This window comes from Struthio camelus, chromosome 3, assembly GCF_040807025.1.
Source record: "Struthio camelus isolate bStrCam1 chromosome 3, bStrCam1.hap1, whole genome shotgun sequence".
In the NCBI taxonomy this organism is placed as follows: Eukaryota; Metazoa; Chordata; class Aves; order Struthioniformes; family Struthionidae; genus Struthio; species Struthio camelus.
This window is the reverse complement of record NC_090944.1, coordinates 83,643,383-83,931,740: the sequence shown is the minus strand read 5'-3', so window position 1 is coordinate 83,931,740 and position 288,358 is coordinate 83,643,383. Positions and strand designations below refer to the sequence as shown.

General features: G+C 39.1%; 2 protein-coding genes across 10 annotated transcripts; one reads left to right on the top strand and one right to left on the bottom strand.

Annotated features, from left to right (window-relative positions):
• Window positions 1-14,000: 14,000 nt before the first annotated feature.
• SHPRH (SNF2 histone linker PHD RING helicase) lies at window positions 14,001-71,703 on the bottom strand. Of its 3 annotated transcripts, XM_068938814.1 has the most exons (31): window positions 71,569-71,703; window positions 70,904-71,111; window positions 68,994-69,662; window positions 68,427-68,556; window positions 63,292-63,510; window positions 62,875-62,953; window positions 61,933-62,083; window positions 59,927-60,032; window positions 59,092-59,348; window positions 57,983-58,675; window positions 54,451-54,702; window positions 53,603-53,681; window positions 52,789-52,952; window positions 52,444-52,700; window positions 49,549-49,670; window positions 46,515-46,603; window positions 44,685-44,777; window positions 41,988-42,095; window positions 40,900-41,042; window positions 38,217-38,390; window positions 37,826-37,888; window positions 36,643-36,868; window positions 34,140-34,283; window positions 33,089-33,190; window positions 32,578-32,649; window positions 30,551-30,739; window positions 24,417-24,509; window positions 23,796-23,882; window positions 23,136-23,314; window positions 16,068-16,148; window positions 14,001-14,802 (listed from the first exon to the last, which is right to left on the bottom strand). In XM_068938814.1, exons 3-31 carry the CDS (start codon window positions 69,630-69,632, stop codon window positions 14,706-14,708), a joined length of 5,088 nt encoding a protein of 1,695 aa, XP_068794915.1. In that variant the 5' UTR covers window positions 69,633-69,662; window positions 70,904-71,111; window positions 71,569-71,703; the 3' UTR covers window positions 14,001-14,705. The 3 variants fall into 3 exon arrangements, with proteins under 3 accessions (XP_068794915.1, XP_068794916.1, XP_068794917.1); XM_068938815.1 differs by lacking the exons at window positions 14,001-14,802; window positions 16,068-16,148; window positions 23,136-23,314; window positions 23,796-23,882; window positions 24,417-24,509 and adding an exon at window positions 27,368-27,537; XM_068938816.1 differs by lacking the exons at window positions 14,001-14,802; window positions 16,068-16,148; window positions 23,136-23,314; ... (1 more) ...; window positions 24,417-24,509; window positions 30,551-30,739 and adding an exon at window positions 31,420-31,604.
• Window positions 71,704-90,511: 18,808 nt separating this feature from the next.
• GRM1 (glutamate metabotropic receptor 1) lies at window positions 90,512-288,006 on the top strand. 7 transcript variants are annotated; one of them, XM_068938812.1, is made up of 10 exons: window positions 90,513-90,979; window positions 92,376-93,273; window positions 131,986-132,235; window positions 220,514-220,749; window positions 242,893-243,139; window positions 249,106-249,274; window positions 250,745-250,871; window positions 256,807-257,737; window positions 274,289-274,373; window positions 284,993-285,082. In XM_068938812.1, exons 2-9 carry the CDS (start codon window positions 92,511-92,513, stop codon window positions 274,347-274,349), a joined length of 2,784 nt encoding a protein of 927 aa, XP_068794913.1. In that variant the 5' UTR covers window positions 90,513-90,979; window positions 92,376-92,510; the 3' UTR covers window positions 274,350-274,373; window positions 284,993-285,082. The 7 variants fall into 7 exon arrangements, with proteins under 7 accessions (XP_068794911.1, XP_068794913.1, XP_068794912.1 ...); XM_068938811.1 differs by having other exon boundaries at window positions 284,958-285,040; XM_068938813.1 differs by lacking the exon at window positions 284,993-285,082 and adding an exon at window positions 275,409-284,950.
• Window positions 288,007-288,358: the final 352 nt, after the last annotated feature.

Here is a 288,358-nt window from a genome sequence, read left to right as displayed (position 1 = left end):
CTACAGCCCAGCTTTCAGCAGAAGGTGGGACCAGCTGGTGTCCAAGGTCCCTCCCAACCCAGCTGCTCTGGGACTCTCTGGCTTTGTGATCACTTGGAGGAACGTAGGAGCTGCAGAAAACTTGAAACAACACGTTGCAGTGGAGGAAGTAATAGAACCTGCTACAGCACAGGAGTGGATGCAGAAGGCTAAGCACAAATCCTTAAGGAGCCAGGCTCTGTTACTTCTCAAACTGGAGCAGCTTAAGATAAGAAAACGAGCTTTCATTAAAGTAACTTCAAACTAACAGTTGATTCCAGAGATGTTCAAACCCACAGTGCATAAGACATTGAAACAAAAGTGCCCAAGACCTTTTTGGTAAAAAGTGTTTGAAGTCTAAAACTCAGAAAGTCTCAAATGTCCCTTTTTTTCCTATATAAAACAAAGAATGCCCTGGAAAGTGGCATTTGGGAAAGTGTTTCTCTCCTCTTTTCCCCAGCATGCACATTTGTTTATCCTAATTCTTTCATATTTAGCAGTTCCCTAACTCCAAGATCCCTGGAAAAAATACGCCAGAAAAACAGCAATTATTGCCTCACACCTTATCATGTCAGGGTGGTTAATGATCACGGAAATAATGAACCAACCCAGCTCCTTTCCCACTGATAATAAGAGAGATACAATAAACCATTTATATATTACAGCAAACAATTTCCAACATTAACAGTTACTTTATTTTAAGCACAGGCCAATGTTTAAGTTGTGAAATAGATTGCAAGCTTGAAAAATCTTTCTTTGAAAACTATATAACCGAAGCAACATTGAGGGCCTGAAGTTTACTTTTTGCTTATGCAAGCTGCCCGCAGCCAAGTTCCTTAACCAGTAACATCACATTAAATAATAGTAGTGCAAACCTCTCCAATCTGAATTCTTTCTCAAGAAGCTTAGCAGTCTGAATGAAGAGTGAGCAAGGAACCAGGCCTATCCTGTACCCCAGTATTAGTAATACCACAGGTTCCTTTCTTTCAGCTTATCGAGGGGCCTCACAACTACAGCAGAGCATCTGTTAAATGTAATCCAGTGTTTCTTTTCAGTTTCATTAGTGCTGCTAAACATAGATTCGGGGAACTGGAATTTGGCTTATAGAGATTCAAAATGTTTACGCCTTTTGTGCAAGAGCTACCATCACCTATTCTCTTGTATCTATGCATAATACAGGGACACGGTGTCCCCAGAACTGAAACAGGAATGAAAACAAAAATCCTTTGACTTCCTAGCTAGGATGCAGGACATTTCTGTTCAGATCTTAGCAAATGGTGCAAGGAACAAATCCTAATGTGGCAGGGAAATCCACAGACAGTTTTTCAGGTTCTTCAGCATAGTGGCATTCTTTGTGTTGAAGCCGATGTGTGGTAGCTTAAACATCCATTTTTCAGTGCCGAGTCTGTGCATAGATACATGCACAGATACCAAGAGACTTTAAAAGTCCATAAGCATGGCTTTGGATGTGACGGAAAAAGTGAAATGTTTACTGCAGACTCTGATATTGATGAGACGGTCTTATCCCCTTAATATGAGGCACTAATTTTGATGAACTGCACATTAAGGCGGCTGGAACCAGAAGGCTCTGGAGGAGTCTACTCGGACAGCAAATGACTTTTTGGCACTGCTCCTCCTGAGTGTGCAAAGGCCTTGAAATACCCTCTTCCATTCACAGTTCACCCTGTTTTACAGGTGAACCAGCAGAAAGGCAGCTCACAGTCCAGAACTGGAAGGCCTGATCTGAAAGTGGTCTCCTGAAGCACAACAGCAATGATACAGACTTTTCTGTAGGAGACTGGAGCACCCTCCTTCGGTTTGCAATGTGGGAAGAGCAGCCCCTAACCTGAAGAATGATCTGATAAAGAAAGGTCCTACTGTGCCTTTCCCCAACATTACTGCACAAAGCAAGCCTCTAGGAAGAGTAACAAGGAAATGCTAGGTATTGCATCAGTAATAGATAGATGATAGTCAGCTTCACGGTATTGTTATGGCAAATCCAGTTGATTACATGGAAGAAATGATCTCCAACCAATGATTTCCACAGGAGATTTCTACTTGACTGTGACTAATCTGCCACAGCTCAGTTCTAGATCAAACAACATAATGCCAGTATATGGCATTAGCAAGAATTAGCAGCTTCCCCCCTCTGGTAAATGAGGGACAGAGTTTCAGCAAAAGCTCTTAGACTCAAGGCTGCTGCTAACAACCCAAGAAGGCAATCATGTCAGACAGAATATTAATTGTACTGGGCAAGGTGAGGAAAACCTCGTGTTTTGTATACGACCTTTGGAATTGTTAATAGAAGCTCTGTTATTTTGAAAAATGAAGGGAAGATTATTTCTTGTGCTTGCAGGGTTTGCATAGGGAGAGTCCTAGTTCTCTGTTTACAGCTGATTCATCAGCTTAGCAGCAGCTTGACCAATCCACGTAAGCTGCAGCCAGCTAATTCCACCTCAGCAACAACAGCTCCTTCTTCCTGCCAGCTAACCTCTGGCACAGATTGCTACAAACACTTTTGCCACATTGCAGACAGTAAGTGCCTCCCAGTTTATGAGCAAGTTCTTACTGTAACTGAAGCAGCTCATCAAGGCTTTTATGTGCTAATTGTCTTCCAAAATGTTACAGTGGTTACTTGTTTTAAACTTACATTCTGGAATGGATCATTAGCAGGAAGTGAAAAACAAGTGAAATCTGCTTTGAATGGATATTGAATGCTTTGCTGCTTTGCATGGTGTTTAGGAAGGAGGTCTGACTGTGAACATAATGATCTGAACATAAATGCAACAATACAGAGATATAAAAGACAGCTCTCCCTTTCTAAAAATTCGTCATCTTCAGTTTCCATTTTCATAGTACCTCTCTCAGCGTTCACTTGGAAGAGAGGCCAAGGGTTTAATTATCAAATCATGCATGCCTGGGCTCAGAGTAGACTGAAGCTGGAATTCTCAAAGGATGGGAGACAGTCGCTCTGCTCCCATTTCACTGACACTTAGGGAATTAGTGCAATTAGCAAATGCCAGACAGAGGAGATTCTCTAGCTGACATTTTTATACAAGAATCAAGGGAAGCTAATTTTCTCTCTCCAAACATAGGTTTTCCTGCAGAACAGAATACTGGGAGCAAATGCTGCCCTAGAGTTCTTGAATATTTTTACTGGAAGAAACCCTATGCTCCTGTGAAATAGTTAGCGAGGACCTGATTCTTCTCTTATTTCTGTGAACATTTTAGTGTTGACAGCAACATCCCAATGTTTTGCTGCACCAAATCCAGATGTCCTAACTCATACAAAACTTTATGAAGTCAACAGGAATTCTTCTGTGGATAAGGCAAGCTGCAGCTTGCTGGAGATGGATGAAACCGGACCCAAAGCTTATTCTTAGTTACACTGGCCATAGAAAAACTCTGTAAAACTCCAGATTCACAGTGGACTGACTGACAGCAAGGTCTTGAAACATACCCAAAGGCACCACCTTCTTTAAACACCTCATTGGAAATGACCAACTGCATATGCTAACTTTCGACCTTTCCCTCAAGCTGTCACTTCTTCTTTAGCTTTTATCTCCAGTGGATCAGGAATCCATGTTTTCCCATTCCCTTCCCCATAGGAACATCTAACAACTTCTGTTTTGTTAATACACTGTCTTCCTTATTCAGGATACCATGGATACCTAAGCAAAGGGAAACTAGATGTAACCTAATTTCACTTTGTTGGTGTTGGGAGTAAAAAGTTATCCCTCAGAAGTGTTACCTGTGCACTCCCACTCCTCTCATTGCTGTTTTATTCCATGTGCTCCTGTTCTCCTCCCTGAATAAGGATTACAGCTCCCTGTCATCACCAGCCTGCACCCATGTTCCCTCAAGCCAGGATCTCCTTATGCTGAGACCTTGGGATCTGGTCAGCACAAAAAATAATTCCTGAAAGAGTAGCCAGGAGGGCCTCACTGCCCATATGCTTTCTCATCTTTCAGTCCCGCTTCTTACCGGTAACACATCCCCATCTACTTGAAGTCTGTCCAGCAAGTCTCCTAAAACCAGTGGGAGCCTGTGACTCCTACACAGCAAAACTTGAATGTGAAATGCTTGATGTTTTCAGGGTGATTCCATTGAAATCCGAATGTCTATTTCTCCTTACACAAATTATGTTAATTAATACAGAATTGAAAATTAAAAGGGACTCTCTGACATGGGGGGAAGAAATTAATAAAAAAAAAAAAAAAAGCTCTTTTCCTAAGCGCAAGACCATTATAAGAGACTGCCATCATAAGACGTTTTGTTTAAAGTCTGTACGTGACTCTCGCCACCTACGTTTCTTTTGGTTCAAGGGTACCCCATTGCAAACTTTCTATGAGATCATCTTTTAAGAACTAGAACTGATGAAGCCTTGATGCCTTCCTCTAAGGTAATCCTGTTATCTGTTTATTCCAAAGTACAAGATATCTGTAAAAACCTTAATCAATTAATGCGGTATTTCTGATTGTTGTACTATCTATTGATGCAAAAGCTTCATCTCCTGCCTGTTTTCATCATAAGCATTTCAGGGTATCCAGTCACAAAATGCTCTGGTCTGTTAACAGATGTATTTTTTCCAAAGCCACACTACCTTTCAGATTGTTGCTTGAATTAGTGTCTCTTGAGGAAGATTCACTGGTTCCTAAGCTCAGGAAGGCTATAGCTATTGAAAGCTGTAAGCCAAGGTGTAGGGAACATGGACGACAATCTTGTTCTGCCTGCATGAAGCACTCAGTAACAGGAAGTGCTGCAAGAAACAACTGAGCAAGTAATGAGCGCCTTTGTGGAGTTTCATCAATAAACAATTCACATCATAGCAGCAGGAACAGGATCCTGTTGTTGTGTGCCAGCAGGCACAGCGTGCAACAGCTTGTGCTGAATGGTGGCAGTACTTACTGTGCCACCTGCTTTGCGCGACAGACTTCCTAACACAAACGTGTCAGCTCTAGCTCCCCGCAAGCAGAGGTGGACAAGTGCGACCAAGCAGACAGGATGCAGGAAGCGAGTGATCTAGGCTCCTCTTGGCCAGTGACTGACTTTTGGCAAGTCCCTCCACCGTCTTCGTGTCCTTTGCAGCTTGCGTGCGATTTAGTTGCAAGTTCTCTCTTACTGTGTAACTGGCCCACATATCATTTAATTCAACAGAAAATATATCATTTTGGATTTGGACTTTGTATTATATCCCAAGCACCTGAACAGTGTCCAGAAATATAAGGCACCCTGCTGGGGCCCTTGAGTGCTGGCTTAATACTAATACTTAAAATACCTATTTTTAACATATTTTCTCATGCTTTGTCTTTCAAAAGGTTTGCTTTTTGAAACATATTAACTATTAAGCATAACTAATTGAACAATTTCTTTATTTTTTATTCATTTTTTAAAAATGAATAAAAGGTAAAAGAAGGTATTACTAATATGTGAATTGTGGTACGACAGTGGGCCAAAGAGCATTCCTAATTACACTATTGTCTTAACATCATTCTTTGTATGTTGGAATTGGTTAGGACTGATTTACAGTTCTAAGAAGGAAAATATAATTGATCCAACAAATGACTTTTTCAAGAAGATCTCAAAGGCCCAGTCTTTTTGGAGGCTGGAGGCTACAGTGAAGAATTATTACAGACTATTATGGATAAGTGGTAGGTACTTCCAGAAGAAGGCAGTGTGGGAGCTGGATTTAACCAACCAAAAGAATAGTTATAGAAACCTAGGCCTCTACACATAATTATAATTGTAGTTTTGAATAACAGTAATTTACACATGCAAAGCATTCCTATTCATTGAAACTACTTATCAGACAATTCAGTAACATGCTAAAGAAAGTGACTCACAGCACAGTTAAGGACTGGCTCTCAGAACAGGTACCAGCTATTTTCCCAAAAAAAAGGAAGAGAGAAAGAAAAGATTATTTACTGAATATCGCAAAAATCACTATTACCTCAGTAGCAGAGTAATACAAGACAAAAATTTGTGTTCACAAAGGCACAAAATAGTTGCAAATCTTAAGAGATAGCGTAATGTAATTCTAAAAGCAAAGTGTGAATGCAAGATAAAAGCTATTGACAGGACCATTAAGTTATTTGGAGACCAATGGAAAATTAAGTAGTACATTTATCCATCACCAGTAATTTTCAAATAAAAATTTTGGTTTGCTACTTTCTAGATACATAATTTCACTGAAGTTGCATGGTCTGTATGATGCAAGGGAACAGATCAGGTAACCACAGTAATCTTTCTTTCTGTGTAAGCAATGAATTTCAGTTTTGGAACATGATTGAAAAATGCTGTTTTCTCTCCCATAAGTTACTTTCTAAAAGCCATTAACTTGTCACTGCATAAGCTGATTAGTTTCATTATTCTATTAACAGAGCAAGGCAATTATTCTGTTTCCACACTGAAATCTATCATTAAATTATATTATGAGGCATCCAAAAAATTGTAAATAGCTGACAAAGTAAGTATTTTGTAATATCTATTTATATAGAAGAAAACATTTCCTATCAAAACAGTGGATGATTTATTAACTTTATAGTAATTTGGTAACTAATATTTAAAACATAAACAAAAAATTCCAACATTTAAAACCCATTTAAACAAAAAAAATTAAAATATAATTCAAAGATCCGCCTCAGGATTAATTTGCAAATCAGTTTCAAGTGTAACATTACTATGGTAACCAATCAATAACATGAATAAATGAGGAATTGAGACAGCTGACATTAAGACAACTGACCATTGCGTTTTAAAATTTGTATCTATTTAGATTTAAAACATTACAAAGGCTTTTTTTTGGCAGGAGTAAAAAGTTATTTTCCGTTCAGCAGACAGTGAAAGGATTCCTCAAGATTTTAAATTCAGGGTCATGGTTTTGAGTTTTAAAATCTCTCCACAGAAACAAATGCCTCCGCGAAAAAAGACCTAATGGTGTCCTGTGCCCAACAATAGGATTCTTAAAGTGCATATAGGCAGTGGAGACCAAGATTACTCACAAAACCTTTTCTAAAAATTTTAGAATCGATTCCCCAAGGACAGGACCCACCTCTTTCCATAAACACACTCACACATTTTTCTCTTGTATAATAGCAGCAACATAGCACGTTCTTTATTAGGCAGGAGTAGAACCTCCTTCACTTCATTCATTTTGTGCATTTCTTTGGTGCTTTATGTCTTTCCATTCTATTTTTGGGCTTTTGAGAAGAACTGTAAATGATTAAAAGGCACCTACCTACCTTTGTTAGGAATGAGTAACACCAAAGAGATGAAAGTAATATATGGTCTCCAGTGAAAGCAGACCTTTGGAATAGCAGCACTTTGCTGCTGAAGGAAATGTACGTTAAACGTTGTAGAAGCTTTACAGAAAATCTATGCTTACAAGATGCCTGATGATTAAAGCATATAGAACAGAAAAGATTTCCCAGAAATACATATGGCATGACCCTCTTCTGATGTAACAGGCTCAAACCTTTGACAAGGGTTATCTGCACTCTGTTCCTCTGCATAACAGGACTGTGCTAACACAGATGTTTGTTAGGTGCAGAACTTCCCCTGAGAGTGGCAATCATAAGCTTCACTGCCTTGTCCCATCAGAGATACTTGTGCATTTACAGTGAAGAGTGATTTCCTTTCCCTTTTAAAGCAACATAATATATAATATTAATATTTATAAATATATATAATAAGCAATATAGTAAGACCTTTTCCTTATTAAGCAGTATTTGTCAGTTTGTTTCAGGGGCCTATTAAAGCTACACTACAGGAGTTGCAACTGTTATCCTTCACAAATCTGCAGTATATATTCAGCTAAGGAGTCCTATGACAAATTATCTTAGGTGCACATTAAAGCATGTACATTAATGCATGTATCACGGGGGCAAAATTGCTCAATTTTCCTCTGTCCACAGCTACAGCAAAGCCCTGCATATTCAAATCCTGTGATTTTAATAAGAAAGCAACTATACTCCTAAAACATGAACATAAAAAAATGTACCACTGTATCTGGGTGAACATTAAGATCCAACAAACGAGCTGCACTTACAATCTTTTATCCTTTGTTTATTCAATGCTCATATCAATGACTCATTTCTCCCATAGGAAATTCTGCAGCAGGACACTCAGGGGAAGGTTATTGCCAACTATTCTCCATTATTTCCCTCTGCCCCCCATCAAGTGTAGGCTTCAGCCCCACAGCAGAAGATGCAACAGCATCAGATGTGAATGGACCACCAGTACTCGGAGATATCCCTCCACCTCTTTTCTGACCAGCCAGTGAAGTGCTCTGGGCTTTCTGCCTCCGTGAGAGGAGCTGTACTGACAGAATGTCTTTTCATCAGACCTATTTTCAAGACCTAACAGTGCTGCAGTATTTAGTACAGTATTGTCATTTTCCAAGTCATATGTTGCTTCACTAAGACTTTCTAAAAGACTAGAGAAGAGACAACACCTTTCCTTGCTGCTCATCCATTTCTTTGTGTGGACCAGACAAACAGCATGCTCTCTACACTGTTTCAAGGATAGTGCTACGAATGTGACACACATCCAAGAGAATACTAGTATAGTACGGAATATCTCATGTTATATTTTGATATATTTGCAATGATTTCTTTTATGTGGGACAGCAGCAAGGAGAAGCTGTTACCTTTCCTCCTGCACTTCTTTGGTTTACTCTCCTGTAAGTGGATCGAACCTGGAATAGCAATCAGTTTCTTCTATGCTGCATACATGCTTTATAATAAAGTGTGCACCGATTTAAGTGGGAGAAGGAAGAATTAAATCACTATCCTATTTCTAGACAAAAATCCCTTTTTGAACAGGAATTGGTCTCTGTGTTAACGAAAAGGAGATGAGAAACTTCCTGTAACCAAGATTTCTCTTTCACAGTACCTGGGTTGCCAAAGGGACAATGAAAGAGGCATTCCCAGAACTATGGCTCTACAGTCCAATGTAGTAATTTCACTAATGTTTGGAAATTATGAAGAAAAATCTCCCCCTAGAGATGTAAACAGACTTGCACATTGCCTAGATAAACGACAGTTGGTTGACATAAGGTAGGTGCTCATCAATTTAGTCAAATACACCCTCACCGTTTGTACTACTGTTGCTTCAAATCCTACAGTACAGAGTATGATGTAAATCAATTGTGTGCATGTGGGGAAGAGGGAAATGAAAATTCTCACAGAGAACGAGCAAGAAATGTGTCCAGTACAACAGCTTTGTCTGTCTTTTTTTTTTTTTTTAATATAAATTGCATTCCCTGTCTTATTGACTTATCAAAAAATTGACTTTCCGATGTAGGGTCTTATATGTGCATATGAAGCACCTAGTGAAGTGGTGGCAATGTGTCAACGTACAGTTTTAACAGTAATCATATGGTTGCCCAAGACCACATGCCAAACCTATATTATGCTCTGTTACTGCAGAACAAGCCATTAAAGATGAAACGGATAGCGGTGTTGAAGGAAGAGAGCGGTGCTCTCTTACGCTCCGAGTGACAGTACAAAACTCCACGAGGACTAACAAGAAAAGCAGTTTAGCTTTTCTTCCTTAACCTAGTGATGTAGCCAAGGGAAAGCCTAGATTCACCAACAAAAGTTGTTTGACAACTGACAGTGACCTGTTAGCACAAAAAGGGGAAAATTCACAGTGACAAGAGCATGAATTCTGCTAACTCACTAGGCCCTTAACAGGGGCCTACGAGGAAAAGCTATCTAAGCCAGCCTACGTTAAAAACTTACATTTCAAGCAGTCAAACCTTAGACTTGATGCAATCTGGGAAGGCAATTTCCACCTGATGTGAAGGTTTCTATCTAAACGAGGCATTAGGTTATTTCATGGAAACAATAACATCTGTTCCTAAACTCATAAAACTTGGTGGTTATCCATTGGAACAAATGGGGCTAGACACTACTCATGTGAAATCTCTAACTACTACACAAAACAAAAGACACTTGGAATCTAAGACGTGGAAGGCTGACATCCTGTATATAAATGGACATGGAGTCAGAAGTTTACAAAAATCTCACACTGCCAATTTTCTAGGCAGAATTATTCTAGTATTTAGAAACCCTGTTTCATTAAGAAGACTTAATTCCTTAACTACATTTGAAAGTTACAAGTTCAACCGTCCTCTTTACAGTGTAATATGCAGAACAACTACTTGGCACTTGAATTTAATATTGCAAAGACTTAACAGTTACCTATTCTTTCCTCTTCTCTAAAGAGGAGCAAGAAAGGACACCGGATGTAAGAGAACTTCTACTAGTGGTTCATGTATATTTTATGAATCCCAAAGCTATATACTTTGCAACTAAAAAATGGGGGGGGGGGGTAAAAGAGAGGGAGAGACTTAAACAGGAAAAAATTTCTTGGATCTCCTTTTTTTTCCCCAGCATGAAATTCCTTTAATTTACATTTATAGTACACAATCTTGTGGAGCCGTTACTATTCTCAGACAACCAAAAAAGGAAGAAAAAGACAGGCACAGTGGCTTTGCAACTAGCCTTTCAGTCTATAGAAAGTTCATCACACAGAGTTCAAGCATTAAGCGTTTTGATTAAGCTCCAGAAACAGGTTCCATTCATAGCTGGAATAAGTCAGATTTTTCTTTAGAAACTCATCCAATTCCATACCTTAGGGGAGCAATACATTTCAAGGTTAATTTTTCTTATATTGGTCAATGCAAGTGTGGTCAATACAGATTTTCCTCTCTGATTTAACTGAATCATTTGCTACCTAAATGAATAATCCTCAGGCTCCTGGAAAGTGTAAGGACTGCAGGAAGGCATGGAAAGAGGAAACCATATATTCTGCATTGTTCATGTCAGAAAAGACAGTGCTGGAGAGCTGGCAGCCAGTCCTCTAATCCAGAACCCACTCATCCAGAATTTTACCGTTATAGCCAGAAGCAACTTTACATTCTTCCTTCTGTAAGCTCCCACTCACATTTCTGTTGAAGTGCAGCTACTTTTAGAGTAGAGGGCACTCTGCTGGCAGACAGCTGGAACACGTCTACAGATACTGGCAAAAAAAGTAGTCCTGGCAGACCCATCTAACAAAAATAAATAAAATCAGCTCTTATGTCCATTCTATCATTGTCTTCACCACATAAACAGTTACTCCTAGGATGAGAGGAATCCTCACAGAGAAAAGATAACTTTAATAGATATGAGAACCCCGAGGTAAATATTCTTTTGTAGCATTCGACTTGTGGGAAAACTTGTGCGACAACTATAGAGTCCATGGACTTCCATTAATATGCTAACACGTTACTAACAGGTTAAGATGACAACCTTTTCCTTGCATAGGCCGATTTAAAAAGCAAAGAGGACCTTAAATCACAAACGCATCTTAAAAGATCCAGAGTAAAATTCACGGAGGTCAATTCAATATCCTGATGGAACGCACTGCTGAGTTTCCAGCATGACCCGATGATGACAGCTGCGATGTCAGCTCTGTCAGTCTGTTTTACAAGACTCAACCTATATACACTGGGAGAAAGATTCTGTCCTGAAATCCTCACAACCTACAAAGGGGAAATTATTATTGTTGTTTCATAGATATGAAAGTGAAAGAAATGAAAGGTTAGTATTGGCTTCTCTTAAAAATCTAACAGTCGGATCCCCATTTTTAAAGGGACTGACTTCATTGATTAAACAATACTATCAACTCCGATCATGTTTACATGTTCTAACAGGAAAGCACTTGAGAATCTGGTAGATTAATGTGTGTATACACACACAATTATATATAAACACTGCAGTCAGTGCTTGCAGATTTGTCTTGTGTGGAAAATGCCATTTCTAGGATCACAACACTTGATTATTCTCTGACAAAAACTATTAAAATATAACAAAGCTCGCTCTTAGCTAAGATACTTTTTTTCCATTGAGTGTTCCGATAGAGAACAAAGTCATAGCAGCACTGAGAAAACAGGCTTACTGTCTTACTCGTAAGCTACTTTAAAATAGCTGAAAAAATCTTTGTCAGAGAAACTAAATGTTGCAAAGAATGCCCAAAATGCATAAATTATAGGGTTTTTTTTAAAGTAATTATTCTTTAAATGTAGTTTATGTACTTTGCATGTGAAATCTAAAGGATCTATTTTACTACTGACATAGGCTATACACTGCAATGGGTTGAGCTTCCAATTTCAAGTAGTACTTTAACACAACTTGTGAACATATTTCAATGTTTCTGTATCAGTCAAAACTAATTCCAGAGCTCTGGGTCCTGGTCCTACAGTAAAAACCAACCAACCAAAACACACCACCCAGGACTAAAGTCTTGAGCACCCCTTGATGAGAAGTCATGCTTTTGGTTGAGAATCCTAAAGCTGCGTTTTTGTACATATACAATGAAACCTCCATATTTATATAAACAAGCCAAAAACTTGCAGATCTTGGGAAACCTCCCATAGCAGATACTTTTCAGTTTGCTTCTCTGTCTTTACATTCACTGACAACTATTATTCCCATATCCAATTATTTAAAGTGGGAGCTATGAATGGAAACACTACTTGCTTCCAAAACTTTTTCAGCACAGATATACAATTTCTCATAATTAACAGCAGATCCTTGTTCAGTCACACTACATAGAAAAATATTAAAATTCTCTGCTGATGACAAAAAATTTGGAATGTTGCTGCCCTCAAAGTTCCTGGAGTGTCTGTACAGCACAATCTCCAGTATCACTATAGAATAACTTAGGCTAGAAGTGGAAGTCATCTCGTCCAACAAACTGCTCAATAGCAGGGCCAAATTCAAAGCTAGATCAGGTAGTTCCAACTGAGTTCCAAACACATTCAAGGAGGAAGATTCACAGTCTCTCTGTGCAAACTGATCCCTCTCGTTGTGAAAAAAGAATTTCTATCTACTCAGAATTTCTCTTATTGCAAACCATAATCTGTAAAAACAATAAGTTATCTCCAAAGTAAAATTTATAAATAAAATTAACACATGTGACAAGGACAGGAAATAAAGATGTATTTCTACAAATTTACTCAAATAGTCTTTAAGACTATTTGAGTCTTTAGAACAAAGTATCTAACTGGTCCAGAAGGCTAAAATAATATAAATGCCAGACGGACTTTACTTTTTGATACATTATTCATGTAAACTATAATCACATTTATCATCGCAGCAGAAGAAAAACATCTGCCATGCAGTTAGGCTTAATACAAACAGCTGTATGATACAACTCAAACGTAGCATGCTTGAAAACAGAAAGCAAGCTCAAGAACTATAATGGTAAGTCTATAGAGCAGGCTTGCAAAGAGTAAAAATTCTAATACTATGAGATTTCTTAAAGGGTCCATTTTAATTAATCTCCATTCCAAGTAAGATTTCTAAACTATAAGAAAAAGCATTCTCCGCTGAAACAGTGAATGCTGTAATTTAAGGGAAGTGATGTATTGCTTATGTATACCTTTGCCCAGTCTCTAAACACAAAATTGTGTTTAATCTCAATTAAGTAACTGAGCTTGCTTCCATAATACCATCAGAAATGACAGTAAGCAAAGTTTCATCCATTACCTATGCCAAAAGACTTAAAACTAATCTTTCTTATCTTCAGCAGTCAAAAAGTTAGCCTAAGTTTATTTTCTAGACACTCTCTCTACAATCAGTAGATAGAGATGAGGCAAAGTGATGTATCTCAGGTACGTAAGGATGGAAAATTTCACAAAGGCTTCATCTCTCTCCAGTAATCATCTAACTTATATTACGTACCTACTATTCAGACTGCCTAATTTAATCTAATTTGAATATTTAGATTGCTGTATTTTGGGGGGGTGGGGTGGGGAAGCAGACAAAAAAAACAGGGTGAGAAAATATATACAAACACCAAATAATTATAAAGTGATCAGTAGCCTAACCAATACTTAGAAAAAAAAATCCAAAACAAACATTCCTCCTCACCGCCCCCATCCCCAACAAAGCACTAATTTAGTTATGGCTTCAAGAATAACTGAAAACATGTACAGTAAGTTCAAGTGTTTAACTGTGATTTCAAGACCAATACACATACAAAAAGCATAATTTAATTTATCATCATTTTGCAGTAAGTGAACAATAACAATGACATCTGTGTTACATAAGTCTTTACGAATAGCTAAACATCTAATACAAATATCCAAATGATTATTAAAGATTAATTATTTAAAGCATTACCAATAAGATGCTCAGTAATTCAGCATTCTAGGCTAACAACCCTAGAAACTCTTTCTAGAAGAATATTAATTTACAATTGTTCTTTCTGAATAATGCTCTGTACAGTAAAAAAACCTAGACTTGTGTTTTGCTTCCCTTTCCCACCCCACCACCCACATAGTTTGCCCTCAGACTGAACTACTAGCCAGTCAAACTTGAGGGTAAAAATCCCACTGACTTAAAGGATCCAATACCTCAGCTTCAGAGTCCAGCTCAAATGCTCTTTGGGAATAAAATCCATTTTTTTGTATAATGTGCAAAGTGCAAGTTTTCTCCAGTGCTATTAGAAATGTGCGCGGCTAAGAATTTCACCACAGAATAAAATGATAGCAAATAAAAGACTTTCCAATTTCTAACAGTTCTAATAAGGACAGACATTAGATAATGTTTACAGGAACAACAGATGAAATGGATTAAATATAGGTGCATATTAGGTCAGGTATTCTCTGATTCCACTAGGTCAAACCAATGTTTTTACTCAAGTTCTTCAGTTTCCTCCGTAAAAAGGTCAGCCAAATCTGCCACCGTCAGAACTGAGGCTTCTGACTGTTTCATGGAAGAGCTTGTGTGGCTAGGGGAAAAAATTGAACGCAATCATCAGTGAAAGAATCAGCTTAAGCAACATGCTGTATGCACTAAAGACAGACTACATAGTATCAAATAATTGCTCAGCTATAAAGCTCAGCAGAAAAATACACTTTCCACTAGGCAAAGCACAAACCCTGATTAGGTAGGTCTCTTGCACAGTCTGAGTAAGACGCAAAGTTCATCTACTTCCCCTTGTCCACACCAGATACTTCAGAGGCAGCAGAACATTGGACAGCTTTGTCCTCTAACCTTTAAGGGGCCGGCTTAGGATTTGGATATTAAGGATTAGGTTTGATATTGCTTTCAAGAGATTAAGCCTCATTAGATCGCTCAGCTACTGCATCATTTAACTGAATTTTACATGCAAAAGTACTGCTGCTTTACAGATGTGGAAACGTACAAGACCAGTCTTTCCAAGCTAAAGCTGAAATATTTTGTAATTACAGTCATTCAAAGATATACAAGTAAATGCTTTAGTCTAATTATTAACAGACAAAAAACTGTGAGAAAATAACTCATTTTCCTTAACTAATGCCTCTTCCTAGACTTGTGTAGATACAATGTAGTTTGAGGAACAGCACCCTTAGACTTTCTGTGCAAAGAACGTAAATACCACTTTTGTTCCAGTCCCAGTCTTTTTATTGCTTATAGTTTTTGGAAAGGATAGACACAATGAAAACTGCTCTGTTTCCACACACCAGACTGACTTACAAGCTGGCAGCTGGACAACCTCTGTACTGACTGCAAAAACAACCAGTGTGACAAAGCAGTTATAGTCCATGTTTGTAGATTTTAAAAACAATGAAAGAAAGAATAAAGTCCTATAGCAGAGCTTACAACCCTTGCTCTCCAGTGGCAAGCTTAGTATTGCTACATGAATTTCAATGCTTTTATACTAATAGAAATGGGTAAACTGAAAGGTTTAATCAGGCCCACATTTATGCCTCTAAAACATAATTTAGTGACTATTTGGGCTTTTCTGAAATAAAATATACACAATATAAACACAATATGTTCCCCTGAAAATTATAATACTTAAGTTTCAACATACTGGACACAGACTAAATGATCCATTTTTCAAGTCCTAAAGCTTTCGTTTCAGTCAAAATAATTTGAAGTATAGCAAAAATTCATATTTAAGATACTTGTATTTAAGATACTTGTACTTAATCATAAAAAAGTACAGCTGAAGCCCACCTTTTCATTTTCACTGCAATACTAATGTTTTAAAAAAAATTCAACACATACCTTCTGTCTACAGTTTTCAGCATAGTCTGCATTCTCTCTTCTATTGTTGCCTTTATTAGGAACCTATGAACAATGGTAGACCTGAACATGTTTAAAAAAAGGAAAGAAAACCGAAAGTGAGCAGAATGAATGTTGTCACTGTCAAAAGTCCAAGACTGAATTTTTTGTCTTGTACTAAATATTTTCAGATTGCTGAAAAACACAGAATCACAGAATGGTTGAGGTTGGAAGCAACCTTTAAAGATCATCTAGTCCAACCCCCTTGGCTCAAGCAGGGTCACCTAGAGCACATTACCCAGGATTGTGTCCAGATAGCTGTTGAACATCTCCAGGGCAGGAGACTCCACAACCTCTCTGGGCAACCTGTGCCAGTGCTCTGTCACCACCACACTGAAGACATTTTTCCTTATGTTCAGACAGAGCTGCCCGTGTTTCAGTTTGTGCCCGTTGCCTCTCGTCCTGTTACTGGGCACCACAGAGAAGAGTCTGGTCCCATCCTCTTGACACCCTCCCTTCAGATACTTGTACACATTGATCAGATCCCCCCTGAGCCTTCTCTTCTCCAGGCTAAACAGGTCCAGCTCTCACAACCTTTTCTCACAGCAGATGCTCCAGTCCCTTCATCTTAGTTGCCCTTTGCTGGACTCGCTCCAGGAACTCCACGTCTCTTTCACACTGGGGAGCCCAGAACTGGACACAGTACTCCCAGGTGAGGCCTCCCCAGGGCTGAGGAGAGGGGCAGGATCACCTCCCTCCACCTGCTGGCAACACTCTGCCTAATGCACCTCAGGATACCATTGGCCTTCATGGCCACTAGGGCACACTGCTGGCTCATGCTTAACTTGTTGTCCACCAGCACTCCCAGGTCCTTCTCTGCAGAGCTGCTTTCCAGCAGGTCAGCCCCCAGCCTGTCCTGGGGCATGGGGTTATTCCTCCCCAGATGCAGCACCCTGTACCCTGTACTTGCCTTTGTTCAACTTCAGGAGGTTCCTCTCTGTCCAACTCTCCAGCCTGTCCAAGTCCCTCTGAATGGCAGCCCAGCCTTCTGGTGTGTCAGCCACTCCTCCCAGCTTTGTATCATCAGTAAACTTGCTGAGGGTGCACTCTGTCCCTTCCTCCAGGTCATCGATGAATACGTTGAACAAGACCGGACCCGGGACTGACCCCTGGGGGACACCGCTAGCTACAGGCCTCCAACTAGACTCTGCGCCACTGACCACAACCCTCTGAACTCGGCCATCCAGCCAGTTCTCAAGCCACCTCACTGCCCACTCATCCAGCCCACACTTCCTGAGCTTGCCTATGACGATGTGAGGGGAGACAGTGTCAAAAGCCTTGCAGAAGGCCAGGGAGACAACATCCACTGCTCTGCCCTCCTCTACCCAGCCAGTTGTCCCATCATAGAAGGCTATCAGGTTGGTCAAGCATGATTTCCCTGTGGTGAATCCATGCTGACTACTCCTGATCACCTTCTGGTCCTCTGTATGCTTAGAGATGGCCTCCAGGATGAGCTGCTCCACCACCCTTCCAGGGATGGAGGTGAGGCTAACTGGCCTATAGTTTCCTGGCTCCTCCTTCTTACCCTTTTTGAAGACTGAGGTGACATTTGTTTTCTTCCAGTCCTCAGGCACCTCTCCTGATTGCCATGACCTCTCAAAGATGATCGAGAGTGGCCTAGCAATAACATCCGCCAGCTCCCTCAGCACTCGTGAGTGCGTTCCATCAGGGCCCGTGGACTTGTGGGTGTCAAGTTTGCCTAAGTGATCTCTACCCCGATCCTCCTTGACCAAGGGAGTCTTCCTTTCTGCAGATTTTCTCCCTGGCCTGGGAATCCTGAGGGCTGGCCTTAGCAGTAAAGACTGAAGTAAAGGCAGCATTCACTATCTCTGCTGTCTCCATGTCCTCTGTTGCCAGGGACCGTACCCCATTCAGGAGCGGGCCCTTCCTTTTGCTATTGAAATATTTGAAGAAGCCCTTCTTGTGGTCCTTGACATCCCTTGCCAGATTTAATTCCAAATGGGCCTTGGCATTTCTTGTCACATCCCTGCATACTCTGACAATGTCCCTATATTTGTCCCGAGTGGCCTGTCCCTGCTTCCACCTCCTGTACACGTCCTGCTTATGTTTGACTTCTGCCAGGAGTTCCCTGTTCATCCATGCAGGTCTCCTGCTCCCTTTGTTCGACTTCTTGCTCACAGGGATGCACTGTTCTTGAGCCTGGTGGAAGTGATCCTTGAATATTAACCAGCTCCCTTGGACCCCTCTTCCTTCTAGGGCCCGATCCCGTGGAATTCTTCCAGGAAGGTCCTTGAAGACGCCAAAGTTAGCTCTCCTGAAGTCCAGGCTTGTGACCCTACTTATTGCCCTGCTTCCTCCTCGCAGGATGCTGAACTCCACCATCTCGTGGTCATTGCAGACAAGGCTACCCTAAACCTCCACAACTCCAATCAGTCCTTCATTTTTTGTTAGTACAAGGACTAGCAGCACACCTCTCCTCGTTAACTCCTTCATCACCTGTGTCAGGAAGTTATCATCAGTGCTTTCCAGGAACCTCCTGGATTGCTTGTGCCTTGCTATGTTGCTCCTTCAGCAGATGTCAGTGTGGTTTAAGTCCCCCATGAGAACTAGGGCCTGTGATCATGAAGCTACTTCCAGCTGTCTGTAGAAGGCCTCATCGACTTCCTCTTCCTGATCAGGTAGCCTGTAGCAAACACCCACATCAGTGTCACCCATGTTAGTCTACCCTTTAATTCTTACCCAGAAGCTCCTGACCTACTCAAATCCACCCCTAGGCAGAGCTCCATACATTCCATATATATATTCTCACATAAAGGGCAACTCCACCACCTCACCTTCCTGGCCTATCTTTCCTAAAAAACACGTAGCCATTCAAGATAACATTCCAGTCATGTGAGTTATCCCACCAAGTCTCTGTAATCGCAGTGAGATCATAGCCCTGCGACTGTGCACACATCTCTAACTCTTCCTGTTTATTCCCCATGCTGCGTGCACTGGTGCACAGGCACTTCAGAGAGGTATTGGAGCATGCCAGTTTCCCAGGAGGGGTGCAAGAGGATACCCCATAGTCATGTCCTGTAGGCACTTCCTTGGCTGCATGCCCTTGCTGGAGGTATCCCCACCTGAGCCCCGTTTTGCTGTCTGGGTGGTCTCTATGACTCTCCCCTTTCCCCATCTCCCCCATCTTTCCTAGTTTAAAGCCCTCCTTGTCAACAGGCTGGCCAGTCTGGTAAAAGACACATGTGCCCCTTTTAGTGAGGTGGATCCCATCTCTCCCAGTCATTGCTGGTCTTCAAACAGGGTTTTGGCTTCTGTGACCATGGGACCCTGTTGCCAACGCCAGTGGTACAGCCAGTTGTTTACTTGGAAAATCCATCTACTCTTCCTCCCATCCTTCCCCTAAACTGGCAGGATCGAGAAGAAAATGACCCGGGCCCCCAGACCCTCGATCACCATCTCCAGAGCTCTGAAATCCCATTTGATAGTTTCCAAGTTGCCCTTCGTATCATTGGTGCCCACATGGAAGAGCAGCAGGGCGTAACAGTCAGATGTGTGGATAAGCCTCAGCAGTCTTTCCACGACATCTGAGATTCGAGCCCCCGGCAGGCAACAAACCTCTCTAGACAAGTGGTCAGGTCGGCAGATGGGTGCTTCTGTCCCCTGCAGCAGGGAGCCACCCACAAAAATCACTCGCCGCTTCTTCCGGGTGATCCTGTGAGGCACAGGGTCTGTCAGCTCAGTTGCTTCACTTGAAGCCATGCCCAGCTCCTCCTCAGCTTGGAAGGCACTAAACCTGTTCTTCAACTGCAAGTCTTCAGGAAGAGCAAGAGTCTTTCTCCTCATACGAGAAGTAATCAGCTTCCAGCCTTCATCTTCTACAGACTTAGGACTTACTGATTCACATGGCACAGAGGGCACCTGCATCTCCACTGCAGAGGGGGGTTGAAACTCCTGAAGCTGTAGGATCTCTGAAAATATCCTTTTTATCTCTTGCTCATCTTCACAGATGCTACACAGCCTGCTTACTTCCTCCTGTAACTCTTTGCCCTGGCAACACAACTCAACAGCAGCACATCTTCTGCAGAAAAGATAACTGACATCCTCAGCTTCACAGAGAGGCCCCAGGCACTCCCTGCAATCTGAGGCCTGCAGAGCTACATCCACTGTCAGAAGGTCTGTCTAGGTGGAAGCGTCTAACACAGCTGATGCAGCGAGTCCAAAAGCTACCACGGAATGTGCTCTGCAGAGCGTCAAAACCATATCTGAGGAAGCATACACCACGAAGACTGGAGAGGAAGGGGCCTTCTCGCGCCCTTGTCCTTGCCTAGCTCTCCTTTCCTCAAAGCAGCAAGCTTCTAGTTCCTCAGTTCTCAGTTCCTCAGACCCTCTAGTTCCTCAGAGGGTCCACAGAAAGCCCCCACAACTTCCAACAAGGTTCTCAGAAGTTCTAAGCAGATCCCAGACACTGCTGCACAAGCTGCTGTATCTGCTTGCTTCCTCTGCTAACTGTACTCTGGGAGCTGCGCTCTACGCCTGGCTCTTACATAGGCCTCTGCCTAGCACTCATGAATTTTAAGAGACAAATCTTACAAAGTGATTAGCAACTTCCAGGGTGTTCAGTATGTCCCAGAGCACACAGTTCTACTTTGCTGTATCACATGCTAAAAGAATATAAGCCATATTAAGCAAAATCCTGAAGCAGAGGCTGAGCAAAGTTTGCTTTCTGTGTCCTTACTATAAACAAACAGTCCTCAAGCTCCCAGCAGGTGGATTACAGTAACAACTTCAGTCCATTGGTTGTACATAATGTTTTATACTGCATTATCAGCAGCTGATCCAAGAGATGGCGCTCAGCATAATGGATAACAGAAGCTCATTCCCAGAGTTTTAATAATACTGTCCTTAAAGATGGCAAAATGGTATAAAAATTTTAAGTCAGTTTTTTTTTTTTTTTAAATAAAAACATGAAAAATCTGCTTGCAAAATAAAGATTAAAAAAGAAAGCTAGAGTGAAAAAATAAAATGTTAGACATAAGAGAGTGAAACAGAAAAGAGTCAGTTCCAAGGATAAGAGTGGAAGAATCATTCAGGGCTTCCCCATATACACATTTTTTCGAGTTATAAACCTTGAAGAATGTGAATGTCTTTCAAATCCTGAATTGAAATTTTGTAGGTAACAGCAGTAACATTACCCAGTGGAACTCTGAGGGAATATGTGACCCATGGGCAAAGGTCTACACAAAGGAAGAGAACTAATTTAGAAGAACAACTGGACAGGTAATATTCACAACAGTGAAACTAAGCAGAATTTTCCCTTATGCTCACTTTCAAATAAACAAGGTTTTCTATAGCCTTATTTTTAAATTATAACACATGTTCCTGCTGGTTTTATTGCAGGGTGTTATTCTTTTGCCTAACCTTTAGAGCCAACATCATGTGAAATTACAATGCAAGCTGTTGCAAACAGGCTTTCCTATGCTCTCACAGTTGATTCAAAATCTTTACCAACACACCCAAACATCCACCTGTTCAAAAACATTCTTTCACATACAGGCTCCTTCATGCCTGCTCCCTTTACCTTCATTCCCAAAACACCAAATCCCTTATTATTACTCCAGAATAGTATTATCACAGAATTGATTCTAGCTATGTTTCTACTTTGGATACAGGGATTTATTACTATTATTTTTCAAGTGACATGAAAACTAAAGAGAAGCATTTACATAAAATCCATTGAGGATAAACTTCCTAAAACCTTTTTTAAGTGGTGAGTACTGCCCATGGGAAATCTAAAAACATTGAAATGAATAAAAGATATGCAAGTTCATTAGTCTCTTCAGAAAGATTTAGATGACATGAGGAAGAATTATGATTTGAAAATTAACCAGCTTAAAAGAGTATGTGCTATAACTGGTCCAGAGCACTCCTGTTAAGACTGGAAATAACTGCATATTTTTTTTAAATGTTTCTCTAGACAACTTCATGTCAAACAACCATGCAAAAAGGAAGAACTAAATTCATACATACATATATATATAAAAATTACATACAGCTTTTTTTTTTTTTTTTTTAAATAGTCAGAGCTTTTCCTCTAGTCATAAAAAATGCAGGACAATACTCTTATAAAATGCAGTGAAACATAAGAACAGCCAAACTGAGTTAGACCAAAGGTCCATCTAAGAGTAGTAGCCTGTCTTCAACAGCAGCCAAAAGCTTAGAGGCAGCGTAGAGACATTTCCCCCTAGCGCTCTTCGAACCCTTTGCAGCTCAGGGAACCAGATGCAGCTTCCATGCAGTTATGGATTTCTCTTCTGAATTTGTTCAGTCTCCCTTAACTAAGGAAACCGTGGCAGGACCCTATTCCAAGACAGCGATTACAGCAGTCTTTTAAATGGTAAGACATGTACATTTAAAACTCAAAGCAAAGGAAAAGCCAGAATGTTGGTCTCAGATATCCTGGTGAATGCTGCATTTTAAAATCACGTTAAACAATTCTCACCATAACTACTATTTTTAACAGAAAACGCTAATGCAGCTCCTAATCTGGAGCCAAGAATGACCAGCCAGAATGACCCTCTCAGTGAAACTGGAAAGGGTAGTGTCTGAACTCAGCTGCACATGAGATAAACGCTGAGTTGCTCCTGTCAAAACTAAGACATTTCAGGATATGTTTACAAGCAGAATTTTGAAGTGAAAAACTAAGGCATCAGTGGCACACACAAAATAGGGCAGCAGCTGAACCATATTTTTCAGGATTTGGGACTCAAGAGCCTACATTCTTCCTAAATTCTACTTTTAGTTCCCAAATCATACAACAGAGCTTCCCGAAGTACACACTAAGGTATCCTTTCAGCAAAATTTTTTTTATAATGCTTTTAACTTTCTGTTCCTCATGTGATTATCTTTAAAAATAGTATTCCTATGAATACCCTCACCTCAAAAATTGAGAAGTTCAGTGAACGAGATTGATGATTTATTCAGATTTTCAGATAACTATGCAGTTCTATTCTGGAGCATATTTGAACAACTTAAAGCTGTTTTAACTCTTACTTTGTTTGGCCAATACGATGTACTCTGCCAATAGCCTGAAGTTCATGTGCAGGATTCAAAATCGGTTCCACAAGCAGAACATGAGTCGCTTCGATTATGTTTAATCCATTGGAACCAGTGTGAAGAGGCAGCAGCAAAATATTGATCTTGGGATCATATTTAAAAGCAGAGAGATTTTCCTAAAAGGCAAACATCACAATAGCATGACAAAAGTTCCTGAATAAAGGGTGCAGTGGACGTCTCTATATTTTAAAGAAATTAACCAACCAGCAGTTTGCAGCACCAGACGGACAGTCCTGCAGTCTGACTGAGACAAGACCAGCCATCACTAAACAGACACTGGACACACGTCAGTAAGGCAAGGATTTTTTTTTTTTTTTAAAACATTTGTCAGCATGTCTCATCCTTACCATCCATGCTAACATTTCTTTCTCAAAACTGAATGCACTGTTTATCTCCAGAGGTTTTTTAATAGTGGCTTTATGTGATTAAGATTTTTTAGAATTAATGAGCTTAGAGATCAAAGACTATGCCAAACAAATTTGCTGCTCTTTCAGGTTCTGAAATGAAGTAATAAAGTTAAAGGATGAAAAGGATGAATTACATTAACTGTAACTTTCCCCACTGAAAGTAGTTTGAAGAAAAATATCCTTTATGTACCTGAAATTTACTAATTCCATTGATCTGAGAAAAAACCATGTTGTTGTCATACAAAGCTTTTGAAATTATGTCCAACACATCTTGCCACTGTAAAACAAACATAGTAAAACTCTATTATAAACAGCAATGACTAAAAAAAAGAATAAATATCTCAAAGAAAGTAGATTAAAAAGGTCTTCTATAATACTAGCACTTAAAGCTTTTAAAAATATATATAAAAAATTGTGTTCCAGGTATGTTACCTTTAACAAATCTAAAGAAGAAACGTGATTAAAAAGATTAGCTTGAATAAAAAAATTGGTAGTAACCACAAAAAAGTTTTATAATGTATCCAAAACTGCTGGACATCAAATTTAAAAATGTCTAGAACTTCTAATGCCCATATATAAACGTGTTTGTCCTTTAAAGAAACAAGCTTTTCCATCTCTTAATTTCAATTATTGATCATGTCCCAATTACACGAGTTGCCCAATGAATTCTCAAAACAATCAAGTGGCTGTACAGAGCTACTCAACATTTTGGTAGCTAAGCTGAATTTCTGAAAATATTATGACAGTCTTAAACTCACAGAACACCAAAAAAAAAAAAAAAAAAGATTAGACAGAAAATGGCAGTTAATACCGTTGAGAAAACTAAGGATTTAGCCCCAGGATCTTTAAATTGAATTCTCTTCAGTGTTCGGACCACAGCTTCCACTTTGGTGGAGTGGCTTCCCTTCGAAAAGTAAGAGATCATCATCAGTACAGTAGGTTATTATACAACAACCCCTTTCAAATTCACTTCTAATTATAAAGCATTATATTAGGACTTTTACATATCTCATACATCTTAAAAAGAGGTCAGCAAATACATTACATAAATTGGCATGCTTCTTAAAAGAGAAGACAAAACTATACTTAGAGATTTGAAGAATTTTACCCTGTTTAGACGGCAGCTTCCCAAGTAGAGACTAGAAACAAATTTAATTACTGGCAGACTGAAGAAAGGATGGCTTGAGTAGCACTGAACTGCTTTTATAACTCCCCGATAATGCACTGCTACAGGATCTGTGATGTATTACAATGCGCACAGCACATGGAAGAATGAAGTGCCACACATATACACCTGTCTGATTCTGAAAGGGGCAATCTGGATACCAGAAGCAATGCAGTTGCACCAGACATGGCAGGTAGGCCTGCAGAGGTTTAAACTGCTCAGCTACACAATTTTTAAATCATCTTCCAAATGCTTACTTAACTTTCCCTCCCTTCACACCTCTTGAAAGTAGATAATGAAAAAATGTACATGAAACCTTTTTCTGTTGCTTTTGTTTTCCCATTTTGGCAACACTATACTTATGCTCAATACTATCAAGTTACTAATTATCTTAAAAATGATTAGATATTGCAAATATAATTAATTTAATCATTGCAGGACTATGTGCTGTACTGAAAACACGTCTGCATATTCTGTCCATCTTCCACTCGTCTGAAAATATTTCATTGAAATGATTAATGAATTCTCTCACATACAGAAATTCCAATATACCCAAGAGAAAAGATACAATACTACAGTCTACTACTTGTTCACTTTGATTTCTGTACTCCTCCCTTAATTCAGGGAGGGGATTCTGAGAAACAGTTCTTTAGTATCTGCATCTAATCCCTTCAGTGTGTACTTTGTGTTACAATAATTTTACCTAATGTATTTTTTTTTTGAGAAGCCGTTATGTAATTGCTTACTTGCTCTTACATGTCTAATAATTTCATGGTGCAGTACTTTCAGCTGGGCAAGTATTGTTTTATTTCTGTCTGCACCTGTCCTCTGAATGTTAAATTAACTATGTTGGCTTGCTACGACGACAGATCAAATTTACTGAAGTTATGCTGCTTGCAGAATTGGTAGGGAAGGACAACACCAGTCTAAGCACAAGTTGGGAACCAAGGTTGGGCAGCTCAGTTATTAATGTTATGCAGCTGAATGGATGCTCCACAGATCCGTGTCAGAGACCTTCTGTAGCCTGTTTTATCAAAGGCTGCAATAAGTAGTACCATTTTTTCCCCTAGGATCTTCTACAGTGATTGTAACTGTGTCACAGACATAGAAGTAAAACAGCTTTTTCATGACATCTCTGTTGCACGTGGTAGACATTAACACTCCGTTTCCAAAAGTCAGAGAGGCTATTACAAGTGCTTAAGTCAGTAGGTATTATGATCTGCAAGGATGGATGACATCTGCAATTTTACAGCAGCCGCCTGACAAACAAAACCATCTTTAGTTAGGAGATCTGACACTAATTTTCAGCTTTTCCTATGCATTTCTGGGTCAACTTTCAAGGTGATTTATGTGTTTTTCTGATACCACTCATCTTGGAATCAAACATGACAATTCCAGCTCATCTACTCTGACTAGCTTTTCCTTGGAAACATTTCACAAAAGGAAGAAAAGAAATGGAAAGGGATAGGGCAATCCCTCTTCTCCAGGTAAGATTTTTTTTAAAGTACGATCATAAAAAATTTTTTTGCTAAATTCTCCTTGTCATCTGTCCAACAGAAGCGATAACTGCCCAGATCATTCGTGAGCTGTGTTCATATAAAACCTCTTACACAACTATACAGTCCAAATTAACTTACTGAATAGTGTCATGTATACTGTAGCCATTTATTTAAATAAATGGGTAAGTTAACAATTTATCCCTACTGTACAGTATTTATGCAAATTAGGTACAATCCAAGCTACTCCGCACCATTTTACTTTGCAGAAATCACTTACATAGAGCCTTTTAGCATTTGCAAAGCAGCAGCTTTACAAACAAGTTTCACATGCAGTATCAAACCTATTGAGAAATGGAAAAATAAACTGACCAAATTTAATCCTTTTAGTGAGAAAACTGCTTACTCAAAGCAAATCCATAAATTCAAGATGAAGTTTGTTAATTCCACTGTAAGTTCAAGCTATGTACATTTCTAACCTGAGTAACCTTAAGACTTTTCTGCTTTAAGCATCAATAATCTTTCTTCCTGCTTATGTTTGTTAATACTACTTGTCTCAGCACCCAAAACTGGAGTCCACCTCTAGACAGTTTGGAATTAATTCCCAGGTGTAATCCCCTATATGACTAAAGTCTTATACACTCTTCACCAGCAGGGTATGGCCTACATTTTAACTGGCCATTATTTAAAAGCGTGTAAATTACCTTTCTAAGATCTTACTACTGAGGTATTTTGGCTGAGGATTTAAAAGGAAGAAAAAGGAAAAAAAAAAAAGAAAAAAGAAAAAAAAAGTCAGATTTTGCTGTCGGTTTTTGTTTCCTTCAGTTCTTTGGTTCTTTTTTTCCCCTGCTATAAGAAACAGTAACTCTAGCCACTGTTGTTGATCTTGCCATCCTTCAGACTTCTTATGAGTGCGGTGCTACAAATGTGTTTTTGTACAAGATCAGCCAGATGAACTATGGTAGAGAAAAAACACTACAATAATCAAAGCGGTTACAGTCCTTTTGCTTTATTCTGTCATCAACAGAACTAAATGGACAGAGTTGTGCTTATTCCTGTTTTAAACAGTGCAACAGAGAAAACATAAATCTCTATCCTTTCACTTACATTACATTAGACATATTTTATTAGACTCGTCTCTCAACGAGCACTTTACCAAAGCTTTGGTTCACAGCTCACAAAAACACTTCCACGTTTCTTCTCCATGTTTACAGAGAGTTGAAATTCATAGAGGTACCCTCGCTACTACGCGTCCTTGGTTCTCAATCTGTCTTTAAAAAACATTGCCTTGCTTAGTACCCGTACATCTTGATTTTGTCCTTTTGTTGAATATCCAGACTAGTATTTATAAACAGATTAACGAGTTCAGATTAATTATGCACACATTAGAATCAGAACTATCTAACAAACAATTTCTTTCTCCGATGACAGGCTAGCAATAGCCATTGTAATACTAACCAGATACCGGAACCTTTTACAGAAGCAACGCATACAGGGATGTCATTAATCTCTCTCCTAGTATAAAATGCTCCCTTTTACAGTAGTCCTTTTGCATCCAACTGAAGCATAAACTTAGCACGGACAGTGCTGGTACGGTAAAGAGCAAGAGGTATTCAACACAACAGGAAATGAAAAAAATCCCCACACTTGGGACAGAAAAAGACCAGCGGGACTGAGAAACACACAGCTTTCCATACACAGACTGCAAGACATTGAGGCTAATCTCAGTATTCTCCAGCAACTATAACACAGTTGATTAACTTTTGTTAACAGCCGTCCTTAAAGGAACGAGGCGAATGATTTCATTTGTAACAACGCTACTTGTTCTGATAGTACATAAATTACAACTACAATATAAAGTGGATGAGGATGGACGCGACTCAAGATGACATGCAAATTCAAATGGCACTCATGTTTCTGCTTAACTAGAAGTTAACAACTTGACGCAGAAATCCAAGGAAACACTACAGCCCTTTATGCAGAACAGTAGATGACAAGGTCCTTCTGTGTTTAAAATTTATGAAACAGTTGAACTTTTTTCTTTGTTGGAAATAACATCTCCTCTAAATCCTACATAAATGATCTGTTAAAAACTCCTGTAAAGTGAGGTCCTATTAACTAGCACTTCAAAAATACAGCCTATTTACTCCCCCTTGTGCCAAATGCTGTCAACTACTTTGAGTCTAATAATTTGATTTACAATGCATCTACACATAAATAGAATTGTAGTCATTGTCCAGGGAGGCTGATATAACTAGTGTGAACGTGGCAAAATGGACTCCAGTAAAGGCTAGCAACCCTAGCATGCCAGTAAGGGCCAAGGAGTCTTGCAGATTCCACTGAAGTCTTTGTCAGCCTATTTCATTACTACTTTTTAACTATACCAGCCAGATTAAAACTACCATGAATATGTCTAGCTGTACCATAATCATATTCTTATTTACTTTAAGATAGCAGGATCCCCTTAATCAGAATATTATCAACATGAGTCTCCACCTTTGCACTTCAGATTACAATCCTCATCTTTTTCCTCCACAACTACTGTGACCACAAGTTACAAATGAAGTTTTCCCCATGGACTCGAGAATTTTAAGGTCACTTTTCTAGTTAGGGGAAACTCAGGCTGCAGTATTTTGCTCAGAGTGACTTTATCTGGATGGCTATTTCAATGAGACTTGTAGATAATTATCTTTGAAACTCAAAATCTCCATCAAGCTATTTGACAATAACCAGTGGTTTCTGAAGTTAAGAAAGAACAGTCTAAGGCAACACAATGAAAAAGCATTATCTCCTTAGAAGCCAGACTAAAAAGAATAAGCAAAGTCACAGAGGAAAATACTAGGGAAAGCAGCTCACAGTCTTTAATACAGCTGTACAATGTCAAGGGAAAGCGTTACGAAAAATTCCCCAGAGAGAAAACTGTTTAACATGGAAAGCCATGCTTTACCCAGCAATCACCTTTTCAGTAGGTATATGGTATCCTGTCAGCGGGGCTTCAAAGATCAACAAGTTTAAAATAGAGATATGCAAGGAGCACTAATAGGTTTTCCAAAAATTTCCTTTTGATTTTTCAAGGGAAAAACAAACAAAAAACTCCCAGAGAGAACAGGGTCCAGAACACTCAGCTAGAACGTGGAAAAGAAAAAAAGGCTTACACTCTGAAGCTGGATCAAAAGGATGAGAGATGAGCTCGAAGTAAGTGGCCTCACAACGATGTTACTGGTTATTCGTGAAGGTGAGGGGGAGGGAAATGTCTCCCGCAACCTCATACCTGTGGAGAAACCTTTCTCCACAGAACATATTCATGGTCAAGAGGTTCCAATGAAAAGCCTTGTTTTTGGCAAATAAAATATTATAAGACAAACAATTTTCTATTCTCTCTACTGTGATTTATTACTGAATAAATTTCCTGTCAAGTTACTGAAATGATATGCCCCTTAAAATCTGAAGTCAAACCACAATCTTATTAGTAAGTTAGAGAAAGTATAGTTATAGTCTCCCTTGAGCTTTTTAATATTCATTCTCCACTATTAATAAAGTAATGTTTTTTTCTAATTATAATTTGTATGAGAGGCACTATTTCATAGATTTGCAAACTGCAAAACTACCCTACCTCTCAGGTGCGCGGAAAGCTAGAGAAGCATTTATTTTGAATCTAAGTTTAAAATTGTAATTTAAGTTATGCGGTTGAAATGAAGATTTATCAATTTAAAATATTTATGTTATACTAACATCAGCAGTTTTCTCAGACTATACTCATTTTAGCAAAGGTAATAAAACTAGACCTCCAAAAAAAAACCTCACCTCTGCATTCCTACCAAAACAAAAACAAATAAAAAAACCCCCAGACCACACCCAATCACTAACATACAAACAAGCACACACATAATCTACTCTCACTAAGTGTCATACGCTATGAAGACCTAACTAAAGCTCAGTGAAAGCTCTCTCCCCTATGCCCCTCCACCAAAAAAGGAAAAAAAAAAAAAAAGACAAGCAGTGTTTAACAAATACGTAATTTCATAACTCATCTTCCAGGTCTTTCTTCACATACCTTTAAAGAATAAGTATATATAAAAAATATATTTAAAAGGGCCTACATATATCATATCTAAGAACGTGAAAGAACTGTACCTGTTGTTTTCTTCTCCCTTGTAAGAAAAGAATCTACTTACATACCCATATGGTGGATTTGTCTGCCTAAATGCAGTATGCAGCAAAATACAACTGTGTTAAATATATACTGCTGAAGTTTGGGCCACAAGACCTAGGTAACCAGCTTACCTTTACAGGAATATCATCCTCCTGATTTGCAGTTTCTGCAGTAAAGACATAGGATATTTCTTTATGAGACGTCGTCTGCCTGCAAATGGCGCATTTAATTGAGCTCCGACGAGTGCCAACACTGTACTGTTCTATGATGATAGCTATACACTCATTACAGAAACAATGTCCACATGTCAGCACTGCCCACTATGCAAGGAATTAAGAAGAAAAAAATCCAGTATCACTTTCGCATAAAGACAAAAGAAAAACAGTGTACTTACACAGCATTAAATTACATTTTCATAGAAACATTACTCTGTTTCACTCAACTCAGATTAAAGTGAAGAACTTTAGAACTATTTTCACCACAACAGCTGTTAAGAAGCATGGATTTCAAAGTTTAATGGGTCAGAGGGATTAATGACTCATAAAAGTTCTCTGCATTTATTATTCATTTTTTGCAGTTTTGCAAACTTCAAGTTTGCAATTTTAAACTTGAAGTAAGATATTACAGTATTTCATTTATATATGAACACAAATTCTTAATGCATAGGTTAAATACATAGAGCTAGGATCTGCAACATATTTTTAAACAAAATTATATAAATATTTATACTGAACATCTGTAAAACTCTATACATTCAGACTAGCTCAATCTTTATAGAACATTCCTGAAAGAAAATGCCTTAATTTTTGTGGATTAAGTCCTATGCAACATGTTTGAATTTAAGAAGAAATATAATTTTGTACAGAGAATCTTTTTTTTTTTTTTTTTTTAATCACAGAACACAAGCAGGTACAAAACCTGTGCTGCAGGAGCTGTCCCTCCTTTGAAGTCCTAGAATGCCACATGTCAGCTGTGATCTTTCTTAATAGAGAAGTAATTTGTAAAGCATGTTCTTGCAACTAGAAATGGTCTCTATCCTGTGCTACTCTGCTATTACGGACCACTCTAAGATGCAGGGGAGAGACGGGGAACCACCACTGTTTTCATAGGTCCAGGTAACAGAGGGAATTAATTGATGAACAAAGTGAACAAAGATCTTTCAGGCTTTGTAAGGTTCTTCCAATCCTGCAAAAACATGATAAAACTTCTTTGCAACAGGATGACAACTACCGTCTCAAGTGGCGGTCTCAGCCAAAGTTAAAAAATAAAAATAAAGTTAATTTTCCTTTTAGGGAGCATCTCCACCTCAGAGATGAAACATAATGGTACAGGGCAAGTAACCGCTCTGTAAAATCTGTATCTTCCTTGTTACAAGAGCGTAGTTGAGATTTTAGAAATGTAGCAGGAAACCAGTTCATGCGTACACGTGCCTGGAGTGATAGCTGAAGTGAACATATCTTAAAATAGCTAAAAAAAGAACCAGTTTGACTGCACAGGAGTCCTTTCATGTTTTTTACCTAACAAACAATGAAGTATTATCTACATTACTCTGTAAGCTTTAAGATATATATCAGGCTCAGACTAGCAGTTTTGATTAGAATTCAACTTGAACTTCAATATCTGCAGTTCAGAGTATGAGCAGTGGAAGAAGGAATCCAAACTATCAGTCTTTATTCTATTGATATTTTACTAATATTCATTTCTTTAAAGCTTATAACCTTAGAAGAAAAAAAAAATCCACAAACAATAGGAGCAGTTACAGTAAAACACATGGTATATTACAGAAGCAAATCTATTTCTTTATTCTTTTAGCATATAAATACAAAGAAAAAAAAGAGAGCAGTATTTATTCCATTCCTCTTTTTGACAAAAGTACGAAAGCAAAACTACAGACTTGTTATAAAGCAATCAGCAACGCACACATTTTTGGAACATTTCTGTCAAAACACTCGAGCACAAATGTTAACAGCTAATGGAACTGGAGGGGCTTGTAACTGAGCAAGATATTATCTCGGGGAGAGGACGGTACCTTATAGAAACAGGCTTACTTTCCTTGTTTTAATATAATATTCAGTTAAATTCAGGTCTTAAACTTGGCATGATTCAGATCGTGGTAAAGACTTTATAAAAAGTGAAAATTGTTGACTAAACATCTTACCTGTTTTCCCAGTTGACGTGCACAGATTGGGCATGGTTCTGGATTAACCCCCCCCGTAGTTTTATCCTGAGACTATAAAGCAGAAAAAAATCTTGTTTTGTTTCAATAAATATATATTTTTACATTTATTTAACCTATAAACCTACTTGCATTTGTTTGAGAAGTTCTTTGTATAAATATATACAGGCCTGTCATTTTACAAGGCATCGACCGAATGTAGACCAGTCACTTTTAATGAAGATTTTAACTAAAACTACATTTTGTTGAAAACTACTGCATAGTTTTACATTTGTTTAAATTAACAAGTGGACAAAACATATAACGCCATAACATTATGACTACGCTGAATATACGCTGAATATACGCTGAATTTCAACACACAGTGGATCTTTATAGAAAAATTTTTCTTGAAAATATGCATTCTGAATGAAAATATTAGCAGTTTTCTTCTGCTAGCTAAGTATACTGCACCATTTTAGTTTAACAACGATCAAGGAACAATAAACCTCACCTTCTCCAAATTAGTGAGATACAGAAGTTGTCCTAATTTCTTCTGAAGCTGTGATTTGGCAACTGCCTTGTCATTCAGAAGTTTCACTCGATTTTGTTCCACCTATCAAAACAGCACTAAATGAATGTACACAAAACAAGATTCCAACAACTATACGTAAGAAAACTAATTACTTCCCTTACATTTTCTAGAAGTCTTAATTTTTCATTTAACCTATGCAAAGACTGTAGAAACATCAAGCCGACTCCCTTTCAGATTAATTGCAGTTGACAGTGGTGTACTTATTAATACTACAGGAAAGGCAAACATCATAGTGATGAAGGCCAAAGGACGGGGGTTTCTTATATGTTTGAGAATTCATAAACAAATTTTAGTCTTTGTTAAACTTTTGTTTAAGCAAAGCCTGTAGCTTGTATTGCTACTTCCTAGAGAAAAGAAGCATTTTGATCTAACATACAATCTCATAGAAAAAAGAAAAGAAAGCCTTTGTTTCTGTTGAAAACTTTTTTCTATTGCTGCAACAAAAAAAAAAAAAAAGAAGTTAAATCAACTCAGCATTTTCTCTAGGTTCATGAACAGAAAACGTCTCTAAGGCTGCTCAGGAATTCCAAAATGCTGAAAAATACTTTGCCTTTTTAGTTTTCACTGCTGTTTAGATCCTTGTAGGAAGAAGAAAAACAAGTGAGAAGTCAGATCAATTTCATTCTCCACCAGTTTGGGAAATTAAAGAACAGTCATAGACAGGGGTCTCGGAGCCACCTGTCTACTGCTGAAAGAAGAGCAGCCTTTTGGAAACATGCCACTCTCACAGTAAGAAGGCTAACAGACTACGTCAAGATAATAGCTTCAAACTCCAAAAGGCTCAGACACTAGAAGTAGACAAGAACTCTTTCATCACCTAGACTTTCAGAAAATGAAACAAAGACATATTATAGACATTGTATATAAACAGATATAGGTATGTATTTTACTTTTGTAAGAAGTAGGGTCTAAAACAAGCTGCTTTATTCTTTCATAAAAAAACACGCCTCTTTCTCGCCAAGTATTCTACCTCATGTGGTTCTATAATGTGCAGAACTGGTGGATTTGGTTTTGGCTCATCAGGATGACGCACTCTCAGCCGTTCTGTAGCCATTGCTAGTTCATCAATAGCAGACACATGATCCCTCAGTACCATCCAATATTCATGAAGCAACTAAAAGAAAGGCCCAAACTAATTAGTAGCAGAACTCTTGAGCTGAGTTACCTTTATATGCCTCCACCATATGAAGTATACTGTGAAAAATCTTTTTGGAGTAAGGGACAGTATTTCTTCACAGTAATTCTGCAATAACAATAAATTATGAAGGAAAACTAAATCAGTGTAAGTATAATGTTGCCTGCTCTCTTTTCCAGTATCTCTTTATGAACAAATATAAATAGCTGTTTCTCTCTCATTTTTTCTACAGCTATTACAATAACACAATTGAAAGTTCAGAAATTGAAATGCCATGCAAGACTAAGCGAATGCTGAATAAAATAAGGGACAACGATTACACAATTTCTGAACCGCTAACTAGTATTGTAGTAAAGCTGCTTCTTAAAGATGAAGTATTGGTTCACTTGTTTCTTTAAAAATATTTTTTTCAGACATTAACAATTCTTTGAGTGTTCTTGATGATGAAGGAACAGATAAGACAAGAATGACACCCAATTCAATTCTCCCAAGTAAAAGTAATTACTGACATAAAAGAAATGGCTCAAACTGGAAGTATGCTACACACACAAATCAACAGATGCTGGTATTATTTTAAAACTAACTGATAATACTATACAGTACTTCTTCCCAGGGAAGCTCTCTATAATTAAAGTATTGCATCCAAAAATCTTCACTGATCTTATTGAAATCTGAGTGGCATAGATAATTGAATCAGTATTTCCAAGTCAGGACAGATGGAATCATAAATATATTCATTCTCAGGAGCATATTAGTCCTACCTTCTAGTTCCCAAAGTAAAAGAATACGAAGAGAATACTTGTTCCCTAACTGCAGCAGAAAAATCCCCACCACACAGCAAAGCCTCAGTAACCAGCTACCTTATGTCAATTTTTTTTTTTTTTTTTTTTTAAACATGAACTGCAGCAAGCCCAGGACATAAAATATTGAAGCATGAGAACAGCAAGGGTCAGCATTTTCCAATCAGCATTTCAGTACAATAATCACATAACTTGACTATCTGAGAACAGCACAAATTTGTTAGGTATTTATAATTTTAACTGACAGATAATATAATTAATAACATATGTATGTTATATAATATAATGTCAGTATACTATATATATATATACACACACTGTTATACATATATAATAATATATAATAAATATACTAACAGATACCTAAATGCTAAAATGTCAATTTCTTTAAATAGGTTTTTACACTGTGTCACACTGTAACCTAGTTCGTTTTTTTTTTTTTTTTTTAAGGCAGCTGCAGATTAAGTTTCACCTCTAAGCAGCCCCCCCACCCCATCCCAATCTGAAGGAGGCAGGAGATCAGTAACCAAGTTTGCTGAAAAACAAAGACAGATGGAGTTCGGTTAGTTTATCTATCTTAGATTAGGTGAATTACACTCTAGAATATCTTTTCTTCTTCCTTGGACTAGGACTTAATGCCAAAAGCTTTGTTCCTAGATGGCAAAGTAGCTCTGCTTTTTCAAAAACTCCTATGAAAAAGCCAGTTAAAGTGACAAGTCTCTAGAACCATGAAACAGAAGGCTTGGGAGAAAGGCCACGGGGAAAAAAAAAGCCTTGCAAGGAGCAGGAGTTTGATGTCAGACCACAGAAAATGAGTGTACAAAAAAACTGCAGAGGAGATAATCCTGACACTAGTGTAGCAAGAGTAATATACTGATGCTGAAATTTATGTAAATCAAAAAGGAGAAGTACTCAAGATAAAACATTTCTGATTACATCTAATCTATAAAACAGGATGAGATCCTGGTGTGCCTCAGCTTCTCTCCCTTCTCCACCACTGTTATTCACTGCAAGGAAACCCACACATGCAAGAATACGTAAGTGAAGCCTGGTATACTCCTCTTATATTTCCAGGTCAGAGGAAACTAACGATTTCATATTACGTTGCGTAGCACACATGCTGCAACTTACACCAAGCAAACAAGGCCCAGAAAAAGTGTGATGCTGAAAAAGATCTGTACCTAGCACAAGACAGAAGGTAAACAGAATTAAAGAATTAGCATTGGATTTGTTGATTCCTGCCACATCCTGATATAACTGAACAGGAAGACAAATCTAATTATTTCAGTACGCTGTCCTAATGGATTACATTATAGTACTTACTAATTCGCTTAGTAGCCAGTACAGCTCTTTTAGTAATTGTTAAATCATATGTGAACTATTTTTAATTAAATTGTGTAAAAAGAACTGTGAAAAAGCTTTGCATAGCTAAACCCTAATTTCAGATAACAACTTAGATTTGTTCATATGCAGCTTAAATTTGTTCACATTACATAAAATGCACCACACATGTTTTTTCACAGTCTCATTTGCTGTACCTTATATTCCTTTTTCCATGCTTCAAAGAGTTCCAGAAACATGCTGCCTTCTTCAGTTAGCTTAACATCCATTCGGTGAGCTTTGGCAAAGGAGAGAAGAGCTTTCAAGGCACGTTCTGTTTCACTGGTTGCCCACAGTCCTCGACTTGTGGTGGGCAAACGGTCATCAACAAGCCCTTCTTCATCTTCTATCATTTCTTCAAATATAGCCATTTGGCCTTTAACACTTAAAAATAAACCCAATGTAATATGATCACTGATTTTGTACTTTCACATCCATTTCTACATATTCATCATACATTTCAGCCTTCTAACACTTGATTAAAGAAAAAAGGAAACTAAACAAAGACATACCATACATACAGCTGTTTTATTACCTGATATCCTGAAACTTGCTTAGAATACAGTGAACTTGCTACCAGTAATGAAATCCCTGTACAGGCCATTTTGTCAGCTCAAAGTCATCAATAACTTCTGCAAAGACTTATGCATCTTAATTATTTTTTCGGTAGTTATCAAGGATTCTGGAACTGCCACATACATTAAAAACACTTTGCAATTCTGACTTCTTAAATCAACATGAGAGTTGCAGTCAAATCCTGATGCAAAGTCTACTGCTGTGTATTAGACCATTTAAGATGACTACAGCTTCTCACTTCTCTTCTCGACAAACAATGCCAATTCAAACATTTTAGATCATCTCTGAAATCTCCTCTCTCACTGTGGCTTTGGTCAAACTATGTTACTTAATTTATGAACTATACAGAACATTAAAATCAATGAATGGGAATGGTATTATACCATTTGTAATATGACTAAACAAACACTTGCACATATAGTAACGTGTTCAGCTATGATGTTTGTATTTATAGATGCACTTTCTGAACACTTCAACACCTCACTTCAAATGTACTGTCAAGTTACAGCAGCTGGTGAGAAAGTGACATGTATTTGTCCATTGTACACAACTTTTTTTTAAAAGTGAAATTTACGTGGAAAAATAAACCTGACTAATAAAACTGCTATCAAGTCCATAAGCAACAAGTTAGTCTTAAATGCCATAATTAGATTGTTCTATAATTTGTCTTAAAGTGATTTCAGACAACTTAAAGTAGAAAATATAAAGCAATAACTTTCACTTTTATTTTTGCAGTATGAGAATTTTATAAAACCATGAACTTACGTGTGAGAAAAGAGCTTTGACTCATATTCTGTGAACAGCTCATCAGCCTTACAAAAGACACAGCTGGAATACAGAAGATTGAAAACAGAACCAATCGGAATTGGACCAGAAAGCAAAGTAATTCTGATAATGCCCTATTCCAACAAATATAAAAACACACAAAGTCCTTAAAAAAATTAAGTTTTATATGTACACTGGATACAACTGACTGCAAAAGATTTTACATTTATAAAAACAACATAAGGTAACGTGTCTTACGAATGCATTTACAATGGCTGTGTACATATAAATCCTTACTATAGGTTAAATATATCATTCTCCTCTTTCTTAACTTATTTCAAATGAGGGAAAATACATCTTATGAAATATATTTCATATTTTCTAGACATACTTGTTAAGTGGAAGCCTAACAGGTCGCAAGTGGCAGATAGTAGCAGCCTCAATAACTTGCTTAGAGGGAGGGCCTTCTAAATTTTTCACTGCTTCTCTTACAATCTTTTGGAACTTCTTCACTTCGTCCAGTTGGGTTGTGAGCAGGTACTGAAGGCCTCTGCAGTCACGGAATCTGATTTAAAGAGGGAAGTAACAGCACACTGAGTCACCAAGTCAAAAACGCAAGAGAAGAAAAACAGCTTTATATGTCATATAAATACATACAGGTTGCCCAGAGAAGTTGTGGAGTCTCCTTTGCTGGAGATACTCAAAACCCGCCTGGATGTGATCCTGGGAAATACGTTCTAGAGGACCCTGCTTGAGTGGGGGCATTGGACTAGATGATCTCCAGAGGTCCCTTCCAACCGCAACCATTTTCTGTCGTTCTATATTGCCCTCTAGTTCATACCTTACAAATGCTTAGTAGCAAGTGCAACGCTAACTATCAGAAATCATTCCTATACACCCACTGAGATGATGCCTGCTACTTATACAATAGGAAGACTCTTTCTAAGACTGGAGAGGTGCAACTGTCAGTAAACAACCTGCAACATTCTGGGCCACAATACAAATCTACAAAAAGTCGATAATTACACACACTTAGTCTTATTTGCATCTGTCGGCCAGCAAACAGACTTTCAAAGCGCCTGTGCAATTCACAGCAGACAAATGCAGCCATTGCAAAAAAGTTATTGCATTTCGCACCTTAACTTTCAAAGTCAAAATTATTAAATGAACATGAAAATGAACTATTTTCCTAAAACCCAACCATCTTTCTTGATTAGACCTGGAAAAATGAATACCAGTTAAGTGCTTCTCATACTGTATTTTTCCTGTGGACAGAGGTCTCTTGCTGAAAGCAAGATGTCATCTTTACAAAGTCTTATACAAGACAACAGTACTACTTGATAGTACCACTGTCTTGCAAAACATTGTCATGTATATGAACGTAAGACTCCGTAAAGATAAGACTCCGTAAAGATAACATCTTGAACCACGCTTTCAGCAAGTTTGCCTAACATGGTAGTCTGAAAATACATGAATTACAGTTAAAAGTCTGTTGTTAATACAATCAGTTGTCAAACGCTCCATATTTATGAAAAACTCCCAATTATATCTTGATTAACCGTCTCCAGTACTCAACCATAAATTAACACTTGCTCTTTCCACCACTGACTGGTAACACATCACAAGAGCTAAAAGCCATTTTTTAGTATTTTTTCATTACACATGCTCAACTAAATTAAAGAAGTAACTATTATTTTATAAAAAAAAACAGTTGAGTCACAGATGAAACAGCCCGTCCGAAGTTATACAACCTATCAGTAGCAGAAAAAAGGCTCTTCCTAAATAGCCAACTTCAAGTGAGAAAACATCAACTTTGTTCCAGTACAAAAGGGCAAGCATATAGACACACAGGCATTTGAGAGGAGATTGCACACCCAAACAATCTTTTCCTCAATTTTATTTAGAGCAGAGGCAAAAAAGAGAAGTCGTCACTCTCAAATGGCACTTCACAATTTCAACAGAATTAAGTACATAAAACATCTGGTTAAGCCTAATGGGAAGGGGGGGAGGACTTAACACCTTTGGGGATCATGGTAACAGAGTAAACATATGGGAGAATATATCTTTATGTATTTGTGTATTTCTGTATACACACACACACACACACGTGCACACCCTCTCCCTATAATATGTATCCAATCAAAATAAAGGCAAGAGATAATGGACACAAGATGCAATACAGGATATACTGATTAGACAAAAGGAAAAGTTCTTTCACCAAGTGAGTGGGTCAAGTACTGGAAGAGATTGCCCACAGAGCCTATGACATCTCCCTCCTTGGAGATATTCCAAACTCGATAGGACATTACATGATTCTGTAACTGCATACAATAAACAGGAACTGTTCAAGGAAGATTTCAGGCATTAATATTACTAACTTCTTGATGTGATGCTATCTGTTTATATGATGATATCTGAAATCCCATTCGGAAGAAATGCATTAAGGGGTAACCATTAAGATCATTTGCTTGCATACACATATAAATCTGTAAAGCATTGCTTTGTAAATTAAGGGCATCATATCTATTTAACCCATAGGCTTGTTAATAGTGAAGTGTGGAAAACTGAAGTACTTGGGTAATACCAGATAGCTGCAGTTTCAATAGAATTTGGTAGTACTGTCCTCTTTAACATGAAACCAAAACAGAATTCTTTGATCAGAAAAACAGTGATGCTATTTTATGCTGTTATCTAAGGATTTTCTAATATAGCCTGGCCATTTCCCATTTACGTAAGTCAGTTTATTTTAGAGGTTACTCAATTTTAATGCAATAAGCTTTCAATCATTTTTGCTCAGCAGTTGAACAAGTGCAGAAAATTATAAGACCATCGTAGATAATACAAAGGAGAGCATCTTAAAGAATTCTTGCCTAGGAGAAAATTGAAATTCTCCCACTTTTGAGGTTTTCTATTTAGTTATCCCTTTTTTGTAGTGTTTTTGAAACTAAATTGCAGCCCAGATGTTCTGAAGCAGAAGTGCCTGCCATTTAATTGCAACTGTTAGCAAAGACTGATTGAAAGGCTCGAGCAGACTTAACAGTACTCATTACTCTATTTTGCAGGTACTGTCTTACTTGTCTGCCATGGAGAGTTTATTAGTTTGCTGTTTGTAGTTGCTGGTTATCTCATTTTGCACACGCTGAACAAGCTCCTCATCGATGGCGTATTGTATTGCTGTCTGGATGACATCCAACCACCAAGGAGAACCAGAATGTATCTGCATGCAGAAGAGCAGATTTATTCATGAACATTCAACAAATAACCAATTTACTCATTGTAGCAGAGGCTTATGCTCCTCTCTAGGCCTCAAACACAGAATAGTAAATTCCATGGGAAGTTACCAGGACATAAAAGTATGCTTATAAAGTACTTCTTTTCCTGCTTAAGTGAATACACGATTAAGAAGTGTACCGCATTCCAAACTACTTCCACACTTTTAAATCGCTTCAGTGGAGTTAGATTCATGTAGGCTGTCTACCCAAAAAAGCCACAGAGAGAGATATTGTAATCTACAAGTCTTGTGTTTCTCTCTTAATAAAAAAAAGAAAAAACCAAAACAAACAAAAAATCACAACACTTTAAAGAATAACACTAAGAGAAGGTGAAGGCAGATGAAAAAGACATTATTTTCTCATGTGTTTTAATCCAAATAGCATTTCATCTCATGTCTTCATCAATTCATTAATACTTTGCACCCTCCCATTAAACCTGAATTGTCACAAAGACTAAACGTAGTTAAGCGTTAAGCACAATGACTAAACGCATATTAAACAAACAAACAGAAACACAGTTCCTCTGGAAGTAGCTGAAATCCCATCTGATATACAACAGAAATATTTCAAGGCCAAAGCCTGTAACTTCTAGAACTACACTGTATGTGAAAAATAGTTAATATAAAACTAAATAGCGTGCTAAACTGTACTGGAATCATCTCACCACAACTGTGTATTTTTCTTCTTAGTCATCTGTTCATCACGTACTGTGAGCTCCTTTAAGTAGGGAGCACAGAATACGTTTTGGACTCTGTGCGTGCACTGCCCAACTCCTATTCCAACTGGGGCTTCAAGAAATTGTTAGAGATAAATACGTGGAGTTCTGGATGAACAGATGGAAGGGGGGAAAAATTCAAAATTCACAAATTAAATACATACGAGAGACTTGCCTTTCTCTGGAGCTCTCGAATTGTCTGGAGAACTGGCTGTAAGGCCTGATGGGCTTCTGCAACTTCTGCATTGGATTTACTCATATAATGCTGTCGAAGTTGTTCTGCCTGCATGAAAATGGCGATATAAGTCTTGCACAACTCATTTACATTCATAATGTATAATCAAATACGTAAAAATTCCCCAGCTACCATACTGTTTTAGAACAGCTACCTAAAGTGCATAATCTACTCACCTTCATTTACGAGCAAAATTTAGCATTATTGTTTTCCTCCAGAATCTGTTATTTATTAGTAAGCCTATAAACCACTTGTGAAGACTGAAACTATTACAAAGGTGTTGACTATATAACTTTGCTTTTTGACAAGTCCAAATAACACACAAGGAACACAACACATTAAAAGAACTCAGATTTAACTCATAGTCTTTCTTCACCGTATTTTAAAAAATACATTGTGTTGAACTTACACAATAAAAACATCCTAGAACAATCTGAAAACAGCACAATTTAACTTTACCTATATACAGTACTTATCGATACACTAACAAGGAAGGTTTAAATATAAAGTCCGTTATTTTTAGGTGTGGATATATTTCAATAAAAATTACCTCTGACAGTGAAAATCCCTTGAGGCATGTGATTCTGTAAAAAATTTACAGTTTGTTTGGTATTTAAAAATACTTAATTTTTTTTGTTTGCTTGCCACTATCAAAATAATTCTATTATTGTTATGGATGAAGCTTAGCTACTGAAACCAGAGAGGAGACTCACATATTTGGATGAGCTGATTGTGACAGATGGCTATGGAAAGCAATCTCTATTTTGTTTACAAATGAAAAGCAAAGTTTCCAGTCCTCCTCCTCACAAAGCCAAGGAAAAGATGATGTAAACAAATTGCTACGACTATAGGACATAAAAAAAAAAAAAGGGCAGTGTTTCTATAAAGGTTTGTAGAAACATATTTAAATATTTAACTCTACCTCTCCAAGGGGCATACATTAGTCACTTGAAATGGTCAAACATCATGTTACCACTCTTTCCCTAAATACTCGAGATATTCCTGTGCTCAGAGATGTGATCACAGGGAAAAGAAAGTGGTTGAACAGGTAGTAAATTAGTTTGGTAACCTGCTCCTGATACAACATTAAGGTCAGCTTTACTTGCTAACATTTTATCATTTTGAACTGGGTTTGAAATAGCTGTCCTTCACACATGCAAATGACATTTCTGGGACCTATCTGTGAACATTTGACTATAGAAACTAGTTCAAGGAGAAGTTTCTACTACTTATTATGGTATTCTTTTGAGACAAATATAAAAGGAAGGGGAATATGGGCCCAAAATGGCCTAAAGTCTTGTCTAGGTGGGGAAACGAGTGTGCAGTAAGCTAGGATGCAAGCTTAAAATAATAGCTAGTTTATATGAAATTCCTCTGTCACACCTTATCATACAAGCGAAGGCAAGGCATGCACTAGGAGATTCAACATTTCAAGTTAGGAGACGGCAGCTAATGCGGCTATAATTTGCATACGACTAGTATAGCACATAAGCAATTTATAAGCGGAAGGACCACCGATCATCATCTTGGTGGCAAAAGCTTCAGGAAATAAAAACTGCCATATTTTTTCAGGTTTTACTTGTTTCCATTCTGTACACAAAGAAAATCCCAAATGAAAACCCTAAAACAAGTGCTTCACATTTTTTCCATTGCTGGGTTGGCGAAATCCCCCCCCACCCCGCTATCAACTTCAGCTCTTTGTTTCTAGTCATAAATTGCTTTTAGAACACATTTCAGAAAAATAAAAAAGGAAATGCTGTCTATACACAGAACTTGCATAAAAATGTTAAAATACCACAAAACATCCAAATAATAAGACAGAAACTGATCACCACCACACAACTGGAGAGGTGGAAGAACTGGGGAAAAGAACGCTTAGAGGGCACAGAATAGTAACCTTCCAACAGCTAAGAGGAGGTTGTGAGAAGATGGAGCCAGGCACTTTATCGAAGTGTGTGGCAAGAGAATAAGTAAAAATGGTTATAAACGGAAATGGGAGGCTCCCATACGGAAATTTTTCTTTCATTGTAAGGCAATTAACTATTGGAACAGGTTGCCCAGATAGGCTGTGAAACCTCTGTACTAGCAGATCTCAAAGGCCCAACTGGATAAAGGTCAGAGCTACTTGGTCAGAAATCAGTGTTGACCCTGCTTTGAGTAGGAAGTTGGACTAGAGACCTCCCAAGGTGTCCTTTCCTGCCTTAATGTCTCCACAATAACAATGTTCTTTTGCAAATACAGTCCGTATGTCTACCACAAGTAACCAGTAGGGAACAAGGATTCCAGCTATCTCACCAGAGAGATTTCGTTGTTAAGGATATAGTTAAACAGGCTGGTTTAGCCAGTTAACGTATAGTGACTTGCTTATCTGGCCCAAGATGGCTAAACTTTCTAGACAGGTAGGCAGTCCAAGAATGAATGGGGAAGATGCAGTTGTTAAAGGACACGCGAGTATGAGTAATACAGGGACAGCCTGGACAGACCCCACTGACAAGATTCAGGCCATGAAGAAAACTGAAAACTGGACCTTCAAGTTGAAGGTTACTTATCGTTATTTCCTTGTTTAGACAAAATAATGAGGAATAAAAACAAGTTTTTCTTCAAAATATATTTCTACAAAAAATGAACAATATTTACCTCTTCTGCAAGTTGGCCATCACGTAAAGTGGGTGGAATTCCTGGGTGCTTTGCCAGCAACAGTTCCATCAAATTGTGTGTAGAATGAAGTCTCTAAACATACACAGTCATCAATAATCATGAAAAAATATTTCATTATTTGTAACAGGAAAAGACTAATCACCAATGAAATCCTATAGCAAGAAATTAACATTAATTTAAAGTAAGATTTAACTTTTCTCTCTTAATTTGAAAGCATCTTATAAAGTAAGTGTTGTTTTCCTCATTTTACTGAGGTGGGAAATAAAACAGACTAAAAAGATCATCTTCAGGATCTTACAGCAAATCCGCAGGAAAGTCTGATATCACGTCTTCCGATTCTGTTCTGTACTCACACTCCTAGTCTAAACTGCCCTTGGCTATTACAGGAAACAAGTTATTTACCTTAAAGCATATTGTTTTGTAATGGCTTTCACAATGTAACATAGAAATAAGTCACTTAGACCATCTAAAGCAAAATAAAGTATAAGGAAAAAAAAAACAACAGCTCCCAAAGCTCCAAACATTTTCATATTTTTCACTTTTCTGAAACAAAAGATGACCAAATAAAACATGACCTTTTTGCTTATTTTAGGGAGAATAAATCTGATCATTATTTATGCATATATAGGCTCATCATATATATATCTCAAACTAGACCCCTAACATTATGCTGCCTGTGTATCCCACCAACTCATATCGGACACCTCCACCACCTTGATCTAGTGTCATTCTTGCCTCCCTAATTCAGCTTTGCCTTGCTACTGTCTCATCCCTTGAACAGCATTAGCCAGTGCTGGTTTGCCATTTTCTAAAACAACCAGCTCTACACAACCAGGAAGTACTCAAAAGAAGTTGCGTTTTATCACACAACAGCAACATACATTTTCAGAAAAAAATATTGCTTTATATTCAATTCAGTATAATGGCTTCCTTAACATTTTCATTATATTGATGAAAGTGGCTTAACAAGTTTATGCTGACACAGCTATGCTGAGTGGAAAACGTCTCTGGAACTCACAAAGGAAAAGGACTTTGATCAAAGAAACATCATGGTGGCATCAGATGACCACATGGAAGATACTTAAAGAATAATTTACTCCACTTAGTGAACCAAATAAAGAAAAACAACAGGCAACTGCTCAGTTATTTATCTGCCACTAATATACCTAAAATATTTTGTTATGCTGAAAAAGCAATTTTCATCAATTTAGTATTGATATTTCTTGAAGAAATACCAAGATGCTCCTTATAGAACTGGCTATTTCTTATTCATCTTATTTTTCATAAAGCATTCAAAATATAATCTTTTTTTTCCTGAAGAGAGACAAGTACACTTCAATTCTTTTTCATGTTTTGATGAGCTTTCAGGAATATCTTCTGCAGTGCAAAAATTTTTAATTCTTCAACATGATGTGTTTATTTCATTCTTTATGCCATTCCAGTATCCTGTATTTGCACTTGTCGATAACATAGTGCTATTAATGTGAGCATTCATAGTCATAGACAAAAGTCTAGGGATACAGCTTGTTAAGTTTTATTACAGAACAGCAGGTGGAGATCATACGCTGCTTCTGAGGTATCATTAAGAATGACAGGTAAAAGCTTTTAGGAAAAAGAGTGGCTTTTATAAAGCCAAAAACGTGAAGGTCACTGGACAGATTTTTATTTAAAAACTTTGATTATGGCAGCAGGCTAAAAAAAAAGTCACGTGGCACACTGCTAAGGGGAGGAAAACAAAACTGACCTGATAAATTAAATCTATAGCATTCTAATTCTTAATTATGTCTTTATATTTGAATGTTCACTCACTTGTAATGAATCTGTTTTGAGCTTTTCTTTGTGTTCTTCTGAAGAACGCAACACTTCTCTGTACAGCTCTGCAGCCGATGCATATTCTCCTAAATAAAATAAATAAATAAAATTTTAAAAAGGGCACACACATGCACATGGTGTTGGTCTTTAAATATCTGAACAGCCAGGACTTACCATCGTTTGCAACGTACTAAAATGTTTTTGGAAGGGCTGTTCTATATCTGCTTATCTTCATACAAGTCTTCCCCATTCATTCTTTCCCCTCCTCCCCCTCGCCCACCAAAACCGTTAAAAGACAAAGCACTACATTTTACAAAAACTAAACCATCTTCCAAGTTAACTATATTTTGTCACAGCAAGATCTGCCGACTTCCTTGATCTCAAAATATGTATTCACACTTGTATAAATCCAAAACAGTCAAATGCGGCATTAAAACATCATCTACAGCTCATTGCAGCGATGCATTACTAGTTTTGCACTGCACATATCTTATTTGCTCTTACAGAGCACTAACCACAAAAACCAATGAAGACTTGTCATACCTGAAATAAGCAGAAATAATTAACTACATGCAGGGAGCAAATCTACTGAAGGTGCCAATATCACAATCACTTTCACAAAACAGATTATATAAATCGTAATTTAAGAAGAAATGCAAAATTGAAGTTGTATATACAAAAGCAATAAAAAAAGTATATTACCTTTTCAGAACTAACAGAAATTTATGTTTTAAGCCATTAATAGTCTTGGGAGAATCTTAACATAAGGGGAGGGGAAGTATAGGGACAAGAAATGCGTAAAGACAGATATCACTGTAAAACCAAAACAAAAATCCCACCTCCCACCACCTTTCTAGGTATCTGGAAGTATAACAATCCTATTTCAACAAGATTTATTGGTTCTCATATTGAAGCAAAGTTACTAGCTTTAATGGTGTAGTCCTGTAACACAGCATTGCCACTGTTAGTAACAGGCGATAAGGTTTGCACTTAATTTACAAAGCCTCAGGACTGAGGGCTGTCATGTCTGCTTTGCCCAAACTTTTCTTGATCTGCCTGCAGGGTGTTTTTTTCCCTTCTCCTCTTTTCCCCCTTTTTTTTTTTTTTTTTTTAGTAATTTCTCTAATTGACCAGCTGTCTATGGCTAATCTATTTTACTTTTGTTTATCTTTATGTGGTACAATTATAGTTTTACATAAATAGCAGCAACAAGTAGTTATTATATGTAAAATGAGATATTTATGACTAATAAAATGATGCAGCGTAGTAAAACACAGGCCTAGTACAATAGCAGAGGCCTCGAGAAACAGAGACATGGGATGCAGTATAAAGAAGTACAGGCATGGCGTGATAAGAGATGGGACACAGGCTTGGCACTGAAGACCCCACAGCTACAAATAACTCACCATTATCAGGTAAAGAAATACAAACCTAGAGCTGGACAAAATTGTGTTTAGGAGTAACAGAGAACAAAGAAATAATATCTAATATATGTAAAAGGCACCACACCCTGTAGAGTAAATTTTAATGTAACATGGAACTGCAAACCAGTGAGGACAAATGTGTAAAATCATGTTAGCAAACATGTAAAAATGACTCCAAGTGGATCCTTGAGCGAGGAAGAAGAAATCATCAACATAAACATCATTCTCCTCCTGGCAAAGAACTCCAGATATTGACAACTCACTGTAACAACCCCCCTCCACTAGAAACCACCAAACTTAGGACCCAGAAGAGCAGTGAAAGGCTGAGCATAACACCAGGAAAAGGCATAGAAACTAAAAGTGTGACTATAAAAACGTTAACTACGTTATTATTCTTTTTCTTCCCCCTGTAATTGGATCTGGACTAGTAATTATTAGACTATCAAGATTTCAGTTATACTAACAAATTCTCGGCCTTACTTATGCTTAAGGCGTGCTTCCCTCCTTGCCCATAAACAAGATCTTGAATGTAACAAACTGGTAGAGAACGTGGGCAGCTCTTCTGTGAACCTTACAGCATTTTAGAGGACAACCTTCATGGCAAGTTGGGGCAGTTCTTTTGCATGCAGCCTACAGATAAGTCACAGAAGACCAGGAACGCAGTGAATGCGAGTTCCTTTGGTCCTGGTAAGCATTTCATCTAAAGTACAACTGATTAGTTGGCAACCTAGGCAGAGCTTTTTAGACTAGTTAAAAATCTGAAAAGTGAAGAAAAAGCTTTGAGCTGTGTGAACCAGAGGTGCAGAGCTCTCTGCCTCTGCCCTGGAGGAGAGGCAGTTCAAATCAGGAAAGGGGGAGAAATCCCTGCCAGATTTGGCTCTGTATTTACAGAAGGGTGTGTATATATTTATAGAAGAAGTATTTATATTTACTGCCTTTTACTAAGGCAAGTAACTAAGGCAGTTTGTTTGTGAAAGCCTTACTTGAAAGAAGAGAACATATAAACAGGGAAATTTCAAGCAGCTTGTCAACTTGAAAAGACACTTCACTTGCCAAGACGACTTTTCTTTCACATTTGCAATTAGGCCATCCAAATATAGTACTTCGTTTGGCAGGACATTTAAGATTAATATAATTATTTTGATTTCTGGTTCAAAGGTTTTTTTTTCCTCCAATTCAAACCAAACACATGTTGACACACTTGGATAGCAAGGAGTACTAATTTAACTGCTAGGCAAAAGCACAACCCTCCTAAGGCAGCCAACAAACAGACTAGTCAGCATGGCAGCTTGCACGGCAAGGGGTACAAAGGAAACCCAGAAAACAGGACTGATTCAACACAAGCACTTTAAGTAGAATTACAAAAGCAGCATTTATTTTATCCTCTCAGTACACAGGAAGACTGGAAATACTTTTAGACATCTCAAAGGTGCAAACAGCCTTATCTCGTCTTTTCTCCCTCACTCAGGAAGGAGAAAGACCCTCTCTAGTTTCCCAGGATTTCATTACGGGTTTTTCCTTGAATGCAAAAGGCTCACTGCTTTTATGTGCTGTCATTTAAGCCTACCAGAAGGAGTGAAGAATATGCTATAGCAGTCCAGTCTTACCTTTAATGATGTGGATACCCGCTAAGCCATTAAGAGCACACACCAGCTGTCGATGAGCTTCCTCACACTCTGTTCGACATTTCTTCTGCAATGAAGTTAGCAGCTCCTCCATGGTCATGGTACTGAAATATAGATCAAATGACTAAAACTTGAAATAAAAAGATAACACTACAGAAGTTAAACTATCATACTGTGCAGTATGAAAGATTATGTTACACACATCCAATATACTGCGCAAATGTTTATTAGACATTTTTTAAAAACAACCTAGGTCTGTTAGCTTCTGTTCCACGTAGAGCTCTGCCCTACCTAACCTGAAAGAGTACTTCAAGAGGTTGAAATTACCGAAAAATAAGGACAAAAAAAGGAACAAGAAAAAAATTAAAGTTAAGAAAAATAACTCTTCACAGTGCAAAATACTTTGCTCCTTTTATTACAGTGAGAGACAGGAAACAACCAAAAATAGACCTCATATTGCTAGAAGCTGTTCAAATGAAAACAGCTAGAGAGCCTACATTACTTCCCCTTTCAAGCTAAACACGCGAAACTGATGAGATATAGAAGTAAAGAGAAACATTTGGAAAATGACAGCAGTGAAGATTACCAAGAATCCCTTTAAGTTACTGCTTTTCTACATTTTTATTATTTATAATTCTAAGAGGAATTTAGTTAGGAGAGAATCAGCTAAACAGAAAAATAAAGGAAAGGGAGAGATAAGAGATAGAAGCAGGAACAGAGATGAGAAGGGAAGAAAGAAAGAAGCAGGAAGAACAGCTTGCAGAAAGGCCAAGGGACACAGAAGCAAAGGCAGAAGGAAGACTGATGCAAAGAGACAGGAAAGTAAACTGCAACGTCAGTCTGCAAAATCTGACCTGAGGCTGCTTCTATGACCCATTGCTGCTTTGAGACCAGAGACTACCCCTTCCCTGGAAACTCTGCTTCTCAGCTTCACTCACCTTCCGGAGAAGTATTTACTATGTGGTGTTTACTCTGAAAGAGTGACATCACCCCCCAAGCAGAGTATCCCTGTCTAGGCCTTTATTTTCCCCTCCTCATAACATCATCTATTTACAAAAAACTGTTTCTTGAGTTTAACTACAACGTTTTACTAGAGCAGGCTTTATATTTATAGCATCACTATTTCTGACCAGTGAAATTCTGCAGATGCACAAACATCACTTGCTGTCCATACTTCAATATTTCTACCCATTGCTGTTTACCTTTCATTTTCAAAACCATCAGCAGTTTTGAGGAAAAGTCTATGCATATCCTTTTACTTTTATAAACTACAAAATTTGATTTACTTGTAATCCAAGACTAGCAATTAAGTCAAAAAAGTTTTTGACTCAGTTTAACAAGAGAAACCTAGAAAACACCCTTTTGAGGGCTGTCTTTTTGCCAAGTAGATGTTCTCACTTACTTCTTTCACTAAACAGGCAGGAAAAAGGCCATCTAGCATAGAATATGCTCCAAGGTCAGCTTTCCTGTTTCAGTCCAATTTCTCTTATTCATCAGCGTTCCTGGTGCTGAATTTCTTGATTATTCTCATGCACATAATCACAGCCAGGAGCCAAAACTTCTGCCTATTCTGGGAATGTCCGTTGCTGCAGTCAGGCTTGGTTCACGAGAAGGATATATAAATAGTGCTTGGAAACAGCTTTTCCTTGCATATACGTTTTTAAGAAAGATTTAATTTTTATTGCTGGTTTTTTTTCTTTTCTTTTTTTAACCACAGTTACTATGCTGTTGTCACCCTGCCAGCATTCCACTGAAAGCAATGCAGTACTAAGACATCCCCAGCATACTCAGCTCAGTTTGCACGTTTCACTTGTACTCTGCGAGATCACTCTGCTGCAAATAGTAATGTTGTGTGGGCGTGTGTGAATATTGATTTTTTTCCCCATGTTTCAGTCCTTGCTTCCACACTAGTGGAAGATCTTCTGCCTGTTCGGCAGAAAATGCTACAGCATGCTGCCTACTACTAGTCCCTGCTGAAGTAGCTGCAAATTTGGTTACAGCTACTTAGGCACGCTGAAGGTGTCCTATATGAGAAAGGAGGAGTAGGACACAAAACTTTATAAAAGGATAGAAAAAAAACAGGATAGAACAGGTGATCAACAGCAGGAAACAATAGAACAACAATTGTAGTAAGTATTAAAGTTAAGCTTTTCCCTGCCTGTAACTTAAAAAAGGAAACAATACAAGCAGTGCTCTGAGAGTCTGGAATGGCAACATCTTGTTCTTTTACAATCTGAACTCTAATTGACTGAAAAAGTAGCAGCCAGGTTTTGCAGAGATGCAGAGATGCAACATGCTCTTGGTCTAACAAAGGTGGAGACTAAACTGGTATTTGTTGCGCATCTGTGGAAAGGGTGATCTTGGAAGCATGCAAAAAATGCATTTTAACAGCTCTCACATTTGGATCGACATTTAAAAATTCTGTAACCTCACATTAAAACATTTTCTTGGAATTAAAGACTTATTCTGTTATGTTTACCCTTTGTTCATTGTTCTCATTTTTTATGGTACGTTTTTTAAGATTTGAAGAAAATTAGTTTACTTAAAACTGAAAAAAAAAAATCTCTTTTGCTTCATACTATAAAGCTAACCTGCAACACCTTAGCATCCATCAGCACAATGAGGTTAAAATGTAACTGCACAAAAAAACTGCCTCTCAGTGCTATTTTCTCTAACACAGGAATTGTACTAACCACCATACTGCATAGCATTCAAATTCTGATATTACATAGCTTAGTGTGGCACGGTTGCACATGTTTTACTAAACAAGCGTGAAAGTAGGCTTACTTAAAAACTGTATAAGATCTTGCATCATTAGCAATAACTGGAGTTTTGCTTTGGATAAAGCAAACGATTTAGGAAATGATAGAAATTCACCTTTTCTGTAATGGCAAGAACTCTCCCCGAACAGCTTGTGGATGGCAGCAGGCCTGCCTCAGCCGCAGCAAAGGGTACAGAATAGAAGTCACAGTCCTTCTATCTAGGCTACTGAGCTTAAGACTCCAATCTGAAATCTTCCTCAGTTTTGCTAGGGCATCCTGGCAGCACACCTCATGCTGGCGATGATAGAAGTGTCTCTCCACAGGAGAGAAGTGAAGCCAGTGTACATTTTCTGTCTGGGGGGGGATCTGAATCTGTAATTAAGAAAGAAAATAAGTAATTTGCAAATACCACTATTGATAAATGTTATTTAGAAACTTTAAAAATAAAAAACTCATTTACTTGGTCAATCACATCCTTCTTTGCTGATCTCCACATTATCTTGGCAATTAGACTGTAGAGAGGCCGAGGATTTTTCCTACAGTAAGGGCGATATAAAAGTTGGTCCCACCAATGTTTGACCCAGTAAGGATCAACTCCAAGAAAAAGGACTAGGCCATACAGATCTGCCAAGAAAAGAATGTATTTTAATAAAATACTGTTTGTGTTTTAGTATTTCAGAACATGCCTCCAAAAATAACTTTCACAGAACGGTTATCAGGCATAAAGCAGCTACTATTTAGCCATTATTTTTTCCACTTGTTTTCCAGTCATTCCCTCACGGAAAACGCTGACTGGAGGTAGGGGAGTGGGGTTGGGAGAGGTTATCTCCTTTAGTTAGGCACTGATTTTTCACATAACTTGTAGAAATATGATTGTTCTTGAGACTTTTTTTTAAAAACAATTTGAGTTTAGATGAACTGACCAATGAATTCTAAACCTAACTGGAACAAGGGTGTGAGGTAAAAATTACATACGGTTAGCCTGGCATGCCAGGTTTTTGTAAAACGGTATTGCTCAGTATCATTGCTTTGCAGCCTGCTGTGCACCAACTGTCTATTGCCCACCATCCTAAAAGTGGCTGCAATTCAGAAGCGTTTCACTTCCCTATTAAGGCAGGAGAAATTAACAAAAATCACAAGACCAACTGAATGCAGTCCACAGTATTTTAACAAAGCCATAACCTAAGTTAGCAGACGTTTTAACTGCTTCAAATCACTGTCTAGTTGTCAGCACCAAGGAAAACTCATAGATGCCACTTCTACACAAAGCTCACCTTCTAATCCTCGCTGCACAGGAGTACCACTGACACACCAGCGATTGACTCCACTTAAACGGAGCGCCATTTCAGCAGCCTAGCAAAAGAAAATAGAACCAATGGTAGGAGAGAGAAAACAGTGGAACGAAGTCTAAAAATATGATCATTTTTAAAAAGTCTAATATCGTTCCAGTAAAAAAAACCTAACAATATGTGTATAAAGTTATTGAGCTTTCTTAAAAGCAGTCGAAAGCTGCTAAAAACCATATCCACCTTCAAATAGATCTGCAAAAAAGTGTTTACAAAAGGCAAATAGTTAGCAAAAGAAAACGTTAAAAGAAAAAAAAAAACCCACACAACCATTATATAAGTAACTTTTTTGACTTCCTGTTTTGGGCAAAAAGACTGGACAACCACTAATTAAAATAATCTCTCTCTGCAGACTGCTGACTTCGAGCTTCCAGAGACACTGCTATTTTAGCTTCTAGACCCAAAGGACATACGTATGCCTCCGAACCATGTCACTGAACAGGCTAATGTCTTGTTTGAAACTATCAGCACCACATACAACACGATGACCTAGTTCCTTGAACTGTCAGTATACATTATGTTAAGTATTTTTTGAGTTGGATATACTTCAGCCTGCCAACATTCCAACAGCAGAAACATTTACTATTAAATATCTCCAAGGGTAAATAAACTATTAGTCACTTCTAAACAACAAGCTACAAGGACAAATCGCCTGAGTACACTCAATATTAAGGGGGGGAGTGGAAGAAGTCAGCTGCTCTATCTTTTTTATTATTTACAATAAGCTTGTCAAAATCTTTTCAAGCTAAATAAATGCATGACTGGGAACAGCATACCTTTGCAGTAGTGCATTCAACCATCTGTGCTTCATCAAGGCAGATCCTCCACCACTCCACTGCTACTAAGGGGCTTGGGATGGCCATGTATCGTTTCTGATTCCTGAAACGGCGCCCATCTTCACTGTTACTGTGGGGTATGTCTACATAGTTCAGTTCAGTGCGGAGGACATCATATGTGGTGATGACTACCTCCTGCTCGGCCAACATGTGTGGCTGCAGAAAGCCATGCTTCTTCACCCCTTGATATACCTACATAGATTTATACCCAATAACGCAACAGCAAAGAACGAATGTAAGAAACACTAATACGATTTGCAAAAATTTCAAGACAGCTCAATACGGCACGTGCTTTCAAAAGCGCTCCTAATACAATATGAAAGCATTCATAAAACCTGTATTTATACAGTAATATAGTGGGAAATCCAAATAAGTAATGCAGTTAATAAATGCAATAGATATTGATGTAAAATTCATATATGTATTTATTTAAACCTACACAAAATGTCCAATACTGATTTTTTTCCCTCCTCTGAAAAGAGGACTTCAGTATTTGCTACAACAGCTATTGGCTACAGTAGGTGTATGCAAGATTAAGTATCACGTAAAGTTGTAAGGAGCAACATTATGGCAGTCAGTGTTACATGTCCTTCACTCTCTTTTATTGCACGTGTTACCTTCCTTTTTTGACTCCTAAGAATTTCATTAAAAATTAGGCAAGGACAGGAGTATGTAGCAAAATATTTAACAACTAAAACATTAATCAGATTATCATTTTTATCCGCAGCCTCATCAGAAGCGATCCACGTACACCAACGGAAAACATACACCTTTCATAATATATATTGCAATATATCTGATATTTATTGCAATATCAGTTCTCATCTACCTCCTCATTTTAAGCCTAATGGAAACATACAGCGATTTATTATTAAAAAATTTACAAGGTAAGCTAAACATTTTACTGCATTTCCTCACGTTCGCATTCGGTACCTAAATAAAATAGAGTAAACATAACTTATGAGTTTCAAGTAAAACTCGTTAAAAGTTCAAACAACATGTGATGCAGGCACAATTTAACCAATAAAATACGTTGAAAAGGGAGCATGTTGCCACCTCTAGGGTTTTTTGTTACTCAGAGCAATTGCTACCAGAGTGATATACCAACTGTATCTTTTTTCTCTTCTTATACAAACTTATCTTCCTTGCCTCTAGAATTTACCTCTGGAACCAGCTTCAAAGTTACAGGCATCCTATTGCTTACTCCAAAAATTTTATCACTGGCTACTTCTTAGCATTCATCTAGATCGGTATATTAATACTAATATTAAAATGGGTAAGATTTGTTTCTTAACAGATTGAGATATTCATGTATCTGTGCAAAGAAATCCATATTCCAGTCTCATCTTCAAATATCTGGTATCTTTTTTCTATTCCTCTCTGACTCTGTGATTTTCTAGTCTATTACACGAACACTCTAGATTTTTGTAGATAAGAACAGACCATCTTGGTTGCAAACACTTGTTTTTATCATTTAAGAAAAATCACACCATCTTACTTCTGAATCACTCAAAGCGTCACAAACTTTCGTGTTCTCTTAAGTTAAGCAAAACATAGTCTAAAATATCTGAATTATGGTGACTAGAATTGATTGATTCTTCCCTCCCGCCCCGCCCCACCCTTTACCCCTTCATCAATATAATTTTGCTGTTAGCTTCACTGTTACCGGTACCTTTTCTCCACTAATCTCCTTGTTCTACATTTCTGACTACAGCAATATAATGCTTTTGTCAACTGAAAGAAACATTTACAGAAAATTCCTGTTCAGCCCTAGAATGTGTGACAATAGAGCACACACAACCAGATTAATGCACAAGAGCTGGGAGGGCAGAGAGAGAGGGAAAGTATGCTCACTGAAGCAACTGAAAAAAGAGCTGTCAAAGTCTAATGATCTCTTTCAAGCATTTGTGAACAGATTTTCTGGAGCTTTATAACTTGGCCAAGTTTTGGTGGTTATCACAGCAGCACGAAAAGACAACCTGCTACAAAGCAAGCCCTACTGATAAATTTTAATTCCTTGTTCTAAAACACAAAAGCATTAGAATTTCTCATGCGTTATAAGCAGTTGAAAATAAAAAAAGACGCTCCCATGCAAAACCTGTTAACGTGGGAAACTGATTCTCTGAAACGTCTGAACTATTTTCATTTCAACTTTACAGAAAAGAGAATTTTCATTTGAAACAGCATTGAAAGACAGTCTGGGTGGCTTACAGTTGGCAGTTAAAAGAAAATGAAAACCGTGTCTTAGACTGGAAAGCGTCACACAACCTAACGTACTGACATCAGTATTTAAGCTATTTTACTGTTATCATGTAAATGTATTTCTGACAATTTTCACCAAAGCTGGTATAAAACTTGAATGAGGTCCTACGAAAACAAGTTTCCGTAGTTTTACGAAAAAGTGCAAGTTTTACTCGTTTCTTAGGTGTTCCACTGAAGCTAGTGAGATTACTAACACAAATGCCTAACTGAGAGCCTGGGATTCATTTACACATTGTACTTCCACGCAAGATAGCAGAAGGTACCAGATATAGCCCTGGATGCAAAGATTCCCCTCTTTGTCCACGTACTACTACTACCCGCTTCTGCTATTTTACTCAAAACATATACAACCTACACTTTAAGAATCTCAGAGCACTTTACTATTACTAAGATTCTTCCTTAACAAAACTAAAAGGGACAAGACTTGAGTACATTATTAATAAAAGACAATGGCTACCCTTGATTACTTTGGGGATATTAGAATTTTGAAGTATTTACTGTATTTATAATTAAGTTTAATTTAGTGACAAAGTGTTCAGAATCAAGGACGAGGACAATACGAGGTCTCCGGATAAGCAACATCCTGTTGCTTATCATACATAAATATGGCTGACGTTACAGAGACAACGTTCAAGTTTTCATGGTGTTATTTTAAGTCAACAGCAAGGCCTAAGACTTCTTTTGTAAAACCTGAGAACAAGAAATTCAGAAGTACATTCTTAATCTACTTAAACATTTATTTTATCTAGAAAGAAATGAAAAGCAATTGTGAGAGAGCTGCACAAACACAAACGAGCAGAGAGACTTGATGCCGCTGAAGTATCTACAGTTAGGCTTTTCTAAGCTTCTCGATAATCTTTTGGAGGAAAGACGCACAGCTTTACCTCTCAGAAATCATGCTTTGCTGCTACTGCTCCAAATATGTTCCCATTTGATAAAGATATCTAGTCCCCTGTATTGTCTCTTGATAAGCCCATAAAAGCCCATAAAACAAAACAAAACCCCCACGAAGAATTAAACCCAGATAGTCTTTCTAGGAAACAAACACACGGCTCCAAAGCATAGGTGCTGGTCTACTAGTCAGAAATGTGGAATTCTGCAACAGTGGACAAAAAAGCCTCAGAACTTTATGTGATACAGAAACAGTCGGATAGGAAGTTCTGAACCTTAACAGAATAATTAAGTAGAATATGAAGCAATATAATCATACCAGAACTCGAAGAGAAGATGATCTCACATGCCTGTTGATCTCATCTACCCACTGATGACAAATAGAACTTGGAGAAATTATCAGAGTTGCTCCTGTAGAAACGGGTTTCATTGCCACAAGGCAATGGGGACAGTAAAATGGCTTGACCTTCAAATTTTCCTCTTTGTAGTTTACACATTCGGCATGCTGCCATAAATAACACTTCAAGCATTGCACACGGGCTTTATAGTCAACCAATCCAAGCTCACCACAGATGCATTCAAAACGATATTCAGAGGTGTTAAATGGAAATACAGAACTGGTATGTTGTACGCTACTGCCAGGATGTTCCTGGGAATTTGAGGACTGGTCCTTTTCGGCGTCCTGTTGGACAGCAGCCGTACTTTTGGAAATATCAAAATCTGGATGACAGCTAGTATCACTGGAAACAAGGAGGCTACCATGCAAATCAGGAGACTTTGTGCCCACAGCTTCTTGCTGAACACTCTTCTCTTTCACAAACTTTTCGTGACCCGCTTCTGATTTCCTGCTACTTTTGCTAGTTGTACAATAATCATGTTCTTCTGTGGTGATATCCACCTGTAAAGGGGTCTTAAGGACATTTTCAGAAGCAGCACCACTCTTTCTTGATTCTTTGGTTTGAGTTTTAGCATCAGTCAAGTACTTCTGAATCCTTCCTGAAGTCTTTGCTACCTACAAAACAAATTTAACCATGATAGTCAGACTTTTCCCCTCATCTTTTTTGGAAAAAAAGTATAAGCACCTCAAGACATAGATATTAACATTTTATACAACTTTTGGTTCAGCAATTTAGTTAATATTTACTAGTGTTTAAAAGATGACTTCACTGTAAGCTCAGAACATCTGCCAGCCCCTGCAGCAGTATTTTAAAAGATTTATGATAGACACAGTTAAAGTTTTAGCCCCATATTTGACCTACTTTAGTCACCTTTTTCTTTGTGAATTTTAAAGTAAACGGTGAAGTTTTGTTTGCTGTAAGCCAGTATCACTAAACCAGCATGCACAGACAACACAGCTGGCAGTAGCAGGCAATTGGCTGCATTGGCTTTTGCGATGTACTTACAATTAGCTATTGAAGCAAATTTTACCTGATCTTTGGCTCTTTCTCGCCTCTTCTGTTCCTTGTAATTCTTCCCCAGCTTGAAAGAGCCAGCCAGACCATGGCCTTTGACTTGTTCTACTACTTGTTCTGCAATTAGTTTTTCCAGAGTTCTTTTGAGAAGCCGTCTATTTCTCTGTACGTCATACCTATATATAGCGCTGATATACTTAAATATCGCAATAATAGACGCTCCTTTCTTCACATTCATTTCCTTCACAGCTGCTAATATCATCACTCGTAAGCCTATACGTAGAACAACATCAACAAGATTCACAGCTCAGATCTAATTAAAGTTACTTCGTAGAAAGCATATTAAAGGATCTCTAAACACAAGAGCTGCCTGTCTTCGTCAAAAAAACTGCAAAAAAATACAGTTAGCAGTTTTGACAATACTTTACTTCAGCTAGTCCTACAAATCACTACAATATGAACTTCATTGAACTATGTTTCGATGAAGAGTAACAACAGAAATAAGTTGCTCTTAATTCTCCTGCTGAACTTTACACAAACACAATATATTTCAGCTTGACAAAATCTCTCTTACGATTACTTTCAATTGCAGAGATCGCTGTAGCGCGAGTACTGGGTTGGTGACTTTACTTTTAAGATTGATCATCTATTCCCAGCATGAGGTCCTACACTCTTGCACTTATCTCTGATGCATGACCATCATGGTGGTCAGCAAAAGAATCACTCCATTCTGTGGAAGTGAGGCACAGCCTCAAACTCAGTCGGTGGTCAATACAAGCCTTAGATAAGTACGGTTTGTTGGATCTCTGCAGAAAGCAAAATATATTTTAAAAGTCTCCAAAAATACTTACTGGGATACTGTATTTTTTCCTTCAATTTAAGCTCCAATTTCTTAGTTTTTTTCTTTTTATTTCCTTCTAAAGGCTGAGGTGGAACAAAGAAGTTCACAAGTTTACCCTAGTGCAGATGACATTAAATAGTGTTAGAAGTTCACATCTCTTCACTGTAATTCTGAAGTTCTTTATTAATCTTTTCACATTTGAAAATAAGCATGAACTGCTACAGAAGCGTGCACTCTTATTAGGCATTGATCTCATTAATTATTTAAAAAAAAAAAAAAAACAGCACTCTACATTCTCTAAAAGCCAGTTACCCATTAACTGACTTAACTGAGCTTTGTAGGATATGTTACCGAGATATCATTCTGTACCCAAAAGAATGAGCTATCTATACAGTTCAGTTTCTTGACCAGCGGTGTTAAGCACGCCATTTTGACAACAGAAAGGGAAGAACAGCCTGACAGCCTGCTTGGGTCTTCCACTACTTCAGAATTCAGCTACAGAAATCCATAGTTTTAAGTGATGAAGGTTACTGTTGGGCGGTGGGGGGCACTAGAAAGACAACAAGAGGTAAACAACATATGTTGAAAAGCTCCAATGAGTTGTATAATAAACAAGTTTTTCTTTTTAAGGGACTTCCCAAAAAACATTTACTCTCTTATTAGTATTTCAGAAGCAGTGACCTAATTTAGAGAGATGTATGCTTAAGACCCTGGATATAAAATTAAAAAATCCAAGAGCTGAAATAAATCACCCAGTGCCAATATTTCTATCATTAACTGCTTTATAGAAGTATTTACTGACACGTCACTCTGCCTTATTCAACTGGTTGACTGGCAAATGTCTTAAATAGTAACCCTGCACTGAAATTACAGACAACGTCTGAACCCTACATGAGTTGAAATACCTGAAGTAACTATGATAACACAGGTCTTACGCAAGTCAAGAGTCACCCAGAAAGTCTGATTTGGAATAAATCACTCTTTTTTCAGCACATAGTACAAATACAAGGTATTTATATTTGAAGATGAAGAACACACATGAAAAGCGGCCTTCTGGATCAGTAGAATGGTGCCCTTCAATCACAAGCAATGTCATATTGTCCTGGTCATAAACATACTAAAATATTAGCTGTCTGTCCCACCTACTCCTGCCATGAAACAGTTTCATAAGTCCAAATGTCCAAAAGATGTGGAACTCTTGGTTCCTAGTTTCTGTTGTCAGTTAACATCCAGATGCTTTAGTGCTAACGCTCCCGTTTTGTTTACATGCTGATCGCACTCCTCAGTGTTGACCCACTGAGGCATTTAAGAATCTTATTCTCTTTGAGAATTGGGTCTTTTTAGCTGATAAAATTATGAGCAAATAGGGTATCGTTATGAACAGATGTACAATTGAACAGACTGCCAAGAATTCAAAAGAGTGGATCCCATAAAAGTTATGAGAATCTAGTTAAAGGTAGAGAGATTCCCTCACTCTAAAGAAATCACAGTATTTTAGTCTTAGCGAAACGTGAATGCGCTGAGTTTTCATAGGATGCGTGAGGAGGAAAGCGAAGAGAGCAGGATGGAAAACTGTTGTTAGATACATGCTAAATGAGCTGATAAACAAACCCATTTATTACATGAAATAAATGGTGAGTAGCCACTCTATTCAGAGTAATCTTTCCTATTTTAGTATAGAAGGTTTTTCTAATGGATGTTGGATACTCCCCAATAACATGAGGTGAAGGGGGAGAACAATTTCCAAGACAATAGACTAAATCATAATTTATACAAACTTGGTGTGTGTAAACTACCAACAGCCCATTGTCCTACTGAGCCTACTGAGTGTAGCTGCCTCCCAGCCCCATACATCAGGGGTAAACAATAGTTGCTACTCATGCATATCATTCCACTATTTATGCAACAAAATATCACATACTGGAAGCCAGGAACTTTCGTTGTAATTTAATCCAGCTTTAATTCTGGACTTCTATAAAAGTTTCTTCATGCTAAATCTTACCCTAATTTTCTCACCTCAGGCCATGTCAGAACATCCTGTTCAATGTCTTGTCGAGTGTGTGTCAGAATAAGAGCCAACACCTCTACTGTTTTCCCAAGACCCATCTCATCTGCCAAAATACCTCCAGGCCACTGCGGTCCAGCAATTGGGTATTCACGCATAATACTAGAATTCAAGTACAATTGCAAACCACAGTCAGTGACTACAGAATGGTGTGACAGAATAGCACGTGTTCAGGTACACATATAGTTTCAGCAAGGCAAAGCTTGTAGGACGATGCAGTGTCTTTGACATCAGCTGAGCCTGACAAAACCTAGCAAGCTTTTTGGGTGTGCAATCCTGATCTGAAGAAGAATGCGTATGCCAGCAAGTTTCTGGGTTTCTTCCCCTTTTAATAAGCCTTTGCTTGCTATCATAGCTACAATATTAGTCTCTGAAAGACAAATATGTATTTATATTCCCATGTTAAAGATTTGAAAACTATATATTTGTTAAAAATAGGGAAAAAATTAAAGAGTCAATCAGCAATCAAAAGATTCTATTCTAACTAAATTCAGGCGATAACTGAAGCAAAAGTTATGCAACTACCCAGTGTTCATAAAAAAAAATGCCTCCTTCCTTTAGCTTTTAAAAACTTTGGAACAAAAGGTTGAAGCTGCCAATGACCCAATTTAAGAATGTTAATCTTAAAAAAAAAAAAATTGCATTGTATTCATAAAAAAGCTTTAAGAATTATACTTATGCCTTTAACTTAAGATTTAAGTATTTACCCCTACATTACATACTCCAGTTTTTCTTTCTGTCAAGTCAATTATATCACTTTTTGAATTCTTTAGTTGCTAACTGAAAAGCTACAACTAGAGATTTTATATTCTCCAGGTGGAAGCTGCTAATAAGGTTTCACAAAGTACAAAACTTTGAGGTGTTCTCAGGAAGAGATAATCACAGAAACATACCAGCCAGTAAACGGATTATAGTAGATTTTTGCTCCATCTGCAGTGATGACCTCCCGCCATAAGAAGTGCAGTGCGTTTTCTATGGAGAAAGAGGTCATATTATTATTATGAGGTCTCTCTATAAACAGCACAATACTTAGAATTGCTCAACCTTACTGTGACATTTAGAGAGGAAAAAAAAATAAAACAACAAACACACAAGAAAACCCAGACTTCTACCTCCGCAGTGCTTCATGACCGCACATTTAATTTATCATTTACTTACTGAACAACAACTTTTACAAAACGAGTAATGAAACGATTAACAAAGCTTCTAAATAAACAGCAAGAAAGAGTTACTGCTGACAATGACATTTTCTTTTCAATTCTGAGTAATATTTTAGTTAGGATGTAAGTTTTCCAGAATCATATACTTGCCACTGCTAGGAGCACTTATGAAGTTCTCCCGGTGAAGCATCCAATTCACAGCCTCACTTTGGTACGGCCTCAAAATAGGAATTAATGCAGGATGCTGCACATCCTCTCTGAGTAAATGGATGTCCTGCTGATGTGTGTGCCTTACAAAGTCATAAAGCTCTTCAATATTTTGTCGCTCTAATTCCATGTCAGCTTCTTCCTCGTCTTCATCCAGCACATCTGCATACACCAAGGTATTCAAGATACGTAATCTTAACCACTGCACCCGACATGGCTAGCAGCAGCAGTAGGCAACGAGTACTATTTTCTTAAATGTTTACATTAACATGATACGGACATCGGAGAGATGCACACAATCACCAAAGCTCTTCCTTTACAATTTAGGGATAGAATGAAAAGATCTTATTTATTCAATAGAGATCTCCTGCTAAACATTTCTAGACAATACAGTATCATAAATAACGTTCATTCTAGATTTAAACGTTAACATGGGTTCATCTTCTTAGAGAAGAGAAAAAGCACAGTGGGTCGTCAAGTACATGTACATTTTTCACATAATAAAGCCTTTTTGGATAAAAGATATGTTAAAAAGGGAGAGATTCTTTTTGGTGAGCTTTCATGCTAGTTTTAAATTACCTATCTGAATGATAAAATTGCAGCAATAAGATAACACTGAATTCTCATCACTTGCATCAAAGCAAAATTGCAGACAAGACATACTATAAATTATAATCCCATCTCAACAGAAGTATGTAAGCTCTTAGAAACTCAGGGCAAAAGGCCTATGTACCTAGGAATAGTTACACAACATTACAGCAGAGACTATTAACCCTAGCTAGTAGTGTAGAAAGAATTACCTTATAGCATTTTGCCCAAAAAAATACAATTTAGAAGCAATTCTAAATTGCTGGCATATTCAGCACACGGCAACTTTGAGGTATACTTAAAAGAAAAAGATCATAGTAAAAGTGTGATGCCTCTCACTAAAAAAGAAATATACCTGGCACAAACACCAGAGAAGTTAATTTTAAATCAAGAATTTTGGACTGCTATTGGGAGTCTTTTACAGAAGAGGCATACTTTTAGTTCAAATGAATGGTAAATAGTTTCCAAAAGAAACAGCAAGATACAATGTGCCTATATGACAGGCATCAAGGTCCTCCCTAATACTTTTAAGTCAATGGACCAATTTTAAAACATTTCACAGGGGGACAAAGAATTCTGAAAGCCATTAAGTTCTTATAAATTTAAGAGAATAGGTAACTAGATATCTAACACCTGTAATGCAAATAAGGTAACCAGAGTGCACATTGTTTTATTTATTCCCAACTAAGGTAAAATGACCAACTAGAGCGTGCAGCTTTAGGTCCCACAGAACCCTTTCAAAGGGATCCACTCACACAGATTCTTCACTTCAGAGAAACTACAGAGAAATTACAGTGTTTGTAGAGTACAAATCCGATCAATTAAGTTGACTAGTAATGACATCTGTGGTTACACTTGGTGAAATAACAGAGCATAATAAATTGACTTTTATATAAATTAAGCCTATTTGGAATATAACGGGGGATCAAAGACAAAAAATATCCTTTAATGTTTTTTTATACAATTGGATACATTTTGTCCACACCTTTCTTGCTTTATTGATACCCTCATTTCAAACATTTGTTTCTGATTAAATAGTTCTATGTACCATAGAGAATTTTAAAGGGATGCTAAGGAGGTTAACCTCTCCCCCATTTGCTTATTAACAGTGAACACTCAATTATGTTTTCAACAATTGCAAAATTCAATTACAAAGCTTTCATCTCTGTATTTTTTACCTTTCAGAAATAGATGGCATTATACCATCTAAAATTCAATTGCTCTCATGTTATGTTTCAGAAGTAAGTATTCTAATTACTTCTTTTAATGACTGAATGAAACCTGCTATTGCATCTGTAGTACGACCTTTCAGTTTCATTTGTAGGGCAGTCTGCAGGTTGTTTTAGCATTGAACATACTTTTAGGTTGCATACAAAAACACTTACATCAATAAAAATTTAATCTTTTGCCCCTTTATTCTAGATTAATGGAAAATCTGTTGGTTTACATTTGAAATTAAAAAATGCAATACAAAGATTAAAAACCTCTTCTTAAGAAGAATTTCTTCTTCTTCTAAAATTTTTCAGATTAAGAAAATGGCTAGCTGGATTTATAGACAATTTAGGCCTGTATGTTCAGTGAAGCAACAAGAAGCAGCATGAAATACCATACAGCAGGTACAGGATACAAGCAATTATAAAAACAGGTACTTGCTGTAACAAAAGAAATGGCTATAACTAGATTTCTCAAAAAAGCGGTTAACTCTACAACTAATGCTCAAAAATACATGAAGATTCTTATATACTGTCTAATTAAATCTTTTACAGATTTTAAGAAGTATTGCTCATTAATGCATCTAGCCTGTGCTTGCTGTAATGCGAGAAAGTATCCCTATGCCAGAGAGACTCAAAAATCAGCAAAGACATCAATGACATGAATACACTGAAGAACACAGATATATATACATACATATACATACATAAATATATATGAAATGTGAGGAGAAAGAGAGTGATCCTCATTTGTGTAATCCTTAAGACTTTGATCATGAATGGGAAGGAGAAACCCTTATTTTTGAAACTTGTGTGTAATACAGAATTCATTTTATATGGCTATCTACAAACCAAAGTTTTACAATAGTATTTACATGCAGTTTTACAAAAAATTTGAATTAATTCTGTTTAAAAATAGATCAAATCTAGACAGGCTGAACTTCTAGAATTAGAAATTATGCTTCTTAAGATGAATGAATTCATTGTTAAAGAAACAAGACTATAGCGATCTTAATCATTTCACCTTACATCAGAACATACATGCTGAAAAACCATTAAAAATTTACCTGGTTTCACAATGTATAAACACCCATCCTTCCCTCCCAAACCTTTGCCATTTCTGTGATATGCTTTATTCCTGAATACGGAGCTTAGATTAACACATACTGTGGATTTATATAGTACCTTAACGTTCCTGTTTTGCTCTATCGCAATTTCCGGATAATTCTTTACCTTTGATTTGGATGAACGACACTAAGCACTAAGCTGACGCTTTTACTGAACTCTAACAACTCTAAATGTAATGGTTAGCAAAGAGCCCATCATTTTTTTCTAACGTGAAATCAGGATTTCTTTCTCTTTCTGCACTTTATTTCTCTGTATTGAATATATACTGAACCTTCATTTTACTGCCTAGTCATTCAGCAAGGTCTGTCTGCAAGCTTTCAGTTGTCCTTCATCTTTATTATGCTGAATAATACAGTGACGTTTGCTGATGATACCACTTCACTATTCACTCTGTTTCCCATGGCATGTGCCTTTGTAGGGCTTCACTGGTGATCTCCATTCACGTGAGCAACTACCTGCTCTCCATACTCTCTATTTTACTTAGCCATTTACCTAGACTAGTACGTTCTCCTGTTTGGCAACAGAGCTGCTTTACGAAGAGGAGCTGATGGACCTTGTTGAATGACTTCTGAAAAGGTGGAGGGGCCTATCAACTCAATGACCCAGGCCCACATTCTTGCTCCAGCAAACCTGTGGGGCACATCTTCCTTTTCAAAAGCTGTGTTGGCTCTTCACCAGTAAGTTAAACTTAACCATGTAGTCCATAAATTCTATTCTTCAGTGCACTCAGGACAGATGCCCTAAGTTCCAGTAAAAAAAAATTTTGTATCTCAAATGTTTACAGACAAAATGAACAGTAATACAATCACTTTCCTAAACTCTTCCACAGTGAAAACAATATGCGAAAAAGAAAATTGTATTTCCTGCTATAATATTTCTCCATTTCAGCACTCTTCTATGTATCTAGTCATCTGTCAAGTCTGTGGATTCTCTGCGAGATATGCTGCTTCTGATGCATTTACGGTAACGTATTTTTTGAAAACTTTATTATTTATTTTTATATCTTAAACTATTTGTTCTTCAGACTTCTTTTGAACTTGCTTTATTGTGCTTTTACACTGCCAAGTTTTATGTTGCTTTCTATTATTTCAGTCAGACTACTCCAGCTTTTTGAAGGATATGTACAATAGGTTCCTTTCCTAGATATTTAATTATACTGGCCTTCCAGCGGTATTTCTCAAGTCTTTTCTGATAGTTGCACATGTTTGCTCTGAACATTTGCAACAGCTTTACTGTTAGCTGCTCCTCTTTGCTTCTTTTTAGCAGGTTTCCTCATTTTTTTACAATTCTGCTTTTTGAAATTAAGTACGATTACAGGGTGTGTACATTGGGGGGCGAGAGGTTAGGCTTCTGTTTCCCCATGCAAAAACGCTGAAACTCAGTATGTTATGGTCATTGCTATTGAGCAATTCTGCAAATAAGATTTCAGATCAATTCTACGCTCCAGACCAAAATCAAGGCTTTTTTTTTGGTGGTGGGGGGGCAAGTTCTCTAACCCTTCACACAGTGAAGTAGACATTGATCATGCCTAAAAATGGAGTTTGCATCACTGCTACATATAATTTGCCAAACATGAACTACAATTCCAAAATGAAGATACGGTACGTATTCGTAAGTGTGCCACGATATAATTTTAGAACTGTTATAAAAGCATTTTTTGTAGTAATTTTCCTTGCAACTTTTTTACAATATATCCTGTACAGAAATTACAGTTGCCACAATTATGTGTAAGGCACCAGACCAGGAAGAAGAGCTTCCCGAGTTTAACTCCTGGTTTGTATAAACAGTTCCCGTGCAACTTGGATAAGTTACTGTTCAAACAATTCATTTAAATTAATGAAAAATTCCATTTGCTCCAAGAAAGACAAGGACTGAGACTTCCATGTGCCTCAACGCCTTACCTGTTGAGAAGGAATACTATCACACTTAATTTGGCCATAACTTAATTAGCATCTAATTAATGCTCAGATATTAATATGGACAGAATTACCTAAAAATATTACTTAAAAATACAGTTCTTCTAAATGGCAGGAACATCTTGCCTTTTTTCCTTATATTTAAAACTACTCGGAGAGAAAATAAAGCAAAACAAAATCAAGAGACAGTCTGATAACAGAAGTTATTCATCAACATTCAACTGAATCCCATTACCTGGAATTATAAAACTATAGAACTTTTCCATGAGTTTTTGAATCAGCTGATTAGCTTTTTTGGGTCTTCCACCTCCATCACTGAGAAACTCTGGCTTGCTTAACCCAGCTTCCAGCAGGTAAATTCCAACCTGTGAAATGTTTGTGGAGTTAATTATTTAATTAATTCAAGTGCTGAGAATACTAAAAACAGAAAAGTATGAAAGCCAATAGTGTTTTTATATCAAAAAACCCCACAATTACCAGGTTTTGAAAATTAGCAGATACAGTTACACCAAATCTACTAAAATCACTGTACAGAACACCCAATACGGTGTAGGTTAAAGCTTCTTTGATTCCTTCTAGTAATGCATCAGCAACAGCACAACAGTAAAAAGTCTTTGTTTAGGAAAAAAATACATACTGAAAGCATTTGCACAGTTATGCAGAAAAATATTTTTCATCACTTCATAAAAATGCATGGCAGCTGCCAGTCTTTTCTGTTCACAGAAGTTATTTTATAATTCATATAAAGAAGGTGAATTTTTTAAATACATAACAATGAAAATTAAAACATACAAGCCAATACCTTTACAGTTTGAGCCTCTCTTTGTCTTTGATAAAGTCCAACTATCTTTTTCTTCTGCAGCCATCTCAAGCCTTCCAATATTTCACCACCTAAAGAGGGTTCCACCAAAATACTTTGTTCATAACCACTCAAGCATTCTTTTGTTTCGTTACTGTTCTCTTCTTCACTTCTTGCATGGACACAGATCTGCAGCTGATCAGAGTCTCCTCTCATCAAAGTAAAAGTCCTTTCATGGAATTCCTCAGTTAGACTTTGCTCAGGAGGAAGATGAAGAGCAAGTTCTCCCAGCAAAACTTTCCAGGAAGCATCCTCACGGTATGGCAAGATCATAATATTTAGCTGTACTGATACAGGAGTCAATACGGAGCACGAGTCTTCCTCGTCATTAGCTGTCAAAAATGTAACGGATTTTGAACTACTGTGCTCTTTTTGAACAAGGTCTTCATCAACACTGTCATCGTTTATAACAATGAAGGACGTGGAGGAAGTGCTTGGACCTGGAAGGTGGTCCTCATCAGTCATATCATCATCTAATGTTATCACCTCATTTCTCCGGTCTTCATGCATATTCCAGCAGAGCTGTTTCTTCTTCTCCTCATCTACTTTTGCCGGGGGTGCGCGTTTCCGACGACTACTCATTTTGTCCTTTCTCAACAGTGTTTCCAATCTCTGAGAGATCAACTCATACTAGTCAATGATAAATATTACAAAAATACCCACATTCAAATTTTACTGTGCAGTCACTGTGAAACTTGTAAAAGTTTTGGACATAGCCATCTATGCTAAAGAAATCTAAATGCTCAGTAGCCACTTAGTTTTACACAGTAATTTATGTGCCAATGCCAAAACATTAAATAAAGCTAGACACGGAGCATTTCTCTCATACTATATCTTACCGTTTTGTCCGATGGCTATAGACTGAGATCAACAAGAATGCTGCATTTCATAGGTGCTACTCAGAACAGATCTCCTGTTTCTGAGCAGTTCACAGGTGAGTGCCTTAAGCATTGGTCTCCAATGCCAGCCTGACCCTACAAACACTTGAGTATTTATACAAGTGAAACAACTCCAGTAGAGAGATTAATAGACAAAATGCACCTGGGTACTAACAGGTACACTCACAAATGAAGTCAGGTCAGGTCCACACTGTGGATGCAGAGTTTTTTTTACCTTATTTGTAGGTTTCTTTTATATTTTTTCTTAAGCTGTATTCATAGATAAACCCAATTATAATTCATCTAATACATTAAAAAAACGCAATTTTGGAAAATTTCACTAGAGCTGTAAAAGAAACTTTTCCAGAAAGAAAAGGAGAATTTTTTTTCCCAAAAATCTTTACTACGTTACATCTATCTAAAGTTAATAAAAACCATGTAACGTATGTTTGGAAGCCAGCATTCTTAGTGACAGCTGACATTTACCAGTCTCATAATTTTTCACCAAAAAAAAAGAGACTTTATAAACTCTATAAAAAGTTAAAAAAAACCATGTAGTTACAGTGGAGGATAACCTTACCAATTACTTCAAGAATTCACAAATCTTGCTATGTTTGAATTTCAAATATAACAGAATTAAGGAAAAGAAAACACCTCTGTTTCTCAAAACACCACTCGTGCATACTTAGCTGTTGCTAGTAAACACAGCAAATCCCAACAGCGAGCATAGATACTGTAAAATTGCACTTAAACCAAATAAAAAAAAATATATTCTTTCTACTAACCAGATCTGCACGTGCAGAGAATATAACTTTAAGGTATAAACTAGACAGACCCACTCTATTCAAGCAGATTCAAAACGCCACGGCCACGATCGTGTCCACCAGGTAAAGCAACAACCCTGCCAGCAGCAGCACGTGACAGCGCCTGTGCCGGCCTGGAGACTAGCACAGCGCACTCGGATGCTATCCTTACCTTCCGGGCCCGCGTAGCGGAGGCTCCTCAGCGGAGGAAAGCCGGCACACAGCGGGCAGGCCGGCGCTCCGCCCGCCGCTGCGCTCCCAGGGCTCGGCCAGGGCGCGCTCTCCCCAAGGCGAAAAGTTACGTGAAACTTGCAAAGGGCACCCGAAGTTTACTTCTCAGGAATCGATATTTTCTCTCCCGAGGTCTCCATCGCACCGAGCTACAAGGGAGATCAGACACACCGCGCTTTGCCCGCCCGCCGCCGCAACCGCTGGCCAGCGCTCACCCCCCCCCCCCACCCAAAGTTACCGCACACCCCGCGAGGCGTGCGGAGAGGCAAGAGATGAGAGCACGCCGGGAGCCAGGCCAAGCCGCCTGCCGCCCGCCCAGGCCGCCCGCTCGGCGGAGCGCGCCCGCCGCCCGAGCCCGGCACGGCCGCAGGACCACCCGCGGCCGGCCGGGGAAGGCCGCCCCGCCGCGCGCTGCAGCCAGCGGGTCAGGGGCCGAGCACTGCGAGGCGGCGCAGGGGCTGGCTGCCCATCGCCCTCCCGAGCTGGCCCGCCCCGCCGCGGCTCCTCCGAGCCCTGGAGGGGCGCAGAGCCGCCGCCGCCGCCGCCGCCAACCCTCGCTGCCAACGGCCGCCGCCGCGGGGTCGCCCCTCCCCTCCCCCAACGTACCTGGGTGACTCGGCGGCGCGCGCCGCCCCCGCCCAGGGCCGGCCGGCCGCCACGCGACGTCGGCGGAGCAGCCCCCCCGCGCAGCGCCCGTGGGGGTGGAGGGGCAGGGGGCGCGCGACCCCGCCGCCCAGAGCAAAGTGGGAAGGGCCCTCGCGCGGGGGGCGGGGGGGGAGGAGGAGGAGGAGGTGGAGGAGGGTGGGCACGCGGCTGCGCGCGCACCCGGCCCGGCCGGCCGGCGCCCAATCGGGTCTGAGGAAGGCGACAGTTCTCCCCGCCCCTACGCCAACGCAAGGAGGAGCGTGAGGGCGTGGCGGGGGGCGCACGCGCAGGCCGGCCCGCGCCGCCGCAGCGGAGCAAAGCGGGCGGGGACAAGCGGCTGTTTGCCCTCACTAGGGCGGGGGCGGGGCTGAAGGAGGAGCGGGAGCGAGGCGGCGGCGTCGGCGGCCTGGGCGGGGTGCGCATGCGCACGGGCACACCGGCCGCTGGGGCGGCCCCCGGCCTGCGGCCCGATGGCGGGAGCGGTGCGAGGCCCCGCGAAGTCCCGCCTTTTAGCCCGGTTTTCTCCAGGAAAACATTTTGACATAAGCCTGCTGTTTCGGGAGAGGGAATGCGCTTGGTTATAGCCATGAAAAATAAGGCTAAAAAATCCTCACGTTTCTTTTCTAATGTTGTTCCTTTATTTTCCACAGATAGTCATAAGAAGAATAGTGGATAAATCCCATTTAGGGGCAAAATAATGACAGGTTTTGTCACGAGCACTCGTGCCAGAAGCATTTGCATCGTTGCTTTAAAAGCTCTTTCATATTTGAAAACCATCAAGAGCAGAGGAGGTACTGTATTATTTCAATAGCCAATCACAGACTGAAAAGAATGAGCTGGAGAAATGATTTCCTCCGAGTAGCAGTGATGATGGAAATTTTGAGCCAATCCTTGAACCGAAATATATTTTCAAATAATAAAAAAAAGGCTATTAAACATGTGATTCATCAGCAATTTGCACTGCAAAAAAAGCAAAAAAAGTCCAATGAATTGTTGACTGCAATTGTCACTTGAATAGAAACTATGAAAACATGTATATTTTCCTGTGAAATAGGCAGATCCATACTTAGGGACTTAGAGAAACAGCCCTAAATGCACAAATCTAAATACACAAAGTATATTTATAATAAGAAGGTGACTTTTCCTTCAAACAATGACTTAGAACATTTATTGGTGTTACGTGGTGGTAGTTTGATCTTTTTAATTTACAATGCTTAGTTTGCTCTGTAACCATTTGGCATTCCTATATTAAAATTCACTTAAAAACTGTCACTCAGTCCTGTTGCAAAACTGTAAATTCCTGCAGAACAAAAAGTAAAAGGAAAGACTTTGATGTACGTTGGTAACTGGAATGACAATAAGAGGGGAGCTGAAGAGTGAACAAGTCCTATGAGGAGCAACAGCTGACCACATGTCTATACTGGGCTGAGATGGGGCCGGGGCTGGTGTTGGGAGGCCCGGGTAGGGGACAGGAGTGGGGAGGGCTGGGGGTCCCTCAGGGCCTGACAGTGTGGTCAGCATTTTCTGGTAGTACATGCACAGCCTGGAGGTAGCAAAGGAGCTAGGGCTGCTCAAACTAGGAAGAAGTCCTAGTACAGAAAGCTTAAGGTCAGGCGAGGATCATCTTGGGGACAGTTCACCACACTTACGTGCTCTATAATCTTGACCCGTTCTGGCAACAGAATGGCGTCCAGCCTCTGGTGATCATTATGTACTGGGTGTACCGAATCCTGTCAGACTGAGTCTGTGCATTACATGTGCTGCCAAGGTGATGGCTTGGAGTTGCCTCGGGAGGCTTTCTGGTTTTGTCCTGAAGAAAAGATCGTGTTAGAAGACCCTGCTCCTTTTGTTTAGGGAGGCTTTTTATTTCTCGATGTGCCTGTTGGGATTTAGCTGTTGACTTAATCAGTAAGATAGTGAGCAGTTCAAGTTACATGCTCTGTAGGAATTTGTGAAGCTACTACATTTCACTCTCGCATCGCAGCATGCAGCCACATGCGTAGGTAGGCAGCTCCCTATAAAGAGATGGCACACAGGTTCACATTGCGTGTTATAAACATCAGATGTTCGCATCCTGAACTGTCGTACTTCACTGTCAGGAGTCAGAGCAACCAGAGGACAAGAACTCCCTTAATGGTTGCTGGGATAAAAGTATGCCATCAGTCTAGGGCAGTGTAGGTTCCCCCATGTGGGACCTCAAACGTGGGGCTCCTCATGCAAGTGCTCTGCACCCACCATTGATCATCTGAAACTCTGAGAAAGAAGGAGTCCCGCCAGCATCTGCTGCTCTGGCTCCTCCACCTGATGAAGTCTGGATATACCAGTAATGGGAAATGGGAAGAAAAAGTGACGCCTGACAGGTGGAACAATCCCTCTTGCCTTCAATCTCTAACCTGAGGTATACAGACCTTACCTAGCCCATTGTGGGTGACTTGTCTTCTTATTTTGAATTTGGATGGCCCTGAAGAGGGGCCCCTGACACTAAGCTTCCACAGGTATACTAGCAACAGTAATAGCACACTGCCTGCCTGTAGCAATAGCCGTGAAGAGAGGCTGAAGAGGTATGTCAGGCCTGTGCCATTGTATAGAGTGTGTGGAGGTCATTATGGAGATGAGTGAAGCAGAGAGAGACATAAAAGGTTGCAGGATACCTCTCATGCTGAAGATCAGTCCTGCTGACGTGCAGAATGGGAATAGCTTCTTCCAAAAGGCCTTGGTTACAAGCTAGACTGTGCCACTTGGCAAGGAACTACCCCATATTCATTAGCACGCCTGATAGAAGCCATACTGATGTAGCCTAAAGGACTACCTCTAAGGATCCATTACTGCCATCAAATGTAATACTGAAGATGGTTATCAGAGAACAGCTTTATTAATGTCCAGAGATCTATGACTTTCAGTAAGAAGTGAGCAATGAGCATTGTGATGTCCGACTTCACTATAAATGTGTAAAGTCTGCTTAAACATGATGGATCTACCCTGACAACAACTAGTATTTTTATTGTTCAGAATTTTAAGTCCCCCAAAAAGCTCTTTGTGAGAGTGAATATTCTGAACTTCTGAAGGAGCACTAAACTTTTGGCGCAGGCTCTACTTCTGTATCCAGTAGCTGATGAATCATTCGGAGAATAAATTTCCCCATTCTCCTTCAAAATAAAAAACCCACTACAGATGTGTCAGCTCTAGCATTAACTACTTTACATCTCAAACCAGTGCAACAGACTTCCGCAGGAACTGAGGACCAACAAAACTTTACCCCCTTCCCTCTAAAAGCACAAGGAATATGTCTTTGACTCTGAGTACTCTGATGCAAATAAATGGCAGCACAAAAACCCAGAGAAACAACTGAAACAAAAATTACACCGCATATTCTCCTATGGGAAAAGAATGACAGAAAAAAACACATGACAGATGGTAGTCAGATCACTCATCCATTATTAGAAACTGCTCAAACAGCATACAGTATGAGAATCCATATTGAAATGGCAGGCTACAGTGCATGCTTCAGCAAGGTTTGTTCACAGGCTAAAGGCTGTGAATCTCTGAGAAGTTTTTGCCTGTTAGTTGTCTTTCGTATTTCTATATAATGCATATCTTCTATTTAATGATTTCCTACAGCTGTTCTCCAGGGTTTGGATTTGTGCTTTCTTTGGTGGCAATGGCATTTTTTTGAGACTTTCAGTACAAAGCACTGGTGAAAGTGAACTTCATTTATCTTCTCATCTGGATATCATCATAAAATGTAGCAAGCAAGAAAGGAACCTTTCTGCTTTCACAAGAAGGGAAAAATACAATGGCACCAAGAGGGTGCCTGCCTGTTCTGCGTCATGCTTTCTGTCTGAGCTTCTTTTTTGTCCCTCTCCCATTCTGTAGCAAATATCTTCCTCAGTTCTCAGGATAAATGAGCTTGATTTTGAAATAGGGGTCAAGAGCAGGTGGAAGAATGCCCATTTCTATTCAGCAGCTCATGAGTAAGAATCCTAGTGATTAATACCTAGTAATTTCCTTCCTGCTCTAAAGAGCTGGAATGCTTGAAAGAAGATAATTGCCATTTAATTTAATGAAATAGGAAGGAAAGGTGTTGTGGGAAGAGAATATAACATAAAATGAGACTGTGTGGGGTTTTTGACCGCACTTGAGGACATAGGCTCTCTTGCTTATGGATGTGGATTCCCCTTTGCTCTCAACGGCAGCTCTTAAATCCCAGGGAGCGTAAGCAAATGAAAGCAGGAGATATGCTGATTGCAAAGGGCTTCTTTTTTTCTTTTTTTAAGGGAGGATGGTGGAGAGAGAATAACGGTCGATATATGATATTTTAAAGCCCTTCTCACCAATATGTTGATTGCAAAGGTGAGTAGAAATTTTCTGAAGAAAGTCAGAACTGTGTCTCATGATCGGTTCTAGTGGCAGGAGGTGTTAGTGGTTGCAACATGAGAATAAAACTGAGGGCAACTGGACTATATTCACTGCTCTACAATGATTGCACGTTACGTTGAACAGCTACCTGAGTACTTATATCCCTCAGCACACGAGGCAGAACACAAGGCAGTATGTAAAAATCTTTGCATTCCATAGGTAAATCTAATGGTAAAACCATTGTCACGAATCTGTGCCTTGGTGGAAAATTATATTGATAGGTTTAACTCTCTCCAAATTCTTTAATGTTGGTGTTGTAAAGTAATTTAGCTATGATAATGGGACTTTCAAAGTGTTCATCATATAATTGCTACCATCCACAGTGCATAATACTGCTTTAGGCGAGAGAGTAGATTTAAATATTTATCAGAGAGCTACGAAGAGCATAATATTTTTTTGTGCCAAAAGCAATCATGTAAATCAGTGGGCTAGCTCCCCAGCACGCACAGAATAATACAATATAGCCACAGGATACTAGGCCTCTTTTCTTCCCACTTTTTCTTCAGGGCTTCAGTTCTGTTTCTTCAAAATAATAAAGTTCAATGTATCACTAATGCGCTTCTACCTCTTACTGCAGCATCTCCTGGAGGATTCTATCTACACCCCACAGAATAACACTCTTCAGGCCATCTGTCTCAAATCACGTGTATACAGAATTCTTATACACCCTTGTCCATCTGCCGCTCAGCTGAGCTACGTGCTGGTTTTGTGAAAACCAGGTGATATACCTGACCTCAAGACTGACGATAGCAGCTGATCTGCCACTGGTGGGAGTTTTTTCTCACCCTCGCCTTTTTTTCCAAGAGAAGAGGACAGTTAAAAAGACATCTAAATATGGAGCAGAAAAACAAACAAAAAACAAAATAAAAAAACATAATCATGTCATTGCATCTAGGAGATCATTTACAGTTACTATCTAGGATTTGGAATCCAGTTCTTGAAGTTATTTAAATATATACCTAAATGAGGCATTTTCATTGCTTTAATATTCTTTTTCTGAACTCTTATTTTTTTACTTTAACAAAAGTTTGTGACGGTAAAGTTTGCAGTTCCTCCGAAAAAGCAACCCCTTCCGCTAGTAAAACTTAAAAAACAAAACCCTAACACTTTATTATAAAATCGTTACAAGTATTAGGAAGCTTAGACTCAAAGTATAGATGTTTATAATGTAATACACGGCACAGTATGATTTAGAGGACAGCTGAAGAAGGATATGCATGACAGAGGGGTATCTCAGACATTATCTGCCTTGTCTTTAGAGATACCCTTTCTTGGCTGTGAAAAATCCTTATTTTCACACTCTGAAAAGAGAAGGTTTAAATTCAGTACTATCCCTCTTATGTAAAGATTAAGCCACTCAGAACTCCCTTGAGCCTTTTCTCTGAGAACTCAGAGATCCCCTTGAGCCTTTTCTTCTGAGCAGTCCCAGCTCTCTCAGCCTCTCGTCATATGAGAAACACTCCAGTCCCTTAATCATCTTAGTAGCCCTTCACTGGACTTATTCTGGTAGCTCCACATCTCTCTTGTACTGGGGAGCCCAGAATGGGACCCAGCACTCCAGATGTGGCCTCACCAGGGCTGAGCAGAGGGGAAGGATCACACCCCTTAACCTGCCGGCAACGCTCTAACTAGTGCAGCCCAGGACACTGTTGGCCTTTTTTGCCATGAGGGTGCACTGTCAGCCCATTTCCAAACTGTTGTTTAGCAGGACCCCCAGGACTTCCTCTGCAAAGGTCAGAAGAGCGGCCTGAGCCTGTACTGGTGCATGGGGTTTTCCCCCGCTAGGTGCAGGACTCGGAAATTCCTGTTGTTGAACTTCACGAGGTTCCTATCTGCCCATTTGTCCAGCCTGTTGAGGCCCCTCTGAATGTCAGCGCAATCATTAGGTATATCAGCCCATCTTCCCAGTTGCTTATCATCTGCAAACTTGCTGAGGATGCATTTGGCCCCATCATCCAGGTCATTAATGAAGATGTTAAACAGTATTGGCCTCATTATCAACCCTGAAGGACACCTCCAGTAATTGGTCTCCAGCTGGAATTTGTACCACTGATCACAGCCCTAACTAACACCCCAACTAACCCTTTAGCCTCTCCTTTGCCTTTCCCCATCCAACCAAAGCCAGCTGTATGTATTATGTTTTATCTGTAAAACAGTAATAAAAAAAACATTCCTACTGTACTCTCACCAGGTGGATGCAAAAACTGTTTTGTAGAACTGCGGTTAGAAAATTTGGACAAAGTTACAATAATAAAACTGTACTTTGGCGTTCCTGATTTCAGTGTTCTGAGGGATTTCATTTTTGTCTTGCTTTATTCTAACATATTTTCTTGTCTGGTGTCCACATTGCCGTCCATGTACCAGCAAAACTGTTTATATGTCTTAGTTGGAGTTAGTAGTGTCCACCTTCTCTGACTGGGGAAATGCGTCAGCAAAAATAACTGTGCACCACTGAACACGGTCTCAGGGAAAAAAACACCTTGTGGCATAATAAAACAAGGACATATTATATTTCACAACTCTGTGCGCACCAAAATAAACCTCTGTAACTGAGGAGGTGATTGGGAGACGCAAAGAGATGGGAGAATTTTATTTGAAAATGGCTGAGAGAGGAAAAGTAAAGAGGTTAGAGGAAAGGGTATCTGTTATGCTTTTTCCGATCAAGTTAACTACATTAACTACAGTTTATTTCTCTAGGCGACTGAAACAGAATATAAAAACGTTGCCAAAAATGTTCGCCTGAGATGCCTATGGAGTTGTAGATGTTCCTAAGAGATGAAGTCCTAAATATGCAGCACAGATGGAAAGTGATAAATGATTAAGATGTTATAGGATATAAATAACAATACTATGATATTGTGTGTAGAGATATCAGCAAAGCAAGCAATACTTATCTTTTGGCTTGATAAGCATCTTATTCATGTATTATCTCAAACTGCAGCCGTTCTGGTCTCTGCCTAAAGCGCAAGTAGGTGCATTTCTCTAAGGGTGTTGAGGGCCCCCCCAGCCTTCCCCCTCCCTCAGGGCACCCCTTTCCCTCCCACCCCTAATCCCTGGCCCCACCTCGGCCCAGCCCGGGGCCGTCAGTTGCTGCCCCGTGACACTGCAATGGTGCCAGCTCCAGCGTCATGTCATGGCCTGGACATGGAGCCCCCAACCCCCAGCTTGACTCGGGCCCCAGGCTGGCCTGGCCCTGCAGTGATGCACAGGGGGCACCTGTGCTCTCTCTAATTTTAAGATGTATCCTGCACTACACCAAGGTAAATGCATTAATAAATGTTATATCAGAAAGCTTGAGCATAAGAAGATAAGTATCACTAGTAACAAAATAAAGGATGGGTTATTTTCAGAGAACCAGCCACTTACAGTTACTCATATTATAAATTCTCCTTCAAAAATGATTTAACCCTCGGTGCCAAGTTTTGTTTAGATTTGCTGGCCTGGTAACTCCAGAAGTATTATCTGCATCCATCAGTGTTAGTTCAAAATTTTGTTCCTTACTCTTCAGCTAAATAAACACCATAGTTTGAGATGAGTTAAAGAAAGAAAAGAAAAGAAAAGAAAAGAAAAGAAAAGAAAAGAAAAGAAAAGAAAAGAAAAGAAAAGAAAAGAAAAGAAAAGAAAAGAAAAGAGAAAAGAGAAGAGAAGAGAAGAGAGAAGAAAAGAAAAGAAGAGAAGAGAAGAGAAGAGAAGAGAAGAGAAGAGAAGAGAAGAGAAGAGAAGAGAAGAGAAAAGAAAAGAAAAGAAAAGAAAAGAAAAGAAAAGAAAAGAAAAGAAAAGAAAAGAAACCCCAAAGAGTAGCATTTGCACAGAGCAAATGCTCAAAATCTATGAAGAAATCTTGTCCCAACTCTTTAGACTTCAGCGCTTTCAGAGGAGGATGTTGCCCAGGCAGTTAAATTTTTCAGCTCAGCATGACTGGACTCAGTGGTGGTTGATGTTGTTCAGGTTTGATTTGATGTTTTGGTTCTGCCTTGCCATAGCGATAAGTGCCTTCCACCTCTGCCTTCCACTAAAGCAATTCCCTCAAGAGTCTGCTGGCTCTTCTCTATCCGTGCCTTGCATTTTCTTGAGATTCTGGTGGATTTGTTTGGAGTAAGGTAGCTCCCAGCTGAGTGATCATTAGGATATCTGTAAAGAAAGATAACGTAAAGGATAATCCGCTGTAAATTGATCCTCATTGTTCATTCTCCAAATCCAGACACTTCATTATCTCATAGTCCTGAAATATTATATGCTAAACAGGCAGCTTTTTCCTTTGTAGCCAGCTTCCAATATACAGTTATCATAATCATTGTACATTATTATGCAGTTCTTTCCATAAAGCAAAAACTTCATCTAATCAAAATTATCTCATAAACCAGGTAAAGATTTGACACTCTTTAACACCATCAAATGCAGGCTGCTTTCAAAGAAAGGGTTTTGGAACACATTATCTACACTATAAAATTAAAAGTAGCATTGGACTGAATAGCAGCCTTTTCTCATCCACATTTTATATATCCAGCCAAGACGGTTAAAACAGGCAAAAAGAAAAGACACTTTAATCTGAGCATCCTGGGGAGTACAATTTACAACTAGGAAATGTTAAGAGACTCTAGAGTAACACCCCTTAGAGCTCTTCCACACTCTCGTACATACTCCATATCCTCAAGGAGCCAACGTGAAACATGGTCATGCAGAATCAGGTCCTCCTTGCAGCAGCAAATAGGCCAAAACATCTCTCTCTCCACCTTTGAGGCTCTTTAACTAGAAAGTATACACAGCAGTGGAAAATCCAGCTATAATGCATGGAAAACATATGAGCTGTTCTCTACATAGAATAGTAGTTCATTCGAGCATTTACTATGCAGATTTTTTTTTAGGATTTATTTATTCATGAAGCTTTTACTGCATTAGAAATGAACAAACAAAATTAAAAATGGACTAAACAACTGAAGCTGAAGCCTGTCTTCTCACCTCACATCCCTGAATTCTTCCCCTTACCCTCCTCCTCAATTTCTAAAAAGAAAACTGGGGTGGCACAAACATAAAAGATATGTTAAATGAGAACAGAGGTAAGCATATGCCTAAATACTCTTTGGAATTAGGCTCTATATGTTGTGTCATTAGTCTGTTTGCGTGTAGTCACAGAATGGAAGCAAACAGGAAAGGCTTCTCCTGCAGGTTCAAGCTGAACATTCAAATTTTAGGATGATACAGAAAGTAGAAAGACTGAAAATGTATAAATGATTTGAGCGGAGCATACTAAATTGTTGGGTAAAGGAGAGTAAGGAAAAAGAATGATGTGTAGATTTGCTTCCTCTGTTGACAGTAGTTAAGAGTTAGAGAAAAATAAAAGCCAAATAGGACTAAGATGTTCTATTAGACTAAGAGATCTGATGATGGATCTGAACAAGCCAGTTTCCTGAGATGTGAACACAATGCAGTGAAGACAGACTAAGTACAGGTACCATTTGGATATCAAAAACACAATAGGAATTAAGATGTTTCATGTTTAGCACTATCAGGACTATCAAGTGCCTATTGAATTTAAATAAAAACACAGAAATCAATAGCTGCCCATTGCTGTAGTGACAGTCAGCAGCTATCAAATCAATTGAGCTGGTTTGAGGTAATTTATGGGGAACTTAGAGTCTGCAGCTAGAGAAAATTTGCAGTGGTAATGAAAAAGAATGTTTTCAGAAGCTGTTGCCAGGAAAAAAGGGAAAACAAAACTAAAACCAAACACATTTTATAGCTACCAAGAAAATCTCCTGAGATTTAAAATAAATGTCTATGCCATGAGATTAATATGTGGCAATGCAACAGTTTTTTACACTCATGTTATTAATGATCTGAAAACTATGAGGCCACCTTATTTTAAATTCATCAGCATGAATATGCAGATATTCTCTAAATAATACAACTAACTGCTATTTAGTTAGTTTAGCTATTTAACTGCTATTTATTTATATGTTCCTCTTTAGAAAATTATTTTAATTTACTTTGACAAAAATCCATTGCCCATATATTTTGTGATTAACTATGTGATGACATAACACTTCAGCCATGTAGTCTTCCTGTCTTTTCATCCATTAGTAGCCGGGTTTCAAGAATCATCTTATAAGTTATTAAGTATTAATATGAGTATGAGTTATAAGTATTAATAATCTATATACACAATTTACACACAAGAAGTGATTAGTGGTTCCCTGAGGACCCCACCTTCCTACCCAATTCTAGTAATCACACTCTGATAATCAGTCTAATTATCTAATAATCTTTCTAACCATCGCTTCATCCACCACCTCTGATAAGCAGCTCTCTCTCGAGCGCCTGATTTTATCTCCAGAGGGCAAAAAGTACCCCATTCTGTGGCTAACCCAGAACTACACTGACTGGGGATTTGGCTGTTGCTGCTGGTTATTCTACCTGCCTCTCTTCCAGTGGGGTATTTGTGTAAGTCTACCTCTCCTAGTTAGCAATTGACCTTCAAAAGCTTGTACGAATTTACATATCTTCAAGACTTTTTCAAAACCATTGAATTTTTTTTTTTTACTTTTTGACTGATTGTTGGTGTTTTAAGTATTTCTTTTGTTTTATTTTTTTCCAAGAGTAAATGCAGTGGCTTTATTGTTGTGGACAATCAAGATATAACCGATGTTTAATGAAGCCTATATGAACTATTATTCCTTGCTTTTGGCCTTCCTTTTTAATTGTTTGCTGTTCAACCACATGGCTGCAGGCAGCGAGTAAGACTTTTAAAGTAACTAACAGTTACTTTAGGTGCAGCCTTTTTTTAATGTCTAATTCAAAGCATATGAAAGGGCCTAGAATTTCAAAACAATGTTATGCTGATGTTATCAGAAAATTAGGATCTGTTAGTGTCTTAAATGATTACCCAAATACTAGAGTATCTAAGATTTCTATGATTTTTTTTTCAGCAAGAGCTGAAAAACTTATAATAGCTAAATGCAAAACCACATATACTTTTGGGCTTGGGTGGATAATTGAATTACAGCTCTGTAATGGTTGATGAACTACAGTGAAGGATTAAAATAGCCAAATTTGCTTATTTTATTGCCAACTATCAATAATGTTGGAAAAAAAGGCAAAAAAACCTTATCTTATATTCAGTGCATTTAGTTTTAAAATAATGGTGTGCCCAGGCTCTCAGTTCTGTAGGTTCACCAACCGCGTAGTAAGTAAATGTAGGCTTCCTCAGCTTTGATTACATAAGACTTCAGCAGGTGACCCTGCCAGCCACCTGGCTTCTTTGTTATTTAGGATACCCTTTCCTGAGACAGTGACAAACATCTTCTATGTTCTACCTGGAAAAGTGCCCTAATGATTATATTACCAGTTTCAGTGTCTCAGCACCTTTACGGTGCTCCTGCTTTCAGCAACACCCTAAATGTCCCACTGCTCACTTCTGTAGCAGTATGGCCTAGGGAGAAAAATGATTCCTCAAATAGGCAGCTCTTGGGACCTGTAAGTCAATATCTAATGTGTCTCCCCAAGATGAACTGGCCACCACTACAAATCTCAGAGTAGCAAGATAACATGGTCTCAGGGTCGCTCTCTCAGCAGTGACCACCACCCTTCCTCCAGGAGGAGGTCCGACCGAGGAAGTCGTTTGTCTTGAGATGCCTCTCAGTTATTAGAACTTTCCAGCTCCATTCATTTGCAAAGATGGGCTATAAAAACAAACAAATAAAACAAAAACACAAACAAAAAAGAGAAATATATCCCAGCCTCAAATGCAGAAGAAGATTGTTTATCCATTACACAGGTTTAAGGTACATTTGTATAATCGTCAATACCAATATGGTGAATTGTTTACAATGATGAGCCTGTATTAATCACAGCAGGATACCCACCTGGGATCTGACCTGTATCAGAAATGCAAAAAGGAACCATATAAGGAGGATATGCAGAGGAGCAAACATCCAAATACGATGCTTGAAGCAGTATGACCTAATGTATGAACCAAATGTGAGCCATTAATTCTAGGTGGGCTGGAGCAATAGGTGAACTGTTATCTAGTTAGAGAATGGATGGCAAAAGGCAAGCAACTGCTGGAAATGCAAGATAGGAACCATTTATTTATATATATTAATATATATGGGGGGAAAAGAGAGAGAGAAATGAACCAGCATTCACAGTCAACGGATTCAAGCTGCTGGATCAGCTGGACCTCAGCCATTTTATCACCATCAATGGCGTTATACTTGGTGTCTATTATCCTCCCCTAATAAAGGTACTTTTGTGATAGATTGAATGTTAAGTCAAGCAAGAGTTGCACAGCTGCACAAGAGTGAGCAAGTCTGGTTCTGGAGGAACTGGGTTTTGAAACACCATCAGGACCAGCAGGTTACAGCTAGTCGCTAATGAACTGCAGCTAGGTGCCCCAGGTGAGGATCGGAGTCCTTGGCATCCCCGGAAAGGCTGTGGGCCGGGGAGACACTGCCGCCATGGGCCAGGAGGATGTCATGGAGAACAAGCAATGAATCTATCACTAAAACCACAGCAGCACACTGTCAGGGAAGTGAGAGGAAACAGAGCTGTAATAATGATTCTCATAGATCTTGAAGTAATGAAATGTTTCTGCAAGTGCTTTGCTTAACTGGAAAGTCAGTGATAAAGGTTATGTGCCAGTTCTGTTATCAAGGCACTTCCTCATGAAGACTATAAATAAAAGAAGTGCTTAAAAGAAAAATATGTACTCGGATATTATTGCTGTTTTTGTTAGAGTGCAGAAGATGTCAGGACATGTGCAAACACTTGGTAGGAACCATTTTTGAAATGCCCTGAACTAACGTCTCATTTTTGGGTGTAGTGCTTTAGTTTTTTGAACAAATGAATGAAGAAGTTAGCAAATACTCAGAGGAACAAATTTTGTGTATCTTATCCTCATGCTGCTTCTGAGTATCACATCCTTTATTCTGTATGTCTTAGTTGGAGTAACAGTTAAGTACTACAGATAAATATAGTATTACCTAGTATTTTACTTCATGTTTCCTTGTCCTCTCTGATTAAGATAGAGCCATTGGATTCAGACCAAAACATGGAAAGTGTGTAAATGGCACACATCTAAATAAATTGGCTATAAGCAGCGTTATAAAAGGCATAGCTGCTCTCCTTTCCTTTTTGAGTGTGGAGTGCTTGTCTCTGCAGCTGTATACAGGATGTAGAAAGATTTCTGATAACTCTTTATCTCTACTTCAGCATAACTTGTTGCCAGAGAAGATTTTCTTCGGTCTGTTCATGCACTTTTCCAAATATATAGTGTTTATGCTGCAATCTAGGCAAGACTAATGCAATTGGAAAGGGGGCAAAGCCATGGATGCCCAACCATGGCACTTCAATCCCTTTGAATTCAACCAGTTACATTTCCACAGGTCCCTGTGTCTCAAAGTACAGATACTCTCTGCAACCTATCTGTTCTTCTACACCCCTTTAACATAAGCTTCTTCCATTATTCTGATGGGTCAGTGTACATTGATGTGTTATTCCATTAACACTACCTAGATTAAGGAAAATAACAGAAATAGTGATCAGAAAACTAGAACAATAGGCCTGAATTTCCCCTAATTGACCCCTGCTGTGTTCACTACGTCTAGGTACAGTGAGAGCAAAGTGAGGAAAAGCTGTGAATCTTATCAATGGGTTTTGGGCATATTTTCCATCCTTCCTGAGCAAATGTGAATGCATCAGGAAGGTGCAAGGCAGAAAATGAGATAATTTTGTTTAAAGGTCACCACAAAATCCTACTGATCTTTAAGGTATTCCATTCTCCCATCCTTTATTTGCTATTGCAAAAACTCCAGAAGCAGGTATTTATGGAAGCTGATAAAGTATCTCATACCACAAAACAGGAATAGAGTGTAAATGGCAAAAGTAACTTTCTAGATGCTTCAGTGTAAGTCACTGTGTATCTTTTTGATCCATTAATAATCTGGGTTTTTGTGGAGCACTAGAAAGGTTCCTTAAAATGTATCAGATATTTGTTGCACGCGATTTGACTGCTGCACTGACATTTGTAAAAACTCCATTGATTCTTTAGTCATGTGTAAAATAATCCTGTTTTGGAAAGACTGTTAGCCTTTTCTGTCTCTGACATTTGTGATTTTTTTATATGACTGTTTCTCTCATGTTTTCCTTTCAGATATTAAAAAAAATGGTGAAAAAAAGGATACAAATAACTACTGGTAAATAAAGAGCTCTTTTCTTCAGTGCTGACTGTAGTCACTGGGAAATTTTCAGAAATTAGTGTGTACCTGCAGGTTCCCCTCTGGCCAGTGCAGAGATGTGTTGTTTCATAGTACAGCCTGAAAGTAAACTTTCTGTCTTCCCGAGTCACTTGTTTCTTTTGTTACCAAAATTTGCAATGTTCCATCTTAGTGAAGCCCAGATGGCGGAAGTGTGCAAGAATACCTTTTCCTCATCTGCACTGAAGAAGACTTTCTTTCCATGTGTAGATCTTACCAGTTTTCCATGCTTACAGATTGGTTTCCAGTAGACATCTTTACATAGAGCTGTCCTTGAAAATCACTAGAAAATTTAGGCTTTAACCATAATGTTTCCCATAAACCCAGTACTATAACTCTTCCCCACAGGCTGCAGTGACTTATAATTAATTTCTGTGTCCTATTTGTTACAATTTACATTACAATCTACATATTTGGTCTGATGCAGCTTAAGCTGGTTCATATGCAGGTTCCACTACAAACTTATCTATTTACTCAGATTGTTTTGTAGAGGATGATTTCAGGGAAATCAGGGGATTTTAGGGCAGGAGACTTTTTATCAACACTGAATTGGATAGAAAAAATGTATATAAGAAGATATTGTAAATATTGTGCAGCATTTTGGCCTAGGGGGCACTATAGGTACATCTTTACAGTTAGGAAATAATGTTTCAAGCTATTCTGTGTTTACTTATCAAGGAGTGGACAGCCACACTGTTTTGCACAGAAGGCATTCTTCTGGCTTCTCATATCCTCTTCCTGAGCGTTTCCATAGCTATCACCGCTCCCAAATTGTTTATTCAGTTTCACAACAGTGTGTGCCTGTGAAACACCTAAGTTAGGGATGTAGCCTTTGTGCCAAGTTCTGCAGTGAAGTGAGATCGGGTGTTTTGGGCTATCATAAACCACTGTATAGAAATAATTAGATTATTAACAACTGTAAGTCAGAGCCTGAAATTGCTGAACATATGAATAAATCTGATCTGTTTGTCACTTCATGGAGCCTCTAATCCTTGGAGACTGTCAGAAATCTACATGATGTCCCTGAATGCTGAATTTTGCACTGATTTGGATCTTGCCCTTATTTGAAAGACTTTTAAAATCACAACTAGGCAGACAGTTCCCTCCTGACTAAATCCTCTGAGGAGGTATTTGGGTTATTTTAAAAGGATACAAAATAGTGTAAGCCTGTAAAAATATGCTCAGGATAGTGGGACTTGAGAGAGGGGACGAGAGTGTGTTTGATGACAAGCAATGGAAGTTTTCACATTTCTGGGATCTTGGACAAAGGAATGTGTAGCATATCAAAAAAGAGCAGGGGAGAGTAACACAGTATAGTCATACATACATACATACATATATATATATATGTATGTATGTATGTATAAAAGCTATTGCTAGTTTCTAAGTACCATGAATGTGAGGCCTAAATTGCATGGGTTAATCCTAATTAATTTTAATGGTTCTACTAGTATGAAGAACAGCTGAGCAATCAGACATTTATGAAGCTCCATATATACTGACATCAATCCATTAGTGCTCATTTCCTAGCAGTTGAAGCAAATAAGTGTCAGTAATCAAAGCTGTTTTTTTTTTAAAAAAAAAAAGCCATTTCTTTGTTTCTTAACAGATAGGGTGATTTAATAGGTTAAATATAAGAAAGAGGGTGAAAATGATGTTGTAGCTGGCACATTTTTTAAATGAAAACCTATGAGAAACACTTACTTTGCTAAAAGAAAAGGAGAAAATATGACACCTACTGTTTTTTTTTTTTTTTGGAAGATTAAAATCCCTGTTTCAACAGAATGAGCCTGCTCGATGACGAGTTGAGTATAAATCCTTGTTTATGAGCAAATATTTCAGTATCTACCACAGAGGGATACCTATGCATGTGCTGCATGCATACTGTGTATGTACTGCAGGTGGCTTTTGTAAATCACAAAGGGAAAGTGTTTGAGCAAGCAGAATAGAAAGGACAATTTATAAAATAGCTAGTACGTGTTTTAACTGACTTCGGATTGCAATATATGAGCTTGCTGCTTGTTTTCAAGACAAGATAAAATTATATAATTCCAGCAGCATTGATCCCTGCAGAATAGCTTTAAATCGCTCCAGTAATTTAACCAGAGAGTCTGCAAAACTGGATGGTGAATTTGACTTTCCTCTTTTAGTAGGAAATGGAGGAGGAAGGACTTGTATCTGATAAACCAAAAGTGGGATCTTAGCAAATCAGATTTCCAAGCTTCAGTCTTCACTACTCTAGATCACCCCCCTTGCAAACTCTTTTCTCCAATGCACTGGATTTTCCCGTTATAGCTGACCAGAACTTTTCCAAAAGAAGATCTCTCTCTTGAAAGAGGTTGTTTTATTGAAATAAAATCATTTAACAGGGGCATGTCAGATCTGGCAAAAAAAATCTTTTGAAGAAATACTGGAACAGAATTTCCATTTTAAGCTGACGATTCATTTCATCTGAAGTAAAAATAATGATGCACTGTGCTACAGAGTATAAAATGTTTAAACTGAAATCAGAACAAAACATTTTTGATGTTATCAAAATAGAATATTTCAATCAACCTCAGAGTGATTTTTAAGTTATATTTCATGGAAGACTGAAAAATGTTCACTTTTCCTCCATTTCAAGAAGGAAAAAATATTCAACATAAGATAATTTCCAATGGAAAGCAAACATTGCCTACAACCCAGCTCCAGCCCCTGCTCTGTTTTTTACCCAATCCTCTGCTTGTCTGACCACAGCTCATATTGCTGCAAAAAATGCAGTCTCCTGCAGTCCCTCAAAGATGAATATCAGATAATGATGGAGGTATCATGTGTTCAGAAATTTGGATAGATAGCAGGACTGAGGGCATGGGCTGTCTCTGATGGTCTGTGGGCAAGGGCAGGAGCAGTAGGATGACTCTGTCCTGCAGCTGAATCCCTGTTCAGGGGGACAAGGAGAGCAGTGTCATATGGTGCTGCTTCTTCACTGGGGAAACCTTTGATTCCTCTGTGACTGCAGCAGCAAGAGTGAAAGGCCAACGCTAGCTAGCTCCTCTTGGGAGCCTACCTGCAAGGGGGATGCCAACAAGAAAAGGCAGATTGGTGGCCCTGCAGTCCCGACTCTGCAGTCCCAGCCCTGCTTTCCTTAGCCCTGCTGCCTCCTTCCCAAAGCTCAGCCCTCCTCTTATCCCCGGTCATGAATCCCAGACCCCTGCCAGCTCATTTCCCTGCTCTGCCTGCTGCTGCTGGGAGTTGGAGAGCAGGCAGCAGGGCCTTGGGCCCTGGTGACCTGCTCTGCAGCCTGGTGAAACTCAGACCATCACAGCAGGGAGAGCAAATCCTTCTGTGTGAGCCATAAGTGAGCCTCAACGGAAAGAGTCACTGTCTTTGCAAGTGTGAGTTTGGGGGCTGTGACAGCTGCAGGGCATTAAACTGGGGGAAAACCCTGGGAAACACTCGCAAGTACTTCCTCTGCCAGAGCTGGTGGAAGCAAACCTTTTACTTAAACAACCACTGAAATCATTTGCTGGCTCATTGCAGGATCATTGTGCCAAGGACATAAACTAAAGTTTAATTATTAAAGGGCGAACCAGGCAGAATTTCTTCCCCCTTTCTGTGCAGATCCAAATGTACCTTCAGGCCTGGTGCTGGTGGAGCTGCCCCCAGGCTGGGGCTGCTGGGCTGGCAGGGAGCTCTGCACCTGACGCTGGCACGGTGGGCAGGCTGCCCTTCTGCGCCTGGCTCCCTCTCTGGATGCTGTGAGTGCAGGCAGAATGGGCACCAGTGGGCTCCTGTGCTAGGTCACCCTTAATGAACATGCCTCAGAATTGACACCCAACGCAGGCAAATAACTAGCTGCATGACTATAAACAAAAGTGCAAATATTGACACTGGGAAAAGATACCCCTGAGGCAGCATTCACTGCAAACCCTTTTCTGAATACGCGATAGTTAAATGTTTGTCCTTGCCTCTTTCTTTTAAAAGTAGGGCAAATATCTATAGAGTTCCCAGTGGGGAAGTAATCTAACTTTAACTTTCATACAGTCAAGTAAAACACCCGAGACCTGTGTTAGGAATGCAAGCAGGTCGTCTGAATTATGATTATTCAATCTGGTATTATTTTAATCTGACATGCCTCTCACGTGCTTCATTTAGATTCATCTTGACCTGAAAACTGCAATCTCGATACCTTCGTCTTTCCACCCGATTTACCTTGTTGCAGTACCTTTAAAAAAACCAACCAAACAAAAACAACAAAAAAATTCATTTTAATAGTGAAACCCTCCCCGTGAGGCAGATCAGCACGTTTCGCTATCTCAATTCCCCGAGCGCGGTCTGGGTCCCCTTCGAGCACCAGCCCCTTGCTTTTGCTCTTGCTATTGGTGGCGAGAAGATAATGAATTAAGACCCGCCGGAGGAGAGGCAAAACACCTCCCCTGCAGCCGCAGCGCGCTCCGGGTGATGCTTCCTCGCTCAGCTTACAAGACAATAGCCAAAGAAATTAAGGAGGGGGAGAAAATGACTGATCCTTCTGTATGAGATAATGGATGAGCCTGGGATGACCTGTTTTTTTCCTTGCGGTGGAGCGGTGCTGAAGACAGAGGGCACCAGCGCCCAGCCCACAGCCGTCTCCCCGTCGCCAGCGCGCCAGCTCGGGGCGGCCGCGGGGGGAGCCGCCGATGCCCGCTCCGACCAGGCAGGGAGCCGCTGCCTCGCCGGCTCAGGTACGCCGCGAGCTGCCTCCCCCGGACACGCCGCGGGGTTCAGCTGTGGGGTTGCGGGGCAGAGATGCAGGCGAAGGAGGCGCATGCCAGGTCTGCCCGGGGAAGCCTCGCTGGGACGGCTTTGCGGGCGTGCATGTGCGCGGACACGCCGGCGGCACGGGCGACCCGCCGCGGCGCATCGCCTTCCCGGCGCGGGCTCCGCGGCGCCTCCCCTGCGGGCAGCCCCGAGGGCGCGGGCTGCGGCGGCGCCGCGCACCCGGCCCGCGGCCGCGGAGGGACACGGGGGCAGCCGCAGGCGCGGGCCGGGCGGGGCCGGGCCGATCTCTGTGCGGGGTGCGTGCGGGGACACCGCGGCAGCAGCGCCGGGCGAGGGGCAGAAGTTGTTGGGGGAGCGCCTAGCGCTGCCCGCGGGCGGCCGCGCCGGCGGGAGCGGGGCCGGAGCAGCGGAGCGGCCCCGGCTCCCCAGCGCTGTCCCAGGTGCTGACGGCGCAACAGGGACCGGCGCGGCGCGGCCAGTGCCCGCTGCCGGTGCCCGGGCGGCGGCGGCGGCGGCGGCGGCGGCGGCGGGTCCCCGTGCCGCGGCGCTGAGGTGGCTGCGAGCGCAGCCGCCGGGCTGGCCGCCGCTCCCCGCCCGAAGCCTGCATGCGAGGCAGGCGTGCCGGTAAAGCACAAACCGGGGACTTTGCCCGCGGTTGCCTTAGTAACTAACATGTGTTTTCCCCGGCTTGCATATTTGTGTCCGTGATTGAATTACAGTTTTGCTCCCTACACACGGGAAAGTTAATCTAAACAGTGAGGGGGTTTCTTTCTTCTTCCCTCCGCTGACCTTTAAATGACATTTCCCTTCGCTGGCAGGGCAGAGTGCTCGCTCTCTCTTTTCACCTCCCTTCTGATGAGCATGGAAATACTTGAGATCCGAAAGATGCCTTCAGAGAGTAAAAACGCGCGAAGAGAAGCACTTGTCACCCCGCTTGCAGGGCCGGGCCACTGTGCGGAGCTAGGACACGTCCCTCACTAACTACCCCGCGAAACTTTCCAAACTTCCGGGCGGGGGGCGGGGGTGGGGGTTACCACCAGCTGAAGGTGCGGCAAACAAATGCCTTGTCTTGCAAAGCAGACATACGTGCACAAGAAGGATTGTACAGACTTACATGTGTGAGCGTGCATGTTCGTATGTCAAGGCAAATACATCGGTATTTTTTAATTCCTCTTGAACCTTCCTTTCGAGAGCCTTTACTAAAGCAAATTGAGCCGGGCATTTGCAAAAGTAAAAATCTTTCAAGTGTGTGTGTGTGTATATTGTTGTCGTTGCTGTTTTTTTTTTTTTTAAATCGAGTTCTGGTTTGACATCGATTCCCTGATTAGCATGTTTTATCCCCTATTTCTATGCCACCAGGCTAAAAGTCGCTAGCATGACGGCTGCTTTGGCACGTAGGAGCGCTACGCTTTAAGACTTTGCTGTGATGGTATCTGGAGCAACTTGAGAGCTGGCAGGCGGAAGCAGATGCCATTTGCTACATGTCCTTAAACCATGTGCAGGCAAGAGGAGCCCGTGAAATTCGTAACGTGGATCTGGATGACCTGGTGCAACACCATGATTGGCGTGCTGCTGGTCTTCTTCCCCGCTCTCCTCCTGGAGGTGGAGGTGCTCCCCCGAAGCGCCGGGCGCAAGGTGCTGCTCTCGGCAGCCTCGTCGCCGCGGTCGGTGGCTCGGATGGACGGCGATGTCATCATCGGCGCCCTCTTCTCTGTCCACCACCAGCCGCCGGCTGAGAAGGTGCCGGAGAGGAAGTGTGGGGAAATCCGAGAGCAGTATGGCATCCAGAGAGTTGAAGCCATGTTTCACACTTTGGATAAAATTAACGCCGACCCGGTCCTGCTCCCTAACATCACCCTGGGCAGCGAGATCAGAGACTCCTGCTGGCACTCGTCCGTCGCCCTGGAGCAGAGCATTGAGTTTATCCGCGACTCCCTGATCTCCATCAGAGACGACAAGGACGGAAGCAGCCGGTGCGTGTCTGACTCGCAACCCCAGCACCAGACCAGGGTGAAAAAGCCCATCGCGGGGGTCATCGGCCCCGGCTCCAGCTCGGTCGCCATCCAAGTGCAAAACCTGCTCCAGCTCTTCGACATCCCGCAGATCGCTTACTCCGCCACGAGCATCGACCTGAGCGACAAAACGCTCTACAAATACTTCCTCAGGGTGGTCCCCTCCGACACGCTGCAAGCCCGGGCCATGCTCGACATCGTCAAGCGCTACAACTGGACCTACGTCTCCGCCGTCCACACGGAAGGTAGGTAGGGAGCAGCCCCCGCCGCCCCGGCAGCGGCGCCCGGGGCGGCCGCGGTGCCCGCGGGGAGCCGGCGTCCGCCGGGGTCGGTCCGCGGCTGCGCCCGGGGGCGGAGGGGGCGGGGGGACACGCGAGCCAGCGGCGGGGAGAGCGCGGGGAGGGTCGGGCGGCTCTGCCCCGGCCCCGCCTGGCCCCCGGCCTCCCACCGCCTTCGGGGAACTCGAGGGATTTCACCGCCTTAAAGGCAGCACATGCGGAATCGGACGCCGGCGTGGCTGTCCCGCCTGGCCCCGTCCCCTGCCTTCATTCACACGCAGAATGATTCATTTCTTGCTAAGTAAGAAGTCAACAGACGTGAGCATCTCGCAGCCGCGCTTAATAGCGCCGTCGTGAAGTCTGCAGATCGTCTGCGAGGCAGATTAGCAGGTCTTAATTCACACACGCTGCTGTCCGTAATATCACGGGAAGTTTGGCAGTTCTGCCTGAGTAAAAATTGAGTCAAAGCTGAACGGGGGGCTCCCGGATCAGCTGCTAGTTTTGTTGTTTGTGCACTCGTTTTCTGGGACTGTGAATACAGAGGAAAAAGCCCTGGAAATCTTGCTCCAGTCCATAGAGTCTATGTAGAGGAATGTCCTGTGGAAAATAAAGGGCAGTGGCTATTCTGTCAGCAAGAATTCTGGTCCATAATGTTTTCATTCAGCCGGAGCAATAGTAAAAAATATTGCTCTCTTCGGTCTGTTTATAACCAACAGGCTTTACTCATTTTAAATATTAAGAGAAGAATATTAAAAGTGAGGCTATTTTAAAAAAGGAATCTTGGTTTACAACCAAGCTAGACGGACCAACATAAATTACAGAAGTAATTACATATGAGAGAAGGCAAACTCTTGTGATATATTGCTGTGACATTTCTGTAGTCCAGTTATGGTCCTGAAAATGGGATTTTTAAGTACAGAATTACAAACCTGATCATGTTATTGCTGTACGGTTACTCTCTTTATATGACTAAATCTTCTTTATGGATTTGATTTATGATTCCCTCTGGTTACTGAGCTGACTCTACTCCTTTTATTTCCACAGAGATGGCTAAGTAAAAAGTGTTAAGAATATACACTGTTATGAATAAATAAAACAATCTTCAGTGAGAGTTGCAAATGCAACATTCAGAGGTGAATTGAATTAAACTGGACATTTAAAATGTGAACGTGCTGCAATTTTGAAAGACAAGATTTAAGAGCAGGAAGCAATGACCTGACGTTTGCAGCTGAGTTTATGCCCTGTCACAGATGAAAAATGAACTGCTGTAAAGAGTTAAACATGAGCTAAGAGTCTTTGTTGCTGACAGATGTGTTTAGGTCTTGTGGCAAGCCAGGGTGGAAAATAAACATCAAAGAGGTAAATTCTTTGTTGAGGTAAATCGCTGTATCTCCCTTCAGTGCGCTTCCAGGGAGCTATGCTAATTCATGCTGGCTGATGATCTGCTCTAAGGGATCTGCGCTCTCGCTCTCTCTCTCTCTCTCTGTAGATGTAACTCTCATTAACATTACTGGGACTTATCTCTTTTAGATAAGACAATAGATTTTGAGGGTTATTTGTTCATTTTTAAAAAGATCATTGTCAGCAGAAATTTCACTCATTGCTTGTGAGAAATTTTAATTTATTATCCAATTTTACAAATATGTTACTGATTGACAATAAATGCTAGTTGCAAGATATTTTTATACTATTCAGAGTGATACTTTTGGAAATAATGGATCAGTTCTACCCCACAAGAAGGCAGTCTCCTCATTTTGCAGATGGTGCAGCTCCACTTTCATATTTACTTTTTAAGAAATCTGTACCTATCAAACCTTTATTATATCGGTTAGGTTACAAACTCTACTGGAAATATGTAGTAATCTTCCCTATTTGCTTTCCAAAAAGGTAAGCTAATGACCGCGCCCCAACTGCTATTGGATAGATTCCAAAGATGCTTATTTTTTTCAATTTAAAGTGAATTTTGTGCTTGTGAAAATTGGTATAAGCTGTTAATATTTCTGTAGTTTAAAATCCTATGCATCCCGTGTGAGGGATCTGCTTGCTGGTGTATTAAAGGTGGATTCATTCTAAGTAGACAACACAAGACCACTCTGAATCATAATCTGTGTGAACAGGGGCTGCTCTGTCCATGCTATGTTTACTAATATAGGCATAAAGCATGCTTAGAAACATGTCCCCATTCCTCCTCCACACTTACTCATAGGCCTCTACACTGTCTTCCTGGTGGGCTGCAAAATATGCTGGGTATCATCGGTTTGGAGAACCACTTCAAATGTGAAAAATGGGCATATTTCTAGGAAATGCACAGATTTTCACTGGGAAAAAGTTGGTTGTTCCACCTTCTGAGTACTTCAGATCTTGTCTGATTGCCTCCTGGAAACAGAACCGCTGTTTGGTTTCTACCCAATCCCTGATTCTCGTGGGGATGGACAATCCTCACCTCTTGTACCCACCCAACCACAAGGGGATGCAATGAGACCACTAACTAATGTGACTACCTGTGTCAGATAGCACTTCTCTTCAGTTAAATCTGATCCGGGGCAGGAGCACAGAAACAATCCAGAGATGATGAGCTCTATCTTGGGGAGCTTAAACCATCTGACTCCTCCATTCCCCTTGCTCTACAACTATTTTCTAGTTGGAATTATTTGAATCTGAAAAACAGCACCAATATGCAAGATTACACTTTTAATGAAACTCAGAAATAAGCACCACACAATTCAGTGCCCACGTTTCTTAACATGAAGTCTAAACACGCAGTCAGAATAAAGATAGTGAAAGTCACCCCGTCTGTAGCATGATGTCTTTTAATTAGTTCTGAGCATCCATCTTTGCATTTAACACATGACAATTTATTCTCCATGTGTTAATGCCATTAGTGGTGACAACATTTAGCTGTATACAATCTTTGCACGCGGGTACATGAAGTTGCATGGAAGAATACCATATCTGGTTTTTGCAGCATTAGTTATGGAGATATATGAACATTGTACTTGGGTAGAAATTTCTATGTTAGTGAGCAAAATCTTTTTTTCAAAGACTCACATACCTAATTTTAGATTAAAATTGGCTTATAAAGCTATACGTGCAAGAACAAACAAGCTACTACAGCAAGCTACTATGTTTGATTATTACATATCTCAGCTGAGCATGGTTGTACGTCATGAAAGTGCATTTTTTAAGCAGTCATGAAATGCTATGAGAAAACTAACCCTGTGGAAATCTGTGTGAATGTATAGTAGCTGCAAGGCATTTTCAAGGCTACTATTTTTTTAACTATTCTTCAAAAATAATTCAGTGTTGGAGTTCTTGGCATGAGCACACTTTCTCAGCTCTTAGACCTGGAAGTCATTCTTATCCTGAAAGGCATGCTAGTGGATGTCTAACTCTAAGCAGAGGCACTCCATTGAAATCAAAGGCACCAAAAGCACATGTATTAAACTGCATACAATTGTATGTGTTTTCCTGAATTCAGGTCTTATTCACCATTACTGAGCATGGTAATTAGTTCAGGGCAGGATGTACCACCCTTACTAAGGGCTGTTTTCCAAGTGAGATATTCTGGTCTTCAGTGAGATAACTTCAGCGTCAGGTATCAGTCAGAACTTATTCAATAGCCTCTAGTAGTTTTGGTAAAACAGTGAAGAGTTATGGGTCACTTCCTCATCGCCAGAAGAGACCTTGGGCACAAGGCAAGAAATGCTGAGGGGACATGACAGGTGCCAGCTCTGTGCTGCTCTGATAGCAAAAGCACCGCAGTGACAGGGTTGATCTCCAGAAAACTGAGAGCAGCTATATGATTGCTGTACACCATACCAACTTCTAAAACCCACAAGAAGCCTGCACTCTGGCTAGTTATCAGCGCTGAGCATCCACCAAATCCCTCACCTTTAGTTATTCCCCTTAGGCAAAGCGCAGGAGACACCATGGCGTAAGAAGCCTTTTTACTACTCCACTTTCCAAGGAGATGACTCCTGGATAGGCAAATATAAATACTCAGTGCTTGTACCTCACTGGAAACCTGGCTTTTTATTTCAATCACTGCACATATGTTAACCTTATAAAATGCATGTGAGATCTTGATTCTGTGTATGCAAAATCTGAATGTGCAGAGTAGATCCGTTTGGGTGCCTTTTGGTGTTTATAGACTACTCTTGCAATGCAGTGTACAAAGACCCGTTTATAAACAAAATTTCCACTCTAATGGATTAACGTACGCACTTTGCAGAAATATCTTTGGAAACAGGCCACTTAACTTAACTCCACCAAATTCTGGTTGTTTATAGGTTAATTTTACTTATAGGTTAATTTTACTTATAGCACTGAGGTGTTTCTGGTTTCGATCGATTTTGTCAGATTTCTGTTAAAAGGCTGTTCCTTTTGCTTGAGTAAAAGGCTTAAAATGAACTATGATGAAACAGATGGTATAATTATAAAGATTTTCAGATCAAAGTAGAGGGTGGGAGATTTAATTACCTTCACAATGATTTTTGATAATCAGACTGCCACATATTCTCCACTGTAGTGACATACAGGAAGCTCATAAACATGGTTCTACTTGTTAGTAAAAGGACAGAAGGGATTGATCTTTGCACTTAATTGCAAATATTACAGGTAAACAAGTTATTTTGGCAGAAGTCACCAAAGTAGCTTTGGATGTGCTAGTAAATAATATTTCTGTTTAAAGATAAGTGGGGTAATATGTCAAAATGTATCATTTATGTACTTACCCAAGAAATGTATAGGAATCATATTTCTATTCCTTGGTGCAAAACATAAACGCACAAAAGCATTACATATTGTATATATTAAAGAGGAATTATTCTTGATATCTGAATATATGCACTGGTATAAGTTTTCTTCTCACATACAGCTTCAAAGCAATTGCACCAATTCAAATCACTGGAGAACTTAGACCAATAGTTTTAAGTATCCACTAAATGGCTTGGAGGAATAACTTTCATGCAAGAGGGCTGTGTTTAATTTATCATAAGATGTTCCTACAGCTATCTTTAATAATGGTATATCATTAATTCCGTGGTATCACTGGATGATTGATACTTTCTAAGAAAATCATGGTCAGGTAATAGTGAACAGCAGTCCCATTTCAAATGTTTGAAATTTCAGAGTTCACAAACATTTATATTGGTATTAAAAGTTATGAAAATTCTCTTAAAAGTTAACCTCACGAGGTGTGAATTGTGTCTCAATATGTGTTCAAAGAGGCATACTCCAGTCTATTTTTTCCACTATTTAACCAGTTTCACTAACCATCACCAGAGGCTTTGTGACAGAGAAAAAGTAGAGAAATAAGTCCTAAGGGGAATAGAAATTAGCTTTTGAACAAGTGGGGACTAGAATCTTCCCTTCATTGGGCAAATTAATTATATTTATTAGAAAGTGCGAGGGGAATCTTTTACACTGATTGATGCTGGCAAAATTGTTGTGAGTGAAAAACACCATAGAGGTTCAAGAGAAATTCCTTCTTGAAAATATATTACTTTCCAGCACTACCAATAATCTAGCTTTTCAGCTAACTGGCAGCTGCATGAGTTAAACCAACTCAAAAGACTCATCTAACTTCTGTGCCTGCCTTCTCAGCAATATTACTAGAGTTCATATATATCAGTTGACACCATAGGTTCATTTGTGCCAGTTACTTCTATTTTTCTGAATTATCCCCTTACTTTTAGGTTTGTATGTCCCATGGTCCTTGTAAACTCCTGCAGTATTCTTCTCTCAGTTAAAACTGTTGTAAAAAAGTTAAATGACCTCAGCTTTCTGAACAAGCTATATGAAAATGCCTCTATAATACTCCTTTGAACATATGGTTTATAAAATGAAGGTGATTATGCCCAGGTTTCTCAGGCAGAAAACCAAAAACTATATGAAATGTGATCAGGCTACTACAAATAGTGTCCTCTGTTGAGAAAGGCTCCTCGGGGGACTGCGAGTCCATGAGCGGTACCTGCAGTAGGAGACCAGAAGCGTCCCACTGGCAGTTACTGATCCGGACGCAACCCAGGACAGCATGGATCAAAGTCATCCCTAACTAGTGCTCGCTGACCTGTGGGAAACAACCTGGTGGTTTCAGTTTGTTTTCCAGGTGGCAGGTGTTCACAGCGGAAGCCACCATCGCAGATGGCGCTAATTAACACCCTCACTGGCAGCCTGAACAGCAAGGCCAGGGACTGACTGAACATGAACTACAATTGCTTTTCACCTAATGAAACGATCCTGCCGTCTCTGTGCTATGGGGCATTGCGAGAGCCAGGTGGGGAAACATGCACAACAAATGAATTCCAGATGGTGGATAACCAGCTAGGTTTTGCTGGTAAAATTTTCAGACTGTCTTCTTTCCCAAACACTGACATTGTGATCATTATTATGATGATTAGTATAAAGCTGAAAGAACAGTTTCTAGAAAATCAGCCATTTTGTTTGCCTAGTGATGCAGGACCAGTGTGGCTGTTAAGAGAGGCGATAGGAAAGTTATGGTCTTCGAAGCAACTGTAGCTTTTCCTGTCTGATGGGCCCTCGTTCTTTTCTAGTAGAAAGAGTTGTCCACAAGCAGCTGCTCATGGATCCTAGAGTGGCATAAAGTCCACAGGCGTTAACAGAGTTTAGATCAATCTTAATACTCTGCCGATGAAGAAATATTTACAGGATGATGGCCATTATGCAAAACCCTGTCTTGATTAGAATGGCTCACGCTATTGATAAGTGATGTGTAAGAAGTGTGTCTAAGAACCTCATATATAAAGGCAGTAATACTAATTCTAGTAGTGATAATTGTTATATGTGGAAAAAAAACGTCTTTGGCTGAAGATGCCTATAAAATATAAGGAAATATTAAAACTACTGTGTTGACTCTTCAACCACGGGTGTGCTGAATATTAGAAGATAAGTATAAGAGCAGGGCATACACTGAGTGAACCCTCACAGCTTCAGTATGTAGAAACTTCATAAGTTCCAGGCTTTCTAGCCCCTGATGAACCTTTCCTTCATGAATTTGACTAATCCTTTTTTTGGCTGTATTTATACTTTAGTCTCCACCATGTCATGTAACAATGAATTCTATAAATTAATTATATGTTGTGTGAGCAAATGTATGCTGTTATTTATGTAAACTTATTCCTTAATGACTTCATTCGGTACTCTGTTTTTGTTTGTATTAGAAAAAGTAATGAATTAGTGATGATTACTGTTTCATATGCAAGCAGTACAAAACTTCAGATCATCTGTCAATTCCTGATCATTCCTTTGTACTTCTAATTCCAATATGAAATGTGGGGAAACAGAACTATGTTCAGTATTCAAGGTGGGGGGGGGGCCTACATCGTGGTTAAACTGAGTAGTAAAGTAACATTTTCCGTACTGCTCTCAAATCTTTTCTAGTAACCTAGTAGTCTGTTGCCTTTTTAGCTACCACTGTGTAATGAGGTGTTAGAAAATGCTTCAAATTACTGAAGAACCTTTTTACTGAATAACAAAGACTATATCAGAGGCTATTATTCAGATTTTTTCCCTGATGGGCGTTACTCTTCATTTATTAACACAAAAGTTATTTCCTAAACATTGCTTCCTATCTGTTAGCCAATTATTAATCCATGACAGGATCTTCTGTCTTTTCTGATATTAACTGTATTTCTGTGAGTGCCATTAGTAAGGAACCTTATCAAAAGCTTTCTGAAGTTCCAAGTACCCTATAGTGACTGAATCATTCATATGGTTATTTGCTTTAGTAAAAAGCTCAAGTAAACTCATGAGATATGCTTTTTCTCTGAAAAAGCTATGCTGTTTCTTCTCTAATACGGCATATTTCTTTACTTGTCCATTAATACTGCTATTTGTTACGGTTCCTACCAATTAGCCTCGTGCAGAAGTTGTTCATTGGATTACACTCTGTGCCTTTTTAAATAATAAATTATTAAAAAAATAAAATTGATATGTGAAAATATACATTTAATTGGCAGTAATGTACCACCAAAGAATCCTGCTTTGAAAATTAGCTGGTACTGGCAATTTGTTAAAGTCCATCTTATTGATTTGTTCTAAAATATATTCTATTGACACTCTGAGTCAATTGCTCAGACTTATCCTGTATGAGATGACTTTTCTATGAGAAACATCCTAGCCCTTTTCAAAGATAGCACAGATTCAAAGAATTAAACCTCTCTGTTATGGTTTTATTTTCCCCAAGTGCTCCTTTTTTATAATTGCTTATCACTGAATTTCAGGCAAGGTTCCCATTTCTGGAATATTTGCAGAATGTTGGGTTATTAGATTCTATGCCTCAGAATTGTTTCATCTTGTTTTATTGTGTTTTTATATTTCATTTGCCAAAGTATATGCTGTTCTCCTTCGATCATTAGGGCACAACTTCCATTTCTTGAAGCATTTATGTTTTTTCTTCAACTGTAATACCTTTAGGAAATTTAATTTGCTGTTTAGCTATGCTGACTTTTTTCTTCCTTTTGGATTTTTTTTTAATAGTAACATATTCTTAGCCTCTCATGTCTAAGTAGTCTCCATGTAATTTGTTAGTATTTTATTCTTTTAGCTGCTCCTTTGAATTCCCTTGAAACTGACTTTTGAGATTTTATATAATTTGTTTTGTTTTAAACTAAATATTACTGTTACTTTCTTTTATTTTATATGCATCTTTTTCTCTCCAAAGATGTAAAAAGTATAGTCATGATTACAGACTGCTTTTTTGATACTTATGTCTTAATAAGCCTTGTATACTGCTGGAGACTAAATCAAGAGTTGATTCTTCTTTTATGGGTTCAGTGAGCAAATGAGTCAACAAGCATATGAAAAGGAAATCAATACACAGTATGCAAGATTTTCCCTCATTTTCCATTATCTAACCTATAGTTTAGCAGTCCTGTGTAGAGAGCCAGAGTATGTTATTAGCTTCTTGTGACACATGGGGTGCTTTTTAATCAAAAGTACCGTGTATCCACAAGCTATCCTCTCCTTTTGTGACGTGCCGCTACCTGGATGACTCGCATCCATCAAAAAACAATCTGACAGGTATTTCATTTTTCTGAAAAGTCATACTATGTGTTACACAATACTGTAGTCCTTAGTTTGAAATTTTTTCATTTACATTCTCTCTTGAATGTTTTTAAACAAATTGCATAAAAGTTATTCATGTTCTATTAATATCCAGCAATGATTTATGAGTCCCTTTGAAATCTCATAGAAATGTTGTGGTGATAGGCATTTTACAATTCTGGTAGACAAAGCAGAGAAGATCGTGTTTTATGCTGGTGTAGAGAGTAAATGTAGCTGCAAGACGCTTGGTCCAATGCGTGCTGAAAGTAGCTGGTGGTTCTCTGTTGAGTTCCATGGACTCGAATGGGATTCACTATGTCTCTCAGATAATGACCTTCTCAGTTATGGAGGTGACGTTCCTCACAGGGCGCTGAAAATCTACAGGGCTTGTGCATCCTGCGTTTAGAAGGATCTTGTAGTGAATTGGAAATAGTATAAAACTGCATGAAAGCAGACAGGGTTCATTGGATTTGCTTAGATATTTGAGAATATTCATTCACATAATTTTTTCTTTCCAACTAGAAGAAGGCTGAATCTAGCTGACTTCCTTCCAAATGAATTCCCTAGTGAATTTAACCCTTCTTTTACTTTGCACGTTGTCTGTGAGCAAATTCATTTTCTAAAATGCAGTCACAATTTGCAGTCGTTTGAGCAGCAACTTACATTCTTATTCGTCTGTGGATATGTGTATTTGTACAAGCTAGTAATTCCGTAAACATTTATTCAAACAAAACTTATCCAGGCAAACAGTATTAAGAACCAGGCATGAATGTTGCTAAAGTAACAGCCATTTGAAATAGGAATGAATGTTCATAAATACTTTCTTACAATGTCTGGCCAAGCTCCATTGAACATTGAATGTCTCCTCCTATATAGAGTAGAATATATAAGATGAATTTGTAATTAATTGTCGGCTTTTGAGAAAACCTCTCACGCTTATTTATGTAAGCCTTTTTTACCTGCATGGTGCTGGTGGAGAGGCTTGAGAACAAAAAAATTTGGCATGTAGAACATGGTAGCAGTTGTGTTAACTGCTGAGTATTGAAAGATGGTGATCCTCCTAATGAGTATTTATTTCCCTAACTGCAGGCTCCGCAAGTATGAATCTAGGAGCCTGAGCAGCAAATAAGTGAAACTGGATATTGATGGTGCTGTCAAAGAACGCTATATTATCAACATTGCTAAAACTGGTAGAATGAATTGTGAGATTGGAAAGTTAAAATCCACTATAATTGAGCTGGATAGACTGAGTTAAAGTACTGTGCCAATAGCATTCTCTCAGAGGACGTCCTTATTCGTCACGCCATAATTCCAAGAGATGAAAAACTCAGTTTTAGGATCAGATTAAAAGTTCCATAGGTTTATGAAGCAAAATGCTGAGCTGCTACAGTCACTCTGCTGGAACAAAAGTACAAAATTTTGAGAAGAGGGAGTTAGCCAGGCAGCCTAGGTATCATGCAGCCACAGCACACCATTCTGTAGCTTCTTCAGCTTCTTCTTCGGGCAGGTGTCATCCATGTGCCTTTTCGTTAGTCCTTTTTTGTTCCCCTGCCCCTCAAGACCATTAGACCATTAGACTTCATTCCCGTGAATTTGGTGGAGTGGTGCAGGCCCTGCCTCCATCTGGGCTCCATGTTCCCAGCCTTTCCTCGTTTCCTCCTCCTTCCTGTGTGGTGCCAAGGTGCAAGTGCAATTACAGTAATTACAATAATGGTGTGAAGTTTTTATAGACGCTCTTTCTAAATCTGTCATTGACCTCAGAAAGATGCCCAGCATCACACAAACCTTAAACGCATCCTTAACGGCATCCTTCAATGCAGGCATCCTGCAAAAGGCTACGGACATAGTACAAGTCTGAGTTCCCACCCGGGGGAGAATGATGTGCAAAACTGATGTTATGAGGTTGTGTGAGGTGATGAATATTGATTTCAATAAATTACGGAATATCCAAAAATGAACAACGTTAACCTGCGCCAAAAATCCAAAGGCAAAAGACAAATGTGCTGTCCCAGATAACTCAGGCTATCAAGAGAGCAATCCCCAGAAAAATAATAGAATGATGATTCACAATTCAGCTGGGAAAAAATTGTAACTAAATTAGAGCCAATCAGTGCGACTCTACAGAAAATAGTCTTGTCAAACAAACCTCATTTTATTCCTTGATGAGAGTGCAAACTTGATAGCTAAAGGTGCTTATGTGGATGGAATATCTTGGATTTTTGTAAGGTATTGAGTTAGTATTACATGATATATGGATTTGAAAACCACTACGCAATATCAGCAAAACAGATATTCCGTAGATTAAAACTCAGCATACTGACCTCAGTGGGTAGAGAATGATCATCTAATGAGGTCATTTTTACCGCACTGAACATAGATCAACAAAGCATCTAATGCCCTAATGTGTTCATCGGTGATATAAACAAACCATAATTGTTGACAAGATATGCAGATTGTGAAATGGCAAGTAATGGGGGAAAAAAGGGAAGATTTTGATCTCTTGGTAAGCTAGGCCTAGTCCAATAAAACGCGTGCTGATAACAGTTAAACCCGAGCCATACACGCAGAAATAAGGCACATGTACCACTTGCACAGGACATGGATTATGCCTCTGAAAGGAGAAATCCTAAATATAGTATACAGTCACCAAGGAGAAGCAGCTCAACAGGAGCTCTGTTCAAACTGCTGCATCAAAAAATCGAAAAATACAAAAAGCCAATGTCATCCTTCAGAGAATGGGAACTTTGCCTCAGTCTAAGGCATTAATTTAATTTATTCTGTTATTTTCTGCTCAGTTCTGTTATCAAAACTTTAAAAAGGAAGTTAAAATATTGAAAAGGGGTGGAGATAAAACTCTCTAATGTTATTTGAAGGCTGAAAAATGCCTTGTAACGAGGAGTCCTAAAGAGCTTGATCTATTTGGTTTATCAAAAAGAGATCCAGCCTGATCTATCACAAAATCTTTACTCCCCCTCAAGCAAACAAAAATAAAAGGAAATAAAGGGCTCTGTAACCTAATGGTAAAATGTATAATAAGTACCAATTGCTAGTAAGTGAACAAATTCTCATTGGAAGCAAGACATAAATTAATCACTTGTGAAGCTGATTAACCATTGGGAGAAATGACTGAGAAAACTGATAAATTTTCCGACTTCTGATGTTGTCTAATCAAGATTTGCTGCAGAATTTCCACAACAGTTTCAGTCAAATGCGAGTCACTGGGTGCTGCAGTGTTATCTTGAGTGAATGTATAGGCTGGCTTTATACAGGTGGTCAGATAAAAAGAGCTGATGGTTCTGGCATTAAATCCTATTCATTTATGAATAGTTTTGATTATGTAAGCAGGCAGGGAAAAATGTTTAATTCAAACAGTAGCTTAACATTCATGCGTTCATTCCTCTGTTCAGCTGCATAAGAAAATTCAAAGTATTCTGTGCTGTTGATATTGATTCTATGGGAAAAGAAGTGCAAGACTAAACAATCTCCTTGGTCAAAGTTATTCCATTGTTGTTGCAATTTGCATGCATTATTTTAAGTGAGTATTTTGTCAGTATTCCCTAATTTTCTCATGGCGTGGACTAATTGGTCTGGATTTAATGCCGAGTTACATCTCCTATAATTCTATTGATTTCAGCCGAGTAGCAAAAGGATACATTTGGATTGATTTAAAAATGATTTCTGAGTGATCATATTGAATTTATTTATACATTATTGTCCTTACCTTTTCTTATTTCACATCAGACTCCCTGACTTTACCTTCTTTTATTCATAAACCATCCTTTTAACCTCCTTTTTCTTCCTCCTCCTTTTTCCTTTTAACCTCTTTTATCCCTAAACCTCCTTTTAACCACTGTTGACCTGCAGGTCCTTCTCAGGGGGACTTCTCATCATGTTTTTAAAAGGCTCCTTTAAGAACTCTGGCTGTGCAGAGGGCGTCTCTCTTCATGTCCCTCTGCTGCGGGCGTTGGAATATGGAATATGAATGGAAGAGGAATTCTCAGTGCAGCTGGAAATTACTCACAGATTACATGAATACCATCCGCCTGCAGTCTGATACCTTTCTCCTCACATGTTCCAAAATACTGCCCAACATTACAAAAAAAAAAAAAAATCAAAAACCAGAAAATACTCTACTGTGCCTTCATTAGGGCAGCTTTTTTTTTTTTTTTTTTTAACTTAAAAACTGTCCTGATTCTCTTAGTTTGGCAAGTTTTCTTCTGCCAGAGCAGTGAGCTTCCGACTGGAGACCTCATCATTATTAATGCCTATAATAGGCATATTTTAGCAGAGAGAAAGATGGTGTTTTCTACATTTTTTCTGTGACAGCAGAATGAAGGGTTTATGGGTAAATCAGGAACTGTGATTCCACAGGGTGGGGAAAGGGAAGAGAGGTTTCAGCGAAGAGCTCCTGGAACAACGTACCATGGGGTTCGCGTTCTGTATTTCTTCTAGGGAACTCCTAGGCAAGAGTATCGCTTCCTTCCCTTCTTCTCCCTCCACTCTTCATCCTCTCCCCAGAGCGGCTCCCATGTGTGAATGTTTGTCCTCTCCCCTTTAGGCCCAGCCCTTGTTCTTCCTCACACCCTCCGTGTCAAAGTCAGACAGAGCATGTTCTTCTTTTGCTCTTAGAAATAATCTCGGTGTTTCAGGTCTCATGCGGACTTTACACTGTACTTGTTCTTTTCTTCAGAACATAAATATTGGCTCATGCTGCTGCAGAAAGCAGCAAGTTTTCTAAAAGGATTCAGTGACATTTTTCTCATGATTTCACTAGTTAGAATGCTACTTTGTACATAAAATTATATAATTCATCTGACAGCACATGCAAAATAATAAAAAAAAGCACTATGGAAGAAAACAAGAAACTGATAGCTACAGTAATTAACATTTTTACTCAGCAATTTTTCCGGAAAGGAATGCAATAGTGAATTTTGTGAATATTGGTTGAAACTTCAACACAGAGAATACGGGCATTGATATTTTCTGGTGTAGATGCTACATTTGGTTATCTCTTGATGCAATGAACAGCTTACTGTGCTCTCACCAGGCATTTTAAAATATAGTCATTTCTGAAAACTCAGTGCCCTTGCCACACCTACTTGTGCCTTTTCTAGTGAATCAAAATATACGTGAAATAATGTATTCCGCTTTTGTCATAGCCATAGTGTTGCCTGTGAGGTGTGAAGCAGAAATGTGCTGGTACCACAAATATCCTAAGACACAGCACTGCTTTTTATAGTTCATATCCTGAGGACATATGAATAATAAAATGCTCTTTAAAATTCTGGCAATACATTCATATTTACATTCAGAACAATGATTCTGCTTTAATGAAGTCAATGTGAGTTTAGCTGTTGATGGAAATTTAGCTATGTACCTTGCTCTATAGGAAGATCCCTTGGAGTGCAGAATACTCTATCTAGATCCAAAACAGGCATGTGAGCCCTGACTTAACTTTAAGCACCTGAATTACAGAAGATAAGAATTAACCATAGGGGGCATGCCCACATTCCAACTGTGTCCACTGCCTTGCAAGATTAAGCATGATGTGCTTTATCTCACATTAAGGACAGGCTTTTTATAGATAAAACAAACATTTATAAGCCTTGTAAAGGTCTTTGTTAGGCTGGAGGGAAACCAAACAGCCTCAGAACTGTGCGCTTCAGAGCATTATGAAAACTGATGGGTGGGCTGACAAAAGGCTGCAGCTGGTTGGAGAAAAAGGGCAAAATTTTGGATGTGCTGCTTTGAAGAAACATATTAAAGTTAGTTACCTCTGTCTTTCTTAATTTAAAGTGGAGTGCTGAAATAACTTACTAGCTTGACTATCTTATTTAAGTTTGTAAATAGAGGATCCAGGTAACTGGGTAGCTAATTGAATGCTGAAACGTCATTGCATTTTCCCATGTAAGAATTAGGAGTTATTTGTAAGCATTTTATTTGTTTTGCTTTTATTATCTATCCACCTACTGGAAACTGAATTACATTGGGGTAACTTTCACTTGGATTTTTTTTCCATTCTTTTTAATTAGTTTTATTTGAGTGCTAATTTGTCTGTGCTTAAATTCACAAGCTCATACAACACTTTTACATAATTCATGCAGCAAAATAACGCATACAGTAGAAAAAGAAAGCAATAGTATTTCTGTGCCTCCATCATAAAAAGATTTCTCTCGTAAAAGGCTACTGACATTTTGGTACTGGCAGTCTCCTTGTACTAGTACTAACTTCCTTAACTTCCAGGGAAGCTATATGACATTGTCTAGCCTCTAAGTATTTACTAACTTAAATTACAGAATACTCAGTATTTTGTGAAACAGAAATAAAAATAAAATACAAGTTACAGCTCATATTCAGAATTAATACTATATAAACTTCATTGCTTAATAAGCAGGGTTCATTGCACAGACAGCAGAGCCTTGTGGGTGGCACTGGGTAGCCTTGTTTTGAGGAGAAATTTGTTGAAATAAAGAGATTCTAATCGAATGGTTTGATTTCATTGAATCAGCATTTTCCAATGGGAGGAAACATTCTGTAGGAAACTTCTAACCAGCTTCTAATTCTGTGTCTCATCATCCCTTCCCCTAAAATCATAGCCTCTACCTTTGCATACCAAGTTCTAGACTTTGCTACAGCTTCTTCTCCCAGGCTTGTGCTTCAGAATCTACGTTAATACGTGGAACACTTCCTGAAAAGCTCGATTGACCATTTACTGTTTTCAAAAGCTACTGCTTTGTAGAAAAGCAGATACATATTGCCAAATTTCTCTCGTTCAGTATTATTCTTTTCACGTTTTCACCGCAGGGCATCATATTTCAGTAATTTGGACAACCAGATGTAAACCAGATGTAAAGGCAGGCAAAAACAAAGAGTTTGAAAACAGTTTTGTAGTCATTGCAAGTAGATCATAATTAGCCTTTTATTATTGTAAGTTATTTTAATCTAAAAAAAAAAAATTCACTTTCAGATCCCGTTGATGTCAACGGAAGATTTGCCACTGTTTCTGCAGGCACAGGTTGTGGGTATAATTATTATACCGTTTCAATGCAAATGAGCATTCATATGTATATGGGGGACGTCTGCATTCTTTTACATAGAAGAATTTCACATTTAAAAAAATGTAAATCTTTACAAAGAATTCCTTCCTTGTAATGCGCATTTGAATTTCTGTCTCAGGGAAACTTGGCTTTATGCTGCTACTAATTATCTTTGTGGTGACAAAGGCCATTGTTAGTTAGAATAAAGGGAAAAGAACATTCTATATGTTTTAATCAGGAGCACCAACAGGCAAAGGCATACATTTTAACAAAGAGGAGGGTGGGAATAACATGCACCTGCAAACACAGACGTTTTACTGTTAATTTCTGCAGTTGTGATTTTATTCAGAGCATATGGATTATGGATCAGGGGGTTCTGCTTCACTGCTAATTAGGGAATATGATCCAATAGACAGGAGGGGTACAGATATGATCCATAGTTACATGGGTAAACAAAAAAAAAAAAAGTGGGGAGGGACATTTTACCTTTACCCGGCTCAAATGTGTCAAATGTGTGATTGGCTACAGCTCTACTGGAGAGCCAAGTGGTTTATTTATTTATTTATTTATTATGGAAGAATGTACTTTGGGGACAACTGAAAAAATATTTCAACATTTTAAAAATGGTTTATTCTAAGGCATTTTTGGTAAGAGTTGTGGTGTGGTGGTGCTTCTTATTCTATGTGTTATCTCACTGATCGCACTGACTGGAGGAGATTCTGGATCCTCTGTGAAGACTGGAGTACCATTTTGTGAAGCATAATTGTCAGTCATTACACTACTGTATTTTACTAGAACTACCTGAATGTTCATTGCTCCAGTTCAAGAAATACCCTCTCGCTCAGTGATCAGCTCACTCTCCTGAGAGGCAGGAGATGTGGCTTCACAGCCTCTCATGTCAAGAACGGACCTGGGTCACCCACTTCCCTGATGTGAGCTGCACTGCTTGACTTGAGCTATTATCTCTGCAGAGGCCTCGCTGAGCTTGCAGTGTCGGCGTGCCAAGGCTTTCAGAACTAGTACATCAGAGTTAAAGAGCACTAGCATTTCAAACGGCAGCTAGTCAAGTATTGAGACGTGTAATACTATTTAATCTGGATTTGCAGCACTGAGCCCTCTAATGAACAGTTCCCTGCTTGGATATTTCTCGCTCAGGTGGCCTGGATAGCTGTGTGAACAACTGGGCTGACAAGTAATGGGGACATGTTACAGCTTACAGCTAAGTGGCAGCTCTGCCATATTTAAGTTTGAAAGCTCCTTCATTTTTAAGTGTTCTAGAAACCATGATTACATGAGAACATTGTCTGTTTTGAAATGAGATACATATCTTAGGAATGTAGAGTAGAGGCAGAGGTCCAGCTTTGCTGTCACTTCAGCAGAAGGTTCCCGAGATACAGTCCAACTCAAAATCATGTGGTTCTTCAAGCATCCTCTTCATAGACTACCCTCATCATATAATTATGTGTATACGTTTATCCCGTTTGAAAACCCAGCCTGTTAAGTTTCTTAATATCGAAATAGTTCTGTTGGGATATTATTCTAGAGTTTCACTCTTCCTAGAGTTAAGAGCTGCTTGACGTTTGCTTTTTGTTCTTGCTTTGGAGGTTTTTTGATTAGGGAAGGAGACTGAGTCCTTGAATAGCTCTTTAAGTAATATCTTTTTATCTTCAATGATTTCATGGCTACTCCTTGAAAAGTCACCAGTTTTTCAATATCTTGTAGTACTGGACATTACTGCAGTAGCAGTCATAACCAGTGCCAGATAGAAAGAACGTAGTGTGGTCTCTCCATTACTACAGCATTGAACTTGTTTACATATTTAAAAACACTTCCATTAATTTTTTTAGCCACAGCACCACATTCAATGCTCACCTATTGTAATTCCCAGGCCAGTAACTGCATCCCAGAATGGAGGCAGTTATCCTGTATGAGCTGCATTTTTAGTTCCTCGGAGTTTATATTTATGTGTACTTAACTGCATATTTATTTGTTTACATCCAGTTTACTGAATGACCTTGATCACGCTGCATTAGTAGCTTATCTCCCAATCTTTCTGTCATTTGCAAATGTTATTAGTAATGATTTTGCATTTTTGTTTTTTCAGGTCACTGATTAAATGTTAACTAGTAAAATCTAAGAACAGATCCGTACGGAACACAATACAAAGACACCCATCCCAGGAGTGTTCCTTCACTGCAAGCATATGTTGAAGTCTACCAGCCAGAGTTTAATCTATTTAATGTATGCAGTGCTGATTTTTATCATTCCACTCTCATAGCAGAGTGTCATGCAATATGAAGGCAGATGTCCTGTAGAAATCTGAGTCTATTGCAGAAACATTATTGCCCTTAGTAACCAAACTTGTAAATCCATTGATAAAAGATATGTTAGATAACCAAATCTGAAAGATCTAGTTTCAACTTACCACATAATGATTGGCACCACTTTATTGCCCACTTCCCTTAGTTTTTTCTTACCGAAGCCCCATGTCAGTTCCTGAGTTATTTTGTCCAGAACGGACGTCAGGCTGACAGATCTATAATTACTCAGGCCAGCTCACTTATCCTTTTAAAGTATTGCGCTACATTGCCTTTGTTGCGGTCCTCTGGCACTTTACAACTTCCGACAGCTATTGAAAATCACTTCTATTAGTTCAGAGAGCTCCTCAGACAGCTTTTTCAGAAGTTATCTGAACACATCCATTTTAAAATGCCTGCCTTTTGGAGCTGCCACTTAATTTCCTTCTGAGTTGGGAAGGGAAATTATTCTATTCATCATCACCTTCAACACTGTCATCATCTTCTGGTATGCATACATTATCTATCTTTTTCCCAAAGTACAGAACATAAATATTTATTGACCAGTTCTTCCTGTTCTGCAGACTGCCTTCCAGTAGTGACCCAACAGCACTGTCCTTTCTCCGTATCCTTCTCTTTCTTTTGTTTTTGCTATTCCCAACTTCTAATGTTTCTCTGTTTCCTTTCAGACTCTTATATCTCTGGCTATAGACAAAAGCTTAATTTCCTTTCAGAGAGAGCAAGGCCAGTTCCCGTCTAAGCGAAGGACGTGGCGGGGCTGGCAGACTCGGGGAGGCAGAGGAAGGGGTAGCTCCACTGCCCAGCTGGCTGCGCTGGTAGCCAGCCAGGCAGGCTTGGTGTCGCTGGGGGTGGGAGATGCCACGTGAGACGGTGGGTGCTGCTGTGGGAGCGCTTGCTCTCAGCAGCAGCCCATGCTCCAGTCCTGCCCGTCCTGGGGCTGCCCAGAGCAACCAGACTGCCTGTCCCAAGCTCCCATGGCCTCACCCCACCCTCCTCTTCCTCTGCCTTCACAGGGGCAGCCTGGCCCTCTTTTTGGAGACAGAAAGGTGATTTTGCTCATGCTTTGGGCAAGCTTTGAGACAGCTCCAGCGGCCGAGCTCCTTGCTTAGGAGGAGCTGTTGCAGCGTGGCTTTGGAAGATCACACATAGCTGGCGGTGCTACTCAGACAGGCGCTGTTTCCTTCGCAGTCTTACGATGGACCTAAACTATACGACAAAATGAAAGGCAAAAAGTCATTTATGATTAAGTAAAAACTCTTCACAGCACCGCAGAGTTAAGCAACAGAATAGTTCATCCCCCTTCTGTGTATACCCCATCCTACTACGTTCAATTACGTGTATATGTATATATGCACATAAGCATATAAAAGCACTTCTGATGTTTTTTATCAGCGTACTGTTTTATGTTCATCTCTGCTAATACGGATATCCACCCAAAATAAAGGCATTATTCAAAAGGGCAGAAGAAAGCAACGGAACCATTTACAAATAAGTCATTAAGATTAAAATAGCTTGCAGAGATCTCAAGAATCTTTAAGAAAGCTAGGATTCTTTCTGCCTTTTGCTTTCTCTAGATTTGCTAGGTTGGAGTGCAGGCAACATGTCAGAAGAGCAGCAGTGCTTGTGAGAGACCATTTATCAAGTGCTAACAAGAGGATGAAGGAAAATTGAAATGCCATTACAAGCTTATTCTTCATTAAAAGTGAAGTACTAAATTCTCTACTAATTCGTTTTGACAGATGATATTCTGACAGAGTTGACACCTATAACAAAATGTGACTAAAGTAGATGCAATTCAGGAAGCGATGTTTCAAATTTTTTCCAAGCACTATGATGTCAGTGAAACAGATAACTCAGATTTGGGGTTCTTTTCTTTTTTTTAAGTTCATTTATCTTTAGCCATAAATACTTTTTCTTATAGGCAGATATCTACCTACAAAAACGGCAAAAAAATTACCTTTTTAATTTGCTAGGAAAATGAAGTAATTAATCTGATTAATGTTGCCAAGGAAAACTGTAAGGTCAAACCTCTTTTTCTAGGCAGTGTGTGAGGTGTCATTTTAAATTATGACTTCTGTTAACAGCCTTTTCTGTCTCAGTTTGGAGGTTTTCTAGAGAAGATTCAAATATTATCTTAAAACTATTGATGAGATTTAGCAGAAAATGGATTATTATAGGATGATCTCTTGCAAGTTACTTTCTTGTAAAACTTAGTTACAACATAGCCACGTCTTTGGGATGCAGGGCTGAAACCAAGGCTGGCATAGGTGTTCCGGTAAGATATTGCACAGGTATTTTGGCAAGATACTTCAGATATAATTATCAGCCATGGTATTTTGATTGGTGATTAAAGACTATACTCTAAACGCGTGCTGTTTAGAGTATAGCCAAGAAGTGCCCAGTGAGACTCATCACACCAACAGGATTTAAATCCTGATCAAGGCCCTGCTGTTCCTGAGCTTTTTTTTAGGTGTTACCATGAGGCTTTTCTTTTTTTCTTTTTTTTTTTTGCTAACTGAAAGTGATTTCAAGGAAAACCTCAACCACAGCTGCTTTTAGCTACTAATCAGGGGGAGAAGGGAGAAAAGCCACCTCACCAGGAGTGAATACCTCCATGGATTGAAGTGATTCTCCCTGGACAGGTACCTTAACAGTGTGCTGCTGATCCCAGCGCCATGCAGAAACTGGCTAGTCAACTGTATTTCTAGGAGCGCTTTTATTTATGTCCACAACTGAATGAATGAACGTGCTTAGGAGGCAGAGAACGGAGAGGAAGAGAAGAGTCAACAAGTCCAGGTCCTCTAGCTACAGACTGCTATGCAATAAATATTTATTTCAGAACATTCTGTATATTACTTCAGTACATAAACAGTTTGTCGGTTTTTCCCTTTTTCCCCCTTTTTAATAATTTCAATAAGTAAGCTGCCAAGTGGTTTCTTAAAAAATATTATCCTTATATAGCATCTTGAAATAAGAGGTTACATTTACTTCTAGCAGAGCTGGAGATTTACATTTTTCATCAGATCATGTTTTGTTTGCTTTCTAATCTCTTCATTTCATTTTTACCATGTCTTATTGGTTTGATATGCTCTCTTTGTAAGCTAAGGAAAATGCAATAAGATGGCTTGGAAATATTGGAATTCTATATTGTAAGAAATAGCAGAGGCATTGTATAAGCCAGTATAACCCTCTATTTTATCACCAGTCATTTGTCTGAACCCCTCTTCTTTGTAATAAAAACTGTAAAAATTCATTCTAGATCATTTCAAAGACTTCTTTTAAAGGGACAAAACTTCAAAGTTTGGTTTTAAGTTGACAAGAGCTTGGAATTTCTCAGAAAGCACTGACTTAAGATTAGTGCGGGCAAACTAGTTTGTTAAAAATGGAAGTCCTTATGCAAAAATCCTAAAACAATTGTCATTAGCTGAAATACAGCCTTTTAGGAGTTCAGAAAAAGAATACAGTGATATACCTTTCCCTTCAACTGACCCTTAGCAAGCTTCAAAAGCTTCTTGCAGGGCTATTTCCTTTTTCTGATTCCTTGGTAATTTTTCCTTAGCTGTTCCACTCCAGTGAGGAGTAATTGATGTTTTTCCACAGCTGAGTAACTGATTCTGTTTTCTTCATGCCTCTCTCAGTTTTTCCCACTTCACACACTGGTGGGTTTTTTTCAGATTTTTTAGATTAAATTCTGAGATCAATTTATCACAGAAGATCATTCCAGCTCCCAAAAATCTAGGAGCACATTTTGTTGACTGCACATTCTGACTTTTAAATATTATACCTTGACTGAATCAGTGAAAGAGTATATGGATGCCTCTGTTGATCCTGTGACAGTAAGTGTGGTGGCTTTAAGCAGTCCTTCTGTTTGCACTGCTATGGCTTTTCTGGCTACACAACCTCTCCACCTCTGTGCAAACAAGATGTACCCACAGGCCATGCTTGCTGGGGTGCCTTGAAGCTCTGGCTGGGGAGCCCAAGCCTGCCAGGAGGCCTGCTGCCAGCAGCCTTGTGCCCAGCCCTGAGTCCAGACTTGCTCCCCTCCTGCTCGCATTAACCCTGCCTGCATATATCCCCTCACGTGGCCCAAAAGTGACCAGCTGGTCGCCTGAGCCTGCAGCCACCTCCGACCCCATTGGGTTAGTAGTACCCTGCTGGGGTTCTACAAGTTGCAACAGCATTTTTAAAAATATCAAAAATATAAGTCCTGATTGCTTGTATATGCACTTGCATGTTCATGAAGCTCCTAATTCAATCAGTGAGACCGATATCCTTAACATTTAGTGTAGATTGGGGCCTTCAGTATATCATGTAGTGTATTTTCCAAAGGAATATAAATAGTTAAGTTATTAAAGCTGAAAATGAGGTCTGCCTAAAGCATCTCATTCTCATAATATGTTAATATGCATAACCATGTGCTTTTCTGATTATATTAAAACTTTTACAGATGTATATGATAAGATTGTAGTTTCTTCAACAATACCATAGCAATGTGGGGTGATATTTTAAGCACAGAATTAATCTTAGACACAAAATCTCATACACATAAAATACAAATCTTACCTGAACACTGCTTTTACTAAGGAGGGATGACCGTCAAAAAGTCTGAGTCTAGCAAATGCCCAAAAGATGTATATACTTATATAAAATTTGCCCATGATGTTGAAGTTCTTTGTTACCTAGAGATTTTGCAAGAATGAGCTTTCTCACAGTAGTAGTGCCAGTAATTCCCATCACTGGGCTGATCTTTCAAGAGCAGCCTTCTGCATTGGTCCTCATCTTCCCAGATGCAACAGCAAAGCAGTACAGGACAGCAGTGGGGCTGGAGCAGAGGCGTTGCATTAGAAGGACGGAGGCCAGGCTGTCCAGGCTTGGATGGGCGCCTTTCCGGTCCCTTTCTGTATGGGAGAGGAGCAGCTTGGCATTGCTTGCTTCACACTGTTCACGGGAACTTCTGCACATTACATGCATGAGGGAGCTTCTTATCACTCCTTATTCCTCTGGGTAAGTGTCCTAGAGGGATCTGAGCTGAGGCCATAAAGAAAATGCACTCAAATCGGTGACAGCAGTTTGTGTCTACTTTAAATTACCAGTAGCAGACTTTTCTCCCTCCTTTCCCTCTTGGCCTTTTACATCTGCACAGCCAGGAAAAGTCTTGAGCTGAATTCTGATGGCACCAAAGGAAATGAGTGATGGGTAATTTCAATATTACCTTCTGAGTCTCCAGACAGCTGGAAAGAAGAGGATAGAGAAAAATTTGCTTTCAGACCGTATTTTAAATAAAAACACAGTTTATTTTTTTACTGAAGACATGGACGGTGGAAAATATAGTAGTGTTTTAGCAACAAGGAAATCTTGTTGATAATATAACAGCTAAACAGTTTCTGCACCGTCTAGTCCCCTGTAGCATGTAAATTAGTTTTGCCCAGTCCCTGAGCTTCCCTGCTGCCATATATTACAGATGCGCAGATTCCTAAAACTTCCCTATTTCAAGCAGCTGTGATTTTGTTTCTGTTCAGAATCACGAAGATTTAGAATCATCCATTGTTTCATGCTTTCTAATCACAGCCTCTAATAGAAGAGAACTCTTCAAAATACCTTCTCTGAGGCAAACTTCTTCTACTTAGAGGTGCCGCTGCTTCATGGCCAGCTTCTGAAATAGGCAAGGCCATGCAGACCTTACAAACAAACTGTTGAGCTGCGTGAAAAAAACTGCTGAGGAAGAGAAAATTTTAGGATGATTAAAAAAGACATCGTGGTGCTATCTAAAGTGAAATATGACTATGTGTCTCTCTCTTATTTATGTCCTAATATTAATCCTTAGTTTCTTTCTGCAGAAGTAAGGGAAATTTCAAAGTTTTCTGTGTTCTCTTGGTGAAGTCTTGGTCCTATACTAAGAATCTTCAAAGCTAACTTAATATGTTGCTTGCTACGGAGAGGAGGAGATTACGTGGGACTCACGCAAAGGATTCCTAACTATTCATTTAAGTGCCGCGTACTTTTTTTTGGAAAGAGAAAGTTTATGAGGGACTTCAGTGGTATACAGAATTTACAGCGACCTGGGCAGTGACAATTTTTTTTCTCTAAGAAGATCCACTTCTGCTCTCCAGCTATTTAACACTTTTATGAACCTTTTATGAATTCCTTGTTGTAAATAGCCTTGCTGTTGTGTTTTGTTCTTTTAACACTTGGCTAACGTAACACCTATGCTTAATATCTGTTTCTGCTTCTGAAGCTTAGTGGAAGTTCAGAAAAGAAAAAATGAACTGTTCAGTCCAACTACCGGAAGGGAAAGGGAAGGAAAGGGACGGAAAGGGATGGAAAGGGAAGGAAAGGGACGGAAAGGGACGGAAAGGAAAGGAAAGGAAAGGAAAGGGAAGGAAAGGGAAGGAAAGGGAAGGAAAGGGAAGGAAAGGGAAGGAAAGGGAAGGGAAGGGAAGGAAAGGGAAGGAAAGGGAAGGAAAGGGAAGGGAAGGGAAGGGAAGGGAAGGGAAGGAAAGGGAAGGAAAGGAAAGGAAAGAAGAGAAAATTGTCCAATATAATTAGCAACTGAAAATTTGTTTATTTTTGGAGCTCATATGGTTTTTGTATCTACTTCAATTCAGTTTGTTGTATTTGGATTAGATATAAGAGGCAGATGATATGTGGCCTGAAAACATTCTGTGTGTCTGAAAGATTCAGTATCTTTTCTCTGTATATTGCTTCTATCTTGTCACAGAGCATTATGTTATTTCATGCCAGAGGCACGTCAGTGATGCTAGGTTATGCAATGCCAAAATGGAATTTGTAAAGTCCAGGGCTTTCGGATCATAGTCCCTGAAATCCTGACTGGACACCACGGATGTGATTTGCTAATACTCTGAATTGTAAAGTACCTCTTTCTTTATTAAAAGTAGGTTTTTTGAGTTGCTGGAGAGAAATATTTTGAGTGTTTTAGTCACTCTCTTTTTGCTATGTTTGCACAGATCAGATCTACCACACTTACTGTCACCAGGTCAGCAGAGGCATCTATATACTTGTTTATTGATTCAGTCAAGGCAGAAACGTAGAATACCTTGAAAAGCCTCTTCACTACTCTACACACCTGATGGAGACCCTTGTCAAAAATTTCTGGCCCATGTGGAACTTGTCTAGCCCATGGTACTGGAATAACTGCACAGGCAACCGAATGCCTCACAGAGCCATCCTGCATGAAATGCTCACCAGGGAGGTAAACACATAGCTATATCTGCAGACTGATTTTTCTTCATTCCCACAACTATGAGAACAGACCCAGCTGCACTAGCGTAGCTCTTTGGCTTTTATAGTTAGTATGTGACTCTGCCAAGAGCCTTGCTTCCAGGTTGGCAGTTGAGTATCAAAACCAAGGCTGATGGGCAAACCCCTATTGGCCGCACAGTCTGCCATCTCATAGCCTGCTTTGACAGTGGTTAATTACAGTGTTCCTGGAGAACTGGTACAGAGCAAAGCATATATGAACAGTTGTCTTGTCTCTCAGTAGCTTCCGTATTTGGATATGTTCAGTATGTGCTCAATCTCAGCCTCTTTCCTCTCATTTTCCCTAGCCGTCAGAGGCAGGTTCAGACAAGCAATGTTATTTCTATAGAGATACCAGCTTTGCTGGTAGGCCCTGTTCTGCACACGGGAAGAAAAGCCTTACACGCGTTTTGTTCGTTGTAGCATTCCTTGTGTTTCACAGACCCCACTATCCCTCTCTGTCTGAAATCACTTCCCTCCCATTGGCTGCCTTTTCCCTCTCCGCCGTGGGTTGCAGCGTCCATAAACCAGAAAGGCGCCTGGCAGAGGTGAACCAGCAGCCCACAAAGAGCTGTCTGGTCCTGTCGGGTGCTGGTTACCCATTATGCTGCGGGGAGGCTGGACCAGCACTGACCTCACGCTGGAAATGCCTGTGTCCCTTTTGTAACCATCACTGCTTATTGGGATGTCTGGAAACACCTGCTGAGCAAGGGAAAAAAAGAGGGAAAATGTACAGTTTTCTTCAAGTCAGTCACCTGAATGAAAGAGAGCTCCCAGGCACAACATGGGGAAATAAACGGTGGGGTCAAGCAGGCTGTGCCCTTCTTTCATGGTGTTCAGGCCTGTACAAGCCCTGAAGGGCCATGGTTAACTTGTGGGACATCAGCAGAGGGCTGCTTCTTCCCTTAACGTAGCGTGCCTTACAGGGAGTGAGGTTTTTTTCAGGGCCCAGTAAATGAGACCTTGCTTCCTGTTAAGTGTCCGGATTAGGAATATTTCAACTTGAGGACAAGTAGCTTTTAGGTTTTCTCAGTGACCATATTCTCTGTGAGCATGGAGATGCTGTTCTTCAGGAATTATCTATAAACCAGAGGGCTGTTGATTGTAGGGAGCACAACATATTGCCTTGGAGAAAAAACAATGTTTTTGGCTTTCTCCATGAACTGTTTCTGTGTCGTTGATGATATATCTTTTCTTCTGTTTCATAACCCAAGAAAGAGTCATTCTTCTCATCCCCCTCCAACCAGCCTTTTCACAGGTCTGCATAATAGTGTCATGTCTACCTACCTAAGGACGCGTGATGCTAGAAGAACCTTATCAGGAGCGCTGCAAAGGCCTGTTATTCCTGTGGTGGTTCCTGTTTGGTCTCCAGAGCAGAGTGTGCAGGAGGGGGCCATCTGGGAGCATGCTTATGGCTCAAGCAGGGATGCAGGAGGACTTAGTCAGTCTGAGGTGTTTTCACTGGGCCATGCTGGGTGCGACCTAGTAAAGCCATACTGGCACAGATGTGCCATATGTCTCCGTTAGTCTCCAAAGCACTAGCAGACAGGGGTTTGTAGTTCCTGACTATCAAGTTCAGATAACTATTGTGTCATTTCTCTATTTTTACCAAGTTGCCTTGCAGTCATTCTTCTTAGAAACTTTCCCTTACCTCCAAGGGAAACTTAAGAGATTAAGTAATTAGGGAAGATACGGATTTTGAATGGGATAGGGATTTTTTATGTGCAAACAAAAAGAGCAGAAGTAGAAGGTGAGGAATAAACATTGAAAAATTGTATTCAATTTCTTGGAGCTTCTAGTTTACAAGAAAGCAGTCAATAAAAATGCAGGAAAAATCCTACCGTGTGCTTAATAAATTAGAGATAAACAAGCCAAATATCTGATAAAACCGTGTTTTGATCTTATTAATGTTTAGTCTCAATTTTTCTTGAAATTTTATTATTGATAGTAGTGAGCAAATAAAAATTCAGCCAAGAGGCAGCGTAAGGATGTAAAGTAAAAGGTGCCTGATTGTTCTGGAGCACCAGCTGAGATGGCATCTCTCATTTGCCTTCATTCGATTTTCACATCTTGTTATTTTTTCCAGGACAGAAGAGACTTCATCTCTCTTTTAAGACAGAAGAAAGTCAAGGGGAACCATGCACTGTTCTTTTGTTCTTTTTTCTTTATTTACCCAAGAGAGCTGTCTATAAAGTTGCTCAGTACAGCTTAGAAAAAAACTCATGGTATAAACAGATGAATATGGCTTTAAGAACTTTCTGAATGACACACTGCTTTTAGGATTCAGAAGTCAGAAACTGTAAATAATAGGAAAGCTTAGTTTGTTCCAGAGAAGTGGGTGCTGAAAAATAAGACACGTTTTTACATGCACTGGCAGCAGTTTTCTCAGTGGCTAAGCTGATGCATTAGGTCTTTATATTACTTGGACAGGGTTTTTTGTTGTTGGTTTTTTTTTAATTCTAATGTTTGCCAGCAGAGAAGAACTGGAGCTGAAGGTCTTGGATTTAATTTGCAAAATTAAGTTTAGTTTTGGTGTTCTGGACCTCTTTAGCCCTAATACTGAGATAAACGGTTAGTGATGAAAGCAAACCAATCAAGAATGTAAGATTGACAGTTTTAGAGTCTGTTGTCATAAATGGTCTCACTGTTATATTTTATTCTTTTGAGTCTTGGCTAGCTTAATACCTATATTTCATTACCAGTTTGTGCTTCTGAAGCTTAGTAGTAATTCAGAAAAGAGAACACGAACTGTTCACTTTTGCTCTTGATTCACAAAGAGCATTTCTAAGGGGCCTACAGTATCTCCTGTGTTTTCAGGCTTATAACTTTGTCCTTACACTTGCATTTAGCAGCTTTTTCTGTCTCACAAGTCTGCCCTTCTGAAGTTCACCCTTTTATATTGCCTCTGTGGGAGCTACATAGAGCAAGCTAATCGTTTCTTCTTTGGTTGTAATAATCCAGCTTTTACATTCATTTCCTGTACTAGCACTGCCTCGATTCTAGGCATTAAGTCACCTTTTCATCTGCAGAAACTACAGTAGCCTGTGGAGAAAGGTATATTTCAAATGTTTCACTAAACAGCACCAGAAACGCCCTTTAACATTATGCAATTTAAACATTTACACTGTGTTAATCCTTGAGGCTATGAAGTCATTTGGAAATGACAGAAATTAATATCTCATCTCAACTTTATTGAGTGGAGGACTTTCAAAATTAGGATTTGATCCTTTTATTTTGAATTTTTTCCTGTTAGGCGTAAATCCTACAAACATTTGTGCTATGTATTTAACTTTTCTGCTGTATGTCTTCTAAAGCATCACTGTGAGTAGTCAAGTTACCATCTGTGACAGTGTTTGCAGAACTGGGACTTCAGCTTAGGGGGTGATTGGAAATATTTTGACTAAATGCTTTTTGGAGGGGGGTTGTTACTGAAAAAATATTTGTGATCTTAAACTCAGTCTTTTTGAAAATGATGATTCTCTGAAAATGAAACACTTCTGTTTAGATAAATTTTATTTTTGCTTATGCATTCCAGTTTTCTTTTCCTAAGCCCTGTTCTTAAATTGTTAAAAATATGTTTTTGCTTCTTATCTCTAGCTTTCTGTCTCAACATTTAAACCTTTCTGGCTTTCTTTTTTATGTCAGTTCCAGGACCAGGATTGTTGACTATGTTATTCTGGATTTCTTCCAGCTGTGCTGAAATTATTGATTATTGGTCAAAATAGTCAAAGTCAAAAACAAGCTGTGAGTGAGGGCAGTCAGTTCAGATAACACTAGGAAATGATATTTATTTTCATTGAATTCTTTAAGGGACCTACACATCAAAGCATCTACTGTCTTAAACATGTTTTAATTAAAATGCCATTCTTTTCAAAAATCACCTCATTTTCCTCTGAATAATAAGATTATAAAACCCAGTGATTTGATAAAGCATGCCTCAGAATAATCTATCTACTCATCTGAAATAAAGAAGAACTTTATTCTGTTTAGATGAGCAGTTTCCTCTGGTGAGGAACAAACTATGGTTAAGTATTGTTTTTCAGAAATAAGACTAATATTTATTACTTAGGCACCATCCCCAACCAGATATAATTCAGCTCTGGAGCTGTGGCCTGCATAAAGAGAAAGTGTTGGTGCCTAAAAATCATACATAAACCAGAACTACCCTAAAGGCCACGAACATTTGGATATGGGGTTATTACTCAGGTCAGTACTTTTTTGGGATGGTATTTTCTATGGCACACGTTAACAGATAGTGCGTAATAACATTTACTACTTCATTTGGCCCACTTAATAAACATCTGATAGTGTAACCACTGAAGCCCTTAACTTCAGTGGGAATGGGTCCAAGCACTAAATCCTCTTTAATAAGAAAAAGAGTAGAAAATGTACTTTAAAAAGTAATCTTATTTCTAACATACTTTCCATTGGCAATGTAAGTTCCTGGGAATGTTTCTAGACTTGCTGACTCTTTACAGAGTATCTCATGATGTTTAGCCCATGAAAACATATAATTTCTCAATATCTTTGTTCACAAAAACAAATAAAGCCATTTTTAACCGTTTGGATTGTGGAGAAAGGTTAAAAATGTGAACTATCTGTGCCTTCAGGATTAGAAACCAGAAGGCAAATAAAAATATATCTTTTAAATTTTCATTCATTGCATTACATTCAACCATTTGTTCATAATTGGGTCTTTGTGTATGTGATTTTTAAGTGCTTGGGTTTGGCATCGATGTTCTAAATCTCGTGCTTGAAGTGTAAGCTAAGGACTCACGTAACTGCAAAGGCATGGACAAAACTGAGCACACACATTCCTTCCCTTTGAAACATCTGCTCATATTAAAAAAAAAAGAGGAGAAAATATGATTCTCCTATTTTGATATCCCTTTTGGGTGTTCTTTCTGTAACTAGTTTTCAAAATGAGTTTACTAACTGTAATATTCACGGCAAGCTTTGAAAAAAACAATAGAGATTATTCATAGGAGAGTATTCCCTTTGAAACTTTATTCTTCCAATTAATTTATCCAGTCTCATCAAGAAGTAGAAAACACCTGTGACCTCTTGTTTAACCAATGCCATCTGACAGAACTAACCAACAAATAATGTTAGTCATCATTAGAATACTTTAATACATTCTAAGAAAAACTGGAAGCTATTTACTGGTAATTCATGAACAGGAAGACCAAATTCAGCAAGCAAATTTGTTGAAAGTATTGTATCAGCCAGGGTTTGAGCTGAAACAGTTCCTTTAAAAATATAAATAAATCTCTAAAACCCCTGGTTATATACATAATAAATAAGAATTGGGTATAGTTTCTGAATATATTTAGAAAAAGATATTGGTGTAAATACAAATGGAGAACTTAATCACGTTTTGGCTTTACTCGTATCAGGGAAGTGTAATTTAGCAATAGAACTCTCATTACTTCAGGACTGACTTCCCCTGTGCTTGTTTTTCTGTTAGGAATGTCAATTAGTTGTTCAAGATTACACACCTGCCTCATTCAGGACGAAGGCTTAAATGTAACCACTTTATCCAGCAGCAGAGTTTTATTGAAGTTTGGATCTTCCTTATTGAGGTAATGCATCCCTATGGTGAGTTCTTGGCAGAGAAAACATACTTTGTAATTAATGATAGAAGGTAGATGAACGTTTAATAAAATCATTCTGATTTTTTAGTTCAATTTATCTGAAAGTTATGCTAGGAGTTTTACCACTATAATAATCATTAAATTCCAGTTTTTTGGTTTGTTTTTATTTTCTCCCTTGTCCTCAGTTTTATTTGAATTCAGAAAATGAAAAGGCTAGTCTGGTCTCAACAGCTCAGTTTCTTCATTTCTAGAACGGCTTTAAATTTTGAAAAAAAAAAAGAAGCTGTAGGCACAGATGGCAGAGTTCTTCTACAGCACACAAAAGATGACTCAATTCATTCATTTAGCACATCCTTCTGGCTTCCATTGGGCTAGAGTGCTGTTGCTTTGAAATCTGTGGTGAACACAAGGAGCTTTGCCAAAATAGTTTAAAAGAACACAAAGTGTTTACACTGCAATTTCAATTTCTAATCATAATAAATTGCCTTCCTCATCATTAAAAGGCAGTAAGCCCTCTGCCCAGTCCCTCTGCCAGTGGGAGGGCACCTTAGGAAAACTCTGATTTCCTTAGAGCCCTGAGCTGCAAGGAGGTCGACCTGTGGCACCTATGGGTGGTGAGCTGGCCAAAACCAGCTTTTAGGCAGAGGAGGTATGTGACTGGGCCTGAAGAGAGGGGCAGGCACCCAATGAGCAGTAGGCAATCCAGGGGCTTTCCAGGAGAGGAATACCCAAAGTGAGCATCTGCAGCACTTAACCTGAGCATCTCTGCCTTCATATTGTTGTGTTAAGGGGCCTTAGGAATCAACCTTGGAAAGACTTGTCTGCCTTTTCTTTAAAGCCGTTGCACTTAGAGAAATTGAAATGTCTACTTCTGGCATTCTTTGTGAAGTAATTTTTTGTTTCTTGTTCATTTATCTTAAAGCCAGTTAGAATAAAAAAAAGAGGTAGAGCTTTCCCTTTAAAAATTGCAGATGAGCTGGGACTTTAGGTCTAGTGAAGCTTTTTCTTTTGGTAGTTTCTCCACTGTTTTGTCCTGACTGACATCAGAACTGGAAGTTCATATCCATGCAGCTTTCTTTTTGCTGTAAAGAGACTGGTCTTTCAGGGTTTGTAAAGAGCACTCAGGGCCTAGCTTTCCTGTTTTCAGGTTATCTCTTTTGAAGAATGAAAAAAAAAAAAAAAAAAAGAGAGAGAATGATGAATGATATTGAGAAAGCTACCCGGAGTGTGAAAGGAAAATGTGTGATTAAAGGCTTTAGACAGCAAAGGCTATGTTCAGTGAAGAATATTCACTGAAATTCTCTGGAAAAGGAAAAGACAAATCCTATTTGGAGCAACTCATAGCTGGCAAAACACAGCTCCTTCTGATATCATTGTGGCTGTAACCTTGAAAAAGCTATTCTGGAGAAACATGGAAGTATTTGAGCTCTGCCCTTTCCGCAGCTGCAGAGAAGCCTGGCAGAGGCGGGGTTGGGTCAGCTCAAACGTCCTGGAAGTTGCGCTCCAATGGGGTTGCTTTCACTTCTCCATCAGAAGGTGTTACTGTTGTTATGAGTATATTTATGATTTATGGGTTGTATGAAAATAGCATAGACAGGCAGAGCATTTCTATAACACTTCCAGCTTATACTTTTTTTTTTTAAATCAATCTGCTACTTCGAACGGCTTTAGATTATGGATTTTATTTTTAACTCTCTTAAATAATTTTACAAATATGCAAGATCAAAGGTGTGGACAAATGGATAGAAGTGGTTGAATTACTACAGTTTAGAAAGTTACTGCTGTCAGCAAACGCTTACAGACTGATTAAGTGTGTGTTCCTAGCCTTTTATAAATGCACTGGTTATTTTAAAAAAAAAAATTAAACTTTTTAATTCTAGTTTGGACTAAGAGTGGGCACATGTTTATAATTCAATTGATAAGAAATACATTAAGATGAGGAAACACAACCGTTTTCTCATTAACTGATCCTATCCAAAGATGCCCTGCTGGTGCAGGGAAATATTAGTCTGATGTGATAAGGGAGGAAATTGGCACATAAATGTTAATTGCTGTTGTGTCTTTTAAAAAAAGTCTATTCAGTGGTCCAAAACCTTCCAGCTCTTCAAGGCTTTTGATTTGAAAATTGTATCTTTAGTGTCATATTTAACATTATCGTACTCTTTATAAAATAATATCGAAACATATCGGGAACTAACAGAGTAATCAGATCATGTCCTTGCTCCACTCCTCACAGATTGTCTTTGCAGTTGGGAAACTTCTGTACTGTTCTTCCTTGCTGTTATGTCAGGAGAGCCTCTTGTTCTCCGCTTATTTTCTCCCTTCTTGCCAAGAAGCAGTTAATTAGCTGAAGAAAAGAGATTTTTACAGTGAATCAATACTGAACACTGAAACTGCACGCCTCCAGCAACATATCTAAAAGCTTAGGAGAGCTGACCAAAGAGACGCTGAGGTTGAGAGAGGAAGGAATGGGGCAGAGGATAGTTTGTGACCTGTTATCTGAGAAAAGGTGGACCTCCCTGTAATAAAACTGGCCTCTGGTACCCTGCAGTGAGGCTAGATTTGATGGTTGCACTTCCTTCTCTGTGTGTTTGCGGGGTATATGTTTGAGGATTTTTACTTTTCATCTAGATTGTGAATGCTGCTGCTGTTGAAAGGAACAGATGTGGCAAAAAAGCCCTTAATGGCAAGGAATATGCCTGCAAACATTGCTCGTGGCTCTAGTAGATTAAGTATCTCTTGCTCCCTGCCCTTTGTTCAAGCACATTGGAACATTCTTCCATGCACAGTCTTCTATTTTTTTGTTTCTTTTTGTAGGTGCGTCTCCAAAGGAGGTCTCTAAGAAAGCAGTTTTTATTTTCTATTGAATCTGAAAGCAGAGTGGGAGGATAGACTCAGTCTTCCTCTTCTGCATTATGATTTTCCTTCTTTTTAAGATTTTTTTATTAAAAAAAATTCTAGCCTGTATTTCAAAGACTGCTTTCTCTAGCACGAATATGAGCAATTCATGTTTCCTTGTGCTGCCCCACAAATAAGCCTTATTCTTGAATTAAGTTTGCCACTGATTTATGAGGGACACTATTCTGCTTTAAGCCCTCTGTAAACGCAGCACTTTCCATCACATGGCTTGGGAAGACCCACACAGCCACTCTGCGCTTTCCTCAAGTAGACAACTTCCAGAATTCTCATAAGCATCTGATTGCTGAGACTACATATCCACTGCATTTCGTAAATGAGATAGAAATGGTTCTCTTGACAAATGAAACGGGGGCTAAATTTGCCGAACAGCCATAATAAGAAGAACAATATAAACCTTTTAGATGGAACTCCTGGGTTTTGCTCCCCATGCTGTTGAAGTGTTAACACAAGCTAATAGTGCAACTTCCTTTGGCAGCTATGATTTGGCTGTAATACTCACAAGAGCAATTTATGAGGCTAAATTTTTGAAGCACTTTGGGGATCCTTGAAGCAAAGTGTTATACTAGTTCAGTGCCAAGTGTATGTCTGAAAATGCCTTTATTCTGTTGATCAATATGATATACACACACACACACACATATATATGTATTTAGCTAAAGCATCATCTTAATGATTTTCTTAAGATATTTAATGCATAGGAATGCAATGACTTAGACTGATTCCCACTTAGCTTACTTTGTGTAGCTGTCATCAGCATCTTCAGATACATGGATACCTGCAGCAGGAATGGCCTTATCACATAGGATTTTTAGGGTGGCAAAGCAAAGTTGTCTTTGGCACTGAGAGCACTGTGACATGAAAAAATCTCTTAGTAAAATTGCAGTTGTAATAGGGTTAGAGTAAACGTTTATACTGCTGTGCAGACTTCGCTTGAAACACATAAAGAGAATATCTGGTTCTCTGAATAGGGTAAAGTTCAACAAAACTAAGAAAACAGAACAAAAAGCAACAATCATTTAAAAATTAACCTGACATTGTGGGATACAGAATATGTTACTAGCTCACTCAGCATTTGAATACAGGTCACAGTGAAAATCGATTGCTGGTAGCCTGAAAATAACAAATGCTTTGGTATTTCATAGCTTATTCTGATTATAAAAGGACAGATGCAGATAGAATTGGTTCTGTTCAATTTCTCTGTCAAAGAAAAAGAGATCCTCAGGCCATGGCTTGATCCTGTGGTAACTCTTCCCTGACTGCCACCTCGTGCAGGTTTCTTGCACTACATGCTCCCATCTCAGCAGTTGCATGCGTGGATTAAAATGGATGTACCCAGCATGCTGGTACAGATGGATATGTTCTTGGCTGCTGCTCAGAATTAATTAGCGTTTTCCATTCTATGTATGCTCTTATATTGTGTTTACGCTAGTAGCTGCGTGCATTGAACAATGTGTCTTAACATCTGTCACGCGTTTGCTTTCTTCCTCACCTTTTTCCCTTGAGGAGGAAGGTGTGCAGCATGCTGTCTTGTTGGGGAAAGCAGGAAATAGACTTTGAAAGGACCTCCTGAGTCATCAAGTCTCATCTCTGGTTGTTGTAGACATCTGCATTATGTAATGCTCTTGTGACCATACCAAACTCCACTGTAGAAATCACTTATTTCTTCCTTTGTACTTTGACTAGAAAGCCATTTCTCTACCCTCCTCTCATGTGAGGGTTAGAAAGTTTTCAGTTTCCAACCTCAAATTGTTTCTGTCTTCTGTTTGACTATTTGATTTTGTGTCAGTATTGTTCTCAGTCTTAGTTAGCTTTTTTCCTTCTATGATCTTTATTGCATTTAATGAATTTACAGGTAGCTGTCTTATTCTATGTTTTGGTATACTGCTGTTCTGTTAGTACATGTGTGGCTGTATATTTAAGATAATTGTGATTACATCAAAATTAAAGCTAGGCAAAAGCATTCCACATGGATTTAATTTTGTTTTTGTTGAAAACCTTAACTCTAATTACAGCAGAGTTAATGCTGTCCTGAATGCATGAAAAAATCCCGTACCATCCCTATATTTAGGACAATGTTAATTTAGGTAGGAAACTTATTTGTTTTCTAATATGCATTGCCTGAATATCTAATGAGATTCACTTTACTCCCCTGGCTCACCCTAGGTAACAGTTTACTGCACAAATAATCCTACTGATTTCAAATGAGATTGTGTTGCATAAAGCTCCACAAGAAGCTGGACAACATGTTGTAATTTACTTCCAAAGTGTAAGGTGGTTGCTACTGGCAGTCAGTAATGAGGTTGTCCTGCTTCAGTCTGGGGACGGAAGCAAGTCACAAAAGCAGAACTGCGCTAAATGTCCAGCCTCAGTTCTTGGGGTAAATCCCTTGGTGACCGCAGGTTATAGCCTACAAATATACGGAAAGCTCTTCACTTGTGTCTTCCTTGGTGTATGACAGCCTGCACACAAGGCCACGCTGTGTGCCGGAGCGTGGGTTGGACGACGGGCCTGGCTGCAGCAGGGGTCAGGGGCCACCAGCAGAGCTCCTCTGAGGGTGCCCTCCTGCTGGGCACAGCCCTTTCTCTCCTCTCCCTGCAGCGGTGCAGGGCCTCGCTTCGCTCCTGGGCAGTATGCCTGGGCAGGCTGACCTACTGTATCTGGTATGGGGACATGGACTGCTTAAGAGGCCATGCTGCTGTATTGAAAAATGCATGAAAAACCAGAGCAGTTTGGTGCAAAAGACAGTGGGACGTGTGAGCTCTGAGAGGGATGTGTGAGACCTAACAGATTTGGCTACATCCTACTGTGACTGTATGAAACTGCATAGTATGTCTGATCTGCTGCAAATAATCTGTGTTTCTGGAAAAAATGCACTCTTTCATTGGATTTATAAAGAATGCCTGATGTTCCTTGCTGCATTTTCTCTGATAGCTGTGCCTTTTGAGCTGGTGTGTGGTTCAGAAGTCCTCCTTGTTGCAATTCACTATTCAAAACTATCACTGTAAAGGGGGAAGCTGGACCTATTCAGTCACCTCAGTATGTGTCTGGAAATGGTCAGCATATTTGTTGTTACTCCCTCAAGAACTTAAAGAAACATTAAAAATATGAATAATATTCGTGCTTCTCTTTTTGAACAATTTAATGTTGTTCTCAATACACTTTTTTTTTTTTTTTTACAATCCACCTTGCCTGATCAATGTTCAATGTGTTATAAATTCTGTGCTAATGGCAGACATAAAATATTCAAAGAAAAGTTTGATTTCACTTATCTCCATAGCTGAAGACAGTTTGAGTTTTGTAAAATCTTTGATTTTGATGCTTCCAAAATGTATGAATAGAAAAGTAAAGGGAATTGGAGCATTAGCTTCTATATTATCTGAAACATAAATTTCATATAGTCCTAAATTTAAGAGTAGCTATCTCAGAAATTCTTATAGATAGAAAATTTATTCTTTGGAAAGAAACATCAGGCCCAATTTTTTTTCCACTCCCACTGGTCGGTCAGATTAGTGCAAATGTCTTTCAAAATGCAACCAGATCAGAATGCTTTAAGTTTACATCCATCTTTCAGTCACTGTTAGTAGTGCATGTGGTACAGAATGACTTAGAATGAAGTCTATTTTTCCTTTGTAGGATTATCATAAATGAAGTAGAAAAACAGTAATGTGTCCTGCCAGCTAGTGCTGCTCTCTGTTGGTCTTCTCTTTACATTAGGCTTGTCTTTTCTAATGCTTTGTCCTTTGACTGAAACAATGCTATTGCTGCTTAGGTCACTGTCCTGCTTGGATAGAGATGAACCCAAAAATAAGCTTCTCTCCAATTTTATGTGCCACTCCCAGCTGTTAATGGGATAGCTTTTCTAGAGGATAGATTTTTGCCACAGACCGTTGCCATAAGAAATTCTTAAGGCAGTAGAAGCAACAGAAAGGCCTCTTCAAACTGCTCTCAAATAGTATTATAGAAAGAGGGTTGCTTCTAAAAAAATACCACAGTTTCTGTGGTGTAGCTGCTCTAAGGTGATAGCGCCACTGCTTAACTAAACATTTTGTAAGTCAGAAACAACAGCAGGTACCTCTTATTTCTTCTAACAGATCGGAGAAGAAACAAGTTAAACCGTGTCGCTAAAGGATAAAGCTGTTTTCCTGGAATAGCACAACTGCGACTTTTGCCATAGAAATATTAATAAAACTTAATCCTTACTGTGTGAGCCTCTTGATTCCCTTTTCTACCTCTCCATTCTTTGTTTGCCTTTATTCTCCTCTGGTAAATCCATGTAAGAAAAGAAACTTGCAGTCCTTGGGCCAGCTAAGACCAAGCAAATGGTATCTTGTTGCTCTATTGAATCCTGAGTATGTTGCTGTGGTGGACCTCCTTTGCTCTCACTTCTGCTAATGATGGCTGATTTTTTGAGGAAAAAAATCCCTTTTCTATCCCAACCCCCCTTAATTTGTTAAATGTGTGATGTAATATCAACTTTTGTTTGAACAGGCAATTATGGGGAAAGTGGAATGGAAGCCTTCAAAGAGTTGGCTGCCCAAGAAGGTCTCTGCATTGCTCACTCTGACAAGATCTACAGCAACGCTGGGGAAAAGAGCTTTGACCGCCTGCTTCGGAAGCTGCGGGAAAGGCTCCCCAAAGCGAGAGTGGTGGTATGTTTCTGTGAGGGAATGACAGTGAGAGGGATCCTCATCGCCATGAGACGCCTGGGAGTGCTCGGGGAGTTCCTGCTAGTTGGAAGGTAAGGTTTTGGTGGTGGTTTCATTGCATGTCTTCGTCCTCGCGTACTGAAGGTGGCCCTTTTATTTCAGAGCAGCGTGACTTGGGCTACCTGTTATTTAGATATTCGCTAATGAATGAAAAGAGGTAGTAGGGTGGCAGGGCTGATCTGAGGAAGCAGATAAGAAGACTTATGCCAGCTTTATCAGTGTTGTTTAAGATAACTTTTGCTGAAGTAAATGTCAATTATTACCTGTGTTTTTTATAGACGACTTTTGTTTTTGTGCTCTCACACACTCTAGAGGAGTGTTTCATACTCAGGTTTTAGAATCTAAGTTAGGAATGGAGAATATCCATTTCAGAATGTGATCTGTAAGTGTGTGGCACAAGAAAATGTAATGTGTTTTGATAATGCTAGGGACACTGAATGTATCCTGATAGTTTAAACCCCCAAATTATCAAATGCTTTTGATTACTTGAACCGTTTCTGCAGTTTTATGATTACATCCTGGCATTTTTGGCTGTATGCTTTATTCTGATATTTCATATTGAGAGCTAGGATACTGATTTTACAAACTTGTTTATCTCTAAAATATCAAACTTGCTGATGGTCAAGTCAGTATGTATATGTGTTTTGATATTTCCAGAATAATTTCCAGTGCAGAGATGTATATTGGACAGGCAAAGATCATTTTATCAACATGAGAATGGTTCCTTATTTCTTCTGCAGTTCTTCAATCCTTTGTAAATACTCACTGAAATATGGTCAGTTTATTTCCGTCACTGTGGTCTGTCTGCATTTCTAATTTTGCGACAGTTCTTATTTGAAGGCTTTTTGACTTTCACCTCGGCTTTTGCAATGCCTTTGCCTGGCTTTCTGTTTTCATCAAGTCTGCTCAGATGATGAGAGCTGACATTTTCTGTCTTGTGTGTTAGATTGATAATGTTATTTTTTAATCCTTTTATTCGTTCTTTGTTTCTTTTATATCTCTTGTTTAAACACCATTCCTTCAAGGCCTTTAACAGTTATCTGCTTACCTCCTTAACTTCTGTTGTCGTCTTATTCTGGTGTCATTGTGATCTGTCAGCCTTTCTTTTGTCCCATTCTCTCCATAAACTCTTTCTGCCTGCCTCTTGTGACTGGGATGCTCTCCTTTACGGCTCTGAGCTGCAGTATTGGTCTTTCCCTGACCACGTCCCTCTTCAAAACCCACAATTATTATGATTTCTGTAAGACAGATGACTAATCTGGCCTAGATAATCGTCTGAAGACAATCAACATGTTTGTGTGTGCAGTTTTTTGGACTTACTTGTCTCCTTTCATCATTTCTTTTTTGTCGCAGTCTTTGTGATCTATTTGGAGCAGAGACTTTATCTCTAGAAGTGTACGTAGATAAGATATAGCATATTTGGAAAGCCATCAGCATTAAGATAAAAGAAATAATAAGTTGATTATGAAAATGGTACTGTGCTTTAGAACTATGCGTATGCTGTTCATCTCCATCATTCAATGCACGTTCCAATCCACTTGAAATAAATAATGGAACCTTTCAGGACTGACATGTTTTAAGGTGTGTGGAGTGTGTGTGTGTGTGTGGTGTTTGTCACCCAACTGTAATGAAATTAGTCTGGGTCTTGTTATACCTTCTTCTTCTATAAATGTCTCACAGCTTTAGGCAACACTACACTTTCTTCATGTATTATTGTCACACTCAGTGGTGTCTTATTCTTCATCCTGACTTAGGTTCTTTCTTTTGACACTGGCCATACAGAGAGCTAAATGAAAACAGGCTCCTACATTAATCGCCAAAACTAGGTACTTCAGTAAACTAAGGTTTATATCACTGTTGGGCCTTTTGCTTGTCTCCTTACTTTATGGATATATGGAACATTTTAGCTTCACATTTTGACTGGAAGCCTTAACCAAATAGTATACTACTCTAATCAGTTCAAGTGTTTGGCTTGGAAACTCCCCAACAGCATTGTCCTGATTTTTTTTTTTTTTTTTGTCAGAACTTCTCACCTATTAAATATTAATAGCTGGAAATGTATTTGAAAATTGCAATATATTTTTTGCATAGACTTTTGTGTAATCTTCTTGTTTTACTTTGTATAAACCTTGGGTGTGAGAGACTGCATTTTAGAGCTGGGTAGGCTGATCTGCTTGTAAAACAATCTGGCTATTGCTGTGCCTAGTGTGGATTGTGCCCAACAGCTGTTTGAAGTTAAAAATATTATAGGGCTTGCACATATTTTGTAAATGCTTGCAGAACTGAAAGAAAAGACATTTTCTTTGAATTGTCCTAATTAAGCAATTTTAAAAAATGGCAGATCTAGCAAACTTATTTACAAGTAAGTTGTAGTGAAACTGCAATGCTATGAATTTGGTCATCTGAATACAAATGGGAACCAAGGCATGGATCAACATTACTCTGACATGCTATTGAGTCGTTTCTGTTCAAATACTCACCAAAGCAAAAAACTAAATGCTTTTTAAGAACATTCTTTTACTTGAGGGAAGTAGAAGTGAATGTGAAATCAAGATTTTTTTTTTTTTTTTTGCAATAGTAAGCTAAACAAAAGGCTTTAATTTACTCACAGGTATATTACCAGCCACACTGTTCGAACCCCATACTCTGCTCTGACTCACTGTAAAGAGGAAGCCTTTACAAAGGGATACCCAGCTAAATAGTTCTCTTCCTGTTGTATTGTCAACATTGCTGTTAATCAATGTGGGCAAGCACAGCTCAGCTTAATCAAATTCTAGCTATCAGAAAGAAGACTGGGAGCTAAATTTGACTGTGGTTTAATTTGGGAGTGATACACTGGGAATTACGGAGTGTTACACTGAGCCAGGGCTCAGTCATCAAATGATGGGACCTTTTTCGGGATGGGCTGACTTTTGTAAGGCACGGAGTTAGACCTATTTGTGCCTTGTCTAGGCAAGTGTTGCCAAACTGTGGAGGCTATTAGGTTGGAGATCTGACTAGAAACTGCGTACTTTGCTACTGCAAGTGGGAGTCTGTCCTATTAGTGAGGATGGGGGAAAAAGGGAATTCCTATTTCTGAATCTAGAAGGAAGCTAGGATATGACAGGACAGAAGGAGAGGTTACAGTCTCACTTAAGGGAGAATATGTGATGACTCTCATCTTGGCACAATGTCAGAATGTAGCTGAGAGTCCGATAAGAAAATTTATTAAGCTATGAGAGTAGGAATCGTAAAACTTTAAAAATCACTGTTGATCAAAGGGAAAGGAGAAGCTAAAAATCATCATGGCTCTGTTTAAAAAAAAAAAAATACTTAGAGTAGTATTGGAGCAAACAATGTTGGCAAAAATTACAGTAAGAAAGTAAGCTGTAGCCTTCAGGGAATTCAAGTGATAGCTCTTTTAACACAAAGTAATTATGATGTGAAATAACTATGTAGAAAGATACTCAACATGATGAGTCTAATTATGTTTATGCAGGCCTCTGAGTTTTGTATTACTTGATAAACATAAAATAGGTTCTGCAAAAACCTTGCAAGATGTGTGAATCTCCTATATATCCTCTGAAATGGTGCATCAAGGCAAAAGCACACAAGTGACTTGTTCATATCTGTACAGGTAATGCAAAGCAAGTGAAAGACATGGAAACAAAATCCCCAATTTTAAGTGCTGCTCTGAGATCAGTGGAGGAGAGACGTGCTAGATAAATGCTTGGAAATGAAAATGCTGTTTAGTAATTTAAAGCTCTCTCAAACTCCTACATGAAATAAGTTCCTCACACGTTTACACAAACTGAGGAAGAAAGTGAGATGTTAGTACATATGTGGTTTTTCAATATAACACTCTGTAATGGAATGGAATGGGAGTAATGGAATATTACTCTATGGGCTCTTGTAGAACTATGAATGTTAAGTGTTGGTAGGCTGATTTCTGAAAATATGGACACTTGGCAGTGATGATATATTCTTTCTGAGCCTAGTGGATGTCAGAGGGCAAGTCAGTTCTCTTTCTGTATCTAATAAAACCTGTTGCCCAGGGTGACATAAGCATCAGTAAATACAGTGCTTTCCACATGCAGAGCATGGTGAAAACTTTGACTGTCCTACCTTCACAAGCCAGGATTAATAACAGTTTTCTACCATTTAACTTCATACTTTTAAAGATATTGACAAGGTATTCATGTTCAATGGGAAACACAAATTTTATGATCATATATGATTCTGGTGAACAAAGAAAATCTACAGTTAAGACACAAAAATAGCTATTCTAATGACTAAGACTGTCTGAAGTTTGGCTGCTACATTTCATTACAAAAAATGGAGGCACCCTGAGACAGTTCATAGTTTTAAGCTTTTTGAGGGTGTGAACACATCCTTGGGAAGATGTCATTTAGCAGCTCCTACTAATTTATATGCTGGAGCCAATTCAATTTTGCTTTGATGCAAGGCGTAACACCAGTGTAAAACTAGTGAACGAAGCTGGCCAGATCTGAGGCAGCCTAGATAATATTGGCATATAATTCAACTTGCACCACTGATCATGAAGTCCTGTTGACCTAGCAATGTACCCTGGTAGGAGCTTATAGATTTCTTAAGTTGGCTTCATTTATTTCTTCCCAAGTCTGAGCTGTGATGGGCAGCTTCTACTTCTCACAGGCTCCTTAAGGGCTTAATTCTGTCACTGCTTTTTTTCATCATCCCTTTGTCACCCTTGGGGAATATAATGAAATGACATGGATTGCGCTGCCAACAGGATGATGACAAGCAGCTCTATCTCTTTCAGTCAGTTCCGATATCACTTTCTTGCAATGGTGAGTTGATGCACAAAGGCATTGGGAGCTCTGAAGAACAGCTGGCTCTTCTGTAATAGAAAGTCCAAGATAATGTAAAGAAGCAATTGTTTCGGGGGGTTGGTAAAAATCTCGGTTTGTGACGATTGCTGGACCTTTGGCACTAAAGATACGGTGTTGAGATCTTGAGAAATCAAGTAAAGATCACCAAAAAAGTGCAGGCAGCATCACAAATATTGCCTTCCATAACTATCTAAAAAGACTGCCTGCCTATTCCTCACAGAAAAGTGTCTGGTGCTGGTGGCTCATACGTTGCTTACAAAGTGGCTGAGAATAGTCTTCTGCTAGGTTGGTCACAAAGATGATGTGAACTAAGACTATTGTTCTTCTTTGAAATTAGACTAGCTGAACAGAATATGCTGTGCTCTGTCTCCAGCGCACAATGTCTTCATTTATCACAGGCTCTCTCCCCAGCCCATGAAAATTCAATGGGAAATGTCCACCTTCTCCCCAAGGAATTCAAGTGCTTTGCAAGCAAATATATTTTATTCCAGAAAATGTAGCTAACTTTTAAATACGTAAGAGTTGCAGACAAATCAGTGCTAACGGTGCGTTGGCAGTGAAAAAATCACCTTGTGCTAGCCTAACTTAAGTAGGATAGGTATCAGGCCTTATGCATTTGGCAGAAATAGTAGACTTTATACTCTGTTGCTCATGCTAGTGTTTTTCATCAACTTGCTGTGAATGGAAATATAATGTTAAGAAAACTGGTAGTAATCCAGTACTGCCAAAGGTGTATGATGGAATTCAAACTACTAGCATACCATGTGCTGTTTTTTTGTGTTTTTTTGCGGGGCGGGGGGCATTTGAATGAGAAAACAAATAGTGGTTCAAAAGCCTAAAGTAAAGGTAGTAACAGAAGTGGAATGTAGACAAATAGGAAGATATTCATTTAAGCAACAAGAGATTTACCACGCTGCTTATCGTAGGAAGACGACTGATTCATCTGTCTTGCCCTCCCCACCCCAATGTCCAAGATGCTCAGAGTGACTGGTGTGGGGTCTATCATTGCTGTTGATGCCTCAAGTTAGTGGAAGATTGTTTTTAATTTCTTCTTTTGTGAGGACTCAATCAGAAGTTTAGCTGGGTTTGGATCCAGATTACCAGATTAAAATTCAGTTAAATACTGTGAAACACAGAAATCATTCATGATTAATCCTCAAATACTTTCATAGTCTAACCATACCTAGGATACAAAGCTGGCAGTTTAGCAAGATATTGTCAATGAAGATTGCCCAAATGGCAACATCAGCCCATTTTCTGTACGTTATCAAGGCTGGTTACAGGATCTCTTGATAATTTTACATTTTAAAGTCTGGAACATGGACACATGTCAATCAGCATGAATTTGTAGTACTTATTACATTATAGTTCAATTCATATTTATAATCCAGCATCTGCTAACTATGATGGCAGTGTGGATGAAAACGTTATGTAATACAGGAAGACTATGAACAAGTATGTTTTGCTTACCATTTAACCCAAAATAACATCAATCCATGTTAAAATGTGATTACATTTCAAGTGTAAAATATGACTTTCATAGCAGAACTGCATTTGATCTGCAGCAATTTAGAATTTCTCTGTAGTTTTCATTTAGAGCTCATCAATAGCCCTTCTATTACTTTTGCTTTATGATAGTGATGATGAATTCGGTATAAGACTATGGATTATTTAGCTGAGATTTTTAGAGTGCACTTTTGTGCTGATGTTAACAACAGGAATGATGTTCGCTTATTCAGAGACAGAGACCTAGCAAACAACAAGGTCTAATTGCTGTCTAGACTCTTGTGTCAATTATAATGGATTCTTCTTGATTTTTTTTTTTCTTTCCTGTTCCAAAGGACATAGCATTCTTTACACACATTCTGGGCTGGCTTTTTGATCAGTTTCATTGTCTGAAATACAAGAAATAAACTCATTGTTTTTGATGGTAAAAAGTGATTTAAATGTTACAATGGGTAATTTTTTTTGTCATTTTGACTTTTTACTTTCTTTTCCCTTCTATGCGACTTGGGTTAAACTAGATTTTGGGTATAATCAAATCTATCTTTTGTACGGGTATCCAGGACTAGCTTCAAAAGTGTATATTAACCCTTAGCTGTATCTGTGGATATACTTAACTTCTTTTCTTATGAGGAGGATGACATTTTCAAAAGTCTTAGGTGACATTTAGGTGCTTTTACAAATGTTACTCAATTTTGTCTTTTAGTGTAACTCAAAATTTCCAGTGTGGTGTTTGTAAATATGAACTCATTTTAGAGAAAATGGACCATATGGCTAAAAAGTATGAGAGAGAGTTCCAGCAGTCCTTGTAAAATCTTACCTCTACCCAATAGAGATCATAGATTGATAGATGTGAAATACCAGGTCTCCGATGGATTGCAGACATGGGCGAGGAGACAAAAAACAAAAAAGAACCCCCGCACCACAAATTTTTCATCATAATCTTTCTACTTGGGCTTTCCTAGGTGATCTTTAGAATTGACTATGTATCCCTAGGGGTGCATCCCTATGCATCCAAAGACTTTCTGAAAGGATTGGATTTTATAGGGATTTAAGATTGCAGGCAACCCAGTTATGAAGTAGTATATTTAAACTGTACTTGAGTGCTTGCAGACTCCCTGTGGTAAGAAATCACAGAAGATGATATTTAGATTAATTGTAGCTTTGAGTATCTTTTGTTCTTGGACGATGGTCATAGATAACTTTGATTTCTATGTAAAGATTTTGAAAGAAAAATAATATTCAGGCTATTACTCAGAAGGGGAATAGCTGTGTTTGTATGGCTTCTTAATATAAGCATTATACAAAAATAAACTGCAACACTTTACCAAAATCTGAATAGAAGGGTAAGACTAAAGTGGAAGCAGCACTGACTACTCAAATAGAATCGTAGATGTTCAGTTATTTTAATAAAGAACATGTTTATACAATTTTTTTAAAGTGATACAGAAGTTAACATGTTTATCATACAGGATATGTGAAAACTTGTTTGAAGGCAATAAGCACCCAAAAAAAAAGTATTAATGAACCTTTTTTTATAAATACTAGTTTTATTAGGGGAAGTAAGGGAATGGGTTTTTTCTGTTTGAGCATGCAGCACAACTGATCCTGAAGTTAAGGTAATGCTATCTTTCACTTGATAGGCGAGGAGACGAAAGCAGACAATTAAACATCTTTCTGAAGTACAATACAAAATGGAGAGCTTAAAACTCATAATGATAAAACATGTGGAAAAAGATTCTAGTTTCTGAATTGCTAATTAAAAACTTCCAATATTCTAAGGCAGTTTGTGCTTCTTGTTTAGCAAAAGAAAGTTGAGACTTGGTTCAGCGGTTCCAAGGTCTTGGGATGCATTCTGCAGGGAAAGTTCTCTAGGCTGGTAGCATCCAACAAAAGGTTGTTCCTTCTTTGCATTAGCAGAAATACATTTACCTTTAAATCTTCTGCAAAGTCTCCCAATGCTGAAAACATGCAGCAAAGTTCATTCCTAGAACACTTCCTGACACCGAACATGGACACTACGATAGTTATTACATAGTGCTGTGTGTTGTTGATGGTTTATTTATTAGGTAATATGTTTTACCTGGCCTCTGTGGAAACCAATAGCTGAACTCTTGCTCACCTGGAAGAGTATTTTGTACTTCTGTGTGAATAAGTCATACTGAATGACATTGGTTCAAGGATCTTTGCAAAATTTGCTAGAGGCCAGATGATTTTCAGGCATGCTTTTGTAAGGCTGGAAATTTTTTTTAAATGTTAAGGATACTTCTACTGGCAACAGTTAAATAAGACCCTAATATTGTGAACTTCAGAATTTCTGCATTTTACTTTTGGAGCTGTTTCAGTGTTCAAATAGAAATGTAACTTGTTACAGTTCTGTTAAAAACATGAGCAAAAGCCTCCTTCAAAATATAAAGCGCCATAATTTCTTCAGGCTTAATTTCTTGCTTCTAAACGAATTAATCCCTTATTTTTCAGTGAAAGCCAGAAATTAAAGATGAACCTTTACTGAAATACTTTATTCATTTCAATATGATATTATATAAGAATAATTATTTTCATATTTCCTGCACAGTCTTGGTCTAAAAATAGTTTTCCCTACTTGGACTAGAACAGTTATCAGTGATTTTTACATATTTCCATACCTTGTATCACTAGGAAAAAAATTGTCATTAGGAGTAAGATATGGACAGAAGGCAGCTGGGAATTGCCTAAGCTATGTTCATACAAATAACCCATGTTTTGACAGGGACAAGAGCAATCTAAAATAAGATAATTTTGGTTCTAAGTTGAAGACCTTCATCCTGTATCCTGGGAGGCAGTGAATGGAAAGCTTTAGAGCTCCTGTGAAGAAACAACTGGCTGTATTTTCAGAGCAGCAGAGGACTAAAGATTCTTCCTTATTTAAGGAGAAACCTATGGTGCCAGAGAAGTGGTCAAAGACTGGTTATATATATAGGTCTAGTGAAATTACGCAGAAATTACTTCCAGGACTGCTTGTTAAAGCCTTTGGCTCATTGACGAGCAAAAGGAAGACAACAGCAGGGCGCTGTGTTGTGGGGAAACACCACATCTTTTCTCATATTATCTGCCTTTCCCTTTCCTTTTATAAACATCTTCAGCCTAATGACCTTGCTGGAGAACCCTTGCTATCTTTCTAAGGCTGGAAATGTGCCCAACATTCAGCAATCTGAAGAGCTGAATTTATTTGAAGAAAAGCCAGCTCTGAATTATCTGTATGAACGTCTAAAGAGGAAGTTTCAGATCATGCAAAGGCTGTAATTTGGCAGCCAAATACATAATGTGTTTTTCAGAGCTGAAATTAAACTGGAATCAGGGCACCTGGCCCACATAGATAGGGGCCTTAATCTGTTGCTTCTCTGCTGAAATTTTCAGTTGAGGCAAATTCTTTCCAAATGTGGTAATTCTGGTGTGGTAGTGCCTTGGGAACTGAAAGGATGTCAAGAATTTGCTTCATGACAGCAATCCTGGCACTTTCGTGTTACTAGTTCCTCTTCAGTACCTCCAATCTGTTCTGATGGAGGACTGAAGGATTCCAGTTTTGTTGAACAGGCAGACTGTTGCCTGCACTTCACTTCAGTTATTACTGTATGCCTTTTAGTTTGCTTATTTGTACCTCAGAGAGGGGGAATCAAAAAAAGAATTTTGTTTCAAAGCCTTGAAGATTCACTTGTGCCTGATAACTGATCTGGCACTTATTTTAACTGGCTTTAAACCATATGCATTATTCACTATGAACTATTTGTGGGTAAGCTTTGGTACCTTGGGCTCATACAATTATTTTCCTTGCTGATGATTTAGCTGTAGGTATTAGTTCTGTGGGGAGTATGTTTAAGTTTTTCATCCTGGCTATCTTTTCCTCAGAGTCTGGAGGGTTACAATACAAGTCAGATCTAGTTAGAAAGAAAAATGTACTACTGTTATTTAGTTGAATAGAAATGGAATGTGTTATTTTTCTGCTTTTACAGAATAAAACTGAACTCTCTGTTTTCACTCCTAAGAGGGCTTCATTAAGAAGAAGCTAAATAATCATTTCTTGCAGGTTAACATGATAATTAGGAAAACTGCACTATAGGTCAGATGTAAGCACTTCTGTATGCAGGAATGACAGCCTGATTGTGACTCCAGTTAAGATTTCTGCAGATTTCTCATAGCACGTTGAACCACTGAAAACTATTTCTAATGGGAAAACTTCTAAATTTTCTCTAGTTTTTAAATATATCTTTAAAAATCCACTTTTTCTTCTTCCTCCTTCCTATTTTATATTCAATTGTTCCTTGCATGCTGCATCTCATTCCTTGCATCTTCATCAATCTATTCTTGTTCTACCTACCCTCGTTTGCACGAGTCCCAAGACTTCCCTGCCAATTATCATACTGGACTCTACAGCATCTGCTGCCACTGCAGGGCTTTTGTCTTTTCCAGTAAAGAGTCTGCAGTGTTGGTATAATTTCCTTTCTATGAAGTCAGGAGAAGTTTCTGCGTTTTCTCCATTGTGAACAGAGATGAGCACAACATGCTTTTGAAAATCCTACCCATATTACTGAGCTCCTTGAGGAACAGATTGACTTGACAACTTCTCTGCCCCATCTATTTTTTCGCATCGTGTTAGGCAGATTGGCTTTCTACATGCTTTTATGACAGTCTCCCTCAATGCCACATTTAAGCAGACATAACAATTTAGTAATGGTGTATCCTGTTCTTGTTTGTGGATGTAATTCTTAATGTGACAGCAGTTTAAAAAGTAAGCAAACAAATAAAAACCCTTTGTTTCCCCTCCCTTCCATCCCCCGCCCCCCAACAAAGGTAATTATGCAGCTTTGTAAAACTAGCACTTTCATTTTATTCATCTGTTCTTGATGGGGACCTTGTAACACTATTGCCATCAAAAAAACTATATGAAGCATTTATTATTATTTATTTTAACCATTATTACCTGTATAGCCTTGAAATACTATAAGGATAACTGACTTCAATCTGATCTCTCACATTATCATCAATTTTAAACTAAATTCTGAGAATTTGCAATGATATAAAGGGAAAGACCAGGCAGGTGTTCTGATTTTGCAGGCTAGCAGTTGATTATTTTCTGAGTTACAAACTGAGTAAATGTGAGGACTCACTAAGAGGGAACATAATGTGAGCAAATGAAATGGACACTGAAGTCAACCAGAAATACCACTGCTGTTAAGGCCAATGCCAAGACTGATTTACCATGGAACACCTAGAGTACAAAATTAGATGCATTAATCTGCATGCACTTCAAATGAATTTGTCTCAGCAGTGTGGTAACAATGTGTATTAAATGAACCCAGAAAGGGGATGGAGAGTTTAAAAATCTTCACAAGAAACTTGCTACCTTCTCCCCAGTAAGAAACAGAATGAGAACAGATGATAGAGCATAATAAAATCTCTGGAGAGCCCCATTGTCCATGGATAACTGCTTTGAGTTTTTTTTTCCTATTTATCAGTATGTTTACTAAGAAACTTCTAAGATGGAAAGTGTACGCTCAAGTAATTGCACAACCTTCTACTCCAGCAAAGCAGAGAGATGAGGGTAGAACTTAAGAAGCAGGAAAGCTAAAAGTCTAAGAAAGAAGAAATGGTGATAAAATGTAGAAACAGACACAATGTAGGGAAGAAGGCAAAGACTATGGAAGCAGGAGATAGTGAGTTAGAAGAAACTGTACCCAAGAGCGTAGTAAGAGTATTTTGGTTTGGGGCAATGATTATTTATTCTGTGATTCAGATTGAGATGCGTTAGACAAATGAATTGGGCGAAGTCTCTATAAATTGCACAGGTGCAATGAAAGCAGAGTTGTGACTCCAAACCAGAGAAGGTGGTGGACTATGAGCTCATTAGGATTCAATACAGGAATGCTTCTGTTCTTACTAAAGTTCCCCAGTAAAACACTGAGGACCGAATTTTGTTTTCATAGTTCTATGAATCCTGAAAAACCCTCTGGTCAACAATGCTGTTAAAGCAAGTGTGAACTGAGAATAGTGTTCCAGCACCACATGCTGACCTATTAAAACAGGAAAATGTCCATGTATTGTAGGACTGTGTTTCTGTCAGTGGTGAGCATCCAAAGCTTGCAATTCAGAGGAAGATCCTTTACTTCTATTTTTTTCCCCCTTCTCTGTGGAAAAAATCTCTCTTTTCCAGGGAGTATTTAATGACTGGCTGATTTATCTCAAGCCAGATGATTGACATTCCTTGTAATGTTCATCCTCACTAGGGAAATTGCAGATGTTATGCTTATTTGTTAAAATCTGATTCTTGTTTAAAGCTTACCAAGCTATTTACTTCCAGAATAACTCAGTGGCGTCTGTGAGTTCCGCACATTAGTCTGAACAGAAAAATATATCTTCTACGTAGTTTCCATCTGTTGGCTTTCAATTTGATTAAGGCTTCCTAATGGAAAAGAGAACAAGAGTCTACCTGGATTCATTGTCATTCTTTGTTAGACATAACATCATGTCTCTTTCTAACTAAATGTACAGTTTTGAGGGTTCTGCAGACTACAAATTCTTTGGGGATAGGGCAGTTTTTCAGGTCTGTGCACAGTGCTGTGCCCAGTGCCACATACAGTGGGCCCTTGGCTCCTGGCTAGGTTTACTGGTCACTGTTGCAACTCATGTAAATAATATTTCCAAATTGAACAAAAATGATTCAGTCATACACAGGAAGAATGAAACCCCAGTTTATTTTTATTTTTGCGTATTTTTATTTTTTACCTTGCTGCAGTGCTAGGATAGTTTATATGGGCTTACTAAAGTCCTGTTTTGACTTTCCCTAGGGGCAGCGACCTCCTAAGGCATTGCAACAGTGAACAGGGTATTCAGGATCAGCATGAGCAGCTATGGCACCCTTCCCAATGACCAGGGAAGGAGGGGGATTAGGCATCTGGAGGAGAAAGTATCCATATTGCAAAGTTCTGTAGTTTCTTTCAGACTGTATGGGTACATTGAGTAAAGCTTCAGTTTCTCTAAGAGCTCCAAAAACAGATGCCGTGAAGCGATAGAGACCTACTTTAAGTCCTTCTTCTGGCTCGGACCAGTGAGAGTTGCAGTACAGAATGTAGCTCTTCATCTTTAAGAACTTTGTTTTCTTTATGTTGGAGTCCTTGGATTAGGGAAAACTACTTCTACAAGTCAGCTGTAACATCCAGGGTTCTGTGTAAACTATGGCTTTGCGATTGCAGTTCCCACTGCAGAACTGGGCTTTACAATCTAAGAGCTACTGTTTCATTGCCTGTTATTTTAACAGATTCAAATTTATTTTTCATGTTAGCCTCAGACCACTTTTATGCCTCTACAGACAAGAGGAGCTTCATGCACTCACCTTTTACCTGTCCAGATTCCCTAGCTCTCTGCTTCTGGCAGCCTCTAAAATGAACTTCGTACATTATTAATGCCTACATCTGCAGTGTATTGAAAGCTGGAATAGTGGAGACATTGTAAAAACAAATTGTATTTAACATACAAATAAGACATCAACTGTTGTGCTGAATGCATTATTCCATGTTGTTTGTAACTTAAAAAAATATTTTATTCATCCAATTGAAACTGGCACAAATTTTCAGTCTGAGAAGCAAAAGGAGCCCTGCTGTGTAGCTGAAATCCTCCCCCCTTCCCTCCTTAAGGTAGATACTGATTTACATCCCTCTTGAAGGAGCCCAATTCTATTGATAGGGGAGAATGTACAGAAGGAGAAACAGCTGTACAATGCTCTGGATTACATGTGTCTGCTTCTCTTGGGTTTACAACATAGGAGCCCAGTTTAGGTGGTAGAGGGATAATAGTCAGGGGAAAACAAGCCACAGCACTCAGGTCTGTGAAAGCTATGTGTCTTCAGTTGCTAGTTGTTGTGCTTTGTTTTGTTTTGTTTGTTTTTTCCTGACAAAGAGTAGGAGGAATGATGCATTTCTTTCTGAAAGTTGAGTGACTGAACTAAACATTTTGGAGGAAATGTTTATAACAAACTGAAACAACTTTTAATGAGTTTAATAGTTTGTTTTCTCTTCCCAGTAGGAAGAAAAATATTCTTTGCCAATCTGAAACGATTTTGTTAATCCTAGAACAATGTCACCTCAATTTCAAAACAAATATGTTATTTAAAAATAGAAAGTCAAAATGTTTTTACTTTGAAAATATTGAAGCTATTTCTTCTAGAAAACGTCAAAATAAAATGTCACAATATTTAACCTCCATACTTTCCAAATTGGTGAATAATTTTGATCTCCCCACAAGTGTAATTTCCTGCAGATGTAGTATTCATTCATTTCTTTGTAGTTTTAATAACGCTGATAGTGGCACTGTATGCCAAAATCTCCCATCATTTTCAATAGTCTGTGAGACTATCCTGTTCTTACGGATGACATAGGTAATAAATCCCTTCACAATTGTTTCTTTCTGAACTACAGCAACACAATGTAATAATTATATAGAGTCAAGTCCTTAAGAGAATGGGACTTTGCAATGCTTTTCCTCAGCAGTGTGGGATACCACATGATCATATCAAACCCATCACCTTCTCTGTGTTGTGTGCCTGTAGAATATTGATTCGGCTTCAAAATCTGCTTAAGGCCAGCTTTCTCTTCATCCTTAAGGAACTTGGTCGTCTTTGATCAGGATTGCTACAAGATACCTTAAGCCTCTGGAGCGAAAATTGTGGTTAGTGGTTTGGTCAAAGTGTCAAGTTTTCTGTAACGGTGTAAAGCTGTTCTGTGAAAAAGACAGCTGCTGTCTGAGGCTGACCTTAGTATAAGGTACATGACCTCAGCATTGGCTTCTCTAGTCAAAACTCATAAGAATATGCACATGAGGAGAACACAAGATGAACACGCCCAAAACAAACAACCCCATACAACAAACAGCTACAAACATGAATTAATGGGAAAGCTCCATAGTATATACAATCCTCTATTAAGAAGAGGAGAGATTGTCGGAAGATGCTCCAGCCCAGAATTGTCCTGTTAGAGGCTCTTTTCCCAGGGTACCTCAGCAAGGTGGTTAGTCACCCTGAGCTCCCTAAGGAGGTCTGCATCACCTCCAAAGGCATGTTTTAGGTGCCTTTTTAGTCCTCTCTCTTGGACTGCCTCAGGCTTCTAAGACGTGTGGTTTTTCCTCTCACTTGGGCTTCCTGCTTCGGTCTTTGTTTCTTGCAGGGGCTGTATGATTCAGGGAGGGGCAGCAATGTTCTTGTTCTGTGTGGCTTTATTTAAAAAAGGCAGCAAAGAGTAAGAAGTCAGATTAGGGGCTGTATAAATAGCTCTACACACCTCCCCAGTTAAATTTTATGGGTTTTTTTTTGTTCTCCTGATCTCCTCAGACCCTTCTGTTACTTTCTTGTTTTGTGTGTGTGTGTGTGTTCGTTCATCCTTTGAATTGATCATTTTCCCTTTATGTTTACTGACTCCTTTGGCTTTCACAAACTTTTCCTCAGATTACCGTAGGGTTCCTCTGTTAGATCCCCTTTCCCATCCCAAGCTTCACTCCTCTTCATAAAATCCAGTTTACTAAACCTGTACTACCCTTCACATTGATTCACAGTTCAGGTCTGAGATAATTATAGCCCCTGCAATACAGAAACTTGAGGAGACTATTGATAGGCAAAGCTAGCTTTTCTGTTGGTGTAATCCCTGCTATAACATGCTAGTAGTGTTTAAGTGAAGTCAGACTATCTGATATGAAATAGGGTACAGACCATGCCTTTCCTAGAGATCCTTGTACTACAAAACTAGTCATGCATAGCCTTCTGTCTTTTGGAGCCTAGAGATACCATTAACTGAATTTCAAATCCTAGTTTCTTTAACTGAAAATGATTCAGTTTCTACTCATTTCTAAATGGCTTGTGTAGCATTTAAATAATTTTCAGGGTGGTGGATAAAATTAAATAGTACAAGATTTAAGTGAGAACAAAAGATTACAGTATAAGATGAAGCATAGGATAACATATTTAGTAGCTTAGCAAAGAATGAGTAGAAATGATAGCTAGTATACCTCCAGCTTAGCTTTCATCACTCTAATTAAAGATGACTGGAAAACACAGAAGGGAAGAAGATTCAGAAACAAGAACTGAGCTGGCACTTTGCAATGGCAAAGGTCAGAAAATCAACTTGATCACAAGAAAGACTGGCTATATTTGTTAGCCTTGTATGGAATTAGGTGACTTCTTGTTAAGCATAGATATATTTGTTAATTTATACATTCAAGGGTAAGTAAATATTCATAGTATGCAGTAGTCATGGTATAGAGTAATATGGTTTAATATAGCTGATAAAATGTTAAGAAAAAACTCTGTCTGAAAATAGTATTCTTCAAGCTCCGAATCTGCATCTTTGTCTAGGTACCTGTCTGCAGGTTCATCAAGACTTTATTTGTTACATTACTTCTGTTTTGGGGTGAATGAGGCAACATTTCTTTATAATAAGTTGGCAACTTATTTGTGATTCTCAAGATAAGGTGGTCTAAATTTTTTCTCCCTTGTATTGTCCATATATAGTCACATATTTCATACTGCTGCCATTTGTGAGCTCCTTGTCTTATTTGATTCTTATTGTTTTTCAGTCATTGAATGCTATGCTTAAGACTTTGTTTAAATTCTTTTGTTATCTCATGCTTTAAGAACTAAATTTCTTTGGAGATAAGATCCTGGAACTCTCAGAGTTTCCAGACTGTCTGGTGGCCAAAAAACTGATGACATTGAGAGGAGAAGAGCATATTTGTGCACCGAAACATTTGTTAGCGAGCAGGTAAGTTTGTGTCAGTAGCATACCGCAGCCAAACCTTCAGAACTGAGAAAGTGGCTACTTAGCAGGTTCTTCACTTTCATTTCTCAAACCATATACTTCATGTTATCTACGTTTTTATGTCCCTTCACAAAGTAAGTTTTGTGGTGGAAGAGATATATGTGTACAGTTCACATACCTTCTTCATTATTTCTATAGTAGGAGACAAAGTCATTACTAATACATCAACAGAAAAAAGCTTTATGATGTGAAATACTTTTGTCCTGGATAACTTTCAATTTAGTAGTGAGATGGGACAGTTTTGTTCCCAGAGAAGTAAGAATCTCCAGAAGATAAAGTTATATCCATCAGTCCCCCCAAAGAAGTTGAAATTGAGACTTCCAGGGAAAGCAAAGCCTGGATGCCTCCAGCAAACTTCTTGCTGGGCGCTGTGGGGTTGGGGAGCACTGTTGCCCGGTCGGTGATGAGGAGTGAGACTGGTTCTGGACTACAGCTAGGGATTACAGCATTAGAGGATGCATTGTCCTTGCAAAAGCTCAAGAGAGGGATCTCTGAGAGCTTGGTGAATCCCATGGGCTTTGGGCAACTGCTTTGATATCTCTAGTCTCTTCTATTTGTTTGTTTGTGGTTTCTGTCAAGAGACATCAATTGTTTTGAACCACTCATGTTCACGGGAATGGTGCTTGTCAAGGTTGCAGCCTGTAGATATAGAACCTGTCACTGATGTGGAACATTAAAACTTTCTTCCGGTTCAATTTTTTACCTGAAAGATGTTAGGTATCTTATACAGGCTTTTAAAATTTAGTGTTTGAAGCTTCTCAAAGGGAATGAATGTTAGAAGTAATCTTGGGACTATTCTAGAGAGACAATGGGACCTAGATTTATGATTTAGGTTTTATCTACATCAGGGTTAAGGACTGTTTTCATATTTGTGGTAAATACAAAAGTAATTTGGCTTCATGCCAACAATAATCTGTGATATGAGTGCACATTGCAAATTATTAAACAGAACAAGTGTCCTAACTTTTCAATTTAAAAAGACTAACTTCTTGAATCTATTATTTGTATTAGAACACTAGATGACACATTTTTCATTTACACCAGCACACAGATCATGCATATTTGATGCAATTAATATAGCTAGATGAAAAACATATCTACTTTGATACAAAGGCAGATGTGAATCAGTGATTTTCTGCCATAAAAGGATGCAATTAAGTAATCTGCTCTGACCTATAGGAGAAACTGAGCTTTGGCTGCAACAAACATGTAAATAGCAGCCCTGTATTTTGAGATACAAAGGGTGGTATTTACAACAAAGGCAGCATATCATCAGTGTCATCATCTCCATAGTCAGCAGCAATTGTTTCCGGTTGGTGTTTCCCAGTGTTAAGATCTCACCAATCAAAATCTAGAGCATGCTGAACATTTTGCTTCTATTTTCTTCTTTAGCGTAGAAAGACTTTCACAGACTTTGATAACAGTGTGTTTCAGACTTGTATACAATCTTTTAATGCCATTTAAAATATCAGTGGTTCATGCATGGCTGGTCAGCACAAAACCTGTCCAGGTCCCTCGTCCTCGAGGGGAGGTGTCCTCTTCCCAGCATGGAGTTTCTCTATAGGGCACACCCTTTTTTGCTGTAATGCTAGAGCCAAAAGATAGGTTTGGTTGGCAGATACTGCTGGCTCACAAATGTTTCAGAAAAATTCTGCTCTCATACTTTCTGAGAAGGAAAGCCATCACTTTCTTTCTAGTGCATAGGTGTCACACTGTTCAGGATTTTAGCTGTGCAGAAGAGATTTCAAAACTGCTCTGCATCCACAAGTAGGGCTAGATTTTTTTCTAAAGAGCTTATTTCTCCATATGTTTAGCTCTTTTAAGTCTTCTGCAAGTGTCAGAATGGGAGCTGCTGTGCTCTGAGCAAGAAGCTTCATAGCTGTCAGAAAACCCCAGAAGTAACCTGTGTACCTGAAAAGGTAGCAGTAGGGTTGCTACCCTGAAAGAAGCTGTAAATGGTAACAGTTACTCTTATTGCATTTTTCAGGACTTCTGATTTGCTGATCGCCAAGAACCTCCTTTCTCCCTTCTTCTTCCTTCTTGGTTTCTCTCCCACCAGACAGCTCCCTTCTTTACTGGATTTTAGTGCAAGCAGGGAAAACCTTGCTAAGCACTTTCTTGATTATCAGCTGACGCTCTCCATAGCTGCATCAAACTAAGAAATCCTGTTCATCGACATGTTATTACTGTGATATTTGATATAAGAGACTTATTGGCTGCTAACTTCATGCAGTGTGGTGTGGTTTGTGTGTGTGTGTAATGAAGTTAGCCTGAAAATAATCAGGTATTGCTTCCCCATTGTGTATGTGTTAATTTATGAGGTGAATTAACACCTATTTTCAACATGCCAACAAGAGTAGCAGAGGGAAAAACAGCATATACTAATTAACATGTTCTAATAATGGAGTGAGCCTGTCAGAGTCTCAAGCACAGAGGTTTAGATAACTATCAGTTTCTTCCAAAATTGTGATTATTCCACATCACTTGTTTGCTACCTTTTATTTTTCATCAAACCATCACATAGAAGCAGGACTGGGTGCAAGGCCTGCTGTGCGCTAACCAGATCAGATACCTGTTCATATGGTGAAGGAGGGATTGCAGTGCTCTGTTGCTGATAGAGAGGCAAAGTTGCTATCTCAGAAGCTTACTTAGTGTCTGTGGGCTTAATGCAGTGTATGGACAAGGTAAGGACTATTACCATGCTTTGCAGACCACGGTTCAGCCACTGCTGGCTATGATCAGGTCTATCTACATGCGTTTTTCCTTCGTAAAGTGAAATCTTAATGCCTTGCAGTCTGGCAAATGTAGTTTCATTTATGGTAGAGTAGCGCTCTTCTGTAATAGAAAACAGGCAGTTGAATTATTACTTTTTTTTTTTAACTTCCTAATACATCAAAATATACATATCTTAGAGATTAGTCTTTATGTGTGCTTTCACACACTATGGCTTCTACTTACTTAAAAGATTAAGACTATGACAAACATAGGTAGAGTTTTATATTATTCCAGATAAAACAAAGTCGTGAGACAAACTGTCTGAATCTTGAATTTGTTTTTGTGGTAAGTTGCTGCAGCAGTGAACGCTTTCTGAATGAGTGCTTGATGTTTCTAGTGCATCTGACTTTCAGAATATTTAGGGTCATTAAAAATGGGCATAAAACATCATGGAGTAAGGGTTACTGAGGAAATGGAAACAAGCACTGGTTTTCATCTTTATCCCCATCAGCACAAACACCAGTTTCTTTTTCTCAGCACCTTTTGATAAAATAATATTCTATGACTCTAGCTATGTTAGGCTATGGGCTACGCTACTGGCCTGTTTTTTCCTGACAGGTTTAGGATTGTATTGCTGCTACTTTTTGAATTTTTGAGTGTGGAGTGGGGACTGCATGTTGTTTTCAGCTCAGAGTAGGAAGATGATTGTCTTTAGCTGAAGGTAGGTAGGAAGAAATTGCAGTGTTATTCATTATTATTTTCACTCTGTGGCCCTGAGCAAATCACTTTTGTAAATGCCTTGTCTTTCTGCAGCCTGTGAAATAGGAATAGTAATACTTTCTTGTCTTTCTCATTCTGCAGGAGTGTTGTGAGAATTAATGTGTTAACATTTTGCTGTTGTTTTATAGATTAAAAGGACTCTGTATTTTCAGGTGTTATCTATGAATACTGATTGCTTCTGTGTATTTCTCTCAGTTGTCTTGAAGTAAAACCATGCTGAAAGTCAAATGATAGTTCAGCTATATAAGGAAGATCACGTGGGATAGTGTGTGCTATCTAATCTGAGTATATTCATTGGTTTTGAATACAATTTGGGAAAAGTGAAGTTAATATTCATGTAGCGTACTAGAAGGACAACAGCAGAAAACTGTCCTTTTTATGGATAGAACAGATACAGTGTAACACTTAACAATATAATGCTCCAAATAAGAGGACAACCATCTTTGGCCTTTTGAATCATGATATTAAATGACGGCAACTGCATTCCCCCCGCCCCCAGGAAGTAGATTGAGATCAGTAAATCTCTAATATCAGGCAATCGTTGATATGGTAATTTACTCAGTAAGTTTATACTTCCAGTAGTATGGGCTTGAATACTGATAGAAGTCTTCACATCTCATTACCAGTACCATAAACTGTGCAGCTCTTGTGCGTGTTGATTTTTAAAATCAAATTGTTTGAAGGTACTCAGATTACTTTGTCTCCTATATCAGTTTAAAGTTTTTTTTTCAGTCTTTATACACTTTTAACCCAAAAATTATTTTCATCAAAGGAGGAGAGGGGAAAAAATATAGATATGCAACTTATTTTGAACTAAAGTGAGCATTTGTTATTAGCAAGAAATGTACCATCAGTCAGTAATAGGAAATATTCAGTGTAAAACAATTGTATAAAAGGCTATAATTACAGGTAATGGTGAGAAAGATAGGAACAGAAACATAGCCATTTCAAATCCAGTTAACATTTAAAAAAAAGAATAATAAAAAAGCATTTTTGTATCCTGCAGAAGCTTAAGAACCTGGGACGTATTTCATTAGCTAGGATGATAGCATTTGCAAGATTGCTGAAGTTTTTATTTCACCTGCTGGAACACCCTTTAAATTAACATATGGTTCCCTTTCACAAGAAAACAAGATCAGAAAAAGTTCTGAGTACACTTTTGATAGTATATAATGCATAGTAGTCTACTTTTATATGTACAAATAGTCCATGGCAAGACGGTAATCTTTCAATTATTCTTACTTTGAAATTGCTTACAAAAGGGGCAGACCACAAGGTTTTCTTTTGCTGATACACCTTCGCAGGTGTTGGCACTGGCTTCAATGTCATTAACTTAAGCACAAGGTACCATTAAGCACAAATGAGGACATGGGAATCCAGCTTTAAACCAGTTCTGTGAATAGTGTTTGAACTGTAAGTCATTCAGTGACACATTGTTGCAGAAATATATTGTTCTGAACCATCCTATTTATTTTGATTGGATTCTTAAGTTTCATGATAGCCTTCTGACCATTATAAATGTCTTAACTGGTTTCCAATGAAAATGCTCACCTTTATGATTTTCAGTTTTCCTTTCAAAAAAAACAGCCCCTCTGTGAGTAAGCTCCAGTTATGAGGAGGTATGCCCCTCATAAGCAGTTCTGCCAGCTGATGATGCTACTACCACTCAGCTATTTTACCCTTCCTCAGTTGGAGGTTACCACCACCCCTAACCCATGTTAAGATAAAGGATCCTTCCTATGCTTCATACAAGGTCAGGTAGGGTAAGATTGTGGACAGATATCTACTGCTGAATCAGAATCCTTGCAGTGTGCTCTAGAGGACCCTGCTTGAGCAGGGGGGTTGGACTAGATGATCTCCAGAGGTCTCTTCCAACTGCAACCCTTCTGTGATTCCGTGAGAGCAAAATCAGCTGCCCCTTTGCCTCAGGTCCCCACAGATCTGCTGATGGAGCTGTTCATTGAGATTTACTTGTTTTGCTTCAGTTTAAAAAAAAAAAAAAAGTACAGGCTTAATTCTAGCAGCATGTCGGTGACCAGCAGTAGCTTGTTTTAACTCATATGAGTCAAGAAGAACCCACAAATAGCAGTTTTTGTCTGCAAGAAGGTGGCAAGCTGGAAGAGGAGGGGAGTAGATAGTGATCTTATCTACTAACATAGGTATTTGTAGTGCCCATCCCTCTTCACTGTAAGGCAGCCAATGCAGCTGCTCTGAGCTAGCTGATTTTGTTTGCAGCAGATCAGTGCATGTTCAGATGAACCCTGATGCTGAAGCAGCTGGATGGGGGTGATTGCCTTCTACTTGATGCACAGTTACACTTTCTACTGGCAAAGCTAGATCCAGAAGAGATGAGTATCGGCATACTTAGTGGTTTTAGAAACGAATGTGGAAGGGAATGAACTCAGCTGAAGTTCTTTCTGTTTCTTAACAAAGAAAAAGACAGCTATGTGACCAGGCCATCTGTCTGTCTGCCAGGCAGCTGAGAATGAAATTGTCCAAGAGGTTCAATGCTCAAAGCGATTTGGCAGAGGAGTAAAACGCTTCAGGATTAAAGTTCCTACCAGTCTTATTACAGTCAGGATCTGTGCAGAGGGAAAGCTCCAAATCAGTGCTCTCACTGAAGAAAAGAGTGCAGTGAGAGCTAAAGCTACCTCTTCTGTCCTCCTGGCTCTCCAAGCAGCATGTCTGTTCTGGGTCCATGGCCTGGAAGAAGCTTCTCCCTTTTTCCCAGCTGTAGGAGCCAGGGGTTTGGGGAAAGCAGGAGAAACAACAGAAGGGCTTTGGGAAGGTTAATCAGAGGTACTTCTGCTGACCTTGAGGCCAAAGGAGACATGGGTTTAGTGGAGAATGTGTGGTTATTCACTGGGGACCTATGTAGCAGTGTAGAAAGCAAATATGTAGGGAATCAGTGCTTTATTATTTGTGCTTGTGGAATAATTTGTTACCAAAATAGATTTGTGCAAGTGACTTAACACTGTATGCCCATTAGAAAAGAAGAGTTTTTCACTGCATGATCTGAAAAGTACAGTGATTTCTGGAGTAACAAGGGTAAAGGAAAAGAAAAGCAATATTGTTCTGTAATACAACACAATTAGCACTGCAAATAATTTACTGTTCTTCCAGTTTTCTAGCATTGTATTCTCACTTAAAAAAATGAATACTGACCTTAGTTGGAGATATTTGTAACTCTATCTTATAAAAAGTTGAATTTTTTTTTTTTATTGTTAATACTTAAAGACCTCAGTAAGGCCTGCTAAATCTGAAAGTCAGTCACTGGTGTGCACACGGACTGACACAAAACAAAATCAAATACAGTAACAGCCTTCGTGAAAGTTACGTAGGAGATGGATGGTTTGGTTCCAAGAATAAAATATGACCTTGGTTACAATAAATGAGATTTACTGTGCTGCTCAGAAGTGGTGTCTGCCCACTATGGCATAATCAGGTTAAAATATGATTTAATAAAATAAGTGGTTGATGACTCTCAGGAGCTTTTGTATCAGAAAATCCTAGTTACGGATTCAGCTTAATTGCAGAGTATAGTGTCAACTTAGCATTAAAACAAAGTCCACCAGAAAACTTGCTGGGTGGAGGGAGGGGAAAAATCCTAGACTGAGAACATAGAGATAAATAGAACAAAATTCCTTTGAACAAGTTAACTCTGAAGGGGATGAAATGTCTGTTGGTTTATTTCTTTGGGATTTTTTTTTCCCCCTCTGAAAATGATTTGCCTTCATATACTACTTTCTCTTGCCAAGCATTATAAAATATATATTTTACCAGTTTTCTTGAAGTTTTTCCATTACGAGAGTAAGCTACAAAACAACTACACGTTACCTGCTTGCTCTAATGTGCTTTAGCAATGAATCAGTGAAGAAAGACATTGTTCCTTTGAACGAATATGAGCTAGAGAAGAATGGTGATATGTGCAGAATATGAGGTTATCTTTCATGGCACTGCTACTGCTTTTAGTAATAGTAGTTAGCTCTATGTTAAGAGCTAGACCAGGGCTGCCTAGATGCCTCAGTCATGAAGGGTAGGAGCTAATTCTGGGTACTCTCTCACCAGGAGCGTGGACGTTACAGAAGCAGCTCACAGATTTAAGTATCTAGTGATGCTCTGTCACTGTAGGAGGCATTCAGGTGCTGGATTTCATATTTTACTCTTGAAGCTGTTCTCTTTTGTTGAGAGGAAAAGATAGTGACCCAGGTGGAATCAGGCTGTGTACAGGACACAGTCTTTTGGACCATCCTTTAAAAATGGTACAGCTTACTATAGTTTCACCCAGATGGGGAGCTGGATGCTGCGCTCAGGAATGGGAGATCATCATGTGGAGAAAGTGTCAGAGATGCCTGGGTGACATCTAATTCAACGTTTTAGTTTTTAAATGAGGAGGATCGTTCTTAAGCTTCTGTTGGTATGCCCTCTTGGTACAGCTATAAACAATAAAACGTTTGCCATTTTTCAATGTCAGAGGGCTAAAAATGGTACCTTGAAGAAATCCTTGGCTTCTTTTAGTTCAGAATGTTTGGGGCAGGTATGGGCAAGCCAGGTAGAAAAATGGCATGAAGCTGAGCTGACTCCCTCCTGCACATCCTACATCAGAGATGCCATCCAGATGGATCTTATGCTTCATCAGAGGGAAAGTGTTTTGCATATTGGGCCACAACTGGCACTAATTTGAGGTGATCTGAACCACTTAATGGGGCTCTTTTTCATAACTGCCTTTTCTGTTTGGTATTCAAAATTTTCACCCTATATGTTTGTATGCTGGATCTGGTACTTGCTATTTTAACGTCGCATACTACTGCAGTTGTAATTTCAGAAGCTTCTCCATATACAGAAGAAAAGAGAATATACAAATTCACTTCCCAAGCATGTATGAGCAAATGCGTGGGGCTGGTCAGAAAATGGTTTCTCTTACTGCTTTTGGCGGGGAGAGATAATCATTTAAAATCATTTGTTGAGAAACTTAATTGGATCTATGTGGCTGAGAAAATATGTACCAAGGCACATCTGCCTTTACAAATAATCAAATAACAGAAGTTTGTAAAATGTATTTTTTTGTGGCACTTCCACATATACTCTGTATTAACATTTCTCCCTTTAAACTATGAATGTTTTTTGTTGCTATACCAACAGATTTTTTTTGAAAGTTCAGATATGCTAGATACAGCTGTCTCAGATGTGAAGACTTTTCCTTCCATACTTTTGGCTTCCTATTCATGTCTCATAAGATCATCTCCTGTGAAATCCTGTATTCTCCTTATAAAGGAGAATATCACAATTTGAAAATAAACTCATTCCTTCACATAATGTGAATAGCATAGGGAATAATTTGATGCTAGAAGCTGGACCCCTTAGCAGTGTTTTTTTCTTTTTTTTTTTTAACGCTTCCCCTGCACCTGAAGATAAAGCTTTTACACAATTAAGAATAAAATATTCTTACCTGACAACCTATAGGTTTCCTTTCCATAGAGATTGCAGCTTCCCTAAAGCTTTTCTGCGGCCATGCAGTCTGTAATGGAAAAGCTCTTTCTTTGCTTAGCAACCTGGTGGATATACAAATCATAGCTTCACTTTTTGGTTCCCATGGCATCTGTGCAACCCTCATAAATGTTTTAATCACAGACCAAACCTCACATGGGTTTGTTTTAAAATTTTATATGTAAACAATGAAAATAAGGATGGACATAGGTAGCAAGTGATGCAAAAAGTAGGAGGGAAACAATCGTGTATAGAAAGTCATATGACATCAACAACAAATATATAGTGGTCAAGGTAAGAAGGGCTTGCATGCAAACTTGCAGATCTTACCTGCCGCACTGTAGAGTGAAACATTTCACATCAGACAGGTGGTTTCCTGCAGTGAGATAAATTGCACTGGGTTTGTGGTGACTATATCGAACTATAAAGTAGAAGATTAGAACAGCAAGTCTCCTCTGATATTTCTGAAGCCAGGGTTCAAAATCCTTTTTTAGCTCTTTCCCTTTGGGTTTCATCTGTTGGATTGTTCAGGGACAAGCATGGTTAGAGAGAGCATGGGTGGGTAAATATTATACACATATGTGTCTCGTTACTCTGAAGTGGTATGTAAAAACAGACATATAAATATATTCTCCTGTATTTAATGGGGCATGACTCTTATCTCAATTTTCTTGATATTACATAGATATGTAACTTCAGTATACTTACTTCCAGCATGTTATTCTCTCAGCTTTATCCCATATGGGATTCAGATGTGCGGATTCCAGCTCCACTTTTGCTACAGTAAAGAAAACTGTAGCTGAACTTTTTCCGCCCTAGAAATTGCCAATTATCTCCATTCTTTCAGATGGTGCATGTAGTCCAGTAAATCTGGTGCAGTATTGCTCGGGTTTTGTGCCAGGCTAGCAACACAGGCTTTGTCCAGGTCTGTCTTGGCCTTTCTTGTCAAAGGCTTCCCTGTGAGTTTATTTTAGCTTGTAATAACAATTCTCTAATGACCAGGTGACTATTGCCTACATTATTTTAGCTCTTGTTATGATTGTGAGGTTGGAATGCTTATCGTTATATTTTTACAACTAGTCGATAGTAATAACAAGTAGTTATTCTGTGTGGAATGAGCTGCCTGCAACTCTAGAACATGCCGCATCTCAAAGAAGTAAAGATGTGGGGTGACAGCAGAGGTCTTGAAAGCACAAGCATGGGATGATACCAGAAGCTCTGGGGCTATAAACAGCTCACCAGTGGTCAACTACCAGTCAGCAAAGGAACGCAACCTCAGGAGCTTGGTAAAACCTCTTTTAGGCATAACAGAGCAAAGAACAATACAATATATGTAAAACACTGTATATAATGAATTTACATGTAATGTGAACTTGCAGACCCCAAAGAAGGATTAATGTGTAGAGCATGTTAGCAAACATGTGCAAAGGACTCCAAGCATATCTTAAAATGAGGTGGAAGAAACCATCCACATCATTCTCCTGGCAAAGCTCTCGCGTATGCTGAAGACCTGCTGTAACTCCTCATCCCCTGCCTGAAGCCTTTGACTTTGCTGAGGTGAGCAGAACATCAAAGAAAGGAATATGCACTAGAAAGTTTGGGTACATACCATTTTATATATAATTTAATATATGTAATACATTTTAAAATTCACTATAATGCAAGTAATAAAGACATAATTTAAATTATAATATACTGATTAGACAATTAAGACTAATTAAACTGACAATGAATTCTTAGCTTTGTATGTAAGGTGCGTTCCTCTTGTCCATAACAAGATTTTGAATGTAACTGGCAGGAGTTCCACGAACCTATTTTGTAACTCAGAAACAACAAACTAGCATCATACAACCACGGTGAACATAGTGTGACAGACAGAGGATGTCAAGCATCTGAAACGCTGTATATCTGCTCTTTTTAAAAGAAAAGCTAAGTGTTATGATTTGAGTCACAGCTCAACAATTCATTGCACTTGTGTAGGTCTTTGAGCTGTGTGAATACAGGTGGCTTCAGGTGAGCTCCCTGTGGACACAGGTACTCTCATGCACAATTCGCCTCTGATTTGGTTAAATAACCTCTATTATAAATAAATTACCTGCATAACTCTGTATAAATAAAAGATTTGAGCATTGAATAAAACATGTGAACAAATCAGAAAGCAGAAAATGATGGGATTTGGACGGTTTTAATTAAACTATAATTTTTTTTTTTTTTTTTACAAAGGGGTTTTGAATGGATTTTTTTTTTTTTGGCCATGTTCTGTGAAGCCAACCTGTACTATTCCCTTTGGGAGGCTACATTGCTTAAGGACCATATTAAATGCATGGTTACACATGGATGGCATCATTGCAACTACATCTAATTTGGTATTTTCACTTTAAATCCTTCTTGGTAGGTACTTAGAATTTCCAAAAATATTTTCCAGTGGGCAAAACTTCTCATCTTTGGTCTATACACAAAACTGGTTACAGTGTTAATCATTTTTACTGTTTAAAAAAAAAAAAAGTCTGAGAAAATGATACTGGGCTAAACCAATAGGCTTTCCTCACATTAATGCAAAAGAGCAAATTACACAGTCTAGCCATTGCTCATCTAGATGAATACTTCCTTCCTTAATCGGTCATGATATCTTCGATAGAAATATCAATGTAATTGTTCATCAGCCCAAGAGTAACATATTATAGCCAATAGAATTTAATATAGGCTATTTTTCTTGATGCAGTTTTAAAAAATCTTACATTATCCCTTTAAGCAAGGAAATAATTACCTGATGCATTTTACAGAATGGCTTAAAGCCTGTTAATCCTTAATAAACTATTAAGGACTAGTGTGCTAGCATGCAACTTGTAGTGTAAAAGGCTTTGTCCCTTTTAAAATCCTAATAAGCTGCTTCTAGTAACTTGTTATTTAGGCAAATGTGATTGTGTTTGTTCAGTCTTAAACCTGAACATTTAAGCCTGGTATTATAAAAGGAAACGCAGCCCTTCCCTTAGACATTTCTGAGACAAATAAAGATAGTGGAGATGTGCTAGTGTGACTGTTGTGTTTTAATTACTGACTGTTTCCTTTGTGTTCCAGATCCCTTTCTGGAATAGACAAAAGCCAATGTCTGCATTCGTACTGTAGTCTTTCCTCCGTAGAGGAATATGCATTTGGCAAGCCTATTTAACATTTGTTTTAGGAAAATACTGAGTCTGAACATTGTCAAGGTGTCAGAATTTGAAACACATGGTGCTTGATTTTTCCACTGCTCTTTCTTTTGACACTGAATTGAGCTTTGGAGGTAAATGTATGTTCCCTGGGGCGTAGAACTGAGCAGGTCAAAGCTGATGGAGTGGGGGAAAGGATAGAAAAGCTGATCATCACATTGCATAAATTTCTTTAAGAGCACACTCCCATAAGCCCCTTGGCCCAATAAAGCCATCCCTGAAGGAAGGCAGGAGGCAACTCCAGGGCCCTTCTTTTATGGACTTTTGTGTACAAGTAGTTGCCTGGGAGGTCACACTCTGAAATACAAGCTTTGCTTTTTCAGATGAAAACGTTATGCGTTACTGTGCAAGGGAGGAACAACTACCAAGCATAAGCACCTGTGTTCTCTCCTACTGCCTCTCCCATCATCCCCTTTACTATATTTGTTTTAATATGGAATTATTAGATCATATTTTTCAGATGTATGGTTGAGATATATCTACAGATTAAGACTTTTAAACTGTGTAGGGGTCTATGCTGTATGACTAAGATACTACTGTAGTTACTGGAGAGCAAATTAATACAACCTGGAAACCAGTTCAGTCACCCTACAGCAGACACATGCTGCTGGGCTGTCTAAGCAACTCTCCAGCCTCCCTTGACTGCATTTGATTACATTTTCTTTGACTATAATAGCAAATTTGACACTTCACTCAGATGTCTCTGTGTGAGCTAACATGCCCTCACACAAACACATAAATTAAGGTTTCTTATTCTGAGACTGAATCCCAATCAGTATGTCTATTTTGAGATTGTGTGGCATTCAGTACGATGTATGGAATTTAATTTGCATTACTTTTGATGAAAGTATTTCTGAAAGATATGAGGCGATGACAATGGCGAAATGACTTTTTGACCTTCTATGGAATCATTAACTTTTTTCTTTCATTCAGAACAGCTTTAAATTTCTGTAATTACTATTTACTATAAAAATATCTAAACCAAAATGAAATGTTTTTTTCCCTCGAGGAATACATTTTCAGAATGTTTTTCCACAGAGTATTTTTGTGTTTTTAAGTTTCAAACCTACATAATCTAAAAGCGAATTAATCTGAAATAATCTGATTAATTGTATCTTCTCACAACTGTGATCACAATTTCTCTGCTGAAACACACAAGCATAATGTACCTTAAAAGAGTCCAGCCGAGGTCCTGCAGTTTCCTAACTATGTCGTCTCTTCTGAGCTGCAACTGTCGAATGTTGCATGCTCACAGTGGCATACTCAAGGAGCACAGCCCCAGAAACTAGGCAATTTGAGCTGTATAAAAACCCAAGGTGTAGTGATGGAGTGAAATCCACAAGGTTTTCTTACGGACTTTCACTTTCATGTGAGATTTAAACAAGAATGCATTTGCCTGTCTGAATGATAGCTTGCTGGCTTGTGTTTTAATTTTGTTTTTGTAAGCAAAGGAAATGCAACACATGTAGCTGATTGTACATAACATCAAAACTTGAGAATTTAAATGCGGAGGAGAGGGGTAAGAATAATAGCTTGGACTTTCCCCTTTAAGCCAGCATGAGGGTGCATGCATGTAAGAGTACTCTGTTCGCCTCAAGTAGGGGAGTAAGTCTTACCGCAGTCAGAGCCATGGTCTGCTTAGGTGGGCTGAACTGCAGGAAAAATGTTATTCAGATCTTTTGAAATCCATACTACTTAGGATATAGGTAACTTATTGTAAAAAATGAAAGGTATTAGAAGTTAACACTTTGGCCAACAAGCCATTTATCACAGGAGGAAATAAGCCGATCTTTTAAACTGCTCGGCCTGTGAAAAATCCAGTTGTTTCTATAGCAACTGTGGTGGACCGGTAATGATGTCAACACTCAACAACCAGCTAAAATGCATATCACCTATCGCAAGCGCTGGATACAAATAAACATCAAATCACCTAATTGCTAGTTCTGAATAATGTTTCCCACATTCCTTAATAATTTACTGCAAAGAAGAAAAGGACTCATACCTGACTGGTCAAAATAGTAACCACGCTCAATAATTTGACAGAGGGGGGGAAAATGTCTTTGTTGTCAAACTCTGTTCTTTTCAAGCCTGTACAGCGTAGATGATTACTGAAAATATTTTTTTTGTGTGTAGTCAACCTGAACAAGTTTCTGCGGTGTTATATGTAAATTCTGGGAGATACTGGTACTTCTTTTGCTGAAAAGGCGTATGAAAAGGATTACTCAAACCGAGCAGAACTGTAGCTCACCAGCACCTGACTGGCACTGCAGAGTGGAGCCCCCTGAATGATGTGGGAGCCCGGTGCTGGATATAGTACTGGCTGCTTGATATTCTTCTTTACGCGGTAGCTTTGAACAAAAGGGCTCAGTTTATATCCAAAGTTTGCAAGTAATTATTTTGCTTATGGAAGGTGGAGCTACCATTTTTCTCTACTTATTGTCTGTAAATCAATGGACAAATGGAAAGAGTTAGTTGAAATCTAGAGTAATAGTTATCATATTTTATTAGCTGTTATCGTAATAACTGAATATTTTTCTCCTGAGTTTGTATAGAAGAGATCTGTAACACTTCCAGTAGGAACACTTCTTCTTCCCTCCCCAGAAGGAAGGGAAAAAAACAAAGTTTCATCTTTGGTTCTACCTCTCACTGATAGGATTTCCAGCGACTTCTAATGTAATTCAGATGGAGCAGGAAATTTATAGGCCTCCTTTCCCAAACAGATAGACACTATTAAAAAGTTTCAGCCCTTCTGGTGAAAGTTCACTTTCAGATACCTATGCTTCTCTTGTACCCAAAAAGTCGTCATCTATTTCTCAGCCTTTTGCAAAAGTCAATTAAGAAAAAAGTGGGTACTTATGATCAAAGCCTGCTTACCTCTTCCTAGCTTATCTTTCTTTTGTATATTCACTTCTAGAAAATTAATTTCCTGATTAATCTGTAGCATTCTCAGTCTCAGCCTCCTCAGTGACTATGAAGTGACTATAAATGTGAGGTACTCCCAGTCTCAGTATTCTCAGTGACTATAAAGTACTGTAAAGGACCATAATTGAAGGAATTATGTTGGATGTAAGTGGTAGATTGGTAAAGTATTATACATACAGGTATTGTGAAATGTGCAAGGAAAGAGGAAGTAAAAACTGCAAAGGAAAAGTCTAAAGAAAATTCTGTAGGATAATCACGCAAGGCAGGAATCCTCACTGCTCCTTATTTTCACCTGTGTTTCTTTCACTGGGCTCAGAATGTTTAATAGTATATCATCAGCCCCTGGTCATGTTCTCCAAGCTACAGTTACTGCTTATAAATGTATTTTGCTGATATACGCTTATATTGCTGCTAGCTGGTACCACAGCCCTGTGAAAATAAAATTGATCTAAGAATATATTTGCATATATTTGCAAATATGGCCGTTGCCTCTCTTTTCTAACCTCAGAGAATCGAGGGCAAACAGAACAGGGCCCTAAGTACTCCCAGAGATATGTTTTACTCTTCTTTGGCAGTTCTTCTCTTTTCCCCTTTTCTGTCATCACTTTATATATGCTTCTAAGGATGTTCTAGAGAACAAAGAATACTACCAATTTTCTCCCTGCAGTTTTGTGGGAGTTTGGCCTGGGCTGAGCCTGAAGTCTGCTAGGCAACAGGTCTCATCACAGAATTGTTTTAATGGAGGACTACTATGGAAAACAGAAGGTTCAGAGAAGCACAGCTCCAGATCTCATCCAAAGATATTGTGGATCCCTGTTTTACATGTTTCAGTGATGCAGAGTTATTATGCTACGTACCTGCATCTCACCCGCCCCATCCTTCACCAAAGAATGAGACCCTAATAGCACGCTTTCAGTTCCTGTATCTGGTAATGGATTTTTCTTTTTAAGAAATTTTCCTGATTCACTTCAGGAAATGGACAGCTGTCAGCTGAGGTAATCTTCACTGGATTACAGGTTCATTTTCATTTTTAAACTAGCATGTCTAAGAGTTTCTTATAGTAGCCTAATTTATCTCTCTGAGAAATACTTCTGCTGTCAACAGGGTGAAGTTCTCTAGAACTACGTGACTGCACACTAAAATGGGAACAAACACAAAGATTTTAAATTCAGGACAGCAGTGATTCTCAGAAACAGCACTAATTTGCAAACTGGTAATCAACCTCTTTATGTCTGGAAACAGAAATTAAAATTCTCCTGCATCCTCATTTTGTGGTAGTGAGGACTCACTGTAATCTTTGTCATTCTTTCTGCTTTCCAAAATCATACATAAATCTCAAAGGAAAAAGCAATACTTATTATATCTTTCTATCTGGGATTTAAGACCTGATAAAGCCACTAGTGGATCTTTAGTTATACTTGTCTTACAGGTCTGCTATGGCAAAACCCCACCTCTTCAAGAATATGCAGATTTTTTTTTTCCTATCATGAACTTTTTTTTTTTTAGTTAGTACTTATTTTCGTGGAGGTGTGGAGGCTGTACCTTTGATAAACTAGTGCGATGATAGCCTTGAGAGGGCATACTCTAGGAAGACTTACTGTCATTGTGTTATATAATATAATTTTCTCCATTTGTTGAAGTAGTAGATGTCTTGTAAATGTTCAAAATCTAAATGGTAACCTTACTTTAGTCTTCTGACGTCACAAAAACTGTACTTTACAGAATGTCCCAGATCAACCCTCTGAAAGAGGGTTCCATACATTATAGTACATCGTCTCATGTCTTCTACGTCTTATCAGATTTTTTTTTTTTTTTTAACTTGAGGGTGAGTGCTTCCCCTAAATGAAATTTATTACGTTTCAATTCACCTTAAGCCAAAGATAGGTGAGAGGTTTATTCTTCCTAGTATTGACATTTTAATTCAAGCCTCATAATTGTTTTAGCAAGTTAAACATTTATCCTCTGGCTAAGTTTCAGAGCCAGCTGTTAGGAGTCCGGTAAGTTTCAGGATGAAGCAGGTCATGTCTTCAGTATTAGACAGCCAAAAGATAAGTTCTTCATATTGATCTAACAGTTTTAGCTAAGGCTATTACCTTTCTTTTCGTAGATGCTTTATTTTTGTCTCTGAGGGATGAGGGGGGAGATATTGATGTATATTCTCCTTCATCATTGATATTCCTACTCAGGATGAGCCTTTTTCTCTCTTTCAGAGGCACATTGTAATAGAAATCCTAGTTTGCAGTCTTTATGACTCTGAGCATAAACCTAAGTAAGAAAAATTTTCTACCTTCACTTGGAAATTTTTCTGTCCCAGTGAACAGCCTACAAATCTGCTCCACTCTGAAGACAAATGGATCATCTAGAGATTGGACTTGTTGACTGACACATGCCAGAATTTTCTGCTTGCAGTAGGATACGCTGTACTTCTAGCTCAGAGGAGAGTTAACATAGTTGGTAAATTGGAAATGATCCTACCTATGATAATTACTTCAATTAATTAATATTTAATATTTTCAGCATAATAGATTGCATGACTCCCTGGTAAAATACTATTACGCTCTTGTACTTTTGTGGACTGTATTTCTTGAAGATATTTTTCTCAGAAACACTTTCTTATTCTACTCTCTAGTAGCCACATATGAAGATGACCATAACATGTGACATTTAGGGACAGTTTGTGTCCCTACATCACACAAACATGAATGTCCCTAGATCAAAAAGACATAATAATTATAGTTACGGTTACTTGTAACAGCTAATGAGATCATTCAACTCTTACTCATTTCTGAAACTCTCCTGACGTAGAACGATTAGTCACATAAAATGAAAGCTCAGAGATTACAATACTCTCTATAGTAGAAACGAGATCAAATGTCATATTGAACAAAAACCACAATGAGAGTTGTGAAGAGGCAGCATGCATCTACCATGTTTACAATTTAGTTAGAGGAGTAAGGATGAAGGATGTTTCTAAAAAAGAAGTGAAATGTAATGTGGCAATGCAAAAGGTCACACGATGAATAATGACAATTATATGATATGTTATAATAGCAAGAAAATATTTTTCAGGAAAAATATGAGAACTGTGGATATTTTCCACTCTTTTCTTATTGATATGTTAAGCATCAGAGTTTCTCAAAGCAGCCGAAGTCTGTTGAGAAATTCTGTAAACTTCCTGAAGATGCTGAAATCATGTCTCCCTTTAAGAGTTCACTTCAAGGAGAATTAAGATTCTCACCAGTCCTAGGAAATGTCAAATATCAATCAGGATTGTTTCTATACCTTCCAATAAGGAGGGGTCTTTCCACGATATGCAGCTAGAATCTGAAGTTATATGATTTTTCTTTATGTATGATTGTTATTGACAGACCAGGCAGCAGCAGCACTTTATAATTTAGATTGCCGTTGAGTTGTTGGAGATCACCTCCCTTCTGGTGACTAAGCAGCACAGGTCATTAACATTCATTTATATGATGTTTTTTCTCACTAACTCTACAGTTTTACTCCTTGTAATAAGCAGGGCCAAATGCTCTCTTAAGAGAATAAAGCTTACAATGGCTCCCGTAACTTTAAAAGGCAAGCATCTTCTCAAAGGTTATGGTATTTTTGTTAAAGCAAGAACAACACAGCTTTGTTACTCTTGCAATAGCTTTATATTTCATTATAGAATTTAGAGCTGGAAAAAACACCTGTTAAATCAGGCGTTCCTTTTCCCTGCTAGTCTAAGCAAATGTTCCTCACGTTTTCTGTACTTGGCAGACCTGGCTGGAAGCATTCAAGCAATGGGTTTGCTGGTTTCTGCCATTTCCCTTGAGCTGTCCCACTGGACTGAACTGTCAAATGCTCATGATATACATCTCAAGCTTTCTTTTTTGCCTGTTCCTTTCCACTACTATAAATTATTTTGTGTATTTTACACACATATATATGGTGTGCTCTCAAGCCTTTCCACACAACTATCTCATAGTCTAGCTGTTCATTTGTAATTATCTATTCTTTCCTCACAATTAATACAGTTTAGCTTTTTTTTTCCTCCTTCTTTGTTGCTATCCTCCAGTTCTCTGGTCTTTCTGTTGATATGGTGCTAGAGTTAACGTAGAAATGTGGGAGCTGAAGTAAAAGCTCTGTAAATGTGACATTCTCCTGTAAAAGGCGTTAATCTACTGATTTCTTTGTTTTTACAAGCTCATTGTGGTCAATAAGAAATTGCCACTGAATAATGGTGAACTTAAATTGCATTTCCAATTTCACATCTATTTCTTCTTTCCTAGAGGGAAAAGGTCTCTAGAGGGTTGAAATTGCTGTTAGATTTTGCAATGCTATATCCTTTTAAAATCCCTTTTTTTTTTTTTCCTGGGTATATTACCCCTTTTGATTTTCATTGCTGTTTTATGTTCATGTTGTAATAACTCCTGTTTATATTGTATTAATTTTCTATCTTCACTAGAATGTGTGACTTGTCTCAGCTCATCATTTTCAATTTTCGTTAACAAGCTCTTGAACCTTTTCTCTGAGATTATTAATGGATATGCTGATTAACATCATTTTTTGATTTATGCATACCCTATTTATCTTTTTCTTTTCATGCTCAGTATACTTTTTATTCTTTGGGCAGTCCCTGAGTTTTTAATCCAAGGAAGAAACAAATAATAAGCCATTCAGCCTCCTGGTAAATTTATGGCTTGAAAAATTTCTGTTCTGATGAAATTGTCAATTGTTGATATTGACCCTCAGTGAAAAGTTCCTCATGAAAAGTTACTTTTAATTTTCCTTTTTTTTTTTCATTTTTGACTTCTGACTGGCAAGAAAGAGGATCAAAGTAACTAAGTTGCTCTGGAAGTCTGTGCATTGTAAGATATTTAAATTTATTAAAACTATAACGTTTATATAACTTCTGTTACTGTCAGAACTCTAATCTCTGAAATTGATTCATTGCATTGTTACTCACCGTAACAGTATGGTTACCATCGGCGCTCTCTTTACTTGATAAAAAAAAGCTTTGAAAGGTAAAGTATGTTACAACTTCCAGTTGCTTTGTAAATATCTCCTGAATGTTTATATGACATACAGTAAAAATAAGAGATTGATTTCTCTTCCTGAATATAAATATTGCAAAACGAGACTTAGCTGCAAACATATGTTGATATAAAAATACCTCCGAATATATATATTCTTAAAGACTCAGTCAAGTGCATTGTTTAAATCATTCTAAAAATCATCCCTAACATTCCATAAGAGTGCCTAATATTTACAAGCATCAATAAATTGATAAATGCCTGGCATTGTAATTTTAGGAAATGCTGAATAACCTAGGTTGTGAATATTCACTCTTTTAAAAATGGAGTAAAAAAATTCAAATTCTTTTTCTTTTTTGTTATTATCAGCTGAGCCTATTGCATAATTATGCATAATTAACCTTAGAGTCTCAGTAATCATAAGGGAAGATATTGAAGAACCACAATAATTTTATTACTTATTACTTGTAAAGCAAATTTTCTGAATTAAAAGGAGGTAGGTGTAGATATAAACACTGTGTCATTTTTGTTGTCTCCTGCAGAATAAGAATGCTGGACATTACATTCGTCATAACTGAGCTCAGAACGAATTGCAAAAAATGTAAGCATAGCAATTGCAGGTTTATTTATTTATGCACCGCTTCACACCAGCATAGGCCAGAAGCAGCAAAGCAAAGTGATGAAGTAAATCATGTCCTTGGAACAATTGCAAGATGAGGCTGAAACACACCAAGAGATCATCCGGTCCTTCCTTTTTCACTGAGGCAGGCTTAAGTTAAAGTAGACAATCTCCAACATATTTTTATCTGATGATGCTTAGAAACTTCCAGTGAAAGAAATTCCATTATTTCCAAAGTTAGTTTGCTCCAGTATTTTGCAACACTTATTATTTAAAAGGATTTTCCTAGTACCTAATCTAAATCATATGAATTAAGTTGATTAATTCTCCTTACTCCCATTGATATGGAGCATAATTCTGAGCTATGCTTTTATTAACAGACTTTACATACTGGACATTGTTATTGTCTTTCCCTAATCTTTTGTTTTCAAGAGATGAAGAAAAATGGTACCTTAAACTTGTACTCATGGGTCACAATTTTGCATTTTTCCTGTTCCTCTCCTCTGGAACGCTATAATTTTTGACACTATTGAACATTACGGCTATGACTAGACCCTTGTACATAGCAGGTAGACTACAGAAATATTTGCGGTATCATATGTGCAAGGTGCCGGTTAATGTCCTAGAAAGATTTCCCGACGTTACTTGATTTTTTTTTTGTCTTATTTTCAGTTTTTTATTCACTTTATATTCACCATATCTGTTTTTTGCAGCTGCAGTATGCTTTTTCTCTAGTATTTACTTTGACATTTGATTTCTTCCTGAGGACACTGCGTTGAGTTTGCCATTAGTGACTGATTTTTATTTTGTCAAGATTATTTTGGACTCTGCTCTGAAGTGTACCTGCAATCCTTCCCAGTCTGGTATAGCCATAAATTAGAGATCTCTTTTCTCTTCTTCAATATAAATTAAAATAAAAAATGGAATATCACAGAATGCTTAACAAACATCTTAGCGTGTCTGTTGTGGAAGCACCTAAAGCAAAGTGTTTGCATGTTTTTTATATGATCTTTATGATAATGTAAACTGGACCATATTTCCCTAGTTTTCATACATGATTATTGTAAAGGATACTGTCAAAAGCCTCATTAAAATGAGTATATTGTATATGTGATACTTCTTTCTAATTCACTGATATAGTTAACCTGTCAAAGTGGGAAACAGAACTGGTTGAAAAATTTTTGTTCGTACAAACACATATTGTCTGTTCTTATCACTTTGGTATCTCTTTGTGTTTATATGTGGATCTTTTAGTAACCAGTTCAAGTATCTTTTGGGGTTACAAGTTAGCTCAGCAGCTCTGAAATTCTATAAATTCGCCTTTCTTCCCTCCTTTTCAAAAGAGGTGCTGTGTTTCTTCTTCTCTGGTCCCCTGAGACATCCTGTGCTCTTTCACAGGATCTTAAAAACAACCGCACGGAGGCTGCTGCAGTCTGTTCCTTAGCACTCAAGGGTGAATTTCATCACACCCTTTAATAGGGATACTTGTAGCTTATCTTTCTCTCCTTTGCTCCACCTTTTCTTATTTCCTTTTGTTAAAAATCTGGTAAGCATTGATTAATCCTTTACCAAAGACAGGGGTGAGAAGAGCATTGAGTACTGTGTCTTTTCATATCTGTTCTCCTTCGCTGTTTAAATAATGGACTTCCTGTTCATTCAAATGGACCTACGTAGTCTGTTTTTATTCTTTTATGCTTTTATTATTCATAAATTATTTCATACTTTTATCTTTGAGTTTTATCCCTACATAACTGTACTGTTCTTTGTATTTCCTTTTTGGTGCATACCATTTATCTACGATTCTGCTTGATTTTCTTGATATTGAAGAGTTTCTGGTGCAGCCTCCTTTTTTTTAACCATATTCTTTCCACAGCACAGTGAAATTGTGCCATTCTGTGTTTAACACTGTGTCTCTCAGTAAATGGCACTTTTCACACTTGTTTATACATTGCATTACCCAACTAATACATCTATTTGTTCCCTGAGTTCATTGAAGCTTTTATAAGTAGCCTGTCTTACACTGCTGCTCTCATTCCGTCTTTGTGTTACAATACTGCTCTGTATTACTTCGTGAAAGCTTTGATCCAAATTTATATCTCCAGAATCTCAAACAATTCCTTCTTTTTAGCCAGAAACAACTTTAAAATGTCATTCCCTGAGCGACTTCTATCTTCCCAAGCAAAGAATACTACTACTCTCTGTCGCCACCCTCCGTAAAAGTCTCAGCCACCACCACCTTCCTATCAAATAGTTTCTAATTGGTAGGTTGTATAAGTGTATTGTTCCAGTTCCTTTTGCATCCACCCAAAACATTGGACAAATCTTCCTCTCACTGCTTCTTGAATTTCAGATGCTGTTCCCAGCCTGGCCAGAAATAGGAAGAGCCATAAATCTATTGAAATTCCTTGTTGTTGTGAGACTTACAGATCGTTCCTTTGCATTTGAGAGATTTGTGATTCAGCTATATGGCTTCTTGAGTATATAGGGTTAAAAAATTTGAGATTTTTATTAGCAGCTGATATATGTATTTTTAAGTTACACTTGGATCATCAGAAATCTGATACGAGATAGAATTGTCAGGTTTCGACTTTCATAATACTTTAGGATAAGAGGCAGTTTTTCTTTATCTATAACATACAAACAAAAGCTAAAAATGCTTAATTTTAAATAGACTGTGTTATAGTACTTTTAAATAGCCTCATTGTCTTCAGGAAATAGTCCAGCTCAGTAGTGCAGAAGGTTTACTGAGCGTATTACATTCCTGTGTGACAATGACATTTATTCTAATCTGATATAATCTGATGGTTATATGAGTCTCAACACAGTGTCAGTCAGTGCCTGTTCTTTATTGTCAGACTAATGCTCACGTCAACAGGAGAAATCCTTGAGAAGAGAAGCAGAAACAGAATGCTCTTGAATGGCTCTTGAATGCTCTTGAAAGGCGAAAGACAGCAGTTAGGAAAAACTAGTAGGGCCCTTTGGTAGTATCACCTTAGCAGCATTTTCAACAACTACCTTTACAATGGAGCTGTGAAAGAAGGAAAAATCTGTTCCTCTGAGCACTTCAGCAAAAGTTTTCATTCAAGAGCACAGAACAGAACAGCAACTGTTTTCTGTGAAAGATGCTTCTAGTTGATTAAAGCGCTGTGCTTTGCCAGATGTTTAATTTTGATTTAAATTCTTGTAAAAGTGGTTTCCTAATCTGGATGCTTTCCCTGAGTCACACTCTGGTGCTGTTGTTCACTTGGGGAATCTACGCTTGCTTGTTTCCAGTGCGCTACAAATTGCATGCACTATTAGAATTTCAGGTGGGCAGCAGAAGAGTAAGTTGTGTACTTATTTCATCCTGGTTGCTGCACTTTGGGTCGTGCTGAAACTTTCTCCCTCCATAAGAGCCAGGCTTAGTGCTGGAGAGGTTGCTGGTGGGCAGGGCAAAGCTGGCTAAGAGAAAGCCTGGCAGAAGCACAGAGGGATTAGGGGACCCTGGCAGAGAGAGGGCAGCAAGGTTTCAGAAGGGCAGGGACTGTGCTAGATACCCAGATGGGAAGGCTGCAGAGGGTCCATGTAATTTCTATTTCATGCTGGAAAACTGATGAAAGTTTCTGAACTGGAAAGGGGGAGGGGGAGCAGAAAAGAACAGCTATCCGTGAAAGATGCAGCAGTCAAGTAAACTTTCTCTCCATTGTATTACTCTGTGGCCCCAGCGGTTATGAGCCTCCTCCCATTTGGAGGCAAGGCCAGCGTCCTTCCGTGGTCTGATGAAACATTAACTTGGGAGCCTGGAAAAGGGTCCTTTGGGCATGTTTTTTTCAAGACAAAAGTGAGAGGGAGGGTTGTACTTCAAGGGTCTGACCAACTCAGAAACTTATCATCCTTCTTTTCCCCTTAATCCCTCAACTCAAAGGATTTTGATACCAGCAGAAAACGGTTCAGTTCGTGCTTTGCAACCAAATCTATTGTAGATCATTACTCATGCATTATGTTAACTCAGGTGACTTTTTCCAGTGCATGTATTTTTTCATTATCAACAGACAGTGTCTGTTACTACCTTTTGCTTAAACTGACGTGCAACTCAGTGTTCAGTATAGCCTGTTACTGGAAAGATAACAAGTACAACTGCCAAGTTACAGTCAGGGATGGTATTTCACTATAAAATCTCTAATAAGTCTGAATGTCATCCAAAAGTCAAAACAGTATCAAAACATAAAACCTTTATTTAAGCCTCAGATGGAATCACTGAAATAGTACAAAATGTGTTTGCTGATAAATATACCTCCTTTTGTACAAAGGTTAACTTAACTGCAGGTAATTAATGACTTTCAATGAATATTAATGTTTTTGGAGCTGGCATGTAGTGCGCGTTGAGGCCATTTTTTAATTCCAAAGAGGGTATTTTATAATTTTACTGCTGTAGTTCAGCTGCAATCCTTTGAACTATGGAAGCCCCAACTGTTGATTGATCTTGTCACTTGAGAAGGGATTAGTTTTTAAGCAAAAATAAAACACTGCTAAATGATAAAAAAAAAAAAAAACCTTTACATCTATGTTGTGCAATGCCAAGTGACTACCATTTGACTTTTTTTTTCCTGTTAAATCAGTGCTGACTTTAAAATAAAGGTACATAAGAAACTGAAGCAATTTATAAATTCAGGTCAAGCCAGATATATCATTTCAGCCTAAAGGAAAATGAAATTTCTGAAACTTTCTGTCCAAACACTTTCTTCTCACGGTTTATGTACTTTTCCTTTGGAGGCGCTTGTAATAATAGCAAAGGACACAAAAGGCTAGATGCATAAACCTGCCACCAAATGGTGTGCAGACCCAAATGCCTGCTGTATCTAAGCACTCAGTTAGGGCACTTGTTTTGGATAAGGCAGATATATATTATTTCTCTTCTTTGCCTGGATGGGTTTTGAATCTTCCATCCAGGCACCTTTTCCAGCTTGTAAAAATATGCCCCAAACCTCATGCCATAGAGAGTTTTGCAATTTCTATGATTTTCTCATTCTGCTTTAGTGAATACATAATTGGAAATTTTAATGTGGAATAGTTTTAATTAAAAATAATCCTGGATTTTTTATTTTTCATAAAAGTAATGTGATATAAAATGTATAAGCAGTCCAAGAAGCAGGAGGCAAAAACTAGTAGTCTTCCTCCTTCAGCTTTGCAGCCTGATTCCAGGTTACAGAAATGGACTCCACCTGCATGTTCGCCTTTTTAGACTCTTTTTCAAACTTAAGATAATGAATTATGGAAGTTAAATGACTAATACAAGTGGTCTGAATCTGTCCCTTATTATAATGCACATGTGTTATAAAGAGCAGAGCAAGTTAGAGAGATGCATATTTACTCCAGTTGCAGCTCTAGGAAAGAACTGTGTTACTTGTGCGAGCTGATTGTGGCAATAATTGCAGATATATAAATTGCCTTCTGAAAAAGTAACCACTACACATATTATGCTTTTCCCAATGTTATTGACAGTTCTAGCGGGGAAGAAGCATGTCTGGGGATTAAGGGTGCCTGATGTCTGATTGACTGATATGAGGATCACATTGATGAAACACTGCTGACTTTATTGGAGTCAGTTATGACTTACACAGAAGGAAAAGCAGTTCATTATTTCTCACCAGAGTCCCTCATGCACTTCCCTTGCATATTGCTTTAGATTAAAACAAAATTGAATTGAAACATTGTTGTAACTTTACCACTGCTGTGTTTAGCGTTCTGGCAGCAGCCCAGCTGCTCGGTTGCCCATCTGATGCGTATGTGCCTCTACATTTTGCTAATGTCTGGTTTAACTATTAAATTCTTACAAAATACCCCAACACATTAAAAGTCAGCTGTGATGATTATAGATGCCGCACTATTAGCAGTGGTTATAAAAGGCTTTTCTAGTGATACTATTGCTGGTTGTCACTGGTGCAGTGATGACAAAATTATGTAGGAGCAAAGCCATATGACTTCATTTTTCATATTGAATACGAAGTCAAATCTCTGGGGCCACTCATTTAAGAAGTGTTTGTAGTGTATACCAGAAAATATGTTCTTTTTTCATTCTTGGTAACAGATCAGGAAAGACATTTCATTTAATTCATTTTCTGATGTGAGTGCATCTTAATTCCTCTCTGCAGGAGCAAATTTTATCTTAAAATGTTATCTCAAAAAGTTGTCTGAGAATATAATGGATGTTTTGGTGTTCATCAAAGAAATTACAAAATGTTTAAGAAGTTATGGCTCAAAGAATATTCTTGTATAGGAAGATTAAAAAAAAAAAAACAAAGATAAATGAACATAAATCCTTATGCAGTCAAAGTGACCTGTGCTGAAGTGGCCCAGCTTTGGGCTTGTGAGAGCTATACAGGCCCATCACTCTAACATCAGTTTTCTCCAGTGCAAGACAACGGAATAAGTGGTGATGCAAAATATTCAAATATACTTAACTGATGAATCTTGGCATCTATATTGATTAATATCTATGCCTGAATTATTACTTTTTTTTTGCTAGATACCAGCTATTAAAATTCACTTAGCACAAAGCTTTCTAGCCATATTAAATGAAATTTGATATTTCTAGTTTTCAAGTGGTTCAGTCTTTCAGAAGACTAGTTAAGCTAGTTTTTGAATTTTCACTTGGGAAAGACTCTTGAGAAGACTCTTTTATGGAGTCTGGAGGGTATTCTTCACAGAAACTTGATAACTATTAACCTCTAGTCATCTCTCAGTACTGGAAGAACATTAAGCTGCTGCATATTCCATCTTCTTGACAGTAGATTTAAGAGCTGGAACCTAAAAACTTAAAGCTTTTAAAATGTGTTTGCTCCAACATACAAATTAATTTTTTTGCTGTAATTTTCCTCCTTTTTATTTGTTCTGCAGATACATTCAGACAGCCAGCTTGCTTGTGACATGCTCAGAATAGATTTTATATATATATATGTGTGTGTATATACGTATACATTTACATATATATATATTTGTTTCCTTGTGTGGAAGACCAGCTGAGGACATCAGTGTGTACCTTAAGTGCTTTGTATTGAAACTTTATCCATGGAGTCTGAATTTGACCTGCCATGCAAAGATTTTTCTCTAGTGTGTTTGTATTAGAAACCACACATTTTATCATGCACATTTGTGCAAGCTAAACTAAAGCAAATCTTCAAATATGTTATTTTAGTCACTTTACAGTCCCTTCAACGGGCTTCGTTTCTGCAAGTTATCTGTCTTTTATGCAATGAAGTGTAGCAAGAGCTGATAACAGTCCTGCTAAGATGCAGCAGAATGCTCACTGTCTGACCAAAACCAAATCATGTAGAATTCAGCTAAAGCATTTTTCAAGCTGCCTTTTATTTGCAAGGAGGAAAAGGGAGGCAGATGAAAGTAGTGGAACCGATGGTCATGTGACATATTTGCCTGGAGCGGTCAAGTTCAGTTCCCTTTTTGTGGGTTTCAGTTTCAGGTGACATTCTGTGGACGCATAATCTGAGCACAAGGGGTAGGACAAAGGTACAGACCTCCCTGCCTCCCCACTCCTATGATGCGGTTAAAATGCGGCAATGATGAAGGTAATGCACAACACCAGGGTCTCTTCAACCCCAAGAGTGTGCCACAATGTTTTTACCACCAAGAAAGCGGTTCCTTCTCCATCAAACAAACAGCCTTTGGAGTTCCTACTAAATGGTCAGTAAGTGTGCAGTTACAAACTGCGATACCTGCCATGTTGACATTACTGGCTTAGAGTTCATTTTTCATTTGTTCAATTAGTGACGCTATTAGGCCTAGTGCAAACTGTAAATGCTAGAGTTGTACAACTGCCAGTCTCCTCTAGGGTTCAGCAAATTATAAGCAGTGAATGACTCTCGGAAAAGCACAGTTTCAGTCCACCCAAAATTAATTTAGGCTTAATTTAAGTTGAGTGAGCTAAATTTGATTAATAATTTCAGGTTGACTAAAATGTTTGGGGAGTTGGGTACCATTCACAAAGCCAGATGGGGTGATCTGATAATGCCTCTTATACTCCAGTAACTGGGACAGTCATCTAAGGTTAACCAGAATGCCTCGATACTTACTTGAGTCAGTGAAAGGATGTGAACCAAAGTTTTCCATTGCTCCTCTACTGGGGCATTTTGCTTTTTTCAGAGGTGAAATTCAGCTGTGTTTAAAAACCTAAATGTTCTCTCTTACAGGCAATGGAATGGCCTGGCCTCTCACTCTTTCCAGCTAAGATTGTTTCATTTTGAATAAAACACACAAAAAAAAAATAGTTAGAGCAGAGCCTTATGTCCTGGCAAATCTACCAGGCTTTACAGCAAATCTCATTTACTCAGTGAGCATTTACTTTTAATGTTCAGTTGAACGTTATAAACAGCATGAGCTAAAGAAAAAGAAATCTAGCCTGGTGATGAAATTTCTTTCTGCGCATGGCAGTCTCCTAAAGATTGCTTCATATCCCTGCTCTGAATTTCTACAGGTGAGATTTTGAATCCGTGTCTTCCTTTGGCAAGTTAGTGTCCTAATCATAGACAGGCATTTGTGTAAATGTTACCTATGTCTTCTTCTGTATCCAGCACTTTGCTTTTATTAAGAAGATCCAGAAATAAATAGTGTTTTACTCAAAAATTATTTTAGTTTGATGATATTCCTGAACTTTTTTGGCTTTAAATCTTTCTTCTTTAAGTGGAGTATAGTAAGAATTGATCCTTGTCAGTTACTCCTTGCTGAAGTAAGAAGCTCCAATGAATTAATATTTACAGAAAAGGCCAAGAATAGAGATAAAAATTTATTTTTAACATAATTTTTTTACATGCGCTTGCATTTTAATTTCTTCTCCCCATATCTGGAATACTACATATGTGAAAACACGCATACAGTCTTTCAGTTATTTTGATGACAAGCCAGAAAAGAGACTTGTCTATCTACTACCTTTTGCACCAAGTTAGGAACTACTAGTGGTGTTGTCAAGCCATGACCTGAGGCAGACAACGTAGGTGGATACTGGGATTTGCTGTACTACTCATAGCTGCTATTCCTTTAAATGCATTACTTGTATACTGCTTGTAACTGGTGAGACAGGGTTAGGGCCATCTCCACGGCAATGCTTGGAGAAGAGGAAAAGAAGGAAAAAGGCTTATTTGCTTGTGCTTGGGATATTTTTATCGTATAGAAACAGTTGAGCAAATGAGGGGTAGGTACAGCAGGTGCGTGAGAGGGTGTGAAAGCTTCCCAGGCAGGGGGTGTCCTCGGTGAGGGCAGCTCCCTCCTGCCCTCGGCTAATGCTGCCCTGGAGAGCACCTGCGCTGTGACCTGTGAATACCACGTGGGGGACATCCAGCCCGGCTGCCTCGTCCTGCCGCTGCTGCAAACCCACCTCTTGGTTGACGCCGGTGCGGGTGGCCTCTGCCGCATGGCTTTGGGGAGCCTCCCAGCAGCAGCCGAATCTCCCCTGGTTTCTGATTAGGACTATCTGTTTTTATGCTGGGGTAAAAAGAGACACAGACTGTACTGAAAGAGGCACTGTTTGTATAGGTGGAGCCATACTCGAACAAGAACTTAAACAACTTTAAAAAGGGAAGGAAGCAACAGGCAGCGTCGCTGCATTCCCGCAGAAAGCGGCTTCTGCAGGAGGGCTTTCCTGGTGTTCAGCAGTCCTGCCGCTGCTTCCGACCTGGCTGTACTGTTGTGACGTGCCATTGGTGGGCATCCCACCTTGTCTAGGGGAAAAAGTAGTTTCCTTTCTGCAGAACTGATCTGGATACTTCTAAAGCTCCTTGTGTTGGCTGTGGCTTATTCAGCGCTATTGCCTTGGCAGCAGGCAGCCTGTTTCACAGACGCCTGTCAGATGCTGCAATGACACAGACCTTTTCTAGAGATGTCCCGCGTTTCTTTTGTTCAGCTGTGCTGCTGTGTGATCCCTGGCAGGGAACTGTGCAGAGAAATATGTTGTACTACAGTACGGTCTAGACGGGCACTAAGGGACGATGCTGGTTGACACGGACACAGCATGTGCCGGGGACCGCTGTAGCAGTGTCGCAGCACGGATCACCTCAGCGTAGGTCCCAGGCACGCGCCCTGGCCGTGTCATTTACTGGGGCTGACCTAGCCTAAGGGTCTGCCCCTGATTCTACTCAGGTTTTATTACATTTTACAAGCAATGGAAAAAAGGAAAATTTCTGGATTTTGTTGGTTTATTTGTCTGTTTAAGATGCTGAAAAAAATCAGGAAAGTGCTGTGGTAGTTACCTGCATTCCTTAGGAGCTGTATTACAAGGAAAGGCTGAACTATGCAGCAGGATTCAGGGTGCTGAAAAATGCTATATTGTTAAATCATGGCATCCCAATAGAAGGCCCATGCCATCTGCTGTCTTCCTTTATTTCCTTATAGTTTCTTAGGATTCCTTTTCTGCAGTATATACTCTAGGACACAGCATTTTTAAAGACGGGTGGCCATTTTTACTGAGGACCAGTATCCCACCTCAGCAAATAATGTGCACCAGCTGGAAAGTGGTCTCCATGGGTCAGACTGGACCAAGCTTGTGGGAGGTCCATGCTTTTGCATTTATATGCTAGATATGAGCTAATGCTAAGAAGATGCCACTTCATACTCTCTTCTGAGCTGAGGATTTAAACAGTTGAGCAGGGTATTAATGAGAGGAGCTGCAGCTTTTGCTGAAGCAGCTGCTAGTGAGCTTTTCGAAAAACAAAAATTCTGAACTGGTTTGACCATTGCTCTCTCCAGTAGCTCTTTTTTTTCTGAGAGTTACATCATCTTGCATGTAATTTATTTTTCTGAGAGATGGCGTGAGATGTCAGATCCACTTGACTGCACTTCTTGTAAAAAAAACTTAGTTGCTGCAGGTTCTGTGTAGGAAATCCTATTATGGTAACAAGGAAGACCTTGCGCATCATCACTGTGTGTGTATAATGGAGCCATTTACACTACTAGTTGGTGAAGTAATTACCTTATTCCTTCTTTTTTTTTGTTAGTCCTGTTTTTTCTTCTTTTATGTTTTCGTTTTAACAAAGAAAGAAATAACAGCTTGTCTCTTTCAGAGCAAATAACCCTCTTTAAAAGCGGTTGCCAAGCAACCTACGTTTACAGTTTTGGTGGGCTGCTGCATTTATACTAAGCTCTAAACAGCAATGAACCCTCCCCTTCCAGCCCCCAAAATAAAATAAAGTTGAAATAACGGAGCTACAAAAGATGAATCGTTCTAGTCTCCAGCACATTTTAGGTGCTAGAGTGTCTTCCTTTAACAGGATGTTCAGAGTGGAGCAACACATAAATGCTGTGGAACAATACATCCAGTTCAATAAAGGAGGATTATTTTCTCTTCATAAATTCACTTGTTTACCGCAAGTTGGAGAGTAGAAGCAGCAAAACTGCTAATATTTTTTTCAATCAAACACACAGAAGATAAAAATTGCATAGCAAACCCCAAGAAATACAATGAGTCATGACTCCTTCTGGGAGTTGTAAGTGCTAGTAGATCCTAAGCAGCTCTCAGGATTTAGCTTGTGTCTCTGGGTCACGTGTTTTCCCCCAGCAGCAAATCTGAGCACCTTGCACACTCTGGGGTGCCATGAGAGAGCTGACTGGGAGCCAGCCGTCGTGGCGAACTGCTTCCTCCACTGATCTGGATGTTTTGGGCATGTAAGGTTTTTCAGCAGAACTTTACATAGAAATAGAAATAGATGTGAGATGTAAATAATATGAGAAAAGTGTCTGACTATGGCATTTCCAAGAGAACCTGTGCTCTCTGACAAAGAAATTCTAGAGGTAGATGTGAGTGTGTATGTAAAATTCCTGTACTGGGTCACATAATTGTGGTAATTCAGCTCTGTATGTATCCTAAAGACTTCAGGATGTCAAAAACAGATGTCAGTATGTATATTTTTGTCCTTCTGAAAAGTAGAACAGAAGGACTAAGGTCACTTCTTTTTCTGACTGAGAATAGCCCATCAGTTGGTTAGTGTTCTATGATGTTTTCTTAGCTGCTTAATGATTTGGATTAGTGAAATTACTGCCCTGCATCATCTTCATTGACAAATCATTGAGAATCTTGCAGATTTAAATTTTGAAGTTGTCTGCTTTTGGTTGCATCATAGTCTCTGAAGTTCATTTCTCACTTGTGTTCCTTGGACATTTTTTCTTTTTGCTTCGGCTGTCCTGTTGCTTTGCCAGCAATGCACCTTAGGCTCTGTTTAAACTGCATGGCAGGAGTCTGTTAAGGTACATCCTGGCTCTTGTCCCCATTGCAAGCAGGACACAAGCAGCACGTTCACCCAAGCCATGGAGCTCAAATGCCTTCCTGGCTCTCACAAATTAGGTGGAGCTTCAAGACTCTCCTAGATTTATGCTCTGAACTGCCATTTCTGTGCTGTACCGTGCAGAGGAAAATAAACCGGTGCAGAGCCTCTACAATGTGCTTTGAACCCTCTACGTGAATACTAATGTTTTGTGTACCTATATACCTTTGAATTTTGTTATTGAATGTTTTCTCTTTCAAATCTCTGTATAGTCCTTCCGTGTATGACTAAAATCAGTTTACTGCATCCTAGATGCAGTACATTTCAGTTGGGAGGGAGTTTATTACAGTTCCTGGCAAATTATTAGCGATTCTGAACTGGCTAGCAGTGAGCTATCCAAAAGATGATGGTTTTCCAAGCCTTGAGTTTTCAGACTACCAAAAAGAAAGCAGTGAAAGAAAGGGATTGTAGAGGACTAAAAAGGATCTTGATTTGTATTGCTGTCCAGTGCTCTGCACTGAAGTCAGAGGAGTGCTTTGTTGAACATATCCTTTCGCAGTTTAATTTTATTATCAGTCTCCTCTGTGCTCTTTTCTGCAACAGGAAGCCCCACAGTTGCACGGATTTTAGTTCTTCATTGGATTGTTTTTGACCCATGGGTCAGCATTGAAGGTGAGGGACTTGCTGCCTCCATTTGACGTGTTTTAGGACAAGAATACCTTAGGCCAGAGGAACTGGATGGACGTAGCTCATTGCTCTTCTTTCTTTTGAGCAGGTTTTTGTCTGCAATAAAGAAAAGCAAAAGCGTGTTGCTCTCTTGCTCGTGTTTCAGCCAGGGAGCGGGAAGACCATGTTATTTGTGCAGTCACATGAAGGTGAACTGTATTTTGCACAAAGCCCTTAAGCCTCTCATTGCTATCTTCTCCAAATATCCTCTCTGTTTGTTTGCTAGCTCTGCCGGAATAGTTCCTACCAATGTCCTACACAGGGAAGGATACAGATGTGAGCCTGATAAAATATTCAAGAAGCTCACGTGGCAATCTGACAGCAAGCCCTGCTGGAGCACCCCCAAAGCACTGTGCTCACATGCCTTCTGGTGTCAGCAGTGCAAAAGCAATTTAGTAGAGTCTGAAGAGTCCCACATTCCTTACGGTATCTGTAGGCTTAGGCTTTTTTCTTCCTGCTCAGTGGAAAAAAGGAGGACAAGAAGTAGAAGTCAGAGACTGAACTGGACTGTTTTGCATGAATAGATTTTTCCCTAAGAACTTTTCTGAGAAGTTTAGTGGTATATTCATGAATAAAAAGAGGTGTGGGAAAGACAAGAAACTGTATAACTTATGGAGTTAGACAGTACCTCTCAGTGGTGAAGACAACGCAGTGAATAGTTTTTTAAAAACTTCTGCATCACATCTAATAACTCTACAGGTTGTCTGCTGTGAGGGTTTGGAAATACAGAGAGCCTCTTAAGATTTCTTGATTCAGCTAATGTAAGCGCTTTCTGTGCATTATAACAATACTTATGAAAAATAAAAATAAGTCTTCTAGGAAGTTAAGTCATGTAGCTAAATCAATTAGCTGTTTGAAAACATCTTTCTTCTATAGCAGCTATGTATTCTGTGGTGATGTAGTGACTCATGGAAAGCTTGAAATAAGTGAAGTAGTGGGTTTTTTCAAAGACTTTCAATGATGCCAATTTTATATTAGAAATAATCTGTGGTTACAGAGCTTTAGCTGTTTTTCTAGGAGTAAATCAAATGTTTATATCTCATTTTGCAGAACTGACTTTATCCCAGTTAGGTTTTTCTAAAGTTCCGGAAAGACTGCTGCAGGAAGGATCAGGCTACCATAAACAACGAAGGATCCCTGTTCCCCATAGTGGTACTCAGCACACAGTTAGATACTGCCTCACCACTGTGCCATGGGAGAACAAATGCACTCTTTGCAGCCTCAACTTTGCTTCACCTTTGCTATTAATGCTATTTAACACAGAGTAAGGTTTTTCCACTGCTGTGAATATAATATTGGCTGGAAAATCTGGTCTTTTAATGTCTTTTCAGCTATACCTGGAGACTGCAAAGCTGATAATTAACTCTGTTCAAGCTTGCAGGAGTAAGGTACTCACACAGTGTAATGATCATGACTGCGTCCTTTGCGATGTCTGCATACTGTTCTGTTGTGCAAACATCGAAATATACTGTCTTATTTTGTACATACATTCTATTAACTTAAAAAAGGAAAGTTTTTAATGTCTTCAGCATTATAAGAATATTTTGTACAAATTTCAACTCTCAGACAAAGCAACCTGTCCATTGTAGGGAAGGGGAAACAAGCAATTGCTTTTGGTATTGTTGCCCACAACAGCATAAGATTTAATACTGGAAGGGTTTCTTCCTGGCTGCTGGAGGGTAGTTATCACACAGAAATGGTGTATCTCACTCCGGTGTGACTGTCATGGCAGTTCATTACAACACAAGCAAAAGACACAAGAGGATAATTCATTTTAATCAGAATTAGCCAGTTGTGTACCTTACTTGTTTTAAAATGATTTTTTCCCAGCTATTCCAAATACTGCTATGATATTTTAACAGTAACAGGCAAATTGTAGCTCTGTGTATTATTCACTGCTACTACTACCACTACTACTCCTCTACTACTGCTACTGCTGCTACTGCTACTGCTGCTACTACTACTACTACAGAACTACCATCAAAACACAATCAAAACACTAACAATTCTAAATGAAGTGTTATAGATCCAAAAATAGATGCTGAAGTGCTGATATAGGTTTTACAACTATTTGACTGGGAAGTTTCTGAAATGCAAACAGATGAAGCCAGCCTTTGGCTTGCGCTGTGACTGATGCTAGTGATTTTTAGAGAGACTTCAGCTATCTAGTTACATAAAGGAGCATAACTGCCTTTGACGTCTATGCCAAATGAAGAACTATTGTTTTACTCCATTTGCACAGCAGTTTTATTCAATTTATAGCAAATTCATATAAAGCTGAAAGACCCCTTTATTTTTCGGCTGTTTGCGGAGTATTTGTTTTGAAAAGTTCTTGTAGTAGTTTGGTTAATCTTTCCAGAGCTTTTTCTGTGTCACAGACTGATGCAGCCTTCCTTATCCCCTGGCTACAAACCAATTGCATTAAAAACATATAAATCACTAAATAAGTATTGTGGTATTTTATGTACCTTCCACCTCCCTTACCAATAGAAATAATGATGTTTTCTCTCAGCATTGATGTTTGGAGGCACGTATCTTGTTTTAAAGACGTTCTGTGGGTAGCTTTTTTCTAATAAACTTTTAAACAGCATTCATAGTAAAAATTAAAATGAGAGGTTTTACATTTTTTGCTATTATTTAACTAGTCAAAGGAAATATTTTCAAGTTAACACTCATAAACAAGTTTTATCTCTGTCCTACTCTATTTTCATCCTCAGATATTGCATTGATAACAGATACTCTAGTTTGAAACCAGAGTAAATCAGCTCAAAATAGCCTTGTTTTTTTTCTCATTTATTTCAATATAATTTTCTATCTGGATGAATTTTGAGAGTTGATATTTCTTTAAAGTGGACTAGGAAAATAGATTGGTGATCTTTGCATATGTTTCTAGTGAATTTGGCTGCCACAGTAATGCAACAGAAAGCTTTATCATGCGGAAGTCCCAGGAAAAACATCACAGAAATGCTGTGTGAGATTTGCATTTTCAGTAAACATTTTGGAAATTAAGAATATAAATATACTGGATACAAATACTATCTAACTTTTTTTTTTTTTTACCAAATGCAACATTTATTAGTAGTATCAGTCACAATGGCAATAAATAATAAATATTCCATGTTCCTAACTACAGAAGAGAAACGAGGTGTGTTGGCTTATACAGCCAGTGTCCCAATTGAGACGTGTAGCCATAATCAATGAGGCATTTAAGTCGTATTGATTTTGGAAGAGCTTGAGTACTTGCCTAAAGTTAAAGTGCTCTGATGAATAAGTATGAATTTAAGTGTGCTTTCAAATATTCTGCTGAATGGAGACCTGAACTTGTAATTTAATAATGATCAATTGAATAAGTCTGTAAGGAAACCACTGAAATCAGCCAGTCTCTGTAGGGCCATAAAGGCCCTATCTATGTGGATTTTTTTGCAGGACTGGATCAATATCAGAAGTAACAAGTCTTCATCTTCAAAATTCCTCAATTAGATGCAAAGATGCCTTAATACTCATACTTGGAAATATATTTAAAATTCCCTGCAGTAATAAATAGCTATACTCTGTGCAAATTCTGCAATGAGATTTCCTTAGAAATGTAAAAATATGCTAGTATTTTCTGACTCTAAAATTTGCTGGTGTAAGGTAGGGTCCCAGCTGCAGCTGTGACATATTGTGATTCAGCAGAGATTCCTTTTTAACATTTAGCTATTACTTTTTGTGTTGTTAAAAGAGGAAACAGTCTAGTATAAATACTTCCACTTCTTAAACTGTAGTTTTTGGTAGATTATGATTTTATACCTTCCTTTCCAACTTTCCTTGGTGTTAATTTCTTTTACTTTCCTCCGTGCGCGTTACCAGCAACTATGTGATCTGAATGTCACTTTCTGTTCATTAGTCTGCATTGTGAAAAGCTGAGGAGGACAACAAAAGACGGAAAAAGGGATCCTTCAGTTTTAGACTGTTAGTTGCTACCGGTTTCTCAAGCTGTTTCTCAAGCAACCCCACAGAAATCAATAGAAAAACTCTCTGGAGATTTTCAGCCATGTTCCACATCTTTGTATTCTTTACCGTTTATTCCTGATTAGATGCTACTGTTTAGCTGAGATTCCCCCAAATATAGGTAGTTGCCCTTCAATTTTAAAAATTCATGACTTAATTTATATAAATTAGGGAAGAGCATCTATCCAAGAAAGGGATCTAATTTTGTCTCTGTGAAAAAGGTCTACAAAATGGCTATTTCAGCCACCTAACTTATAGATTGCAGCATTTTTGTGATTAGTGTGTTAAAAAGGCTAACAGAAAGAGTAAGTTCTTTAGGGGGAAGACAAACACGGTGCAATTTTTCTCCTTAAAATATTGCTGCACTTTACCCAACCAAATTTTCTTTTTTGGTATGTAGCACTTTCCAGCCTTGCACAAGGTGTGTTTTGTGGGTGCACTAAGAATTCGTTATTGTTCATTGTTGCGTAATCGTCACGTGGTGTGGTGTTTGCCAATGTGAAAAATGAGCGTATTTTAAGGGATTAACAATCTCATTGTGGTATCAGAGAACTGCAAGATCATATCATATTTCAAGATCTAACCAGAAACAGATGCTGCAGACTTCTTTCTCTCTTTCACGCGCAAAAAGTAATTTCTAGTTTTTCGTGTAAGAAGAGTTCACAAGGGTAAGTCCACCCTAGAAATCGCTCTGTTTTTGGGACTTCATTTTCAGTTTATTCTTTCCCCAGACAAAGAAAGCAATAACTAGCCATAAATCTCTCTCTGTACTGGTGTTATCCAGAAATCATTTTCATCAGGTAGAGAAATCTATACACTTATCCCATTTGATAAATTGGTTCTGACTCACGGGGACCACTGCAGAGAGTATAACAGCGCCACATGTTTTAGTCATTTGATTGCTGAGTGGCGATGGCAATTCACAGAGGGAAGAGTTCATATACCAGGGATTGTCCTGAAAGCCAATTCTGTGGGATGGCTATTGCACTGGATGATCTCTGATTGAACCCATTGTAATTTAGTGTTGAGAGAACTCATGCTGTCTCAATTACCTTAGAATTCAGATCCTTTGCCAGATACCAGTAGTACCCATTCAACTGATTCTCACCTTGACATTTGCAAAGCCGTGCCCAATGTTTCAGCTCTTTGATTCCTGGTGATTTTAATGAATGTACAGTAGCTTAATTTCTCTTTATTTTCCATGTGTTATTTTGAAAATCCATCCCTACAGGCAGAATGGTAAACATCGGATGGAAACTTACTTGCTAGACAATAGGTTGTATTCAAAATTACTGGATTTTGCTGCTCTTGTAAGCAGGAGTGGATTTGTGGCCGTTACCTTTAGGAAAGGAAAAGGTCAGTGTAAGAAAAAGACATGAGCTCTGTTTCGAGTGGTACCTAACGATTTCAGCCTGATAATTGTATCCTCCTCTGACTTTCTTCTATTTCGAATGTTTCCTAAAATCAAAAAGTATGCATCTTGCCACTGGTAGATATTAAATATATTGGAAGTTGTCAGATGGTGTCCACATTTTTTTAGGAAAACGGTAAAGAAATGTTGAAGCTGATTTCCATGCTTGGGAGCTGAAATAGTAGAAGCCACCATCTAGCACACAGAAAGTATTAGGATTTTTTTTTAACTCCAGCTGATAACAAACAGAAGATAGCAATAAATTCTGTGTTTTTTTTATGAGTTAGACTGTTCACTTATACCACTCACCTGAAAATCAATTTCTTTAGCATGGCCATAAGCAATATGTCAAAGGTATTCCTTTATCAACTGTAATTTCCTGTTGGATCCCTTCCTGAAATATTCCTGTATTGATGAAAGTTGCTGGAATTTGATTTTCTCCTCACAATATTACTATGAGTCAAGACCAGCAGCTTTAAATTTGTGCTGAGGAGGTGGAAGTCCATAGCAACAAAGTCATGCAAACAGTCTGTAGTAGTCAATACAGAGAGATGGAAAAATATTTCTGGACAATGGTACTTATTAATTATTTAGCGTAAGTCTGCAAAATTATCAAGTAAATTTATCAGCCTAAGCATAATATCTATTTTACAGTCATTTAATAAAGCAAACATTTTACTCGCTCGTCAAAAAGCTTACTCATTAAGGAAAAACAAAGCAGCAGAAAAAGGTGGTAGAGCATCAACAAAAACAGTATAGAAAAGTACAAAAGCAAACTTCTTAATCTCATGGAGTATTCAAACACCTATATCCTATTAATGTTAAGAAACAAATCTGTTCATTAACATCAGTGGTACTCAGATTAGGTCTGAAAGAGCTGGGCCTCTGCCACATTATCAATTCTGAGCTGGTAAAACAGGCAGTAACCTACATCAAGGTTTAAAACAGGTGCTTCTTCTATTTTTCTCCTTTTTTGTACTTTGAAGAAAATGATTGTTAAATTTTTAATGAGAATAAAAATTCAACAGTGGGAAGGAAGTCAAAAGAAAAAAGAAAACAAATAAAACCCATACACCATTCTTCTCCTAATTGCTATACCTTAAGCAGTACTTTCTTTGCTCTGTATGTCTCACATGGATGATTAAAATCAACATTTTTCTAAATTGAGTTGATTTTCACAAGAAAAAAATATATTCTCCTTGAGAATTTTGCTATCTAACTCAGAACTCCGGAGCTCTTGAGACCTATATTTTACTGCTATATAGCACTATTTCTCCTTTCATTTCGCTTCCATTTTCCGACCTTACTCTTTCCTGTCATCAGTGCCAGTCAGCACCGAACTTTTCTTCCACCCAGTAATGCTGAGAGTTTTGAAGGCATCTCATGGTATGAGCAAAGAAATGAAAAAAATTATTAGAGCTGAGAATATCAGAGGTCTTTAGACTGATAATAAGGAGAAATAAATATTCACCAGATAAGAGGAGACAGGGAATTTTATTTCAGCCTCAGGAAGCATAGAAAGCACAACTAGATATTGACAGAACCTGCATTTAGGGGCAACCCGTCTTCCTATAGGGATCATATAACACTAGGAAGGCAGCGTATGCAAGGCTGGAAAAAATCCTTAGAAAACAAAATATGGCAACATTTTGCATAACCTGAAACTGATATACCTATAAATAAGAATGCTTAGTCAATAATTCTAGCATGGAGCAATTCCTGGGAATCAATTAAATGCTCAATGAACAGAGAAAAGCAAACCAAACCTGATATCACCTCCTTCCTGGCCAGTGAGTAGACGCTATCCGTCAAGATAGGGATTAACTACCTCCTACACCTTCCCCAAAACATATCAGTACCTGCCCATGCCTCTGGAGACATTTCAGTCATGCAGAAAGTTAAGGGAAGACAAGAGATTGTTGTTTGAGCCTGCTTGAGACATTTTCATAGCACATGGTCTTTCCGTTTTAATTTTTTGAACTGTCAAAATCTGTGTTGTTCACCGAATGATTCCATTTACAGATGAAATGGATTCCCCAGGGAATATGGAGCAAAATCTACATATACAATGTCATAGACTTATTTATGATGACCTGTATATACTTGGCCCGATTTCTTTCTATGAGGATCCTTTCTTAGAGGTGTAAAAATAATGAAAACAGGAAAAAGATCTGGAACCTAACTGTGCAGGAATAGAAAGATGCATGAATCATCAAAGCTGTGTTCACATCCTTAATTCTTTTCTTGCCTGATATGGAGTCATAAGAGGAGATAACATATAGCTTATTGTATTCCATTACAAAGGGAGGGCTACTGGGAAATGCTTTCTGGAAAAGAACAGAAATAATTGAGATCCATTACGCGCGCGCGCGCGCACACACACACACACACACACACACACACACACACGACTACTTTAAAAGTTCATTACTAAGGTTCTGAAGTAATCACTTGGAAGTTGACAATAGTCAGCCCTAAGATTATCTACTCCTATGCAATGAAACAATATTTAATTACATAACCGTAAACTTTTTTCTCCATAAGTCACTGCCTTATTTCATGCATGCTGCAGACGTCCTCTGGGTATGGGCAAGCCTATGTCAGAAAGGAATTGTTGTTTGGAAGAATTCTGCCTCAGGGATTACTGAAATATCAGGTACAGTGTAAACAAAATACAGGACAAAAGGACAAGGAGGGAGACTGTTGCTTAAGACCGCTCAGTGTCACCATTTATGTTAAAGCTTTTTTTAAACCCCTGTCTCCACCAAAGCATTTACTTATGATGCTGACTAAGTCATTTAGAATAAGATTTTTGTAGGTGGCCAGGTTTCGAAGCTTTGGAATGTGATTTACAGAAGTGCTGAATGCCTTCAGTTGTAAGTGAAATCAATGGAAAATACATACAGAACATAGATTGTTATATAACTCTAGGTAGTTTAAAAGATCAGGTCCTCGGTATCATGTTGGATACCTGACTTAGTCTGTAATTACTGCCTTATTACCGTCTCTTATGTCTCAGAGGTGTTGTGAAGAGAAATTCATTGCTATTAGGAATTTCATTCGCATTCTGAAGCTAAGCAAATGGAAAAAAAAGTGCGTAATGTTGGAAGACTTTTTTAAAAATACTTTAGGGAACTAAAAATACTTAGAAATTTGGGAAGATTTGCTTAACCATGTCAGGTGAAATTTGTTTTGATGAGATCAAAGTAAATAATTTTTGACATTTTCCAACTGAAATGCTTTCTCCATGAAATGCTGAAATATTTTCATTCAAAATTTTCTGACTGAAAGTTTTATCTTTTGTTTCTGAGAGGAATTTGTGTTTAAAAATTGATCCTCATTAGAAGAGAAAAAAAAGCTAATAAAAAAGTAAGGCTAAGACTGAAACAAAACATTTCCCTGTGAAGAACATTTTAGGTTGACCTCATAAGAATTTTCCTTGTCTTTTGGGTATCCTAAAAAATCTGAGAACCATGGAGATGGCTACTTTTAAGGCTGAGACCTTTAGTTTATGAATGCATTTTATTACCCAGTCTTAACCATTGGAAAATAGTAATTCTGTCTTCAGAGCACAATTTGAATAGTGCCTCCTGAAAGGGGTGGTGATGTGTTTAAGAACTTATAAATGATTATAGAGCTGATACTTTGACTCTGATAGTCTTTTAAAAATTCTTTGGTGCAAAGAAATAGTTGCATTTCTTAGGTTTTCAGCCCAGCAAACCACAGAGGCAGAAGTACGATCTAGGGGGATGATATTGACTCTCTTTAGAGGTTCCTGCAAGCACTAGAAGCCTTTTGATCTGCATGGGAGATCTGTTTACTTTCCAGGCACCTCTCCTGATCTCCGCACTTCCCTTCCCTCGTGGCTCAGCCTGCTCTAAACCCAGTGTCAGCCCTGCGGCCCTGCGTTGAGCTGGGGGTTGGACCAGAGCCCTCCGAGGCCCCTTTCCACCTGAGTGACTCTGTGAGCATCAACTACAGGTAGATGTTCAGACAACTCTTCAACAAAAGTATTATATCCCCTTTTGAATTTCAAGCTGGAGTTTGCAAGAGCTATTCAAAAGAAAGTTATCAGACAATTTTTGCAAAGGCAGAACAATATATTTTTCCTAGGCCATTATATTAGAAAATACAAAACCATTTTGGATAGTATAAAAAAAGAAGAGAGAGTCAGAGGTAAACAGCAGATAAGCAAAATTTCCATCTACATGGCTATTTTGTCCAAGTTACAAATTACTCTAAACAACATCTTACCCTAGGAAGTAATAGGCAATTTCAGTAATAGGCAGAGCTATCAGCCCAAGTTTTAATAAATGTTCGGGATGTTCTAGCTAGGCAATAGAATTCACTGGATACTGTTACCAGTGGATTAGGAAGTGTGAAATAATTCAAGTGTTCTGTACTCTTAAACTATGGTCAGTTTAGCAGGGTTTCCTCATATTGAGCCTGGATGAATCGTTTGGTTGGTTTATTAATTTTTATTCCATTTCCTTATCTGAACAGTTTGCCAGATTTTTCATTTAAGGCTTTGCAAAATGAGGTCTTGTTGACAGGGGACAGTTATTAGTCACTGATCCAGAGAAAAATAAACTGGACCTTTAGGATCCAGAAAGTATCAGAAATAAGAGCCTGAGTAAAAAGCTGATGATTAAGTAAAGGCTTTGTTTCCTAACGCGAATACCGATGCACATGTGATCTAGTGAAACTATGAGGAACTGAAGATAGGAAGCCTTCTGAAGTATGTAGTCCCAAAAGGTGTACTCCCATAGCTTTATAGTAATTACAGATTGATAAATTCAATAAATATTGTTATTATTCTATATTCCACTAGTTAGTCATCTTCACATATGCTTGCTACAGTATACATATGTTTGTATACACACACTACATTACATAAAGGCCCTGGCATACATACCCAGGCAAATATACTGGCGAGGGAAGGCTTTTTTCATAAACTCTTACAAAATGACAGTCAATAGCAAAAAAGAGCATTGAATGACCTGAAGCACAAAAGATGTGGGATTTTTTTTCTGTAAATTGAAAATACATCATAATATTATAAAAAGGAGAAGACATTTCTTCGGATTCTTCTTTGCCCCAATGCTTAATGTGATGGAAAACTATTTGTTTTGCACTGCTTCTAGGTGGCATGGCTGTAGTTCATATTTTTATAATCTAATGCTAGTATGACTTATTTTAATCCTTTGTGTTTCATGGGCTTGAAATTGGTTAGATGTGCTTCTGATGTTCTGAGGCACCTGCTCTACTTTTCAGCTTTCCAATAAGGTTATACTCTGTTAGATTCTTCTCCTTCAGTATGATACTAGCAATCAGATTCAGGTATGCTGCATTAAAAATAACATTTAACATCACAGTTTCTCTGGCTCTGTCACATCAAGGCTTTATTATGATGGGTTTGGGTGGTGAGTTTTCATTGTGTTAAGCTATAGGTGTCTCATAATTATATAAAATTAAAACAGAAATAATGTTGCTCATCTCTAAATATTTAGATGAGACATCTTTCTCTAACATTTTGCTCTAATTTCTTCTTTCCATGTTACCAGTTTGATCATATCTTACTGACCTTGGATCTACCAGCTCTACTTTACTATTCTCTATGATACAAAGAGTTGCAGTTTCACAGCAAGATCCCTTGTGGTTAAAAATGACATTGTGAATGGGTTAACACCTCGGTTTTTTAAAGGTCAGGCTAAGGCAATTCTGTTTTTATGGGGTTTCTGTTATTATGCTGTTTATAAAATTCCATTTTTACAAAGTGACAATATCTGGATTCTTAGTGGCACTTGACTGTCTTAACACATTATTACTGTTTTAAAATCTTTACCTTGACTTCCTGTGAAATCTCATATTGACTTTAAAAAGTTATTAATGCTACAAAGAGGCCTCTAGTAGTTATGCTCCGAATAGCTGACTGCATTTTATCACCTCTCACCTGCTGATGCTCCAGCTTGCTCTGTATTGTTTTTTTGCAGAAATAGCTGTTTTCAGCTGTGCTGTGTTGGCATCTTAGATCTGGAGAGTTACTTTTTCTAAAAAAGAAATTTAGAAGATACGTTTGTTATTGATCTTCGAGTAGGGATTGGTAAAATAGTTCAAATGAAATATCTATTCCATATCTCTGTCCTTAAGCTGGGAACGTTTAGTAAATTTAAATGATGCATTATCTGCATGTGTCTGCAATACTTCTTATAATCTGAACATGGCAGAACAAGAGAAGTCATTTTGCTATATTTTCAAGCAAGCCTAAAGAAATATGTTCTTGAAAGTTCATTTTGACATCCAGTTTATAAGATTTATAAGGTTTGCACTATTTCAGTAGATTTTTATCCAAAGAAATACTCATTTAACTCAGCCTTCAACCATCACTATTTTTTACAGTGATTATTTTTCATCATATACCAGGGATTTTGGTGAACTGCTCCGTATATCAGCTATATTCTGCTTGGTCCTTGGGGCTGTCAGACAGTGCTTTATCCTTGATTATAAATTAGTGCAGCCTTGAAACTTGTAGCAATTCCCTTTAACATTCAGCAAAGTGGTTTGTACAGCTTTACAGAAAGGGTCCAGTGTGTAGAGTGTAATTTGGAATAAATAAAGGGAGGAAGTAGAAGGAACACTAAAGCTGTTTTTAGCAAGTTGTCACAGATTTACTTGGTGGGAATAGTTCCATTTAAAGATGAATAAATGAGTAATCATATGGTGACCCAGCATCTTGGAAAAAATCACGTGGGTGCTCTGTGTGTTTTAATTTCTTTTAGCCAAACATATATACATGGTAACATGCACACAGTTCAGTACTCACTCCAGACTATTTTAATGGTACTATCAGGAAGCTCTTCTTCTCAAGCATGCTTTCTATTCAATTTCACATTTCAGTGACTAGATTAAGTACATGTGCAGTACTTCATAACTTAATGTGATACTTCCTAGGACAGGGCAGGACAAACTAGATCGTTACACATAGTAATTTTCTCTCAGGGGATATGTTTTCTGTTCCTTCCCCTAGAATTCCTGCTGAGAATACATAATGTAACTGCAACTTAAGCTCTTTGATTCTGGATTTAATCATTAGATAGTTATAATTTGTGATCTTCTTCAGGTTAAAAGGCTCTGCTTCCTTGACACCATAATTCGGAATTTGGTGAGTTTTTGTGAGCCTCCAGGAAGCTCTTTGGGTTTAATGATGGGAACATAGGCATGCCTGAGATAGCAATCTCATCACTGTCACTTGAAAAATAATGGGAGTGGATTAGGCAAGCTCTTTCACATGCAGACTACACAAGCTATAGAAGATCCAGCTAACGGATGGGTCTAAGTTGTGATTCAGCTAACCAGATTGTCTCACTCAAGAGGAAAATCAAAAACTAAGAGTAGAAGAAACATGCATGTCTTTGAAAAGTCATAAACTAGAGATATGGGCTGGCTCTAAGTATGGACGTTTGTGAATTTCATTTGGTTTAATTCACTACCAGACTGGTCTTTTATTTGTTCCTTTTCACATGCTGCAACAAGCTTTATTGTTTTTTTAAAAGTAAATAATATTCAATAATCATTGAATTCTATTTAAAAAGGGGAGAAGAAATACTGGAAAAGAGTTTCTTAATTTACAGTATTTGTCATCTATCGTTAAATATAGCATCACATTATAGATTTGTACGTGTTGCTGTTGTCCTTTCACATGTGAAACTTATTAAATGGATTATGACTTATTCTGTGACTTTCCTCAGTCATAATGTGTTCTGAGATCCTTGGTCCAGCTATAGCTACATGCTCTTTCTAATCTTCAGTTTGCTATGCTAAGATATTAGTAATTCATCCTACAGGTCACTTTCAGAAAAGTGGGACACTTACTCCTGTAAGGTTATTCTGCTGTTTTCAAATTTCGTGAGATGGTATTTATATCACTGATCTTTTATGGAGACTGGGTGTTTTTTTGACATTTACTCATCCTGACACTGCCCAATAAAGCTTTTCTCTCCCTCTCTCCCTTTTTGTATGCCTGGCTGCTATTCTTCATGATGTCGCAAGTAATATTGGCCTAGAGTCTTCTCTTGGCTTTTTAAGATTACACACTCTTCTGTGTTCTGAGGTCTTCCTGCTTATATCATCTGTTTTACTGTAATATATTTCAAGAACTGATGCAGTTCTGAGGGATGGGGATAGATATTTTTTCAAGGTAGTGCAAAAGGCATCTCTGCTACACATTACATTCACATTTACTCACTGTCCCGCAGATAACATATGCACATAATGTCCACAAGGAAAATGTCATGTTGATGAAAAAACTGGATTTTTAAATGCCAGACCAGGCCTGAAGAGTGGTGGCCATCATCGTCTGCCCCTATATCTGTTAATTTTCTCTGAGTACCGGCTTGCTGTATGGTGTCACCCCTTAGCTCTGGCCTATCATGAGCAGAGATGGATTAGAAAGCTGGTTCTGTGCCACAGAAAGCTGAACACTAGGGACTAACATGATCCCTGTATATTGTTTTACCTTCATTTCAAGGAGTTTTTGAAAGTCTAAATTTAAAAAAAAACCCTATTTTGAAGACAGATATGAGTCCTGATACAATTTCTTTTACTACATTGTTCTCTAACCCCATTAGCTTGAACTGCTCCTGAGTGACTCCAGTCTCAGTGAGGTGAGAATTCAGCTTACATTTTGGACAGGGAGTTAAAAAGTTTGCACAGAGATCATGGCTGTTTTTCAGGTCCCAGAATTTCTGAATGAGAACCAACTGGATAATTATTGCAGGATTGTTTGAATCCATCCATTTTCACACTTCCACAGCTGTCTAATCCCTGCCAGTGAGGCATGGCTGAGATACCCAATGAAGCTTCGCTGCACACTGGCAAAGAGGAGATTACTGACTTGGCTGCGGTTGTTCTAGTCGCTGGGGTGCAAGACATCTACTTGCTGCTAAGGTTCAAGCAGCTCTGCATTGATGTCTATATGTAAAATTTTATGCTTAAGTTATGTAGTTGGTCCAGCCTAGCAAGCCTCTTCATCCTTTGTGTTTTGATGTGCTATATCCACAAGAAAGTAGTCAAATACACTATTTAGCAGACAGGGAGTGACTCATAGCTGGGAAGCGGTGAAAAGCATGTTCTCTCAGGTTTGGTGTTGTGTAAGTACAGCTCACCTGTTCCATCCCAATGCAAAGTCATAAAGAAGTGTTTAAACTTTTCCTTTATTCTAAACCAGAGAGGAAGAGAAGCGCTTGAAGAGCCAAGCCAGGCTCAGCTGGCAGCTAGCAACCAAAAGTCCGCAGGCACTTGTAGAAACTGTTGCTGTTGTAGAAACAGAGATCTACTCTTTGCTGTGAAATTTCACTGTTCACACTATATGGAGAGAGGAATTCAGGCTTACCCTCTTCTGGCTCTAACCTGCTCTCTGCCCAAGACTCACTGTTTTGATTTAACCATCTCAGACTATACATTCTGTTCTTTGTTTTTATTCTCAAAGGGCCAGTGTATAATTTCCTTCTATTTTCTTTTTTTTTTTAAGAAATAGAAACTAATATCACTCCACATTTTATTTTACAGGAGTCGCAAGGAAGACATTAAACTGTTCTAGTAGTGTTCTACATGTTTTTGTTGTTCGTCTAAGAGTACTCCAGATTTTGTCCCATTTTCTGCCATTTTGATCCTCTAGCAGCTCTGCTTCCAGTTGGCTTTCAGGGACTACTTCTGCAGCTTCTGTTTCCCCTCCCCTTTTTTAGAAGAAAGATGTTGCAATGGCATCCAGTTTCCAATAAAAGTGTGTTCCTGAATTTGTATTTTGTTGAACAAAGCACAGTTTCCCTAGTCACTGCAGTTTTGAGTTTACCAAATGCCATTAAGCATGCAGCCTGCAGCTCCAGGCTTCAGAAATTTAATACCCTTGAACTCCTGTCATACTATAACTTTATCATTTTACAGTCAGATCAGTTTTGCTTTCCACCATATTTGTGACTCAGCTAGGAAGTCTGATCTTAATTTTTCTGTTAAAACAATTTCATCTAATGATAGACCATGTTTTAGAGATGGCAGTCACATATTCATCGGCCTAGGCGTGCATCTGTTCTACAGTTCCTCGTGAACAGTCTTATCTGTCTTAACTCCATTTTCCACTGGACCGTTCAGTTCATGGGGCTGGGACTGAATGAGCTACATTTTGAAATCCATAATCCCCTGTAATGGTTCTGCCTATTGAGCTGTAGACTGTGACCAGACATAACAACTTCTGGGACTCCATGTCTGGCAAATAGAGATTTAATATTTCCCATGAAAATATTTTGATACAAATTTCTCCATAAAGTAGCTCTATGATAACACAAATAATAATCCAACAGTAACATGAGAGATATGTGTGACAATGTTAGCTATGTGTATCTAACATGAGCTGTAAATAAATCTATTTTAGACCACAGTTCCGGGATGTTCTGATTTGCCAAGTGGATTTTCCTTCCTTTTGCTTCACTGAACTCTTTTACATACATTTTACATTTCTGCTGCCTCCAAGTTTTTTTTGTGTTAAGTAAGGCATATCATGGGGTCCTCTTTTCTATACCCATATGATTTTGGTGCATTCTCAGAAGTATATCTGATTGCAATATTTGGTACCACGATTCTACTATCTATAAATAATATGTTCCATTTTTTGACAGTTTTGATCTGAACTGTTAACATGGATATGGGGTGGATGCGTACACATATATTCCCTGAACATTCATAGGAATGACTGCAATGATTTCTGCAAAATCTTATGTTTAATGTACCTCCGATGATGCATTCTATATCATTTCCAAGATGGATTTTGTACAATAGCACTCTAGAACTAGCTCATCTTGAGAGCATGTCTACCAGTACTTTTTCTGGTTTATACTGTATTTTCAAATATTCTAATTGCAATTGAAAAAACTCACTCTTATTTTACAGTTCTATTTACCAGTGCCACCTCTGCTATGGGCACAAGTGTTATGTGATTAGTTCTTGCTATTGCCAATTTTCCATTAGTGAATGTGTGAAACTCCTTTCACCTAACCTCCTCCTCTCTGTAATGCATAGGGACATTCTAATTTGGTAAGTTTCCAGCATTGAACATATTCTGTAAGCATGTTATCCTTTAGCTGTTTTCAAAAGAATACAGAAATGACTAGATTTGTGTACTGGTATCAAAATACCTGAAGATAGGAGACTTATTAACCCCTTAAGCTTTGAAACTGCCTGTCCAAGTTGACATTCAAGCACCGTTGTGTGTTTTTCTGTATAAGTGCTTGGCACTAATAAATAAAGGCTGTCAAGTCTGGAATTAATTTTCCAACGGATTTTTGCATCCCTACCCATCTTTACACACTCCTTTGTCTTTTGGTTTGTAATGTGTAGAATAGCCTGGAATTGGCTGCCTTCTTTGTATCTTCTTCTTTAGCCCTTCTTTCAAATATTTTATTGAGCCTGTAGTTTCACATTTGTCTATGCAATTTGGGTCCTGTTTCATAGTCCTGTCAAATGCACATTTTAGTCTTTTATGATGTTCTGCTACTGTTTTCTCACATGTCAGAGCGTTATCAACATATATTTCAATAGATTCGTTTCTTCAAATAATATGTAGCAGTTCTTAGTGAAAAATCTCAGGAGTAAGTTTTAGGCCAAAGAAAGACTGTGAAAGTACTACTTCCTTCATAGTGCATTGGAAATGACTTGCTTTGAACTTCTCTTACCCAAAGAGATTTGTAAGAACAAGGCAGATACCTTTAAAGTAGTTAAAAGATTAAAATGTGTCATTTCAGGGAAAAAGTTCCTCTTCAACAATCTATTTAGTTCCCTTAGTTCAAAGCACAAATTGAGTAATGCAGCCTTGCTTTCAATGTGAGTAGCACCTATCAGATGGCCTTTTCTACTCTATCATGTCTCTTGTTACTAAACAGACAAGTTTCTCTTTGAGCTTCCACTTCATGACCTGAAGATTATTTCTGGGGTGCAGATTTCTAAATGAACAGGTTCTATGGTCAGTGTGCCCGTACTGTTAGAGGTATCTGGTCTTCTACATTACCCTTTCTGGGTGAAGGCTGTGATTACCAGATTCCCATGTACAGGATGTCTTACACCATGGACACCAAGATGCCCATATAGGAGAGCTCAGTCCAGAATTTTTCCATCTTCCCTGCTCCTCTTCTCAGGATCCCCCACTTCTCTGGCACCCATATTAAGAGTTTAATGTACATTTTGAGTTGATGGGGATGGGAACACAGCAGGTTAAAGTCTGTTGCTTGGGGGCATGCTCTTTACAGGAGATATGCTGGCTGGCCAGAAGTCTTGTCCTCTAGTTTCTTTTTCCATCTCCTTTGAAATGGCAAGCATGTTTGAGCCTGAGGAGTGCACAGCAGTACCTGCACCAGCACTTGTGAGGGCTTGCCTACTTCTCTTGCCAAGGGCAAGGCAGCTACTGGCAGGGCTAACGGGAGCTGAGCTAAGAGGGCCTGGAGCATCTCAGTGTAGCTGAGGAAAGTAGGGACTGTTCTGGAAGAAGTGACTGCACTAAGTAACACCGCCAAACAGAGGTAAGACAGAGAAGATGTTTGTAAGAAGACGACCAAAGGATCAGGTGGAAAGCCTTCCAGCTGGAGCATGCACAGCCTAAGAGCGAGGAGTATGAAATCTCCCTCATGCTATCTGTAAACAGGGTCATCTTAATACAGATATCCTGTCATATTATCCTGAGTTGCAAAAGAATGACATAAATAATTTTCCATCTTTTTATTCAATTCAGGTGAATAGAAATATATATACAAACACATAAAAAAGCACACTTGGAACTATTAATAAAAAATTAATGTCTCAATGCCAATACAGTATTTGTGAAATTATTTACTTAAAGCAAGCAGTGCTTTAGCTGTGCTAGCAACTGTTGTACGCTCAGATTTCCTATCCCATCAAGTACTAAGTAACAGACATGTGCCAGAAGATTAAATCAAATATGTATTAGAAGCCGTGCTTCTGATTTGCATCATTTCAAATTAAAAATATACTGAAATTCCAAGGAGAGTTTTTTTCTCCTAGGAACTTGCAGTATAATTTACAAGAGTAATTATTTCATGATGTATACAAGAAATGCATATCAACAACGTGCTATGCATACTGAAGAATATTGTCTGATTTGAACGTTCTTATTTTCTGCTGAGTGGAGAATGTGACAGTAAGTGAAATGAGAACAATGCGCGAAGAAAGGAAATTACAACGCATATAGAATGAGATAGCTAGTATGTTAAGAAAAATCAGAGAGGTTTATACAATTACAATGAAGAAAAATAAATAGCAGGAAGGAAATAAACTCATGAATAAGGATAGAAAGTAATGAGTTTAAAATTATTACTCTAGCTGCTATTTAAATCTGTCTTAAGGAAAATGACGATGAGGTACATAGGCATCCAAAAAGTACTGAAGAATATTACTGCTGATATAAAAGAAGGAAATGAAATGTAGAAATTAAGAAATAGATATATAACGTCAAGGATGTAAACTGTTAAACATAGGCAGGAAATGGAAATTTATATTTTGCATGTAAAAAATTACGTTAGGAGGTCATTTAGAGCCAAAATAAGATTCTAACAAGAACATGTAAAGACCAGGGATGATTAGGATTCTGGGCGTATTTTTATGTGAATGTGAGGATTGAAATCAACAAATTTATTTCAGCCTAAATTTTCTATCATGCAGCAGTGAGTGGGTCCCAGTGGAGAACAAAAACAATCACTATCAGTATTTCCATTTCCATTTATTTTTTTCCATAACTTCTAGATGTCAGATCCTAGATGCACTCTCAGTTCCAAATACTTTTTTTTCTCTTGTCAACTTCTGGAGGATAAATAAGCTGCTCTTCATCCCAGATGCCATATCTTTCTTGGGATATTGGAAGCTTTTGTCTGCCTATAATACCTGGACCTCAGTGGCTCTTTCAGACATGTGTCCAAAAGGAGTTTCCATTAAAATGTTGAATAATTAGAACTTCAGTAACACACTGAAAAGAAGCATGTGTCTCATCTTCCTGGTCTGCAAAACTGTGATGAGTCTGTAGGACTGGTCATAGGACCTAAGCTGCTTTGTACCGCTCTGAAGATGCAAAGCTAAGGTGGATTTACAATGACTTTATACTGCCAGTGCAGAACAGAGCAGGAGGTTGCACTTGTATGTCTTGCTGGAAGATTTTCTGCTATTTGTGCACAGATTTGCTGGGAAATCAACATAACAAACTGTGCACTTAAAACACTAGTTTTTGCTGGCCCTTGTTTTCTGTCTGTACTTGGCTTATTAAGTACAATTCTTTGTTCTTGGCCCGGGGGGAGAAGGGTAGACCTGCCATTTTGTGCCTGTGTGCTTTAGGGGTTATTTGGTATTTTTAACAATTCTAGTTCCTGAAGGCGAGCAACTGGACTAGAATCTTCATTTCCGTATAACAAAAAATATTTGTTCAGCTCTTATGATTTCAGAGAAAGCTGGAAAAAGAAATATGTAACGTATGAAGACTCTAAAAAAGTCTCTGAAAATATTGTATATTGTAATATCTCTTAATTTGTAAACTTGTCTTACAGTTTTTTAGTCTGTGCTCATCAAATATTTGGGTTATTGTTAATGCAAAAATTCATAGGAACAATGTACTTGAATAGGATGTGAAGAAGTGACAATAAATAGGCGAAATATCCGATTCTTTCTTAAACACTTTTAACACTGAAGTATCATGTCTTCAGCTACTGTCCATTAGAATAAAAATGGAAAAGAAAGAAAAGCTTATTTTTGTATCATAGGTAACTTACCTCAGTTTCTGAGGTAGTAAAAAAGAATATCTTCTCCTGATCTTTGTTTTTGCTTTTAACAAATGAAAAAAAAAAAGAAGCTCTCTGCAAAGCAACTACCAACCAGTGAGGGCTAATATTGGCTGGTTTACGTCGATGAGATGGTGAGTGGTAAAGGAGGTCTGGGAGAGGAGAAAGGAGCAGTATATCCACTTCCATTACTGTTAAATGGGCACATTGGCTTTAAATGAGCTCATGCTTCACTACTACAACAGCAACAAGGTCCAGTTAAATAGGCTATGGGATTTCATAAGAAAAAGAAAAGATAAAATGAATCTGCCCCTATGCAGCTTCATTATTTTTATTTTTATTTTCTTTTAAGGAAAAAATAAAGGCGTCTACCGAAAAGACTGTCAAATTAACACTGGTATGTGCTTCTCTGGGGATTTCCTCGGTATACTATTTTAAAAGGTTATCTTATTAAACCAATTCCCATCAGTCCCCTGCCTGTCAAACCTTCCCTACAAAATAATCCTTGCTCTTCCTGGCCATTGATTAAAGATGCATATAATAAAGAAACGGCTATCCTCTCTTTGTTTATTAGAAAACATAGTCCCAAGGTTGTATTCATTGATGTCTGTAGATTTGGAGTCCTGAGGTAAAGACTTCTCCTCCAGAAAAAGAAAAACTGAGGTAGCAAATATTACTTTTACTGTCTACTAATTTCATTACTTTTTTCCAAAACACTTTCTTACCTTCCTATTTCCTTGGTTGGCAGAATTACATGGCACACATACATAATATATACACATGACTGTAATTTGTCAGAAGGCTATCTTTTTTGGGCTTGATATTTCGGTTCCACCCTGATGACAGCTCCACTTCTCCTCCTATTCTTTGTGCAAAAATATAGTTTCCTAGTTCTAACTATAATAGATATATATTTATGCATATGTACATATATGCACAAATATATATACATATGCATATATAAATGCAAATATGCATTTATTATAAAATCAGTAGGCAATAGACAAGCACCTAAAGCTAATACATCTGTTTGTTAGAATTCAAGTGTCTTGTAATACAGTTAAGCTTGGTGTTAATATAGCAATGGAAATAAGTCATAACATTCTTATAGTTTTCTCATTCTTTATCTCAGGTCAGTCTTCCAGGTACAATTCTGTTCTTCTTCTGTTAGAACTATGTAGTTCCCATTAATATAATGCCAGTCTTTCACAGATAGCTCTTTTTAGCCAATGTTCTAGTTTGCTGTATTTCAGTGGAGATTAAAATGCAGTTTCTAGCGTGCAAGCACCTGCCGTGCGTATGAAGATACTGGCTGTCATTCAAAAATCAATAACTATCAAAAATTCTCTTTCTGTTCATGCAGCTAGTGAAGCATTTTATGTTTCTCTGTCATTTATATCACAGTAATATCTTGTTGCCTTCATCAGATGAAGCCCCATTGGCTAGACAAAGTGAATGGGTGGGGAGGATGCAATGCAGAAAGGAAGAGCAACTGAGGAGATAAAAAAACAGGAGATGAGGAAGAGGAAAGGATGGGGGTAACAAGGGGATTCTTAGCCATAGCAGGAATCTCTATACCAGAGACAGCCCTGCATTGCAGGGTGGGAGACACAGAGGTAAGTGTCACAGGATGCAAACTTGGGTAACAAATAGAGTACATTTCCATTCATGTGTATTCCTTTTTTGGCTTGGCTCTCCCCTCCTGCCCCCACCCATGATAACAACTACAGTGTGAAGTGCACTGAACAAAGTTTACAAATTTATTTCAAATTCAATTTATTTTCAAATTTACAAATATATTCCAAAACTAATTCACAAACAAAGGCTAATTATAAATAAGGATATATTTGCTGAAGAAGTATATTTTGACTCTGATTTCAGTAAAAAAGTAGCTGCATGTCATAAAGATACTGTAAAACAAGCCATTGTTGTTTGTTTCTGTTCTTTCCATCAGCATTGCTTCCTAAATGTTGTTAAAATAGGGTTTGGGATCAAATATTTTTCCTGTCTTACAACTGGAAATAGGAATAATACCTATTGGATGGATTATGAATTATTTATACTATAGATAGCATTCTCTTCCCCACAGTAATTTGCTTCTCTCCCTCCATTTCTCCTCCTCCCCATCAGCTATAATAGCTTTTGGAAAATTATGATATCACCAATGCATTTATGTATCTGCTCTTAGCACACTTCTTTCTTAAGAACTCTCAAAATATCTTCACAGCAGCGTTCTTTCTAAGCAGTTGCATGCTTTGCCTATCATGAACCTTTGGAAAGCTAAACTATGAAAGTGACCTTGCTAGTAGCCTCATATTTCTGCCTTTCTCTAACTGAGCAGTGTTTTCCAGTGCTGAGCAATCTTATTTGCTTTCTGTTGTATTATTCAAATGAGTAAGTGCTATCAGAATAAAGTTAGAGGATTGAGAATCAATGCCATAGTACTCACTAAAGAAGAGTCATTTGATCCGTATAGAATAGATGATCCCCCAAACAGAAATGACTGTGAGACTTTCCTCCATATGCACTTTTCACCTGTGCACATTAAGTCTACCCGTGCTAGTTCTGAGTAGGATTGGCAGTAAGGAGTACTAATGCACCAGGAAGCAAGTAGGTAAGAAGGTAGCGGACTTAGCACAGGTGGCCATCAGTTGAAGGTAAAATGCACCCTGGAAAACTCAAAACTATTTTCCATTCTAACACAGCAGGAAGCACCTGAAAGTGCTGTGCCTGCTTGGCTTTTAATCATACCACAGGTTTGTCCCGAGGTAGTGCCAGCTGTGCAATCTCCCTTGACTCGCAGCTCGCAGGTCATAATACATAAAATCCATAGAGCTCTTTATCTGGCTCTGTCCTCTCCATCAATTTTTCTTCCTTTATCTTTTCTGTCTTTTTGCTAGCAGCAGTCCATCTGATATCCAAATTATTCAGAGCTTCAGCCTACTCTTCTTACATTTGCACAACAAGAGTATTTTTTTTGAAGAAACTATTTTCATTTCTTTTTTCCTCAATTCTGTTTTTTTTAATGTGAATATGACTTCTCTTGAGGAAGGTAGCTTTTATCAATTTTTCAGTGGATAAATACCAGGAATAGTTTGTATTTCGAATGTTTCTGAAGAACTAACTGCTTTTTCTGAGTTCCCATCAACATGGATTTAAAATTTTGCTTTCCGACTTTGTTGCTGGAGGTAAACTCAATTTAGTGTCTTCAGGATGGGTTCTTAAACTTTTAGACACCATTTAGCAATAAAGTAAAAGGAAATAATAAAATTGAAGACTTTTCAACTTCTCCATAGTTTTAGTTAGGTTTTCTTCCTTTTACTTCTGACCATCAGAAAACGGTAAGTGGTCCCATTTGTTGTCATGATGGTCATTTTCTCTTCTGCCTGCATAAGTACTGCATGTTTCTGGTATGTATGTGTTATGTGTGAAACAGAAACATTCAGAAAGTAATGTTTCCAATTCCTATTTAAGAGACTTTAATATCACTCTGAGGACCTGAAAACAGAAAGAGAAGCGCCAGCTGTGGGATCAGTCAGCTCTTGGATGAATACTGTCAAATGCTCTGCAAACCATTTTTCGCATCATGTGCACAGAACTGAAGCACCTCAATGAGGATCCAGTTTTCCTTTAGTATTCTTTATCCAGTTATTAATCATTCTCTGTTAAGATTTTCCAACATTAAAAAGGGCTAGGTCGTTCCTATAAAGAGTCTAATATGTTTTGTGGATTTTCTCTTTGCCCATATGTGCTTTAGTGGTGTTATTTTGCCTTTCCTCTTGCACTTTTCCTTGCCCATAAAGGCAGCAGTTTTACTCTGAGGAAGTTTCTGCACTGTGTCCTTCAGGTTTCTTTTCTTAACTCCTACTACTGCATGAAGCCAAGTGACAATTATCTTTCTTATGTGGATCCATATCCATTCCTTTTCCCTGGGTGGGAAAGCTATGTGTGGTAGAAATACCTGTGAGCAAAAAGGGAAAGTGTTTCTCTCTCGTTGTGTATGGAGCCTTTCCTCTTGCATAACACAATCTTTCCCTAGTGTGCCCTTGTGCAAAAGCCAGACAAAATAGGAGTCTATTTTAAAAAAAAAAAGCTTACAGTAAGTTGTGACATCACTGCTAAGTAATAACAGTTGATCCTAGGAACACTTTGATTGTTTTGAGGTCAATAGATTAATCAAATAAAATATAAAAGAAGTTTTGGCTTCAGAGTTAGAAGCCTAAAGTTTAAGTCATAAGTTATAGCAGCAGATTTGTTGACTCTAGTTATCTGCAACTTGGGCTTTCCATAATAACCTAAAGACAATGGTAGGAGTGAGCCAAGCGAGACTGCATGGATGACATAGCTTGCTGAAAGCTCTAAATGGAATCACGGGGGTGAAATATTTTTTGAAAAGCTTATTCAAAGCCCTATTCTGGGTGGAGTTTGGATTAGGAGAGCTCTAGGAGTCTTTTCCAACCTAAATTATTCTATGATCCTGTAAATAAAAGGCAAGATCATGCAAAAGCATAGGACCTACATCAGAAACAAAGGCCTCTTCCTTTCATGGGAAGAATGTGCGTTAAGGGAAGACAAAGACCCCAGCCACCTCCTAGAGCAACCTTACGGGCCTGTAGAAAAGAATTTGAAAAGCAGTTATGAGAAGGACCAAGGAGGTGGGGTCAGCGGCCGATTCCTGTAGGACCATCCGTATAAAGTAAAGAATCTAAGTTCCAGAAGAGAAAAAGGGCTTTTTATCTTCATTCGGTTTGGCCAGAGGACCGTGGCCTGGCTATGGCCAGTGTACAGAGAGACTCAGGGTGTGTTTGTAGGGAAACAGTATCATCAGCTGCTTGCTAAAACTAAAGCCTGAACTACTACACCTGCCATTTAAAATGATGGATACCTTCAAGGTTCAGAAGTGCTGCCAGTGAACGTGGCTGTTTAATTATGTCGTTAATCAATTTTTGTAAACACTGTGCTTCAGTTGTATAAGCCAGAGAAGAAAAGAAGAATTATTGTAGCGTCAGTGAGTCACCTGCAGGCCGATGGCCTGGCCCTGGCCCCGTGGCCTGGCCCGGCCCGGCCCGGCCAACACGGGGCCTTATCTGACCCTGGTCACCTTTCCTGGCCCATGGACGCGTCCCATCCCCAGCCCTGCGGTGGTGCCCGCCGCCCCCCACCTGGGGCTGGGGCTGCCTCGGCTGCCCCCAAGCCCTACGCCCTCGGGGCGGGTGGAAGGACGGGCCCTGGTGGCCAGCTCCGGCCCGGCCCTGCCGGCAGCCACTGCCATCTCTGTGGCCTGACACTCAAGCTAAAACGGCCAAAGGCCCTCGAGGCCGTGTCAGAGACAGAATTGCTCAGATAAACACTGTAAGTAATTGTTGACAAACGTTTCAGGTATCTAGAAGTACATACTGGATGTGTGATGCAACTGTAGTTCAAGTCGCTATTGAACCAAGCACTCTCAGGCAGTGCATTTAACCATTATACTGTGACCATTCGTCTGTGCTGTTTCTTTGCTAAAATCCCAGAAAGATCTGCAGCAAGCACAGATGTAATAACAAACGTGACACCCTTGTTTGTGCAGAGTATTTCTGGTTTGCAGGTGGCCGAGTTTACTTATTCACAGATATCCCGGCTTGTTGAGTTTGAGCATTTCCATTGCCTCCCAAAATTCATAAAAAAGCAGTCATGCAAAAGTAAAGAAAAATGTTTACCCAATTATTTCATCTTATCTTGTCCTTCTTGGGACCAGTCAGAAACTGGCTTGGGTCAGGTTGAAAAGGTGCAGGTAAAGAAAACTCTTTGCGGAGGAAAGGTGGATGGAAAAGATGGTAGAAAGGGAGATTTACTGTAAGTAAGGGTTAGGAGCACTTCTGTTTATCACATACGTGTGTGAGGATTGAGATCCCCCCGCCCCCGTCATCGCATAACAGCTGTGTTGTCAGGGGTGAAATGTATAAACTCACATTTAAGTGGATTCTGTGTATCCTTACTGACTCAACGATTTAAGTAACAAATCCACTAAGCACTCTTGATCTCACCAATAAAAAGTCTGATTTTAGAAAAGATATCCATACCTATTGCGTAGGACAATTCTTCTGATTCAAATGTAGCTTGAGGTCATGAAGGAAAGAGCTGCCCTTTCCCTCTCCAGAAACGGACAAAGAATGATTTTTTGTTTTATCAGTCTTAAGAGTTAATCTGATTACCTTATGCGTTTATTTGGCATTTTGGTAATTTAGACCCTTTGAAATACTAAGTCCCTATTAATTATGACTTTGATTGTTGTATTTTTTATATTCTTATTTAGTCTAATGAAGTGTTGGTACTTTATTCAATGATATATTTACTTAGTTATAGCATACCTTACTTTGCCCATTGAACATACAATATAAAAAAATCTATAGAACTATTTTACCCTTGCAATTTTAAGCATGTTCCAAGTATAAGAATACATATAGTCTATGCAAGGTTTTGGCAAACCCTCTACCCTTTTTCTAAGTGTACATCTGTTCTCCTCACAATTTTATTAATGTTTATAACAAACTACTGATTTTTACTCTTTTTTTTTTATAATATCTTTAATATACATTTCTGTTTAGCATAAATTACAATGAAACCTGTAGCTTTTAGAAATTCTTGACTTACGTTGTTACTCTCTTAAACACATAGATAGGCCTATATACTAGTCAATTAATTTTTCCTAGAAGAAAATGATTCAGCGGGTGCTTTTTCTAATTCCTAGATAGTCAGGCTACTGCACTGCTGTGTGCTAGCTCTGTTTTTAAGTACACATCTCACTGCAGCTTCCCAAACTCTTGATGCCCCAAAATGAGGTTACTGTGGGATGTACTGAAATACCACTCAGTTATCGCATGCTAGTGGGAGCCTGTGTGTGAACCTTTTCCTTACAGCAAAGAATAGCTGTCATCCTGGTTGACTCACTGAAGCCAGGTAGCATGAGTAACATGTAAACAATGAATGCGAAACTTACAATCTAGTCTTCAGGAAGAGTCATTGAAACAAGACGGCACATTTCGGTGGTTCCTCTGAGCAGGATAACCTGCTCATTTCCAGATGTTTTCTGGGCATATTTTGATTTAATATGGATAGGATACCCAAAAGACTTCTGCTCTCTGCTGTAGTTCTGACTGATAAGAACAAACAAATTTGAGGAGCAGAGGTTAGCTAGGTGATAATAGGCTAAGCTTTGTTCAGACAAGCAGATGATAGTACTTAGAATTCTTATTTCACGTTTGTTCACCTACTTGGATAAACGTTTATAACTTTAAGAAAGCAAAAAGTGCAGAAGAATAAATCAGTAATACTTTTACATGCTTTTAAAATGCTTTAAAACAGTTACTCTGGGTCAGCTGGAAGAAGTGAATTGTTAGAAAAAATATTATTCAAGGCTAATTATACCTTGTTTATGTTTGGTAACTGTTCATGAGCATATTGCTTAATCTTCAGGTGAATTCATTATTCAAATTATTAATCAATTTCTTGGTTTGCAAATGGTCTGTTCATTGCAGACACTATGCAACGTTATGTTAGTAGGTTACCCAAGTCACATGATTTTACTTTATTCATTCTGTGAAAGTCTTGAAGTATTACTTAATTCACTCACTGGAACATTTAGATGCTTAGACCATCCACTAACATAATATGAATTGGATATTTTACATAGGAATATATAATTTCAGATGAATTTTTTGTAAATTTTTATAAATATCACTTTAATAAACATCCACAATAATGTTCAAGTATTGAACATTACTTGTTCGAATGTTCAAGTATCCACAGAAAACATGAAAGAAAAAAATGCAGATGGCCAAATTTAGCCTTGATTAATAGTTTCACAGATTTTGAGATTCAATTATGATTTTCATCATATTTCTCCTTTTGTTTTTCATTTCATTTAAGCTGATGTTTTGAAGCCCAGGATAGTATATTTTGATATGGAATGGATAACATGATCTGCTGAGTACAGGGAACTGATTTTGGAATAACAGCTACCTATTCTACTGCAGAAAATGGTTTAATTTAATAGTTATCAAAATAATGAGCAGTTTCTGCATGGAAGTGTGTGCAAAGGTACAGTTTTCAAGCATGAGCGTGGAAATTGTCTTCCAGGTCCTAAGAACCGATGAGAATAACTAAATGCAAAATGTAGGATGCCTTCTTTAGATCTGCATATTTAGAATTTAATTTCCATTGAAAAAAGGGTTATAAATTCTGTGTATATTTCTCTTAAGCATTATCCCATGAGAAGGTTAGACTGAGAGATGATTTGAGGGAATTGTGAGAATATAAAACACTAAAGGAAAATTCTAGACTATCTTATGAAAGTCAACATATAGGGAAAATCTGAAATCTTTAATTAAAGGTATATCTGAGTGCAGCACAGTCTGTGAGAAAAGGGAAATGGAAAAGTGATTCTAAGACGCTTTCTTATTTCCCTATCCTTCAGTCTCCACAAACAAAACAGGAAGAGAAGGAAGGAAACGTGCCCCTGTTTTGGCCTGCAGTTAGGGAGGACATCCATGAATTAGCCTTAGGAAGCACAACAAATCCACATCCAAGCACCCAGCAGGCTCTGCTGGGGTGGCATGGAGGAAACAGAACCAAGTCTTCACTTATTCTCTGCACCTGCCTGTCCGTTTCTAGCCTGTTTCCTCACCATAGGGTATCTCTCTTCTCAGACCTTCAGATGTGGCCCCAACACTGGAGTAGTTTGCAAGTGGCTGGAGCAAAGGTAGAAGGCGCTCTATTTCCTTTTATACCTGTGCCTGATTGTGCAGAATATACTTCAGCCTATGATACCAGGCAGGATAAAATTCCTACTTAGAATATCGCTTCCTATCTATCCTCCCTGAAAGGATCTACAGTCAAGCTCTTTGTGGCAGGAACTATCCCTTATTACCTGTAAGCATTGCGCAGTGGAACCTCCTTGCACATAATCTGCAGCACAGCTGCAACAAAAGGTTAAAAAATCCTCAAGAGTTGATATAGAGAATCAAAGGTAAAACTCTTTATTTGCAGATTTGGGTTTATTGATGAGATGTTAAAAATCTTGGTTTGAGTTGCCCTGATTGGAGCCAGGAGCACCTTCTATGAGCCACAGTGCTAAGATGAAGGCTTCCCGTTTGTGCGTTCTTGTTTAAAACTGTCTTCCCTATCTTCCTCCCTACACATACTTTCATTTGGACAAGAGATTGCACATTCGCAATGCTTCATGTTGTGAATTTCAAATATGCAGAGCAAGGATTCAATCCTCTTGACGGGCTGGGGTAGAATCATGTGTACAGCTTGTGAAAACTCAGCTATTGCCTCAGAGAATATATGTATGGCTGCTGATTTTCGAAGATGTGCACCACTGTGTACCCTTGAGAACGGTAAAACCTTTCCTGCATAAAAACAGTAACCACGTTTACATAAAGCTGTACATGCCAATCGCATTAAGAATTTTCACAGCAAAGACTCCCCAAGATCATGCCTGCATGATAGACAGTTAGATTACATTATGTAAATTTCATGTAAATGTATGCACAGCGTATGATAATTAAAACCTTCCTAAACACATATTTACAAAATAGACAATCCATCATGGTCCATGAGGTTATAATCTACATTTTTAAAATGAACAGTGCAAAAACTCTGAAAATTCACACAAAAATGAAAGATAATCATCTGAAACATAATGACCTATCATTTATCAACTTAAGTTCTTTACAGTGTGTCATTCATTCATTCATTCAAAAAAAATCCCTGATTTGCTAACTAAATATTGGAAATCCTTACCAACAGCTTGTGCTAGCATAAAATATAAAAAACTAATGCACTGGTGTGATTGCAGGCCATCACTAATCATGGACAGGAAGTAAAAAATTCCATATGCAGTTTTATGCAACAGAACCTGGCATGAACAGAAAATTTACCAAAAAATATGACTAAGTACTCACAGAAAGTGGCCCTGTGAATTTTTTTGGACCATTTCTTTCTATTTCACCTAGAAAATGCCGCCTCTTGCAGGACATTAGGGTTCATACCATGATGGGGTACACATACAGTTGTTGCAAAGGGTATAGTGTTAACAGTGCACAGTTAATCCTGCCAATCACTTTCTGAAACCCAGTGGTACTCTCTAGAGATGTCCAGCCTAAGTCTTGACCGTGTTTGACATGTTCTTGAGCCTGTAGGCCATGCCAAGGTGCCCACAGTAGCATACCAGCACTGCGTGATATGTGAGTCTAAAATCAATAACTGCACAGTCTGGCAGCAAATGCTCCTTAGTTGCTCCTCTTGTACCTGGCAATGGGGAGATGGTCAAGATGGCAGTCTTCTCTCACCCCCTTACTTTTCACTGCTTTCCAAGGAGAAGCTTAAGTGGTTTTCTCTTCCTGCTTCCAGTTCTTAAAGCTGATATTTTGATGATGCTTACAGCTGATTTGAATCTGCACTCATCTCATGAAAATCAACAACCAGGAGAAATCTAGGGGCTGGAATTCAAGGAACGTTTGAGCTCAGCCTAGTTTGTGGGGAAAGGGAGTGGAGATGAATCCCCCAGTATCCTGTGACACCTGCTGTAAGAGGTGGACAATTTGGGAGACTGATGACGCCTGCCTACCTCCACCTCTGGCTGCAGAAGCAAAAATACTGGTCTGTTTACCCCTTTTCTCTTTCAGTTGACAAGATTTAGTAAATTCCTTGTTCTGAGTCTTCTGTTTTTGAGAAGGTCAGCCAGTGTTCAGCAAGCCCCAGGTTATAGCATGACGACATGCAGCCTTCCAGCCTGATCCTGCCAGCAGTGAGATACAGGATAATCTTTATCCATGGGACTAATTGTACTAAGATAACCAGTATTACTCACACATACAGAGGTAAGCCTGTGTTTTAAGTACATATGATGTTGGAACTGAGGAAGGCTGTCCCACTTTTTAAGATGGGTATATAGGACTGGTGATTTAGCTGAATGAATGAGTGAGTGTCCTTTTGTGTCTTAGGTTTGATATAATACTCAATAACAATAATTTTCAGCATTTTCCAGCTTTCTGTTTGCCAATTTCTGATTTACGAATTCTGGACAGGCTCCATTTTCTTTCCATGGGGTCTTCTGTGTGAAGCACATATTACATGGGCACTGAATATTTTTGATAGAGTTGTTCTTTGCCAGAAAAGATTTCCATCCTCCTTCACAATAAGCTAATTTTGTTTTCTCTTTCCCACATATCAGACTGGCAAAATAAAGATTTTTTTTTTAAATCTACTGTCAGAAGAGAGTGCCTGAGCAGCCACTTACAGTGTTTTTTCCAGATTACTCTGGATCTGATACTGCTGCCTTTGCTCATATTAAGTAGCAATAGGATATACTGATTTTTTGGTGGAGTTGCCTGTGAAATTATCTCTCCTGACACGCTGGTACTTTCTGGGTTGGTCACATGCCGGCCTGTGAATTTCCATGCATTCTGCCAGTATAGCACACATGAGGTCATTAAAACTGTACTCTTGCATGCATATATAAGAATCCGTGCTGGATTTTAGAGCTGGGCACTACCAGAGGAGATTTTTTATAAACAGCTAGAGAAACAAAAGTCGCAGGCTTCCTGCTCTGACCAGCCATTCAGAACACTGGCATTTGTCAGAACCAAGTCACAGACTGTTTAAACTCCACTTATCACTACTTTGGGATTTGTAGCATTTTGAAATATCTCTAAATAAGCAGTGTCTGATTACCACCCAGAAAAGTGGTTTTGCGAAAAGGCACTTTCCAAATAAAATGTCAAAATATTCCTGGATATAATCATTTTGCTTTAAAATAAAGATACTGACATAAGTAACAAAATGGCCTTGGCACTTTATTGAATGCTGATTTTTTTTTTGAGTGGTGCTGTCCTCATATTTAAATCTATTAGAAGTTTAATATAGCAGTAGGCCAGCTGGCAGCCTGAAGAGCAATGGTTAGAATCACAGAATCACAGAATTACAGAATGGTTGAGGTTGGAAGGGACCTCTGGAGATCATCTAGTCCAACCTCCCTGCTCAAGCAGGGACCTCTAGAGCACATTGCCCAGGATCACATCCAGATAGGTTTTGAATATCTCCAGTGAAGGAGACTCCACTACCTCTCTGGGCAACCTGTGCCAGTGCTCTGTCACCCTCACAGTGCCCAGAATTGGACACAGTACTCCAGGTGAGGCCTTACCAGGGCTGAGTAGAGGGGCAGGAAACGTGTTTTGTGGGAGTGGAAGCAAAGTATATTGATGCGTGCTTTAGTTTTGTGGAAAGGAGAGAAAAGCAAGAATCTAGACTGTGATCCACCTAAGCAGGAATGCACCCCTGCAGGGAAGCTCTGTGCACCAACTCTTGGAAGTCTGAAACTAACACTCCTAATTTAAATAAACATAACTGCATGTAACACTGTTTTTTAAACTGGGTGAAAAATAGCCCCTAGCACTGGAACAGAATCCATCTAAAAAGAAATGAAATCATTTTAGTATGACTGATTTATTTGCCCTTATAATAATAACAACATCTGCTCTAGGTAGAAGGACTATTGCAAAAGTAATTCATTTAGCATTTATAAAGGGCTTTTCACTCTTAATTTCTTTTATGTTTTATGTGTCTTGCCCAGTACAGCAGGAAAAAAAAATGTTATCACCAATGCAAACCTCTTAAGAAAATACTGCATTTGCTAATGCTGAGGGGTTTGGCAGAGCTGCCAGTGATGCAGACCTTCAGACACAAGCATCTAAATCCGTTGCCCTCTATGATCTTGCCTTATGAGGGTGCGAGGATCAAATTGCCAGTTATAGTTTCCAGGACTGACAAACGCATTTCATTTTCTTTACCAGTGAAAGGATGATATCTCCCACAAAAATCACAGAGCAGCTTCTTCATAAACAATAGCATATTTTCTTTTTGCTTGTTTGTTTGCCTGTTTGGAAAAAGCATCTGGAAAAGTAATGATCTGAATGCTGTACTGGGAAGCAGAGCAGAACTGCTACCGCACTGTTTAGAGTTAAAGTCCTGAAGAGATGAAAATAGACTACTTGATTGCTGGTTGTCTCATCAGCCCTTGTGAAAAGCAGCTGACAGTGTTCATGTTTGGAAGAGGAGAGAAAATTGGAAATCCATTATATTTCTCCTGGTGTTTTAGTCATAAGAACGTATGTGGCTGCAGTTCAGAAAATATAGTGAGTCTAAAGCGTTTTAGCTACAATTCAGAAATGTCCAGTGTAATATGTCATCAGGATAGTAAATTGGTTAAAAAAGGAAATTGCTTCATTTCTTCAAACTCAGTCTGTGCTAATGGGAAATAGGAGCTTCTGAGGCTTACCCAGGGGTAACTCTGGGGGTTTTCCCCTTTTTGCCTGATTCCTATTTATGACTGAACGCTGGCATTTGGATTTGGCTTCGTGAGTGTTGGCCACCAGATTTGAACTTCGACTGAGAGCAGCTTGCAGAAAATTAGTGACTGCGTTGACTGCGATAAACACCACAAAACTGTAAGGAAAGCAGTTGGTTCTTTTTCTGCTAACAGAGAACAGAGTGGTTGCTGGTTTGACACCCACACACTTGTCCCTCCCTCACTGCTTCTGTTTTCACATTATAAACACCCTCATAGAATTTGCGATCAACTATTGCGCAAGATACCAGCTGTGTTTCAAGGCTAGACTGTGACACAAAACCTGCAAAGGACAGTCATCAGAGAAGGCAGCTCAGGCAATGGATGTTGGGCCACGTTGTCATGCCAATAAGCAGCTCTACTGTTTCAGGCATGAGTTCACGAAATGGGCAGTAAAGGCACATGGGAGAGACGCACAAGGAACATTCAGTTTTACTTGCCGCTCAGCAGGATAAAAAAGGGAAAGTAGGTGGAAAGTACTAGATTCTGACAATAAAAGAATAGTATGCGCTGCCTTTTAATGAGATTTCATTTTTTTTCCCTTGGATCAGCTATTGGTTTTATGATTGTATCGCTGATGTGCACATTATCATCTGGCCTTTAATATCATGGTGTTGCTCAGCATTAGAAACATCAAAATTTTTAACACTATTTTTTGGTATGCTATTCACTCATTCAAATAGCACTAATGATGCACAATATTCAGACAATTTTTTTCACACACTAAAAAGAAATTTAGTCAGAGATTATAAAAAGATTTTAGGTCTCCAATAATTGTCCTCCCACCACTGCCTGTTAAGCTGCTCAGGCTCCCTTGGGCAACTTTCAGCACTGCCAGGAATCTGCAGCTACCGAGATGGCATGTGTCCCCTAAGAGATCAGAGAGGGACTCTCTTTTGCTCCTTGACTTTACTGGAAGTAGAGCAAAGCTCCTATATTAACCCCAACACAAATTAACACTTTTTTTTTTTGGTTCCAGTGCCTTTTCTTCACATTTGGTTGGGCACATGGCTTTTCAGATAGTTTTAATAATTTGAGGAAACTGAAGAGAGAACAAAAAAAAACCAGTTATGGACTAGAAGGAGACAAAGAAACATGAGATGACAGTCCGTGTTCCAATTTGGTGAGCTTTTCCACCAGCTGCACTCAAAGAACTTGAGATGCATTTTCTTTCACCTTTGCAGAAAAGCTCTACTTCATCTTCAGAGTTAATGTGGCAATCTTCCAAGCCAAACTTACAGGGGAGAGGAAATAAATCATTCTAATGTTTGGCTGATAGGAATCCCAGCACTAGAGAAACTACCTCCTTTCTAGAAAATCTTTTAAAAAATGACCTGGTTTACCTAATCTTTTTGACTCAGTGATGTTTCTGTTTGATTCTACAGTTTACAACCCATAAACATTGTGACATATAATGAAGTAATCATGCAATTAGATGTCAATTAATTATGCTGTAAGTGACCTCTTGCTTGTTTTTCCCCCACACAAGAAGAAATAAATGTGATGTCTTTTAGTTCCTTGTGCTAGTTTGTGACTTGAACTATGTGGAATTTAAAAAGCTGCTTCTCCTGGTTTTGTCTTTGTAAGGTTAGCTAGACTGTGGTGCAATATGAGGTAGTAAGGGTATGCTGTGCATCTTACTAGTTGTCCAAAGCATGTGGGCAAGTGGGGCAGGAAGCAGGAATGGAAAAACTGAGGCTCTTGAGCTGTGTGCACTTCTATGGCAGTCAGTTCAACTGCAGCGTCAGGTCAAGATCAGGCCAGGTGATTATCAGTAGGCCTGTACTGGTACAAAGGCAGCACTTGGGTAACCCATGTCACTGGCTGTGGGAGGAAATGATCCGGTAGGTACTACTAGGTTGGGCTCATCCTGGCAGAGTCACTTTGGGATGCAGCGTCGTGCCAGCCCCAGCCCTCCACGGGACACTCATGCCATTGCTGTCTCCCTCATGTGAACTTCTCCCTGCACCTCCCGCTGTTCTCAGCTCTCACATTGCATGTGAGATGCAATATGCATGTGTATGTATCTAATGCCACTTAGCTATATGAAGAATTTGGTCAGTGGCTTGTAGGCTCAGAAAGTTTGCCCACTCCTACTGCAAGGCCTTTACAAGGAAGACAAAGAAAGGGGAACAAAGAAGAAATCCTGACTCGAAGGTGCCATGCAGTGCCATCTAATAGTATAGCTTTGTGGGTCCCATGGCCCAAGCTGAAAAGAATCTGTAGATCCTTTTCTGTAGTCAGTGGGTTGCCAGATGTCATCTATCTTATGATGTCATGTATGGGACCAGTGTCCCATATGAAGACATTCAGTACATGGCCTGTCCTGTATTTTCATGGAGACCTACCATTTTTTTCTAGGTGTCAGCAGCACAGATTCTGGAAGTTCAGAAATGCAGCAGTTAACATGAATGGCAGCTATTCGGTCTGGAGGCTGGGGGCCCAAGACTCACACTTACACCATTCATAGTCACTCTACACTTGTTGGACTGGTACCGTGACAGAACTTGCTATTTCGAATGTTGTCTATTTTCCGTTTTGGAGTTCCTGCCACCTCTGTGCTGAGTGCCTCATGAATGAATGTCCTCAGCTGGTATGGGCTACAATCCTATGCTCTTCTCAAGGAACTGTGTAGGAGGCTCCTAATATGGAACTTCTTTCAGTCTGTCCAGGGTTCAGGACAGTCTGTGAAGGGCTGCTTTTGGACGAAACAGCGATTTTTGTTTTAGCAGTCAATAACATTTTTCCTCTAGAGCTCTTTGTTGCTGAAAGTACTTATCTCTCTGCTTTTCACAGCAGCACTGCTGCTGGTTTGATGATGAATAGATACAGCTAGATCAGAGATACCAAAATAATCTTCCTCCCGTAATATGACCAGCCTATTAGAATTAACCATAGGCTGACTTATATTTTCACTTAAATCAAACTGTGATACCACTGTGTTCAGGAGACCCTAATAAGAATTGGAGAATGACACTAAATTAATGGACTTCCAGTTAAGACAACTAAACTAAAACTCAGATGCTAAGCCCGAAGGACTTTATTCAGGCTGACTAAAATAGAATTTCCATCAACTAATATCCTCAGAAAAGATTTTTTCTTCAGGTTCTTAAGAGCGCCTTTGTGCTTTGGCATGATTGGCTTAGATTGACAATAGAATAAATAAACAAATGAACGAACAGAAAAGTACAATAGAAAAGCCATTTTTCATTAGAAAAGCCTATTTTCACAGATCCCTTACAGTGCAAGCATAGCATGTGGTTTTCTTTTTAGTTTATTCAATTTTATGAAGTATTCTTGTTCCATTCTCCCCAACATGAGGCATTTCTCGGTTTGTGTTTGATTTGAATTACTCTTCTAGCTGTAAGATCCATGCATGCAGAGATATCTTCTGCAAAACACCTAGGATTCTGCTTTGGTTTCCTTTCCATCAATAATAATTCTTCCAGTTTCTACCCCTTACAGGACAGCCTAAATAAGGCAGAATCTTTTCAGTTATAAAGACATCACATTATGCTATATCCAAAACCCCTTTCCAGGGAGAAAAAGACAGATCTTCCTCATTCCAGATGAGTTAATGAGGACTCAGCATGAAATTAGTCATGCCTGCTCATTACAGAAGTCTCCATTACTGTTCTTTCTTCTTTCTATCTCTGTCTAAATTTTAAATCTGCCTGGAACATGCTTTAGATTTCCCCATAACCACATTTCTGAGGCTGCCAGCATGCCTTTGGCTAGTTGCTTTTTCAAAATAAGCTTCCTGACTCTGTGTAACAGGTTTTTCCTCTTTGCAGTGATGGCTGGGCAGATAGAGATGAAGTCATTGAAGGTTATGAACCTGAAGCAAATGGAGGCATCACTATCAAACTGCAGTCTCCAGAGGTCTTGTCGTTTGATGACTACTATCTGAAGCTGCGGCTGGACACCAACACTCGCAACCCCTGGTTTCCCGAGTTCTGGCAGCACAGATTTCAGTGCCGCATCCCAGGGCACCCGCTGGAGAACTCCAACTTCCAGAAGAACTGCACCGGTAACCTCTCAACTATTTTCGCATTTCAATCTGTGCTCTGGTGAAAATTTGTCTCTGTGGGTTTTGGGGGTAATTTTTGATTTGTTTGTTGTTTTCAAGTGTATAAATCACTAGTGAAAAGTGTCAGCCTCAAACCACGTAGACTTAAACCCCAACTCTGGGAGGAGTATTTCTGGTGCTGGCTGCACAGCCTCCTGTCAACACAGCTCTGCTTTGTCACAGAGCAACTTGTTGCCCTCTCAGGTTTTAGGTCTATGCTGAAGCTGACAAGAATGCCTGAGTTTGTGATATGGATGCCTGGCCCCAATGGTGAAGTTATTCAAGATCCAGGGAAGTGAAAAATCACAGATATTTTTACACTTTGAAATCTAGACCTGGAAAAGATCAGTACCTCAATCCATGGCCAGATAAACAGCCTTATCCTTAGTTTAGTAGACACACAGGTGAAAACAGAGACAAAATAAGAAATGAACCTTTCTGGTCCAGCTGACCAAATATAGGTAGCCATTAAATTTTAACAAAAATTAGGAACAAATTTAAACATTTTTTTCCAACATTAGTTTTTTATGACCAGATAAATGGTCAAGAAACTTATTGAAGATATTATGGCAGAAAACAAATCGAAGGAAAGTTGAAAATCCTTAAAACTGGCCAGCTAATCATTTGATTCACCCTTTCTTTTCTTCATCAATTAAAATACCTGTAGTTTGTTTCCACCACATAGCACTCATATAAAAAGTACACTGCCCTACAGGTAGAAGGGACTATCATCTCACAGCTAGAGAAGTGTATCTATGAATTGGCAGATTTCCTCTTCCATGGCAGAAACAGAGGAAATAAATCAAAAATATTTCAGGAAGATTAACTTCATTAATAAATTGGGAGGGATCTTTTTCTATAAAATATTGCTGAATATTTTCTGCAAATATATGATGTGCAGTTTATGAATATTTCATTTGTAGTTAAAAAATTATTTTAATAGTGAGTCAGTTTTAAACAAAACTAGTAAAGTTTGTCTTTCCATGGATTTGTGTCCTATCCTTTACATTTCGCCCCTCTACCCCTCTAGCTGATATTAGCAGTAATCTCAGTTGCTCTTCATGTTCCCCCAAGCTGATCCCAGCATTTCTAGTTCCTCCTTTCTCTATTACCAACACTTCTTAAAAACACCTTCCACATTACCTTTGATTTTCTTCCAATTCCTGTTATTAACAGCTGAGTCACATGAATAAATATTGTGACTGACTCAAAAATGAACTGATGTGCTGGCTGGCAGACTGGCTGGCCTATTCTGTGTGTGGAGGGGCTAATAGCATGCCAAACTAGACAAATAATTATTGAGGCTGTCTGATATTTTTTCCTTAGTTGGATCATTAACTCCAGGTCTACCAAAATGATGATTTAGATTATATATATTTAATTGTTTTTGAGACTGCTTCAGCTCAGTCAGAAGGTGTTGGCCAACATTGCAGAAATTACTGTCTGGAGGCTGAATGATGGAATGCAAATGTATAGCCTTATTTCTTAAGAAAAGAAGCTTAAAACTGCATTGTTTTGGTTATTCCATTCACAGAAATAAATTTCAAGTTAATACCCCGTAAAAATGTCTAGTTTCTGAGGAATCTCAGCAGCTCTTTTAACCATACGTAGTTTGTTATTGAGCATCTGGTCATAAAGCTACAAACTTTAGTCTGAACGAGCTTGACCATTCTTATTCTGCTAAGGCAGAATAGCTAGTGGCAAGTTCAAAATGGACAAAAGGAGGTCATTCTTCACAGAGCCCATAGATGAGTTTTCAGCCACAGGGTGCTGTGGACTCTAAAAGTGTGCATGAAATAAAAAGAGGTTAAACAAATTAAGGAAAGAAAACGAACAACTTGCATGGAAAACAATAAATTCTGTCTCAGGACATCCTGGGGCTGGAAGCCACTGGACAATGAAGAGTGAGCTGCAGAAGTAGGTACTGTTACTTGTCTGCCCTGCTGTTCTATACTTCTCTAGGCATCAGGTATCAGAAATAGCATTGTGGGCCTGATAGACCTTTGATCTGAGCCATTACAGGTATTACAAGTGATATATAAAAACATTGGTAGACTCTGTCTTTGAATAGTCATATTTCATGCACTCAGTTGTCTTGCCCTCCTCTAAGAAGCTATAAATTTTTGAATGAAGCTTCAAAATGAGTGATAATTTTCAGCCTTTGATTGCTGTAAAGCAATCAGCTCTTAGATTTGGGAATAAACCACTGATGACCCTCAGGTTTTAAACACAGAACTTAAGTGTTTCAAATCACCAAAGGGAAGCACCACGTAGTATCTATTCCTAATAACAACATATCTGCAGAATCAAGAGACTCAAATGTCCTCAGTATACATAGTCTAACGTACTTTAACTCCACAGACCTGACTCGTGACTATCTGACACTACCACAGATTTCCACACACACGTCTTCATGTAACCTTTTTGCAAAACTAAGAAAGTTCCTTCAAAGATAAGTAGTTCCCAAGCTTGCTGATCAAGCCTTCGTCTCCAAAGAGGTCTGGTACAACAGTGCTAAGAAATTGCCTTCCTTACCTTCCACAGGTCTTGCGATAGGTCTCTCTAATTCGGGTCTGAATTGCCTCTTCCCTCCTTCACAAAGAAGGCTTTATGCCCAGATTTGACAGGGATAATCCATGTTGCGCAATAAATAGTAACTGCTAATATTTGAAATCCACTAAAAGTACACTCAGTTTTAACTTCTTTGTTGTACTACCGATTAAAATACTACTGCTATTACTGCATTACCCTAGGAAAACTATCAGTATTGAAGATTGGTGCCAGGTTCCTCAACTTCATTATATCTAAGAGCTTTCACTCTTACCTCAGAGTATTCCACCAGTATTAATTCTGTGGTAGATAGCAAAGACTTCTCTTCGAGCAATTCCAGCTGCTGCATTTGTAGTGTCTCACCCAACATCGCTGTTGACTGAGCACTAGCTTGGAATTCCAGGCTCTCTGGGAAGCAAGGAAAAGCAAGGAAAAGCAAGTACCTTTAGATTCCCTTTCCCTGATGACAGGAATTACTCCTTGAACCCTCTAATTCAATCTCTGAGAAGACTGGAAGGAATTCTTATGTTACAGTGTACTCTTCAGGTATGTATGTGTATTTGTAGGGGAAAAAGTCTATCTGATCAAAGAACTACTTGAAATAAGCAACTCCAAGCACCTCCCACTCTTTAAAGTCTGTAGGCTCCTTAACAATTGGCAATATTATCAGAAGAGCTTATCTGGATTTACCACTACTTACACAACTGTAGCAAAAATTCAGGGGAGACAAGGCAGAATCATCTAGAGCTATGCAATAATTGCTTTTTTTGGATTATCCTTTTCCTTCTCGTAAAACTTTGGAAACTTATTTTTCCCGCTTTGGTGAAAGGCAAATAAGTGGGAACCATTTTTGACTTATTCCTTGCTAATGAACACCTTTGCATTTATAGCTAGATGCCTCTCATAAGCCACCACCCCTATCCATCTCTCTCTCTTCTCTCTGGTGACTACAGATGTTCTTCCTTAATACAATAAGATTGAAGTCCAGAAATTTTCTTGTATACAAGAGCAAGAGATTTTTATATGACCATTTTCTCATAGTCTCATTGGTTTCTAGCAGGCCAAAACCACTTCCAGTACAGAGTTCTTCTCAGACTATTCATATCGCTAGGGTATTTTCAATACTTTCCATGTAATAGCTTCATTCTTAAGGAAGCAAAGCATATCTTATATCTGTATATGGACCACTAACTCATTAACAGGTTCAGAACCTCATACCATTCTTAACCTATTCATGACTTTCAGATGAAAAGTCAGAACAGAGCAGCCCGTTTTAACATCAACAGAAAAAAACTATTTCTGAAACTAAGGTAATAAGAAGCTACCTAACTCAGGATGGACTTGAAACAATGTTCACTTAACATACAGCCTCAGGCTCTGCCCCAAGTAACCATCAGAAGTTGTTTCAGTTCATCAGGCAATTCAGCCATTTCCACATTTTGGAGCTTGCGTGTTGACAGCAAAATTAGGTGATAGATTGTACCTATCAAGCAATACAGTTCAGACACCTTTCCAACAGTTCTGTAGGATGTTTTGTTCTTCCTGATTTAATAAAAATAGAATGGAAGTGCTCTCCCTCCCATTTTTTTCACAAAACCTACAGTGGCAAATATTTATTTGGTGAAATAGGCTAGACGTAGGCTAGAATTAAATGCAAGTCACACTTACACAGAAATAGTATAGAACTCTGTGTGGTTCAACACTTGTTTGGAGGTCTAACTACTCATTTACAGAGTGCCTATTCACCTCCTGACAGATAAGACAATAGCTGTAGTTTATGTAAACTGGGAGGGATGAGTACTTCTCTGCACAAGAGATAATTATGAAATTGGTTATGGAACTGATGCAAACATCAGATTATGCTCACAGCAGTTCATCTCCTGGAACGACAAAATACATTGGCAGGCAATCAGCACAGACATTTTTCAACAAAGGAAAGTGGAATAAAGTGGGCAATTCACGATTCATTCATTGATTCAATTGATCTTTGAGGAGAAGGATTATTTGTCAGTGAACCTATTTGTGGCAGACAAGAACAAGAAATTTAGATTTTTCTGTACCAAAGGAGACAGTCCAAGTTCAGTAGGCAGTCCAAGTTCCCTGTAGGATGCTTACTCATACCTTGGTCATGCCATAAGGGCTGCTTCATCCATTAATTCCTATCTATTTCCAAGAAAAACAGTCAGATTGGGTGCAGCCAGAGACATAGACTCAGAGAATGACAGGATAATTCAGGTTGAAAGGGAGCTCAGGAAGCCTCTAGTTCTACCTTCTGCTTAAAGGAGGGTCAGCTATGAGTTCAGACGAGGTTGCTCAGGGCTTTATCCATTTGGGTCTTGAAAAACCACAAATGATGGAGACTGCACAACCTGTCTAGGCAATCTATACTAGTGCTTGAATGTCCTAATGGTGAAAAAGTTTTATCTTATATCCAGTCTAAGCACCTTTTTTCAAGTTATGTGCATAGTCTTTTGTCTGCCCACCACGCAGAGCCTGTCTCTCTCTTCTTGATAGCCACCCCATAGGTGAGGGGCATCTGCTGTTAGGTGCCCCTGAAGCTCTCTCTTCCCCAGGCTGAACAAGCCTTCAGCCTCTTCTCACAGGGCAAGGGCTGGAGCCCATAGCCATCTGCTGAATTTGCTCCAGGTTATCAATGTCTTTTCACACTGTGTGGCCCCAAACTGTATGCAATATTTTAAATGTAGCCAAATGAGTGCGAGTAAAGCAAGGATAACACATCCCTCAGTTGACTGGCTGTGCTCCTGTTAATACTGTGCTAGATGCTGTTGGCCATCGTTTCTGCAAAGGATCTGTACTGCCACCACATTCTTGGGTCAGCTTTGGTTCAACAGAGTCGTATCTTTTATGAACTATCTTTCTGCATCACCAGACTCTCTCAGAAAGAGGATACAGGCTTTTATCCCACCTCAGTAGTCCTGGATGTGTGTCATAAATCCACATAGCTTGTCAAACCATGGGCAGAACACACTAACAATAGGAGAAAAGAGCACAGAAAAAAAGTTTATGCTGTGGTATGAATAATGCAGAGTCACACTTCCTGAGACACAAATTACAAGGAATATAGATTAATTTCTCCCTGAAATTATATTAATTGTGCCATTCACTTTGCTTTGTATGGACATGTCTGAAGGAGATGTGGAGCATTATGCAGAGGTGTCTTAGATATTAGAGACCCACACAGCAATATACACAAAGAGCAGTGCAGTGTTATCTGAACACACCAGCTCAAGTCCAGAAGCTGTGGTTATGCCTGTGGGACATTCTGCCCAAACTACTTAATCTGATCATTTCTGCAGGTGCTTCCGGAGCCAACTTGATGTGTATGCCTCCAGCTAGGATGTTTATGAACATCCTTGAGTAGTTACAACCATTATCCCTCACCCATTAAAAAGTATATGGTTTTATCTCATTCAGCCATAGCTAGATTCCTTATAGGTTTAGTGAGGCGTTTTTGTTTCTGACATAGGACAATAAAGTCTTTTAAGAAGGTCTACAGCCTACTCAGGCCTGTAGTGTTTGTTTTCCTGTATTAGTCTGTGAAGTTTTCCTTAATTTCACTTATTATATCCAGATAGGAAAATAGAAAACTCTTGGCTGACCTATTCCCATCCTTAGACAGTTTTGTACACAGCTGATGCCTCTTTCAGACTACATCCAGTCCACCAGTAAAGGACTCCAGAACTGCTCTTAATCAAGGAATCAGTTTCCATACATTTTTCTCAAGAATCATTTTCATTCTGATCAATTTCTATGAGATAACAAGGGACCCTAATTTTCTCATAGCAGTGGACAAAGCACTTTTGGCTGTACATTTGGTTATTTCCCACATTTGCTGAAAGGCAAATGCATTTGCAGCCAGAGGCGATCTCAAAGATTTTCAGAATGTTTTAGGTTATGTTGTGAGTTGGGCAAATTGGATCTGCCAGGCACTATTAGTACTCATTCTACTGCATCAGAGGTGACCATAGGCACTTCTCTGAGAACTGTGCTTTAATCTTGACATCTCCTAGTCACTCTCATAGAGCACCTTTTCCATGAGATGTTGCATCAGCAGAAGCTCCTACAGTGGGAGCTACTTTCACTACAGGACATCAAAAGATGATTATAAGATGAGAAGGCTGAGCCTGACAGACTGACCTGTCAGGTCAATCATTGCTTGTAAATTACATGGTGCAAACACATTCACAAGCTTTTGAAGAAGAAATTAAGCTTTGATATATCATGAATTCTTCAAGATGCATGGTACATTTATGGATCCTATGATTTACCATCCCTAACCTCTGTTTTGGATTCCCATTATGCTCCTTCCCATTATATCCATAGGTTCCGGAGTAAAGAGTCTTACGTCACTTTTTATGTCCCCAGTATGGAGAAGGAGATCCTATAGGCAAATGGCTTCATCAAACAGTAGGGGTCAAAACTCTCTGATCTCAATTTTATGTGCACCTAGAATGAAGCATATTAAGGAGAATTCCTCTGAAAGAACTCTAGTTGCTACGCTTTCTAGCCAAGAATTTTTTATAGCAGGTAAGGCAGAAGAGCTGTTGCCTCATTTTATTCCAGACAAAGTTACAGACAGCTTTTAAGGCTTAAAGAAGAGAGAAATTAATAGTGTACTTACCTGTGAAAAATCATAGGCATTATTAGGACAAGACCTTATCTATGGCAAATCTTTTGTTCATTTACTTCTAATTTCTTATTTCTGGATTTGGAAGAAAGCAGCTAGAATTATCTAATATCTTACATTTCCAAAAAATACTTTCTAACCAGGCTGTCAATCAAAATACAATCACAATATATGTTTTTTCCTTTGCTTATCCACTAAAAATAAGATTATCATCAAATAAAAAAAAGAGACAGTATACATAACTTTGTAAACAACAAAGAACATAGTGCTGAACATGTACCTTCCACAGTAGGATATGACAGAAGTTCTCTGAATCTAATATTTACACCTACATTTTCCATTGTGAGTTTAAACAGTTCAAGTTCCCACTTCTAGGATTGAAACAATCCTCTGGTAGGCTTGTGACATTCAGCCTTCCCCATTACATGAGTAAACCGATGGAACTGCAGAGGAACAGGACGTATGAGTCGTATTCTCCTGTGCCTCCTCTATGCTCCTTTCTCCACTGCCTGGAGAATGTCAGGGGCACTTCCAACTTCTCAGGCTGCAGCAGGTGCTTTGAAGTTGTGTCAGCAGTGTGGTGAGGACACAACAAAAATTAATTGACTTGTTCCTAGAAATCGATTTTGTGTGAGGGTCACACGTCAGAACAATTAGCCTAGCTATAAGCATTTAACTAAATCAATAAGTAAACTAGATGAAATAATCCAGGTAGCTGATCTGAAGACAAGGCCAACTGCCTTCAGTCAGCTCTCCTGGGTTTTTTTTAGGTTGCATCTTCCCTTTTTTCATTTACCTGGAGGAGGAACAGTTGTTTGCTTGCAATTTTACATGTTGTCATTACTGCTATCTTTATCCCATAAATATAGATGCAAAGGAGATACAGTAGGGGCTAACCTGCACAAGTGCAAATGCACACACTCACACTCGTCTAGCTGCGGCCCAGCGATAGCCTTTGTGCACAGAGGATGTTTGCGGAAAAAGAGGCAATAGAGTTCTCGAGTGAGGGTCTTTTAATATATCTCAGACAAGCAGTGGTGTAAAGAACAGTAAATTATGAGCCTGAGCAGTAAAATTTGAACCATACAAACTGTAATTTTTTTTTTTTTTGGCCAAGAATAAGCTATATTGACATCCATAGGAAGAAAAATCTGATGGAAAGCACGTGCTCCAAACAGTAGTGTCACCAGCACAGCCTGCTGCTGCCTACTCATACTGGGAGGCTGGAGGAGAGTGCAGAAGTCTGCTGGTGTGGAGGCAACTAAGGGAAAGCTGTGACAGCAGCTACACCAGCTAGCCTGGGCTGCTGGCTGAGCCAGGGAGGGCCACAGCAGCACAGCAAGGTGAGAGACAAGATAATTTCCAGAGGTTTCCTCCAGCTCAAGAGGTTTTGTGATTCCTGTAATAGAAAGCAGCCTTAGAGGAACCTGCAAGTTAGAACGTGTAATTTAGCTCTGGATTCTCCCTAGGCTCAGCTTTACAGGGACAGAAAATTAGGCCTGTTGTTTTGAAAGCAATAGCCCTGGGAATGTCGGGCTGTACAGTGTACTGTCTTCTTTCCCCAATGGCCGGTTTGCTCTGCCTGTTTTTCCCGGGTTGATTTGGTCTAAAAAATCATATTGAAGGATTCATTTTACTGTGAGAACTCAAGTATGTTAGTAATTTGAGTTTGTCTGAATAGGATGGCCCTTTTTGCTGCCTTGCTTCATGTCACACCTGGTTACACCCTGGAAATAAGGCAATGCGCTAAAATGAATGTTTTTCCAACTCTTTCAGATGTGAAAGATTGGCTTCTGTTTTTCTGTTGAATTTAATGTGTGAATAAAGATTTGGGCCATTTGTTTTGTCTTCTGATTTGCTTAGCTCTGGTTCACTGCTAATCAGCAACACATTGTCCTTGTGCAGACGTTATTCAGAAGCTTCTAATCGTAGCTTTGCTTTAAATGAATCTTTACTTCCTATTTTTCTGTGGTACTGTACACTTCTGGGCACATCCCGTCAGTTTTTTAAGAGGAAAGTGAAGTGGATCTTTGTGAAGTATATATTTGTGATTAATGTATTGCATGTTACAAGGGAATATTTGGATCCTACCAATCATTTGAAAATTGCCCTCAATTTAAAACAAAAACTGTGAACATGCTCTGCTAAATCATAACATGGTCTAATGAGGTACTAGTTAGGGTGACGAAGGCCACTTTGCTCCTCAGCTTCAAAGCAGCTGCAGGAGCTGCCCTTAGTTCCAGGAAATGAGAGGAGTCTCTGAGAGCAATTGTGCAGCTGTGGTGCTGCTGTGTTGTCTCTGTGCATGGCAGTTACACGTTACAGATGTGAAATCCACCCTGTCAGCATGCAACTGTGTGGTTCTGGGAAAAAGGTTTCTTGTGTGAGGAGATGGTCTATTAAAAAAATAAAAAAGCCCACAACGGTAAGCTTGGCGGGGATAAGTTTGGAGGGAGTTGTTTTTCTGTTAAAGTGAGATAGAGTGGTGTTCACATTGCTTTATATCTGGGATATAATACACCAGCTAATGCTGGTACTCCTAATACCACAACAGCATTAAGAAGACAGTGGAGGAATAAGTGATTTGATCTTTTAAAATAATAATAAAAGAAAAAGAAAACTAACAGTAGTGGCTGATGGAAGGTACACCGTATTGCAGCTCAATATATGTCTTCTACTGTTTTTACAAACTGTAAAACCCATCTTGAATCAATATTGGTTTAAAGCATGCTTAATATTAGATATCTTTCCTGACTCTCCTTCAGACTCATACAGAATCACTGGAATTTAAGATAGGAGAAGATCAGCTAGGTCAGCCAGTCTGTATCTGCCATCTGCAGGGTATTTCCTATCATGTAGGAAGAGCTTTGTCCAATGTTAAGATGAGGTATTGACTGAAGCCTTCGAAGTCCTCAGGATCCCTTGCCTGTACACTGATAACTGTAGACTGGTACTTAAATATTTACAGGTCTAGATCAATGGATCAAGAAGAGATTATGTTATTCATTCTGTTTGCCATCTCCGTGCTAGAAAGGAACACAGATCTCCAGAGAGGATAGGTTAATGAAGGAATTTTATTAATTTCATCCTGTTTTTCCCCCAATCTAAAGGCTCTGATGAATGTTTAGGGTGTTGAATTGCTGCTGAGCATTTAACATATAAAGACACTAGATTCCTCTTAACTTTTTTGCCTCATTCAGTGATGATACACTCTATGATTAATATGAAAGTGGCATTGTTCTGAACTCTGAACCAGCATTTTCCACTGAGGATGCCCAGAATTAGGCTCCTGAAGTCCATGCTCTGAGACCTAGATAAACTGGCCTTATTTTTAAGTGTGCTGATCTCTCATAATTCCCATGGAATTCAACAGCAAATAGAGAAATTCATGTATTAATCGAGTCAACTAATTAGGTGCCTGAGTATGTATTCAAGTTCGTAATTTAAGTATCTGAGGTGGTTAACGCTCTGAAAGCTTCAGCACAATTACTGAGTTCTGTCTGTCTCTTTCAGATAATGTCTCAGACTTCACATGAAAAGCATGACACTTGAAATTTAGTCAGTTCTATTTCCTGTGCTCTTTTTTTTGCCAGTCATTTTGTGTTATAATAGGATGCCTGTAAGGGTATCTGACTCAACAATTGCATTTATTAATTGTGAAAATCATGATTAAAGCTAGGCAGAAAACATTAAAAATCTGCAAATATTTATTTAAATTTGTAAAAGAATTTGATTTTACCTGTATTCATTCCTGTCTCTTTTAAGAATAGCTGCAACTCCTTATGTTAGACTTGTTCCAAATAACAGACCTATTAAACATAGTAGCTCTAAATACGTTTTTAATGGAGTGTGTGGATAAGACAATGAGGTTACATAGCTTTTTTTTTATACGTATAGATATGGTTTCTCCACAGATGTCCAGGTCATGTGGTACACAGAGTCTACCAGAGCCTGTCCTAAGAGAGACTGGGTCAGGATTCAGGATGGCACTGAAGGAATAAGTTAGCTGCGAAATTTGTAGAGAAAGCAAGAAAAGTGCTCACATTCCAGGTCTCTGGAATATTAACGGATCACGTTAAAATGGTATATGAGGCACTGAGGCCAGGGGCTTTTGCAGAATCCTGTAGAGATTGAAGAGAGGCTCAGAAACGGTTTATCACTAAACTGAGAATGATAAAAGTAGCTATAGTACGTATCGTAAGAGTAACTAATTAAACTGTCTGATGTCATATTCCCAAGAAAAGGGCATGAAGAGAAGAAGAGAAAAGAGTTGAAGAAAAGAAAAGAAAAAATTGTGGTCAGAAAATAACTTGGGGCCTGGGGACTGTGATACCATTTCGGAGTATGGCCTGTGCTAGATTAGGTATGGCATAAGTCCTCCTTTCCATTCGTATTGTTTGTAAATCTTCTGTTAAAATAACTATACTATTTCCTATATCCTTGCAACATGAAGATTGAGCTTAACTATTCAAGGGACTTTGTCACTATTAAACTTAATACTTGTCAGTATTAAATTTGAGTTAGCTGATTAAATAATAACATGGATTTCAAATGTTATATCTGGATATGAAATCAGTCTTTTTGCTAGTTGCATGTATAAATCATTCAATCAAGGAACAAAGAAAAAAAAAATCAGGAGGCATATGTTATTCCTGTTTAGAAGATGAAATATTCATTTCTAATTAAAATAGGAACTGAGAAATAATGACCTGCTGCGGAAGTTAAATAATAATTTCAGATAAATAATAGATCATATTGTGGTCATTTTACAGGCGGTTTATAAACAGTAGAGCTTTAAGAAAAACAAATTAATCATAATAATTATTTGTTAAGCTCTCATAATAATCATTTATCAAGCTCACATAACAATTATTGTCTATCTTTATGAAAGACATTGGAATCACTTTAGTTTATCTTCTGTGTTCTAGAATAAACATATCATTTAGTGTTATTAACAAATAAGATCTTAATTTCCTGACTAGCTGAAGTGGAGTATAATTTTTTAAGAGAAGACGAAACTGTTGCCAGCTTGATGGATTCCCCAAATTCTGAATCACAAGTGGAGTGTTACTACTTTCTAGTTTTAATACTTGAATATGACCATGAATTATGATTGGGTGTTTGATCGTAGGTAATGAAAAGCCACTGACGTTTTGTGCAGATTCCTAGTCAATTCCAGCAATCTTCCAATAGGTAATCATATCATTTTATGTGGGGATGAATTTCCATATGGTAGCAGGGCCAAATATAGATTTTTCTGATCGTGAAGTAGGTTAAATATCTTCACAGCTTACTCTGTTTGAGATAGATTAATTCCCAGCATCTTCATTAGAATGTGCATAATAATGAAAGTTCATAATTTTATGTATTTTACAGCAATTGCATTTAAATTTTCAATCTGGTGCACAAATGCAGCCATTAAAAAGGTGGCACATAAATACAAACTGATTTTTCTTTTCAAACCATTTGAACTGATATTGAAAAATGTGAACTGTGATTGCCTGGACGTCCAAGATAACAGAGACTCATTTATCCCAAATAGGGACAATTATTTTCTTCTTCTGTTTTCCAGTCTGTTAATTCCAAAGTACAAGGACTGAGATAACAGCCAAAATGAGGTAATCAGAACCTTAAAACTTAACCTTCTTGTCGATTTTTTGTGATGTTCTGCAGCTGTTGGACATTCTGTTAATAGTATTTCTCATGTCGATCATACTACAAGAGCACATACAGTTATCACAGATGCAGATATTCCTTTTTATTTTGGGGGATATATATATTTTTTTCCTATACTGAACTATACTCTGAATTTGCATCAATTTCTGTTTCATTAAAAAACAGTCTTCACTGAAGAGCTATTTCATCAGGATCATTCCACTAAAGGCTAGGAACAAAGAGAAGCAACGCTTAAATTTCCTGCCAAGTCTCTAACAGCTTACGGCACTGCATCTGTACAACACATCAGAAGAGGCTTCAAATATCAGTTTGTAGATGTAATTAGAGTAGAAAGAATCACAGCAACTCATCTTCGTAAAGCCATGGACGCTAAGTTTTTCGTAGGTGAAATTCTGTGTAAAGTCAACAGAATTTTAGCCCAGAAGAAAGAAACACACAGGCTTTTGGCCATACTGCCGTCTTCTACAGAAGCTTTATTAGGCTGATGAGCTTCTCTCAAGCCATCTGCTATAAGCAGATCTTTCCAGACCTGTATTTAACACCAAGAGAGTTCTGCCACCATTTGCAATGTGCCATCTACATCACCTTGTAGAGACAGTTCTCTGCTTGTTGTCCAGTTTCCTGTTCTTCTTCCTGTTATCGTGAACACTTTTTGTGGCCAGCCATATTCTTGCAACTTGTCAGCTCTGTGACTGGTTTCGTTCTGATCCTACCAACAGGAATTATAAATGTATGGGAACAATCTGTGTAGCTCATGCACAAACCAGTGATGGTAGCGAGCTACCCTTCGCTGGGGGCAGCTCTGCGAAGAAGGAAGAGCGCTCTCAGCTGGCATTGCTGGTGTGCCAAAAGCTGTGCTATTAGCATGGTCCTTCGATGGGCATTGTATTTCCTTTCTGAGTCCTTTCCTTTAACACCGGCCAACAGAGACAGAGCAGGAGATGCAGATTTATGGAGAAGTGGGAAGAAGGAACTTTTTCTCTGCCAGAGGCCTGTTTCGCATCTCCCTACCTCCCACTCCAGTGAGGCAGGGCTGGCACCCAGCTGCAGGGCTTTACACCACCAGCTGCTGTAAAGGCCTCCAGCTTCTTTCTAGCCTCTCCCAAAGCCAGAGATGGGCTGCAGCGCTGCACCTCAGCTGGCAGTGTTAGTGGATATATCTGATCTCATCCAAATACCCTCTGCCCACTAGCCCCGGCACAGTCACGTACAGACATTGGGTATGATTGCTCTTTTTCCTCCCTGGATGCTGCAGCCAACTACTGGGCAAGAGATAGTCTCATCCCGCCTTGGCAGCTCTTAGGTCAGCAAGAGGGAGTCGTAAGAGGAAAACTATTTGTGCTCTCTAGGTTACAGGCACCTCTGAACACAGCCTTGCCATCTCCCACAGTGTGAGCGTGCATTGCCACTTGACATTTACACCTTAAATCTGCATTTCTGGGAGTCAGATAGTTGTGTGAGAGGCTGAATGTCCATGGAGAGAGGCAAAAGGGGCAGAGAAGGGAAGTGAGCTTCACGCGCTTGTAGCTGCTAAGAAAAGTTTGCAAACTGGAAAAGATAGGAGCAGTTGGGAAGACATCTGGTTCCTTTTGTTTTGTTCTTAAGTCACATACATAGTGCAGGGGCTGGACCTGTGAGTTTAGATTGGCTTATGGTTGGCAGCACTGCTCCCTTTTCCTTCTCCTGCACAGTGTATAGCGACACTGAGACTCTCTGTGCATTTGATTAATGCGTGAGTCAGCAGCTTGTGCAGTCATTCCTCCTCATAATATTTCAGCTTCGCTATGGCACTGTTGTATTTGTATATGCCAGCCTCATTCCAGAGTCTTTGACACTAAGCTCTTAAAGCCCTAATGTGCTTCCATAATATGATATGGAGAACCAAGACAGTAAATTTAATCAAGATTTCCCCCCCTGCTTCTAACATGCAGGGAGAGACAAAAGGAAAGATACGTTTTCTTGAACAGTGAAGAAAAATGTGACCTCAAAGAACCAGGCAAGGAAACTAAAAACACTGATGGTGCACAGTATGTCTAAAAAGGGGACTGACCTTGTAAAGTTTAGGTGTTAAACATCTGAAGTGAAGGAGAACCTGTATTTCTTGATGGCTGAATTCATATTTTGGTTTCCTTTAGCCATATCTCTGTTAAAGATATGCAGGTGAAAGTAAGAAAAAAAAACTAAATTCAAGCAGCTTTATTTCAGGAGAAGGGTCGTAGTTGTTTATTCAACTTTGCTAGTGAAAATATATAACCCCTTGAATACAAATGCTGCTGCAGTTATCACCTCAATAATGTTTTGGATATAGAACTCTAGAGAGAACATTTTTTGAGGTGCTGCTGAATGCCCGGTTTTTGAACTGCTTTCACTTATTCTGTATTTTTTTACAAAACTGAAAAGTACACAAATCCCAATTAAAAGGCAGCATTCACAAAACCTAACAAATCAGTATTGTCTGGGAGACCCATACATCTCTCTGTGCTCTGAAAGAAAATAGCAGGGTATCTCAACTGGTAGCTGTAATTGTATCCTAGCTTTTCAAGGAAAAATACATCAAATATAACTGCATGAATAGAATCTTTTTGCTTTGGGAAATAAAAACCATTTAAAGAATGGAAGTGAAGCCTTTCTGATTTAATGACATCCTGGAAATGAAGTCTGCCACTCTTTGAACTCCATTTATTGCTTCATGAGTGCTGTAAGATTTCAAATATTTATTGGAGTGTTTTCAAATCCAGTGTAGGGCCCACAAATTGTAAGATATTCACTCCTTTTTGCTGCCCCGGTGAGAGCCCTCCTTCCTGTAGTCTTGCTAAAAGGCAGAGCAACTCGCTATCCCATAGAGAGTGTTGCATTATTTTGTATAGACTGGTGACATGATGTTCAGGAGGTAGTGAAAGAAAGATCCCTGTTCTTAAATAATACATTCTTCCTCACCCTTACCTGACAAGTAGTGGTGTTTCATCCAGTCAAACACATAGTTCACATACATACAATGGGAACTGAGTTACTTGTTTTATCTTGTGTCTTTTTGATAGCTCTCCTACCATCCTCTCTATCTCTCAGAACCCTCTCATTTCTCTCAGTGTATTTAGCCACTTCTTGAACCTGCTTCCCTACTGCAAAGGCAAAGACATCAAAGTAGGAAGTAAAGAGGTAACCATTACACATAAGGTCTGCTTTTGTTAGAAAAACCATAAAAGATATAGTTATCGTGGGCCAGAAATCATACTGGAGCCAAGAATTTACCACAATGGTATTATCTGTTGTAGGTCGAATGATTTATTATGGTCTGTGACCAGTTTTCCAGTCTATCATTCTAGATGAAAAATACAAAACATTTTGAATTAATTTTTAAACAAAGCCTCTTTTTTCTTAACTTCTTTTGGCTTGGTCAAACAAAAAAAATCAGTTTTTCACAAATTATTTGCAGTTCTGCTAACTTGCACATAGAGCCACCAAGATCATTGAAAGAGTCCATGACAATAATCCAAGTGAAACAAACAGCCCTAATTCACAATTCGTCATTCTAATCACTAGATAGCGTCCCTGGCCCCTCTTTCATATGGAGTTAGCTACAGCTGGAATTGCCTGGATAACAGGCAGCTACTTCTGAAAACATAAGTTTAGAAATTCTTGTAGTAGCATATGAAAGAGAGGGGCATTTGGTTTTCTTATATAGAATGAATGTGTTTTATTATGTTGACCCATTGTTTCTGCTTATTTTGGCTATATTTGGGCATAATGAGCTCGGTGAAGTCAACAGAATGCCTCTCTGTACCATCAAGAGATGAAGATTTCACTCAGCTTTCATTGTCGCACAGTATAATACATAGAATGCACTTCTTTTTAAAAAGATGATGTGATGACAATAAGCTATTTAGCGCGCAGATTGTGAACATGCTGTCTCTATACTCATTACAAGACTTTATAATCTATGGAATTCATTTGGAAATATCTTACAGTGAAATGTGTAAAATAATTATGTTGCTATCTTTGTTTTTAGAAAATGTAAGAGATGTTAAAATAGAATGCAAGAATGAAAGAACTGGCAATATTTATAAAATATCGAAACTGGTAATGCCAAGTGAAATTAAACAAAAGAAGCATTTTGGAAAAATTATTTGGGTTATCTGTGTTATTCACAGCATTAAGCATTAAACTAATAAATAATAAAAAAAAAGATTTTCCTAGAATTAATGACAAAACAAAAACGTATAACTAATAGCGTTTTTCTCCCTTAGTTGTTCAAAGATGAAACCCTAATTAACTAGTTAAGCATACAAATAAGTGGCCTAATTTTTCCAGGAAGCCAAATACCCATAAATGCTGCTAAAATCAAAGAAAGCTAAGTCTGCTCATCATCTTTTGTTTGTCATTTAGATGTCAAAATAATCACTAGCTGTTACCTTTAGGGACCCAGATTTGAAATGACTGATCAGTTCAACATGTTGGCCTTCCACCCTTCTCCCTGGAAGATCCTCTGGTTTCCACAGGATGAGAAAAACACGTGGTGCCCCAGGTTTGTTAGGTCTTCTCTAATGTGAGACACTGTGAGATGTGTCACTTCCGTTAGTTTCCAAGGACGTGTTGCGTCACTAGCATCTCTCTGCAGAGCCAGACAGGCACCTCAGCTCAGAGCAGTTGGTTACCGCAGTGCACATTGGTACTGAAGGAGAGTATGAGAAATCTGCCTCCAAAATCTCTCCAGTTTGCTGCCAGCCTGGATACTGCTCTACCAGCTGATGGTGTAACCTGTGCCTGCCTCCAGGCGTGTTGTGGAGGAGCACTCTTTACTCTTCTTTGAGGTGCCTTGGTTTTAAGCTGTGACACCGTGCGGCCCAAATAGGGGAGATTTCTTTTCTTTTCATCTTCCCAGGGAGATTTAGCCCTGACTGTGCTTCCAAAATGCTTTATTTGCTTAAATGAGCACTCATGTAGACCACAGGCCACCACCATACAACTGGCAACAAAGCTAAAATCTGATATGAGCCACCCACAGAGCATTTTAATCCCAAGAAAGACTGATGCCAAAAAAGGAGGCCGCATATGCCATTTCTGCCTTTAGAGGACCTTTAGACCTCTATTAGGACTGCCAGAAAAGATGAGAGTTTTCATAATAGCTGCTAACTTGACCAAGGCAGCAAAATCTCTTTTAATATGACATTGAATATTCAGCAGCTGAAAGTTAGTTTTGCTCTATAACAAACACTATAACTGTCTGGGGATTCCAGAGCAAGCATCATTTATAACAATTTTATTCAGCAGATTTTTGGCTCTTTTTTCCAATCAGGAGTCATCTGCAAACAGACTGTGTTCTTTATCAAATGTATGTGTTTGTCCAAAATTTACCAACTGGTTAAGTATTGATCAGAGTCCCAAACCAAAATGTTTTTACAGTTCTTTCCTTCCCAAATTCCTTCCTGCCCTAGCCGGACAGCAAACAAATAATCCTTTGTGGTTAATCTCTTCCTGAATGTTAACCTAGACTTCTCCTATCTTTACCTTATAAGTTATAGTTTAGCTCACTCCTAGCCATAATTTTGATAGTGTAGTTTCTTCTTAATTTCAGTTTATCAAGGCAGATTTGCAAAAGTATCCACTTTGCTCTCCAGAACACAGGTAGTTTCATACTTACTTCATAGCAAAGGTATCAGGCTCAGTTCATGATGGCTTTATATTCAGTTCCTTGTAAGTATCTAATTGAAGGCAATGTTGTTTAGATTTGAGGCATATTATGGTCAAAAGAGTCACACTGAGTTTCATGAAATTTTGATCTGATCTGTCATCTTCGTCCCTCTACCTGGGTATTACTTTTAGCAGAAGCAATTTTTGCTGTTGTGTATAGCAAGGGTGTGGGGTTTTTTTGTTTCTTTTTTTCAGTAGTCTATGTGTGTATGTACCATCCCCTCCTTTTCATCTTTAAGACTGAGCCGATGGAAACAGAATAAAACCCAAACTGCGATAAGAAAAAATTTTTTTTTGAAGAACTATTAAAAGGAAACCATTAACAGGAAGATTTGCATGCATCCACTAAAAAATTAAGTAAGGGCGAAGTTTAGGATAACTGAATTCTTCAAGATCATTCAAAAAGATAATGGCCTAATTTCAGAGTTCGATTAATCCAGTACTCATATGGCTTACAATTTTTCTTTGCTTAGTGAAAACTAAAGTCCCTAAACAATAAGAAAGCTAACAAAATACTTTTCTATGTTTAATGCTACTTTACCCAAGTGTTCCGATTAGCCTCTGTAGCTCAATGATTTTTTTTTTCCAAAGGATGAGAAGGAGAGAAAAAACTAAAGATGTCTCACAATCCAGAGTTCTGCTTTGCTCTTTTTTTTGCTATGTTTAAAATGTATGTTGAGGAAAAATTAACAACTTCACAGAGAAGCCCCGTAACAAACAACATATAGTTGTTACAGTTATTAAAAAGCTGTTCTATGAAAACTGAAGTGAACAGAGATTGCCTCTGTTTTATCTCAAGCTGAACAAAACTGCATGTTCTCAATTATTTAAAAAAACATAATTTGTTACTGGATTGTCATAAGTGAGTTTTAAAAGCACTAATACATGAAGTATATCAATAATTTATAATGATGAAAATGAAGTAAAATAGATTTTGCCAGCAAGAAGTTAAGTTTAGGTAAGCCATGTGACTTCTCTGGTGGATTTGCTGGGAAATATCTTATTTATACATAGGGAAAATTATGTTACTGATCTGTGGATTATTTATTACCATAATGAGGCTTCATATATTACTTTCCATCAGAGTGCAATTATTTCCACAAGTGAAACAAGGCCGTCACCTTTCCAGCATGGAACTCTGTGCTTGTAGCCTCAATAATGTAAGCAAGATGTTTACTCCTAACTAGTCAAAAACAAATCCTCCCACTGCCAAATATTTTTTTTCTTTAGTGGCATGCATATTATATTCAAATATGAGCAACCAAATCCATGCTTTTCTGAAAATGGCCTCTTTTTGAAACATTGGCAAATTCTGTTACATTTAGGCTTCTGTCTCTGGCAGCCATATGAATGTTTATCTCAGGAAAAGCATATGGATACTATCATTGCCTCCTGCAAGTGTCATTGATACTGAAATGTTTACACTCCTTTTTTTTTAATTAATTGAGAAATTAAAGAGGTATCTGAGATAAACTTGCAGGAGGAAACCGTTGCCACTGAGTGCTGTGACTTACCAGTCATTTTGTGACCTTTTCAGCTAGTTGCTTCCTAGAAGTTTCATAATAAAGAAAGAACTGCTGTGCCAAGTTCAGGAGTTTTCCACCTTTCTTTCAAACAGGGATGGAGAACACGTTCATTTTCTACCTACAAGAAAGCAGAATCGCTAATAAATTCATAGCGTGTTAATCCCAAGAGGCTAATCAGCAGACAAAGCACACCTGGAGATATTATATTCAAACCCCACATTAAGATCTTGATGCAACTAATGTCTAGACTATTCCATGTGTACTGTATGCAGTACATTGTACGTGCCCTGACATACTCTGTGGGTGTTTGTCAATCCACGTGCATATTCTGTGAAGGTACACAAAACATTTCAATTTTCTCTATATTTCTGACCATGGATCTGAAAGGTATTGATTTCGTGTGGTCTGAATGGGAGCTATGAATCTTTTGCTGCAAGGAAAGTGGCAGGTGTATTGTACCGGGAAACATTTCTCTGGCTGCTGCTTGCTCGGTGGTCGTGCTGGCAAAGGTGCAGCAGGCTGAGGAGCACAGGAACTGATTCAGTCAAGATCATGTGATTTTCACAATGCTTTTTTCTTCACTACCATAACTGCTTGCTATGCTCGACTCATCTGGAAAATGAGGGGCCCAGTTTCTTGCCTAGTTGCCACCAATGGCCTGGGAGCCAGGGAGACCCAGACAAAGAAATCTAGACTTCTCTGCCTTATGGATTTATGCTGTCCTAATGAATTCCCAGATGACATTTCTGCGTTGTAAGGCAAGCAAACTGAGAATAACTACCAAATCAGAGGGTTTTCCAAGGATAAATTTGAAGATCACCTTCACTATCTGATTTGAAAGCCACACCACATCTACATTAGGATAGAGAGCTATTTTTTAACTTGAAAGTTACAGTGAACTTGTAGATTTTCCTCTTTTCTTCGTATTAAAATGACAACTACCTTCCCTAACCTAGATTTAAAAAGTGTCAGTTAACACCTAGTCTCTCACACATCCTACTTTTCTAGTGCAGACAAGGTGTTACTTAGACAAAGTAACAGAACCTGGATGGCAAATGCCTGTTAGGCACTGACTGATGTGGGAGGTCTGCAGATAAAAGCATATTGCAGCTTTGAGCATATTGAGATAAAATGACTCAGGGGAACGCAGAGAAAATAGAGGTTTCTTAATTCCAGCTTGCCCAGGAGTCCTCTGGGACTAGGGGTCAGTGCTGACAGCGTTCAGCAGCTCTTGATGGCAATGGGGGAATAGCCCAGTCCCCAGAGGGGTCTGTCTTGAAATGCAACCACAAATGGCACCCTTTGGCTGTGCCTGAATGTCAGCAGATCAGAGTCAAAAACTACATCTGGGAAAAGCTTTCACTGCCACATTGTTTCTGTTCAACAACCAGGGACTTCAATGTATGTTAATGTAGAATCTTTCAAGCTGCAGTTATACAAAAATCTTTTAGTGTTACGACCTTTATTTAATTTTCTGTAGTAATTCCGAATTGGCATATATGCCACGACTTTTAGCTAGAATGATCAGTTCTGAAAACCTGACAGGTGGTGCTGATTTCAATTGTTTGCTTATTAACACTGAGAGGGAATTGTTATCTTGGCCCTCAAAAATCTGAAATTTCAAAAAAACTTGATATATGACAAAAAGATAAATTTTATGTCAATTACCTTTAAAAATTGTTCTAGCTGAGACGTATCATTCTGATACACAGATGTTTAACCCTTCTTTACATAAATAACACTGTGAAATCACAAACAAAAATTCCTCAAAGAACATATTAAATGTGTTGACACTGGTGCTTTCTTAAGAGCCAATTCACTTTCAAGGAATTAAAGATGTATGAAAAAAAAAGTTTTAATTAAAATTCATTGCTAGCACCTTCTATATACTTCTTAAACTTTATGAGAGAAATTCTTCTGAGTGAAAAGAAACACTTTTTAATCTCTCACTACTGCTTTGTATTTTCATGTTATTATTTCATCTTTGTTCATGACACCTTTTTCTCACTATCGCAGGCAATGAGAGCCTAGAAGAAAACTACGTGCAGGACAGTAAAATGGGATTTGTCATCAATGCTATATACGCTATGGCTCATGGCCTCCAAAATATGCACCATTCCCTTTGTCCCGGACATGTTGGGCTGTGTGACGCTATGAAGCCAATTGATGGCAGCAAACTCTTGGAATTCCTCCTCAAGTCCTCATTCATTGGTGTTTCTGGAGAAGAAGTTTGGTTTGATGAAAAGGGAGATGCCCCTGGAAGGTAAAGAAATGTTCCATCCCTGCTACTTAAACCATCTGTTGGGGAGGGAGGGACGGATATTGCTGGGTTTGGTGATGGAGATTTCTTTGGCTGTTTTGCTGAAGCGTACAGCACGCATACTGCGAGACAGCAACCAAGTTATCTGGGTTAGTCTTACTAGCAGGTAGGAATAACACTGGTAACACATGATATATTGATAGCTACAGCTTGTATTGGGACTGGAGTTACAGTGCAGCCTGAAATATCTCTAGCATTTCCGGAGATGACTGGCCTTGTATCTTGCAGAGTTTCAGTGTATGAGCTGCCACTGGGGCTCAGTATCAGGGCTCCAGTATGTACAAAGCTGAATACAAGTACTTGGAATTTAATGAAGCATTTGCTTGCTAAGTTTTTGAAGGTAGGGCTGCAAAGGGCATGCTTTTCCAACTGTAACTCGGCTGCTCCAAGTGCCCCTGGGACTTAGCACAGCATCCCTGCCGGAGGCTATTTAGTTCTGCTTGCTGAACTCCTGCGTATGCTCCTTCGCTTGTTTCACTCTAGATAAGCCCAGCTGTGCCAAAGTTTAAAGAGAGGTCTGCACAGAGCCAGATAAGTAATTTTATTTGCCAAAAGGTATAATGTTTTGTTCATTTTGGGTCCAGTAAATTCAAACTATGACAGCTGCTACTGTCCTCCCTTCTCTAGTAGACACAGTATGAACCTAAGAAATGGGAGAGACAGCAACTTTGTGGACCTGTACATCACCTTTCTTTCTCCTATTGGAGCCAGATGACAGAAATCTTTTCCTCTTCATTTAGTACTGTGGGCTTTGTCCAGCTATTTTAAGTGAGACATCCCACAAATAGATTTATTTTTGAGGGTTTGTTTTTAATAAATTTAATTCAGCTGCTGAAGTACACAGTTCTTTATTAATGCATCTCTGCTCAGGAGTTACTTCATGAAAGTTAGTTTTTTTACTGCATAATTAAAGTGTTATCAAAGACTCTCTGACTCCATCTTTGGGCATATTGAATAAATGCATCTGAGTGCCAACACTGTACAAAAAGAGTGCTCTGGAATAAACAAGAGTCTGCAGTCTAGCACATGCCTTCAAAGAATATTTCTATTGCTAACTCTTGTCAACATTGACTAACTTTTGCACCATTTTGCTATTTGCATTGCTTGTTATATTTAAATAGTATATATATTTAAACACCTTGTTACATTGAAATAGTAAGAAAAAGCTGGTCATTTTGGTCTTGTTTCTCATTGAGTGCTGCTTTCTGTGTATTTGTGTATTTGGACATACAACGTAAATAGCACTGCAAAATTACTGCTTAGTGTAGCTGTAAGTCTATTATATATGATTTCTCTTTGTAAAAGTGTTACTCCAGTTTTGTGTATGATGCATTGTCTGCCCATTAGTTATTTGGCTTGATTTTTAGGTGTAATTTTTCATTTTTAGCAGAAATCTTATTTATTATTATATAATATATCTTATTATCTTATCTTGTTATCTGAGAGCATTTGTGCAACTGTAATGAGTACAAAGCCCAAAATTAGAATGAACAGTTCCTAAATTCAAAACATAGGAAATTTTATATCAGGATATTTCTTTGAGTAGGTCAGGATGATAGAACTTATTCCTTTCTATTATTCCTTATTCCTGTTTAGAATTTGATGGGTTACTTTAGGTAGAGTTTCTTCTGTTTCTCATTTACGTTTTCATAACTGGAGTTAGCAAGTTTGGACAAGAAAGTTTATTTAATCTTTTGTTACATACCTTAATCAGTCTGTGGTGTTTTTGACATGGGCAATATCACATTAGAGAATAGTGACATATGCCTTGGTAATGAAACATGAGCTGTACAGCTGGTCAGATCTTTGGAAGCCAGCTGTAGTTTATGTCCATGCAAAACTATAGTTAGGGGTATATGACTTCAGATGTGTACCATTGTTCCCACAGCCCCACGCAGAAGCTCGCCTTGTGGGTAGGTGAATGTATTGTATTGCTGTATCAATACCCCAAAGAACTTTTATACCTTAATGAAACAAAAACCTAAGCATCACATGCCACACTGAAATAAAGTAGAATACCTGATCTGGAATTGTCTAATTTGCCATCTTTTCTCTCTCAATGCAAGAACGTCACACAAATATGTAAAGTTTTTCAACATTATGTTGCCATATTGTCTAAACAAATCAACTTACAAATGGAATAAAGCAATGTTCTGACTTAGAAGGCAGAAAACTTCCATATATTTTCCTTTCAAAAGCTTTGAGGTTCTCTGAGCAAGAGAATCTTGTAAGCTCCTAGTTACCCTCAAAAGGGCAAGAGCAGGTAGAGATGCCAGTAGTTATGTTTGCCTGATGTTCATATTATTCACTATCTTGAATAGTGAATAATAGCTATGTCAAAACTTAATCACTTGTTTAGATATAACTCTTTTTTTCTATTTCAGACTCATTTCATGATTTCAAAGCTTTATCAGAGTAAGAGTAGAAAATATGAAGCCATTTTTCCAGAGCCTATTTCTTTTGTTCAGTCTTTTCTTTGAAGAGCTTTTATGCAAAAATGTAAAGCAGAACTTTGTTAGAAGGGCACAAATATGGCCATTTAACTGTCTGTACTGCCTCCAGCACAAATGACCTGGATTTAGCTTTCAAAAATCAACAGCTGTTTGTGCTCACTATAGCGTCATTAAGAATTTGGTAAAATTCTTGAAATTTTTACTCTCATTTAGTACATTCCGTTTGCTTTCTCCATTGTAATCATACTACTCAAATTACTAGAAATAGCTAGAGAGGGATGCAGTAGTCCACCCTGAATCCTTCTTTTGTCCTGTGAAAGTTGCTGGAGATAGATGCATGTATTTTAGGTCAGAGCATTTCAAACTATTGTCTAGCTGCCTGTTTTTGTCTTGAGGCAAGCATGAAGAAACTAACCCCTCCTCAACAAGCACTTTATGCAGGCCTCTAATCATAACAATTTGATGTGACAACTGTCAGCTGAACTCTGAACCCTTACACAGACCCTCTTCTGCGCTGAGTGATGCTGATGTTCACAGGTTAACAGAAACTAGGGACATTTGACCCTAACTAGACTTAGAGGTAGACCCATATAGCAGTACCTAATTCAAAAGCTTCAGTAACTGTTCTGGCTACAAATATGCCAACTCTATCAACTCCAATGCTTTGAGGAAATTATCAAATGCCCAAGGCAAAGGCTTAAAACATATGTAGTATATAAAGGAAAGTGCAGCAAATATGCTTGGTTATTTTGGAGTTAGGTTCCATGGGTGGTAGTTTTGGCCAGCTATGTCCCAGCATTATTCAACACTGCTGTTCGCCATTCTGCCTTCTAGCATAGGAAGCCTTACTGCAAGCACTGATGTTATGTTGAGTTCATGGCTATGGAGAAAGGTAACATGAGCTCTCTCTGACTAATCATCATTTACTTCAGAGTAAGAGTGTACCTGTGACCAGCTGACTCATGGTATGGCTCACCTCACAAGGAACTTACTTGTTTGTATGACCTCACATTGGCATTTCCTAGTATACCTGAGAGCTTGTCCTAGGGTCCAGTTTTCTATGTGCAGAATATTTTCATGGGTTCTGTAAGTGCTGCCATATGTGTGTGACATACAGTTGCCTCCATGATCCTTATTTTCTTAGTGCTTCACAACTCTTTTGAAACCCAGTTCTTTTGGGATAACCATTTTTAGCTTAGGCTTAGCTGTTAAAAACTGTTGAAGTTGTACATATGTGAGATAGAGGATGGGGTGAGGTATCCCAGCAGTGGCCTGTAACTCTTCCTGTCTCAAAGCAGAAACTTTGCATTAAGGAAAAGAGAGAGAAGATAAAGAACCTATGCATATCTCCATACACCAAGTGTATTTCTTGGACCATTTTTTTTTTCACTCAAAATTCAAGCTGCATCTCAAAGCTGCATGCATGGTACTACAACTAGCCATGTGCAAGACTGTGCAAGAACTTCTAGTCTGCATACTTCATTTGTTGACAGATAACTGATAGAGAAGGAAACAGTATTATAAGAAAACGTAAGAATTACTTTCAACTTAAAATCATACCTCTATGTTAATTCCATTCTGTGCCTTATAATAAATTTTTGCAAAAATGAAAACAATCTGTGCAGGCTGAAAAATTCCATTAGGGAATGTGAGCTTTTAGTAATCTTTTATGCTCCTTCCTGAATTCATTTTCCAGCTCAGAGAAATTGATTGTGTATCGGTCTAATTCAAGGTCATACTAAAAACAAAGCAGGTTCTGCTTGCTAGCAGGAGACATGCACATTCCTGCTTAATTTTACTCCTCTCTGTTGCATCTACATTATAAAGTACATTTGCTTCTTGTTATCCTGATTCTTCACACTGCTTCCTGAGGACAACTTTCCTTCCTTATGTTCTTTCTTTGTAAGAGGGAAATGAGGAGGAATTGCTTTCTGGTGACTTTGAAGTTTTCCCCTTTTCTAAGGAACTCTTCAATTAACAGCCAATTGCCAAATATGGAGCTGCAGAGCTGGGCTTCTGCACCTCCTTGGAGCTCCTTTGAAGTCAGTAGCAGGAGTCTCTTTTCACATGTGATTCTCCAGTGACTTCAGTGGAGCTCTGCAACAGCACAGATGCTGTCTGTGCATACATACTTACAAAACCGGTGTCTAAATCTGCACAGCTGTAAGTATGGCGTCTTTAAATTGTCTTTCAATAGAGACATCACAAAACTAAAACAAGGCCCACATTTAAAGAGTAGTTCTTCTGCCTCTTCTCTCTGTGAACTGCAGAGACAGTTGGAATTTTGCATGTTTGAACCTCAGCAGAGAAAAGAAAAAAATGGATACAGCACTCCCTTTGCCCAAGCATCCCGATTGTTATTTATGGCTCAAACTGTGTTTACTTTTCACTCCTATGCCCATACAGATTAGCAACATGCATTATAAACTAGAGATTTTTTTTTTCCAGAGAAGAGAAAACAAGGCAGTAAATCCCAGGCTTCTAAAGTAGAAGATCTTTTGCGGTTTCAGCTCAAATTTTGATATCTTGTTTGCAACCTTCTTTCTCATGTCCATTTTTAATCAAAGCACTCCCCCACCTACTTCACACCCCCCCTTCTCTTCTGAAAAGCCCAGAGTCTCGGTACATCCTCATTCGGGATTCTTTCTCCCTGTGCTCTTTCCAGTATTCATTCTCCCTCTTGCTTATTTCCTGCTATGAAATTACCCTACTTACTCATTGCTTTGCACAAGCCACATTACTGAGTGAAAGCAGGAGCCAAACAGTTAGCAGGAAGGGATGTGCACGCATCAGTCCCAATGCACCAAGCGCAATGATGGAGTTAAGGAAGCTGAATGTTTATTGTAGCAGTGTTTTAGGCTTCTTTTATATTAACTTTGCTAAGTTCTGCTTCACCAGCTGAGGCCAAGGAAGTAAATTTTTTTGCCTGGGCTGCTAAATTTCCTGACAATCTCACTGGACTGTGTAATGTAAATAGTTGAACTAGTGCTTATGGTTAACTTACAGCATAGTAGTTTGGGTATTTCTATTGAGCAATTACTTCAGAGTTCCCGGTCAAGGCTATCCTACAAACAACCTGAATGCAGTCACCAAGTGACTACATCCTGAAAAAGGACTGAACAAAGCAGGATCCAGCCAGTGCCTACATGTGCATCTGCAGCAAAACATCTTCTCTTTGAGATAAGATTCTTCCTGGACACACAATTTTTTTTTTCCATGGTTGCATGTTAACAGGACAGGCAATCAGTAATTATATGGCAATCATTTTCCATAATTCTATTGAAAATCCTATAGTATTTGGTATTTTCTTGAAACTCTAGTTCATGGAGTTAGATGATGACCTGGGAGGTGAATATTTTGGGAGGCAGAAGGAGACAGGCATGGTAAATTTCTAGCCTTCACATTGCAGAAAAATGCTTGAGGATGTGACTTGTTTTCTCCTTTTCTTCCTTGCAGGTATGACATCATGAACCTGCAGTACATAGAGCCAAATCGCTATGACTATGTCCTCATTGGCACCTGGCACGAGGGCGTGCTCAACATCGATGACGACCGGATTCAGATGAACAAGAGTGGGATGGTGCGCTCTGTGTGCAGCGAGCCCTGCTGGAAGGGACAGATTAAGGTGTGCATTGGGCACTGCACACTACATTGTGCATCCAGGAAAACCCATGTTCTAATACTGAAACGTGAATAACCAGGCAATCATTTTTCACCAGACCCAAGCAAACTTCGTTCAAGCTAAGGCAAATAATGGGTGCTACTTGTTACTTCCTTTTCTTTAGGAAAGCCAAAACTATAGAAAGACTCCTAGATAGACATATTACTCTTACAATCCCATATATGGACCCACATTTCCTGCAAATGCCATTTACAGTGATACTATAAGAAATAGATGATTGATGATTTAGCAAAGGCTTAGTGACATACTCAAACAATCTTGGAGTGGTAATATTTACTGCCCTCCAAAACATCTTGTCCCTGTTTTTGAGACTGTGTAGTTTGTATGTGCGTCTATAAGAAAGCACCATGCATACAGAATGCCAGCTCCAGCTCCCATTGAAGTCTATTGGACTCCCTCCACAGACTGCAGGAGGAAATGTTAACAAAAGAAGCAGCCCACAAAGCCAGCATTCAATGAAACAAACGTTTTGTGTTTCACTTCGCTCTGCATGTAGATGGATGGGAAGATGCTGGAGAGGAGGCTGGATTCCTCCTTTCTGGCAAGCAGAGACAGAAACCTTGTCGGAACCCCATGAGCTGGAGAAATCCCTAACCTTTCCTTTAACTTCAGCATAACGAAACAAGCAGACAAGATGAGGAAACAATCTTTTCATTGTAGGATCATTACACATAGCAGTGTTCACAGCAGAGCAAAATATATTTTTCAGGGACATCTATCTCTACGAGAGCTCCTTCCAGGCCATGTTCTTGGTCACTGCATATTGGTTTTATTATCTACTGGGCCCCATTATATCATTTTAGCAGTGTACTTTCTAATTTGCATTTTATTTTAATTTCTATTTACATTTGTGGAATGAACCCCAAAGAGACTTCAATATAAATGAAAATTTGTGTGTATATGTGTGTTAGACACACACATATGTATACATATATGCATATATATATATATACATATACACAGACACATACATATATATATGAATCGTGAATCACTCTCTGTTCTAACCTTTGCCTTTGTTTACTGCTTTTTACTATGAGATAGATATCATAGGTGGGCTGAGCTGCTCGTACTGGCCTGAACTCAACCTGCACCGAAGTTTGATTGAAAACGTAATGCTCATTGTGCCTCTATATCAAAAGGGAAAATGGTGCCTTTTAACGCAGAAAAAAAAAAAAAAAGATACAAACAAAACAGAATTGTCCCAAGAGATTATCCTTTACCTCCTCAGCATAAATTTTAGTACCCCAGTTTTAGTAGGGAGAGAATCAGGATTCACGTTTTCTAGTCGTTAGAAATGTCCCTGTGACAGAGCTCCTGTGATATTTTTAACAGTGTAGGTGGCACCTATCTGCTGTGGGGGCTGTGTCATCTTGAGGAGGATCATAGCTGAGGATATATTTTGCTTTACAGGTGATCAGGAAAGGAGAAGTGAGCTGCTGCTGGATTTGCACTGCTTGCAAGGAGAATGAATTTGTTCAGGATGAATTCACTTGCAAAGCCTGTGAGCTTGGCTGGTGGCCGAACGCCGACCTGACAGGTGGGGACATCTCCCTCCAAACACATTGCCATTCACCAGGATGCAAGGAGAACAGCATGTGGTAGACACGGTGGCAGTACGCAAACATTTTAGAAGGGTATATTTAAGCACCCATCCCAGCAGAGCGTAGGGTGAGTGAAAAGTATTGTATTGTCTGGCTCACTTTGAGAGCAGAAGGGAGAAGATCCAGGTGACAATAAAGACAGGAAAATTTATATCAAGAAGAAATAACATATTCTATCTGCTCTTCCCCTTTGGGTAACAAAAGCATTGATGAAGCTGTTAAAGCTACTGATGAACTTAGCAGCGTGTGCTACAAGGTTAACAATGATTATCACAGCAGCTCAGGGCACCGTGGAGAGACTGACTTGATAGTCTGCTCATTCTACTATGCAATAGATAATTCTAATACCTTATTTGGGATTTCTGGGCATTCAGTAACGGACTGTTAGACTTCCCTTTAGCAAAGAGATCATTCCCACTGTATCCACCACCAAGGGAAATGGCCAGAAAATCCCAAGAAAGGCTGCTGGAAAGGAATTTCTCTCTTCTATGGATATGCTTTGAATGGTTTGTATGTTATGGCACCCTTCTCAGTTATTCTATACCCGTCAAGGACAAACTGAGTCCTTCACAGTGGCTGTCCATCACACAGTGGGCTAAAACCACTTTCCCCACCCCTGATCTTGGCTTTGAAGTAACTATTACCCCAAGAAAATAGTTGTAACATGTTGAGAAGTGCCACCTTGACCTGGATGTTTGCTTTGCCTTGCTGCAAAAGACTACTGGCACCTCTGCCCTACATCACATCTGCACCTCTTGGCTGCCAGTATTCGCAGGGCACCATTCTTGTCTGAGAAACAGTCCGATTACGCAGCGGAAGATCAACTGTGCAGCTTGTCACATCCTTGTCATTTAATATGACTGGCTGGCAACTAGACTTCCCTGCAGCACTAAACACACAGGCAAAGTACGTGATCCTCGGTTAAATGGATCCAAGAGATACTGTTAAGCTAGTCAGTGAAGTCAGGTGAGGTTTGAGAGGGATTTCTTTGAGGAGAAAAAGCTGACCATTTCTCCAACTTTCTGCAGCTCCAATTTAATTTTTATCAGTTGCAGTAAACTGGGAAAGTTGGCCCATTATCTACCTTCATTTTCTATGGAAAATAAACTATGGTCACATCCTAGATTTATATGTGTCTGCCTATATCCTATACCTCTCTCTCCCATACACTGTCTCTCCCTCTCTCTCCCTCTGGTGTGCAATTGAACTTATTTCAACCACAATGGTCAGAATACTCAGATCTCAGTGATTGTTCGGTTCCTACAAGTTTCATGAAAATGAGTTGTAGGGAGATCCTAAACAATGCCTTCTGGGAGGGCCCTTGTTTTGGAAAAAGGTCTTGTATTACTAGACCCCAGAAAATCTGCAGTACCCTTTATAAATGTCCTGATCACTGGAAAAGTTTCAGTTCAGCCCCCACCTCTTAGAACACCAAAGTCTACTAACTATAAAACAGATATCCATAGAGAACCAAGCTCTGTTAGTCTTGGAGGCTTGCAGAATTGTTTTTATCTACTATTTAGAGAAGAAAACTGGGACTTCTTTTTAATCAATAAAGCAGAACAAGAACATAGTGAGAGATCAATGTGCACTTGAGCAAATATGGTTCAGTGCTACCAGCTGCCCAAAATAGCTCAAAAGGGAGCATGTCAAAATGACAGGCACTGCTGAAAGGAGTTGAGAAAAGCATCAATGCTGGAAAAAAAATCTCAGGGGCATGTTGCAATCTATTAACTTTTAATGAAATCAGTAAGTGACCTGCTGATTTGTGTTTCATCTCAGCAAGGAGACTGGGCTGCTGCTGTTCTAAAATCACAGGGACATCAGGCAAATGACAGCGCAGCCATCCACTGATTTCGTAGAGAACGCCAAAATGGCAGTCTGCTCCTGCACAGTGTCTTTGTCCTATCTAATTGAGGAAAATATTCTTTTTTAAACCCTGTGTCATTTACTTGAATTGCAAAAAGTGCAAAGTTCTGAAAAGAAGTTGAGGGCATCCTAACCTTTAGAAAAGGGGAATTGATCTAGATAAATTCTGGCTCTTGGTCTTTGCTGGAGTCATCATGTGTACCATTTAGTTTGAAAATCTTTTACCTTGCCAGAATTTCTCCCATCAAATGTGTTTTTATAGCTTTGTTTTTTATGTTGTATTTGTGCTCTGCCAGTCACCATAGCATCTAGACACAGACATTAACATCTCACATTCCAGATCGTTTTCCCCTTTATCTTAAATTTTAATTGCTAAAAATGAATACAGTTTTAGTCCTATTTTCCATCACAGATGGAGGCTCTAAAATCCTTAGTCCCTTTAAAAAATACAGAGTGCATACTAATCCCACTCCCTAAGAGAAGCTTCCGAGATACTCTTCCTCTCCTTTGATATTGGTCTCTGCTGCTTTGCAGTCTTTTTTTCTGACATTTTGATTTTATTTTTAAATGAAAAATATTTCTAGATTGCTTCCCCTGTATATGTGTTTAGTGAAATACAAGTCAGCAGGCATAAAGGATTTCTCACCATAAATGATATGAACCATCCATTCCAACTCACCTGAGAAGCAGTTACTAAAACCAGTATTCTGAGGCCTTGTGCCAAAAAGAAGAGATGTCTTTTATAGTATCAGAGGAGAAGTATCATTTTATAGTATCAGAAGAATGAATGTCAAGCTAGTAAGCCCAATTTTTTTTTCATCTTAAATAAGCAGTAAAACAAGATAGGACAGGAAGTTTTATAGAGCTATTATGAAATGAATCGTAGAGGTTTGGGGCGTTCAGTTACCTGGGATGTGTTAATGACCTCACAAAACATCCTGGAGTGTCTTACTGGCCTTGCAGTATGAATATCATTAAAAAAAATCGATTAGCCTTCTACTCTGGGAAATGGTTCACAGTAAAAGTGCAGAGAAAATGGTAGATAAAAACTATCAAACCGCTTTTTACTAGAAACTTATAACTGTGAAACTTTTTCTACTAATTTGCTACCCCCTTTTTGTTTCAAACCTGTACGTAAATGATTTCCTGGGTGTCCTGCCCCTACCTCAGCAAGCTTCCTCAGCATATTTTCCCCTAGCTGGGAAATGACCCACCTTCATAGGTGCTGGCAGTGAACAACTGTTTGCTCATAAAAGCAGTGCAGGCAGATTTTTTGCAATGTTTGTGGCATGTGTAGCTCCTGGGGCTTGCTTGTGCAAAGAAATTACACTGATTTAACTAAACAAGTTTCTAAAACCTTACACAGAATAAGCTTAAAGCAAACGAGAAAGGTTTAACTACCATGCTGAATCAGGGCTAAGGCTCTGAACATACCATTTAACATGGAAGAATACGAGTATGGCTTGATGTTGCTAAACTTAAAGCACTAAAACTTAACCCTTACAGCATCCACAAAGTGGCTTCCTGATTAAGTAAAGAGCTTTGTGTGTATTAAACAAAGAGCAGCAGCTCCTGACAGTTAGTTGACTATTAAATCAGAACAGGACTGAATCTGCCTCAGGGTTGTTGTGGCCGACGGCCAGAGGGTCCCAGCTCTAATAAAAGCTTTTCCTTCAGTTACATTTCACCATAAAAATAATGATTAGAAGGACTGCGTTCCTCTCCCCATCTGAGTCTTGAATAGACCACAATGAGCAAAACAGAATTGCTTTTCTTTATAAAACAACATCTCCAGCTGCACATAGTATCGTTTCTATAGTTTTTGGAGTTACAGGTGATAGGCAGCATTACCTGTCATTAAGTCTGCCCTGTACTCTCAGAGAGAGAGAGTACAGAATTATAAGGCATTCTTTCAGTTCATATGACCTTGGCGGACATTAAAAGTTGGGGCAGAAATTTTCCATGTCAGGACTCTGCCTCAGGCTGATTTTTTTTTAATTTCAACAAAAACGTTTTTTCTGTTTCTCACAATGAGGTTACAGCAAAACTATGTGTGCTGAGCCTTGATCCATGCCTCTTCCTACATCTCCTGTATTTGGAAGCAAGGACTTTCCATTTTGGTAGAGTTATCACTTTGTGATTTTTTTTGTCATCCTGTGGAAGATACATCCAAATTGAGCAAAATTCTGGGCCTCAGAAGCTCTTGATTCATATAGATTGATTTCTGTAGATACACTCCATGCTGAGGAGGAAGGAGCTGAGCATGACATTTGCTCATCACAGTATCAGGGCCCTTGCTATGTTTTAGCAGCAAAACCAAAAAACTAAAAAAAAGAGAGGGAAAAAAGCCTCTCTTGCGAGTTCACTGACCACAAAGCCTTTGTCCCTCTCTTCCCAGACACATCCAACAACCCAGATAGGCAGACATAATGTAGCAGCCAGTCCAGCATATGAACAGCTAGGCCAGCAGTGGTTGTGGTGGGGACAGCTGGTTGGAGAGAGGACCAGGGTGAGGAAAAAGCCTGAACTGGAGGAGGCAGAGAGGTGAGGAGGGTGAAGGACTGGGAGGGCAGATGCTTGAAAGGTGAAGAAAAGGCACATGCAGCTGAAAGGTGAGCTGCGTTCAAGAGAAACTGGAGGAAGGCAGAGACCAGAGTAGAAGATGGATACTTAGCTTGGGATACAAGCTAAGTGGGGGATCCAGTGCAGGGCCGCAGGGTCTGGGTAGAGAGGACTAACCACTGAGGGCAGCTATTATCAAGTGCACCCTTCCTTGGCCCTGGACCGCAAGGGCTCCGAATACACCAGTGCCTCCAAGTCAGGCAGAGGCTGCCAAGCTCCCGCTGCTGTGCTCACTCTTCTGGCTCCCTGGTGTGAGCTTGAGCTGTGCCTCCAAAGGTCCCGGCTTTGCTGATGACCCGTGCAGGCATTCTTCAATTGTTCATTCTGATTTTCTTTTAAACCTCAAAAAAATACCCAGGAACTTTTTAAAAGTGCCTTGACTTTAAGTCAAGAACAGAAATTAGGAAATACCAGGATGAAGGTTCTGAGTAATTTGACTTCACAACCTTAACATCCTATTAACATAGAAGATTTTATTTGCTACATAATTTTATGCTGGTATCATATCTCCAGCCCAGTGAGGAAGGTAGCTACAAATATTCCTTTAACCTGAGTTTGGGAGAGAGCTGCACCAGTTAAGTACCGTCTCTCACTGACACCTACATTTGCATGGCTGTACTAGCAATACAGGAGTGCCTTTCCAGTTATTTTTTAAAGATATGCCTATTTTGTGCGTTTGGCTTTTCCACAAGAATTGAATCACATCATTATTTAGTGTAGATGGCAAAAGGAGTATACAGGAAAAACAGTGAGCCCTTTGCCTTTTGATTGGACAAAGTGAAGACAAGATAGTGTGAAGAAAATAAAAATGCAGGAATATAATGAGAAGATACAGTATCTATCCTGTAATTCCATTATGACTTTGTATTTTTGTTATATTTTTCTGTCAATAACAGATCTCTAATTAATTTCTTTTTCTTATAAAATCACCCTTAGAAAAATGTAGTGGGTCAAATTATGCTGATTAGGCTGAAGATTAAAATAACTTAGTCTGAGCTGCCCAGTAGCAGCTGGTAGCAGTCCCTTCCCTGCTGAAATTAAGGGATGATGCTGAGAGATGGTTCTGTTCCTACCTCTACCTTTGATGTGCTGGGCTTATGAGCAGGTCTCCTAGGCAAAAATTAGAAGAAAATGTGCAAACCTCATTTCCCTTTATAGTATCATGAGCAAATATGTAGGACATCCAAAATTAATGGCTGTTTTTGAAAATAATTCATTTAAATCTTTCCGTGCTGCAGTTCACTCATTTGTAAAATGTTTTTAATAATCCGTGCCACACAGGCATAAGCAAATGTTTGGATTATTTTGGGAGCCAGAAAGATTGTTCTTCCTTTGAGTAGATACCTTTCTAACACTCTGTTTCTTTTCTGTACACTGCAGGCTGTGAACCCATCCCTGTAAAGTATCTCCAGTGGAGCAATATAGAGTCTATTGTGGCTGTGGTCTTTTCCTGCCTGGGGATCCTGGTCACCATGTTTGTCACCCTTATCTTTGTGCTCTACAGGGACACCCCTGTTGTCAAATCCTCCAGCCGGGAGCTCTGCTACATAATTCTTGCTGGCATCTTTCTGGGTTACATCTGCCCTTTCACCCTTATAGCTAAACCCACCATCACGTCCTGCTACCTCCAACGCCTTCTGGTGGGCCTCTCCTCTGCCATGTGCTATTCTGCTCTAGTGACCAAAACCAACCGCATTGCACGCATCCTGGCAGGCAGTAAAAAGAAGATCTGTACCCGCAAGCCACGCTTCATGAGCGCATGGGCCCAAGTAGTCATTGCCTCCATTTTGATCAGTGTGCAGCTGACACTGGTGGTCACGCTGATCATCCTGGAGCCCCCGATGCCCATCCTCTCCTACCCCAGTATTAAGGAAGTTTACCTTATCTGCAACACCAGCAACTTAGGTGTCGTGGCTCCCGTGGGCTACAATGGACTCCTCATCATGAGCTGCACATACTATGCCTTCAAGACTCGCAATGTGCCTGCCAATTTCAATGAGGCCAAGTACATTGCCTTCACCATGTACACCACTTGTATCATCTGGCTGGCCTTTGTGCCTATTTATTTCGGGAGCAACTACAAGATCATCACCACTTGTTTTGCAGTGAGCCTGAGTGTGACAGTGGCCCTTGGATGCATGTTCACTCCTAAGATGTACATCATCATAGCCAAGCCTGAGAGGAATGTCCGCAGTGCCTTCACCACCTCAGATGTGGTGCGTATGCATGTCGGGGATGGCAAGGCACCTTGCAAGTCCAACACTTTCCTCAACATATTCCGGAGAAAGAAACCAGGGGCTGGAAATCCAAAGTAAGTGATTGACTGCAGGTACACATCTATCTGTATATGTCCCTCTCTCTGCCATCCTCTCTTGGTCAACCATAGTCTGCCGAATAGTAAGGTATGTAACGTTTTTTCATCTCACGTGTAGCAGAAAAGGTGAAAAGGATCCTTTAGATCTAAGGCTCAGATGGATGTTGACCTGTTGCCTCGTATTTTCTCTCCCACTTAAAGGCAGCCCCATACACAACCTCCTCTGCCTCTGGGGCAGGTCAGGCAGTGGCAGAGTAAGCTCCATTTTCAGCTTCTCTCATCTCTCCGTGCATGTGACTGGGGGTCTCACAACCCCATTTGCAGTCGCTCTGCGTTACTGTCCAAACTGAGGTGCAAGTGTAGTCTTCTGGGGAAGGGGACCAGAAATCTATGTCTGAGTGGTTGTAAATCACATGTATCTGTCTAAGGCCACTGGGGTCTGTGTGTGAAAGCAAGGGACTGAACATAGTTTGTAAGGTAGCGTTTTCTGACATTCTTCATAACTGTCATTCAAAAGCACCCTTCATACTATCCTTGTGATCTATTTAATGTGCAGGATCAGGAGCAAGACTTTTAGTCATCAGCAGTGTAAACTTGAGAAGTCGATGTTCCCAAACCCAGTATTGGTGTGAAACATTTCAGAGGCGAAAGTGACTGAAGATGGACTTGCACTCACAACTGTTGAGCCTGTTATTCTCCTTGCTAATAATTTAAAACTACCAAGCTGCAGCAGAGGGGGAGAGGGAACTGTTACTTCAAACAACACCTCCCTGTGAGCAGCTGTCTAAACATTTGCATTTTTTATTGTCTTACTGCTTTGTTAATCTTTAAAGAAGCACTACAGGCCTACATATGAGCTCAGATTACTGTTGTCACGATTTCAAAAAAAATTATCAAAATGTTTGAAGGAAATAAGAAACAGTGAAGTCCACTTTTATGAGCTTCTTGATAGAATCAAAGTTCAGTTGCTTTCCATCTCTCTGGCTATACTGAAGGATTTGTAGATTTCTCTGAGCCCCTATGTTCATTTCAATTCAGTTTGCACAAGACCCATTTTCATATGTCCTGGAGACAGAAGGGAAAAGGATAAAGGTAATACCATAGAAAACCCATGCTGTGATCAATTTTACCTTTATGCTACTTCAATACTTTTTTATTTTGTTGCCAGATAGGGCCTCAGAAAAGAAGGAATGGAGGCATGGGTAGTACAAGTACAAGGCTGAGTCTGCTGTGGTGGCAGGGACAAGACTTCCCCAGCTGCCGAGCTAGACATCAAGCAAGTTGGTAGTGTTAGTAGTTTGGGGAACCCCTCTTGCAGGGCTGGGCTACCTGTCGTGGTGGATGGCCAAAAACCTCTAGACCGAGAGCTTGGTTTCCATGCAAATAGGGAGATAAGGCTCCATCTGGCTTTCTCTGACTCTGTGAAAGTTGGATGGGGTCTTACAAGTTTGTAAGAAAATGGTGTGATGTCTCTGCTGTGTAGTCTCTGGCTAACACTGTTGGTGTCTTTGAGACAATATTTGGCAAAAAAAAAAGGACTATTGGGTATTTTACATCATAAGCAAACTAGCAACTAAATCTTTGTTGTGCTCAGCCTTCTTCTACCCTCAAAAAAGAAACTTTGTGCTCTAAAAGATCCACATATTGAACACAAGCGCAGGGTACTTGGAACACAATTCACAATATGAGAAGATATTTCTTGTTGAAAAGCCCAGCTTCCCCCTCCCCGCATTGTCGCCTTACAAGAACAACAGAGCTTCAGTGAGCTTCTTAGCAATTTGTTTGTTATATAATTTTAGTATGCCTTGTGTGACATTTAATTGCTCTCTGTTCAGCTTGTGTGAGAGGTATGGAGGAAAAAGGCCCTACAGAGTTTTAAGGTGCTCTTCTGAACTAAATGTTCGACACCTAGTTAATATGCGTTCTGCATTTTGTCTCAGGTCAAGCCTCCAGATCTTTTACACAGCAAAATCCCAACCTCTGACGGAAACCTCTCGTGCAGTTACTGCTATGTTCTTCATGTAAACCAGCAGGGATGTGGCCGCAGTCTAGGCTTGCTTATGGGGAAGGAGCAGAACAAACCTCACCATACATGGACATGAAGGACTGCGAACAGTGCAGTGCACAAGCACACAGCTTTGGAAATAAAGTCACAAGACAGCACAAAAGGTCATTTCAGGGTTACGGAAGGCATTGTAGTTCCTACCAGGGTCTGTTGCAAAGCTCATGAGGACATTGCACCAACATAGAGTAAGAACTGGGAGTCACTGAGGAGTGCAAGAAAGAAAAAAAAGAATTTTCTGGTGCCTTTGAAGCTCGTATCTAACTCAAATGTGTGTTCAGGTCCTTCCTGAAACATAACTGGAAAATATTAAAACTTGCTTAATGCCTGGAGAAATGGCCTCCAGACTGGTTTTCAACCCTTTTCATTTCCTATCAAAATCTGTTTTTTTTTCCAGATTTCCTTCAGTAATTCAGATCCCAGAGAAATTATTCTGCTTCTTGCTGAAAGTGGCAAGCAGTATTTCACTCAAAAGAAAGATCCCTCTTCTAGTTATCTTCCAACAACTTTCCATTCCTTTTCTTGTTATCTCTTCTCTTGTCAGCTTGTTTTGCTTTTTCTCCTTTTCAATTTTCATCTCTCTTTCCCTGTCTGCACTGAACCTCTCTGCTGCTAATTGAGTCAATTACAATTCCTTCACCTAAACAAAAAAGTGGCATCCATCTAATTTAAATTGTTGTGCAGATATAAACTGAGTTAGCTTTAAAAATGGAAACTAGTTAGCATTTACAAGGGCAAGTTCAACTTTTATAAGGCTTGTGAAAGTGCTCGTGCACAGTGTTGTGCTGCTAGTCAGCAGAGCTTTGGGAGTAGAACCAGCCAGCAGGCTCTTCCCTTCTCCTTTCTGAACTAGAGCAGAAGAATTAACCAGGGAAGGCTGTTAACACAGGCCCTGTTAGTCAACAGAAAGCTTTCAGCTATGTTCAGTGCTGATACAGAGGCCAGAAAACCTTCCTGAAAAATCTGTCTCACCTGAATTAAAAGTTCTGATGGAAATCAATTGTTTAGCAAAGTTGGTCTTCACTTAAATAATAACGTTGCCTTTCCTGAGCTGTTGCACTCTGAAGGTACAATGTAAGATCATGAAGGTTTGAACTCTCTCTTACTTGGTTGAGTTAACCTGGAAGCAATTACTGACATTACAGGTTTAAATAAAGGTGGCTGGGCCCTTTCCAGTGGAATATATTTTCCACCAGAAAATGCTGGCCTCTCAAAATTAGGAGGAATTATGTTTCCCCCTTGCCCTGTCTTGGAGTGATGAAGGAGTTGGGAATGTGTGAGGGAACTTTATGCTGACAGCCACTAGGACGATGGTTAGGGCATCCGCTTAGGTTAAGGGCATCTCCTTCCCATCCCAGGTGAATGCCCTAAAACTGGACTATGCACTGCTCCAAGGCAAGTCTCCTACTTTCTCTCTGTTCTTGACCAGCAATCTGTCCCGGAACAGAAAAAAAAATCCTAATGTAAACCCTAGAGAAATGCTCTGTATTATTTTGTGTGAGAACTTGAATCTGGGTCTGAGAGATCCCTCATGAGTATCTTCAGTACTAAGCTATTCAGTCTCTCTGATTTGTCAAATGAATATTTAAATATTTATAAGAAGTGGAACAGCTCCATCAGGAGAGATTGAGAGAGACTGATATCTGCTGCTTTTATTGAAGCTGTATAGGGTCATTTATTGGCAGACTTTGTGATATTATGAGAGCCTAGCTGTTAAAGGATGCTGGTGTAGCAGCAGTTTTTAGGAGGGACCTTTTTCTATCTTTTTTCAGCTGTGAGACTGCAGCTTTCAGATATGGATCTTGCTGTGATCATTAGACTAGTTCTTGACCTTGAATGTTACTTTAGTCTATTAGGGTCAATCAGCTTGAAGAGTAAAGCTCCTGTAAAGTGTATGTAAGATAGCAAGGACAGATACAGAGGAAGGAGAGCTGGGGAGGGATGCAGGCCTGCCCAGTGTGGCCCACACTCTCAGTTGTGCACTCTCTCAGTCCATACTATAACTGCTTCCTGCCCTCTCCAGTGATGCATTTCCCCCAAGAAGCAATGCTCCTTTCTGGGCTACATGCAGAAAAAATAACCAACAACATTTAGGAGGCTGCTCTTGAGGAGTGTTCAGGAACTGACTTCTCCAGCCGCTGCTTCAAACTGACCCTGCTCAGGGATGTTAGACTGAAGCCGGGTCTGCAGCCTGCAAGTCTGTTAAGTTACTTTTGTTTGCATCCAAACTACAGCTTGAGCCATGCAGCAAGGCCCACCTCTTCACTTACATTTTTTGTGGGCTGCAGCGGCATGAGAAGGATTAGTGCTTGTTGAGGGGGACTCAGTGGAGAACGGTTCCTTATGAGTCTTTGTATAATTAGCTCAATTTATGGTAAAGAGTCCAGGGTCTGGACGCTATTTTTAGGGCATTTTGAATCAGAGTAAATAAACATGTAGCTATAAAAGTAAACTGTGTGGCAAAATGTGAGTTGATGGGAAGGCCAACTTGGAAGGCTTACTGTGTGGCCAGCCACCTGCATTCCCCCTTCTAATTTTAAGGTATTTGCATCCCATTATTCTTTCTCTAGCTGTTTGCACTCAGAAATTGATAATTATTTTTAAATATTTCCAAACATGGACTTTTTATTTATCTTTTCAACATGTTTTGTCAGTTCATGCCTGTAGGCTGCTTTCCCAGGTGTCTACCCTAGGCAGTGAATCCCACAGACACCTGTGCTAAGGAACACCCAGGGCTTAAAAAAACCCAACCTGTTCTTTGGTCTTGCCAGCTATAAAAGTCTCTCCAGGTATTCTTAAATTACTCTTTCTCTTTAGGCTGACTTTCTGGGGCTGCCAGTTCATGACGAGGAAGCTGCACTGACATGCCATGTTTCTCTGGGACTCATTTCACCCGGCAGCTCAAAGTCCAGGAAGACCTTTGGGCTCTTCACATCCCTCCTTCCTTTCAAAGCCTCCCCCAGTCGAGTAGTGAGGGAAATCTTAGCATAAGTGCATCCAGAAGGCAGGACATTTTGTTTCACTGTTTTCATGGTGGTGGGAGGAGGCAAGTGCGTAGCACAGTATGGCAAAAGTTGCAGCTTTCAGAAACAGAGAGTAAATGTTCAGCATGTTCAATTGCAGTCATACAAGCACAAATCTTTCAGAGCCTCTCGCTTGGTCTAACATGAGTGCTTCATCACAGAAGATGCTCAGGAGAATCTTCTCATTTTCAAGTTACTACTCCATGCAGTCAATATGCTACCTTTATATAGGGGTTTAAAGGTGTGAAGGGGGAAAGGAAAGAATCATGAACAAAAATTGAAAAAAAAATGTTTTTAATGTAAGAAAAACAAAAGCTTTTGTCCATGGCCTCTTTAGGCTAAAGTGTGTGAGATAAAATAAAAAAAACCTTTAACCTGGTACAGCCGCACTGGGAATATTTCACTCTGCCTGGCTGAAATGTATCAAAACATCTGAAACGAGGATATAGTGGACAGTGTCTAGGAGGATTAATAATAACTGGTCACTGTTGAATCATCTGTTATAAAAGGGAACATATTGTTAAACTCCAGACTCATGCTTTAGTACATAAGCCGAATCTGAGAAGTCTACAATATATTTAAATATTTTCTCTTGTCCTAACTTGTGTCACCTAGTCTGCAGCATATGAGAGTCATCTTTAAATATTTGTTGTACAGATTACTGCTCGGTGTAGTTTTATTTTCTTACAGCATTCCCAAACCAGTATAGAGACAAATCACTGCATCGAATAGGAAATGGTAGGCTGACTTGCTTTGTAATTTAGAAAACTGATGCATTGGGTAAACTTCTCGTGTACTGTAGCAGGACTGCATGCAAATAAGACAGCCCTTTAGCTAGTGCCATAGTTTTAAGTGGGAAGTTAGGCTGCACCCCTGCCTGGTCCGGCTCCTTCCTCCATCCCTGCTCGCTGTAGCCCTCCCCAGCATTTCTCTACAGGTCTTATGTGGGTTAGGCCTTTGCCTTTTTCTGAGACTGCAGTATATTTTGGGGAAAGCATCTCATGTGCTCACAAGGATAATTGAAGGTTTTAATGCTAAACATCTCTCTCTCAGCAGCTGGTATGTTTGCTGGCTTTGCTGGGCTATTGCTGGGCTTAACTCATTAATGATTTTGTGAATACATAGCGCTGTGGCAGGTAACAGCTCTTATCCAGTTCCTTTGTGTATGTGATGTGAATTTCAAACACGAAAATTCAGCAAACTCAGTCAAGCTATTCAATCTTTGTCACTGTATTGATTTAAGTGCATATTTAAAACTCCCAGAAGATGGCTACATATTTCCAAAGGGACTTTTACAACTGAAGTAAAAAATATGGAAGAAAACAGAGAATAAGGGAGTCTGAATTTTAATAATCCAAGAGTAATCTCCTCTAGCCCTGCTAAAGTTTTGTTCGTTATGTCTGAGCTATGTAATTATATCGAATATTGTCCTCTGTAGCCTTTCATTTGCCTTTGTTTTAATAAAGTTAATGTAGTTCTATCCCATACATCCATAGGTGATAAACACTTCTGCAATGTTTCTTATGTTATTTCCAAACATACATTTTCCTAGTGATTTAAATACATATTATAAATCATATTTATTTAAAAACTAGGCATAGTAAATATCTGAAACGAGTTTACAAATCATACATGAAATAAAGTGAAATAAGCATTGACAAAACTAGTTCTTATATAGCAAATTATATACCAAATTGTGTGTCTGTACATATATGTGCAATATATGTGCAGCATATGTGTAATGTAAGCAATCTGGAGCTGGAGAATTTAGTTTTTCTTTCTAATGGGAAATAAGGGGCAGGGCTATCTAAGTCACTAGAAGGTTTCCTTAGAAATCATCCCAGCTAAAGGCAGTCCCAGCACATGCATAACCAATTACATGTCACTCCCAAGACAAGCTGAGAGAAGAAAGAAAGCGGGGTCAGATATCCACTGTCTTTGGGACTATTACCATTAAGCACAAGCTTGTGTGCACACAAGAGGTCTGAGCATTTAGGTTTATTCTTCCGGGTTTCCTTCTGTGACCAAAGAGTGGCTGGCCACAACTCCATTAAAGAGAAAACAATTAGAAAAGCAGTGAGGTTCTGGAGTAGACCCCCAGTAAGAGCAGTGAGGACAAAATCATCTCAAACACAATTCAGATGGTTTGAATTAGTTTATAGAGTACAGTACCTGTACCCCAGACTCCCACCCAGACTTCTACTTCTTTGTCACCTGTCAGAACCATTTCTTATTTGGATGATCCATTCAGATGAAAGAGCTGTTGTGTAGGATTTTATATAATTTCCTCCCTTTTTAAGAAGATCCCAATCCCTGGAAGCTTCCTCCCTTTCTTTTCAGGGGTATTTACAACTCTGTTCTTCCAAGGCAGTTTGACAGAAAATAAACTCAAAGAATGATTTCTGAAATGCTGCCTCCTTCTTACCAAAGGAGTCGCGGAGAAGTTCACTTCCTAGTTCCTTTTATTGTTTTGCTATTCTCAAGCAACATTTTCCCTTACTGACAGGCACTGCTGTAGCAGTAGGCAGCTTTGCATAATGAATCTCAATGCTTAAACACAATCATGCATGGATAGACAATCATATCAGAGGGGAGCTTTCCAATTACATATCACTTCCTCTGTTTCCTGGTTTAAAGGAAGGAAACACATTACTGCTGAAAGCCTGGGCAAAGTTAGCATCTTTTTTTGGTATAAAATGTAGGAATAAGAATACCAGTTGTAATTTAATTTCTTGCTTGACTGGATCACTTATTACATTTCCTTGTATTCTGTATTTGTATTTATTATTTATTGTATTTTTTTTCTGAAATGTAGTCATAACAATCCAGTTAGGATGTTATAAAAATACACCAACTCAATAGTGAGTGATACAAACAATTGCCTTCACATGAAGCTATAAGCAGATGATGTTTATCTGTCTAGCACCATAATCTCATGTTGCTTTGGTTAGAATTCTCTCTGTGATAAAAATAAGCAAGGAATCTTCTCCTGTTAAGAGCATCAGGTAAATAAAAGGGTGTTGAAGGCTGCCTCCTGATAAACATCTAAATGCTTATTTTACATTTAGAAATCAGACTCCAACTCACATAAGCGTATACTTAAACAAACAGTGTAATTTGGGGTGGGGGGGAGGTCTGAAATATCATTTAAAAAACCATAACAGCTATTTCTTTATTTAATTCAGTGTTTAAAATGGAAACAAAATAAAGAACTAAAATGCAAAGTCTCCTAGAAGCTACTTTAGGAATTTTAAGTCAAGACTGCATTTACCTCCTTTCTGTCCTCAAAGGTATGATGTTTTAGCCCTGTGCTTCAGTTATTCACCTCCTCTCAGCAGAAGCAAGTAGAGCTGTGATATTTCATGAACACATGATAATTCATGTGCAAATACTTGTTAGAATAAACACACAAGCTATTCTGCAAGTGTTTATTCTATGGGCATCTCTAAGCCACATTGTGGTTTCATATGTCTTTGAGCTAATTAAGAGATAAACATAAAACCAGGTACTGAGGAATATCATTTAGATCTGTGATATTCTCTAGGTGAGGATAAGGCTATAATACAATATAAGGACTATTCACATAAATAAATAAATAAATATATATATATATATATATATATATATATTTTAGCCAGGGTTATTTTTTTCTAAAATTAAGAAGTAGTCTTAAAAATATTCTTAATTCATCCCAGCAATTCAGTCCAGAGTTGCTAGCGTGAAATGCAGGACTACCGCTAATTTATTTCGTCCTTTTTCATGCTCAGGGAGACACGAGCACATAAGAGCCGAAGAGCAGGACAGCACTCTTGGACTTCACCTCTGTTGCTGATGTGAAAAGGCTTGTTCCAGCTCACCCGCAGAGCTCATATCTGCCTGTGATGAGCACTCCCTTTTGCTCAGGGATGCCCCACATAACAAAATGCTCTAAGCAAAACTGCACATGCTGCAGATACATACCAACAGGGAGCCTGGTTTTGGCAAGCCTTTGTAATTCGCAGGCAAATTGCACCCCCGGTGAGAGAGGATGGTCGATCTCTCTTAATGGACTGTAGAGTTCCCTGGTCAGACATGTATGGTTTTCCACACTGTAGGAAATTAATCTTCTGAGCAGGATTTTATCCTGATTATATAGTGTTAGTCTTAGGGCTTTGAAGCCCTCGGTGGATGACATTAGCACATACGCTTTGTTTGCTGTGTGAGGAGGCCCACACATTGATTTGTCAGCTGACTGGTAATGTTTCAAAGCAAATTTGTGAAGAAGATGCCTGCTGTCACCATGGCACACACTGCTGACTATCCTGGCTTACATTATTATTTTAAGTTGGTGACCACCAAGGCTCTTTCCTATCCTAGGAAGCTTTTGAAACAATTTATTACCAGTGGCAGCATAGGTTAACTCCCTCCACTATCTGTGATCCCAGACCAGGGAGTATTTTTGAAAATGAGTGTCTTACTAAACCTTGGAAACACAAGCCATGCAGTCTTGGCTCACATATGCCCCAATAACATCAACCACTGCCAATTGCACCAGCCCTTGTGAGACCACAACCTGCACACACTTGTGCCTTCTTATTATCTTCAGCCAAATTCCACTTATTACAGGGACAAGACACAGCACACTACCCTGGCAACAGCAGAAGTTCATTTTTATTGAAGGACTCAATAATATTTCATTATTATTCAAAAATTCAGGCACATTTATTTACAAGAACCTGCTCTACCTTCTGCTACATTTAATGTCACCTTAATGTTTGCATCAAGCTTTCCCAGGACATAGAAGAAGATGCAGAAGTTAGTGCTGGGTATGATGTGTGGCAAAGCAGAGGACAACTTCTGGTGCACTGCTCAGTCCAAAATCTGGATGTGGTCTTTGCTAAGTGCCTATCTTACTGATGTTTGCAATGGATCAACTTTCTTTGTTCTCTGTATCTTTACCTATGGTGATTTTAAGAGCATGTAGAGGACAAAGTGAAGAATTCTAAAATATTCAGCATTACTTTCTGCTTGCCTTTGGTATTTTTTTAGCTAAAAATTTTAGCTGGTTGATTTTTTTTTAACCTGTCTTCTGATAAAGCGCTTGCTCTTTCTCAATTGCACTGAGTACCATTCACACCCAGAGCAGAGATATGACCGTATTCTCCTGGTTAGTAGCTGTGTGCTCCAAGGACCCTGAATGAGCAGTATCAGCACCACCAGATCTTTCGTAGGGACTTCAACAGTTCTTAAAGAATAGATTTTATGACAAATTTAATATCCACATAGAAGACATCCACTGTTAAAGAATCACTAATAACTATGGCCAACAAAAACAGGTTGTTTTCTCAGCGTTGTCAAAGGACTCTAAAAAACCACTTTAAGTGTGGGCTGAAGAGGAAAGTAAAGTATATTGTATCAACAGAACATCTGCCTCTAGTTAAAAATTCTTAAAGAATACTTAATTTTGAAATACAAGTCAGCTAAGTCTTCAAAGCATATGTGTGCTCTGGGATTCAGCCTCCCACACCTGACAAGCATAGGTTAAGAGGCATTATCACTATAAGCAGCAAACAATTGTGCAGGCTAGAAGTAATCACACAATTTGTCACTGTAAAGCCCACTTGAAAACAAAAAAATTCCAGGTTTCTTATTACTGCATTGTAAACAACTTACCATTTCTAGCACACTGCATCAGGACTCTTCTAAAGCTGTTGCTCCTTCTCTGCTTTGCGATTCTTCTTTTTTGGCGTGTAGGATGTGGCTTTCTTCCACCCTGCAAAACTAACTTTACAGAGAAAAAAAAAAAAGAATCATTGTCTGCTTGCTTGTCCCTGAACTAGATCTCCTCAAGGTCAGACAAACACTAATGCCAGCACCAGAGAAGCTGCCCCTTCCCCCCCCATTTTGAGGACAGGGCTGAGAATTGTCTCTTCCAGCAGTAAGCCACTAGATTAGCTTATCTGTGTTGCAAGACCACAAGCCAGAGATGTCAAAGCTAATCTTAAACTCTAATAAAACAAGCACGACCTGATCTAATTCTAGCAGCTCTTCACTAGCAGAAGAGCTAGTTGTTGGGTTTTTTTTTTTTTGCCATTTTACTCTAATCAGTCCTATATAGTCCCAGAGACTCATAAGCCCATCCACCAGACACCTTCCAGCTAGTATGACTGCCTTCTCTCTACCCAGCACTATGTTTGCAGACTATTAATCTTTCATAATCCTTAGTGTGTTGAAGTTAGGAACTTCAGATATTCTCTGTTTTCTTACTTAAAGGTCTTGTTAGTCTTTCCCTCTACTTTCATAGAAAATGTTTTTTTCTTTATATTCTCTTCTGTTTCTTTCCATGGCACAAGCTAGATCATTTCAGATGGTTCAACTCCAGCCTGTTTTGGCTGGCTTACAAGCATTACATTCCTCAGTCAAAGAGTGTTTGGGGACTGGAATTTACTGAACTTATTACTCTCCCCATTGCCCATTTTTCTGCATCCAGAATCCCCCAAACCAATCAACCAACCAACCAGAAGTCCAGCAGCAAAATACCCAACCAATAAACATACAAACAAAAAAACAAATCCCAGAGCCTGAACAAGTCCCCACAGAGGGTTTTTTTATCTCCTTAGAGCAGACTCAGGACTGAGGAGGGGCGATGCTTGAGAGCATAGCCACAGCTGCGCAGAGGACTGCAAAAAATCCAGCGAGCAGATTACTTATGCGGGTAGTGTTAATCATGCCAAGCTGCACGCTGTAATGGCTAGGCCATCCCTGGAGCCTCAGCTGCCAGCAGCTCGCAGGGCCCCAGATGGCAGGTTAACCAGCAGGTGTGCAGGGCAATCCAGCAGTTGTGTGCATGTGCACGGCATGGGCACAGCGTGGGCTCGCATGAGCACGATGTAGACTTGTGTGTGTACAGCGTGGGCTCACGTGTGTGTGCCCTGGGATCTCTGTACCCCGCAGTCAGCCAGTGGTCTCTCCTCCTTTACTTTCCCATGTTCTCTGAAATCCAGGTTATATGCATTTTATATGTTTCTTAATTGTTAGGTTTATCCAAGTTATCTCAGCTATCTCTCCCCCACTGTCCTGGATAGCCAAGAGACGTGCCTGCAGCTACTATGGAGCTATCATAGCCCACAAATGTCCCACAAGTCCACAAATGCTTTAAGCTGCCCTAAGCCAGAAATGACATCCAAAGCTTTCCTTAGCCCTATACTGTGAAAGGACAAGTGGCTGGGTGGCCATGCATGAATAGGAGCAGGGAACTGATCCTGGTTAAAACTAACCTTCCCCCCCGAGCTTGGCTTTGACTCAAGTTAGTTGCCCCTGTCACTCCCTGTGAGTTCACTGAACAGTTGCACAAGCGCTTATGCAGGCGCCAAGGAGCTGCGCAGGAGCAGGCAGGGGAGGGCAGTGGCACTTTCCCCTGCACGCAGCCAGCTAACATCCACCTCAGGTAACGGGAAGAACAGCCTTAGCTGTGGGGCTGCTCAGTGAGTGAGACTTTTGGGGCATCCTGCTAGGACTATAGTCTCCTTACTGAGTGTAACCCTTCTGTCCTCCTCAGTAGATACCCATGCTCAGAGAGGGTGCGTTGCAAAGTCCCTCCTGCTCCACACTTCCCCAGGTGATAATTACCTGCCTGTCTCCCCCCACCCAGTAAAGGCAAATGACCCTATAACCTCCCTCCTGCTTGCAGCTGTCTTTGCTCCACAGCTGTTAATGATTCTTTTCTCTCAAAAATTTGCCACTGCGTATTTGATTAGCATAATTAAGTTAAAACTCCAAGCAATTATTTCCAGCTTCACTTAACTTGGAACTAAGGCCTTATGTTTTAAAATGAATTTTTGCACTGAAAGCTTGTCTATCTTCCCAGCCTCATCAGTCAGTTTAATGAAATACGCTGCAGAAATCTTCTATCAGATCCTGGCTCTGTATAAAAGGTATTGAAATTCAGCTCCAGTTCCTACTGGAGGAGGTCATGGGCTTGATTCTTTTTATATTTATATCTTTTGACCTGGCCATGACAACCATACATAAAGCCTGAACTTTCAAGGACACAAACATCAGAAAATGAACACGCTTCTGCTTGGGAAGATGCTAGATTTAGAGAGGATTCAGGCACAACTGAGCACATTACCAATTTGATTCTGTGACATGCAATGAATGCTTACCTCCCTAATCACCTTGTAGATTGCTAGAGGGTCAGAGAAAGGAAAAGTGGGCCAGAAAGTTCGTATTGTTGCTAACTCGGCTTAGGGAAAGGGAGAGGGCAGCTGGTCTGAATGCTGGTGTGGGAAGAAACTGCGGTAGGGTGGGATAGTAGTATGCCACAAAGGGTAAGGTGGCACAAAGCACCTCTCTTCTAGTGTTAAATCTAAGCGTTATATGAAAGTTTTTAAATACTAGGGAATGACTCAGCGCTATCATGTCACTGTAAGTATCAGCCTGATGTTATCATCACTTCTCTTGAATTCCCTTCCCACTTTGCTATCTTCCTAATGTTATTGATGCTCAATGGTTTCAAATTCAATTATATAAAATCTGGAGTCATGCTTTTCTGTACGTTTTTAACTATGGGGAATGTGGAAGTCTTTCTCAGAGCCTGGACAACATCTATTGAGGAGGATCTCTAACTGTGGGTTCAGATGATAGGTAACACAATGTCCTGCACTTCAGTTATTTTGGATGCCAGACAGATTCATTCGATTTGTGTCTGTTTGGGGAGTCTGGATGAGCAGAGAGAGTAATTCCAGAGCAGTAGGCGAATGTCTCTAGTTTCATAGCTGTTCAGACATAAAACATTACGGATAGCAATTTACACTTTCCTACAGTCCTGACACAGCTGTTTGCCTCGTGGGGTGATTCATTTACACTTAAGAGGAAAAATCGTGGCAAGAGTGACTCTTCCCTCGGACCCTTTATATTCTTTGCTGCAGATTTCATCAGGCCTGTTACCTAGCCTGAATTCTGACCAACTGGCTAGGAATATTTTTCTGCTTCAAAGAACATAAAGTTAAGCAATTAATCCACATCCTTCAGGGACCCTCTGCACTGCCACACTGGTTCCTCTGACAGACTCTGTGTGACTGCACCCAGGGGCTCATTAGAAAGCAGTTCAGATACCTTCATTGTGGTATGCCAGCTCCTCATTCAAATGCACAGAAAGTCCACTTTTCTAGGCTCAAGACACAAATAAGTGTCATTGACTCAGCAGGAATTATCCATATCTTTAAGAAGATGGCTCCAAAAAGGCCCTTTAATGATGGTGCTGCAAAAATGGGCAGGCTATCTAATTTTTCGGTAACCAGAAAAATATAGGTGAAGTGCCATCACTGCCTGCAAGGTTGGGAGGAAGAAGAGCCCTGAGATTTAGAGCTGATTTCAGTAGTGTGTATATGGGGGATCCATATGGGGATTCCCCTTGACCTTAGCTAAAAGACAAGCCACTGCTTTGGTGGAGCATTTTAATGACAGAATGCAACTCTGATGGGGCATTTAGGGGGTTGCATATTATGTTACATGTAATGTCTATGTTTGATTTTGGCTGAGGAACAAAACTACAGCCACAGTGAGAAAAAAGTTCACTTTTCTGAACATATTAGGATGCATTTTGGAATGTCTAGGAAGCAGGTTTATTTCTTCCTTTCACATAGGAGGAATTCATAACAAGAACTCAGATGCTTAGAGCTTGGACAGCAAAATGTTGTGAGGTCACTGTGGAGATATATCTGAGTAAGAAGAAATACAGTGAAGGAAACACAGGATGCATTTAAAGAAGTCAAAAGTGACAGCAAACTCTAGTAGCTAAGGGACTAGAGCTGGTGAAGCCTGTTGCCTCATAAAGAACAGGGTGGTGCTCTGAAATAAGTTTTCTACCTTTTTCAGTGTCCCTGACCTAGGCTCTCTGTGGCCATGTGCCCTGTATTGTGCATACAGTACTCATGCATGTGTGAAACACATTTAGAGCCGGATTTTTTTTTTTTGTCTCGGATAATTGACTGCATATTGCTACTTGTTTTGTGAAATTAGCTCCTGTGACTGAATAAACTACTAATTTCTGATCTTTAATAAGCAAAAATAAGATATGATTCACATAATTTTCACAAAACGTAGAAAGTTCTTGTTCTGTCAGTACATGAAGAGAACTGAAGATCTGTAGAAATGTTGGGTGTTCTGTTTAATCAGAAGCTTTATAATCTCTGTAAGTTTAATAGGGTGTAGGAGTGGTCGTGGTAGCTAAGTTTCTAATTATGATAGCCTTTAAATCGTCAAATCTCAGAGATCTCATTACTTCTGGTAAGGAATGTAATTATCTCGAGACTTCAAAGTAGGTAGGTTTACAAAATTGCTCAGTAGAATGTCTTATTTGTGTTTTACTTACAATAGTTCAGAAGTCAACTCAAGGCAGCCACATCTCCAAAATGGGTATGCATGTATTTCTGTGTACATCATTCTGTGTTCCTGTTCATTAGTATGTAGTGAGAAGAATGGCTTTTTTGGCTCATTAGCAGTTTTATTCAGTATATAGTACATGTACATCCCATCCATGAATCTGTTGTTTTGAGATAAACAGGAGTTTGGCAAGCATGCATTACGATTGTTTGATTGGGAGAAATGCTGAATTTTGATTTGCGTTTTATTTGCAACACAATGAGAACCTTTTTGCAGAAATTCATTGCTACATTCCATGTGCAAAAATACCTGAGATTTTCATCAAAGCAAGCGCATATGAGTGTGCATTTTTATTGACATTGGGGAAGGCAAATGACAGCTTGCATCTACTTTACAGGTTAAGGCAGAGGAGAAAATAAACTAGAAATTGTCCTATGTTAATGGCTCAAGACTGCAATCTGCAATCCCTTTTGGAATCACCATTGCAGATGTGTCTAGGAGACCCTTCATTTTGTGTCTACCTCAGTAAGGCCAATGTATCAATGAGAAAAAAGAAGCACATGTAGTGAAATCACATATAATAAAAGCAAGTGACTATTCAGCCTGCATTAAAAGAAAGGAAACATTTAGAAAAGCAGATTATGGGAATGAGAGTCACAGAGAGAAAACAGGAGCTGAGTATATATTAAAAAATCCACCAGCAAAAACTTTTGGTAATATTGTTAGATAAGATGTGAAAGGCAGATGCTGCTTTTTCATCATTTCACCCTGTACTGAGAATGCCAGGGGAGAATTCCCACTGGCAGCTAAATGCACAGCAGCCCTTGCCATCTGGCATATGAGTACATCAGGGTTCAGCAGAGCAAGTAGGGACAAAGCCATGAGAACCTTTTTTAAACAATACTATGCTGGGACAAAGGGGAAACCGATATGGAAGTTGAGGTGACCGACACAATGAACAGGAGGAGAAAAAATGGGGAAGACCACAGCAAAATTTAGAAGTAGGTGAGGGACAGGCACCCTATTGAGTGGTATAGCCACCATGTGTGCACATGTGTATAACCACTCACTGGGTGTCTTTTTCTTTTCCATCTTCAGGAAGAGGCAGCCAGAATTCTCGCCCACCAGCCAGTGTCCGTCGGCACATGTGCAGCTTTGAAAAATCCCACACTGCAGTGAATGTGTAAGAGAAGCTGCATGACAAAGAGTGGTTTTACCCCTTGCTTTCTCTTTCTCATTGGTTTATCATGTCTATGGCGGGACAAATGTGGTGCATGCCATTAAAGATGGGAAATTTGCTTATGTTCCCTGTTTCGCACAATGCCTTAATCTGATTGTCCAGATCTGATGAAGTGGACGCTGAATAATTTTTTTACAGCATTTATTTTTTTTAAAAAGCCTTCACTTTTATTTGGAAGTGCCTACAACCTTGAAAATACATCCTTTTTGTACTAATTTTATCTTCTTTTTCCATTTAGGCAACATTTTTTTCTTTTTTTTTACAGTTTTGCATGGAGATGACATTATTCTGCTTGCTATAAACAACAATCTAGTGGCTGTGTCACGCAAGACACCTTTGCTGTGCACAGTTCTTGCTAACTGTGCTTGTTAGTGAACTGCTGCTGCAGAGCCAGCAGAGGGAACACAGAAAACGCTGGTTTGGTGGGATTCACAGAACAGGAAAATCAAGAGCAGGCACATGTAAATGAAAACTAAAGAATCCGACCTAGGAAAAAATAGGTGCCCTAAGCGATCTTAAAGTATAGCAGATAAACTTTTACTACCATAGTTAATACCGTAAAACATTCAGAATCTGAAATAATCTCCACTAGTGAACAGTAGCAAAGTTCAGCTGCTCAGAAAAAAAAGCATGAAAATTGCCCTCCCTAAGCAAACAAAACACGCTAGCTGTTGCAGAAACAGAAAGGCTTCTCCTCACTTCTTCCTGGATAGATTTATGCTCTTTTCCGCTGAGAAACTACAGATGTGAAAGAGCCCTGCTCCCTGCCCCAGGGAAGGTTGTGCAGTGACTGGGTGGAAATCTGCCTCTGATACACTAATACAGCATTTTGAGCAATGTTATATTTGTACAGCTGGAGCAGCTGTTTAGTTCCTCTAATCGGTGATGCACTCTAGCCCTGGATATCCTTTTGACAGTCAATGCTATTTGTGGACAGATAGCAATAATGTTAATTCAATCTGCCCCTCTGATTTGCAGATTAGAAGAAATACATATATTTGATGCAGCAGTGACACTTTGGCAGTGCCTGAGCAGCAACCGTATTTGCTCCCATGAAAGTCAAACTTTACAAAGCCAATGTAAAGAGCAAGACAAACGTTTTGTTATTAACTTCCAGTCCAACAACAATATGCCTTTCTTTTCTGATACGGAACAAGCTCTGCAGTTTCTCAGGGCACAGATCGCCAATTGTTCGTCCGGAAAGATCGATTGTGAAGTGGAAGTCCAACACAGACGTGCCATTAGGAGGCAAAGAAAGGAGAATGCAAGAACAGATGCTATTCAAAAAGCACAGAGATGAGCTATAAAACTCCTGAGCCCAGGGAACGCAGAACCTCCTGCTCTTTGCATGACAACACCTGGGATTTTTTTTTTTTAAGTTTGGAAAAAAAAAAGGCCTGAGCCACATGACCTCCTGAGAAACACCTCTAGTGGGATTCCAACCAATGAACGTGACTTTGAATGTTTGTGGTAGCTGTACGGATAAGAAAGGCTCTAAAAAGTAGCTGAGTTTTCCCAGACCTGTTAATTCAGACCTGCTGAGCATAAAGCTTGTTATTTTGGCACATCGCTCCCTCCTCTGCCCCTCAGGCTGCCCTCTCTCTCCCACTATGGCTTTTCATGGCCCAGCAGCACCACACTGCAGCCAGGGGACAGGCATATCCTCCATCAGCAACTTAATACCATAAGCTTTCTGGGGCCACCAACCCAGGATGAGCAGTGCAAAGGCATGTGTCTGTCATGCCCTTCGATGCCCATCACTACCACATGGCCTTGTGCCCAGATTCATCAGGACTGAAGTAACTAGCGAGCCCGGATGCTCTTGAGGAAGCCCTACATGATATCCCAAATCACTACTGGTGTTACAGTTTCCCTTGCTTTCCAGTTATAAGCAAATAGACGCAGGGACATGAAACACTTTTGTGTTTTGTTGTGCACCATACTTGGCACTGGTTGTTCTAAGAGCGATCTCCATTCCTCATGTTAGCCTGGAGAAGGCAAGAAATGCAGAACCATGAAAATGGAATAATGAATACTGATTATCACATGAAGAAACTCAGAAATATCATGTTTGAGTTTCAGGGCTCTTTTCTTCCAAATTTGTCCGATCATTATCATGGAATCTTTCAGATACACCTATAAAACCCACAAGCCTTACTGGCTGGATAAGCTACTATAGCATGCTAGAGAGAGTACGTGAATATTACGAATGAAGTGCCTCATGACTAAGCTTCCTGTGGTACCTGAGTTAAGTTTGCATTCAAAATACTGGTAATAGCACCAGCAGCATGTTAGGGCAAGTCTGATGGCTCTTTGAGAGTTGTTTAAACTGATGCAGTCATTCCTGAGTAAATCAAAGAATCAGAAGTTAAAGTGCCAGAAGGACTTCACTGATTGCTGTCTCTATGAAACCCCAAGGGCTGCACTTTTTCTTTTCAACAAGTATCCAGAGCAAGAGATTTTTACCAGCTCCGTGAAGAACAGTCAATACAGCTATTGACTAGAAAATATTCTGGATTTTCAATATATATTTTCCCTTTTGTAATTTCACCTAGGGCTTTCACTTGTGCATCTGTATACTGTATGAAATATCTGCCATCCTTGATGTTAATGGCCTTTCAGATGTTTGAAATCTTTTACTGAGCTGTTCCATCAAATTGAATATATTTAGCTATTCTGCCTTTCCCTCATGTACCCTCTTCTTTGTTCCCTGATGGGTTTTTTTTTTTGTTGCTGTTGTCCATATAGCTTCTGATTTGTCAATATCTTTCTGGTAATATGGTACCCCAAACCCTTTTGCATCGAAATCATAAAGGGAATACAGAAAGCAAGAACAACTCTGCCATTATTTTAATTATCCTTAAAATGCATTTATAGAAAAAACTTCCTAATACATGTGCCATGGCGTGGTGCTTTTGAGGACAGAGCACAAAATCCATGGGGTATTTATGTGGCTTTCTCATATTCAAAATGCATTAATTAGTGTTTCTTATTCAACAGCAGCTTTAGAGCTTTTCCAACAATCTTTCTTTTGATGAAATATTTTGCTGAATGTTGTTGATCTTCACGGTTTTCCAGTGTTACAGATTATTTTGTCTTAGTTGCACCCACCTGCACTTTTCCTAAAAAAATTTTATTCTATCATTTTCTTCCCATGTTCCTAAGCTTTCTTTGCTCAACATATTGCAATTTTCAAGTTGTATTGACTATGCTCCTTTTCAACCCTGTTTGAAAAAATGTTTCAGTTCAGGTATTGTCATTGACTGCACTGTCATACCCATTTACTGGAATGTGTAGCATGAGGCACATCCTCAGATAATACAAATTGGCTTCTCCATTGACATCAAAGTATCTATGACGATATGATATGCATTATGTTTTTTCTGTGCACTAACATTATAATCCTTAAAAAAAAATACAAGGATGATCCAGTCAGATGTATTCATTCTGAATATTTTCTGGATGTTACTTGTCATTAACAACAGAATTAACAGATTCAAAATTTTTAACTTGTAAGGGTATTATTTTAATTTCACTTTGATTCACAGGTTTCTCATCTTAACTTCTTGAACACTGGCAGAATTTGCCTGCTATTCAGGAAAAAAAAATTAATTATTCTGAACTTTGTATTATATATTAAAATAAGTTGTTTTGCCAAAGCAACACATTACTAATTATTTGTTATTCTTTTCAAAATATTTTGTGAACAGTTAGGAGCTGCAACATGCTTTGTGCTTGTTGGGATACTTTCATAATATCAAAGCCAACAGATCACAAACAGTTCACAAGTTTTCCAAATACATTTCTCAAAATTATTTATAGTAGCTTATTTTTAGTCCTTTTGTTGTGACAAAACACACTAGTAAAGCAAATTTTCTTCGTTAATAATTAGATGTGTAACTGAAATGTGACGTAGCTTCTATGTTTCAGATAAGACTAAAAATTAATAGCAATACTATAATTAGTATTCAGCCCTTTAGACACATTACCAGTGTAATATTCTCACACCTTTGTTGAGCTAGGTAAGTACGATCTCTAATACATACTAAAGTTGTCGCACTTAAACTATGATGAAGCAATGCATTCTCCTCCCTCCCCTCTGCCTCAAAATGACAGTGGCATGGAAGTGCCTGTATAGATACACATAATTGTTGTGCTCAGAAGTGAATAAGTCTGTTTATTTCAGGATAATTGGCTGATAATTGGATAATACCTGAACTGCTGGACTTGGGAGTACCGCCCTGCTCCTAGGATCACGTATAAGACTAGTAGCAAGCCAATTCCATGTTAGCCTGGGCGTAAAGCCTCTGCCACCAGCCCTGGCTCCTGCCTTCCCCCGAACGGCGACCGGAGCATAGGGGCCAAAGAAGCCCTGGCACCCTTGGGTCCTGCCTAGGGATCTGGCCCGACCCTGGGGGACCCCTGTGACTGCGAACCAGGAGCATGTCTCAGCAAACCTCAGCAGTTCAGCCGAGACATAACTACTGCGCCTGTTTTACAGTCTGTATGTTATTACTATTTCAATTTAAAAAAGAAAAACAAAATCAGAGCATTATCAATAGGATCACGTATATTACAAAGCCTGGGTGTATCTCACATCAAAGTAATGTTGAACTGTTGCTGTAAAACAACTAATGAAGGAAATAACTAAGTAAGAAGATTTTTTTGAGTAAGCCAGTGGCAAGGCAGAGGGTGAGAACAGGCAGCTCTTGGCTTGTGCTCTCCCACACCAACCCCAAGTCTCTTCAGGCTGTGCCTCTGTGATATGATCTTATGTTTTCCTGTATTTTGTATATATCTTCTCTTAGTGTAACAGTTTCCATGATACATTTGAAGTAGCCATCCAATTTACATAGAACATGATCTCCCATGTGCGAAGGAAGCAATTTGTTTTGTCCTTAAAAAAAAGGGAAGGGAGGAGTAAGGAAAAGTTAGTTCAGTAATTTAAATTTCCAAAAAAACTGGCAGGAGGCTAAACTTTGCTCCAATTATACAGCACCACAGAGAGAATTGGAGTCACACTCTGATAACTGTTGTGACATCCTTTTATTAGTGAGATAGAGATTACATTGTAAATGGACTAAAACTGAAATTGCATGTGTTTTTTTTTTTTTTTCCTGGAGGTGATAATTAATGATGCTTATCAGGCAAAACCTTGAGCATACCCTGTAACGGGGCTGTGGTGAGTGATGGCTCCCCCAACCTTGGGTGATCCATAGAGAGGTTAAACCTGGGTTAGAAAAGCAGATGAATTCCTAGAAGCAATACTCCGAATAACTGGGCTTGCAGGAACATGCTAACTGATGTGGCCTGCTCTGTTACTGAATGGTGGAGGTGACTGCTGCAGCTCGCTGAAAGACCCTGAGAAGAGGGTCCCATTTAGCACAGGGAGATATTGCTACCCTGGGTTAAAACCAGTTCACTCCCTTAATCAAATCCGATGCCATGGTGGCTGTATTGAAGTGCACACAGTAATGGAAGAGACCTTCGAGATACCAGCCAAACATCTGCAGTGCACAGGCCTTAAGTGTTAAACTGGTTAGCTTGGCTTCTGGGAATAAGGGCAGAGCTCTGTTTGGGTGAATTACTACTGCTTATGTGACTGCAGAGCTGACAGAAAGCTTGCTGATGGTTAATTGTCTTTCTTTAGGCAGGGCAGAAATTCCTCTGCTGGCTTCCTAGGCTGGGATCCATGAGCAATTGCTGGGGAAGGCTTTGCACCATGCACAGCTTTTGGACAGGGTCCCTCTTTTGCTCCACTGGCCTTCCTTTTAAACTGGAAGAGCTCCTTCTCAAGCACTTTGCCTGATGACATCTCCAGCTGTGGCACAGTGACAAGTACCTCATTTCCTAGATGACAAGCCATTTCCCCAATGTGTCCATTTCTAAAGTTAATCTAATCAAAGCAGCCTGGAAGTATTGTACTGTTTAATCATCTTATACAGTGTCATTTAAGATTATCATGCATAAAAAAATCAAGGCAAAAGAGACATGGGTTCAGGTATGAACTGAAAGTTCGTCTAATTCTCTGCACTCTGGGTCTCAGGCTACAGCTTCGCTGGTGAGAAATAATAAGAATCAGAGTTGCACGGATAGTATCTCAATGACCTTAGACCACTGGCTCAAGTCTTCACTTGAAGACTTTCTTCAAGTAACTATTAAGGTCTAAAGTTCTGAGTTGTTTAGTGTCTATAATCATCAGTCTTATGCAGAGTATGTTGTAAAGGTTGATGCATGTGTTAAAAATATTGAATTACCAAAGAAAAGTAGTGGCAGATAGACCTGCTTATGGAACTCAGGTAGCTAATAAAATTCCACAGAAGAAGTATACTGATATCTATTCCCTCTAGATATGAAAAACCTGGACAAAGCAGTTGTGAAAATTGAGAATCTTCAGCTAACCTCAATGTACATCCTTACCTATAAAGCACAAGAAAGCCCATCTTTTATGTGTTGATAGGATATCCATGAACACATTTACAGTTCACTGGGTAGCTATTGCTACAAACCTTAAGGTCGCTTGTGACTTTAAGGAGTTGCCATCAAATTTTTATAGCAAGGCACTAGGTTCATCCCTGTCTAAGCATATGTCTGTTTTCTTAGCCAGATCTATCTGTCTAACAAGAGCTGTGGGGTTACAGCAGTATAATCAGTATAATTCAGGGGTGAAAGGCCAAGAAGAGTAAAAACAAGACAGAGTAATGTCCTCGCAGTCAGTTAATGAACTCCACAAAAGGACCCTGCTGGTGGTGGAACAGAGTCAGATTAAACCGGAGCTCTCTGCACTGAGGCTTGTGCTGCAGTCAGTGTTGATGGATCCTAGACCAGGCAGAAGAGACATTTCTTTCTGGTAGCTGGCTTTGGTTGTAAAACCTGCATCCTACACTTTTATTCTCTTCTTAACAAAAGACAATATGGGAAGGAAGAAGTAAAGTATTGAGGTCAAATCAGGGAAGATGTGTAATGTCTCTTTTGCTGAAAAGTTTCAGGGGATCATTTTGCTTCCCTTGATTCACCAGGCAAAATTAAAACTGTCCTTTTAAATGATGTACTCACTGCCAGAGGAATGTCACGTTGTCCTTTCTAGCACAAATCACCCGCTGTTCTTCATCAGTTTTCCTTTTCATAGAAGCTGAATTTGCATCACCTCTTGGCAGTCAGCATGAAGTCTAAATCCTGTAGGAAACTGTATAAAAAACAGAAAGAAAGTTAGAAGAGACAAATAAATACATAATGGACATGAAATAGGTAGCCTTCCTACTGACAAAATCAAGAAAACACCAGTTATCTCATTGTCAGGCAATAGAGCATCGTGTTTTCTTTACCGCAACTGTGATCTGGTTTGAAGTTTTCTCCTGCCTTTGTGTAGAACAAAACATTCCTTCTCCCATTTTGTTAGGTCGATTATGTTGATGTTTACCTTTTCCCATTGATGCTTCCTTCAAAAAGGAGGTGATGCTCGCTTAGTAAATGGTGACTGTGCATCCCACATGCGGTCAGGGTTGTCAACACGGCTTTGCACAAGTGAGTTAGGTTCCTATTTAGCCGATTCCCTGTTGAGGTCTGAGTGTTTCCAACCGCGCCTTTGCTCTTTGGCTAAATGTCAATTAATGCCATTCCACATGGCTGGTCTTTGTTCCAGGATAACAAGTGCTTTTTTGCATGTTACTTGTTAATTCTGACTGAATGTGTCAATCTCAGTGTGACTCCCTACCAGCCGTCCAACGAGACAGAGCCCCTGCAATTCTGTGACAGGCTTGTGACGTTACCTCTGTCTCAAACACGAATTAGCCACAGGATAAAGCTGCACTGACACAGTGAGGAGAGTGAGTCCAGGGAAAGAGCTGGAATGAGAGACAGAAAAGAACGATAATAGAAAAGAGAGCTCGCCCAAATGGAAATCTCCGGAGTGACCCCAAGGAGAGGCACTGCTGCTTGCAAGTTAGTTATCACAAAGCTAACAGAGCCGGAAGCAGCAAGCCCTGGTAAGCAGAGGTGAGGCGCTCCAGCGGAACCAGCTTTCCCCCCTAAAGCATGTCGATAACAGGAGAATCTTGAAAAAGTGGTTTGTTTGCAGATGGGTATTGTGGTCCCAGCGCAGTCTGAGTGAAGGATAGGGCTTGTTTAAGTACATTATGGAGTGTGCTACAGAAGAAAGAAGTCAGAAGAGCAGAACTTGAGTGAAGGGAAGGAAAACAAACAGAAGAGGAGGAAGTCATATCTGAAGAAAGAAGTAGTCAGCTTCTTAAAATAGCAATGTTTGCCTTTGATATAAAACATAAAATCTTGGGAACAAAATGAGGTAGGGACTAAACAGATGGTGTGAGGAGGTTTTTCTCATTCAAAAGTGAGATGATGCACCAGAGCTAGAAATGAAGAAGTAAGTGATGCTGAAGTGGACATAGCATAATAGAGAGCAGATAATCATCATATTTTTTCAGAAAAGCCCTTTGCAGTATTTGTAAGCTATAGCATCAGCAAAATACAGTATGAAAGCACTTGACTTGTTCTAATGTCTACAAGTAGAGGCTTGTTTTGAGCTCAAAGCAGACAAAATGTGTTTCTGTGTGAAGAGTTTGCAAATCTTGGTATGTTAAAATGTGACTTTAAAAATCTTTTACTTCCAACGGTTACATTCGTTTGCTTATCTTTATAACACTTCAAAAAAAGTCATACCATAGCTCATTTTGATCAAAACTGGAACGCTTCTAAACCTTCATTCTTATCTTTTCATTGATCAGTAGAGGTTTCATTCCTCAGCAAGAACTTTTTTTCCCCCTAGGTAAAAGCTCTAAATCCAAACAGCTCCAGGTTCTACCAAGTATAGGCTTTGGAGAATTATGAAATTTTCAGATCGACCTGTTCTTGTGGGCCAATTCCCAGACAGATGCTGAGCCACAGATCCACAATTTGGAGTCTGGAACTGGAGCTGAACTTCACAACTCGGATCCATCTCAAATTCCTTTTTTTTTTCTCCAGGAATATTTACCGCTCAGCAGAAAAATGCCACATCTCTGTGTATATTTCTTTTTCCCTTTTGCCAGATTTGCAAGATTATCTAAGTTGCACCAGTTTCTCCAGGCTTCCACAGCGCTGGCCACTAGCTTTTTATAAAAGTCAACAGGTAATTATTTACTCCCTGAAAAAGAAGAGGGCTGGAGTTTGAGCAGGAAAAATGAAATATTCTGGCAGGTACTGGAGGCTGTATGTAAGGGAAGCGATCTCCCCCAGTATGCGCAGTATCACGAGGAAGCACAGCTATGCCAGCTTCCCACCCATTTTGCCTCCCACCTGCACTGCAATCATATGGCCTGAAGTTTAATCCTTTGTTTCTTTCTGCCCCCTGAGGGATGAAGCCCTGAAATAAGGCTGCTTTGTGTAGACAATCTCACAATTTCTCTCTGATCTTTGGTCTCCATCCAGGTGATGTATATTATAATTTGTGAATGACGTCTACTGGCTTGACCTGCAATTAAACAATTGCTTGGTCCTCTTAGTGGCATTCAGCTTTCTACCCCACCTGCTGCTAATGAGACATCACTCTGCTTTGAGTGCTGCTGCCTGCAAAGGTTCAGGGAAATGCACAAACCACTGCAATTCCTCCGAACAGCTTTAACCTTCAGGTTCTCACTCAGCCAAACATGCCAGCGTTTTGAAGGGATCCAGCCTGCATGAGGAGTTGGAGGGTTCGACTCACCATAATCCTGTTGCTGCTTGTTCCTCCACCCACACAAACCAACTGTTTCAATCCCAGCATTTTCTCCTTGTTTGTAAATAATAGTCACTTGGGAAGAATTGCATTTGGTTTGCCCTGACTGCACAGCAAGCAGTCTCTACAGCAAAAGCAAATCAGGAAGCAGGGAGTGCTATCTGTGGGCTTTAACTGTGCATATGAAAGCAAGATGGGGCCGGCAGACTGAATGAGCAGTCAGAGGAGTTGAGCATACTTTTGCCTCCTACCTGAAGGAGGCCCTGGGACTCCTTCATTTCTGTAATAGCTAATGTATTACTAAGTGTGAATGGGGGCCAGGGAATAAAAAGGATAGGGAGAGTCATTAACAGTTCGTCTTGCTACCCAGCACACCAAAGGCTAAGGCTGGGGGTTGTTTTTCTTCCAACAGTTTGGAAATATTTCCTGTAAACTGTAAATCAGGCTTAATTAAATCTCTCCCTGTGACTTCTTTTCTTTTCTTCCCCCTGCAAGGTACAGTGAACAAACCTGGATACAAACCAAAATAGTTAGAGTCCTCAAAACACAGCCAGCCTTTCTTGAGCCCTTCCAGTGTGCTAGGCTTTCCACTGCAGCTGTGGGGTGGGCAACCAAGAGGATGAAAATTGCAGTAACCGCTGCTGTTAAGAGACATTCTTGTTTCCCTGCTTCCTTCTGGGAGGACGTGAAGAATTGAGGTGGGAGAGGTGGGCTGATTAATAGGGCAAAGCAGCCAGTATTTCTGTAGGCTGGTTTGTTGTGTTGCCCATGTGTGCATAATGTAAATGCAAATAAACCCGTCTTTATTTTATTCATAGTTCTAATGGAAAGTCTGTGTCATGGTCTGAACCAGGTGGAAGACAAGTTCCCAAGGGACAACACATGTGGCACAGACTCTCAGTACATGTGAAGAGCCAGGAGGCAGGGTGCAATCAGACCGCGGTGATCAAACCCCTCACGAAAAGCTACCACGGCCAAAGTAAGAGCCTAACTTTTTCTGACATCAGCAGTAAGACTCTGTACAACGTGGTGGAGGAACGGGAGAGCGAGCCTGTCCGCTTCACCCAGCCCAGCAGCCCCTCCATGGTGGTGCACAGGCGGGTGGCCACGACGCCCCCGCTGCCAGCTGCGGCGGAGGAGACCCACCTCTTCTTGCCTGAGCAGCCCCCTAAGAGCCTGCCTCTGCAGCCGCGCTCCCTCATGGAGCAGCTGCAAGGAGTGGTTAACAAGTTTGCCCCTGGCATCCCTGACTTCAGCACCGTGCTCCCCATGCCCGGCTCAGGCAATGGTGTGCGGCCCCCATACCAGGCCCCACCGCAGCAGCCCCTGCCTCTCCAGGAGGCCAATGCCTTCAGCGAGGAGCCCGTGTCCCCCCCGGCCGAGGAAGCGGAGAGCGAAAAGCTGAAGCTCATCCAGGGGTACGTCTATGAGAAGAACCCAGAGGATGAGGAAGATGAGGAGGACGAGCCGGCAACCAGCAAACTGACTCTGGAAGACTCTCCGGCACTGACGCCCCCTTCCCCTTTCCGGGATTCGGTGGCTTCAGGCAGCTCCGTGCCCAGTTCTCCTGTGTCAGAGTCGGTGCTCTGTACTCCCCCGGACGTGACCTATGCCTCTGTCATCCTGAGGGATTATAAGCAAAGCTCGTCCACCCTGTAGAGCAGGGACACTGCCGAGATGGGACAAGAAGGACTTCGGCAGCTGCCCACTGGGAGATCCTGGGGAGAAAAGTCTCCCAAAGGTGAGGGAGAGGAAGGAAGCAGAAAGTTAAGCCGCATACGACTGGGCAAAAACTTTACCCTGCACTTAAAAAAACAAAAAAAGATCCATTCTGAGGGCTGAAAATTCTCTAGCTGTTAAAAATACTGTACTTTGAGAAGACAATAGGAAACATAACAAAGCACAAACCCAACAGACAACTTCAATAGCAAAAAATGAATAAACACGCAGAAAAAAAATCACACTTAGTCACACCCTCTCTTGGCAATGCTTGAAAAGGACTCTGGGAAGTGTGACCTCGGAGGAGTCATTAGCACATCTCATGATTGTAATCTGTCTGCTACAGAAGCAACAAATCCAAGAGCTGCACAGACAAGAGTGTGGTGAGGAGAAATGAAGCTACTTGTATATGAGACGTATATGCATAAATAATTTTTTCTGGTTTCTGTAGCTGGGATAAACATGTAGTGTGTTTGGGGGAGAGGAACGGAGATAACATGAAAGCATATGGCTCTTAATGAATTTTGTCTGAACAATCTGTTCCTCATATTAGGCTGCTTTTTGCGGGGAGTGGGTTTGTTTTCTTCTTTTGTGCTGATTGTGAACAGAGACAAGATTATTATCAAGTTAAGGACTGGAGAAAGTCCTTACTGTAGTACTTGTGATGTGATGAGGGCTTAAAAGAACTGCCCTTTTGTGTAAGCCTGCACCAAACCATGTGGCTAAACTGTTACACAACATTTACTGTAGCAGAACAATATTTATTGACTAACTTTTCATAAAACAATATACTTGCCATGTGATTACATCATTCCTTTGTGTTACTTTTGAGTCAAATACATTGGAAAATAGCTGTATACTTAGAGCAACGACTACTACTCCAAAAGAAAGGTAATTCCATATTGGGGATTATAGTCAGTCTAGAAGCAAGAGGGTGAGTGAACGTTTGTGTCTCTGTATGCGTGTGTACAATATGTGTGAAATATAATGTCCAATAACTACCACTGGAAGATTGTCTTATAAATATACTATGAATATTTTTATGTTTCAATCCTGTTTTATATCGCATTGTTACAAATATTCAATAGATCTTTGGAGACTTGTATGCTGTGCTACCATATTTTTTTCATATACAAGCTGAGACAGTTGTTACCCTTATAATAGGGTGCTTTATTTTGCATATATTTTATGAAGCAGACATATGGTATTAATAACCAGTGCATTGAAAACTTGTTACTTTAAGTGTTTGCAGCAAGTGTGGTTAAGAAACAAACAAAAAAAAAGAAAATAAAAAAAGAAAAAGTCTATTTTAGAAATCTTGCACTTGCCAGTATAAATCTATACAGGTGAGATGGGAAAAAGCATTCAAAAGTGTTTTGTTGCTTCAGATAATTAAAAAAAAAAATCATGTCCAGGAAGGAACTTTCATCGGTGCTTAATGTGTACATAAATACCCAGGTTTTGTTCTAAACTGTTCTTTTAATCTATTTATTATGTTTAATTTTGTATTCTTTCTACACATTTCCACTTCTTCTATTTAATATACATCTTGTCGTTTTAAACGTCACTTCTAGGCAGTTGTAGTTCTGTTATTCATTCCTCCTCCTCTATCCTTCATACGTTTCCTGGAGATGGACCTAATCCAGCACTCCCTGGTGGCATGTTCAAAGTCCAGATCTAATTGCTGTAACTTGAACTTAGTTATACTCATTATGACCTTATTTATATATGTATATATGACATATATTCAAGACAGCATTTTAGCTGCTATGAACTTTGATAGTGCTGCTGAATTTAGCTGAGGATCTGTCCGACAATTTTACACTTTATTTTGAAAGATATTTCTAAGGAATCTTTTTGTGCTAATATAGTTGCAAAAACTGGTTTTTAACCTTACTCATTGTGCAAATTCTGTCACATGAATTTTCTGAATCCATTGTATTTCTACTCTTCTTCTTTCTTTTCACTTGTATTTTAAGAAGTCCTGTTACCAGTCATCATTTTTTCTCTTAAGATCCAAATTTCATTGTTTTAATCCAATTATATAGCAGAGGTGTTGGAAGATTTGGCTGCTGCCCAAAATCAGGTGGAATCTTTATTCCTGATCCTCTTTTCATGACGATTGTTCCTTTCAGCACGACTAGTAGCCGATTGGTGTTTTTAGTTCATTATAGAGCAGAAACATCAGTCTGTCAACAAAGACAAAAACGTAACTTTGGGCAAAGTTAGTCCATGCTTTCCACATTGGGATGATGATAGCAATCGGCTAGGGTTGTTAGTTGATTTTTGTCTGATTGGTGCTTCAGGTTTTTTTGGTTGTTATTTCTTTTTTTTAATGCTAATTACTCATTAAAGCAATGAGAAAAATGCCATATTTTCTTTGCTGATCACCATGCTAGCAATGAATTTTATCTTCTTATAATCTTAGTATAAGATACTTTGTGCTGTTTCCAAAAACATATTGTCAGTAGCACAGAGCTAGTACTGTGAAGCCTGTCTT

Coding starts and splice junctions, on each gene's coding strand:
- SHPRH (XM_068938814.1), bottom strand. CDS start 69,632: ATGAGTAGTCGTCGGAAACGCGCACCCCCGGCAAAAGTAGATGAGGAG. Junction 62,954..63,291: donor CATAAGTGCTCCTAGCAGTG/GCAAGTATATGA, acceptor CTTTCTCCATAG/AAAACGCACTGCACTTCTTA. Junction 42,096..44,684: donor ATGGCCAACTTGCAGAAGAG/GTAAATATTGTT, acceptor ATTTTCATGCAG/GCAGAACAACTTCGACAGCA.
- GRM1 (XM_068938806.1), top strand. CDS start 92,511: ATGTGCAGGCAAGAGGAGCCCGTGAAATTCGTAACGTGGATCTGGATG. Junction 93,274..131,985: donor CTCCGCCGTCCACACGGAAG/GTAGGTAGGGAG, acceptor TTGTTTGAACAG/GCAATTATGGGGAAAGTGGA. Junction 243,140..249,105: donor AAGGGAGATGCCCCTGGAAG/GTAAAGAAATGT, acceptor TCTTCCTTGCAG/GTATGACATCATGAACCTGC.